Source organism: Aedes albopictus, chromosome 3 (assembly GCF_035046485.1).
Source record: "Aedes albopictus strain Foshan chromosome 3, AalbF5, whole genome shotgun sequence".
Lineage (NCBI taxonomy): Eukaryota > Metazoa > Arthropoda > Insecta > Diptera > Culicidae > Aedes > Aedes albopictus.
Genome location: NC_085138.1, coordinates 395,171,940 through 395,460,297, shown reverse-complemented (window position 1 = coordinate 395,460,297; position 288,358 = coordinate 395,171,940). Strand labels below are relative to the sequence as shown.

Sequence of the window (288,358 nt, the reverse complement as noted above, 5' to 3'; positions counted from 1 at the left end):
ATGAATGTCTTGAGAAATTTCTGGTGGAATCCATGGAGGGAGCAATTTCTGAAGGAATTCCTGAAAAAAATCCTGGGGAAATTCCTGGAGGAATCCATGGAGGTATCCCTGAAGGAATTCTTGGAAGGGTTCCGGGAAACATTCCTTTAAGATTCTCTGGAGGAATTCTGACAGAAATTCCTAGAGGATTTTGTGGAGTAATTCCTGGAGGTATTTCTGGATGAATTTTTGAAGAAATTCATGAATAAATCGTTGAAGGAATGAATCCCTGAAGAAGTCCTTGAGAATTTCCTGTAGAATGTCCTGGAGGAATCCATGGAAGAATTGCTCGAGAAATTCCAGGAGGAATTTCTGGAAGAGTTCCGGGAGAAATTCCGTTAAAATTTTCTGGAGGAATTTGTAGAGCAATTCCTTGAAAAATCCCGGGAGGAAATATTGAGGAAATTCTGGCAGACATTCCTAAAGGATTTTTTCTAGAAGAAATTTCATTAGGAATCTCTGGAGGAATTCCTGGGGGTAATTCTGGAGGAATTCCTGGAGGTAATTCTGAAAAAATTTCTGGAGTTTTTACTGGAGGAGTTATTTGGGGAAATTCTGGAGAAATATATAAGGCTCCATGGAGAAATTTCTGAAGGAACTCTTCGAGAAATTTCTGAAAAAAAATTCTGGAGGAATTTCTGCAGGATTTTTTTTAAGAATTTCTGAAGAAATTTTTTAACGAATCCCTGCAGGAACTCCTTGAGAAACTCCTAGAAAAAGTTCTTGAGGAATTCTTTGAGGAATGCAAGGAGAAATCCCTGTAGTTATGGTGAAAATTCCCAGAGGATTTTTTAGAGGATTCCCTGGAGGAGTTCCTGGTAGAATTTCTGGCGCTCTTCCTTAAGAAATTTCTGAAAGAATTTTTGCGGAGGTATTTTTCAGGAATTTCTGAAGAAATTCATGAATGAATCCACGGTGGAATACCTGAAGAAATGCCTTGAGAAATTCCTGGAGGAATCCATGGGGGAATTTTTCGAGGAATTCTAGGAGGAATTCCTGGAAGAGTTCCGTTTAATTTAGGATTATCTGGAGGAATGCGAGGGTCAATTCTTGGAGGAATCCCTAGATGAAATATTGTAGGAATTCTGACAATCATTCCTAAAAGAAAATTTCAGGAGGAATCTCTGGAGGAATTATTGGAGTATTTACCAGAGGAATTATTTGAGGAATTTCTGGGGAAATATATGAGGCTTCCTGGAAAATTAATGGAAGAATGCCTGAAGGAACTTCTCGAAGAATTTTTGAAGGAATATCTGGAGTAATTCCTGAAGAAATTTCAGGAAAAAAAATCCTGGAGAAGTTCCTAGGGGATTCCGTGGAGGATTCCCTGGTGGAATTTCTCGCGGAATCATTCCAGGAACTCCCGGAATTCCTGGACGAGTTTCGGGTGAAATTACTTTAGGATTTTCTTGTGGAATCCATTGATGAATTTCGGGGAGAAATCTCTGGAGACATCTCGGAGGAATTTGTGGAGGAATGTCTGAAGGAACTACTCGGGCAAATTCTGAACGAATACCTAGTGGAATTTTTTGAGGAATTTCTGAAGAAATTTATGAATGAATTCTGCAGGAATTCTTGGATAAATTCCTGGACAACTTCCTTGCGGAATTCCTCGAGGAATTCTTGGAATTCCGGGAGACATTCTTGGGGAACTCAGGCAGAAATTCCTAGAGGATTTTCTGGAGGAATGCCTGGAGGAACTGCTGGAGGAATTTCAGGAGTTCTTCCTCGACAAATTTCTGAAAGAATTCCAGGTGGAATTTCTGGAGGATTTTTTGTGGAATTTCTGAAGAAATCCATGAAGGAATTTCTGATGAAATTGTTTGAGAATTCCCTGAAGGAATCCATGGAAAAATCCTTGGAGAAATTTCTTGAGGAATACCTGGAAGAATTCCATGAGAAATTACTTTAGCATGTTATGAAGGCATCCGTGGAGGAAATATTGGGGGAATTCTGACATACAGACAGACATTCAGGAGTTTTCCTATAAAAATGTCAGGAGGGATCTCTGGAGGAATTTTAGGAGTATTTACTGGAGGAATTCTGGAGGATTTTTTTGAAGAATTTCTGGAGAAATATATGAGGCTTCCTGGAGAAATGTCTGAAAGAACTCCTCGAGGAATTTCTGAAGGAATTCCTGGAGGAATTTCTGGAAGAAGTTTCTGAGGAATTTCTGAAGAAATTCAGTAATGAATCCCTGGAGAAATTCCTTAAGAATTTTTTTGAAAAAATCCTAAAGAAATTCCTAGAGGATTGCTTGGAGGTATGCCTGGAAGAGTTTTGGAAGAAATCCCTTTAGGATTTTCTGCAGGAATCCGTGGAGGGATTCCTGAAAGAAATAACTGGTTGCATATTGGAGGAATTTCTAAAAAAAATGTCTGAAGGAACCCCTTGAGGAATTTCTAAAGGAATATCTGGAGGAATTTCAGAAGAAATTCATTATTGAATCCCTGAAAGAATTCCTGAAAAAAATCCGGGAAAAAATCCTGGAGAAACTACTGGAGGAATCTGTGGAGGATTTCCTGTAGAGATTCCTCGCGAAATTTTTGGAAGATTTCCGGGAGACATTCTTTTAGGATTCTCTGGAGAAATTCTGGCTGAAATTCCTAGAGGATTTTCTGGAGAAATCCCTGGAGGAATTTCATTAGGAATTCTTGGAGGATTTTTTTTTTTTTGAGGAATTCCTGTAGGAATTTCTGGCGTTATTTTTCGAGAAATTTCTGGAGGAATTTGTTGAGGAATTTAAGAAGGATTTTTTGAAATGATTCATGGATGAATCCCTGAAGGAATTCCTGAAGAAATTCGTTGAGAATTTCCTGGATAATTTTCTGAAGGAACTCCTGGAGGAATTTCTCAAGGAATTCCAGGAAAATATTCTTCAGAAATTCCTTTAGGATTTTCTGGGGGATTCCGTGGGGCAACTCCTAGAGGAATCCCTGGAGGAAATATTGGGGGCAGACATTTCTAGTGGATTTTTCCTAGAAGAAATTTCAGGCGGAATTCCTGGAGGTAATTTTGGAAGAATTCCTGGAGTATTTACTGGAGGAATTCCTGGAGGAATTATTTGAGGAATTTGAGAAATACATGAGACTTCCTGGAGGAATTTCTGAAGGAATTATTGGAAGATTTTTTGAGGGAATTCCTGGAGGAACTCATGCACGAATCTTTGGAGAAATCCTGGAGGAGTTTCTGTAGATTGCAATAAGGATTCCGATCAAAATGTTCTATCTAGGAGTTCAAACATTCTCCTAGCATCATTAATTGTCTAGGATCAAAATTCTTTCACAACGACAATATTTTTTTTCTATAATTGATAATTTTCTAGATATTCTCCATTGTATTTGATACGTTTATAAAATTTTATAAGAGTCGAGATAATGACTTCATATTTAAGTTTCGTATTGCCTTGAAATCATTACCATCCGAAGCCTTCTCTAGAATCCCAATATGAAGTACTTGGTGATATTGGCACCACAACATGTTGAAACCCCTACTTGGGAATTCATATTACGTGTAACACCATCATTATATTTTGCACCACGATCATACATATATTGCACCATTATTATAGTGCCCCCCCTAAGCAAGAACCCTGCGCACGCTAGTGACTTTGCGTCCACTCCGCCTAAATGTACGAGCACGATGTTGTTGATGTGTAGCTCTTGCCGTTCACCGATATCCAACTATCTGGGTCCTTAAGAGCTATTCAACTCGGGGCGAAGAACAGAAAACTTACCTGGATTCCTTTAGAAATTCTTCCAAGAATTTCTTTAGAAACCCCTGAGCGATTCCTTCATAAATGTATCGAAGGAGTCATTTTGAAAACCATCTAAGGACTAGTCTAAGGATATCCTCCGAAACTCCTCCTTGGATTCTTTAGAAAATTCCTCAGGAATTCTTTCTAAAATTCTTTCTGCAGATCTTCCAGGGGATTTTTAAGAAATTGAGGAACTCTTTCAGGGAATAATTTTATGAAATTCATAGTTGACAATTTATTTATTGCCCCTTTCCGGCCAAACCAGTCAGCCAGAACGTCTGAATTAGCTTGAAGTATTTTTGGGAAAAAGACGTTTATTGACAAATTGAGAGATAATTTTGTGAAAAAATACCACTTCTTTTGGTAGGATTGAAATCACGACTTCGTATCGCTAATCCGGAGCTTTTATCAACTAAGCAACAGAACAAGTTTGAATTCTGCGGAATGAAAAGTTAAACTGAATTCGAAGCACCACCCTAACCGGGTGAATCGTAGTTTCTTTTTGATTTTTTTTTCAAAATCTGTTTAGACATTACCCCAAAAAAATAAGATATTCTTTATAAAACATTCCTTGGATTTCTACGGATATAGCACCATGAATTCCTTTAGAAAATCCCCCAGGACTTTCAGAGAGTCTTCCGCGGATTTGTTTTGAAAATTCTATCCAAACAGTCTTTATAAATGCCCTGGAGATTATCAAGGTACAGGGACTCATTTAAAGAAACTTCTATGGAGTACTTCTGCAACTGCTCAATGTTTTCCTTCATGTATTCCTCCTGTAATTCGATCTCCCAGGGATTCTTTAAGAAATTTCTCCAGGGCTTCCTTCAGATGATTCCTCATGAAGTTCTACATAAATTTATAAACGAATCTTTTCAGGTAGGTTTTCATGAATTTCTTCTTCAACTCCGTTAGAGATAACTAAAGAATATCTTTTAAAGATTCATTTAGAAAATTCATAAAAAATTTCTCCGGTAGGGAGTTCGAAACCCTACTATGAATTTTGAAAAAACCGAAGCAACATTTATTATTATATTTTAATATAAATTGTATACTAAAAAGTACCAAAAGATATAAAAACTGAGTTTTCGATAAAAGTCTCGGGGTTTTTTTTCGGTTCCGGGTCATTTGGCCGAACACCGTTTGGCTGAATGCCGTTTGGCCGAAAAAAGATGATGAACTTAAGTGATCTTGCCTCTGTTTCCTATATCAGTATAACTCGAAAGAACAGCCTTTGATTCAAAGAAGGATAAGGGGCTGTCCATAAACCACGTGGTCATTAGGGGGGGGGTGGGTTTCGGCCAATGAGCATTTTGTATGGACAAATAAAATTTTTTGTATGGACTAATGACCACGGGGGGGGGTTGAAAAGTCCCAAAAAAATGACCACGTGGTTTATGGACAGCCCCTTAAATCTCTGACAAAAATATTCCTAGTTTCAACGCCAGCTATTCCCTTGATGGTAAAACTTGAAAGAATATCCCATGATTAATAGAAGGTAATATTTCTGATGATCATATTGTCAGCTAAAATGTTATCCTGAGTTTGCCCACGCCTCCGATTGTTTTGATAATAATTCGGCCAAACGACCCTTTCGGCCAAATGGCATTCGGCCAAATGGCGTTCGGCCAAGCGACATTCGGCGACAACGGCCGGACATCGTTTTTGGCATATAGGGTCTGGGACCATTTGGGCAGGGGGACCAAATTTGGGCACTTGCTGCTCTAACTCAGTCAAATTTCAATCGATTGACTTGATTTTTGGGACACGATCAGATACGTACAGTGTCTAACCATGTTCAAAAATTCAAGTCAATGAATTTGCAATTGACTGAGTTATTGCCGCAAGTGCCTAAAATAGGTCCCACTGTCCAAATGCTCCCAGTACCTATTTGTAGTTCTCTCTAATTAACGAATAAACCACTGTTACGATCGAAATATTTTGTCAGCGAAAAAATGTTTGGTTGATTCAAATGCCAATATTTTGACCAAAGGACATACATAATGTCGTTATTTTCGTTATTGTCCCAATAAATTCAAAAAGTTCAGACATTCAATCATGGATTACTTATGCCACTAAAGTTCAGCTTTTTGGACGCAGTGGCTTAATTTCCCCAACAGGGGAGGAAATAAATGGATTCCTTTGAAAATCTTTCAAAAATTTCTCCGAGCAGTTGACTAAAATATCCCATACGGAATCTTTCAAAAAACCTTCCATGGCTTCATTCGTAAATTGTCTTCTGGGATTTGTTTGGAAATTTCTCCTATTCTACAAATTCAACAAAGAATTCTTTCAAAGCATCTTGCATGATTTACTTATGAATTTCCTCCTTTTTTTTCTAAAAAATATCCACCGATTTGGGCAGAAATTCCTCCAAGGATTCTTTCAAAATTTCGTTTAGAGATTCCTTCAGAAATTTCTGTAGACATGTATTTAGAAATTTTTCCTGAGATTCCATTAATAAACCTAACAGCGATGCCTTCAAAAACTATTCCCTAGTTTTTTGGAAAATGAAAAATTTTGAACGCCCGACACACACTGATAGTCTCATTCGCAAGTTGTGGATGAGCACGTGCTGTGGATAGGCAGAAGTCTCGACACTAAAAATTACTTGCTCTCACTGTTGTTCGTAGGCACGCTCAGAGAGTGTTGGAAGTGGACATCTAAGGACCGAAGGAGATGATGAATTGCGAGGAAAGAACGTGGGATGAGGATTCAGGTTGGCTTTCTACTTCACAGAATTGTTCTGTGGCGGAGTTGGTTAACGCGCCCTGTCTAGCGAACTTGGGGAGACGTGGGTTCAAATCCCGCCAGAACTACGTGGATTTTTTCGCAATTTTTCCACTCAATTTGTCCATTTTTCAACACATGTTGTGCCTATGAACTTCAGGCATTACGTATGTCTAACATACTATTTCGGTTGGTTATCCGAAAAACAACAACATTCGTATTCATTTGGGAATTGTCTGCAGGGATTCCTAAACAATCTGCCCTAAGGATTCCCTCACAATTTTTTGGAGGGATTCATTTAAAAAATCTCCTATGGCTTTCGTTATAAATTTGACTAATAATTTCTACAAAAATACCTTCAGATTTTTTTCTAGAAATTTACACAAATTTCTTCATAAAGTTCAATTTGAAAAAACTTTCAATGATTTTTGGATTATTCTTTAATGGACATTTGCTGAAATCCATTCTAGAATTTATTTAAAAAATCTTTCACGAGTTCCTGAGAAAATCTCCCAAGGAATCTTGCAGAAATTCTTTCGAGACTCCTTTGAAAACTCTTCGTAGATTTACTTTAAAAACATCTGTGAAATCCTAAAGAAATTCAGTCAACAATTCTTTCACAAAATCTTCCAGGTATGTCTTCAGACTTTAGAATGTTATTCAGAAATGTCTCCAAGAACTCCTTAAGAAAGTCTTGCATGGAAATTCTAGGAATTTCGCCATGGATTTTTCCAGGAATTCATTGAAACAATTGTTAATGATTTTTATTAAGGAATTTCTTCAGGATTTTTTTTTTTCAAAAAATATCTCAAGAGGTTTTGTTAAGGGTTTTCCAGGTGTTGCTCCAGGTAAGCCTTCTGGAATTTCCTCAGAAAATCCATCTATGGATTATTTAATTTCTTTTTGTTCGGAAATTCCTCCAGGAATTCATTTTTTTTTAATTCCTTCTGCGATACTTTCAGAAACATTTAGAGACTTCTTAATTATTCATAGAATTACTTCAAAAATTCCTGCAGTGATTTCTTCAAAAGATGTTCTATGGATTGTTTCAGAAAATCTTCCAGCAGTTCCGTCAGGAATTGCTCAAGCGATTTCTTCAGAGATTCCTCCTGGAATTTATCCATGGGTATGTATCAGAAGGGGCGCTGAAATCGGGGAACCTTTTGTCAGCAATCTGCCGAAGCATTACAATGACCTTTTTATGGAATTTACTACAAATTTTGGAATTCAATCAGCTGAGTACACGCCAAGATAGTTTACGGCATATTATAAACATTAAACATATCAGAAATATAGTATAGCTCTCATTGGCGAAGTCATGAGAGATGTTGAAAGAAGTTTGATTGAAAGCTTTGAGGAAAAGTCTGGCGAATGGGCAGTTTGCATTTATCCGCCAAAAGTGTTGTCATTGCTAAGGAATCTGTAGAAAAATAGTCAAAGAATCACACCATATACTCCGCTCATCGTGATTATCGACAAAGCGAGCGATATTTATAAAAAAAACCCAGGTTAATCCACCTAGTGGTGATAGTGCCTTTCTCGTCGAATATGTACTCAACATTTTTTCCGGCCATAAGCCGAAGTGTTCCTGAATCCTGAGAATACTCTAGAACGGAATAAATCTCATTTTCTTCTTTTGTCACAGTGCTCGTTGACTCGTCAATAAGGGGTGGAGTTGATAAATAATAAACGTATTTGATGAAAAAATTCTTTAAAAAAATTAAGCAAAACCGCTTAAGGCGAAACTGGAAGCATTTCCTATTTTTTTTTTTGGTTTTTGATTTTTTATAAAATAACGAAGCAATATTTTCAAAATCGGTTTCGTGCACATGTTGAGTATGGATCAGGGTATATTCTGATTTTGTTACGCGGCATAAAATGTTTTTCGTTTTTGCAGAAACCATTTTTTGTGAAATTTTGTTCAAACATGGTTTCTGCAAAAACGAAAAACATTTTATACCGCGTAAAAAAAACAGAAGATACCCTAATCCACACTCTACATGTGCACGAAAACCGATTTTGAAAATATTGCTCCGTTATTTAATAGTACATCAAAAACCAAAAAATGAGGAAAGGCTTCCAGTTTCGCCTTAACTCATCGGTTTTGATAAAAAAAAACTTCTGGAAGACTCTAATTTCACTTTAAAATTGATAATTTAAAATTGATAATTGGTTTATTTATTTGTGCACTTCTTCAAGATGTTGAATTCCGACCAAAATTTCCAAGGGGGGACCCCTCTGGACTTAAGAGAAAATCAAAATTTGTGTAGGCCTTATTCAGAAAAGCAAGAATTTTATCAAAGCCATAATTGAATTTGGAAACTTATTGATGGCTCATATTCCGACGCTATGTTAAACGTATAGGCCGTGCTGAAAAATATCAAATCTCTCAGTTGACTGCTTGACCACCTTCACTAGCACTGGATGCCGATCATTATCAAGACATTTCGGTAATTTTTTTTCTGCGCACTTTAGCCTATATTTTATTATCATTAGTTATAAGATTCATGTAAAATTTGACAAAAAAAAAGTGCAAGCAATCGAAATTTCCCCTATTAAAGCCCATTCAAATTTCAACCGTGTTACAGTGCGCGAGGACTCAACCAGTTGCATCAAAATTATTCGCAGTAATTTTAGACGCAGAAGGGGATTGGTGCTATAAAATTTAATTTTTTCCATACAACGTTGATCCATCCTACTGTAAAATGACGCCTCAGGAATCTCAAATGATGTAATTTGACAAGATCGCTTAAATTTTTATCAAGATTTTGTTCTTTTACACATATTAATCGCTTGCATCGATTTTGTTCACCTGCGTTATTTCAGCAATGGATCCAACCCTGATTCTGCAACACTGCCGGTAATCTTAAGTGTGGTCAGAGACTATTTTCTTGCTGCCCGTGTAACTGGTTAACGAACACTTTTGATGATTTGATGTTTCGCATGCATGGGTTTGGTTTTGTTTTCTAATTGGTCACTTCCGACGGGACACCTGGAACCGGTTCCGGAAGACAATCGGTTTAGATACGGTATGAAACTGTTTTCTTGCTTACCGTTTATCTGGTTATCGAAAAACCCCACTCTTCCATGTGTCACATGCATGGGCTTGGTTCACTTCTTTAATTGACCACTTCCAGCGGGACAGCTGGAACCGGTTCTGGAACACAACCGGTTCAGATATAGTCTGAAACTATTTTCCTGCTTACCGTTCATCTGGTTATCGAAAAAGCCGCTCTTTGATGTGTCGCATGCCTAGGTTTGGTTCACTTTTTTAATTGGCCGCTTCCGGCAGGACATCCGGAACCAGTTCCGGAATACAACCGGTTCAAACTGGGTTTGAAACTATGTTTCTGCTTACCGTTCATCTGGTTATCGAAAAAGCCGCTCTTTGATGTGTCGCATGCCTGGGTTTGGATCACTTTTTTAATCGGCCACTTCCGGCAGGACATCTGGAACCGGTTCCGGAATACTACCGGTTCAAACATGGTCTGAAACTATTTTCCTGCTTACCGTTCATTTGGTTATCGAAAAAGCCGCTGTTTGATGTGTCACATGCCTGGGTTTGGCTCACTTTTTTAATTGCCCAATTCCGGCAGGACATCCGGAACCGGTTCCGGAATACTACCGGTTCAAACGAGGTTTGAAACTATTTTCCTGCTTACCATTCAACTGGTTATCGAAAAATCCGCTATTTGACGTGTCGCATGCATGGGTTATGTTCACTTTCTTATTTGGCCACTTCCGGCGGGACACCCGGAACCGGTTCCGGAACACTACCGGTTCAGATATAGTCAGAGACTATTTTCCTTCATCCCGTTCATCAGATAATCGAAAATGCCGTGGTTTGATGGGTCGCATGCATGGGTTTGTTGCGTTTTCATATCTGGCCCCTTCCTGGGGTACCGGTCCGGAACACCTAAATGGCCATAACTCCGGAACGGCTGGACCAATCTGAACCATTTTCAATAGGAAACAATGGGACAATGTACTCCGTCGAATGAACCATCGGTCGTTGAAATCGGTTCATATTTACTATCTAAAAATGAGGTGACCTTTTTGTACACACACACACATACACACGCACACACATACATACACACACACATACATACACACAGACATCATCTCAACTCGTCGAGCTGAGTCGATTGGTATATAACACTTGACCCCTCCGGGGGCTCTATCAAGTTTTCGTTTTTGGAGTGAACATATAGCCTTTCGGTACACCTTGGTGTACGAGAAAGGCACAAATGAAGTCAAAAAGATAAGGGTAAACAGCTGAGCATGTAATGAGAGGTCATGAGCAGAGATGACAGATTTACAGATTTTTCTGTATTGTACAGATTTTTGACCTTCTATACAGACAAGATACAGAGTACAGAAAAATACAGATTTTTAAAATGTAATACAAATTTCTTCAGAAAGTATAAAATATGAAGTTGTTTTAATAAATTTAATAGGGGTACTCACTAAATAGATTAAATTGCTGCGTAAGCCATGATTTTCTGCTTATTTGAAATGTTTCATGATTTTGCTAATGGAATAATCAAAGATTGCCTTGGTGATCACGACGTTTAATCAGTTTAATCAGTTTACGCTGTTAAGTGAATCCCCCTAATGAAACATTTATTAACTGCTGGTTAAACTTCACAGAATTCATGAAAAATTGTACAAAACAAGCCTAATTGAAAAATGACAAAACTAGCCTAACTGAATGCAACGCTGCGCCGCTGCTGGGCTGAGGGTGTCTGGGTGACGCCGTTCATGTGCTGTGCCAACACTACAAGTGGTCGGCGTTAAGTCAGAGGGGACCAAGTAACAAAATTGACGAAAATGAGATTTTGAAGGCATTTGATTATGAATTACTTTAGCTACTTAGAACAATCACCTGATTTTCTTAATGTTACAATTAACGAGAGTTATAGCACAATTTTCTTTTGATTGAACTGTGTAAATCGATAATAGCGTGCAGTCAGAGTGGACCAAATGCTTGATGTTAAGAGGATTGGAAAAATATGTATTGGTTAAAATCCAATAATCCAAATAGTTTATCATCAAAATATAATAAGTTTCCAAATCGTATGACTCCCTAACGCATTTCCTGATAATTATTGATCAAGAAAGGACGTGAAAATCTATTTTATAATGGTCAATATCGTATTTTACAGATCATCGTGTTGAATCATATTGTGACATTTCACGTGCAGACAGAATGGACCATGCGTCTCTAAGAAAAATAGTTGAAATCACCTTTTTCTTCGTAATCCTTTCCAAATCAAAATATGTTTGTTTAGTAGCTGTTCGGCATCAAATCGAAATGTACCAACACCCGTTTCATGAGGAAATGGATTTTACCAGTTATTTAAGAATTGTGTACTTGGTTCACTCTGTCTGAACGAGTTTTTGAAAAACGCCAGTCCTCTGAAGAAATTATTATGAACTGTGTAACTACAATATTTCAAAAACGTACCGAACTATGAAAATAGGTTCAAAAGTTGTTAGCCATTAAATGCTCAAGTTAATAATTCTTGAATAGCTCATTAATTGACTGCCTTCCATGTGATATTGAATTGCTGTACTTGGTCCACTCTGACGGAACATAAAAATTGAAAATGGTAATCAACAGTGTTATAACAGAAATATCAAATTTGAAACTTCCTGCTCACATTATACACCACTCCTATTAAGTGTTGTCATACTTGTGCATTATTTGTTCATCAAATATGTAAAAACTTTAGTGAGAACGGTATTTGGTTGTAGATTATTCAAAAATCGCTCAGTCAGAGTGGACTAAGTACAATCAATTACGTAGCTATTTCTCGGTTTCAAGCTTTATTCTACGTTTTTTTCGCGATCAATACAGAGCGATGCTTTAATGAATAGTTATTAAGATTTATGGCAAAAATCAAGAACATTTGTTGAAAAAATCAAAACTTATAGAGTTGCAACCTTTGAAGTCGTTTTTCTAGAAATTAGGTAAAAGACACATGGTCCTCTCTGACTTAACGCCGACCAAGACGGGGTTCTGCTAAACCGAACCAAAGACCATTTTTTAAAAAATTGAGTTTTCCGAACCATTGGATGAAGAAATTGTCGATCCTCCTTCCATGTAAAAATCCAGTAATTATGCCTGCTCTTCGGGGAGTAAATTTAAAATTTCTGTTTGGCGGAACATACAAAAAATAAAACTGCATCCAACCAGAGTGAACTGTAAACCATTCCATATAATGAGCGAAATATTTCAGTTTGTGTACAGATGATGAACATTTTAAATTCTTCTCACCACCGTCAGATTTCTAACTTCTAACCGACCCATAGTAACAATCTGTGAGAGAATTGAACACGTTATTAGAAATACGGGTGTTGGAGGATCCAATTATGATTCGATGGCGCTGATCGCCATTTTTCCAAATCACATTCAGCCAGACCGAACCAAATCCACTGCACTTTAAAACCAATTTATTCTCAACAATACAAACATCAACTGGTTTTAAATACCTGCGTTATGTTGACACACCTCATACTGATAATTTAACACAGGAGCCGTCATTGAACAACAAGGCTAATTAGAATGATGAAGCTTGAAAAAAATCAAACACTTGGTTCGCTTTGGCTGATCGAAAAATGGCGTTTTCACGAAAATCATCCTTGAGAAGAATGTTTAGAACTTGATTCAGACTTAACAACTGACCTTCAGCTAGGTAAAATGACCTAGAGGTAACGCGCTTGGTTATCACTTAAATGATCCAAGTTCGAATCTTTTTTCATATTTTTGACTTTTTTTTGTCTTAGTTCACTTTGGCAGAACATTTTCATGATTTTCTTCGACCAGCATAAATATGAAGTATGTCCACACATTGCTCCACTTTGACATCTGAGGACCTCAGGACATGCAAGGACATCATGACACTTGTTCTGTGCCTGCACAATGCACATGCACCGCCTATGAAAAAAAAAACATGGGTGGGAAGGGCTGAACTGGGAGGGCTTCCGCCGTTCATATTTTAAACTATGTTGAGACCTCCGTGCTACCAATACCAATTATCATACTATACGCGTCCTCTTTGATTCATGTAAAGGATTGTGAGTGACATCGATTTAAAACTTCATGGACGATGAAAAATCGAGATTTTTTTCACCATCCGACTGGTTTTCTGTGAAACAAAGAAACACAGTCAGCCACACTGAACTATTAACCATATTCCAATGTTTTTGTTCAGCCAGAGTGAACTGAGTGCAAAGTACTGTGAAATTAAATGTAATTATATCAATGATTTCAATTAATTTTCATACATTCTTCATTTCTGATGGTTAATAAAGGCTTGTAAGTTACATGTGTGCAGAAAAGTTTCAAATAACCTTAGCTGTTGTTTATTTGTGAGTGGTTGAACTTTAACCTTAAATATCTCGAAATTAACTTTTTGGCTCTTAGTTCGGTTTAGCAGAACCCCGGCCAAGTATCAATCGGTTTTGATATCAAACATTTTACCATTAGGTAGAACATGTACATTAAATCGAGAATCAAAGTATATAAAATCGAGGGTCTATATAATCGAGGGACCACTGAATGGAGGTATACCTGAAGTGGAATTGGGTTTTGTTCCATGCCAACAGATGAGGCAAACATCAACCCTAGTAAGATGTTGGGGTCAATATGACCGAGACAGGCACGCTGAACGCGCATTACGCACTGTGCTGCAAAAACCCTAGGAGGTTTAAACTGGCGCCTTTAATTTTGAGGATTGGAAAGTGCTCGACTAGCGAATTGGGAGTTAAGATTCGATTCTCACCAGAACATGCGAATTTCTTTTCGTAATGGGTCCATCGAACACCTGTATCTGTTGTAAACATTAACGGAATATTGTTTCATTATGTGATCTAGGTTAGTTCAAAGCTTTTGTGAAGCTAATTTTGATTGTTCATACCTCCAGCCAACATTATTTGTTTGCCGTCTCTAAATAGCTAAAAAAACGCAAGAAATGAGTAACTTGGAGTTACGGTTTGAACACAAAGGTATTTGAAAAACTCAACCCACCGCATCTGAAAATTTACATTTTGTATCGTAGTTCCACATTGGAGACGGGAAACGACTAAAGTGTCACCACAAACTCCCGAACCCAAACGAGCAAAGGATCCGAACTCCGAAGGAATTTTCCAACCTTGTTTTCGCAAAGCATCATCGTGGTGTTGCTCATCCACCATCACCAAGTGCAGCGATTTCGTTTCGGTCACTTCACTAACCTTAGTGCCGGGCAAGCTGTATAGGTACCTACAGCTTGCTCCTAGTGGAGTCAGAAAAGGATGGCGCGGGATAAAGGAAAATTGTTCAGGAAATTGAATTTTATCGCACAATAATATGATTTTCAGAATCAGTGCGCCTGCTACGGAGAGGTCCCCGGTGCGGTGTCGTCGTCCCATCGGCATCGGTTGTTGGGCGGTTGAATCGTTCCTTGGCGAAACTAGGACCACAGCCACTACTACTCCGCACTGCGATGGCATTTTGCGTTACAGTCAACTGCGGAGGAGTTTATCTAGGTGGAATGCGAAGCGAACATCGGAGTGAGCAGGGTGTATCTCCCGTCTTCGCATTGGGACTCGGGTATTGGAAGAATAATTCAATTTTATGCGAACACCCTTTCCCGCTAGGAAAATCGCTAGCATTCTCTTCCATCATCATCAACATCATCGTCAGAGATACATTACCATATTCTGCTTTCGCCGGCGGAGCACTTGGCTGGCACAGTAATTTTTACCGGAAGTTTCCGACACCTCAACAACACCAGCACAGACACAATCCACAAAGAGCCAACCGGGAAAAATCCATCATCGATTCCGCCCCGTCACCACCACCCCTTAGGGAAAAAGACTGAGTGCTTTCGCTATGGGATGCGCGGAAGGAAAACCCAAGGACGACAACAGACGGTAAAACAACGAACACCCAACCCAACCAAACAGGAAATTCGATCAACCAGCGCAGCGGGGGCGGTGGGCGAAAGGTGATAATTGAATTGATTTAAACAAGCCATAAAAACAGAGATAAAATAAAATTAAATCGAACCGAACCGAATGTGGAGAGCGATTTTCCCGGGAAAACACAAACCCCATCGAATTGGCACTTTTCGGAATTGGAGTCTCTTCTTTCTGAGCACCAGCACTCATAGCACCCACCCGCCGTGCCCCGGTGAAATATTGTCGTCTTTTAATGGCACCGAACGGGAAAACAACCTTTTTCGATTCATTGAACAAAAACGACCGCGCTCGGAAAATCCGAAACACCTCACAGCCCAAAAATTGGCCAGACACAGGTGCGTGCCGGGTCCATTTCACGGATCGTTCCGCAAAGAAAGCCATTTTCCCGCGAAATACCGGCTATGAATAACGTTTTTATCCACGTCTTTCAACCGCCGCCGCGCCGCCGTCGCCACCGCTATCAGCTTCCAGCCCAGCCCAGCAGTGACAAACCTATGTGAGCTTACGACAACATAGACGTCGATCCGCCGTCCGTGGTTTCTTTTATAGCAACCAAGTGCGTGCACGTCGACCAAAACACGCAACGCAACCATGCAGCAGAGGACTGACAAAGTGACAGACAGCTCCGTCTCTCGCCGCCTTCAAATTTTCTCGTCGTCTCGTCAAGAAATAAATAAACACTTGATGTGATTCACGCACAGCAGCGTGTTGCTGTTTGGGTGATAATCTTGGCGGCTTCAGCTTTCAGGTGTTTTGGTTTAGATGAGGTAATGCTGCTTAGAGTAAATGATGCGATGGGAAATTTGCTGTTTAAATTAATTTACCAATTCACCATTTTTGTGTTTACGAGACTAGATTCCTGAAAAAGATGCTTCAATTCCTCAAGAAATTCCACCAAGAAGTCCTGCAGGAGTTATTGAGCAGATTCGACAAGGATTTATCTCACGAATTTCCCCTTAGATGCAATCAGGATTTTTGCCTTTCTCGTACACTAAGTGTACTGGAAAGGCTATATGTTCACTCCAAAAACGACTTTTTGATAGAAAGCTCGGAGGGTCGAATCACATATACCAATCAACTCAGTTCGACGAATTGAGCAAATGTCTGTATGTGTGTATGTATGTGTATGTGTGTATGTGTGTGTATGTGTGTATGTATGTCTGTGTACAAAAAAGGTCACATCACTTTTTTTAACTAAACCTCAACCGATTTTAATGACCGATGGTTCATTAGACGCGGAATGTGGTCCCATTGTTTCCTATTGAAAATGGTTCGGATCGGTCCAGCCGTTCCGGAGTTATGGCCATTTAGGTGTTCCGGACCGGTAGGAAGGGGCCAGATATGAAAACACTACAAACCCATCCATGCGACACATCAAACTACGACATTTTCGATAACTTGATGAACGGTAAGCAGAAAAATGGTCTCAGACCATATCTGAACCGGTAATGTCCCGGAACCGGTTCCGGGTGTCCCACCGGAAGTGGCCAAACATAAAAGTACACTAAACCCATGCATGCGGCATATCAAACCGCAGCTTTTTCGATACCCTGATGAACAGTAAGAAAGAATACATTCTCAGACCATATCGGAACCGGTAGTATTCCGGAACCGGTTCCAGATGTCCCGCTGGAGGTGGCCAAGTATAAAAGTTAACAAAACCCATGCATGCGACATATCAAATAGTGGCTTTTTTGACATCCTGATGAAAGGTAAGCAGGAAAATATTCTCAGACCATATTTGAACCGGTTGTGTTCCGGAACCGGTTCCGGGTGTCCCGCCGGAAGTGGCCAAATATAAAATTGAACTAAAACCATGCATGTGACATATCAAACCGCGGCTTTTTCGATAACCTGATGAACAGTATGCAGGAAAGTATTCTCAGAACATATCGGAACCAGTACTGTTCTGAAACCGGTTCCAGATGTCCCGCCAGAGGTGTCCAAGTTTCAAAGTTAACCAAACCCATACATGCGACATATAAAATAGTGGCTTTTTTGATATCCTGATGAACAGTCAGCAGGAAAATATTCTCAGACCATATGTATCTGAACCGGTAGTGATCCGGAACCGGTTCCGGGTGTCCCGCCGGAAATGGCCAAACAAAAAAGTGAACCAAACCCATGCAACAAATCAAATCGCGGATTTTTAGGTATCTTGATTTGGCAAAAAAAAAGTTTCCGGCCATATTTGGAACAACCGGTAGTATTCCTCACCGATTAAGGGTGCTCCATCGGAAGTGGTCAAATGTAAAGGAGAACCAACCCCATAAATAGCTGTTTTGGTAACCTGATGAACCGTTAACAGGAGAAACAATCATAGACGTCACTTTGGAAAACCAATACTGTGCCGAAACCGGTTCCAGGTGCTCCGCCGGAAGTGATCAAATGTAGAACGGAACCAAACGCATGCACACCGCGCATTAAATATCGGTTTTTCAGATGACGCGCACAACGGTAAGCAAGAAAAGTCTCAGGCCACTTTAAGACTACCGGTAGTGTACCGGAACCACTTTCGAGTGTCTCGCCGGAACTGGCGAAATGCACAAATAAGTGTTTGACAGTACATCAAATAGCAGCTTTTTTGAATACACGATAATCGATTCGTAAGAACATAGCCTCAGACCATATTTTAGACAACCGGTAGTGTCCCCAAAACCAGTTCTGGGTGTCCCACTGGAAGTGGTCAAATGTAAAAGTGATCTATACCCACCCATGCATGAGATAAATCAAATCGTGTTTTTTTTTGGGTAACCTAATGAACGTTAGCAATGAAATAGTCTCAGACTATATTTGGGAGACCCGGTGTGCTCCGGAACCTGTTCCGGTACCGCATCGAAAGTAACCAAATGTACCATGCAACATATTACATCACGGCTTTTTGAATAACCCGAGGAACGGTTAACTAGAAAATAGGCTCACACCACATTACAGACTACCGGTAGAGTTGCACAACCAGCGTTTGGTGCTTCACCGGAACTACGAAAGTAAATAAAACCAATGCAAGCGATAAATATGTGTAAGAGAACAAAATCTTACAAATTAAACCCACATACAAACAGACGTCGCACTATACTCACTACCTATCGCTTTTGTTTTCAACGGTCAATAAGATACAGCCCAAATGTTCAGAAAAAAAATGTGATCTGTGATTGTGTAAAGAGTTATAGCTTAGCTTGTTAGTATCGTCTTGATATTGATCAGCCTCCAGTGTTAGTGAAGGTGCTCTACAAAGTGCTCAAGCAGTCAACTGAGAAGTCTGATATTTTTCAGCCCTGCTTATACGTTGAACATAATGTCGGACTATGTGCGATCAATAACTTTTAGGTCAATTCAAAGATGTTTGATAAAATGCTTGCTTTTCTATAAAAATATTCGGATTCAGAAACACTTTGACTTACGTTGCCGGAAAGCTTGTGAGAACATGTTCGACGAGAAAGGCACTATCACCACTAGGTGGATTAATTTGGTTTTTTTAAAGAAATTCTTCTAAGAAGTCATCCAAAAATTCTTCAAAAAATTCACCAGAATAGCTCTAGGAATTGCTACAGAGTTTTCTTTTAAAATATCTCCTAGGTGCTACGACAGATATTCTTCTATGATTTTTGTTTCAGCTATCCCGTACTCCTCAAGAAGGTTCTCCAAAAATTTCCTCCATAAACTTCTCCAGGAGTTCTTCCTACGATTCCAACAGGAGTTCCACACTAGTTTTTTTTCAGGGTTTTTTTTCAGAAATATTCCTAAGAACTCTTCCACAGACTCATTGAAGTTTTTTTTAGATTTTTTTATGAATTCCTCCAGAGTTTCCAACAACAAATGTTTCAGAAAATTCCAGAAACAACTTCAGAGATTCGTATAGAGTCTAGAAGCTCTCACATATATCTCACTAGGATAATTTTCCAAAGATTTCTTTTGAAATTTCTAAAATGATTTAATCAAGAACTACTCCAGAAGTTCCCTGTTGAAAAACGAGAAGAATGCAGCATAGGCGAGAATGCTGCAACACCGTACGAGAGCGAATGAGGCACGTTACAAACAGGCGCGGAACAGGCAGAACTCAGTCTTCCGGATGACGAAGCGCCAGCAGGAAGAACGAGATCGCGAAGCGATGGAAGAGCTGTACCGCGCTAATGACACACGAAAGTTCTACGAGAAGCTGAACCGCTCGCGCAGAGGCTTTGTGCCACAAGCCGACATGTGCCGAGATAATCACGGGAATATTCTCACGAGCGAGCGTGAGGTGGTCGAGAGGTGGCGGCAGCATTACGATGAGCACCTCAATGGCGACGTTGCAAGTACCGAAGGTGGCGTGGTAACCGATCTAGGAGTATGTGCACAGGACGAAAGACTTCCGGCCCCTGACCTTCAAGAGATTGAGGAGGAGGTTGGCCGGTTGAAAAACAACAAAGTCGCTGGAGCAGATCAACTACCAAGCGAGCTTCTAAAATACGGTGGAGAAGCACTGGTGAGAGCACTCTCTCTCTCTCTCTCTCTCTCTCTTGTTGGCGTAACGTCCTCATTGGGACAAAACCTGCTTCTCAGCTTAGTGTTCTATGAGCACTTCCACAGTTATTAACTGAGAGCTTCCTCTGCCAATGATCATTTTGCATGCGTATATCGCGTGGCAGGCACGAAAATACTGTATGCCCAAGGAAGTCAAGGAAATTTCCTTTACGATAAGATCCTGGACCGACCGGGAATCGAACCCGTCACCCTCAGCATGGTCATGCTGAATACCCGTGCGTTTACCGCCTCGGCTATATGGGCCCTGAGAGTGAGAGCACTACACTGGGTCATTACCAAGATTTGGGAGGAGGAAGTATTACCGGAGGAATGGATGGAAGGTATCGTGTGTCCCATCTACAAAAAGGGCGACAAGTTGGATTGCGGGAACTACCGCGCGATCACACTACTGAGCGCTGCCTACAAGATACTCTCTCAAATTTTATGCCGCCGTCTATCACCGATTGCAAGAGAGCTCGTGGGGCAATATCAGGCTGGATTTATGGGTGAACGTGCCTCAACGGATCAGATGTTCGCCATCCGCCAGGTGTTGCAGAAATGCCGCGAATACAACGTGCCCACAAATCCCTTGTTCATCGATTTCAAATCGGCGTATGACACAACACAATCGATCGAGAACAGCTATGGCAGATTATGCACGAATACGGATTCCCGGATAAACTGATACGGTTGATCAAGGCGACGATGGATCGAGTGATACGCGTAGTTCGAGTATCAGGGACACTCTCGAGTCCCTTCGAATCTCGCAGAGGGTTACGGCAAGGTGGTGGTCTTTCGTGCTTGCTGTTCAACATTGCTTTAGAGGGTGTAATTAGGAGAGCGAGGATTAACACGAGTGGAACGATTTTCACAAAGTCCGTTCAGCTGCTTGGTTTCGCTGATGATATTGATATTATTGCTCGTGAATTTGAGACGATGGCGGAAACGTACGTCCGACTAAAGAGTGAAGCCAGACGAATCGGATCGTCCTCTATGGGCACGAATAATGGACCCTACGTGCAGAGGACCAAAGGGCCCTTGGAGTTTTCGAACGGAAGGTGTTGCGTACCATCTACGGCGGAGTGCAGATGGAAGACGGGACTTGGAGAAGGCGAATGAACCACGAGCTGCATCAGCTGCTGAGAAAGCCAACCATCGTCCACACCGCGAAAATCGGAAGGCCACGGTGGGCGGGTCACGTCATCAGGATGTCGGATAGCAACCCGACTGAAATGGTTCTCGAGAGTCATCCGACCGGTACAAGAAGACGTGGAACGCAGCGAGCTAGGTGAGTCGACCAAGTGGAGGACGATCTACGGACTCTACGCAGAGTGCGAAACTGGAGATAAACAGCCATGGACCGAGTGGAATGGAGACGGCTACTATGTACAGCACAGGCCACCCCGGCCTTAGCCTGATCGGTAAGGTAAGTAAGTCCAGAAGTTCCTCCCGAGATTTCTCGAAGAATCCTTTCATATTTTTTTTTTCAGAAATTTGTAGCGGAATCTCTGAAACAATTCCCGAAGCAATCCATAGAGGAATTCATTGGTGCCCGATAACTCTGAATGAATTCGTAGAAAACCTTTATTGAACAAAGCCTTGAGGCAACAACTTTTGTAGGATTTGCTGAACTAATTCCTAAAACACTCTCTGTGGAGTTTTTGGAGCAACTTCTGGAGGGAATATCACTCACAAAAATCAGATAGTACATCTGCATGCGTTCTAAGTGGAATCGCTACAGCAATTTACTGAAGGTACGCTAGGAGGAACTCCAGGAAGAAGCTTTCGAAAATCTTCTGGACAAATCAATGGAAAAATCTCTGTAGAAATCGTCGGCGGAATCTCTGGGGATAATCCTGAAAATACTTTAGGGACAGCTGAGACTAATTTCAGAAAAAAAATATTGGAGAAATGTGTATAGTGTCTAGGGCTAGGTCTAGGGAAGAATTTATGAATGAATTCCTGCATTAGGTCAAATCAAAATATCTTGTCGAGTTTCAATAATAATTAATTGAGCTTTCGGAGGACTCTGGGAAAATTTCAGGTGTGTACAATCTTTGGAGGAACTTCTGCAGGGATTCCTGGGGGGATTCCTAGAGGATTTTTTTTGAGGACATTTTTTTTGGAGAAATATTTACAAGTATTCTCGGAAGAATCTGCGGAGAAAGAATTTCTAGTGAATCCACTTGATAGATTCTAGGAGAAATAAATATTTGGAAGATTATTAAGCTTACTTAAGAGCTGCGATCCAAAATGTATTTTTAGAAACTGTAGGCCCCCTTAACCCCCCTCAAAATCCCTGAGACCCTCAGAAAACCCCGAAAAGGTCTTCGTTACGCCTGAGTAACACATCTGAAACTAGCTAAAAATCATCTGAAGCTTTCTGAAATGCCTTCGAAATCCCCTAAAATCACTTCAAACCCCATGTAACGCCCCTGAGATCCTCAGAAACCACCGAAAACGCCTTCCTAACGCCTGAGTAACCCCTCTGAACCTCGCCAAAAATCCTCTAAAGCTGTCTGGAATGCCTTCGAAATCTCCCTAAGACCCCCTCGGACCCCATGTAACGCGCCTGCGACCCTCAGAAACCCCTAAAACCGGCTACGTAACGCCTGAGTAACGCCTCTGACAACCCTTCCCCCTATCTCCTGAAATTCCCACGAAGTCCCCCTGAAACCCCGCTTGGCCCCCTTTAAATCTCCAGGTCATTCGTCCTTCTTAAACTTCTTTGCAATCTTCAAATCCATTTAGGTAACTACCTGAATCCATTTAGGTAAAATTCTATTTAGGCAGTGCCGACTCGTTACCTGAATGGAGGTTTTGGTGTATTTTGATTTTAAATAATTATATTCAAGAACCCATGAAAATGGCCTCATACGGACCGTAACGTCGGGAAAATCATAAACCAGCGTTTTCAATTCCCCCAAAATACTGCAAACCTAATATTTCTAAAACTATTGATTTAGCTATTTCTGTAGACTTCACTTTATTTTTCCTGATTCACAAGACCTTCTTGGGTGCAAGTCTTAACTGACAAAATAGATGTTTTACCTAAATCGATTTCAAGGTTGCAAAGAAGTTTAAGAAGGATGAGTGGCTAAGAGAGTTATGTCATGCGAGGTTTCAGGCAACTTTAAACGGCGTTTCGGAAGGGGGGGGGGGTGGGGTTAGAGGCGTTTCAAGACATTTCAGGAGGTTTCTGAGACGTTACTAGTGACTTCAGTAGCTTTTCCAGAGCAGCTCAGGTGCATTTTTGGGGGAATTTCAGGATAATTCGGAGAAATTTTAGCGGAAAAAGTAACGGGAGACGTTACAGGAGTTTTTTAGGGGGTTTCGAAGGGTCTCAGGTGCGATATAGGGGATTATTGAAGGTACTTCGGAGAGATTCAGAGGCATTTTCAGGACTGTTTCGGAGGGTCGTAAGTGTGTACCAGGTGGTCCGAAGGGGTTGAGGTTCTTTTCAGGGGCATTACAGAGAAATTTTGTGCATTTTCACAGAATTTTAGGGGCGTTACAAGGGCGTTTCCGGGGGTTTTGGAGAGGATTTCATAAGCGTTACAGGGGATCTGAGAGGGTTTCTAGGGGCTTTCGGAAACATAGCAGTAAGATTCAGAGGATTTTCAGCGGGTTATCGAAGGCATTACAAGGGCATTTTCGGTGTTTTTCTTAGGCTCTCAGATGCGTTACAGGAGGTCCGTGGCGATTTCTGGGGGGTTTCGAAGGCATATGATAAAGTTTCAGAGTATTTTCAGCGGGTTTCAGAAGCGTTTTTGGAGACTCCGGAGGGTCTCAAGATCGTTACAAGGGTTTTGAAGGGGCTTTATGGGGACTACAGTTTTTGACAATACATTTTGGGTAATTTTTATCTTCAGGGGGATTTCAGGCTGTTTTATGAGAAATTGAAGACGTTCTAAACTGATAACGCTAATAGATCCGTTGACAGAGGGTTTCGAAAGAGGTTTCAGAGGGACTTAAAGAGGCGTTTCAAGAGGTTGCTGAGGCATATCAGCAGACTCAAGGGGTTTCCTCAGGGGGGCCTCAGGGATGTTAATAGATTTTGAAGGACATTGTAGGGGGATTCAGATGAGTTTCTGAAGGATTTAAAAGATGTTTCAGGAAGTTACTGAGGAGTTTTAAAGGGAGATTCACGGAATTTTTCAACAGCATTTTCGAGAATTTCGAGGGGTTTCAAGAAGGTTTCTGGAGAATTGTAGAGCATTACTTGGAGTTTCGGATACATTTCAGAGACTTAAAACATCATAATTTTTAATCACAAAACATATGGCTATTTCGAATATCCTGGTACACTCCTTTGCAGGACAAGTTTTTACTCGTAAACAGTTCGCGGAAATGATGCGTTTTAGTGTTTTCTGAAGGGTTTCAGGGTCGTTAAAGGGAGTTTTAAAGGGTTTCGTCGATATTTCAGTGTATATCAGGAGCGTTTTAGGAGGTCGTAGAATGTTTCAGGGGGCTTGGAGGAGGTTCTAAGGGAGTTTCAGTTAGGTTCATTAGGGATTTAAAGATCATGATAGGGGGTTTTCAGGGGTATTACAGGAATTTGTAGAGGCGTTTCAGAGAGTTTAAGTGTAGTTTGCAGAGATATTTGCGAAGGTTTCAATGATTTAGAGTGTTGCAGGAAGTCACAAATGGTTTGAGGGAGTCTCAGTGGACTCGTGATGGTTTTAAAGACGTTGTAGACCGTTGACGTAGACGTTGGGGTCTCAGGGTATTTCAGAGTGGTTTTAAGGGGGTTTAGGAGTAAATATTATTTCTCCTTCATCAAGTTTGAAATAGACGGGCTTGGTGGTGGTCTAGTGGCCAATGCTTCTGTTTCGTATGCAGAAAGTGCTGGGTTGAATGCCTTGTCCGTCCCTTTCCTCCTACTTTGTAACTTTCTCCCTCCTCTCTACATATACAACTTATGTATATTCACATGTTCATAGCCGTCGCTAGAACAGAAACGGGTTGAAAAAGCCGTTTCCCTTCTTTCCAAACTTCCACAGCACAGTGTCAATCAATCACTTAACGCCTAAGAGTTATGCAATTATGCGAACTGTGCAGCACAACTTCAGAATAATAAAATACACAATTCTATCACCTTACGCCTGGCATCCACGCACCAATGTGTGAACCCTCTGCCAAACATATCACACCAACACTCCGACATCCGCATGAATTTGTGCAGACGCAGAGGTATATGCGGTCTGATGTGGGTGCAAATGATTGCAATCATCGCTTCCTTCCCCTTCCCCACATTGCCTTGCAGTCTGACGTGGCAGGCGCCCTTGTCGCCTAAACATAAAAAATCACCATCGCTCCCACACTGAAGATGCCTGCCAGTCCCCAGCAGATATCATATAGGTTCCTTGTGTGAGTGTCAAGTTTGAATATATAAAATGGAAAACAAACATATAAACAATACAGATACATACACACTAATCTTTTAGGGTAGATATTACTTGAAGAAATTCGAACTTCTCTTCTGATAAATTTAACATTCATGCATTCAAAAACAAATCAACTAATCCTGGAAGAGATCAAATAACTCCTTTAGAATACAGTAGAAACCAAACCAGGAAGGCATGTTAATGCGTTCAGTTTAGACATACATTCTGTTGTTCAATGTTTAAATTTAGCCATTACAGAGTGGCGTTCTCTTCCAAGCCATGAGGCTTCCGCCAAGAGTTGACCTTCCTGCGCTGTTTACCATCCAATTCCCATCGAGCAAACCGCTCAACATCACTAGCGCAGCAGCCAGCCAGCCAGCCAGCGGTTGGATCACCATATTATAAAAACAACGCACGCACAGCTTGGTGATTGGTATTTTCCAAGCTTGTTTGATGTCAAACACTTGAGAAAATAAACCGCGGTGAGCCACACGGTCACGCGGTGCTTGGTGATGGTGATGTGGATGCTGGATGATGCGATGGGTATCATGCTAGTAGCTAAACTGGGAGGCTTATAACAAGCGCCAAACACTGCTACCGCGTCGGTCGGCGGCGGGAGAATGGTTCACGTATGCGACTCATCAAACAACCAAACCGCGACCAGAGCGTCACCATCGATGCCGTTTCCGTATTGTTTGCATTTCTTATTCAACGGGAGTTGCTTGAACTGGGTAGGGGGCCGTTCATAAACCACGTAGACTTTTTTGGGGGTAGGGGGGTCTGGCCAAAGTCTACGCTTCATACAAATTTCAAAATTTTTGTGTGGACAAAAGTCTACGAGGGGGAAGGGGGGTGTCTGAGATGGTCAAATTTTGGTCTTCGTGGTTTATGAACAGCCCCTAGTAATGGAATACTCAGCATGGTATTTTGCGTGAAAAGACTTTTCGAGGATATTTCCCAACTCATTATAAATACCAACTTTGTTTTCGAATATACACAGAACTCGTTCTCGCTTATGTGAAGTCAAAGCTTACCATACGTAAAAAACTCCAATGGAAAGTATTTTGCCTGATTTTTTACAGAATCTGCGGAAAATGACAGCTGATCGGAAATAATTCCATCGTTCACCTTCTTCCTCGAATCCATCTCGAATCGAAAAAGATAAATATTTCCCTTCCATTCAAGTCCTAACCTTACCAACCGACCGAAAGAAGTGCAAAAGGGCAGAAAAGCGAGGCCAAAGTTGGCATCATAATCATGACCCCCACGCCCACAACATGACGTTCATGGCACTCATACCGGAGGGATCCTATTCACCGGAATGTGTTGATTTTTCCTCATTTTTCCAATGTCCGTGTCCGCTTTTTTCTACACTCTTTTATTCGACGGATCGGCATCCGGTACTTTGCACCGCAATGAGTGGTACGGTGACGATGACGACGACAACGACACGGTGGAGTGCTATATCGGATATCGTCATCACCTTATTCAATATGTTACCCGTAATTAAACTTCCACGGAAAAGTGTCGCGTTTCCGGTCGGGGGTTGTGTTGGTGCTTGGAGGTGTGTGAGGTGAGCAGAGGTTGGCTCGGAAGAGCTACTAGATGGTTAGATGGCATGAGCTACTCAGAAGTATTAGAAAAGTTGACCGATCTGGGTGAGTTGGAAGAACTTTAGGAACAAATGAGAAATTGTAAGAGACAGAATCGCTAGAAACAGCTAAAATATTAGAAGTGTTGAATAAGATCTACAAGAGCTAGAAGATTAACGAAATGAGTTAACAGGGCTTAAAGAGTAGGAAAATATTGAAAAGCCAGAAGAACAACTAAGAGAGCATGAAGTGCTTTGGTGCTGAAAGAGCTAAAAAAGGTAGAGCTTGAAAACCTACAGGAGCTTGAGGATTTAAAGAAATCATATGAGTTAAAATGGCCAGAACTTTAGAAAACTAAGCAAGAAATGAATTTAGAAAGTATAAAGAGCTAAAACAGCAAGTTTTGTTAAAAGAGCTAGAAGAACTCAAAGAGTTAGCTTATTTTTAAAAGCTAGAAAAGCCAAAAAGAACTGAAGAGTTAAAAAGACTAGATAATCCGGAGAAGCTTCAAAACAAAGCCTTAGAAGTGCTTTCAGAGGTAGGTGAACTAGAGCAGAATTAAGAGCAGAAAGATAGACCAAGAAAGGCTACAAGAGCGGGGGATTTAGATAAGCCAGAAGATCTAGAAGGACTAAAACAGCTAGAGGAAAATGTAGAAGAGCTACAATAATCACTAGAAGAGGCAGAAAAATCAAAATAGCCAAAACAGCTTAAAGTGTGTTAGAATCTAGACGAACTTGAACATCCAAATGAGCACATAAGAGCTAGAAAAACATCAAAAGCCACAGTTTCCTGGAGAGCTAAAGAGATAGAACAGAAATAGTTAACCCATATCCACCCAGTGTCCTGTTTGTAGGGCAGTCTCTTCGACGTGATATCTCCAACATTAGACAAAATTTCAGAATACTGTCTTCTAGGAAGTTCTTCATCACAACAACACACTTGTCACAAATATACCCGAACCTCCATTTAGGTAACGAGTTGGAACTGCCTAAATAGATTTTTTGCCTAAATGGATACAGTTCATTACCTAAATGTATTTCAAGGTTGCAAAGAAGTTTAAGAAGGGCAAGTTGCTTGCAGATGCAAAGAGGAGGGGGGGTCAAGGCTTACAGATGTAAAGGGGGGATGGTCAGAGGAATTTCAAGAAAGTTTTTAGCGGGGGTCAGAGGCGTTTCCAGACGTTTCAGGAGGTTTCAAAGGGCTTTTAGGGGGCTATATGTGCTCTCAGGAGAATTTCACAGGAGTTTCAGAGGCGTTTCAGGGCGTTTCAAGATATTTCAGGGATATTTTCAGGTGCGTTCCACATGGATTTAATTTATGTTTCAGAGGTGTTTCAAGGCGTTTCAGGTGGTTTCATAGAGGTTTTGTGGGGCATCAGAAACTCTCATGTGAGTTCCACGGAGGTTTTATGGGGGTTTCAAAGGCGTTTCAAGGTGTTTCAATGCGTTTCAGAGCGTTTCATGGCCTTTTAGGAGGTTTAAGGAGTTTTAAGGGTGCTTCCAGAGGGTGGCACCCTCTGGATGGAGGTTTAAGGTGAATATATAACGAAGCCACTCTTCGAATTTTCAAAAGCACAAATCTGAAGAACCGAGGGTTGGTTTACGCTGAAAAGTTAATCGATTGGTCACTTCCAACGGGTCACCAATCGATCAACTTTTCAGCGCAATCCGACTCTTGGTTCCTTAGATTTGTGCTCTTGAAAATTTGAGGTGTGGCTTAATAAGGGCTTTAGAGGCGTTTCAAAGCGTTTCAAGGCACGGTGGTTTAAGGGGGCTTCAAAAGCTCTCAGAAGAATTTCACGGAGGCTTTCAAGAGGTTTTAGAGGCATTTCACAGCAAGACGTTTCAGGGCGTTTCAGGAGGTTAAGGGAGTCTCAAGAGGGCTTCAGAGGCTTGCAGGTGAATTTCACGGAGGTTTCATGGGGTTTCAGAGGCGTCTCAAAGCGCTTCAAGGCACTTCAATGCGTTTCAGGGCATTCAGGGTATTTTAGGAGATTTCACAGGGGTTTAAGGAGACTCAAGCGGCTCTCAGATGAATTTCCCTGAGGTTTTATAGGGGTTAAGGGGCCTTCCAAAGCGTTTCAAGGTGTTTCAGGGCGTTTTAATATGTTTCAGGGCGTCCCAGGGGTTTCAGAGGCATTTCGAAGCGTTTCAAAGCGTTTCAAGGCGTTTCAATGCGTTTCGAGGCGTTTGAGGGGGCTTCAGAGAGATTTCATGGGGGTTCTAGAGGCGTTTCAAAACGTTTTAAGGCATCTCAATGGTCTTCAGAGCGGTTTCAGGCGAATATAAGAGCCCATTTAATTTTTCTTCTTTTGCGTGCATCTCTTAGAGACAATCATATACGTTAGTAGATCCGATGACCTATACTCAAGGAAGTTCTTGGAGATCCTTAAACTGACAATGAACTCACCACTTGATAGCACATAGCTACACGAGGCTGTGTAAGCAAAAAATTCGTTTATTATGCTGATCACTGATTACAGTTGTAGATCAGATGATCCTGACTCCAGAAAGTTCTGGGATACTCCTATACATCAAGAACCCACCACTAAATGGTACATAGATGCCTGGGGCTGAGTGAGTATAAACATCATTCTTAATGCTCTTAGATACAACTAGTAGCCCTCGTAGATTAGAACTATACTCTAGTGAGTTCTTGGAGAACCTTAAAGAATCATTGGTAGATGCGATGACCTAGGCCACACGCAAGGAAGTTCTCGGAGATCCTCAAACTGACAACGTACTCACCACTTGACAACACATAGCAACATGAGGCTGTGTAAGCATTAATTTAATTCATAATGCTCCAATAGATCACTGATTACGCTTGTAGATCAGATGGCCTAAACTCCAGGGAGTTCTCGGATACTTTTGAACTTTTAACCCTTAAACACTCCGTAAACGTCCCTTAACTCTCAATTCTGTTTATTTTTTTCCCCGTAAACCAACTTTATCTGTAATTTTGAGAACTCCAACTGCTCTGACCACAATCAAATTCCATTCAGGTAACATTACCTCAATGGAGGGACCTATCGATCAGGATCGATGATTAGAAGTAAAAAAATCGACGTCCGACGTCATTTTAAAATACAAGATGGCGGCCACGGAATGTTGTTTTGGTAGAGGGTAGGGAACAGGGTGGGATAGCGGATCATGGTAGATGGTACGGTAGAGGGTAGACGGTATGGTAGAGGGTTTGGGTGAAGCATAGGGTAGAGGGTAGGGTAGAGTAGAGGGTGGTGTGATGGGTTAGGTTAGAGTAAAGGGTGGTGTAAAGGGTTAGGGTAAACGGTTGGGGTAGAGAGAAGGGTAGATGGTAGGGTACATGGTAGCATGGAGGGTAGAATAGACGGTAAAGCTGACAGCTTGGGTGAAGGGTTCGGTAGAGAGTCAGGGTGGCGGATAGGGTAGAGTGTTATGATGAAGATTAGGGTACAGGGTAGGTGTGAAGGGTAAGGGTAGAGGGTTTGGTAAAAGGTAGGATAGAGGATAGGGCAGAGGGTAGGGCAGACGGTAAGGTTGAGGGTTGGGATAGAGTGTAGGATAGAAAACAGAGAAGACTGTAGGGTAGAGAGTACAAATTTCTCAAATGTAAGAGAACGTGACTCTAGAGCCTAAGGAGAGGGTTTGGGTAGAGAGCTGGGTGAATAAATTAGAAGAAATTTTCTCGAGATACCTTCACGAATTCTTTCCGTGATTTCTTCAGGCATTTCTGTCGAGAATCTTTTCAGGCTTCCTCTGGGTCTTCCTTCTGGAATTCTTGTAATGATTGCTTCTGAGATCACTACAGGGATTTCTGAAGGGATTGTATTAGATAACCCTGCAAGAGAAACCAGGATCTATAAGCAAAAAGCTGGATGTGGAGTCCGAAATCAAGAATCCCGAATCTAAAAATCAGAAATCAGAAGTAGAAGCCAGCGGCTTATACAAGAAGCCAGAATCCAAAAATCAAGAACCAGATTCAGTCAAGTCATTTCACATTCCAAAACCAGTTCCTAGAAAACAGATGCCAGAAAATACATGCCAGAAGACAGAAGTAGGAATCCAAAATACAAACGCCAGAATACAGTAAACTCAAGATAGCAAACAGAAGACAGAAGTTAAAAGATAGAATACAGAATTCAGTAGGCACAAAACAAGAACCTCGAGAAGCCGGACTGAAGTCAGGAGCCAGAAAATTGAAGGCAGAATCCAGAAGCTATGTTCAGAAAGCAAAGGTTAGAAGATAGAAACCCGAATCCATAAAACAGAATACAGAGAACAGAGGCCAGACATCAAAATACAGAGAACAAAAGTCTGCGGACAGGAGTCTTGAATTAAAAACCAAGATACAGACGTCAGTAGCAAGAATACAAAAGCCCAAATTCAGAAACCAGAGGCCAGAAGCCTTAAGTCTGAAGCCGAAACCAAAAGCCTGGAATCAGAGGTTGGAAACCTGAACCGAGAAGCGCAAAGCTAAAGGCCACAAACCGGAAACCATGAAAGACAAAATCCATAAGCCAAAGTTCGGAAACAGAAAGCAGAGATAGAGGGCAATACCAAAACCCAGAAAATACAAATGAGAAGGCATAGGGAAGATCCATGATCGAAATCCATTTTCATATTAATAATCCAAAAGCCAGGAACATTACAACAGTCAAAAGCCATAACTAAGAGGCACAACCCAGAATACATAAGTCAAAAGTCTCTCAGTTCGACAGTCAGAAATCAGGCGCTTAAGAAGAAAAAAAAAAAACAAAATGCAGAAGAAAGAATCCGTAAGTTATGAACCAGGTTATTATAAAACAAGAAGCAGCGAACAGAAGTCAGAAACTAGAAACCAATACACAACAGACATATGCGAAAAAAGTCTGAAATCATAACACAGAAGACAAAAAAAAAAGAAAACAAAAGAAAAAAGCCAGAGCATTCAAATAGAGAACAAGAGCCAGAAAGCAGAACACAAACGACAGAATCCAGTAGGCTGAAGCAGGAAACCAGAATCCAAAAACCAGACTTCAAAAACCATGAAATGGTACTCAGAAGAATACAGAAAATAACAAAAACAAGACCGAGGCAAAAGGTAAAAGCCATAAGACATTAACGAGAGACATCAAAAGACATCAAAAGAGAGAAGCCAGACGACAGAAGACAGGAGACAGATGTCTACGAATGGAAACCAGAGCTTTGAGATAAAAGATAGAAGTAGTCGATCAGAATTCAGAAAACCGAAAAAAAAACAACTTACTTAAAACAGAAGACAAAAGCCATAAGCTAGAAGATAGAGGTCAATTAATAGAAGCCTGATACCAAAAATCAGAAGTGAGAAAATAGAATCAATAAACCAGAAACCAGAGATTAGAGGACAGAACACGCGAAACAGAAGACAAAAAATAGAAAACTGAAACCAGAGAACAGAAAACAAGAACTAACCCAGTATCCGCCATGCAATCCATACTAAGGTGCATTACATTTACTACCTTTCGTACTCGTAGCTGGTGAAGTCAAACGTATCTTCAGCTTTCGTCTTCCGTCCAGTATACTGGAAAATGTTGACAGGTGGGTATCTATGGGAAGAGAAGGCCATCTCTCTGACGATGACGCCGGCAGCCGTTGATGATCGTGGCCATTCCCATAGCCACAATCCACACATGCAAGGTGCTCCCCTCTGAGAACACGCGAAGCGAAGAAGGGCGTTGAAAGCAGAACTCATGCTATCGTCCAACTGCTGCTAGCTGACGGACACCGCCGCCGCCGCTGTCGTAGAGGAACAACTCTAGGAGATGCAATGCAAACGAGCTCTCGTAGAGCTCTGAGCTGAGAGTCGTGCTAATCAAGCTAATTGGAGATAATTAGCCGGGTTTATACTTTGTTCGATTGCTGCCACTGCTGCTGTTTTCGCTACTGACCATGCTGCGGTGATTTCGTCGCTATCCATGATGAGTGTGTGTATTTATGTAAATGAAGGTTTGGTTGGCAAACCGAAGAATCATCCGGAATCGGATTCACATTGCTTCGGGGGAATGGCAGGGAAGACGACGAGTCGTCTGTCAGTCGTGTTTAAATAGCGCAAAATTGTTGTCTCTGCAATTTGTAGAAGCAAGTTCTTTTGAAGTTTTGAAGTACAATTAGCGAATGGATTTCTGTTGGGCATCTGCTTATTTTCGATTTTTTTCTTTCTCGTTCCAGGTTTGTTCCGCTGTGATTGCATCATTTCAGAACCACCAGACCGTAAGTTACAGCACTAAATCACTAAAAGCTTTTGCTAGTACAACTCCCCGCCGTACAGTTTAGCTGATGGTCTTATCATGAGGCAACACTTGTTTCCCAAAACGCACCCCACTTAAAAGCGTTTCAAAATAAAACTCAAAAATAACCTCCTCTTTATCTCTGGGCCGCTATCAGCTCGAAAATTAAGAAATGAAAACCATTTGCCCGGGGGCAGAAACATTTTCCGAAGCCACCGCCGGGCAGCAGCGCCTTCAATTCGCACCTCGCCTGAAACCAAGAAGCGCTCGGACCCTCCGCCAGACTAATAAATCAATATAATACTTCCCCGCGTGCGGACGCAAAACGTAACGGTAGCCATAAATCAAGCACCTTCTTTTTTGCGTCCGAAAACATACGCCGTTCGATGTCGGAATTCACACATATGACCCGGGATAGTAGAAACACTGGAATCTCTTGAAGAAAACAAACGATGTCCAACCGGCTGGGGGGTTGACCAGCAGACCGAACGCACTATCAAGATTCCCATAAGATACCACCTCGTTCTAATACCAGCATAACACAAGGCTGCGGCTAGACTGCTGGTTTGCTGATGGCCCACGAACAGTGCAATGAGCTGGGCCGATTACTTGGCACAAGGGCTCTATTTTCGGGAGACGTAGAAATTTATACTTTTGTTGATTACTGTCGAGAGATAGCTTTGTGTGGGAGGTGTAGGAGGTTTTGGGCCGCTAATGGAAGGATCTTAATTAGTTTGATGATAATGAGAAGAACCAAAGGTTCATCTTCTTCTTGGCGTACGACCAATCTAACTGGAAGATACTCTATGCCCAAGAAAGTCAAGAATATTGTATTAACTAAAACCTCTTAGATCGACCACACCGGGCATCGAACCCGGTCATGGTCTTGTTGAATTCCTACGCGTTCACCGGTGGACCCTTTCGATTGAACATCTTAATCAATCTGAAAGTCATGGAATTGACACCTGCCTGTATAGCTGCTGAGTACCCTTACAAGTATTCGCCATCTTCTCATCCGAAAAAAGCATCATCTCATCCTCCACCCAATTAGCAATTATTCCAACAAAACATCGGAAACTGTTGCTCTGTGGCTCGCCCCCTGGGGTACAATGGCATCAAAAGCGCCGTCCTCCTAGTCTCGCGCTGGCGAACTCCGATGCTCACTCATAAGCGCAACCCCCTGCAAAGCTCATCTGATATTGCTTGCAACCCACCCAGCATCAACTGAGCGCCATCATCCGCCCATCTTGCCCACCGACCGCCGCGACGGCCGACCAAACCATTCACTTATTGATTTCTTAATTAATTTCCCATGTGCCTGGGCTTTTGTTTTACTTTAATTATTTGCTCACTCTTTCACCGTTGATCCCCATACGCTGCTAGCTACGGCGATGGCGACTCCGCGGTAGTGTGGTGGTGGGTGGTTCCATCATCAGCAACAACGTTCATCGCCAACATCATCGACCAAATGGGCGCGGACGAACAGCTGAGGAGACTCGATAATGATCGACAGCATCGGGTTTGGATCCCTACGCCGAGGCTGGCGGTAGATGGGTGGTTGATTCAGGTTGAATGGTGAAACCTATGCAGAAGCAAAACGGAACTTAAAAACTCCGGTGGTTTACGAGCTGAGTGAAGAATTCACTTTCGAGGGACACGTGAAAATTAATCCAAATGAACACGTTAAAGACTTCGGGTTCTTCTGTATGATGTCGGTGTAATTCATGCAATAAAACGTCTAAAACTAGTTAACCCCAAACTTCAGTAGATATGTTTGTACGTAAAGAAATACTGAATCATTGAAATTGGGCCAATTTACAAAAAATACATGCACAGATATTACGTAAATTGCGCCAATAATTCAGCACTCGTTTATCCATATGCCTGTTTTAGCATATGGAAGAAAAACATTGGCGTTACATGGTCTGCTGAGGCGAAAAATGATAAATTTCCCCCAAATGGCTGCTCTGGGATCCAAACCTAGGCAGACACGGATAAGACCAATGTTCTGGTACGGTTTTGCAAATCCATTTTGGAGTGCAAGGGATCCCAGGTGAGATTGGTACCGTTCTTCCACCAGCTCGAGGTACCTATCTCATGATGACGATGCCACAAAAAGTGATGCTGATATGATATATACGTTTATAACTGTAGGGTTGTTTCTGAGGAAAGATTGATAAATCAATTTTTTTGATTATATGTAATATTTGGGGGCCGTCCATATACCACGTGGACAGAAAATTCATGGTTTTTTACCCCCTCCCCCCTCCCCATGGACAAGCGTGGATTTTTCATTGACCCCTTCCCCCCTCCCCCATTGTCCACGTGGACATCAGAAAAAAAGGTTTTTCACATTTCGAAAAAAAAATAAAAAAAATGATTTTGAAAGTTTTTTTTTAATTTTTTTTTTTCGTAAATCATGTCTTAAATATAATAGAAAACTTTTTAAAACACATATATTCTATAGCTTTACATAGAATACAAGCAAGTAGCACAAAATAGGGACCTACAAGTTTTCAACATTGTTTTTAATTCAGCTTAATGTTTGTGAGAGAGTGAGTTCGATTCTTGCTCCAGTTGGTGAAAAATTTTCGTCAAACGGAAATTCTTCATTGGGTGTTTTTCGTGTAATGTCTATCGCCTAATGTTAGTGATTGTTCAATGTTTAGTCTGTACAGCCTCTGGTTGAAGACGGTGTTTTTTAGAATATTTATTCAATCTATGATTGTCTGATTGTTTTGTTGGGATAAGGTAATTTTAAATCTTAGATTTTTGTTGATATAAGATTATATTTCTTAGATTCTTACAAAAACCAAAATTTACAACAACTAAATTGTATTGGTGAGAAACATCTTAAATTTTAAAGGAACCTTAAAAAAAATTTTGAGATAAGCCTGCAAATCCCTACATGTATTTTGAAACTTTGAAGTAGCTTAAAAAATTGATATGAAACTTAGAAAAAATCATATAGAACTTAAAAAAAAAAAGTTCTGACTGAAACACCAACATTTGCATCGTCTACACTCCATTTTAAATCTCCAGAATATTCCTCGATGAAGAAAACTAAGTAAAGAAATTCTGATAATTTAAAACAAATTAGTCTGTGAATCAGTACCATATTTTTTTTTGTATAATAAAATAAAATGTATGAAAGAACTGTTGAAGAGAATCTCATCAATAATGCGACATAATTTGTTTCGTTTGTTGATTCTTGTTTCCTAATTTATATGTTAATGTTGTCCACGTGGACATTTGACGAACCCCCACCCCCCTCTCCGTGGACAAGCGTGGACTTTTCGCTAACCCCCTCCCCCTCCAAGCTGTCCACGTGGTATATGGACGGCCCCTTGCATTATGTGCTGCATGATATGTGACTGACATTATTGTTTATAAAGAAGCACCACCTCACAGCTGATATGTATTTTTCTCTGATTTAATACACAAACACATAGTTTATATGTATCTTTTTTACTTTATTAGGCTTTTAGTGAACTGAAAACAGGCTTACCCAGAAACCAAGGTTTGCACCTACAGAGGATAGACAAAATGATCGGAACATGCAAAATTTTCTCTTTTCAAAAAGTTGCTTAGTTGCTGTAATTTCTAGAAAAGTGCATCAAAATATCTCAACCTGATCAACTAGTCGTGTATCAGTGGTCCAAATTTAGAAAATCTCGGGCTATTTTACACGAAGATTCAATGAACCGAATGCAATGATATGTTGGGCATTTATGACTTATATAATAGGCTATGAAAGGCTTTTAACTTAACTTACAATTCTTAACACAAAAGAAAATTATAATGATTATATTAATTTCATAATTTAACACTAAATTATCCAAAGCTTCAACATCGTTTCAAAATTTGAGATGGTAATTATAATAATTCATTAAAAATCCCTCGAATACCCTTGAATATAAACATGTTTTGAAGGAAAGTAACATTATGGAGCCTCATGGCCGTGCAGTTAGAGTCACCAAGCTTTAAGTCGCACTATGCTATGAGGTGAGGGTTCGATTCCCGCTCCGGGCGATGAAGCTTTTCGTGACAACAGTTTCTTCTCCGTATCCACTCGTGCATACTCCGTGAGTCCCTTGTCTAATGTTAAGTTTCATTCAGTCTGTACAGCCTTTGGCTGAAGACAGTGTTCGCGTCTTTCAAATTGAAAAAAAAAATATTGGGATGAATATGAAAAACAGATCAATATACTTAAAAATCATAAAATGAATGACATCGATATAAGTTTATTCTTATTCAAGTTGAGTCCAACTCTTTTCAAAGCTCATTATATAAGTCATAAATGTTGAAAATTTCATTAAGTTTGGTTTACTGAATCCGGAGATATTACGTCTAAAACTTAGTTATTGTATAATTATACAATATTTCAAGATCGATAATTTCCAATAAGGGATTAAATGGGGTTTTTCCTAAAGGTGGTTCCTGTACTATAGTTCTGTAAAGAACTAATTTGAAGAAATTCTAGGTTATCTAAGCACTTTCGTGAGTAAGCGCCTACAAGTGTAATCAATGCATTGTTGTTACTTTACTGATACGGTACAACATCTTACAGGTTCTTGGAGGTTGGTAGAGGTTGTTAAAGTTTGCCTGAAAATCTGCAAACAAAACAAATTAGGTGATTGTTTTTACATTACTGACGCGCTGTAACAGGTCAAAGAAACATGGCTTTGTAGAGAACTGCATTCCAAAGATGTTCTAGGTCGTCCAACAACTTTCGCGAATAAAGTTGCTTTTTTATTACATTACACCATAACCTCCATTTAGGTAACGAGTCGGGACTGCCTAAATGGAGTTTTTACCTAAATGAATTCATTACCTAAATGGATTCAGTTCATTACCTAAATGGGTTTTAAGATTTCGATGAAGTTTAAGAAGGGCGAGTGGAGTGGAGATTTAAAGGGGGCCATGCCGGGTTTCAGAGGTATTTCATTAGAGTTTCAGGAAAGGGGGCGTGCCAGAGGCGTTGCACCTGGAGGGGAGCTTCAGAGGTATTTTCGGGGAGTTTCTCCACTTGCTCCACTTGCATCTTAATTCCCTTAAACCAACCTTATCCCTAATCTAAATCTAAACTACTCTGAACACAATCAGATTCCATTTAGGCAACAGACCTAAATAGATTACCTAAATGGATTCGACCTAAATGGTGGTTTGAGTGGACCGATACGGTGTATTAACCTACGGGTCCATGGATCATAGTTCTGTAGAGAAGTAATTTTCGAAGATGTTTAGGGTTGTTCAATAGCTTCCGCGAGTAGCCTCAAGATCTAAAAGCAAAATCAATGGCTTATTGTTACACATCTGATGAGTTATAACATCCTACAGTTGGTGCATGGTTCTGCAAAGCACTATTTTCAAAAAAAAATCAAGATCATCCAAGAACTTCCGCAAGTAAAGGCCTTAAGGTCTTACAAGTACAATCAATAGAATGTTGGTACATGACTGATGCGGTGTTACATCCTATGCTAGTGATACTATGCTAGTAATTCCTCCTGAAATTTATTCTTCGACTTTCTATGATTTACTCTTTCAGGAAAGCAGTCCAAGAGCTGAATTAGATTCCGATAGGATTTGTTCCTAGGTTTCCTCCTGAAGTTATTCCATGCATTTCTTCAGGAGTTGTGTCTATTGGATTTTTTCAGCAGCTGTTCATTCTGGGATTGCTCCAAGAGTTCCTCTTGGGATTCCTCTAGCAGTTGCTTCAGGAATTCTTCCAGTAGTTCTTCCTGGGATTTCTCCAGAAATTTCTTCTGGGATTCCTTCGAGAGTTCCTCCTGGGGTTCCTCCAAAAGTTCCTTCTGGGATTCCTCCAAAAACTCATCCAGAGATTCCTCTATGAAGTTCCTCCTGGGATTTCTCCAGGAGTTCCCCCTGAGATTTCTCCAGAAGTTTCTCTTAGGATTCCTCCTAGAGTTCCTCCTGGGGTTCCTCCAGAAGTTCTTCCTAAGGGCCTGTATGAGGCCCTGGGATTCCTATACAAGGTCCTCCTGGGATTCTTCCAGGAGAACTTCCTGGAATTCCACCAGGAGTTCCGAACTGGATTCCTCCGAGAGTTCCTCCTGGTGTTCCTCCAGCAGTTTCTCCTGGGGCTCTACCAGAAGTTGGGATTCCTTTAGGAGTTCATGCTAAGATTCCTCCAGGAGTTTCTCCTGGGATTCCTACACACTTGAATTAAATCGCCGACCTCAGCAAACGGATTGCCGAGAATCCAACAGCCGAGAATTCGGTAAAAATTTTCACTGAATCTCGGTAAAAGTTTTACCGAGATGTCGTTAAAACTTTACCGAGATCTCGGTAATCCAACTTTTTACCGAGATCTCGGTAAAGTTCACCGAGACTCGGTAATGGTTTACCGAAATCTCGGTAAAATTTTTACCGAGAATCAGTAAATATTTTACCGAGATATCAGCTGTTGGATTCTCGGTAAACCGTTTACCGGTTTCATTCTTGAGTTCCTCCTATGATGCCTCCAGGAGTAGACGTGTGCGCCGCCGCGCCGCGCCGCCGTCGCCGACGATTTTTTTCACGCCGCCGCCGCCAGTCAAATTGACCCGGCGCGCCGCTATTCATATTTTTCCACGCCGCCGAACAAAATTTTCCACGCCGATAAGAAAACGACAATTTTTTTTTCTCGCCGACCTGTTTAAATCTAATACCAATAACAGTGGTAATTTTCAAACAGTTTCTATTGTTTTCCTTGTTTATGTTAGGCGTATTTTTCTGAAGTTCTTCTTGTAGCGCTCTTGTAATTTTTTGTGATTTCATTTAATGATTTCTTACAGCAATACTGGTAAGATCCTTACTTACTATGATAATCCTTACTTATTCTTTTTCAGTAATAAGCTAGACTCTTTTGAAAACCATAACGGATTATAAACAAAGATCTTGGCGTTATTTTCATTAGGTGCATAAACACATTCTCCTACATATTCTTTGTTATCTTTTGGAAGATTTTCATGGCAATTTACGAATGACATTCTTGGAGGCATATATTCCATGAAATCTTCGGAAATTCCTTTACAGGACTCTCCCGAAATTTCACCAAGAATTCTTCTAGAAAAAATTCCAGAATTCTTTGAGAAGTTTAAAGAAAATCCGAATGTTCTCTAAGAAATATTTTTTGAGATGCCTTATGTTCCTTCATAAATTTTCAAAGAATTTCTATGGACAACCTCCTAAAAATGGCACTTCTAATTTATTAGAAATTTCATTAAAAAGGTTACGTAAAAGATGGTCCATTTTCAACCCCACACTTTTTGTATAGGGCCTCCTCTGAAATTATCACAATTTTCGGAGCCCCTCCCTCCTCAAAGCGTAGCGTTACTTATGGACGTTCCCCCGTCAGAAACAACTCCAGGAATTATATTTACATACAGGGTGCGTGCGGTAATTTTGCACTAACCTTCAAACAGGAATATTTCATCAAAGGGTTGCAATAAAAATATAAATCCCACATCTTCAAATGCACCATATTTCTAGTGAACTGTGAAAAATGTAAAACTATTAATAATCAAAAACGTGGTGGTATGAGTAAATAATTTCAGATCCTATGTTTTACACTAGCGCGCCCAATAACATTTCGGGTTCTACTATTTGTTGTGTAAATAAGACGAAATCAGTAAAATGTAATGTATAAAAGCCCGATAATGATACACGAGACGTAATGATACAGATATGCTTCAAAAATTATAATTTAAATAATTTTGACGTGGTGATTTTAACACATTATTGAATAGCATCAATAAAAACTGGTTGTTTTTTCGATACACTAAGTCTAGGGTACAACTTTTTTTTAGCAAGCATCGGATCACTTAGCGGTCTACAACAAAGATGTTCCGCATAGAATTCCCTATAATAATACTAAAAATAAGGGCTATTGAACGCTTCCAGTGCCATCTAGTGGCAGAAAACTAAAACTATGCCATTCCTGCACATATTTGTACCAGTTTTACCATATAAACTTCAGACTAGTCGAGCGATACCTACGACCTTATCAATTCAGCTCAAATTTGTGCTGTAGCTTATGGGAGTCTAAAACAGCAAATTGAGGTGGTTAGACTTAGGATATTTTAGTTTTAAATTTTCTCATAATTGTTTGAGCAGCCCTAGTAGAATACCATTGCTCAAATTAGAATTTCCGACTTCTTCCAGTTAATTCTCCGCTATCTTCCATTCCAGCGATGTAGTTTTTGTAGGTAATAAGCCTATGGAATCCCTCAACTACACTGAAAAATCAGCTTCATAGCGTTCTTGACAGCTGAGAAAATGCAGATAGTATGCAGCTGCTCCATATATTTATACTCAAGTTGTTCGCATTTTCGTCTTCTAGAAACCTCTTTTTCATATTTATGGGATATTTTTTGAATGGCACACATAACGATGATACCATTGGAGCAACTCGTACAAAAAAATATTCTAGTTTTACCTAAAATAACATAATTGTTGACCAAAATATAGAGAACAACACTAAAACGGACTTGCAGCGGTTCTCAGGATCGTTCAAAAAAGATTATCGATATTAGGACCACTTTTTTCTTCCTAAATCATTGAAATAATCACAATTGTTCGCGAAAAAATCATTTAGTATAGATCTATTGTCGAATTATTTTTAAAACGTGTTTTATGATTACGATATGATTTAACGCAAAAATATCGCACGCCCCCTGTAGTAATCACAGAATTCTTTCAGAAAATTATCTATCAGTTGCTTCGAAAATCCATCCAGGGCATCTTCTATGTCTCCAGCAAGTTTTTCAGAAGTTCTTCCTTTATTTTATTAAGTGATTCCAGTACATATTCTTTCAGTGATTTCTGCAAAAAATCATATAGAGATTTTTTTATACTCTTGGTCACCCTATATATGTTAGGAAATCTCTAGGAACCTTTACAGTTAAAGTATTCCTCCAGACATTCTGTAAGGTATTTCTTTAAAAATATGTTCATGAATTCCCCCTGGAATTCTTTCAGAGAATCCTCCATGAATTTATGAAAGAGATTTGTCTTGGAATTTTTCTAAGTATTAATTTATAAATCCTTGTAGGAAATCAATCAAGGGTTTCTGAGGGAGAGTTCTCCCTGTAGGGATTTGTTCAAGATTATCTCCAGGGATTTCTTCAGGAATTCGAAAGACGGTTACTTAAGAAATTTCTCCAAGGTTTTTTTTTCAGAAATTCTTTCTCAGACTTCATCTAAATCTTACTAAGGAATTTCTTCTAAAATATCACTTAAAAACCCTTCAGTAGCTGATGGGTTTTTCATAATTGTCAGTAAGAGATTACATCAAATATTTTCCATGATTTTTTTTTTGAATTTTCAGAATTTTCAGAGAATTTTCAGCGATTCTTTCAGAAATATTTCCTCCGGGAATTCTTTAAGATATTCCTCCACAGATATGTACAGTAGTATTTTATGAAACAACATAAACCAAAGTTTAAAAACTTCCTGATGAGATTTAATTGTATTGAAACTTTTTCAGAAACAAGTTGAGGAAGTTCCTGGATTTTAAACAGAATTTTTATGAGAAATTAATGAAAACATACAAGGAAAAAATCCAGGAGAAGTTTTTGAGAAAATCCTTGAAGGCATTTCTAAAGGACTTCATTGAGGAATTTCTGAATTAAATCATGAAGAAGTTTTAAAAGGAATCCTTGGACGAAAATCTTCGGAAATCTGTGCAGAAATTGCAGACAAAGGTAGTAGAAGAGTTCTTGAATAAATCTCCTAAGGGACCGTCCCTAAATGACGTAGCATTTAAGGGGGGAGGAGGGAGTCTGGGATTGTGTGACGAGTCATGTATTAGGTATTAGAGAATATGCTCCTAGAAGAATTTCTTGAGATATTCCTGGAGAAACGTTAAGAAATTAATGCTAAAGTGATTTCTAAAGGTGCTCCTGAAGAAATCTCTGGAGGAATTTTTAAGGGTCACCGGAAAAAAAAATCTGAACGAACTCCTGAAGGAAGGTTTCAAAAAAATTCTAGAGAAGTTCACGATCCCACTTGTGAAGGAATATCTGAGGATCTTCTAGGAAGCCCGCTGGAGGAATTCCCAGAAGAATCTATTGGGAATTTTCTGGAAAAAAACCTGAAGAAACGCCTCAAGGAATCCCTGAAGTAATTCCTGAAAAGAGTCCTAACAGAACTCCAACAAAAATTTCGAATATAACAATGACAACACTGGTCTAAAATGAGTTTTAGAAAAGAATATTCTTAGACGAGAATCGTCCTCAACGATTCTTTCTAAAATTTATAGCATAATTTTTATGAGGAGAGCTTTTATTGAAACCTCTGATTTACATACGTTTAAACCTTTCGCAAAAAATATTGTAATTTTGGTAGAAACAAATTTTTATGTACGTTTTTTAATTACTAGAAATGGCACGAAAAAAAAACATAAAAAATTTGGTCACGCCGATAACGCCGCCGCCGCCGCCGCCGAATTCGTGCTTCGGCGCCCACATCTATCCAGGAGTTCCTCCTGGAGTTCTCCAGAAGTTCCCCCTATGATTTCTCCAGGAGTTCTTCCTTGGACTCCGCCAGGAGTTCCTCCTGGGATTCCTCTATGAGTTTCTTCTGGGATTCCTCCAGGAGAGCATCCAAGAATACCTTCTGGGATTTCTCTAAGAGTTTCTCCTGGGATTCCCCCAGGAGTTCATCCTAGGGTTCATCCTACACAGATCGAAAAAAGAGTGTAAAATTCTGTGACATATGATGCACATAATTGGAGCGTGGGATATCGCAGAAGTTTACATGACATATCATGTAAAGTTCATGAAATATCATGTAAACTTCCATTATATGTCATGTAATTCAGCATGACCCTGAGAATTTACATGACATATAACATAAATTTACATGATATATCTTGTAAACCATCATAACACTAAGTTTACATGACTAAAATGAAGTTTACATGACGTGTAAACCTCATTATTTTTATCTGTGTAGGGTGCCTCCTGAGGTTCCTCCTGAGGTTCCTCCAGGGGTTCCTCCAGGAGTTCCTCACGAAGTTCCTCCTGGAGTTCCTTCTGGAGAATATGCAACAGGATTAGTTGGGAACATGGCTGCCTGAGACGCTCTCTACATTTTGAAGCTGAATTGCTCTAAGCAACTGTTACGGTACACAACAGCTCAACCCTAACGATTTGGAAGGATAGCGTCTTCGGGAAAGTTGTTGGGTAGGTCAGTTCTTACAGATGATGAGCTGTGAAATTTGCAATTCTTTCACAAGATGGCGCTAGTGAACATGCTAACTTTTTAAATATTATACTGAGAAACTGATTACTGAGAAAGATTGTGTCTCTGATAAAGCTGCTGAGTATGACATAGAGTAACATATTTCGGCCCAAGTAACAATTTTAATTTTATCAAAGTTTTTTAGTGATTCAAAAATCCTAAACATAAAACATAGATAGCCTAGTGGTTAAGGCTATGGATCGCCAATCCGGAGACGGCGGGTTCGATTCCCGTTCCGGTCGGCACAGAAAAAAATATTCATGTGAAATTCAGCGAGAAATCATGCACATAAAGGGAATGCTAGAGTTAGTGTATATTTACATGAGATATGATGTAAAATTACGTTACAATCGTGTAAATTTCCGCTAATAGTCATGTAACCGGTTGGAGTCCATGATGATTTACGCGATGTTTGGCGGAAATTTACACGATTGTAATGTAATTTTACATTATATCTCATGTAAAAGTGCACTAACTCTAGCATTCCCTTTATGTGCATGATTTCTCGCTGAATTTTAATTACATTTTTTTTTCTGTGGGGAACATTTTCTCGACTCCCTGGGCATAGAGTATCATTGTACTTGCCTCACAATATACAAATTCATGCAATGGCAGGCAAAGAAAGCCCTTCATTTAATAACTGTGGAAATGCTCAAAGAACACTAAGTTGAAGCGAGGCGGGCCAAGTCCCAGTGGGGACGTAGAGCCATAAAGAAGAAGAAACATAAAACCGTTGATGCCGACTTGAAAATGCTCTCGAGTTCTTGTATGCCTCAATAAGCCCACGTTCTGGCTAGTTGGCCCAGTCTTATTAGGGTCTACAGGACTTCGTATGCAAACCGACTTAGGATTTCGGGTTGTATCATAGTTTTATCAATCTTCTAAATAAAACCATCTTCTGACTTGTCAAATAATTGTTTTGATTATTTTTCACTCTCAATGTTCGATCATCAGAATAAATTATGCTTGGTTGTTTATCCAGCCATCAATTGGAAAGATGCAGATGCAGATTTGTTTTCCTATTTAATACGTGTCAGAAGACATGCCACGGGAAATTTGTGGTGAATGTGACTGTGATAATGACAAAAACTAAGTGCGCCACACAAACTATGCATAATTTGGAAGTTAAATGCATTTAATTTACTCGGTGGAATTGCGTGCATAAAAGGTTTTTTCAATACAGCGGAGTTTAAAAGACATTATGTAATTTTTCTGACAAAATAAAATGACGGAAACGTGTTGTATGGTTTAATTTGACTTAATCTGTACGTGAAATCATAAAATTGAGTAATAATTTTTCTGTATTTACATGAATTATCCCGGCTAGGCGACATATTTTTCTGATAAAACTCTGTGTTCCTGATGATTCCTCCAATAAGGCTAACCCTCCTGAGGTAGTCATAACTGAGCTCATGATAGAACTAGCGGTTTTATCACAGCATTTTTTTGGTTTATGTTGCGGCCACGAAATCTTTTGTTGGTTTTATGCATTGCCTCACAGTTTTGTGTATTTGTTTACAAAAAAAAATCTCTCCGACAACAACCGCAAATGCAAATTGTGTGGCTTCGTGGTCGTGCGGCTAAGGTCACCAAGCCTTTAGTCGCATCGTGCTAAGAAGCGCGGGTTCGATTCCCGCCGCAGCTGTCAGGAAAAGTTTTCGGCTGTGCCACTGGGCGTTGCATGCTAGTCCGTTGTCTAGTGTCGTGCTTCCTTCAAAGAGCAAATAGCTCACTGGAAGCATTAAACGTGTCTGTGTCTTTAAATTGATGCAGCTGGAACCGCAAATGCAAGTTTTATTGAAATGGTATATAATAAGTGATAAAACCAATTCATATCTACTTGCAAGTCTTTAACTGAAGATGTTTATAGCAGAAGTTATATGATAGTTTTGTGGAACGCCAAAGGTTCAAAGTAAAAAACTACCACATAAAACTAATTTAGAACAACTAGCTTTTTGACATGCTCGTATAAAACCAGGATAAAACATGAATAAACCTTCAAGGCATGCTGATTGTTACTTGGGGGGACACTTGTTCCGAAATTCTGCCACCAGGTAGCGCTAGTAAACATAGCAATTTCAAATATTTTAACTGGCTTTCTCAGTCTGGGGAAATTCAAAACGACTAGTTTTGTATTGCCCGACGTTTCGGCCTTGTTTATTTGGCCTAGTCGTTTTGAATTTCCCCAGACTGAGAAAGCCAGTTAAAATATTCAACAAATTTCCAGTCGAAACTCTCGTCGCAATTTCAAATTTCACAGCTAATACTGATTACTTGATTACTGATGATATGGCGTCTTCGGCAAAGTTCTATATCAGAGTCTTAGAAAGATACTCAGGAAACTTTTTGTGTGAAGTTGATCATAACGACAAAAATTCACAGATAATGTGAAGCAGTATAATCGACATGTTCACTAGCGCCTCCTAATGGCAGAATTTTCAAATCAAGACGGCAGTTTCTGACGTATCCAATGTAAGGTGAATGAACCCACTTAGTATACTTGTACAAAGCTTTCAGACATCCATATAAAAAAAAACACTGTTACATCGTTACTCCTATTCATCAGAACTACGATGTTTGTAATAAAACTAAACATTTTATAGAACGCGTTTACGTGATCCACTTCCATCCCAGCAGCTGGAAAACATCACCGCATCATGTAAACCGGACAGGTTCTCATGCTGCTCTCAACATGCCTTCACCGTCGAAAGTGTAAACACACAAATTCACTTTTTCCCGTCTACTGGACTGGCCTGGCACGGCTATTACTTAGCAATCGAGCGACGGTAGCGAAGCCACACCCGACCGATCGATTTCCACTCGATCGAAAATTTTCATTCCACCGCCCGAGCGGACGCGCATTCGAGAGCAGTGTAAATATTTGATGAATATTTATTTGAGCAAGGGAATCATCGCTTGTTTTTGTTGAACCAGCCCAGGGAGCTGCTGCTACTGGGTAGCTGGTGGGGCGGCGGTGGTGATTGAATGAATTTCCATCCAATCGCGCCTAATTGGAAGAAAATGAAGCGACTGCAACTGAGCTGCTGCATTCAACGGAAAATACATTTTACGTTCCGACTGTTTTGAAGAGGGGCGTCCGTCGTGTCTGTTTGGATGTTAATTATATGCTTGTTATCTTTGGAGAGCGCATGAACTGGTTTTGGATTGGGATGTGTTGTAGGAACCACTAGTTTAGAACGTCATAAAATCAAAAACGACACGAGATGGTGGCACGTGCTGAGCTCTGGTGGAAGCTATAGAGAACGATTCTCCCATGAGGGTTTCCAATTCAAAGGAAAACATCAAAGAAGCTAAAACATAAAAGGCCTTTGGGTGGGTTGTAAAGCGAATTCAAACACCGTTTTCTAATTTTGAACCATATCGAATGATTAGCTTTACTGGTTAATCATCTAAACAGGCTGGATTGATAACCACCCGGCCATGGCGCCAACCAATTGGAAGTGATTTATGTGAAATTAGTGCCATTAGCTAGCTCGATCAATGTCAGCTCCGTCATGCCGAACCGTGAAGCTGCGATGTCAGTTTCTTTTCGCTGATTCACGAGCAAAAGACAAGAGGAGAAAACTCCATCACGGGCTCCACGCTGTGTGCTGGCTGCGCTGCATCGGGTGATCTATCCCCTTTAAGTCAATCGACGCCAGTCAGACGCGGCGCGGTGTGCTTGACGACAGACGAGACCTGTCGATGGCATCCGAGCAGCCAGCAGCCGGAGCAACAGCGGCAATGAGTTCGACATACGCGACATCGACATGACATGCGTGCCATTACTCGCGGGAAATCAGCTCAACCCCAGAGGCGCTGCACATTTTCCTGTGGTTGCCGCACCGTGGTGGGAAGCAACACCGTAAGACGATATGGCCCTTTGAATCTACGGTGTTCCCTTTAACAACTGCATCATCCGCGTGACAGGTCTCTCGCGTCAGGAATCCCCTAGAGTGAAATTCACTGCCGCAGCCACTTTTCCCCCAGTTGTTCCTTTGCTTGTTTCTTAACGATCCTAAAATCACAATATTTCACCGGCACTGCAGCGTGACATATGTTTTAAAAGCGTAGACTTGCTCCGGTTTAGTCAGTGGTGTTCGACCAGTCTCTGGAGCTACTTAACACAGATGAGGTGACACAGAGCGCGGGAAATGTCTTGATTGATTTTTTGAGTTCCAATAAAAAAAAATTTCAGGGAGTCTTTTGGAAATTCGTCACTAGACTCCTTCAGAAATTTATTCAAGGGTAACCCCACCAATTCCTCCTAAATTTCCTCTACCTCTTTCAAAGTTCCTCTCATTTCCAGAAATTCCTTTAGCGATTCTACATAAAATCTTCCAGGAACGTATTAAGGAATTAAGCCATGAATGCAGTCAGAGATTTCTCTGAGAAATCATTCAGGAATTCTTCCATTGATTCCTTTAGACAATGTAAGTCTCTATAATAAAGATAAATCCATAAATCAATTTAGACATTTTTTAGATTTCTATAGAATTTTCTCCAATGTTTTCTAGAGATTACCTCAGAAACAGTGGCGTATCTTATAATTTACTCTGGGAGGGGTTTTTGACGATCAGTGATATATTTTTTATTATTTGATACTCACATTTCGTAAACAGCAATTCATAATGAGGGCATACATATTCAATTTTAGCAGTTGAGATAAAATAACAGCGCAGCCGCAAAATTTTTTCGCCTCAAAGTATTTTATACTGAAAATGTGTTAAACAGATTTTGGCCCTAGGGGGTGTGGGGGCGTTAACCCTTGTGGCTACGCGCATTTGAATTAATTTGGATCTTTTACAAAGAACTTTCACTGTATTCCTTTCGATATTGCTTCATATAAATGTTAAGAAAATCCTGAGAAAAAGAAAGTCTCTGAGAAAATCTTCCATGCATCCGGTCAGAATTTCTTCTGCAATTCCCACCAAATTTGTTTGGAGGATCCCACAGAAGTTTTTCCAAAAATTATCCTAGAATACTTCCAAGGGTTTTCTTTTAAAAAAATACTTCATAGATAGCTTCCAGTAATCCGTACGAGACTTCTTTCAGAAAGTCATTCTCGCTTTCTTTTGAAAATACATTCAGTGATTCTTTATGAAAATCAAAGTTTCTCCAAAGATTTCCTTGGAAAATCCTCCACTGACTCTTTCATAAATTTTTCCAGGGATTCGTTTGAAAATTTCCTTGGAAATTCCTTCAAAAATTGCTTATGAGATTCCTCCATAAATTTGTCCGAGTATGCCAAGCCCAAGGAAAGCTATTATGTTTTTTTTCCAAAATACGATTCCTTCAGAACTTATTCCAGTAATTCAGTTTTAAAATATGTCAAAGTTTGCTTACCAGACTGATAAGAGCAACGATGGACGGTGTGCAGAACAGCGTAAGGATTTCGGGTGAACTATACAGTTCATTCGAATCTCGACGGGGATCACGACAAGGTGATGGACTTTCCTGCCTACTATTCAACATCGCCCTGGAAGGTGTTATGCGACGAGCCGGGGTACGATCTTCACGAAATCCGGCCAATTTGTCTGTTTTGCGGATGACATGGATATTATTGCTAGAACATTTGGAACGGTGACAGAACTGTACACCCGCCTGAAACGCGAAGCAGCAAAGGTCGGACTGGTGGTGAATGTGGCTAAGACAAAGTACATGCTGGTAGGTGGGACTGAGCGAGACAGGACAAGCCTTGGCGGCAATGTTACGATAGACGGGGATACTTTCGAGGTGGTAGAAGAATTCGTCTACTCGGTTCCTTGCTAACGGCTGACAATAACGTGAGCCGTGAAATACGAAGGCGCATCATCAGTGGAAGTCGTGCCTACTATGGGCTCCAGAAGAAACTGCGGTCAAAAAAGACTCACCCCCGCACCAAATGTACCATGTGCAAGACGTTAATAAGACCGGTGGTTCTCTACGGACACGAGACATGGACGATGCTCGAGGAGGACCTGCAAGCACTCGGAGTTTTCGAGCGACGGGTGCTAAGGACGATCTTCGGCGGCGTGCAGGAGAACGGTGTGTGGCGGAGAAGGATGAACCACGAGCTCGCTGCACTTTACGGCGAACCCAGCATCCACAAAGTGGCCAAAGCCGGAAGGATACGATGGGCAGGGCATGTTGCAAGAATGCCGGATAACAACCCTGCAAAGCTGGTGTTTGCTAACCATCCGGTTGGGGGCTGTCCATTAATTACGTAAGGGAATTTTAGCGATTTTTCGACACCCCCTTTCCCCCTTGTAAGATTTTTTGTATGAGAACCCAAAAAATTTTGTATGTCGCGTAAGATTTTTCAAACCCCCCCTCCCCCCATAAACCCTTACGTAATTAATGAACAGCCCCTTGGTACAAGAAGGCGTGGAGCGCAGAGAGCACGATGGGCGGACCAGGTGGAGCGTGATCTGGCGAGTGTTGGGCGTGACCGACGTTGGAGAGCTGCAGCTGCAAATCGAGTATTATGGCGGCAAATTGTTGATTCAGTATTATCTTGAATTTGATGTTAACTAAACAAATGAAAATCTGTCAAAGTTTCTTATAGAAACTTCTTCGGCCATTTTTTTGGCCAAGTAATTCTCTAAGATATTTCTCCAGGCCTTCTTTCAGATATTCCTTTTCCAAAAAAATCTTTCAGTTAGATTTATATGAACTCCTTCTGAAATCCCAGCAGGATTAATCAAGACATTCTTCTGGGGTTTCGCTTTAAAAAATCATCGGAAATATCTCCAGGATTTTTTTTTACAGTTTTTTACAGGCATTTCTTAAGAAATTATTTCAAAAATTATTTAATAAATGTTTCCATTGTATTTTTCAGAAAATTTTCCAGATATTTCTTCTGGAATTCCATCAGAGACATGTTTAGGAATTGTTCTAGGGATTTCATTAAAAATTGCCACATGAATGTGTGAAGAAATTTCTGCAGAAATTCCTCCAGACATTTCTGCATTAGTGCTTTCAGTGAATCAGGCAGGAGTTACTCCAGCGATTCCTGTAGGAGTTCAAATAGAGATTCCTTCCAGATATTTCTTGATGTATTATCCCTGAATTTTTTATTATTTTTCTTCTAAGAATAACTTTTTTAATGTTTCTACACATTTTTTTAGATATTTATTAAAAAAATATTTCCTAGTAATCTCCACTGAAATTCCGGAGATACAAGAGGAAATATGTTCTCCATAGACTACGTCAGAATTTTGGATATTTCTACAGTTATTTCAGCTAGGGATTATTTCTAAGCTTCTTCAAAGAAGTTTTTTTTTAAATTCTTCTTAAAGTTCTTTACAAATTTTACTTTGATTCGGAAAATCTTTCCAAAGTTTCTTCAGGTATTTTTCGAGAAACTCCTTCAGTGAAGTATGTAGAAATTCCTACAATATTTTTTTTTAGAAATTGCTCATGCGTTACCATTGGAAATATCTTCTGGGATGTTTTTGGAGATCCCTGCAGTATTGGTTCAGATACTTCTCCAGGGATTTTCAGAAGTTCTACCAGAAATTCCAAAAATACTAAAGAGTTCTTTCAGAAATCCACGAAGGAATTTATAAGAAATCTCTTCAAGAAATCTTTTTAAAACTAATGGAGATACCTTATGGATCTTCTTAAAATGTGTTTGCATCTTTTTGAAATTCTTGAAATGTATTTACAGAAATTCGTGAAAAAAAATCCTGAAGCAATTATCTTGAAATTCCTGGTTTATTGCCTAGGAGAATACCTGAAGAAGCACCTTATAACATCCCCTTTAATCTCTGAAAACAAAAAAAAAACATTAAAACCTGAACGAGGAACTGTGCAAGTATTTCCAAAGAAAACCTGCTTGAGAAACCTTTGAAGGAATTCCTGGCAAAAAATTCTGAAGAGATCTTAGAAGAAAAATAACTGCAAAAATCGCAGTGAATAGTATGAAATTTTTGAAGAAATCCTTCAATTAATTTCTGAGGGATTTTTGAAGGAATTTCTGGAGGTATTATTGTAAAGCCTTCTGTAGATACCTCTGATGGGATTTCTTATACAATTTCAAAGGGGTTTGTACACAAAACACTTTAAACTACTCCCCGGAGAAATTTCTGAAGAAAATCCTGAAAAACAATACAAAAAAAATCTGGAGGAATTATTTAGAGACCCATTGAAGACATAAAAAATGTTTGAAGAAGTCTTTGAAATAATACCTTGAAGAACTTATGAACCGTTGTAGTATTAAAAAAACTTAAAAAAAATATAAAAAATGCCAAATGCTGTTGCCCTTGAAATTCTAAAAGGATATTATAATTTGGTACTCACCGGCGGCTCTTCCTATGCTGTGGGTCGTACCTGAAATAAAGCCCTTTTATCTCTAACTGACTGATAACTGTTCGATCACCTTTTTAAGCAATTATCATTTTATTAACGTCCCCCTTTTTCCCTCCTCACATCAAGTAATTCTTCGTGCACATACTGTTCGTTGGGGCCACCCGCGTCACTGGAGCACTCCACTGTTAGAGGCCTCGCTCCCGTCGATCTGGCTGCACCGAACCCGTTCTTCTGTTGAGCGCTCTTCGTTGTCGCTGTACTGCAGAACCGTGGCATACTCTTCGGCACTCTGTCACCTTTCCCACCCACAAACTGTTGACCACACGAGGTAGCTTCCCTTTTTCTTCATCATTGGTCGGTAAGAGGAATTCTTTGATCCACTGTCACACTGTTCCGCCGTGCCCACCCCGAGACACTTTGGAACCCCGCACTGCGTCAGTAATTCACCCATTACTGTTAGTTGCACTAAACTCTGACCAACTAGTGATCGCCCGATTGAACAATGGCCGGTCGTTCCGCCGGGCCCACCCCGAGACACTTTGGAACAACGCTTCGAATGTTCCCGAAACTTTTTGGCCTTCACACTGACCGTCTACTTGGGTACTTGGCTACCGACTACACTTCGGATTACTTGCGGTTACCGGTCTGAATTTCTGAAGGAAAACCCTAGAGGAATTTCTGAAAGAATCTCCGAATCTTTGTGAGAAAAATATCCTAAAATTGCATCTTTTGAAGATAGTTTTGAAAGAATTTCTGTAGAAAACCTTGTAAAATTCTTAGAAGAATTTCTCTAGAATTTTTGGAAGAATTCCTGTAAAAACTCCTGGAAAAAATCCTGACAATGATTTTGAACGATTTTTTCCGATTTTTTTGAAAAAAAAACATGAAAGAATACAAACATATACTTTTGCAGAAATCCTTGTAAGATTTCCCTTTTGAATTACTTAACAAATCCCAGCAGCAATTGCGGAAGAAAATTCTGAGGAAACCCGTGGACCAGTTTACTGGACTTCAAAAGGCCTTCCAGTTAATGCACTTCAAAAGGCCTTCCGCAAATTGTTAGCATTGCCAGTGATGCTAATGCTCACCGTATCATCTGGGACAGCTCAGGCATTAACTTAAGAGGCTGCAGTGTGATGGAATACTCCAGAAGCGCAGATCTTGTATTACTTAACATAGGGAACCGTCCAACTTTCATGGTATTTGTGGAAGACACAGAGGAAGTGTTGGACACAGAACGCTTTACTCTAGTAGAATTAGTTACGAGCTGACTAATTGGCATGTAGGGTATCGCGCCACTTGGGCGGTGGCTTCTATATTCGTCTGTTTTCCACTATAACTCAGTCAATTTTGAACCAATTGACTTGAAATGCTGTACACGGGTACATACTATACCTATCTCACTGCATTCCAAAAATTGTGTCAATTGGTTCAAATTTAAAAATTGTGAATCGTGAAAGTTGTGATCGTGAATGTTCTTACGTTAGCACAATCAACAAATGGTTTGTGGTTCAAATTTGACTGAGTTATAGCGGGAAAAAGACGAAAATAGAAGCCACCGCCCAAGTGGCGCGATTCCTTATCAGATGAAGAATATTTATCTGATCATCGCTACATCTTTTTTGAACACTTGAGTGTTACTTCACAAACTTTGCATTTCAGGAATCCCCGGTCAACCAGCTGGGATCTCTGCACCGATTTGATTATGTCGGTCGTTTATAAAAAAAAGGCTTCAAATGGGAGCTTTCAAAGAAGCTTGCCCTCTGCGGTCTGTCAAGATCACAAGAGGAACCCTTTGGTGGAACTCTGTTCTGGCGAAGCTCGGAAAACAATATGGAAACAGTTGGAACAGACGATGTTCGGGGTCATTAGGTCGGTTTGCAAAACCTACCAGATAGCTCTTCGGTCTGCTGAACGATGATCCAGCTGGAAAAAACCTTTGTACAAATGTTTTCAGTTTGTGTAAAGTCAGTCGGTTGAATGAAATCTGAAGATTTGCCAAATGGCGACTTCACTTTCTCTGATAATAAAGTACACCCCTCACTGGATGTGTGGATATTACATCTTCGAATGAATCAGATTATTTTTTCTTGTAGAGTTATGATTCTCTTGCTTCGACTCGGAGAATTATAACTTTAGAATTGAGTTTACTGAACGTTAAATAGTTTTGCTCCTTTGAAAATCCTATTTTACTTAAGAAGAGATATATTTAATATATTTATTACAAAGATGTTTTGCGAGGAACAGAACTAGCAGCTTTTTAAGCTAACGTTAGCTTAAGTGTGATTTGTTCACTCTTATACAGTAAAAATGTTTGTTGGGATATTTATTACCAAACTTTAGGGTGTGGGTTGTGCAACTTATGAAAAAGCAAAGAGTTTCTCTGCTGACTATGCTGCGCACAGCCAATGTCAATCATTCGTGATGTTCATTTGGCTAACATGCCTCTTCATGCCAGGGATGCCAGATGATTTAAAAAAATATCTGTATCACTCTTTTCAAAAGTCGGTATACCGTCGTTAGGGGTGAAAATGGGTCAAAAAACCCGGATTGATCCACCTAGTGGTGATAGTTCCTTTTTCGCGAATATGTGCTCATGACGAATATGTGCTCATGACGTTGACGTGAGCTGAAATGTTCCTGAATCATGAGAATACTTTACTTAGAATTTTATCAGAGCCATCATTGAATTGACTTTAAACTTATTGATGGCACATATTCCGACGTTATGTTCAACGTATAGGCAGAGCTGAAAAATATCAGACCTCTCAGTTAACAGCTTGACCTCCTTCACTATCACTGAAGGCCGATCAACACCAAGACGATACAACTTTTTCACAAACACAGATACCTTAACGATTTTCGACAAAGTATTTTCTACACACTTCTACACACGCTATATTTTATTATCATTATCATAATTTGACAAAAACATGCAAGTAACTGAAATTTCTCATACTGAATCCCATTCAACTTTCAGCCACATTACAGTGCGTGAGGGAGCAACCAGTCGCACAAAAATTTGACGCAGTCATTCTAGACGCGAAAGAGAATTGAAAAAGTTTGTTCGGAGTTATTACGATTAAATTTTAATTTTCCATACAACGTTGACCCATCCTTCTGCATTATTACACCTCAGGAATCTGAAATGGTGTGATTGGATGAGATCGTCTTAGTTTTGTCAAGATATCTATTGCTTGCTTTAATTTTTCTCACTTTTGAATTCCGACGAAGCACCCAACGCTAGTTTTGGAATACTACCGGTAGTTTCTTATGTGGTCTGAGACTATTATCTTGCTTACCGTTCATCAGGTTATCGGAAAATCCGCGATTTGACGTGCCGCATGCATGGGTTTCGTTCGCTTTTATATTTGGCCACTTCCAGCGGAACACTCGGAACCGGTTTCGGAACACCATCGTTTGTCCCAAATATGGTCTAAAACTATTTTCTTGCTATCCGTTCATCAGGTTACCTAAGGAGCCGCGATTTGATGTGTCGCATGCATGTGTTTGGTTCACTTAAATATTTGGCGGTGGAGCGGGCCTGGTTTGATGGTTAGAACAAAAGACTATCATGCCAAGGGCCTGGGATCGAATCCCACTCCCGACATATTCACAAAACGTAGGTTCTTCCTTCGGAAGGGAAGGGAAGGGTCCCGAGATGAACTAGCTTTGAGTTAAAAATCTCGTTAATAAAGACAAAAACAATAATATTTGGCCACTTCCGTAGGGAACCCGGAACCGGTTCCGGAAAACCACCGGTTGTCTCAAATATGGTCTAAAACTATTTTTTACGAACCATTCATCAGGTCGCCTATGGAGCCGCGATTTGAAGTGTCGCATGCATGGATTCGGTTCACTTTTATATTTTGCCACATCTGGCGGGACATACGGAACCGGTTCCGGAACACTACCGGTAGAATCTTAGGTTGTCTGAGACTATTTTCTTGCTTTTCATTCATCAAATTATTGAAAAAGCCGCGACTAGATGTGTCGCATGCATGGGTTTGCTTCACTGTTATATTAGGCCACTTCCGGCGGGACCTCCGGAACCGGTTTTGGAACACCGGTAGTTTCTTATGTGATCTGAGACCATTTTCTTGATAACCGTTCATCAGATTATCGCAAAGGGTACGATTTGACGTGTCGCTTGCATGGGTTTGTTTCATTTTTATATTTGTCCACTTCCGGACGGACGCCCGGAACCGGTTCAGGAACACTACCGGTTCAGATATGATCTGAGACTATTTTCTTGTTAACCGTTCATCAGGTTATTGAAAAAGCTGCGATTTGATGAGTCGCATGTATGGGTTTGGTTCACTTTCATATTTGGCCACTTCTGGTGGGACCTTCGGAACCGGTTCCGGAACATTACCGGTTCAGATATGGTCTGAGACTATTTTCTTGCTTACCGTTCATCATATTATCGAAAATGCCGTGGTTTGGTGTGTCGCATGCGTGGGTTTGTTGCATTTTCATATCTAGCCCCTTCCTGGGGTACCGATCCGGATCGCCTTAATGGCCATAATTCCGGAACGGCTGGACCGATCCGAACCATTTTCAATAGCAAACAATGGGATCAGATTCCGCGTCGAATGAACCATCGGTCATTAAAATCGGTTGAGATTTATTGCCGAAAAGTGACGTGAGTTCGTTTGTACACATACACACACACATACACACACACAGACATCACCTCAATTCGTCGAGCTGAGTTGATTGGTATATGTGACTCGAATCTCCGGGCCTCCTATCAAAAAGTCATTTTTGAAGTGAACATATAGCCTTTCCAGTACACTTAGTGTACGAGAAAGGCAAAAAGGATACTCAAAGAATGTTTGTTAAATAACAAATACAATTGAAGTCGGAATAACTTTTTATTCGGTATGTATACTCTTCTATCTGGTAATGACAGATTAGCAAGAAACTATCACTTTATATGAATTGCTTACTAAACTACAAATGACTACACCCTCTTAGAGGGGGTGAGAATGGGTCAAAGTATTCGAAATCGCCTATCTAAGATTATAAGTTAATTATTGAACATATCTAGCGAAACTTCTTAAAATACAATGTAACATCTACGAATAAAAACTTAGGTTATTTTAAAAGATGATTAATCCACCTAAAAGGGCTAATACAACCAAAAAATGGTTGAAATTTGATAAAATAACGTTTATATGTTGTATCGCCATTTTTAGCCACCATCCTCATCTAATGTTTCAACCTCCATCAGAGGAAGGGGGAGGATTATAACGAGGAGGGGCGCATTGAAAGATCGATTGAAAAAAAAAATGATATTTTTAGTATACTGCATAAGAAATGTTTAACCAAACCCGCTATAAACTCTCATGATCATTGGTCTCTATATTGCCAAAGCAAATCATTCCATCTCAAGATAGAGGGTCGTTTAAATATTATGTTACACATCATTTCACATTATTAGACCCTCTCCCGCAATAAAATTAAAGCGGATTTTTTTAAATCATTCTTTTATGAGTTCTAGTAGACTTATTTTTCTGTCCAAACGCATGGGTTTATTGCTATAAATGATTTTAGGCACTTAACCAATGAACACTCCCGCTTGCCACTTCTTCGACATATTTTCGAAGAAAAGTGGGCTTTTATGAAGATACGGTAAACATGGCACCACTCTAACGTCAAATGGGGACTGGATAACAAGATGAATTTTTAGTTAAGATTATGTGCACTCGATAACTTGCCTGACCCAATCTCACCCCCATTCTTAACATTTAGACATTGGGTCGAAAATATTGAATTTTTAAATAAAAAGAGCAATGACAGCCCGCGTTTTTCGTTGCGTCAACCAGGTAATACCTACAGCTAATCACTTATAAGAAAATTTATGGTTAGGTACTTGTGTGAAACATTATGATGGAGAAATTTTTTCAGAGTGATTCACCAGTAGTTTCATCATATAAGTTTAGCCATAAATTTAACAAAAAAAACATAATTGCTCAACATCTTATTCTGCATCATGACGTGTAAAAACATCTCCTCTTTGAAATAATATAAAGTTTTCAAAATAAATTAGCGATAGTTGATGAGCTATTTCAAATTTTATGTTTCTCCGTTTTGACCCAATCTCACCCCCCAGACCCATTGTCACCCCCATCGACGGTACCGTAAAAAATTTGAGTGAATAATCTGTATCCCATACAAATTGCCCCTCTAGCTCAAAAATCTGTATTTCATACAAAACGAATTGTGTACGGATGTTTGAAAAAACTGTATAATACAGATAAATCTATGGCATACCTGCAACATGCTTCTTCTTCTTCTTCTTCTTTGTGGCTCGACGTCCCCACTGGGACTTGGCCTGCCTCGCTTCAACTTAGTGTTCTTTGAGCACTTCCACAGTTATTAATTGAAGGGCTTTCTTTGCCTGCCATTACATGAATTTGTATATTGTGAGGCAAGTACAATGATACACTATGCCCAGGGAGTCGAGAAAATTTTCCCGACCGGAACGGGAATCGAACCCGCCGTCTCCAGATTGGCGATCCATAGCCTCAACCACTAGGCTAACTGGAGACCCTACATGCTTACCAATCTAATAAATCCACTGCACTGTGACTCTTTTACACAATGGCGTAATGGCGTTCGACTTTTGCATTTCTTTTATGCTGAAGTAATGTGAATGAACAGGTAAAGTGCGTTAGAGTCATTCTTGATTCCAAGTTTTCTTGAACAGCTCAAATTGAATTAAGAATCAAGAAAACGTGTATGGCCATTGGGCAATGCTGGCAAACCATTTGGTAAATTTTGGGGTATTAAACCCAAGTATACCAAATGGACTTGCACAACTGTTGTTTGATCAATATTGGCTTATGGATGTCTTGTGTGGTGGCGAAATGGTGAAGTGAGAACGATCCAAAAAGCGATATCTGGAGTGTTCTCTTTGACGTTATCCTACACACATATATATTTAACGAGAAGCACTTTCTTGCACTCAGCGATTAGTTTTATGCTGAAACCTCGTATGTTCTCACGCAGTACATTTTTTGCTAGCGAAACTGCTTGCATGACCTTCAAACCACGGTTTAAAACTAATGCTGCTTAATATGTAATCACCAAATCCGCACTCTCGCATCCGACGCTTCTGTGGGATTCAGTACCCAAAAACCTCCCAAGTTCCCATAGCAACCAATCAGCCCAACCAGCTCTCTCGCTCATTTTATCGATCTCCTCAACAACGTTCACTTTTAATTAAGCTCCGATGTTTCAAGTTTTCATTTCCTCCCGGGTTGATGGTGTTCTTGCTGTGGCTCCATCGCCACCACCACCGCCACCACCATCACCGGAATGAGGAAGAGCTTCCCAATAATTTGGTCAATCTATGTCTTGTTCTCTCGCTTTTCTTTGAGATCGTTTGCCAACCCCACCCCAACCAATCCGCACACGGACGGGTACGTAGGTACCTATAACCCAAACCGAAACGACTTCAGACGACCGACCCGGGCGGGAGCATCATTTCACATTTCATCGCTAACACGGCGGAGGAGACCCATGGGATTTGGTCAAATTAGTGAACGAATCGGAATCGGTTCAATTTGTTAACAGATTTATTGAGCTGTCTGGGTTCGATGTGCTTCCCGGATAGCGCTGTGTCATCAATGAGAAACAGCTCTTCACCGCTGCTGGTTGCTTCCAATCCAATCCAACCATCCTAGACTCTCTTTGCTAGACGAGGCAGAGACCCTCACACTTGACCTCTGGTTCTCTCAGCTTTGTGCCATCACACGTATGTACGTCTGTACGTCTGACGGCGACGGACCATTCGCTCCAGTACACAATCTTGGCGCGGTTGGCGCGGTGAGTACGAGTTTAATTCGTTTAAATATGCAGACAGAGTAATTGAATAATTACAGTCTGAGTGTGGAGCTGAAGCTTCTGTCCTCTGTGATGTCTGTGTGGGATCATTCACATACGAGTATCTACGTACGTTTTTTACATTACGAGGACAGGGAAAAAAGTACAACATTTTAATTTCGCATAATTCCGACAACGGACGAGGAGCGATTGCTGGTTGAGCGATCGTTTTGCACAACGGCTATGTGAACACAGGTAGTTCCATTGTCAGAGCACCACTTAACAGCGCACAGTGGTTCGGAAGGTTGTTTGCAAGAAGTATGCATCCACAATAATTATTACAAATTGCATGATTAGAAAGTTTGAGGAATATTGATAGGTTAAACGAAAATCTCGACATGGCGATTCAGATTGCCCGCCTTAAACTTCCCTCAAGTACTCGCTCATTGTTCATTTCAATTATGTTGTAACAACAGCCATCGAAGCCACTGTGCATCAAAGGGACATACTCAACTTGAACACAACATTCGTTTGTAAGCCGAGTGAAGAGGCATACACACGCTGGAATTGGTACTTGGCCAGCGTCGTCGTCGTCATCTTCGTCGATGCTTGTTATTTGTCGCACTTTGCGCGATGCGTCGTTCGTTGTTATTTTAATGAGACCTGCGGAGGCGTTTCGCGTACATGGTTCCAACGACCAGCCCGCAAGAGCCCGCAATTAAAATGCAGATTGAGTCACTCTTTTCGCGGCGAAGGTCAGTCACAAATGAAGAATGGTACCAAGGTACAAGACTACCCTTTTGCCACCGTCGCCGCCAGCAGGATCCAACGATGATATTGGATGACAATTTGAGGAATGTATTCTGTTCAAGTTCAAGGAGGGTCGCGTCGTCGTCGCGTTCAGCATGGGTTAATGAATGGTTTTCGGAGCGAAAAGCTTTGCATTCTAGTAGGTAGGTATGCATTGGATTGGAGAAACCAGTGCAATGGTCATCGGTTGTTGCCAGTGCCAAGTGCCGAGGGCGATCCGGGAGGGCGAATTAAGCAAACATGAGCCAACTTTTAAATTACGATCCGAGAGTGGCGTGCGTGGAATAATTACAAGGTATAAGATACAGGGCCCTCCAGCAGACGTCTGCTGCACTGACTGAGACCATGTTCGATGTGATGTGTCTGTTTCTCTGATAAAGATCAAATCCCAGACGCAGGGTGATTGGTGACCGACCGGTTTGATGTTCAAAGATACTGCTCCGGGCCAGCTGCATCGAGCTGAGCTGAACTGAAAACCGACAGATTGAACAGCGCCAATCGATGATGGAACGACAAGCCTTAATGTTGTACGGAATTGACGACTTAAATGTACTTTTCTAATCGCTGGTAGCGATCGGGGATCGATTTACTAGCGAAATCGATTAGTGGAACATGGAGGGCTTGAGTGGTTCAAGATAAATGAACACGGTATCGATGACAAACTGGTTAGGTTGGCATTTCCTAGTCGATCTACTTTTCAGACGCAGGAACTATTTAAACCATGTAAGTGTTCAGAAAAGTTTTTAGTTAAGTAATGGTTGTGCTTTTGAAGTTGATAAATAAAATCAATTAGAAACACACAATGAGTAGCTTACGATTTCAAAGTAAGTTCAACAGAATTTTTGAAATTTTAAAATCGGCGACAATCTGAAACATTTTTTCTATATTTCTATAGATCCACCGTATTACTTCCTTTCCTAAAGACAAATTTTATGAGTGTGTTGGGAGTGGGATTCGATTCAAAGTCCTTGGCGTGATGAGCATATGCTTTAACCAGCTCTCCAGGTTTTTCCACAATCCGATGTATTGAATATATTGACACATTAGGATCTAAGACTTGAGAGTTGCTTGCCATGCAACTCAGTTGATATAGACTGGTTAACCTTTACGTAACCATGTACCCGATCCCTGACAATTCATTTTCAAAATGCTGCCATTTCGTTAGCCTTCATCCAATTATTTTGAAGTTGCACTCAATCGATCATAAATTGGGGCAAGTTTATTACACTCAAGTGGCCTTGTAATATCCGGAGCCATTCCGGGATATTCTGGATTGCACTGTGGTCAGGGGGTAAGGGAGGTGTGATATTGTGTTTGAGAGCCCCCCCGCGGAACCTGTTCCAGGTGTTCCGGAGCGGCCATATTAGTTGATACATACTTCAGTCGTGCCCTGTTCCCTCGAAATCATGAAGATTGATACGTCGCACGGCATGGTTTGGTTGCAAAGCAGAAATGTCCCCGATGACACCCCCGTGGAACCTGTGCTAGATGTTCCGGGGTGGCCGATACAGACTTCAGTCTATCGTTTCTGATTCAGTCATTCGAAATCATGAAGATTGATATGTCGCACGGCAAGTTTAGGTTGAAAACCAGAAGTGTCCCCAATGAGGCCCCGCGGAACCTGTCACGGGGATCCGGATGGGTCAACTTATTCAAATCGAGTTTCTGCAGTTGTATTTCACTGTTCGCAACAAAAATTTCGCTGAAAAACGCTGGTTCAAACACAATAACGAAATAATCACTTTTAGCCATTTTATCAACCGCCTGACCCCAGTACAATCTGAAATATCTCCGGAATGGTTCCGGATATTGCATGGCCACTTGAGTGTAATAAACTAGCACCATCGATTGGGGGCGACTTCAAAAAAATCAGATGGAAATTGACGAAATGCCAGCGTTTTGAAAATGAGTTGTCGAGGGTCGGGTATGTGAAGGTTAAGGGGGGATTTTTTACCTATATGGCATCACAACTCAAACAGATTCAGTTCAAGATCTAAATAAATTTCAAGGTTGAAATAATTTGAGAAGAAAAGGTGGCTGGCAGATGCGTTTCAATGCATTTCAGGGTTTTCGGGGTTCAGGGCGTTTCAGAGGGGTTTTATAGGGCTTAAGAGGCTCTCAGGTGAATTCCACCATATATTCATTGGAGTTTGAGAAGCGTTTCAATGCGTTTCCAGGCGTTTCAAGGAGTTTCAATGTGTTTCAGGGCGTTTCATGAGATTTTCTGGAGGTATTTATAAGGTGCTTTAGAGGCTTGCAGGTGAGTTTTACGAAGGTTTCATGGGAGTTTCAGAGGTGATTCAAAGGTGTTTCAGAACGTTTCAGAAGGTTTCAGGGGGTTTCAGGGGGCTTCAGAGACTCGAAGTTGAATTTCAATACCTTAGTACCATCTTTCACAGAATATGGGTCGCGACTCATCAGCCTCATAACAAATACATGCATCGGTAAGGAAGCTAAAGAATGACTATCTTAGTAGGTTCGAAGAACTATACTCAATAAAGTTCTTGAAGACCCTGAAACAGATAATGTACTCACCACTTGACATCACATGGTTACATGATGCTGTGTGCGTATCCAGTCAACCATTGATCGTATAGGATGTTGCATGCGATGTTAAAGTGGAAGCGATATGCGTACATTTTACATGCGCCTATATGGAGGTATGCACGCATATGGCCTCCACTTTATCATCCTATGCAACATTTTATACGATTACTGGTTATCTGGGTATGAGTCTCATTCATAATTTATGTAGATACAACTAGTAGCTCTCGTAGATTCAACGGCCTTTGCTGAAGGGAAATCCCCAAAGAATTATTGAGCCCACCACTTGATAGGTCATAGCTATCTGAGGCTGTGCGGGTATGTACCTTTGCCATAAAGCTCTTGTAGACAACCAAATACTTTGGTAGATCTCATGACCGATTTTCAAGGGAGTTCTTGGAGGTCTTCAAACAGAACATTAACTCGACATATTGACAACATATAGTTGTATGGGGCTGTGTAAGTATGAATTTTATTCATAAAACTTCTTTTGTAGACAGATTACGCTAGTAGTTCAGATGGCCTAAATTGCAGAAAGTTCTCGGATACTCGTTTAAACCATAAACACGCCCCTTAACTCTTAGTTCATTTTAACTAAATGGATTCTACCCAAATGGAGGTTTGAATGTACGTAGTTGTGACCAGGGATGCCATATATACAGATTTATCTGTATTATACAGATTTTTGAGCATCGGTACAGATAGCTTTTATATGAAATACAGATTTTCCATTTATATGCGGTACAGATTTCTAATCTAAATTTTGTATAGGATACAGATTTTTGAACGGGTGATACAGAAATTCATCTGGCATCTCTGGTTGTGACCGCCAATCACAGACTTTGCATGACAAGTTTCTTATATAGGAAAGGAATACAGCAAAATCCTGATCAACAATCGTGTTGAAACATTATTAGTGCCATGGAGCTATTTGTAATCGTATACTGCAAAATAAATTCTATTAAAACATTTTTTTTTTCATTATCATATCTGCTCACTTCTACCAAAACACACAACAATAGAAACATAGCAAACGGCGCTGCAATCCTATGTTTCGAGTGAAATGAAATAACGAGCAACCTAAAAAACAGATGGAGCTCCAGAAAGGGTGAAACAGATTCTCCCTATATGTAGTATGTGTATAGGCGCCAACTTGTGAAGTAGTTGAGGAGAGGGCGAAGCTCTCTCTTGAAGTTGGACAAAATGCACCTTTTTTCAACTCAATGTACTATTTTCCACCTGAATACTCTAAAACCTCAATTTATGCATGTTATTTTTATGCACTTTTACTTTATGCACCTTTTTTATGCCCTGCATTAAAAGAGAGAAAGCTACTCAGAGCCAATATTGTGCATACGAATATTTAATAATGACGATAACTATTGCAACGGCGACCAGGGGGTGTTTATAGGGATGAGAAAATGGAATTCTCAGGGCAGTTTCAGGGGGTCCCAAGGGGTTTCCGTGGGGTACCAGGTGATCTCAGGGGGTTTTCGGGGGTTTTGGAGGCGTTACAGGTACGTTTTTGGGGATTTCCGAGGGTCTCCCGTGCGTTACATGGGGTCCAAGTGGGTCTTAGATGGATTTGAAGGCGTTTTTGGAGGTTCAGATGCGTTACATTGGGTCCGAGGTGACTTTAAGGGGTTTCAGAGGCATTTCAGGAAGTTTCAGAGCATTTTTGGCGGGATTCAGAGGCGTGTTTGGGGTTGCGGAGGGTCTCAGGTGTGTTACATTTGGTATGAGGGGGTTTTAGGGGGATTTTAGACGCATTTCAGGCAGTTTCAGAGTATTTCCGGCGGGATTCAGAGGCGTTACGGAAGCGCTACGGAGGAGTTTTCGTGGGTTTCGGAGCGTCTCAGGTGCGTTACATGGGGTCCGAGGGGATTCTAGGGAATTTTGGAGGCATTTCAGGAAGTTTCAGAGCATTTCCAGGGGGATCCAAAGGCGTCACGGAAGCGTTACGGAAACGTCTCAGGTGCGTTACATGGGGTCCAAGAGGTGTTTTAGGGGGATCTTTGAGGCGTTTCAGGAAGTTACAGATGATTTTCAGGGACCCCATTAAAAATCCTTTGAAACGCCCCTGAAATGCTATTTGATTTGAAGATGTTCTCGAAACCCCCTGATACGACCATGACCTGAAATACCTCGAAACGCCCCTGAAATACTATCATACGCCCCTAAAATCTCTAGGAACGCCCTTACGATGCTCCTGAAACCCCTTAAAATTCTCTTAAATTACTCTGAAATGCCGTGAAACGCCCCTAAAATCCCTTGTAATGCCTTTTAAAGGCTCCTGAGATCCCTGAATTGCCCTTGATGCACCTTGAAACGTCCTTGAAACCCCCTAAACGCCATCAAAACTTGACAGAACGCCCTTAAAAGCCACTCCAAATCCCCTGAAACAACTCCCTGAAACGCCTCTTAAGCCCCTTGGTACCCCTTTTTCTGGGCTCTCGGGGAAGTTTATGGAAACCCCCTTAGCCCCACCTCAAATGCCCAGGAGCAAGACCTGTTCTCACGAACTGGATTCCCTCATTAAAATCTTTACATAATTTATGCACATATTTCCCTCATTTGATGCCAAAAACCTCTTTTTATGCAGGTTACTCCTTGCATAAAATAGGCGGAGCTACTCAGCACCATTATTTTGCATAAGAAAATGTAATAATTACGGTCACTACTTTATTTTATCTGTATCACCGAGAATTTCAGCCCTAGGCTAGTTTGTCTCGGGACCCACATTTTATGAGTTTGTCGGGAGTGAGATTCGATCCCAGGGAGCGTCAGGGGCAATTCAGGAAGAAGATTATATCTTGTGGATGCTATCGACTGTAGATTCTTGAACTTGGGGGATTTTCGGCCTTGCAGTCTTCGGTGTGCAATCAAACGACATAAACGTCGGGCATAGAAAACATATGTCGTTTTGATTGCACACGAAGACTGCAAGGCCGAAAATCCCCCAAGTTGAAGAAGATTATAGGGACATTGATTTTCGGAACAGGTTTCAGGGGCGCTTTGGGTGGACTGAGGGGGGTTTCGAAGGCATTGCAGACAGTTTCAGAGGGTTTTCGAGGTTACGGAGGTATTTTCAGTGGTTTCTGAGGATCTCAGGTGCGTTGCATGGTACCCGAGGTGGTTTTAGGGGAATTTTGGAAGCATTTCAGGAAGTTTCAGATGACATCCAGCGGCTTTTACAGGCGTTAGGTTATATGGGGTTTGATGGTGTTTTAGGGAGATTTTGGATGCATTTCAAGATGTTTCAGAGGATATTTAGTGGGTTTTAAAGGCGTAACAAAGACGTTTTTGAGGGTTTCAAATGGTCTCGGGTGTATTGCATGCCGTCAAAGTGGGTTTTAGAGGGATTTTGGAAACATTTCAGAATGTTTTATAGAATTTTTAGAGACACCTTCACCAAAATCTTTGAAACCCTTTGAAACGCCCTAAGTGACTTTAAACACTTCTGGAACATCCATAACCCCATTGAAATGTCCTTGAAATCCTCATGTTTGAAATGCAAAGCAAAAGCAAAGCAAAGATACCCGTAAACATCATAGTTGCTACTCCGTGATTGACCAGAACAATCGAAGTTGCACAGAGATCTAATGAATGGTGCTTGGGACTAGCTACACACTCTCAATGTGCACAATTCGAGAGTTCAATGTTTTAAAACCAATAACGACGCCGGCCACGTCCTTCCGGTCATCGGCAAAGAGGAAGGAATGTTAGTTCGACAACCTTTGTTACCAGAAACCGTGAAATCCACAGCATCCCCACAGTTGTCTCGGGAAGGAATATTGTATTTGTTAGTAGGGTAGGGTAAGGTGTGGATCTTGGAGCCACCTTTGGTAGGTGATACGATCAACTAGTTATATGAAAATACACGACACGGTCTTCATCCCGATTATGATTTATTTGGTCGCGATAGTTAGGGTAATGCACATACGTCAACGATCATTCTTTATTAAACGTGTCACCGCATTAATCGTTTACACAACCGTGAAAACCGACCTTCTCATGAAAGTTATCAAAGTAATCGAGCGCCTCTGATTTCGCATTCAATATTCGCGTCCCCATCTCCCTACCGAGAAAACCGACCGACTCACGAAAATAGTCGCGCGTTTCCCACAGTATTGAACTTAGAGTATACGGGTATACGGAGAATAAACTTGTAAGCTTAGGTAGCTCTTTTCTAATTATATGTTTTACTAAGAGTAGTCCCATGTGTTACCTGTGATCGACAGCCGTTGAGGTAATTAGGCCAATTATTTTAAATTTGACCAATGATTGTTGTGAACTGCAATTAATTTCTTCTAACATTTTTATCTCTTCAATATTGGGCCTGCACCAGAGCTACAAGATTAATTTGCAGATATTACAGACTCCAGGAGTCCTCATAAAACGCATTGGCAACATTACCCCAATTTCTTCTAGTATGTAAAGAAAAAAAGACTCGGAATGATCTCACCCAGTTCCATGTCGTCGGATGACCGCAACCACTCCTTAAGTCCTTCAATTTTCAGCAATACTGTTTGCTACCAAGTGTGAATCCATTTTTATCATTTCACGTGGAAGGACAATGTGCACCTGCACCAAACACGTGTCACTTTTCACTTTTTCCTTCGAATAATGCAACGCGACCGAGATTTTCGTCGCAACTGCCCCAAACACGCGTCATTTGTCACTTATTCCTTCGAACAACTCCATCCGATCGCGATCCCCATCGCAACTCTGTCCTTGAAATCCTTGTATTTGAAATGCCTTTGAAACTCTTCTGATTTAAGGGTGTTTTTGAAACACCGCATGATACGATCCTAAACTTGAAAAAGTCGATATGCCCCTGAAAACTCCGTAATTCCATTGAAACGCCAATCATGGAATCTTGTTAATTTTAAATGCCCCTGAAATTCCTCGCAGCGTTTATAAGAAGCTGGAAAAACCTTCATGATGCCGAACCCCCCTCCCACAAAGTCTTTTAAATGCTTTTAATATGCCTTTGAAATGCCTTTAAACGCCCATGAAACCCCTTGTTACACCCTTGCAAGGCTCCTGATACCCCCCTAAATCGCCCTTAAAGTACCTTTAAACGTTCAATGTTATATATTGAAACGCCCCTGAAACCCTCGTAATCCCATTGAAACGCCAGCATATCCCTGAAGTGCCCCTGAAGCCCCTGACAACCACCTTATTCGGGCTCCTCAGAACTTCCGGGAAACCCCTTTGATTCCATCTCAAACGACCAGAGACAAGAACTATGCTCGCGAACTAAGTTTCCTCATTACAACCTCGCAATTCCTTTTTTTATGCCTATTTTAATTTATGTACCCCCAGCTAGGTGCACAAAAAGAGGTGTCAGTGTATCCATTTTATTCAAATTTCATTGATGATGAGGGGCCTTGTCCCCTCAATTACGTCAGAAGTTGACGCGAAAGGAACCCCTCTCTCTAGATTCTCTCAGCATTTATATAAAGGCATGCTGAAAATGTACGTAGTTGGTGAAAATTCCTACACTATGTTATCAGCTCTGTTGAACTTTCATTTATGATTTAGTTTGTTTTATATTGGATTGTCTTTACATCTACACTGAACTCCATCAATTGAACGCATAGCAGGAAAAATCTACATCAATCTAAAAGCTATCAGTCTATCTACCGGCGCGTCGTCATCACTAGGTAAACGAAGCCGACGACGAGCTCCGCGACTATCATGTGACACACAACTTACTCGAGTAGGCAAACAAATCAGAACCACTTCTATACTGCCTGTGTACAGCAGACTTTGACTTGGTTGTTTTCGCAACGAAAATACAGTCGAACGGACTAGCAGCAGTTGTGGTACCATCTAGCAGCAGCAGAAGTAGCAGGATGGAAACTCATTTTCCTCAAATTAGTCTGTAAATAAACCGTACTAATTGAGAAAAATATGATGACGTGAAACAAGCATCGTTTGCCGACACCACGCGGCGTGCGTTCAGTTTAGTTTTCTTCGTCGAACGAATGTCACTGCTGGATGTCGCGGTCGTCGTCGTCGCCGCGGTGGTGGCGGAAAAGGGCAGTTTAAAACGATTTTCCACAGCGGCGGACAAGACTTTTCAACTGAGCACTTTCCGTTCCTGGCTGATGTCTGCGCGCGTATAGTAGAAAGAAAGGCAGTCATCTGTTCATCTTCGGAGCAAAGTGCGAGTGACACGTGCGACGAATCCGGTGTTGGAAAAACTCGTGCAGCGCTACGAGGCTGTTGGGGACGCATGGTGACCCTGCCAGCCAGCCAGTCAACCGACGAAGAGCAGAGTGACAAATTTTCGACGGATGAAAACGGTTTGTGCGAATTAGTCGCTTTTTAGTGCCGCCAACAACGGAGCAACGGAGATTGATGCGAAGTCGGGAAAACGGTGTGAGGGTCACAGTCAACTCAAAAGTTGCGTAGCCATCAGTCGTCGTCGCTGTCGTTCTGTCCCTGTCAATTTTGGGGAAAGCAGCCGTGTCAGCAGTCGGTGTGGCGGTCCCCGTCTAGGACCGGGCGGCTAATTTATTCAAAGTGTTGTTCCTAATTTTGCTTTTTTAGTTTTCTTGAATGACGAAACTTGGTCCTTGGGTGGGAATGGGAAATTACTGTGAAGGCTTTTCATGGAGATGAACTTTTGCGTTGCGTTAGCTGGATATGATCTGCTTGGGGCTCAGCCAAATTAATTATGGAGCTCAATCCTGTCAATTTGTGATCCTGATAAATATTCATGAACTCTGCCAAACATTCAAGGATAGGTCGGCAAGTTAAAGGACGGAAAGCGGAAAAATGAACGCGGATGCAACGTGACGGAAAATGTTATGCAGCTAATGAAAGCTTGACTAATTGGTATAATAGAAATTCTTTGACGTCATCGTCTGTCTTCTTTCATTTCAAAATCTTCAACTGGATTTTCGTTATTTTCACAGCTAGCAAATTTCCGGATCATCTCTTTGACTCATTTCGCAGATTTTTGCGATAGATTTTAGAAAGAGTTTTCAACGAATCCTTTTGAGAAACTCTCGGCGAGTTTCAAGATGATTTGACAAGCGTAATTTACATGTTGCTACATATTCGTACTGTCAGCACCACGCTAATGCTGACTATAATAAGTGAAATTTTTTTAAAGTGTTGCATAAAATACAACAACTTCTTAACCCTTGCGATCACTCCATAACCATGTAAGAAAGATTTATTATCTAGAGTTATCTCTCTATGGTAGCCTTTTCGAACGGGATAAATCATAAGCAGGGTGGTACTATTTCATCTGACGTTTCGACCCTTGGTTTGGGCCTTCTTCAGGGAGGTTATAGGGATACCGCTACGGTTTTGTTGCCAGTCGGATTTTATGGATTTAGGCTTGTGTGGGCTATCACTTACCTGAAGAAGGCCCAAACCAAGCATTGAAACGTCGAAAGAAATAGTATCGCTCCGCTTAAAATTTATCCTGAACGAAGAACCAACCTCAGAGGGAATGCCACAAAGCTGTTTGGATGGGTTTCTAACTGCCAAAATAAGGGATATGTGGTAAAAGGGGTTTATTGAGTGAATGAATTCTAAGGGGCTTCATGAGCGTTCCCGAGGATTTTAGGGAAAGCTTTTAAGAGGTTTAAACAAATTCCAAGGAGACTTCAGTGGGTTCCTGGAGGATTTCAGACAGTCTCGGACGTTTTAGGAAAAAAAAACAAAGGTTTTCCAAGAGTATCATCAGGATTTGAGGAGGCTTTGTGGAATTTCATGGAAGCTACACAGTTACAGGCTTCACAGGAATTCCAGGGGTTTCATAGGAATCTAGGGAAGCTTCAGTGACTTCTTGAGAGGTTTCGAGGTGGCTTAGGGCATTTCGGGGAGTTAGTTTTGGCTTCAGCGCAGGTTAAGGGAGTTTCATAGAAGTTCAAGGAGCTTCTGGGGATCTTCTGAGAGTTTTGTGGTATTTCAGATGGCTTTAGGGGGATTCAGGGAATTTCGGGAGGTTTCAGAATGGTGTCATGAGAGATTGAGGAGGTATGGGGGGCTGCATGAAACCATCATCCACCTGCTTTCTTCCTAAAATCCCCTGCAATCACTTTGACACTTTCTGAGAACCTTACAAATCCCCTGCAACTCTTCAAATCGTCTTTAAATCGCCATGAAACCCCATGAATTCTCTCCGATAACCCTCTAAGAGCCCGTGGAACCCATATGAAGTCCATCTTTAAGCACGTCCCGGAAATTTCATGAAACACCCATTGCCTCTAACCCTACGCTCTCTGAGATCACCCTTCATACTGCCGCTGCATTCTTCTAAAATCACTCTTGAAATGCTCTTCAATCTATCTTGCAAGTTGCAACTCTTTTCCCACCCCCTACGCATCAGTGCTCTTCTTTTCATTTTCACACCCCAAGTATTGCCCATTCTATCCTCATGGTTTACTACCTCATCACGATTTCCACTAAACATTTTCTGCTTTTACCCGCTATCATGTACACAATGTACGGTGTCCGGCGTTTGGCCGAATGTCGTTTGGCTGAATTGTGATCAAAATAGTTCAAAAGAAGCTTTTGACATTCTAACTGCCAATATGATCAGAAATATTAGCTTATTTTAATCATTGGCTATTTCTTACAGTTTTGCCATTCGGAGATTAGTTGGCGTTAAAACTGCCAATATTTTATCATTTTTCCTTCTTTAGATCATAGGCTGTTCTTCCGTGTTGTACTGATGCGGAAAAAAGTAGTTTGGTCACTCAATTTCATTACTCATTTTTCGGCCAAACGGCATTCGGCCAAATGGCATTCAGTCAAAGGACCCTTTCGGTTAAATGGCGTTCGGCCAAATAACCCGAAACCATAATGTACATATCGATAAGCATTTCATACTTGGAAGTTCCAAGTTGGAAAAGAGAAATTAGAAAATCTGCTCAGGGGTGTTTCAGAGAGTCCCAGGGCAAGGGGGTACTTGGAGGTCTCAGAGGCGTTTCAGGAAGTCTCAAGGGGTTTCAGTGGGTTTCAGGGGCGTTATGGGTACCTGGAGCTGTCAAAAACATATTATAGAGTCTTAGGGGTACTTGGAGGTCTCATGGGTATTTCAGGGTGTTTTATGGGGTTTCAGTTGGTCTCGGGCGATTTCAGGGGGTTCCAGGGAGTCTCAGACGGATTTCTCAGGGGCCTTTCAGGGAAACCAAAAAGGATCCCTTGAAACGAAGCACCCCTGGAACCCCATGAGATCCGCTGGGAGCACGTGAGACCACCTACCATGCAGCACACATACCACAAAGGAGTGTCGACAGCGTAGGTTTTTGGTTGAACACAAGTCATTTGCAAATCTTACCTTTGAAACGCCAAAACTATTCGAAAGTCTTCAAAACAGTCGTCGTCAATATAGTGAACTTTGAATTACAATAACTTGAAAATGACTTGTGTCCAACCAAAAACCTGCGCTATCGACACTACTTTGTGACACGGATGCTGCTTGAGCTTCAACGCGCCTGAGATCTCTCGGTTGCCCCCAAGATCCGCTTGAAACACCCTTGAGATTACCTGGTCACCCCTAAAACTACCTGAAACGCCCATGAGACCCTTTGGAACTCATCTGGAATCCCCTGAGACCTTTTGAATGGTTCTTGTGCCCCCCTGCAAACCCCCTGAGGTTAGAGGAACCCCTTGAGCCGTTGCGTTGAGCAACCTTTTTTATGTAATGGGCTGTTGGTACATACTAGGGTGGCCCACACTTACAGGGTGTATACTATGTTTTCATACAACTTTTCATCGTTGTGTAGCTGCGCTCCATGTGCATTCTGTGTATTGGTATTGGTGTCAGCTTTAGCCTCATATATAGGCTATCCAACGCGCACGGTATCGACTTGCTCTCATTTGTTGTTTATTTACCGCGCACGATGAAGGAGTACCGCGACGTCGTAGTAAAGTTGTTTGCGAGAGGTGAGCGACCCGGCGACATATTCCGTCGGTTGAAATCACACGGGGTGAAGCGGGATTTCATCTATTACACCATCCGTCGGTACCGGGAGACGGGCTCGACCAAGGACCGTGTGAAATCCGGGCGGCCGCGTTCGGCGAGAACGCCAGCAGCCATCAAGGTGGTGAGGGAGCGGATTCGTAGAAATATGAACCGCTCGATCCGGAAGACCGATGCTGACCTGAATGTGTCGATCAGGACTGCTCACAACATCATGACGAAGGACCTGGGATACAAGCCTTACAAGAAACGCAAGGTCCACGGGCTAACGGAGGCTACAACGAAAAAGAGGCTGGACAGAAGCAAACTGATACTTTCGCGGCACGCAGTTCAGGAGTTTGTGTTTTCTGACGAGAAACTTTTTGTCTTGCAACAGCCACACAATGCCCAAAATGATCGACTGTGGGCGCCGACGCTGGCCAGCATCCCTCCGTCCCAGATAAACATCCCACGGTTCCAGAGCGCCGCTTCTGTGATGGTTTGGGGGGCCGTATCCAGGCGTGGGAAGCTCCCACTGGTGTTTATCGAGAAAAACGTGAAAATCAACGCCGCGTATTATAAGACCGAGGTTCTGGAGAAGGTTGTGGCCCCGGCTCTTCGGGGCCTCTACGGGAACGACCATTACGTCTTTCAACAGGACGGCGCACCGGCCCACACGGCAAATATCGTCCAAGCATGGTGTCGGGAGAACTTGACCGATTTTCTCGATAAGACTTTGTGGCCTCCCAGTTCGCCGGACCTTAATCCCCTGGACTTTTATGTATGGTCGTACATGCTGGCCAAGCAGAGTGAACATCGAGTGAGCACTATGGACCAAATTAAAGAAGCTCATTTCCAAGATCTGGGACGAGATGCCGATGGATTAGGTGCGTGCCGCGTGCGATTCTTTTGAGAAACGGCTCAAGCTCGTGGTAAAGCACAAAGGGAGGGTGCTCCCAGCAAATATGTCATAAAGATTCTCAATAAACATGGTTTCAATAAAAATAGACTCAGAAAAGAAAATCTTGCATTTTTATTTTTTTAACACATTTTAAAACTGTATGAAAACATAGTATACACCCTGTATATGAAAAACTAAAATTTCGAAAAATGTCAAGTCTTACCTCCTCAATCAGTTGTTTCGGACTCCCAGAAGCTACGTTCAAAATTTGAGCAAAATCGGTTGAGCCTAAGGGGGCGCTCAAATCGCTTGAAGTTTGTATGGGAAAACTTGGCCAAATGTATGCAGAAATTTTAAGTTTTCGAATTTTGCCGCTAGGTGACGCTGTAAGCGTTCAATAATCAAACCCTTTGGCATTATTGTAGGTGACTATATGCCAAAGGGGCTGTCCATAAACCACGTGGTCATTTTTTTGGGACTTTTCAACCCCCCCCCCCCGCGCGAGGTCATTAGTCCATACAAAATTTTTTATTTGTCCATACAAAATGGTCATTGGCCGAACCCCGCTCCCCCCCCCCCCCTCTTGACCACGTGGTTTATGGACAGCCCCAAACAACTTTGTCGAAGACCGCGAAGTGATCCGACGGCTGTGAAAAAAGTTATACCCTAGGCAAGGTGAGGCAATGTTTTGAGATTTCATTATTGATATTATTCCTTTACATGTATTGGAAAAATAACAATAAAGTTTATCCTCACTGTCCTCACTTTACCTAGGCCATAACTTTTTTCACAGACGTTGGATCACTTTGCGGTCTTCGACAAAGTTGTTTGGTATATAGTCACCTACCTATAATACCAAAGGGTTTGATTATTGAACGCTAACAGCGCCACCTAGCGGCAAAATTCGAAAATTTAAAATTTCTGCATACATTTGGCCAAGTTTTCCCATACAAACTTCAAGCGATTTGAGCGCCCCCTTAGGCTCAACCGATTTTGCTCAAATTTTGAACGTAGCTTCTGGGAGTCCGAAACAACTGATAGAGGAGGTAAGACTTGGCATTTTCCGAAAGTTTTGTTTTTCATATAAGTGTGGGCCACCTTAGTACATACATTAAAAAGAGCATTTGAAGTCAGTGCTTAGTCAGCAAACTTTGATCGCGAGATCCAGGAAACTCACAGGAATCATAAAAAAGGGTGTTCTAAAGTTGTTTCAGGGTATTTCAGGAGCCTTTGACAAAAAAAAAATACCTTTAAAGGCCTTTCGTTGGCGTTTCAATAGGATTACAGGGCTTCAGAAGAGTTCCATGGAGCCTTCATAATGCTTTACAAGGGGTTTCAGGGGTACTTCAATGCGATTCAGACGCATTTCAGAGAATTTTATGGAGTTTCAGAAACGTTTTGAAGGCGTTCTAAAAGGTTTTACGACCGTTCTATAGCATTTGATGGACGCTTCAAATAGTTTTGAAGTGCCTATATTGGGCTTTCTGAACATGATAATGGAGGTTCATGTACGTCTCGAAGCATTTCAGAAACGTTTCAAGGTGTTTTAATTGTGTTATTTTTTTCTGGAGGGGTCTTAGAAGCATAAGGACGTTTAGAAGGGATAACGGTGAATTTAGGAGCGTTTCAATAGCATGAAGCGCCCCAGAAACCCCCTAGATCCCCGTGAGACCTCCTGAAACTCCCCTGAGACCTCCGAATATTTCTTGAATCCTTCTGAAACGTTTCTGAGACCTTCAGATACCTCCTGAAACAGCCTGGAACCCATTACAACAACCCTGAGATCCCTTGAAACGCTCCTGAGACCCCCTGAAATGCCATTGAGACCAAATCGCTCCTGGAAACCCCTTGGGACCCAACGAAGAGCGTCTGAGAATTCTTGAAGCGCCGCTGAGCCCTTCTGGTATTCCCTAGGACCCGCAAAAACTCCGCTGCGACCTCCAGGAATCTCCTGAGAATCCCTTGGACCCCCTGAAGCGCCCTCGAAAGTTTCTGGAACCTCCTTGAGATCCACGGAGACCCCTAAAACACTATTGAGCCCCCTGGAACCCTCTCGAAATCCCCAAATCACCCTAGAAACTCCCGTGAAACCCTCTGTGATGCTCTGAAAAGCATCTGATGCCTCCTGGTACCTCCTGAAAATCCTTCAAACGCCTCTGCGGCCTTCAGGTATCCTCCGTAGGCTTCCTTAGACTCCTGAAACACCCTGTCCCTGGACCCCTTGTCCCTGGATCCCCTTATAACTCCCCTGAGACCCCCTGAAACTTCCCTGAGACTTTTTGGAGCTTCACTGGAACCACCTGAAGTTCAAAAACAAAGTGAGGAAACAGATGAATCCTGGTAGCCGTGCGTTAGGGTCGCCAAGCTTCTAATTGCACCATGCTATGAGCTGAGGGTTCGATTCCCGCTCCGGGCGATGAAACTTTTTGCGAGAACAGTTTCATCTCCGTATCCAGTGGTGCATGCTGCGTGTATCCGTTGTCTAGTGTTAAGGCGGTGTCCGTGTATTTTTTTAAATAAATTGAAAAACATTTTCGGATAGATGCTTATTCTAATTGAACAAGCTCGCAATTTGTGCGTTGAGCTGGAAATTCGTCTGCATGTTGGTTGATCTGATATTTCCTCCAAATAAAATGTCGAATAGAAAATTTGAAAGACATCACACTGCTTCACAAACGACGTTGACACTTCATCCACGAACCAAACACTTGCTTTGGATTCTTTTAACGTTGCGCGATTCAGCTTAATTGTTTTCCTGGAAAACCATGTTCGTATACTATCTGCTAAACGCTAAAGCTTATTTCCTTCCATTGAGTAAATATTCCCGGAATGTATGTTGATACATTCACAGGGTAATCATCTGATCGGTCGTTGATCGGCCCTCCATGTGGTCTATCCGGGAGCAAGTGTCACCTCCAGCGAGTCAACTGCATGTTGTGTCCTACCATTACCACTGTAGTAGATGTAGTAGTAGAATGCAGTGCTGGCGATTAGCAGTTATCCAGTTTTAGGCCAGTAAATCTCTAGGATGACTGCCTTATTAAAGCCGTCATTCTATATTTTTTGAGTCAGTGTGCGTGTTCATTTAGAGCTCTAACGTCCAACGATTCGACTTTCTAATCATTGTCCTGAATTCGTTGCCTCTTCTTTGGCCGTAGGATCTATACGTTTGCTCTACTTCTGTTTTCCTTCATCGGAAAAGGGTATCAGAAGGCTTCATATCTCACCGGGACCGCGATTCCTACATTGCACTAAAGTGGAAGTCATGTTCAGGTCTGACTGACGCAGTACAGCCATTCATACTCAACCGTTGATTGCCAAAACTAACGCTGTTTGATCTTCCTTGGTGAACAGACGCTCGAGTGTTCTTTATCATCGATTGATCATTGGAAGCATGAGCTAGGAACTTGTGAAATCCACAGCATTGATGGACGCTCCTTCCAGGTTTTTGACTTACCATTTTGCAGCTCTACGAACCCATTTCACAATACTCATCGAACACAAAAAAGCGAAAGTGAAAATTTGTTAGCAAATCAACCATTTCATGTGGCCATAAGAACTGTTTTCCACAAACTACCCCCGATAATTGACATAACAACTCGCAATTGGCAAACTTTTCATCGCCCACGCCCAAACAACCCCGTGAAAACCACTCCACCGTGCACGAACGATGAATGATGAGTGCGCGGGGAGCCTTCCTCATTAATCATGAATTTGTGTTTTCCTATCGACCGCATCGCACCATACCGCGCCACACAAACCACACCGGACCGTCTATTTATTTATCATTAGTCCATAGCGCTGGCGATAGCAAAACTTCTTTCCGTTTCCCTCCCTAGCCCTGCTACCTCACTTGGAGGAAAATTATAACCATCACAGATCTCGCCCCCCTCCCCCTCAACCAAACAACAAAACCGACTAACTAACGCGAGTGGGTTGTTCTTTTTTCTCTCTCCCTCTCTTCCACAGGACCGGCACGTGAAAAAGAACAGCGACGGCAAACCGGTGGTCGATTCGTCCCAGGACTATGTGCTCCTGCTGGGCTACGAGAATCAAACCCACACGGTGCTGCGGTTCAAGCGGAAGTTGGACACCTGTGACGTGGCGTACGATGTGCCGATAACGGTGAGTACCGACCTTTAACTTCCTACCTACCAACATCTATGACCATGGCCAATGGCCATGGTGGTTCACGCGGTCCGGCTACCTATCTACACCGCCGCCGTGGAGGACATCGCCGCCGCTTATCTGCATTCCGCGAGCGTGTGTGTGAAGTAGGAGAGGGCGTTGCATGAAAGGCTGGGAGTGGAATCAGTGGACATAATGTTCCACAGGGTAGCCACTAATGAGCGTATGGTTTGCTAACGACTGACACTGAATGGTTGTTTTGCATGCTGGAAACAAGTTGCGGAGTTCGGATACATATTGATTAATGTTTTGGACCCGTAGAACTGTTTGATATCAATTATGAACCCAGTTCTTAGTAATACGAACACGGATAAGGACAAATTTTCAATTTATCTCAGGCTTATCTATTTTATCCTATAGTTGGAGTGTAGCTATGTGCCATCACAATTTTACATTTCTCACAATAAGCTTTCACGATTTCCTCATGTGATTCCTTCTGGAATTCCTATCGATTTTTTTTCTGAAGGACTTTCTTCTAAAATTTGTTCTATAATTCGTCCCGGGATTTTTCCTATTGGTAATTCTTCTGCAATCCCTTCTGAAATTTCTCTTGGAGCTCGCCCCAAGATTTTTCCAAGAGGCTACTAGAAAATCTGCTTAGTATTATTCTTGGTACTCCTCCAGTTCTTTCCAGAATCATTCATTAAACTATTTCCTGTATTCCTCCGCAGACTTTAGCCTCTTCAGTAGTTCCCTACGATTATTCCTCAGAATGTTTTCATTGAAATTTCAAGAGAATTTACTTACATTTAATCGAAGGTTTTTGCCACAGATTCTCAGGTGTTTCCTCCATAATTCCTCTCAGTATTTCACAGTTAAAATCTAAAGAGGAACTTTAGTAGAATTCCCGGAAGAAATCCTCTCATTTTTCCTTCTAAACTCTGGAGGTAATCCAGGGAAAATTCAAGAAGCAACTCCGTGAGGAATTATGGAAGAACATCTAAATAAAATAAGGGCCCATATAGCCGAGGCGGTAAACGCACGGGTATTCAGCATGACCATGGTGAGGGTGACGGGTTCGATTCCCGGTCGGTCCAGGATCTTTTCGTAAAGGAAATTTCCTTGACTTCCTTGGGCATAGAGTATCTTCGTGCCTGCCACACGATATACGCATGCAAAATGGTCATTGGCAGAGGAAGCTCTCAGTTAATAACTGTGGAAGTGCTCATAGAACACTAAGCTGAGAAGCAGGCTTTGTCCCAGTGAGGACGTTACGCCAAGAAGAAGAAGAAGAAGAATCTAAATAAAATCACGCTATCAACATTGGAAAAAAGCATCTGTAGGAAGTTATGAATATGCTGGCAGGTACTATGCAGAAATTCATGGTAGACCGCTAAGAGAAATCCTGGGATATTGAAGTGGTCCTGCAACAAATCTCAGGAAAAAAAAACCGCTGGATTAGAACCGCGGGAGAAAGTTCATGGGGAATCCATCATAAAACACCCAAAAATACACTAGTTTACTGCATTTTTGAACTCGGTAAGCTGATGATCATTTTTGTCGTAGAATCATGCTCTGAGTTCGAAAACGCGAAGGAAAAAAATACAGTAGAGCGGAATTTTTTCGACTTTCTATACAAGGTTGACGATTTGAAATCGATTTTTGTTCTATTTTCAAGCAAAGTCGCTCATTTCAAACATCTTATTCTCCGTAGCTCCGATTGAGCTTAATTTTTTACTGTAACTCGTCAAAATATGATATGTCAAATAATCGTTGAGAAAGAATTTTTAAATTGTTTTTTCTTATTGAAAAAATATATTTATTCATATATTTTTGGAAATTTTGCTAAAGTTTAAGGAGATCATCCTTAAACTTGCCAATATCTTGAATTTCATCAATCTCACGCAAAACCTGCATTCAGATGATCGAATATGGTATTATATTCAGCTTTTAATTTATGGAAAAAAGATTTAAAATCGGTTGAACAAAACGCAAGATATTTGAATTTAAGTAAATTCCATATTTTAAAAAGTTGTAATTCTTGATATTAGGCTAAAACTTGAAAACTGTTCTGCCTCAATTTTTTTGAAGGTCGGTTTAGAAATCAGCACTAGATTGTGCTCCAAAAATTTTGATCGTTTACAGAAGTTCACGGCTTCCATGTTATTTTGTAAACTAGTGTTATATTTGTTAGAAAATTTTGGAAAACTCCCGTGACAAACTACAGGAGAAATGCCAGGAGATATTCCTGCAGAAATACTGGGAGAACTTTCAGGAGAAATTACTATGTAAACTCTTGGATGAATCCAGAGAGATCCTCTGTGGAGAACCCCTCGCGATATTTTTGTTAAAATAGCATGAGAAACGCTGGAAAAGTCTCACGAAATTTTCTGGGAAATATTCAGGGAGGAAGTATTGGAAAAAAAATCAAGGAAAAACCCCCTCAGAAATTGAAGTAGAATCTTTGCTAGAAATAGTGGGACTTTTTTTATGACACGGACACGTTCAATGCTTCCAGAGAGCTATTCGCTCTCTGGAACTTGCATTTTAAGAAGTGTCGAAAATTTCCCAAGACAAATTCGGGAAGTAACTCCACGAGGAACTCCTTGAGAAATAGGGCATATTCGGTGAAATACTTGACTTGTAATAATTTGCTGAATTTTTGTTTGGTGATATGATCAATTCTCCTTTCTTGTAATAAAATGATGCAAACAACGTGGATATTATGCTTTCGTGTCTAATTTTCAGTTGTTTGAGCAAAACTTTGCATCACTGTATTGATTAATAATCCATTCCTTGTCTCTTCAATAACACGATGACTTAAGAAAGTGTTTGATTTCACCAAACAATAATTGAGCTCAGAACATTAAATTTAGTTATCAACTGAATGTGTCCTATGTATTTCGGCAAAACCCCTGAAAATTTTTGTAGCAATTCCTGCATGAAATCCCTGAGAAATCACGCTAATTTCACTACCCTTAAGAAGAATTGTTTATATAATTTATTGTAAATTAATTTTGCATAACTAACCAAATTAATTGTTTATTGATGCTTATGGGCAGCATGAAGCAATTGAAAAATGTCATGACATTTTATCCGAGAAATTTTCCATTCCTCATCAGTGAAGCATTCCGGAAAGCTCCCAAAGCAAACGATCAAAACCCCTGGATTTTTGGAGGAATTTAACCCTTATGCGGCCGACATGGTACCCTGGTACCCAGCGCCCATTTAAAAGGCACGGTGTAGAAAAAGGCAAAACGTTTGTCGGATACATAATGGTTAAGAAAAATCTTGGGAAGAATGCTGGTAGGAATCGAAAAATAAAATTTCGAAAAAAATAAATCAAAGAGTAATCCTAGTGGGAATCTTGCGTAGAAAAGAAATTCAAAAAAGAATTTCATAAGTTGTTCCTATCAGAGTGCCTTGAGAAACGCACAGGCTGGGATTTCCGAATGAATCGGATGATTTTTGCCTTTCTCGTACACTAAGTGTACTGGAAAGGCTATATATTCACTCCAAAAATGACTTTTTGATAGAACGCCAGGAGGGTCACATACACCAATCAACTCAGCTCGACGAATTGAGGTGATGTCTGTGTGTGTATGTGTGTGGTCAAATAAAACCAACTTTGATGACAGATGGTTCATTTGACGCGGAATCTGGCCCATTGTTTCCTATTGAAAATTGTTTGGATCGGTCCAGCCGTTCCGGAGTTATGGTCATTTAGGTGTTCCTGACCGATATTCCAGGAAGGGGTCATATATGAAAATGCTACAAACCCATACAACCGCAGCAGATTGTGCGATATTTGCCAGAAAACCATTCGCCAGAATGTCATTGGCCAGAAAGACATTTGCCAGAAAATACCATTTCCCAGAAAACCATTTGCCAGAATGTACCATTCCCCAGAAAGCACCATTTCCCAGAAATTTTCCATAGTTCTCAATCCAGAAGTGTTACCAATCTAATGATAATTTAAAAAAATCTAATTGAAAAATAAATCGTGTTCTTGATTTGTTTGGGATCGATTTGCCCACAATAACGATTGTAAAAATGTGAAATTTTATTTTTATTCAGATTTATATGCCAAAGTTAAATAAATTATCGGAACTGATGTAAGAGCAAACAAGAAATGATTTTAGAGTAACTTTTAAAGAAAAGCCTGTAGTTTGAAGAAGGGCAAATCACTCTGAAGCAAACAAATGATGTGAAATCAAACCTTTCAAACTTTACAATACATTAAATATTTTATGTTATTCAAATATTTTATTGCGCACAACAGCTTATTTTTTCAATTAGTACATTTCCACAAATTTGTCAATGGAGAAATTGATCAAATATTATTTTGACGGAATTTGATCCATACTCATCAAAGATTTTCCTTTCTTCAACACATAGGATGTTCTTCCCAGCTTTTACTGATATGGATTTTTTGGCTTTACTTATATTTTTCAAAGATTCCCTGCTTTCAATTGAAAGTAATTTTTTAAGGCTTATTCTTGACAATAACAATAACATGATCTCTTTAAATAATAATTTTTGTGCCAAACAGCAAAACTACCCGGAATTGTTGATCACACACTTAAGTCAATCGAATATCATAAACAATAACGTTTCGGAAGCAACGAGTAAAATACACAGAAATAATAACTCAAGTGCCGGTTTCACCTATACCATTAGCCTGACTGTCACTGCCCGAAAGCCTTTACCATTAGGCCGAATATCACTTGATCAAATGCTATAAAAAGCTTGTTAATTCTAATAATTCCAGCATAGTTTTTTTCCTTCTTTTAATCATCAGCTGCTCTTTCTGGATGAACTTCTTAGTTTATTTGCGCCATTTCTAACCAATATATTCCCTTATCACGGTAATTGTAATATGTTAGATTAACATATTTGAGCTTTGGTATTATGGCTAATGGCGCTCCGGCTACTGTTGTAGAATCTTAATATCAATGGTGTTAGGGCATTCGACTGAAGGCCGTTGGGTCGAATGTCATTTGATCAAAAAGTTATTTTGCCGAATGGCCATATTTTTTGTTGTTTTCTCCTTTTATGCTATTAAAATAATTGTTAAAGTTGTAGCTACTGTTTTTTAACCATGAATCTTTCCTTCTTTTAAATATAGGAACAATAAACGGGTCTAAGATCTGTTATTTTTTTCAATAATTAAACTATTAGTTCCGCAATACCAATATTGCTTTATGGTTCTAACATAATCAACAATTTATGCCAAAAACTAGTCTTACAATGAAACTAGAAAGAACAGCCTGTGTTTAGAAGAAGGAAAAATTCACTATTTGAACTAGCCAAGTAACCACGGTGCTGAAGCCTTATTGCATGCAGATATACGGTGTATTTAGAACAATTATTACTTTACATGAACATTTAAGGTTGATTTAAAGTGAAAATGGCAATTATGCGACTGAACTAAGATTATACCAGTATAATCTTAATCTAAATTTGATTTTATAATTGACCATTTCCACTTTAAATCAACCTTAAAGTTGCATGTAAAGTAATGATTGCTCTAAATACATCGTATATCTGCACGCAAAAAGGCTTCAGCACCATGGTTACTTGGGGAGATATTAGCTTAGGTGTATAAAAATAGTTTTTTGCATCGAAACCGTTGATGTTCAACTAGTGAATTTTGCCTTCTTTTAAACATAGGCTGTTCTTCTCAGTTAGTAAGGCTAGATTTTGACATTAATTGTTGATTGTGGTAAAACAGTACGGAAATATTAATATTGTAGAAGTCGACACTGATTTTTTCATTTGGGCCTAATTGACGTTTTCGAGTTCTCTTCATCGATCCTCTCTTTGTGTTATCACAGAATGTGGATTGAGTTTTCCAAAGATTTTTTGATTGAAATGCGAAGAAGACGACAACATGTTGCTATAGAAACAAAAAGAATAATGGTTTTGTTTGTTTTGATCAAGTTATTAGCGAAAGAGAGAGTCGACGAAGAGAAATCGACCAAGTCAGTTAGGCCCTTATGAAAAATCATTGTCGATATGCACTTATAGCCTAGTTACATCGTAGTCTCGAGCTTAGTATCATACAGGCGTATCTGTAATGATCGATATATCTTCATCGATTTTCTCTTTGCTTAATAACTACCGGTGAATCATTTCCAGTTGTTTTCGTTGTTCTAGCCCGAGTCGTTCTTTATCGAAACGAACCAAGAGATCATCCTAGCGGTGAACATATCAAATTATTGTAAAATATTGAAACTGACGACATTTTATATGTCAATGGACTGAAATTAATTCTTAGAAAATGAAAAAAAAATTCTATTTGCCCGAAAGTACCATTTGCCAGAATGTACCAATCCCCAGAATTTAATATTAAATATTAAATTCTGGGGATTGGTACATTCTGGCAAATTGTACTTTCGGGCAAATAGTATTCTGGCAAATGGTACATTCTGGCAAATAGTTTTCTGGCGTTTGTCATTCTGGCGAATGGTTTTCTGGCGAACGGTTTTCTGGCAAATATCGCACAATCCCGCAGCATTTTCGATAACATAATAAACGATAAGCAGGAAAATACTCTCGGACTATATCTGAACCGATAGTGTTCCGAAGCGATTTCGGGTGTCCCGCCGGAAGTGGCCAAATATAAAAGCGAACAAAACCTATACATGCGACACATCAAATAGCGGCTCTTCCGATAAGGGGCTATCCATAAACCACAGGTCATTTTAGGGGGAGGGGGGGTCAAGGCGAAGTCCATGGTCCATACATTTTTTTTTGTATGAACTGAAGACCATGCGGAGGGGGGGGAACTACCACGTGGGGTTTATGGACAGTCCCTAACCAGATGAATGGCAAGCAGAAAAATAGTCTCAGACCATATCTAAACCGTTCCGGAACCAATTCCGAATGTGCCGCCGGAAATGGCCAATTAAAAAGGGAACAAAACCCATACATGCGATACATCAAATAAAGACTTTTTCGATAACGTGATGAACGGTGAGCTGGAAAATAATCTCAGACCATATCTGCACCTGTAGTGTTCCGGAGCCGGTTCCGGGTGTCCCATCGGAAGTGTCTAAATATAAAAGTGAACTAAAACCATGTAGGCAACACATCAAATAGCGGCTTTTCGAGAATCTGATGAACGGTCAGCAAGAAAATTGTCTCAGACAACATTAGAAACTACCGATAATGTTCCTTTAACGGTTCTGGGTGTCCCGCCGGAAGAGGCCAAATGTAAAGACAACCAAGCCCATTCATGCGACACATCGAATAGCTTTCAGGTGGCCTGATGAACGGTCAACAAGAAAATAAAAGCTCAGAGCATATTTGGGGAAACCAGTGTGTTCCGGAACCGGTTCCGGATGTCCCGCAAAAAGCGGTCAAGTATTAAAGTTAACCAAACCCATGCATGCGTGCATTACATCAAATAGCGTCTTTTTTAAAAATCTGATGTACGGCAAGCAGGTAAATAGTCTCAAACCGTATGGGAGCACTGTATGGGAAATAAACATATCCTCTCCTCTTCTTGGCGTAACGTCCTCACTGGGACAAAGCCTGCTTCTCAGCTTAGTGTTCTATGAGCACTTCCACAGTTATTAACTGAGAGCTTCCTCTGCCGTGTTCTATGAGCACTTCCACAGTTATTAACTGAGAGCTTCCTCTGCCAATGACCATTTTGCATGTGTATATCGTGTGGCAGGCACGAAGATACTCTATGCCCAAGCAAGTCAAGGAAATTTCCTTTACGAAAAGATCCTGGATCGACCGGGAATCGAACCCGTCACCCTCAGCATGGAAATAAACATATTAGTCGCACCAATTCCGAACGACTCTATGACATTACCCCGAATTCCGTGCCGCTCAAGCAAATATGGAGTCGTGGATTCGAATCCCACCAGAACACTTTTTTTCACAATTTCATCTCTCAATTTACCAAAATTCTGTGTTTTTCTCAGTACGTTTCGATGCACCAGCAAATTGGTACAAGCCTGTTAAGGGCAAACATAGACATGTGATCTATGATTGTGAAAAATAGATATATCACGGCTTCTTATTATTGTCTAGGCATTTTTTTTTTCAAAAGGGCCCATATAGCCGAGGCGGTAAACGCACGGGTATTCAGCATGACCATGCTGAGGGTGACGGGTTCGATTCCCGGTCGGTCCAGGATCTTTTCGTAAAGGAAATTTCCTTGACTTCCTTGGGCATAGAGTATCTTCGTGCCTGCCACACGATATACACATGCAAAATGGTCATTGGCAGAGGAAGCTCTCAGTTAAAAACTGTGGAAGTGCTCATAGAACACTAACCTGAGAAGCAGGCTTTGTCCCACTGATGACGTTACGCCAAGAAGAGGAGAGGAGGCATTTTTTCCTCCGCGCTGTTGGGGCAATTCAGCCACTCACGCCGAGGACCTGGGATCGAACCCGACAAACTCGCAAAATGTGAGTTCTTACTTCGGAAGGGAAGTAAAGCGTGGGTCCCGAGATGAACTAGCCTAGGGCTGAAAATCTCATTAATACAGACAAAAAAAATCAGCCACTGCGTCCAATAAGCTGAAAGCCGCCAGAAATCCAGAAAACCGGTTTTTTGAACCACCCTAAGCTTATTCAGAGCAATATCGGTCATTTCAAAGACACATTAAAACTGTTTTCAACAAACTTGCTCAAAATTGATAGATTTACAAGTTTGCCGAAGAATGTATATAGATATTCTTGAAAATAAAAAAGTTTGGTTTCCAATTTCTTCTAAATTATGTACCACCCTAATTTTCATGTCCATTGGAAAGTGGGCCTTTCTATTAGGAACAAATTGTCACAACATATTTGTCTAAAAATCATTTGAAGGCGCTGAATGCATCTTTCCTCGTAAATCTGGGTCCTGGACCACTGTGCAATGGTAAGTATGGTAACAAACAGAGTATAGTTATTCGGAAATGATCTTAGACTTGTGGGACATTTATAAATAAAAAATCCATATATGTGTCTCTAATTTTCTATAAGCTAGGCCGTTTCTAAAGCTTGAAGCTCATTTATACTTCAATTTGATTATGTCTGCTATTTCCGCCAGCAATAACTGAATAAATTATTCCTTCAGGCATGAAGCTAACCAGCTTCTGTAGAAGCTTGCATATTTATTTACGACGCTCATCAACCGTTCCGTAAATATGATCGCGCATCTGTCATCCATATTTACCTCGTGCTCATGAGCACCGGCAGCATTAACATAATTTGCAAAATGGATTATCTTAATGGCAGATGATTGATTTTGACGTCCCCCAAAGCAACGTGGCCTAGTATCGGCCGCCGTGCTCAACATTTCCAGCAGATGTTCGCCTTGGTGGTACTCATTAAACTCAGCCAACGCAAGTGCACTGACCAAACCAGTAGTAAGTCAGTGTACCACCACCGACTGACTGAATGCGCTTCAGCCAGCCAAGCCAGGTGCAGTTCGAACTATCCATCCCCTAAAGCCCAAAGGGTTCCACGCAATCATCAATACTACTAGTCCAAGAGGCGTCGTTGCGCTTCGATCGTTCGTCGTTTTCTTCTCGCGCGCACGCGGTCCAACGAGACGTGCTCAATGACATTGCACGCAAGCAATTGTGCAACAACTTCTTTCTTCGCAAACGGCTCGAGGGTCTCGCTTGATTACGGAACGCATTCACACTACTGGTTGTGGAGTATGTCGGTCCGGTTCACACAGGGCCCCGATAGCAGCAGTAGTGGCGGTTAATTCAGATGCTGTTTTGTTGTTACTCAATAATGCATGTAATTAATTTCGTTTGGACAGATTTGGGCCGATTCGTGCTCCAGAAGTTGCGGCAGCCCGCCAACCGGCAGCCGTCAGTTGCCTCAATGGGCCTTGTATGGCAAGTGCGAAGATAAACTAGCACCGTTTTCCGACACTCTCTCATGCATACTTGAAATGTTTCGATTTAACACCAGGGCCAGTTCGTGGCGGGATAAGAATAACAAATATTGGAAGCGTGCAATCAAGAGAATTTACAAATCTATGCCATACCGGACCCCAGAATACTCGGTTTCTGGCTCCCTCTTCCGTTCGTTATCACGCCCAATTATCTACCTGGTCCAACCATTTATCTCGGGGCGATTCTCACCTTCTGGTACCAATTGGATCTGTGGCGAATAATAATATTGCTAGTTTGTTGTCCGGTATTCTTGTAACATGACCTGCCTACCGTATTCTTCCGACTATGGAAACCTTCTGTACCCCAGACAACCAGTAATCGTATAAGATGTTGCATAAGATGATAAAGTGGAGGCCATATGCGTGCATGTGTCCATTTAGGCGCATGTAATATGTATGCATATCGCCTCCACTTTAACATCTTATTCCACATCTTATATGATCACTGGTTGACTGGGACACTACTGGGTTGCCGTAGATGCGGCGTTGTTGATGACTAACGCTTCATAGCCACACACCGTTCCCCTACATACCACCGATCAACGCGACGCAAGTACTTCTGAGTATCCGTAGCAAACCACGGGTCTTGATAGCGTCTCGTACAGGATACATTTGGTACGAGGGTGAATTTTTGTTTACCGAATGTTCTTCTGTAGCACATAGCACGACTTTTACTTGTTGTACCGACTTTTCGAACCCTCTAAGCAGAATACCCTCTTCGAATGAGTGTAATCAGTTTCGTACCTTTTAAAAGTTACGAAACTGATTCATGTGGTTGCTGGGCTGCTGGCTGCAAGCGAGCATTATTTATGGCCTATGAGTTGCTCCAATTTCCACCAATAATGAACCACTTGATTACGCCAGCCAGCCCCCCAAACCCAATGCAATGTTGTCCCGAGGCTTGCAGCATATGTAGCAAAACGGTGTGTGCCAGGGAAAGCGGGAGGCTGCTGCTGGGTAATTAATGTTGTGCACAATAAGTGACGAAGCGCGAAATGAGAGTGAATTGAGTTGGGTCGTGAATAACGAATTTGTGCTCTCTCCTTCCTAAGATCACAGCGGTCTCAGGTACAGCGTTTGACCGAAAATGACTTATCGATGATGCTTTGAGTGGTCTCGTGCACTGGAACTGTGCAACCAAAATGTTGCAATGCGGTTTCATTAGGATTAGGGGCTGTCCATTAATTACGTAAGGGCATTTTTGCGATTTTTCGACACCCCCTCCCCCCCTTGTAAGATTTTTTGTATGGAAAGCCAAATATTTTTGTATGGCGCGTAAGATTTCTCAAACCCCCCCCTCCCCCTATAAGCCCTTACGTAATTAATGGACAGCCCCTTAGAGGAACGTGCTTTTGTTTTTGCTGGGATCATTAAAACGACTGAAGGTTGATATCAATGTAATCAATCACTTAAAGACCTTCCCTGGATCTATCTTGACGTTTTTGAATTCCTTCCCAGTGGTTGTGCTTCTCAATAATTAGTGCAAGGCTATGTCAGTGACTTTGGAGTCAGTAAATTGGAGGAGCTCATCAAGTTCTACAAGAATTAGTTTACATCTACAAGTCGTGCTGTGCGGATTACAAACTCTTAAATTAAAAACAAACATGTTGTAACATTTTTATTTGTCCCAGTTCAAGTAGTTAACATGAGCAAAATTCTCAAAAAGATATTTCTCAATGAATTCACATGATTCAACTTTATAAAAATGATCCTAATATTTTTGAAACATTTGGAAGTGCAAACTCAAGCGCAAATCATATGTTCCACGTCCAAAGCTTCTGAATCGTATACCCAGTAGACGAAAAGGAACATCAATAATTCCCTTCAACTTTATTGATCGAGTCGAGTCAAATACGAGACACTGAAGACTACCTTACAGTTAAGGTCAAAATATGTATCTGGAATATAGAAAGGAACAGTACTTATCCCAATTTTCTTTTTAATTACAGTATAAGTGGGTTTTCTTCAAGATCAGAAAATTCCACTAGGGATTCTTTCTGATATTCCTTCTAACATTTCTGAAGGTATTTTTTTGAGAAATTGTAGAGAAATTCTCCGAAAACTCTCACAGGAATTCTTTCAAAAATCTTTCAGGGATTCAATCGAACATTTTCAACAGTGATTGTTTTAGACATCCCTCCAGTGATTTTTTTAAAAATCGCACCAGGAATGATGCCTCCAGAAATGTTATAAAACATGTTTTGTGTGTACTTCTGTATCTGGATTGCTTCGGAGATTTCCCCATGATTTTTTTCTCAGAAATTACTACAAGATTTTTTCAAAAATTGGCCAGGAATTCCTACAGGAATTTCTCGAGGAATAATTTAAGAAAGTCTGTCATGGTTGGGTTCAGAAGTATTTCTAAGAATGTCTTTACAAATTTCTCCAGTGATTTCTTCGGTGCCTTCTTCAGGAATTCCTCTAGAGATTTCTTCAACAATTTCTAGGGTTTTTTTTTCTTTGAGAAGATTTTGTTGAAGGTTCTTTGAGAAAACTCTAGTATAGATTTCCCAGGAACAATTCCTGGATTCCTACGGAAATTTCTCAAAAATCTGCCAGGAGTTAATTTTTATGTTTCTTTTTCTGAAATTCTTTCATATAATATTCTACAGTTTCCTTTAGTAAGTTCTATCATGATTCCTTCAAAAATTTTTCAGGGCTTCCTTTTTAATAAATTCAATGATGCAAATCATCACCTCACTAGTGATCATCACAACTCATCAACTGTATATTTATCGCGTGCGATTGAACTGTGCACTGATCAGCGATGACCAGCAGCAAAGAGTTGGCAAAAAGAACATGATGTAAATCACAAACGATTTTGCACACATCTGATTGTGCCGCCACACGCTCGACCGAACAGCCGAACCATACCGAATAGGTTGGTTTGCGAAGCTACGGCACGAACGCTCGACACGCACACAGAAGCAACATTCGCATGTACCGATACCATACTAATAAAGCTTCCAGCCAATGATGCTTCGCGATAAGCTGTAAAAAAGCATCGAAAGCTATGAAAAGAGATGCTTGGCTAGAACGCAACGGCTCAACGGTGAAAAGGAAGAGTCAACTATGCTGATCAGTGTTGAGTCCGTTCGTGTGCTACTCGTATGGGAGGTTGATTGAATAAAGCGAGGATGGGTGAAAACGTATTCGTTGTCGAAAGCAAATCGTAACATTTCGCGAATGTTTTCATCAAATAGCAAGCTTGAATAAATTCATTATGAAAGTCTTTAATTGAGCTCGTTTAGAAAATCATTCAGATTTTTTTTTCTTAAATTTATATATACAGATACTCTATTACGAACTCCTCCAGGAATCCTAATAACTCGGTTAAAAATTTACAAAGATGAATCCAGAAATTTCTTCAGGTATTCCTCCTGACATTCTTGCTTAATTTTTACAGTTGTTAAAGCAGGAATTATTTCATGAAATCTTATGGAAACTCATTTATTTTTTTTTTTCTTGGCTCTGTACCATTCTTTTTCTAAAAATAATATAGGTATATGAGATTTTCCCTATTTTTTCCTTTTTTTTTGAATTTTCACCTTTTTGGATGCAACCTCGCTGGTCTAGAACACGTTTGTGATGGTCCCCAAAGGGTTAAAGATACCTCCAGATATTCCTTGAGAAATTCCTTCTGTTTTTTAAGTTATTCCCAGGAATAAATCTAATTTTTTTTTTTCAAGAAAATGCTCCAGGCGTTTCCAGCTATTCCTACAAAAATTCAATTCCTGCAAAAAAAACATATTGACAAGCAGTTCCTTTAGCGATTCCTTCACAAGTTTCATCAAAGCCCAAGTAAATTTTTATAGTCAAATAGATTAGAAGAAGTTCTTAAAACCATCAAAAAACTAAAACAAATGGTATTAGGTTTTATGACGGTTTTGAAAACAGCTACAAGACTAATTGGCTATCAAAATGTTACTTGGGAGATTACTCCAGTTATTTTTCAGCAATTCCTCACGTGATTCTTGCAGGTTGTTCTCCAGATGTTCCCGAAAATCCTGAAATTCCTCTATCGATTCCTTCAGAAATTCTAGAAGTTCCTTCAGGGGAATTCCCAGCAAATCTTCACGGGTGGCATCACAAACTTCTTACCTTACCTTACCGGACAGACTCAGGCCTGAGTGGCATCTGCTGTATATAGCAGCCGTCTGCATTCTACGCCATCCATGGCTGTGTGTCTCCAGTTCCGCACTCTGTGAGGGTCCACAGATCGTCCTCCACTTGGTCGACCAAACCTTGCATAAACTTCTCTTGGGGCTAACTGTGACTTTTCATCTGGGATTTTCAGATTATTTCAGGAATTTCTCTAAGCACTCCAGGAATTATTTCATGTTTTTTGTCCCGGAATTTCTCAAGAAATTCTACTTGGAATTACTGAAAAGCATTCTTCAGTTTTCCTGGTCCTTCGGAGATATCTCCAAAAAAAAAAAACAATTTATTGGGATACTTCTTTTGGTGGTTCCTTCAAGATTTTTTTCAGCGTTGTCCTAGATTTCTTCTGTTACTTTTTTTCTCCGAAAATTTCTCTAGAGATTGATTCAAAAAGTGCTCCACTAGAACCTTTTAAACATTTTCCACTAGTACCTTTCAAGCATTTTGCAAGAAATTCCTCCAGAAGTACCTTCAGGAGTTCTTCCAAGGTTTCCTTCGAAACATTCTCGCGGAATCCCTTCAGAAGCTTTTTTAGAGATTTATTCAAGAATTCTTCCAGCACCTTCGTTTGCAATTTCTACGAAGAAGGCAGAAATTGCTCCAAGAATCTCTTCAAGAAATTAAAAAAAAAATCTTCTTGAAATCTCCAGCGGTATTTCCAGGGATTCCTTCTCAAATTCCTTCAGGTATCTCCAGTTTTTTATGGGATTAGAGTACTTCTGTAAAAATCCTAGAATGAATATCCGAAAGAATTTCACGAGCAATCGCTGAAGGGATTCCAGAAGATATTCCTGAGATACCCCCGACGAAATGTTTTAAGGAACTTTATCAGAGACCCTTGGAAGAATAACCGAAAAAGTTGCTTGCATTTATTTTGTTCTGGGGATATTTTTGAAGAAGTTTCAGAAGTAATCCATGGAGGAATTTCTAAAATAATACTTGGACGATTATTCAATAAACTTCTATTCAATTTCAGTAGAAATCCCAGGCCGAATATCTGAATGAATCTTAGTAAAATTCCTTTGGAAATGTTTGATGCAGTTGCTAAATAAATTTATTAAAGAATTTCTGGACAACTCTATGAGGAATTAGTAGAGTGGAATTCCTTTAAGAATGTATAAATGGAGTGGAATTCCTTTAAGAATGTATAAATAAATATTTAGAAGTTATCCCGTAGATATCCGTTACCAACATTCATGGATGATTTTCGGAAAGAATCCGGTATTTAAAAAAAATCCCTAAAAGACTTCTAGAGAAGCACTTGAATTCGAAGACAAATCTCATGAATGACTTTGAAAGGAATGTCTGTATGGGTTTTGAGGAATTATTTATGAGGAAATTTCTAAACTTTATAAAGAATTCGAGTGAAAATTCTTAAAAGTATCCTTGGAAGAGAATCCTGGAGGAATTTCTAATGAAATATATGTAAGAATACCCGGAGGAGCTCCTGAAGGAATCTTTGTATAAATTTCTGCGAAAATCTGCTGGAATTATAAAAAAACATGAAAGAATTTCAGGAGGAATTCTTGGAGACATTCCATGAAGAAATGCATTGAGGAATCCCTGAAAGAATCATTGAAGGAACCGATGGAGGCATTACTTTGCATTAAGAATTCCTTGATTTATTTATGAAGGGTAGCTTTCTTAAATCACTTCATGCTTTAAGAAAGGATGGGGCTCCAGGAAAATACGACAACTCGTGCACAAACGACACAAGTGCCACACAGAAAGTGTGCCATATGGAGGACGGGGTTGAAAGTGGACAATTTTTGTAAGATCTAATTCATTAATTTTCTAAGACATCAATGGATCCATTTATGAAGGTTCTCTATAGAAATTCTTTGCAAAATTTATCGAGTAACTTAAGGCATCGCATATAAGGCCGTTACAAATATTTATTTCACTTTTTGTCCCATCACTCTTTGACGGGTCGAGGGGGGGGATAAAAATAATAAAGCATTTTATCTAAAAAATATTAAAAACTCCTCGGATTTGTTAAAGAATTTTCACCAATGCCCGATATTTTGATAAATATTTTTTTCTCTGCCCCCTCAAAATGCTAAATCCAGCCAAAAATTTTTGAAGGGGGGGAGACAAAAAGTCAAAATTAAATTTGTATCAGCCTAATTATTTCTGAAGAAATTTTTTACAGATTTTCTGGAGGATTTTTTTTTTGAAGAAATTTCAGAAAAATATAAACTCTTGATTTTTAGAAGAAAAAAAAAACGCCGTGAAAATGTCTGGAGTGCGTGGATGATTTTCTGAAAGAATCCCTGGGAAAATTTCTGAATGCATGATTTTCTTAAGCTTGAAAGAATTCTTAGAAGAATTGTTAATGAAATTTGTGGAGGTTCCTTTTATAGAATTTCTGAAGGAAATTCTTAAGGAGTTGTGCAATTTCGGTCACTATCAGTCACCATGTTCCTCTCGAAAAAATCTCCGGGCACAGGTAATTTCCAAAATGTACACTTCTTTCCCAAAATATATTCTATAGACTATCACCCAAATACTAATCTAATCAAAACTCTTTATTCAAACATCAAAATAAGAATAGTGTCCAATCATAAGAATATCCTTGGAAGTAGTGTTGCGAACCAGATACAGAAAAGGCCTATCGGCTCGGAATGAAGGTAGCAGTGCTGGGGGAACATTCTGCTTCGCTGAAATGAAAACAATTATCTTAATCCTAATCATTAAAGAACTTCGTAAAAACTTACGGCTATCTTCAGCTTCCTCCGTACCTCCTTCCAGAACCCTCATGGACCCGGTGTGATCGATAGGTCCCAATCCGCTGCCTCGATACAGGTAGAAATCGAATGCATTAGCTAGAAAGCTGTACACCAGTCCCATCCGAGCCAAGCTCATCCCTAGTGAAACGCTGCTCTCCACTACAAACCTTGGAATTGACACCTCCACGAAACGTTGCCGAAGATGGGAGTCGATGGTTTGGTACTTTAGTAGATCGAAGTCATTCACCAAAGCGGACAGGGGGACGTCCTCATCGTTGGGCTGTGCGAAGACCATTGATAGGTCTGAATCGTAGGGTATTTCCAAAGCTGTGAACTGTTCCAGTTTGAGGATGCCAAAACGTGCTGTTTTCTTCATGAAATCCGTTAGAAAGTAACCGTTGTCGAACTTGAACATACCGGTTCGGCCTTCCAAGGTGTTGAACGGGTTTTTCCAGGATGCCGAAAGGTTTGAAGCGGTTGTAACCAGAAGATCGTAGTTTGGCATGTGGATGGACTTGGGAAGTATTGAGATGACGGTGTCCGGGTCGTCGCTGTTTGTCACCTCCGGTTTCATGTGTTCGTTGATTAGCGATAGTAGGGTCCAACTCAGTTCAGTTGGATCGCGATAGATCTTGGAACTGCTGTGTAGGTGACCTTGGTTGTTGGCGGTTTTCATGAGGAAATTTTTCAGATCAACCGTTGCTTCTGACTTGTCTTCAGGAATTTGTAAAGCGTGTTGTATCTCCAAAGCTGCATTCCAGTTCGCAGTTAGATACAGGAAAGAGAGTGTGGCACGTATTATTGGCGGCGACAGGACAAAGTTTTTATTGCTTTCCTGGGCGTAAACTTGCTTGAAAAGATCTAAAGCGAAAGTGTTTTCCTGGTCAGTTCCGATGACTACACGAAAAACAAGAAACATTACTAGAGACTTCCAAAGCGGTTCCATTGCTGATGCGAACTGAAGTCAGAGCACAAAATTTGGCTCCACTTTGTTATACGTTTGCTTCGCTATACTGTGAGAAACTCATTGCGTGCGCGTTAAGCCCTCCGGTTTATTGAATTCAATGTGTCATTTTTCAGTGATAAACGGTTTGAAATTTGAATATTTTAATAACACGCATACAACAAGTGCAATCATCGTCAAAATCAATTAAATTATACGGAAGCCTTGACTCCAAAACAGCAATCAGATTTGCTTCCCACAACAAGTTACAAACTAGTAGCACGCTGTTCAGAGTAAAACATTCCATCTCAATTCCGCTTCATAAACAATCCTACACAGGTGTCAATTGCTCACCACTTCAGGCATCATCAACACAACCAGTTCATTGACGGGGGAAGCTTTTTCCCCGGAGATCTAGAATGTCTTCACCAGACGATCTGGCAAACTGGTTGATCCTGCCGACAAAAACAAAATGGGACCATTTTATTCCTGAAGGCACATTTTGCGCTCACACATGAAATCATTTCGCAGCAGTAGTGATGCAACAGAAGAGGTTGACGCTTTTGTCTGCTCTTTGTGCATCTCGTGGGACTATGTACCAAGCTGATGATGATGACGACGACCTAAAATGCCTTCCAGGCATCCTTGGCCCATCATACGTCGTCGTCGCTCGGTCGTTGATGACTGACTCTATGTGGCGCACAGTAAGAAAAAGTGCCCTTGCAGCGAAAAGCTCACTGAACATACTCGCACACAGCACCGCATTCTGCAGTAATTCCCCCCTCAATCCCCTCCGGGATGGTCGCTTTCCAACTCCAGTAACCGGTTTCCTCGACTGTATTCAACTGACAGACCTTAGGGACTAGACCAGCCAGCGAGACACTGTCACGAATATATAGCTATCATTTAATATCGCTCGAGCGCAAATTATATCGAGCCTTGGATGGCGTATGGGTGGAAGGAATTCATTTTACGCCATTAAGTGCACCGAGGGCTATTATGAAGTTGCGCACACCCTTGATGGACGGACACAACGCCCGGGTCGAACCAGGGAAGGATGGGACGATTTCAGCAGGTTCCGAAGCTGATGGACGGACGCGAGAGCATACAGCTCTTCCTCCGCCGCCGGCGACCGATCGCAACCAACCAGAGAGTAAGAAGTGCGAAAAGACAGCCAGCGACCTTTGATTGCATTATGTTGTCATTTCACTATGATTGGCAGCGGAATTAGCGGAGGGTTTGTCATGAATGGGGATCGGGACTGCGTATCCCACCATCTTTGGACCAGGATGAATGATGGGTGAATTGGTGCCTTTGGTCGTCATTAGAGAGCGTTTATTGGCGATTGAGGGCGAATAATGGTGGCATGGTTTGTCGCTTGGCATACTTTCTATGCGATTGGGATGGATGGATCAAATAAGACTTTAATCGGTTTCAATGAAGCGCTTCTACTGAAATAAATATTTGATGCTTTTTTTAAATTTTGAGACATTGTTACTTGATGAGTGGTTTCCTCCTGTTTTGACATACATTTAACATGGATGTTTATGCAGCATTCGTGCAAAATTAAACTTAGGTTCGTTTTGAAATACAAAAAAAAAAATGTTGTTGTGGACATGGTGTGATGGTTAATGCAGAATTTTTTTGTCAATTTTTTTAACCCCAAATACTGTAAATTAACGTTTTATTGAAATTTGTCTCCTGAGGAGGTGGTCGTGGGTATCGACTTATGGCAAATCCCATATACTCTCAATCTGGTACGGCCAGGGCGTTAACTGTAAACACCCTAAATATTTGAAAATGTGCACCACGTGGGTGGTGATAATAATCACATTAATCATTTTACATGGTAATTTTGAAAAAAAAAACGCTTGAAGCTTCTCTCCACTAACCGTGACTAAGAAGAACAACTGGGCTGTGTGGGATCAAACACCACTCCAGAAAAAGCCACAAAATGTGGCTTCTTCGGAAGGGAAGTAGTACGGTTGGTCCGGGATAAACCAGCCCAGTGCTAAACATCTTGATAATAATGATAAAAATATAAGTTAATGAACCAAGAGGTGAAAATGCCTTTCTTGTGCAAACTTCAGCTCTTGAACAGTCCGTTGACGAGAATCAGCATTCCTAAAAATGATGGCGGATGCAAGGAAAATTTCAGAAGAGTCTCAGGGCATTTTAGAGGCGCTTAATATGTTTTGGTGGTTTCCAAGAGGTCCTAGGAGGCTCCAGCACAGTTTTAGGGGGTTTGATGGGGTTTCAAAAGGGTTTTATACCACTCTAAAACACATTTCAAGGGGATTTCACAAACATTTGAGGGAATGAGGGGTGTTAATGGGCATTTTTAGAGCGTTCAAAAGACGTTTCAGGAGGTCCAAGAAGGTTTCAGGGACGTTTCAGAGGGTTCAATGGGGTTTCCCAAAACTTTTAATAACGCTTAAAAGCGTTTTAAAGCGGTTCATGAATGTGTTGGTGTATTTCAGAAATTGTTCAGGAGCGATTCATGGCATCCAGAGGGAGTCTGATACGTTTCCGGAGGTCTTCAGGAGTTTTTCTCTAGAAAAATAATGAGGGAATTCGGATTTCGTATAGATCTTACGAAAAATTTCTGAATTATGTTTCGTTTTGTATCGCTTTGAAAAAAATCCATACCACATACCCTTAAGCTGGAGCATTTTCAGAAGCGAATTTTGGAAATTCGCAAAAGATTTTTTAAGAAATGCATGCAATTTTCGTGAAACATACCTGGGATTTTTTTTAATCCGTGGAAGATTTTCTGCCCAGAATCTACAACGGATTTTTTGAAGGTACATATGCAGCAATTTCGGAACCAATTCATACAAGATTTTCTTAAGGAGTTTTAAGAGGAATTTGTGGATGATTTTTTTGAAGAATTTCTAAAGGAATTCCTGGAGGAATTCCTTAGAAAATCTTTGGATGCATTTCAAGAAATTGCTGAAAAAGCTTTTTAAAAAAGGCTTCGGAAGAGCTTGAGCTAAGCTTGAGCTTGAATGACCGTCCATGAATGCTACTCCAGCATCGCAAGACCAGCTACTTTCACACAAGGAACCAAAGAGATATCCGCCGGGGACTAGCAGGCATCTTCAGTGTGTGGGTGACGGTGATCTTCTATTCTTACGCGACAATGGCGCTTGCCACGTCAGGTTGTAGGTCAATGTGGGTAAGGGGAAGGAAGTGATGATTACAATCGTTTGTACCCACAGCAGACCGAATATACCTCTGCGTCTGCACAAATTAACGCGCATGTCGGAGTGTTAGTCGTCTAGGCGTATCGCAAGCCTCGGAGTGTGTGGGTTCGATTCCCGCTCCAGTCGGTAGACACTTTTCGTCAAACGAAAAATTCATCGCTAGGCCACTGGGTGTTCTGTGTGTTGTCCGTTGTCTATTGTAAGTAATGTGTTCAGTCTGTGCATCCTCTGGCTGAAGACGGTGTGAATTGTCTTTATGTGAAAATACATTAGTTGTATATGTAGAGAGGAGGAGAAAGGAACGGGCCAGACATTGAACCCAGGAACTTCAGCATACGAATTAGAAGCGGTAGCAACAAGACGAGGATTTTCTCCAAAAAGTTCTTTAGGTACTGCACGTACCGCGCAATGCTTTGGATTATTACAGCCATTCTTCATGTTTTTTTTTCAAAGATTTTCTTAACAATTCCAGCAGAAATCACTCCAGGATCTATTCATTATCATTTTCAAGGATTTTTTTCGAGATTTTTTCTATGAATGCCTTGAACCCCTTGCTCAGCTGTTCTTACAGTTCTTCTTTACTAGATTCCTTCAAAGTTTTTCAACGTTATCGCTTCAGAAATATTTCAAGCTTTGTTCTTTGAAGTTAAATGGTGTCTTAAGGTTTTTTATGCTGAAATTGATTAAGAGATAACATCAGAAATTGCATAGTATTTTTTATTAAATTCTCTTGAATCTTTCCAAGAATATCTTGTCGGAGTTTCCAAATCTTCCGGAGTTCTAAAGGGATTTCGTGAAACAATCCTGCAGGGATTTCTCAAAGAATTCATCAGTATAGGAGTTCAGGAGTAATATCTGAAAAAAAAAAACTGCAGAGATCTTCAAAGGCATGCCGAGGACCGACCCGTCGAGAGTCCGACTGCACACTAATTGCCATACCAATAAGTGATTGGAAGGCAGTGCCCGAAGCTCTCGACAATTAAAAATAACTTCCTCTCCCGCTTTGACATACATGTGCACAACAGACAATGTGTTAGATGTTCATCTAATCCCATCCGAAGGGGGTTTGGATTGTGAAAAGAAGATAACCATGTGCGATTGTGGAATCGAGTTCAGTTCTAGGCCTGCTGGCGACGGAGATAGTCGAGTGACTCCGTAGCTTGAAGGAATAGAAGCGCCCGTCTAGCGAATTGGGAGTCGTGAGTTCGAGTCTCACCGGAGTACGTGGATTTCTTTTCATAATTTCAAATCTCAATTTGTTCATCGAGCACATGTTCTGTTGTGCACATGGACGTCAAAGCATTTTCAACAGTGTAATTTCCCACATGGCTTGGTCAGCCAAAGCAAAATCAAGAAATTGACATCCCAGGAGATTTTGCTGATGGAGCCTCAAGAGCAATTTCTAAAAAAAAATCTACGGGAATCACTGAATGACTTTTTCAAATATTACTTAGAGAAACTCTGAAAGGCATTTCTGAAGCAATCTCTGTAGGATCTTTAAAGAAAATATCAATGATAAAACTTTTGAAGGGTTCTCTTGCTGAAGTTTTTGGAGAAATATCTTAAATTACGAAGAAATCGCTGGATATAAAAATATCTTCTCATAAAAAAATCATATGATCCCAATTTCTGAAAAATACCCTGAAGGCATTTCCGAAAAAAAAATCTTTGGTAGAAAATGAATCTCGAAGAAATTCGTGGAGCAATCCAAGCTTGAATTTCTTAAGAACTTCCTGGAGAAATACCCGTAGAAACTTCTCGAGAAACCCTAGGTGGAATACCTAAAAAAATACTGTTCTGTAGGATAAATATCTGGAGAAATCCTTTAACTATTATTATTGTTATCATCAATTGTGAGATTTTCAACCGTGAGCTGCCGCATCTTGAACCAAATCATTTAAGGCGAAACTGGAAGCATTTCCTCATTTTTTTGGTTTTTGTTTTTTTTTTATTAAATAACGAAATAATATTTTCAAAATCGATTTTCGTGCACATGCAGAGTACGGACCAAGGTATCTTCTGATTTTTTTTTTTTTTAGGTGGAAAATGTTTTCCATTTTTGCAGAAACCATTTTTTTGTGGAATTTTGTTCAAAAATTGTTTCTGCAAAAACGAAAAACATTTTCCACCACAAAAAAATCAGAAAATTCCTTGATCCATACTCTACATGTGCACGAAATCCGATTTTGAAAATATTGCTTCGTTATTTAATAAAAAATGAAAAACCAAAAAGTGAGGAAATGCTTCCAGTTTCGCCTTAATTAAATTCTTCAATAAATTTCTGAAAGTATTCCTGGAGAACATTTGGATGAGTTTCTATAAATAATCCTGTATATCTTTAGAAACGCAGTCTAGAAAGTCACGAATAAATAGAGAAAAAAAAGATCCTCAGGAAAAGAAAACTCTTAAAAAATGAGCTTCCGTAAAAATTTCTAGAAAAAATTTTTGAAAAAAGAATCTTAAAAATCCGTGGAGTAATTAATGAAGTATTCCTTAAAGGAAATGCCAGATAAATTTAGAGGAATATCTGGTGGAAATCCTGAAAAGATCTCTGTATGAACTGTTGCAGAAATATTTGCATAAATTCCTCCCTGAATCACTGAAAGTAGCAATACAAACATCTCTGGAGTAATTTATGCACGATTTTCTGGATAAAACTCTGGAGAAATATCTGGACATGTCGTGTGGGAATGTTCAATGGAAACCCCAAAGCCATTCCTGGAAAAATCTCTGGTGAATTGAAGGAATAGCAGAATGATTATTATTATTAATATTTATTAAAGACACTTAACTACTTATGTAGCATTCGTGTCTGTATAGCAGAATGAATTTTTGAAGGAGTATTTGCAAAAAAAAATCTGAAGTAACCACTTGAAGAATTTTGAATAATTTCAAAAGAAATGACTGTAACGAATTTTATAAAATTACGAAGGAAAAAATCTGCAGTAATCGCTGGAATAATTTGAAATAATTTCTTAAGAAATGACTGTTACGAATTTTGTAAAATTCTAAAGGAATCTGTTGGAGAAATTTCCGATTATTTTTTTAAACGAATCTCCAGAAGAATTTCTTAAATAATTCCTGGTGGAGTTTCAGAAGCAACCCATAGAATGCTTCCTAATATAACTCTTCTGGAAATTTCTGAAGGAATTCATCAGGCCAAATCTGAAATAAATTTCTTAAAGAATCCACGAAGTAACTTTGGAAGAAAACCACAGACAATTTTTTTGAACTTGGAATCTTTGGAAAATATATGGGGGAATCTCATATGGATTTTTTTAAAAATATCCCTGGAAGACCTTCTGAAGAAATCTCTGTAAGAATTTGTAAAAATCGTTGGATAATTTCTCGGAGGTTCTTTGATTTTCTTGAAGAATCACCTAAAGCCTGTCTGGAGGAATCCATGAATATATCCTGAAAGAATGGGGGATTCTTCCATGAGCTCCTTTTGAAATTATCCCAGGAAATCTATCTGAGATTGCTCTAAGCGTTTCTTCTTGGATTTGTTCAGGAAATCCTTATGAGATTCTTCAGGGAGTTCAGAATTCCTTCAGAAGTTCTTTCCGGGAATCCTCCAGAAAACCCTTCCAGGGTTCTCCAGAAATTCCTTCCGGGATGTGTTCAGAATTCCTGTCAAAATTACTCCAGGAGTTCTTTTAGAAGTTCCTCCAGAAATTTTATTTGGGATTATCCAGAACTTAATTCTAGAATTCCGTTAGGGGTTAACTCAGAGAGCTTATTTTGAGATTATTCTAATGTTATTCAATATCGCTTCAGAAGTTGCCTCTATGGTTCTTGCGAAAGTTTCTCTTGGGGACTCCTGGAAGATTCCCAATAAGATAGTGTCAGAGAATTCCAAAATGACCTTCCGAAGTAATTCTAAAGGGGTCTTCAGGATTTCTGGAAGGAACTTCTGAAGGAATTCCGGAAGGAGTTCCCGGAGGAATTCGTTACGGAATCCCTGGGGGAAGCCTAGGAGAAATTCCTGAAGGAATTTCAGAAAGAGCTGGAGTAATTTCGGAAGGTACTTCTGGAGGAATCCCGGGTGAAATTAAAAAAAAAAAAAAACTGGTGGAATCCTAGCAGAAACTATCGGAGAACCCGTTCAGGAACTTCTGTACGAATACCAGGAGATTCTAGAGAAATCCCGGAAAGATTTCCTGGATGCATCAAAAAAGAGCCCCTGGGGGGAATCCTAACAAGAACTCCTTTAGGAATTGCAAAAGAAACTCCTAGAGAAACCAAAGAAGAACCCAGCATTCCTGGAGGTATTTCAAAAAGAATTCCTAAAGGAATTCCAGAAACAAAACACTCCTGAAGAAGTTTTGGATAAAATTTCCTGAAGGATTCCGGTAGGAATATTTGAACGAATCTTGGAACATCAGTGAATCTCTGAAGGAATTCCTTCAAAAGAAACTTATAGATGTATCCCTGTTAAAATCTTCTGTAGAACTCCCGTTAGGAATTCTAGTTAGATTTCTTGGAGCGAATCAGAAGGAACATCTAGTGTAATTTAAGAAGAAAATCCTGGAGGAAACTCTGAGAGAGAACCCCTGAACTGGAGGAATTCAAGAAGGAACTCCTGAAGCGGTCCTTACAGGAACTCCTGGTTAGCCTCAGAAAATATCCAGGAGTTTCTCTTTTATTTCGATTCGATAATGATCTTTAATTTCGATTTCGATATTACGGTATATGGATATGACGGTCATATGGAAGACACTAAGAAGTTTATTTGTTGATTAATTTCTTGTGATTAGTCAGTCACTCGATGTTATGATCATTTCACTATTGGACAACCATTTCCTCTGTTTCAAACACAATATTGATTATCAGCTTTTTCTCAGCTGCTTCAACTCCATTCCCAGACAGTGAACAGCATCGTGTGGCAGCATACGATTCCAACAGAAAAGCAGAGAGTGCGAGTGATTGATGTCGCAAAAGCTTCGGACGAGTTCACAAAACAACTGTAAAAGAGGAAGATCGAGCGCCTGTTTAGCCCCCCTCCCTTCCTATTCCGGTCTGTTCAACGCTGAATGGACCATCTTCTCATCGAAAGGAAAACTAATCGTCCGAAAGAAAGTTTTTTTCCGTGCCTCCCATTCTGTACCTTCTTTCACAGTCGGCCACTGACACTTTCATTCAATTTCATTGGATCTTAAACGATTTCCAGTTTCGCACGTTTTTCCTCCGAACCGTGTTGATCGTCGTCGTCCTCGCCATCGTCAGCGCCGATGAAGAGGCATCATCTTCAAACAATTTCGCTCAATTGACAATCGATTTTCTCCCCATTTTTCGATTGACTGCTGGCTGGCATCGTCCCACACACGTCTTCTGATGATGATAGCCGTCGTTGTTGTCGTTGTTGTTGTCCGTGATGAGACTTCTGCTTGGTATCGATTTTATTTCAATTCCCATCGTCATCGTTGTTGCCGCCGCCGCCGCCACGAACAGACCACAAAAGTCGTAATCGTTTTCGATGTAGCCTCATTGGTATTTTCCCTTACCAGCCCCCCCCCCTTTTCGAACCAGACAGCGACGTTTTAAAGAGCTACTGCTTTGCAGTCCCAAACAATTTACAACAATTAACAGTACATTCGGACAGTTTAGGGACAAGGGGCCTTGGTACTTGTCCGAGCGTAGTTGAAGAAATGCCGACTTTCCCACCGTCAATAGTTGGTCATTAAAGTACAACCGTCGTCGTCGTCGTCGTCGTACCTACAACAGCCTATAGAAGGGCAACCCAAAAGCTTCCGACGGCGATAGACTCGACTCGGGAGGAACATAGCTTCATGCATTGATGGATGGAAAGGAAATAATGAAGTCTAATAATTAACGCCGCTCGGCTTACTCGCTCTCTCGGTGCACGACCCTCAGCTCATTCCTGGAGCTGAAGCGGCTCAACGACCGTCAAAATACTTACAGAGCTGCGGTCGGTCGGTGGAGTTTGGAGCTTTGTGGAGGTAATGAGATACTGATGACGACCCTGCTGCAGCTGGCGGTTTTACCAGCCAGACAGACAAACGAATAGACAGACAGACTGACGCGGTTGGTTGGACGGATGCGAGGATGGATGACGGGTAGTTAGGGAATGGGCTTATTCTAGCATGGGATAAGTGTTGGTGCTATCAGCAAGGCGGCGGTAGACGTCTTGTGGTATTAGCAGAAGTAGTTGAAGCAGCTTTACAACAAGTGCGAAAATGATTGCGAGAACAAGTAATTGGGTGCTATTCTTGCCTTGTGATTTTCTGGTTATATGTGGTTTTGAAGGAAACTTGTTCGTAAAATGCATTCATTTTTTTAAAACCGTTTTGGGCCTGGACTTTGGGTTGCATTATTACTAGCACTGTGGTCCCAATTATCTGCTTCAGAAGTTTCCAAACTTCCTTTACATATCAAGAAAACTGCTCAAAGGGTATACGAAAAATTATTACCAGAAGAAGCAGAATACCACAAAACTTCTTCAGGCACATAGCACTTCATTTGGAATCTTAGCGTTGGGTTTTGTATTTAAACCTCATATTTACGACGAATATCTATTACAAATATAAAGACTACTGAACTTTGACAAATTTCTAGCTCAAGTTCATACCGGTCATACATTTTTTAGCGAATTCATTGTAATACAATATTGAAAATTTTCCGGTAATATGTTTGGGAGAATTCTTTATAACTTTTTGTTTAGTTCCGCTTTTTTAGCTCACTTATTAATATCTGTCTTTTTGGTGGAATTCTTCAGGGGCCAGTGTCATTGTTGACACAATAACATTTCACGTTGAGTAGCTTTTAAGTGGAACTTCCACTGCGGAAGGTAAATGTTCCGTAACTAGCGCGGTTGCGGTACCACGTTTATGCTGAATACAAAAAAGCGAGATTTTTTCAACGTGTTGTACAAAATACAACAGCGTGAACACACGAGGGTCAAAACTACTTAAAGAAACTGCGTGATAACCTGACGATAGTTTTTTTATGTATTACTCCTTCAGAGATTCCTCTTATTTACAAATTTATTTACAAATTACTCCAGGGTATTTCTCAAAAATCCTCAAAAGATTTTATTGGAAATTCTTCCGAGGGTCCCAAGTAACAATGAATGCTGAACAGTGAGAGTATTAGCTGATCAATAGCTGGTTAATGGTGGCAATGGCTGAACACAATGACAGCTGAATACTGGTCTGAAGTATGGCTTGTTCAACGTCTTTAATCAGCAAAACATAGATGGCTGAATATCAAGTTGAATAGAATATTATTCATCTGGGTAACCAGCTTTAACACATACACCAACATGCAGAATTGATCATCTGTTGTTCAACCTTTATTCAAATAATTTTTGACAGCTGACTCAAGCATAAATTTCATGAAATCCACATCGCTTCTTCAGCCTCAATACATACTTAGTTCAACTTATGTTCTTGACTATTCAGACACGACAAGTAATACTTTTGTTTTCGAGGATATGTATACAGTTTTGTGTGGTGTAAGTGGTACGGTAAGTGATTTATACTTTCGGAGGTCCGAGTTCAATTCCCCGTTTTCCCACAGTTTTATTTATACATTCCTAAACATCTCTTCTGGAAAAAGACGCAGCTAATGGTTAAAATAAGCTCACAACAATGTTTTTATTTTATTTTTACACAATTATAAAAATATAATTGATTACTGATTAAGCGCATATTAAGCCGTAAATCAGCCTCCCACTGAACCTCAAATCAGCTAAAGGTTGAATAAAATCATCAAAATCAGATGTTTAGGAATAAAGGATTGTACTTCTTGTGCTCAGCTTTTGTTCAAATGTTTAAAATAGTTGGAGAAACGTTTGTACAGCATCAAATTGTTACCTGGGATATTCAGAAAATATTCCAAACAGAATACGTGCAATTAATTATATATTTTCTGATCCCGCTCTCTAATGCTTATCCTTTGACAGATAAGCGTATTGCGACTAGAAGACTAGTTCATCAAACTTTCCTCAGTGTCAATCCAGCGGAATTAAAAGATACAACATTGATAATATGAAATTCCTCCAGGTATTTCTGTATTTTTTTTTCCAAGCTTTCACCCAGGAACTCCGTAAACAATTCTTTAAAAAACCAAGGATTCATTCAATTTTTTTTCAAAAATTTCTGTAGGGATTCTTTTAGCAATTTGTCGAAGAATTCGTCCTTAAATTTCTCTGAATGATTTTTATCAATGTTATAAGAAACAGCCCAGAGCATGTTACAAAAACCAGTTTAATAAAAAAACAGTCCAAAACAGTAACATAAAACAGTCAACATACTAACGGTTCAAAAAATATGTCAGAAATTCTTACGAGGTTTAAAAAAAAACAAAAATTCCTCCAGAGTTTTTTTTTAATTCATCCAAGGATTCCTCCTGAAAATAAATAAATCTAATATCTTATCTAATAGCATATTACTTATCGAATATCGTATGTTCACCAATAATTCTTACAGGTTAATTCTATCGAAGATTCCTACAAAAATTTCTCAGAAGATTTTTTTTCAGCAACTTTTCGAAAAGTTTCTTTAGCAATTCCCACCATGTCTTCTTTAGAAATTTTGTCGGAAATTTCTATAATAAATTCTTCTAAGAATTTATTAGAATGTTTTCCAAGAATTTCTTTTGAAATTCATCTAGGAATATCTTTAGAATATTTTCAGGACATTTGACCAGAAGTTTCTTTGCGGATTTTTTGTGAATATATTCCTGCATGTTCCCCAGTATTTCCTTCGTGGATTTCTTTAAAAATCCTCTACAGATTCTTAAGAAACTTGTCTACTATTTTTTGTCTGAAGAATCTCCCACAAAGTTCTTTAGAAATCTCTTCAGCGATTTCTAAAAAAAAAATCTTCCAGGAATTCTTTTATATATTCTTCAATAAGTTCTTATAGGAACCTTTTAGTAATTCTCTAGGAATTCCTTCAAATATTCTTTCAGAGATTCCTTTACAACATATTCTATAGATTGCTTCAGTGTCCAAAGCCTCTTATAGAAGTTATTGAAGAGATTCCTGCATGAAATATCTCCGGATATCTTCAAAGGATTTATGAAGAAATTCTTCCAGGGATTCCTTCAGAAATTCTTCTTGCAGTTCTTCCACAAATTTCTTCGAGATCTCATTTGAAAAACCTTTAATAGATTGCTTTATAAATTCAGCTATTCAATAGAAAAACGATATAGTGAAACTCCGATTGTCGTGAAACTTGGTGGGTTCGTGGTTCTTCGAAAATAATTAGACCCGTATTTTTTTACTTCGTGATTAGGGTGACCAATTTTCAGATAGGGTGGTCCTAAAAATCAAGGTTTTTAAAAACTTAAATGTTTCAGAAAAATATAACTGTTGAACCAGTTGACCGGTTTTAAACTTCTTTTTTTTTTTGCTTGAAAGCTATTGAATTCTAATTTTCTGGAAAAAATACGTTGAATGGGCCAAATTACGTTTTTGTGTAAACCATATGCAAATATATTAGTTTTTTTCACGTTTTCATGGTCTCGGAACCAAAGAGGTACTCTGATTTTATATTTTTAACGGAAAACTCAGGAAATTTGACGTAACATATAAAAAAAATCAAAGATGTATGTTATTTAGTTTTGGAGATATGATTTTTGAAAATAGAAGGCCAAACTTTCCCATACAAAATATTTTTTTTAATTTGATTATTTTTTGAATCCTTATACATGTATGGATACCAAAAAGACCAGAAATCACTCAAAAAAGCAATACAAGGCATAGTTTTACGAGAATTTGCAATTTTAGAGCAGCTAGTATCAAATTATATGACTCTCTATATTCAAAAAATCATATCTAAAAAAACTAAAAATCAAAGTTTTCTGATTTTTTAATATGTTACGCCAAATTTCCTGAGTTTTCTGATAAAAATGTAAAACCAGGGTACCCCTACGTGAAAAAAAACCTAAAATATATTCGCATTTTTTTTGCACAAAACATTATTTAGCCCATTCACCGATTTTTTCCTGAAAACTAGAATTCAATAGCTTTTAAACAAAAAAAAAAGTTTAAAATCGGTTTACTGGTTCAAAAGTTTTTTTTTTAAATTTTTAATTTATAGGGTGGTTCTGGTTTTAAGAACCACCCTATCTGAAAATTGGTCACCCTAATGACGAAATAAAAAAAATACGGGTCTAATTATTTTCGAGAACTATGAACCCACCAAGTTTCACGACAATCAGAGTTGCACTATAGACTAAGGATTCCTTTAGAAAACTTTCTGTGAACTCTATACAAAATCGCCTAACGGATTCTTTTACAAATTCTACTAGGCATTTCTTTCTAAAATTCAGGTAAGGATTGTTTTGGTAAATCTTATAATAATATAGTTAAAAATTGTGCCTCAGGATTCCTTCAAAAATATCTCCATGAATTCTCTCATAACTTTTTTTTCCAATAATTCCTCCAAGAACTCTTCCGGAAAGCCCTTGATCCGTTTCTTCATAACTTCTCCCAGGTATTCCATATAGATTTCCACAGGTATTTTTCACATACTCTTTCGAAGACTGCTGCAGAAGTTTCTCCGAGGATTCCATCTGGGTTTCAATTAGATATGTCCGAAGGAATATATCTAGAAATTTCTTCTGGGGTTCACCTACCCATTTTTTGCATGATTTCTTTCAGTGATTCAAGCAGAAATGCTTCCAAAAAGAAATACATCCCCAAGATGCTCCTCTATTTATGAACTTCGAAATTTTCCAGGATTTCCTTCAAGGATACCATTAGGAATTTCTCCTCGGATTCAATCACGAATGAATTGAGAAATAATTCATGAAATGTTTTCTAGAAACTATAACCTTGAAACTATAAACTATAATTTTGAAGTTGCTAAGGAGATTCGTCAAGGATAATTTATGGAAGTTTTCCATTTGTTTCTCCAAATATTTATTCAGGAGTTGTTCCAGAAACACTTTTAGAAAATCGTCTAGGAAATTTCTATATTGAAGAATTTCTTCAAGAACCCTTCTAAACATATTTCATGAGATTTTGTTAGGAATTCTACCAGGAGTTTTCCTAAAAGTTTTTTGACATTATCCTCCATACATTTCTTCATTCTTTGATTTATTCCGGAATTTTCCTTGGATTCAATCAGATGTTCTTCGTGGGACTGTTTATGAAATTTCCTAAAGGACTTGTTCAGTATTACATGGAATTCGTCAAGCATTTCAGCAGAGAAATTCATCGAAGATTTTTTACAGATATTCATAAAGGGATTCCTTATCAATTCTTTCAGAAATTCTCTCAGATATTTTCTCAGTGTGAATTGACCTAGATATTTTTTAAAGTATTTAACGGCATAACCTGATTTACAGCTCAATTGTATTTGTAACAATTAAAGTTTTTTTTGGTGAAGACATCCCCCCCCTTTCTGCGCACGGGACTGGTGTACTTCCACTGTTAGTAGCTGAGAGCTTACTTTTCCAATGACTATTTTGCATGTGTATATCGTGTGGTAGGCACGAAGTTACTCTATACTCAAGGAAATCCAGGAAATTTCCATTACGAAAAGTTCCTAGACCACCCGGGGATTGAACCCGTCACCCTTCTCAGCATGTGGTCATGCTGAATACCTACGTGTTTACCGTTGGGTGACCAACTTGGGTCTGTATGTGCCCGTAAGCCACTGCCATGCCACTGAAAATCCAACTCATTGAAGATTCAGAAGTAATCCAAATTCAAAAACAATCCTGTCTTAATCGAAATTTGCTTTAAGCAGTTCTTTCACCTCCATTCTGCTAAGTGGCATTGGGCCAAATGACATTCAAACAAACGATCTGCTACTGTTTCAACTTATCCTCTCAGCAAGTCCAAGCACTCCCAAACAACAAACTATCGTACGAAGTGAACACAACAATGCACTACAGCCAGTATCCCCCATCGCGTCCTTCGCTTATTCGTTTTCCGGCTTATCCGATTCGCTCCGGAAAGAAGCCATCCACTGCAGCAACCTCACATAAACAAAAGATGATTCGGTCAGCGATTTCTGATTCCCGGCTCAGAGGAAGCAACGGGCAAAAAGTTTCAATCGACGGAGTCCTTCCAACTGCCCCCTCCTCGCTTGGGTTGTGCATTGCTGACTGCTGACTGCAGTCTTATCTCGTTCCAATCCCAAACCCATCGTGTCCTCCAGCTCCAGCAATGGCCAATGTCGGCCATCGGTAGACAGAACAGTCAATTCCCGGTCGTCCAAAGACTTAAGCCCCGAGAAGGATTGCCGGCCAGGCGACAGGGGCAAAATCATACACACAGCTACAATGTCATAATTTTTCACTTAGCCTTCAGTCTGAGCTGCTCGGCTGAGCCCTCCCAACCCTGGGAGATAAACGGCGGAGATTGGTCTCAGCTAGGAGCGGGTCCAATCGGTTTAGGGAGAGACGATGAAGACGACGACGATACGATAAAGTTCTTCGTTTTGTGTGCGAACAAACGGTTTAGCGCACAATTTTATGTTGTTCATTTTTTTGCCATCATTTGGACGCGCTCCGATCCACTTTGCTTGGATGAGGTTGAGTAGAGAAGGGTCGGTCGGTCGGTCGGTCAGAAAGGATATTCGAGTAGCGAGAAAGGACTCATGAAATATAAAACAAGTGCCTGCCCCCGGTTGGTGGGAGAGCTCGGTCATGCGAGCAGACGGCGAAGTTTTGAGAGGTTCTAACAAGCAAATCTTGCAGAAAGTTGATGATGTTAATAGTTTCTTTCGTTGAGAGGGTTTCTTGTTGCGCCATCCGTGTTGGGTACTGTGTGTATGTGTGGTAACCCATGGTTTCGACATATAATGATTGCATTTTTATGATCGAACTTCAGTTTGGATGAACGCAGTTTAAAGTTCATCTAACATCTGAGTGCACGGAAGTTGTTCCAATATTATAAACATATTTCGAAGGGTAAATTTACTCTTACCCTATTAGGCTCTGATTGTAATATTTTTGCTGCATACAGTGTGAATCATTATCAGCAAAAGCCAAGGAGTAATGTTCAGTCTGTGCAGCCTCTGGTTGAAGACGGTGTAGTATCTTTTTTTTTAACCGAAATCATCCAAAGTTTGCACAGTTTCTCCTTATTAAGGGTGATACGGTCAAAATTTGGTCACACAATTTTCTTCATAACTTTAGACTGCGTACACCAAAACAGCTGATTTTTGGACCAGTAATGCTACATTATATGTAGCTTATACCATAAAATTTTCATCAAAATCGATTGAGTATTGGTTGATATATATACAAAACCATCGACCTACCTTTTTAAAAATTTGTACAAAGGCGCTCCATAGTAAATTTTCGGAAATTTAAGGTCAATAAAGCACAATTTTGATTATAGAACTACCAATACTGCTCCGATTTTTATCAAAATGTTACAGTATAGTACTATTATGAAAATACGTTCTTAGTAGAATTTTGAGCCATTTTGTATGAATACTTTCAAGGTTGTAGCAGTTTGAATATGAAAAAAACTGACCGGGAGCCACCTAAGCAAATATAACTTTGTAACGGTTGGATCAAATTGAATGAAATTTTTACGCAACATTTTGATATGCATACTTCACATACAGAAAAATTTTCATTGAAATCGGTTAAGTATCTCTGGCTCTATAAATAAAACAGTAAAAATGTATGAATCCTCTTTGCACATAATTTTAAAATTGCAGATCTCAGGGTTCAACAATATCTCCGCAAATACTAGACAGATTTTGATGAAAATTTTATGGTACAAGCTACATATAATGTACCATTACTGATCCAAAAATCAGCTGTTTTAGTGTACGCAATCTAAAGTTATGAAAAAAAATGTGTGACCAAAATTTGACTCGACTTGACAAAATTTGACAAAATTTTACCACCAAATATAACTTTGTAACGGCTGGATCAAATTAAATGAAATTTTTACACAACATTTTGATATGTATACTTTACACACAGAATAATTTTCATTGAAATTGGTTCAGTATTTCTGGCTCTATAAAAAAAGAGTAAAAATGTGTTCTTATTTTTTAATCCTCTTTGTACAAAATTTTAAAATTGCAGTTTTCAGGATTCACAATATCTCCGCAAATACTAAACCGATTTTGATGCAAATTTAATGGTATAAGCTACATATAATGTACCAATACTGGTCCAAAAATCAGCTGTTTTGGTGTACGCAGTCTCAAGTTATGAAACAAATTGTGTGACCAAATTTTGACCGTATCACCCTTTATTATTCACATCAATGTTATTGGGCAGTTGACAGTGAGGTTCCTGTCGATATGGAATAAACTTAGTTAACAGTTCGCAAAAGATGTTGTACAATCACATGCTAAAATCTAAAATTATGGTACAATTTATGGTATAAATTATGTATCGCAAACTGGAAAAATTAATGATTATACATTATCGGATCATCTTAATGTTCGTCAATAGGTTCCAAGAATGGTTGTGAGTGAAACATAAGCCTGGAGCTGGGTGAAAAGCAGGCACGATGCGCGTAAACAAATCAGAGAGCGCTAATTATTTGTTTCAAGCGGGATGCGAACATGCCCACAGGGAGGGCGTCAATCGAAAATGTCGTAAATTTTACCAAAACGCATCCTAAATTTGAACCGATACCAAAAATTTGTAATAAATATATGTACTAAACTACTGTTAAAATTTGGTTTCATTTCGATAGTTGTAGACAATTTGCGAATCTGTTAAAGGTAGGGTGGCACATTAAATAACGACCCACCATTTACATCACAATAGTCAGTTTGTGGCTGCCGCTCTCCATCCTCATCCAGATGTTTAACCAGCTCACGTTCTACCTAGTCCACCCACCTTGCCTACTGCGCTCCTCGTCTTTTTGTACGAACCAATTTTTCAAGGTTATTTTCCGGCATTCTTGAAACATGCCCTGCCCATCGTATCCTTCCGGCTTTGGCAACCTTCTGGATGCTGAAGGTACCGTAGAGCGCTAGGTTCATCCTTCGCCGACACACACTGGTATCCTGTACACCGCCGAAGATTGCACAAGTCGCTCGGCTTTTTTGACCATCGTTTTTTTTTTCTCTAAAGCTCATTATAGTAGGTACGAATCGCCCTGATGATTTGACGGATAGGGTAAACAGGTATAATATGCCCCCCTTAAGCAGAAATGGCAATATATCTAAAATAAGCGCCTTATTCCATCTTTTGTCCACTGCAAATCGTTGTTCCTAAAGTCAGTGAAGTGTTGCATGAGAACTACTTGCAAGGATCGACTGAAATTCTTAACTTTGAACTTTTAGTGGCTACGCAGTCTTTATACTTAAAACGGGTTTATTATCTACCCAACGTTTCGGCACCACCCCTAAGTGCCGAAACGTTGGGTAGATAATAAACCCGTTTTAAGTATAAAGACTGCGTAGCCACTAAAAGTTCAAAGTTGCATGAGAACTTTGCCTTTGGAGGGACGGCTATGGATGCTTTGAAACGTTTTTCGAAAACGTTCCAAAATTTACCTTATCAAAACAAACGGGGCAATACGCCCCATCAAAAGAAAAACGTCCAGCCCCGTGATAAAACTGTAACAGGAGATATTTCCACCACATGCTTATCCTAGGAGGGTCTTTTGACAAATGTTTAACTGCATAAAAGTTGCAAAAGCGAACAGAACTAGCTTCGTTTACAATGAAGTCAGCTTACAAGAGGTAAAATATTACGCCAAAAGTCTCGATTTCAAACTTTTTGATATTTTTATTGCTTTTCTGTACCAATCAACTAACGAACCAGCTTGATGGCAATTATTCTTCAATATTTAAGATCTCTAATCGATCACGTATGCGAAAAGCGCTTGAATCGCTAGAAAATGAAGGGGGGCGTTTTGCTCCGGTGGGGCGTACCTAGGTAGGTTACCCTACCTGAATATTGAGGGATCCAGTCGTGTTCGGTTCCGCCTACCAAAGTGTGCTTTCTTTATGGTAAACCAGTCCGACCTTTGTTGTTTCGTGTTTCAGACGGGTGTGTACAGCTCTGCCACCGTTCCAAATGTGTTAATAATAAGTCCGTCTCGACAAATTGACCAAATTTCGTAAACATCTTACTCCAGCTGTTAAACCCGACTCGTCGCATCACACCTTCCAGAGCGATGTTGAACAGAAGGTATGAGAGTCCGTCTTCTGTCGCTCTTTTGTACACTGTTCATCCACAGACAAACAGACGTAACACTGCGAACATTTTTCGATTCAAATCATAGTCATGGAATCATGTTCGCCCAATGTTAAAAAGACTGAGTTTGGCCAAACATCAACTAGGTGGCGATCGTGGGCAAACGTCAAACTCGAACAAAAATGATGCAGGTGGCACAGATGGTCAGTTGGCCAACTATCAAATTTTGAAATTGACCATTAAATCAGTGTACCTTACCTTACCGATCAGGCTAAGGCCGGGGTGACCTCTGCTGTACATAGTAGCCGTCTCCATTCCACTCGGTTCATGGAAATTTGTCTCCAGTTCGGCAGTCTGCGTAGGGTCCCGGTCGGATGACTCTCGAGAACCATCAAGCTACTTTGGTAAATACAATGGATTATTTAACACTACTTAACGTAATGGCAAAAGCTATAATATAAGTGTAGACCTGAAGAAATGGTCTCCGAAGTAGTTTGGTTGATCTGGAATATCTCACAACTATCTTGGAATGACTCATGAAATGCCATGGGGATTACAGGTTGCAATTGGATGTGTAATCCCGAGCAGGAACGAATAACTGACACATAACTACAGCATTCCAAAGTCAGGTATCATACCAAGATGAGGTATTGGTCGGTTCCCGAGCAGGAGAAAATAGCTGAAGAATAACTAACTCAGGTATGGAAAACCGAATACCTACAACCTGAATGAGGTATTAAGTAGCCTTGCATAAGAGGTAAAATACCAAAAATAATAACTTGTGTGTATTCTGTGCATAACACGTGAATAATAACGTCAGGTATGGCAATACCTAAATAATAACAGGCGATTCTTCCATAGAAATAGTGATTTTTCCATAATTGAATAATACCTCAAGCAGTCCTCAACACCAAAACAATAACTCGTCGAGGTATTTTATAAATACCTAGACAATACCAAAATAAGTTATTTTCAATACCTGGGTAACCGACCAATACCTCGTCTTGGTATGATACCTGATGTTGGTATGCTGCAGTTATGTGTTAGTTATTTGTTCCTGCTCGGGTTAACCTGGTATTGAAAATAACTAATTTTGGTATTGTGTAGGTATTTATAAAATACCTCAACGAGTTGTTGGTTTGGCGTCGAGGACTGCTTGAGGTATTATTTAGTTATGGGAAAATCACTATTTGTATGGAACTATCGCCGATTATTATTTAGGTATTGCCATACCTGATGTCATTATTCACGTGTTATGCACGGAGTACACACCAGTTATTATTTTAGGTATTTTACCTCTTATGCAGGACTACTTAATAGCTCATTGAGGTTATAGGTATTCGGTTTTCCATACCTGAGTTTGGTATTCTTCAGCTATTTTCTCCTGCTCGGGATGTTACAGTTCATTGTAAGAGCAACTACTGTTACAGTAAAGAGCTAAACTTCAAGACATGTTCGACGACCCTTAATGTCATAAGGGTTCATAATGATATAAAGTAGATCTTAGGTTGATTCAGTAATCGCGATTGATTATTCAACGTTACTCAGTATAACAGATATGGCTACTAGAGTGGGTCATCGTTTATATTGAAAAATGAAAAATTCAATGGTATCCCATCAGATCAAAGCTTTTTTGATCCCATTTCAGGGCCCAAATAAGTGTGCAAAATTTGGGCACGATCGGTTAGGTCTACGTTTTGCGCATCGCGTTTGAAGTTTGTATGGGGTTTGACATGGTAACACACATTTTTGCATTTCTCTCATAACAAGCTCGAATTTTTCTAAAACCATGTAACCGATAAAGTTAAAACATAGCTTGGGGTGTCCTGAAAAACTTTGTCGAAGTCCGCGAAGTGATCTGATGCATATGAAAAAAGTTATAGCGTTGGCATTGCATGGCGAAACAGCATGATTGTGTTGGTATTGTTATTCCTTTACATGTTAAAACATAAACACATGCATGCGGTTCGTTGGTTATAACTATTTCCACAAGCATCGGATCGCTTTGCGGTCTTCAACAAAGTTTTTCAGAACATCCTAGGCTATCATTTTACAGTATCGGTTAAAAAGTTTCAGACAAACTTTTTCAACTTATGAAAAAAATGCAAAAAAGTATGTTTTCCCATACAAAATCCCATACAAATTTCAATTTCAATGCGCAAAGTGTAGACGCAACCAATCGTGCTCAAATTTTGCACAGATACTCAGGACCCAAAACGGAACCAAAAAAGCTTGGATCTGAGAAAACGGCTCCGATGACCCACCCTGCTACTGTTACGAGTGTACACCTGAAAGTATGAACTCCAAGGTAATTTGGCTGAGCTAGAATATCCCAATAGTATCTCTAAATTACATTTGAGATTTCAAGAGCTTCACGGATCCCAGCAGATTGTGCAAAGCTATTATTATTGGCGACAACACATAACATTATTTTTGTAGATTTGAAGGGCTTTACTACATGACATTTTGGAACACCTAGAAAATCCCAGAATACAAAACAAAACATTTGTGATATTCTTGACGAAAGTTAAAAGAATACATAAGAAACAAACGTAATCCATATCCAAATTGAGCTTTTCGAACAACTGGTATGCCAATTATTTCGTTTATCCAAACTTCATGGTGTTCAGGATGTTCTAGGTTGTTAGTTTGTTTAGTCTCAAATACAAATATTCCTTTTTTCCTTAATAAACAACTCAATTTGTCACAACTTTGCCGAAGACAGTTTTCTGTTTTATTGAATGTGTGATTTTATACAGCCATTTGTATGTTGGGGCCATATATGGACCCCTCTGGCTTTAAAGGGTTAAAGCGTTTCAGGGCGTTTGAGAGTATTTTTAGAGGGCTTCGGAGGTTCTCAGACTAGTTTCGCAGGGTTTAAGAGGCGTTCCAAAGTGTCTCAAGGCGTTTCGAGACGTTTCAGAACGTTTCAGGAGATTCCAAAGGGGTTTTAAGAGGCATCATTGGCTTTCAGGTGAGTTTCACATGGATTGCATGGGGTTTCAAGGCGTTTCAAGGAATTTCGAGAGGTTTCAGAGAGGTTTTATAGGGCTTCAGAGGCTCTCAGGTGAGTTTCCTGGAGGTTTCATGAGAAATTTCAGAGGCGTTTCAAGTCGTTTCGATGCGTTTCAGAACGTTTCTGAGGCGTTTCAGGAGGTTTCCGTGGGTTTTAGGGTGCTTTACAGACCCTCAAGTGATTTTTTACGGATATATCATGGGGGTTTCAATACGTTTCAAGGCGTTTCAATGAGATTTAACAGCCCTTCAGAGGCTCTCAGATATATTTCACAGAGATTTCATGGGGAGATTCAGAGGAGTTTCAGAAGGGTTTCAAGGCGTTTTGGGCGTTTCGGGTGGTTTCAGAGGGGTTTCAGGAGCCTACGGAAGCTCTCAGGTGAATTCCACGGAGAATTTCATGGGCGTTCCAGGGGCAATTCAAATTCCAATTAGATAGTGTTACCTTCATGGAGGACCCTAAATAGATATTAGTGGTGATACATAAATTATGTCTAGTCTAGTCTAGTCTAGTCTACACATACACAGCCATTCATTGAAAGAATCCTGGAAAATGTTAGAATCGACTACTTCTACCATTTTTCTTGTCATTATTAATGCTTGCAGTACATCAAGAATGCATTACAAGCATTAAAGCGGCCAGGCCTACTGTGCAGCGTTGTTGATTCTACAATAAAACCATTAAGGCGGGGACATCTCGTACCAACCGCTCAGTTTTACAGAGAAAGCTAACTACGTGAAAAATCGGTGGGGGTGACGTTGCTAAGAAGGTTAATGTCACCCCTTAGTCCTTGGAATCCTGGGATGGAACACAGGTATTTGGTCCATGTCCTGGCCCTTGTGCCTAGGTTTAAGCGCCTTTGCTCGCTCTCTGAAATGAAACAAGACACTGATTTCTAAAAGTTGATGAGCTGTGACGTAACAAAAACAAGTTCCTCAAGAAGTTCCGAAAGAAGAGGAAAGAAAAGAGAATAATATGAAGCCTGAAACGATCTCACCAATTCGCCAGAAAACTCCGTGGAAAATCGCCAAATGCAACATTGTCCTTCAGAAAGCTTTTCAGTACAGTAACGCACGCAGCATGCCTTTCCCTACTCTGTTTTTCCCTCGGTTTTCCCCCACAGGGCTTCTTATTCCCTTTCCAAGGCAGCACAAACTAACAAAATCGAGAACACCAGCTGGACTCCGAAAACACTTTCACGACTAGTTGCTATAGGTTCGCGGCGTCTGCGTAATGGATCTGTATCCTGGGCGGACACGATTCGCGTTCCTTGCACTGGAATGCGCCACACTCGCGGCGGCCACTGGACCACGAACTGTTTTTCCATTTCTTTTCCGCAGCTTGAATCCACCCGCGGCACAAACTTTAGGACGTAAAATGCTTCACTTTACACGGCTTTCCTTAAACCTCGGATCCCAATTGTTGCGATATTCACTAAACTCGTGAAAGATTTTCACCCGAATCACTTTCCGGATGGCGTAGCGCAATCGTTAGTTCATTTTTCGCTGTTCGAATTGGAGGTAATGCGGAATCAAAAAAAAAAGCAAATGCAAAAAGCACCTCTAGGGGTGATACATAAATTATGTCACGCAAAAATCGACCATTTTCAACCCCCCCTCCCCCATATGTCACACTTTTTGTATGAGATCTTAAATTTTTTTTGTATGGGTCGTCACGTTATGCAAAACCCCCCTCCCCCCTAAAAGCGTGACGTAATTTGTGCATGACCCCCTACTTAAATGGGTTCTTCTCTACCTAAATGAAAGTTTGGGTGTGGATCGATGAAAAAGCGGATGCTCCCCAAAAAGTTGTGAGATCTGCAGTACCGAAATTCCAAACGCAATTCCATTTTTTACACTAAAGTATTTTCCGTTGGTCTTGGTTCGTATTAGGGAACGTCCATAAATTACGTCACGCAAAAATCGAGCTTTTCCACCCCCCCCCCCCTCCCCCCTATGTCACACTTTTTGTATGGGACCTCTGAAATTTTTGTACACGCTTTGCTGAACCAACCACCCCCCCCCCCCCTTCAAAGCGTGACGTAATTTATGGACGTTCCCTTACTAGCTTTCCATTGCAATTAATTTTTAAGGCTTTTCGGAGGATCATGATGCCATTGAGCTTAGGTACTTTGACATTGATCAGCCTTCCCTAACATAGAAAACAGACGCCCTGTCTGTCTACGACCAAAGTCCCCACAGTGATTAGCTATCCGATCTCCCGAAGTTTGCTCGGCACCCGGCCTGTACCACGGGTAGGTAGAGTCCACTAACAAATTATTCAAATCGAAAGTACATTATTACCTTCACAAAAGAATTATCGCCCAACTTTCTCCATCAAGCTCACAATGATCTCTGCAAAGATCTACTCTTAAAGCCTATATAACTGTAAAAACCATCTTCGTCGCATTCACATCGTCATTATCAAGCTCATCATCATCAAAGTCAGTCGCCATCGTCGTTGTCATGATAATAAACATTAGAATCAGCAGCCCGTCCGTCCGCGTGTTGTGTTATTAACTGCATACGCGTGTGCGAAGCGAGCCCATCATTCGCTCGTCTCAGCCTCGATTTGTCCCATACATACGGTAGTAGACCCATGAACATGAATAGAATCGTCGTCCCATGCGACGAAAGCAAAGCAAAACTCCCATATGACCGACTGGATGGAAAGTTGTTCCGCCAGCGAAAGGCACTAATTAAAAGCTATAAAGTGGTAATTTCACGACGGCGCATTCCTACAGCAGCAGTGCTACGTTGCGTTCCAAAGAGTCTACTGTCCCCGGGATGATTATCTTTCAATCAGCACTGAATATAGCGATTCTTTTGCCCATCATCGCAACCCTGTATGCACTTGCCACTCGCTACATACATATCATGAACCAGAAAAAGTCTGATGAAGAAGCTCATCGCCTCTCCAGTTGTAATTACAACCGCCGCTCGTCGCCTCCACACCGCATCCATCGGCAGCTTCATCCACGTCGTCAACAAGTTCGCACAGCTATTTGGTCCACATAAATTCCGAAAGCTAAACAAACCCATCATGCTTACTAGACGATTGCGAGGCGAAGGGCGAGGGGTCGGATCGAAGGAAGAAAGATGAGTCTGGTCTAATCACGCGTTGTAATCATCATGGGTCGAGGGAAAACCGTCTCAATGGTTCTTTGCGCAGGTCTATGCATAGTGCATACCGCGCGTGCATCGGGGTACCGAGTAAACATCGCGAGTCTTTCATTGCTGCTGAGTAGCGCATATCCCACGCATCGTCTACCTACTGGATATAGCGATGTGGTTGGATCAACTCGCGAAGATGTTTACGAGACCGTAGCAGCAAGCGTAGCAGCGATAATAGCCGATGTGTGCAACTGGAATGAGGTCCTAATGGGACGGCGGGAAATGAAATTGAATGGGTATAGGTCGACGTTTTGAGGTGAAAGAAAGTGAAAATGCGTGGTGATGATGGCGTCTGTGACGTAGAAGAATGTACTACAGAAGCAGTAGTCGCTATTTTGACTTTCACAAGTAATCTCAGTTGAAGTTTCAAACAATTTCCGGTGCACAAGTCGTAGCCAAGCAAATCATCAATCATAGAGATTTGGACTACGTGCATCGTTGAACATTCCTTTCCATCTTGTGTAGTTCATTGCTTAGAAACTCTGTATTATTTTCAACCAATGAATAGGTTACTAAAATACGTTTTTATTCTCCTCTCCACCATTCCAGAACGACACCATGCGGGTGATCTACATGTACCACGACGAGGAGCCCCGCGGGTCCCAGTACGCCCCCGGCAGCCTGCCGGATCCAGCCGAGGCGTTCAAGCAGGCACGTTCCCTCTTCCTGACGCAACGGGTCAATCAGTCGCCAATCAAGCTCGACGCCCGGATGAAGATCATGGAGCTGCGCAATCAGGACGTGGAGTTGCCCTCCGAGGGCTACACCCTGCACTGGTGCAAGGTGTTCAAGCTGAGCGACATCAATCGCAAACATCATCTGATTAGGGTAAGTGTAGGCCTGTAGGGGTTGTCGTCGAATTCTTCTTTTCTTTTCCTCTCAAATGGCAGCAGCTAACATCGGCGGAGCAAAGACGCTGATAACGAATTTTCGCGCTTGTTCGTGTGTGAAAGCGCGCGCTCCCCCCGGCGAAAACATTCTGCCGATTCTGATTGTGATTGCGATTGTTTTGCGACAGTTGGGGGGAGAGAAAATGGTTTTTCTTTGTTTTTCCTCGCGTGAATTACGACTTTCGAAATTCGGAGCTAAGTTTGCCCGAAGGCATACAGAGAGAGAGATAGAGAGTCAAACATGCGTGTCTTGACTCACGTGCAGACGCGCTTTTCTCCTGAGGAGATAAGGACGGAAGTACAAGACGTTGCAGACAACGACGACGACGACGCTTTTTTCTTTCTTGGTGACACGTAGACAATTGGATTTTTCTCGTATCTGCGTGTTTGCACGGTTGACGTTCTTTGCCTGTGGGGATCTTCCAATCAGCGCGGAGCTATTTGTCGGCGTAAGGGGGTGCAGATTGGAGGTTCTCTGGAAGTGATTTGGGATGACAGTTACCGGCTTATTGGAGTCACTTGAGGGAAATGATGGTAATTAAATAAAAATGCTAGCTGGAGGGGATTGGTATTAGGATTCAATATGCGATAAACAGAGGAGTTACGACGACCACTGCTGTTATTGTTCATGGCTGTCATATTACGACGAGCAACTGTCGCCCTTTCCCTGTCGCCAGATGTAACTATTTCCATCCTGATATACCAAAGTGCAAATTCTATTAAAACTATCCTCGAAGGTACACAGATGGACTTCTTCTTCTTCTTGCCGTAATGTCCCATTTGGGACAAAGCCTGCTTCTCAGCGTGTCGTTCTATGAGCACTTAACTGTGGAAGTGCTTGACAGCTTCCTCTATCAATGGCCATTTTGCCTGTATTGCATGCACGAAGATACATTATACCCAAAGATGTCAAGGAAATTCTCATTCCGTAAAGTTCCTGGACTCGAACCCGTCACCCTCGTCCCACAGCATGGTTTGGCTGAATACACGTGCGCTAACCGCAACGGCTAAAAGGTCAGAAGCACATAAAATTTGTAATAATCTTGAAATAGTCGTAATACATTTCACTTAAGGACAAACGTCTTGAAATCCCGCTTCAACAGTGCATCAGAACTTCAGACACACAAATGTCAAGATGCAAGTTTCAAACAACAGTACTTTTCATTATTCTGTTCTTGCTCACTTGTAATAAGCTTAAAATAAGAAGCTCAGGTGCGCTGGTTTTGTTTATGGAGAGATTTGTGCTTTCAAAATCGTGAGTAGGTGCCAAAGTCGGCCCTCCAGTACTTGTGCTGTTGTATTTTGTATAAAAAAACACGTTAGAAAAAGCCCGCTTGTTGTACACAGCACCAGCGCGGTAGTCGTGGTGGTAGCCGACCGGTAACTCTTCTTGTGCATTAGGGTCATTTTTATCAAAAACATACTCTACGTCAGCGAGCTGCACCCAACGTGATGTATAAGGAAGGTTCATGTTAAATACAGTCCTGTCTCCTATAAGACACTGCAACCTATTTTACGCCCACTGCAATTTCTCAGCTGTCGTGCATCGTAAATGAACTAAATTGGTCGAAAGACAACGTGGGAATTACGGTGGGCGTTATGTGCGTGGCAGCGTCTTATAGGAGACTCGACTGTAATCCTACATTTAATTTTAAACAAGTTTTTGATTCCCTTTGGAAACTTTCTCACTAATTTCTTTGGGAATTGAATTGGTGATTCCTGCAGCCATTTAAAATTAATTTGGAAATGACTTTTGAAATTCCTTCGGAATTTTCGCTGGCACTCCTCCAGCATTTTTTTTTTTTTTTTGGGAATTTCTTTGGTAATTGTTTGGGAATTTGTTCCGAAATTCCTTTGAAAAATAATTCAGAAATGTTTTTGGAAATGCAGTCTGTAATTTCTATGAGAATTCATTGAACTATTTCTCCAAAAAAGTTTCTGCATTTCTTTTAGAGAGTCCCTCTGCAATTGCTTTGTAATTCCATTTAAAAATTTATTTGGGAATCGTCTGTTTTTAAAAACTACCGATACATCTCGAGCAGTATATATTTTTTTCAAATTTCGTTCGCTGTTTCTTAGGATTTTTTTTTCGGCGATTCCTCTCTCTCTTCTTGGTGTAACGTCCTCACTGGGGCAAAGCCTGCTTCTCAGCTTAGTGATCAATGAGCACTTCCACAGTTATTAACTGAGAGCTTCCTCTGCCAATGACCATTTTGCATGTGTATATCGTGTGGCAGGCACGAAGATACTCTATGCCCAAGGAAGTCAAGGAAATTTCCTTTACGAAAAGATCCTGGACCGACCGGGAATCGAACCTGTCACCCTCAGCATGGTCATGCTGAATACCCGTGCGTTTACCGCCTCGGCTATATGGGCCCTTTTCCGGCGATTCCTCTGGTAATTGATTTGGTAGTTACATTACGATTTTATTCGAAAATTTCTTTGAAAATTCCTCGGAAAATGCATTTGGAAACTTTTTTAGTTATTACTGTGGGAGTTTCTTCGGATACTTCTTGGGAAATTCCCTCCATTTTTTTTTCGAAAAATTTATAATTGAGAGTCATTTTATAAAATTTCACTGAGCCTTTCTTGCGGTTTATTCTTTGAGGATTCCTTTGGATATTTTGTGAATGCCCGTGGTAATAAGCTTTGGAAACTTTCTTTTGACACGATTTCGATTCCCACGACAATTGTTTTAGTAATTCTCTTCAAAATTACTTGAAAATGTATATGGTTGCTCGGCACTTTTTTGATATCCTTCAGTGATTCCTTTAAAAGTTTTTCAAAAACTTCTTTGGAAATTTCTTCGGCAATTTGTTTTTCATTTGATTTAGATTGTTCCTCTACAAAAACTTTCACAATTTTTTAAGAAATTTCCCAATTTATGTATTCTTTCGGTAATCTGTTTTGAAGTTTGTTCGACAACTCCGTCAAAAGATTCTCAAGCAGTTTTTTTTTGTTTGTATTTCAGAAATTTCTTTAAAAATACCTTCAGAAATTCTTGTGGAAATTGGTTTTGTGATCCCTCTTAAAATTCATTCGGCCGTCTTTTGAAAATCGGTATTTTCTTCTGTTGTTCAACTACAAATTTTTTCAGCAATTCCGATGCATAAAATTCTTTATTTATTAAAAAAATGTCTGTGAAACTTCCAAAATAATAATCGTAGGAATTGGCAGGAATTCCTGAGTGAATTACCTTAGAAATTTCAAAATTATTGGCTCAGGGAATCTCCAGAGGACTTGCCGAAACAGCTTCATAAAAAATAATAAAATTTTAAGGAATTTTCTATGGCAAAATTAATTACCAAACCTATTCCCAAAAACTTTTTCGAAGAAATTCCTGAAGGGAGTACCAAATGAATATCCCATTGAAGTTTCCGTTTGTACATTTTTAGAATATCAAATAAAAACTAACAAAAGAATCGTCGAAGGAATTCCTTATAATGTGAAAGCAATCCTTCTAGTAACATTCTAGGATTGATCATCACATAGTAAAGTTGATTTGCTTTTTTAGGTAAATCTAAACTACGGAAGACAGTAATGAAAGAATGGAAATTGAAAAAAAAAAGTACAAGGAGGGCCACTATTGAGCCACACAATAACAACAACGACCTACTTGCCTGACATCCTGATCTTGAACGATGAAGAACTAGTAGTTTGATTATGACTACAATTCCTTAACAGGTCAAAGGCACGAAGTGTATTCGACGAGGTCCAGAGAAATGTTCCAAATATGTATTCATTTTTTTTTTAATTTCATTAAATTATGGCCATTTTTTTGGATAACCTATTGGAGATTCCTTTAGAAAATTTACCAATTCTTTTCTGATTTTTTTTTCAAAATATCTGTCTAAACATTCTTCTGAAATTTTTACATTCGTTTGGAGAATCTGTTGGAGAAAATCTTGTTTTGAAAAACCCCTCACGAATTCCTTCAAAAATCTTCCATGGATTTCCTTCAAGATTTTTGCATAAAAATTCCTGCCATTCTACAAATTCCTCAACAATTTTATTTCGAAGCATCTTGCATGGTTTACTTCTGTAATTCCTTCATTTTTTCCAGGGATTCTTTCAAAGATTCCTTCAGGAATTTCTTAAGACATATATTGAGACATTTCTCCAAAGATTCCTTTGATGAATCTTTCAGCGATGCCTTCAGAAACTATTCCAGAGTTTTTTTCAGAAAATGTTTCTAAAGATCCTTCGAACTTTGGAAATTCTTCCTAGGATTTCACCAGAACCTCCAACATCAACTTTCAATTTCTTCAGAAATTCCACTAGGAATTTCTCCAGATGTTTCACAAAGAGTTGTGTAAGAAAGTTGTGCATGAGTTTCTGTAGAAATTCCTCCGGGGATTGCTTTAGAAAATCCTTCAAAGACTTACACTATTTTTTTCGAGGCTTTTCTAGGTTTTTTTTTTCGAAATTGCTCTAGGGTTTTTATTTGAAAATATGAATTTCTGTCAGAAATTCTTCCTTGGATTTCTTTAGAGTTCCCACAAGAAACTCTTTTTAAGCAAAAATTGTGGGATCTATTCGGGAATTTTCTGCAGGGATTCCCTAAAAATCTCCCTTTGGGGTTACTTCACAAATTTAATGAGGGGTTCTTTCAGAAAATCTCCACTAGTCTCGACTTATATATCTCCAGATTTTTCTTCAGAGAATTCTTTAGAAATATTTCCAAGAATTACCTACTTTGAAAAAAATTCCTCAGACTTTTTAGATTATTCTTTAATGGACTAAAATGGTCCTTGCAGAAATATATTTTAAGATTTATTTGAATAATTTTCACGAGTTTCTGATAAAATCTCCCTCACGGATTCTAAAAGAAATTATTTCAGTGACTTCCTTGTAAACTTCTCGTTGATTTGCTTTCAAAAATCATCCAGGAAATCTTAAAAAAGTTTAGTCAGAAATTCTTTCACAAAATCTTCTAGGGATTTCCTTCGACTTTTGAATGTCCTCCAAGAACTTCTTAAGAAAGTCTTGCCAAATAGCTTCCAAAAATTGTGCATGGATTCCTTTAGAAAATACTTCCAGAATTCTTTTCAGAAAGTCTTGCATAGATTGTTCCAGAAATTCATCAACGATTTTTTAAGAATTTTCCGTGTTTTTTTTTTTTAATGACTCACGGATTCATAAGGAATCAAAAAATCAGAACTCTTTCAAAATATTCTCAACAGCTTTCTAAAGACTTTTCTCCACTTATTGATTTGAAAATTTTAAAAATCTAAATGAGCAAATGCCCAAGATTTCTTCACATTCCTCTAGATACTCGTTCGAGACATTTCTCTTCCCGAAATTGCTCCAAGTATTCCTTCATGAAATGTTCTACAGATTCTTTCAGAGATTCTTTATGGAATTCTGACGAAAAGGCTGGAAGAGATTCTTGTAGAGATTTCAGCAGAAATTCATACAGAGATTTCATCGGAAACCCGGCCGGGTATTACTCTGTGTTTTCACAGAAATTCCTCCAGGATTTCCTCAAGGTGTACCTCAATGAATTCAGGAATTCATTAAAAACAATTTAAGGATTTTTAAAAGGGGATTTCCCAGATTTTTTTTAATATCTTAAAAAGTATTGTTGGTTATTCCACCAGGCATTTCCAGCTGTTTCTTTAGGTATTCCTTCTGGAATTTCTCCAGAAAATCCATCTCTGGATTCTTGAAATTTTCCTATTTTTTTTTTTAAATTATCTCAGGAATTGATGAGGAGTTTTCTTCCGACTGTTTCTTAATTCCTGCCGAAAGTTCTTCTGCGATACTTTCGGAAATACCTTTACGACTTCTGTTCCTAGAATAACTTCAGAAATTTCAGCAGGGATTTCTTCAAAAGTTGTTCCATGAATTTTTTCAGAAGATTTTCCAGCAGGGCTGTAAAATGTTACGGAACTGTCAAGAAAAATATGTCATGACATTTTCTACTTCCACTATTCCCAGTGCAAATTTCCGTCCGTGAACGCAAACCTTGAACAGAGCTGGTAAGTTATGGTAAAATAACGATATTGTCGATAAACATTTGTTATCAAAGGCAGTGAAATTTACAAATAACCAAACTACATTTTTATGACATTTTACAACCCTGGTTCCAGCAATTATTTCAGGATTTGCTCAAGCGGTTCGTTCAAAGTTTTCTCCAGAAATTCAACCATGAGACTGTACCAGTGCAGAGGCGCTGGAACCGGAGAACCTTGTCTAACTAGCTCCGATCTCACCATGACAGCACTGGAAATAATCTTGTCAGTAATCTTCCGAATTTGCTAGAAATGTTGGAGCTGAGAACATGCCAAGATAGTGTAAGGCATCTACTAAAAATATCAGAAATATTTATGTTACAATTCTCGGTGAGGAAGTCATAGCAAATCTTGGAAGAAGTTTGTTAGAAAGCTTTGAGGAAAAGTCTGGTGAATGTGCAGTTTGCATGCATTCGCCAAAAATGTTGTCATTGCTAAGGGATGCTGGGAATGACCCTACACACTCCGCTTATTGTGGTCATCGACAAAGCGAGAGATATTTATTGAAGAGAAAAATGTGATTAAGGGTGCTCCACAAAACAATTTAGTGAAGTGCTCCGCTTGTCAACAGGCTGAAACCCCTGCATTATAAGTCATCATAACCCAAACTGAAAGTTTTAAACTGATAGGATATTAAAAAATACTATTATAAAAAGTACACAAAATCGAGGTGAAATTTACATAAAATCGAAGTACATCAAATCGAAGGTCTATACACTCGGGGCCCACTAAATCGAGATATGCCTGTGTATTGTTTGTTAGAAATTCAAGACTTTCTGAACGCAATCGTCAGAATAATCGTTTTTATTTTCACTGTTGATATGGCAGATCTTGACGACCAGCACTTCAGACATCCTGCAAGATTCAACCTCTAGAGCGTCTCCAGGAGTAACCTCTGGTGGAACTATAGAAATTATCCCTGGAAAAATTCCTGGAGAAATCGGAGGAGAAGCCCCAGTTTTACATCTTTGGACGATTCTTCAAACAAATTTCTGGAAGAACTCCAGGAAATATTTCTGCAAAAACTTCAGCAGACATCTCTGAAACCCATTGAAATTCCTGGAGGAACTTCAGAGGGAATCACTGAAAATTCTCAAAGAGAAATCCCTTCGAGAATTTCAAAAGAAATCCCTGGGGGAACTTCAGGAGATATTCCTAAAGGTTCTCCAGGAGAAATCTCTTGAGGAACTCCAGGAGAAAACCTTGCAAGAACTCCATGAGATATCCCTGGAAGAACTCTAGAAGAAAACTTTGAAGGGACTTTAGCATAAATCGCAGGAAGAACTGTAGGATAAATCCCTGGAAGAACTTCAGAAGAAATACATGGAGGAACTCCAGGATAAACCCCTGGAGAAATCGGCCAAATCAAGGATGAACTCCAGGAGGAATCTCTAGAGGATCTCCAGGAGAAATCCCTGAAGGAACTCCAGGAGAAAACCCTAGGGAGAACTGCAAGAGAAATCCTTGGAGGAACTCCCGAAGAAATCCCTGAAGAAACAGCAGGAGAAATTCCTGAAGGAACTCAAAAGGCAACTGCTGGAGGAACCCCAGAGGGGTCCCTGGACGAACTCCAGAAGAAATCCATGGATGAACTGTAAGAGAAATCCCTGGGGAAAGTCCAGGACAAATCCCTGGAAAAACTACAAAAAATGCTGGAGGAATTCCAGAAGAAATCGCAGGAGAAACCCCACAAGACTTCCTTGGAAAAACTTCGGAATAAATCTCTGGAAGAACTCCAGAATACAACCCTATCGGAACTCCAAAAGAAATCCTGAAGGGACTTCAGAAGACATTTCTAGAGGAGATCCAGGAGAAATCACTGGAGAGACTCTAGAATACATCATTGGATGAACTTCAGAATAAATCTGCATGAGCCTGCATACCTGGAGGAATTCCAGGAGAAATTGCTGGAACCCCAGAACACATTTTTGGACGAATTTCAGAATACATCTCTGGAAGAACTATAGAATAAATCATTGGGGTAATTTCAGGTGAAATTTCTGGAGGAACTCTAGAATACATCCTAGGATGAACTTCACAATGAATCTCTGAAAGAATTCTAGAAGAACTCTAGATGATGAAAGAGGAATCCTTGGAGGAACTTCAGAGGAAACTCCTGGAAAATTCCTGAAAGAACTCAAGTGGCATCCGCTGGAGGATTCCTAGAATGAACTCTTGGAGGGACTTTCGAAAAAATTACTGAGGGAACTGTAAGAGAAATACCTGAAGGAACTCCAGTCGAAATTCCTTCAGCAAAAAAAAAAGCTGGATATATTCCAGAAGAAGTCACCCAAATCATGGAAAAACTGCACGAGAAATCCATACAGGACCTCCAGGAAAAAATCCTGGTGGAACTCCAAGACAAAACCCTGGAGAAACTCCAGGACAAATCCCTGGAAGAAGGCTAAAAAGGAATTGTAGAAGACATCACATGACAAACCCGAAAAGTCTTGCATGGAAAAACTTCGGAATAAATCTCTGGAAGAACTCAAGAAATCCTGGAGGAACTTCTGAAGACATTCCTAAAGGAGGTCTAGGAGAAAACACTGGAGAAACTCCAGAATGCATCCTTGGACGTACTTCAGAATAAATCTACAGGAGCTCCACAAGAAATTCCTGGAAGAATTATAAGAGAAGTCGCTGAAGGAACTCCAGAACCCATCCTAGGACGAATTTCATAATAATTTTTTGGAAGAGCAATAGAATAAATTATTTGAGTAATTCCAGGGGAAATTTCTAGAGTGGGTAACTCAAGGATGTATCCTTGGATGAACTTCACTATGATTGGTTCTACCACATTTGGCATAGTTCCATTTGGCAGAATGCCATTTGACATAAACGCCATTTGGCATAAAGGCCATTTGGCATATCGTCCATTTGGCATAATGTTGTTTGGTATGATATGAAGAACAGCCTTCTTGGTAAGAATGTGCACACTCCTTGTTATGTCAAATGGCTGTTATGCTAAATGGCCATTATGCCAAATGGGGTAGAGCCACTATGAATCCTTGGGACAACTCTAGAAGTAATCCTTGGATAAACTCCAGATGATATTGCTACAGAAACTTCAGCAGCATTCCCTGGAGGGACTCCCGGAGAAACCCTTGAAGAATGTGCAGGAGAAATTCCTGGAGGAACTCAAGAAGAAATGCTGGAGAAACTTCAAAAGTAATTGTTGGAGAAATTCCAGGACAAACAGCTGGAGCCACTCCAGAATACATCCTTGGGTGAACTTCCGAATAAATCTCTGGAAGAACACTAGATGAAATTCCCGGAAGAACTCTAGAATATATTACTGTAGACACTTCAGCAGATTTCCCTGGAAGAACTTCTGCAGAAAGCCCCGGAAAAACTGTAGAAGGAATCCCTAGAATAAGTTTAGAAAAAATAATCGCAGAAGAAATCCTAGAGGACACCCTTAGACAAACTCGAGGAGAAATCCTCCGAGGAACTAGATGCAATTCCTGGAAGTACTCTGGAAGAAATTCCTGTTCATGTTTTATTTAACTCATTCTCTGCTGTGTATGAACCTGTCCCATCTTTACTTGAATTGCTGCTTTTGAATTAAAATTAAAAGGTCAGCACCGTTTTTTTTCCTGGATCTTAATCTACCATTCAAATGTCGTTTTCTGCACAAAAAGGGAGTCTACATCATGGAAACCAAACACTATGCTAAATGCCATTATCTTGAAACAACACCCATCATTATCATCGTTGTCATCACCGCTTTAAAAAGGATCATGGTCTTTCAGGAACTCACCGATGTCCTTCTAACTAGTACAAAAACGTACCGCTCTCATCATCATTGAATCCATTATTGTCGCTTGCTACTTTATGCATTATTTCATAGGTACCATCCTAGCTACCATCATCATTATAGTCATCGTCATCATCACAACCAGGTACCGAATTTCTCCGTCTGCTCGATGCAATACCTAACAGAAACGGGAGAAACGACGATGATGATCCCTCGATGGTCAACGGTGACGATTTGCTGCGGTCACACTACCAAAATGGCAAACGTGCTCGTTCGGTACAATGCTGGGGTTCTGTCCCTCCCGTCTCGCTGCAGCAGACATCCGTTGTTGAAAAGCTCCGGGCATGCAAATTCATCGAAAATGCAACGAACCAGAGTTGTCAGTCAGCCAGTCAGCATTGGGAACGGCGATGTCTCTCCAATCTCCATCCTTTGGTGGTTTGGTGACATGAGAACGTTCTGGGTGGACGGTTCTGGAACTGGAAGGAGCCAACGTTTTTCTGTTCTCGTCTTGCTTTGGTGATAAGCGTGGCCCAAGGACTGATTCGTGACAGAAAGGTGTCCGGAGAACTATTCGCCCTTTCGACGGCAGCCATACGTGAAAGTTTACTTTGCAATCAGACTGAGAGCTTTGTTCAGGTTGCGGGTTGAAACCGTTGGTTGGTCACAAATCATTCAACAAAAAAGCTTTTGGGAAACACTGCGCTGGAGGAGTGACCATTTTAATAATGGTTGTCCACATTTTTAGTAGTTCACGATTCCTAGAATCCTCTTCGAGTACAGAAGTGCTTCTCGCTATGTGCTCACATTTGTGTGATTGTAGTCTGCTGCTCTTTGCTTACCAACAACGGTCAACTCTTCAATTGTCAAATTTCCAACTCCAACCCATTCCCCTTTCAGTATGATTTCCTGAACTTTATGCATCTTCCTGCCCAAACTGTCGGCTATTATTGCACGAAACCGTATCACTGGGACGGAAAAGACAAGTGCAATGGTATAGCAGTCTCTATAGCCATGCCATTTGGTTGATTTGAAAAGTTCTCTGGTTGTGACTCGTGAGAAGTGATGCCACTTGTTTCGTCCTAATCCGAAAAAAGCAGGGATTGGATTTATTTCAGATGGTGCACTTCAATGATCCAAGATCTCTATATCTGGCAACCCTGTCCGCAACCGTAGCTCAGTTGTACCGTACCCTTTGAAGCTTCAACGGCTCCCTCTGGTCAACGGCGCGGCGGCGGTGTTCCGATTCCGACTACAAACGGTATATTTTCCCAAGCTGCCCCCTGAACCGACATGAGCAAAACCTCAGCATTTCTTTATTTATTATCCAATTGATGCCGGACGGAACAAGGAAACCACCAAACGGGAAAACTCCGAGTAGTGCTCCGACGAAATTTCGTCGAAATTTTCAAATTTTGCAACCCCCGGGAACCATTTCTTGTGCAAGCGATTTGTGTTTGTTTGGCTCCTGTTTTACACAATGAGCTTTTCCCGGTAGAGCAGCAGCAGCAGCAGCAACACAGTAGTACCGAGCTTGGTTGGTTGGTTGGTTGTTGCTGGGCTAACAAGTTTCTTTGTTGTTTTGATTGCTCTTTTTTGCACCTCCCACAGCCACAGCCCCGATCACCGCAAATCCATCGGAACCAGGCACAACACACCCAGGCTACAAAAGCGGAACCCCCAGCTCAACCCGGTCGCAAACCGAACACGGAATAATATCCTGCCAGAAACCAGAACGGTACTTTTGGCCACAACCAGCAACCATTTGTTTGTTTTATTGATTTGCTTATATTAGCAAGCAGTTTTTCGGTTACGTTCTTCGTTCGCTTCCATCGCACTGCCACCGTATTCCACCGGGGTGGAAGTTAATACAGTCAGTCAGTAGTGTGCTGTTTGGTGCTCCTGCTAATGCGAGCAACCAAGTAAACTGACCTGAATTAATACGGCCGAGTAACTCAAGCAACAACAGCATATTCATTACTCTTCGCTTCCGACGACATGCGGTTGGTACCTACGTGGTAGTCTTGCTTGATGTTGCTACAGAGATTGAGCGGCGGGTGGTGATGGTGACCCCGGAAGGTCACACCCGATACTGGGATAGACATTTCCTGCTGGGCTTCGGGTTCATCTAGGGATCAGCGCTAGATGTGGGGAGGCACGGAAGAGTAATACAGTAGCAGTCAGGGACATGGCCAACGGCTATCGTCTTTCATCTGAGTGAGATACGCGGTGGCGGAACTAGTTGGTCCCTAGAAGGAGGTGGTCTACTTGACTCAGATAGATTCTGGTAATGTTTTGGATGGTAACATTCGAAGAGAAGACACTTGGCATTAATATTCCAAACTTTTCTTAAAGCTGTCTGATAGGGTCTTGAACCATTTGGGCAGGTGTACCTATTTTGGGCACCTGCCGCTATAACTAAGTCAATTTCAAGCCGATTGATTTGAAATTTTGTACAGGGTTAGATACTGTACGTGTCTAACTCTGTACAAAATCAATCGGTTTGAAATTGACTTAGTTTTAGCGCCAAGTGCCCAAAATAGGTACACCTGCCCAAATGGTACAAGACCCTACTTGGCCAAACAAATGGCTTTCTCAGTCTTTGAATAAAGAGCGATTTTTATCTACATTCCAGACGTTTCCGCCTGGGGATTTGGTCTTTTTCAAGGGTCTACCGTTTATCGTTTTTGGGAAGGTCAAATCCTCAGGATGAAACGTTGAGAATATAGATAAAAATCATTCTTGATTCAAAGACTCAGAAAGCCTTTAGCCCTTTAGCACTTTCCATCAAATAGTCACGATGAATGTTCATATCAACTAGTGTCATGGTAAAATCAGAGCTGGTTACACAAGCCTTCTAAATTTCAGCGCCCACTTTACTAGTATGCCCCCATAAGAATGACTTCAATATTGCGCTTTATCAAAAATAATGGCGGAAAATCCGTCCTTCCATTTTCTCAGCAAATCATTTGTAGTTATCGTGGAAGTGACATTCTTGCAGGAATTCCTTTCATGAGTTTGTCAAAAATTATTCTAAGTATTGGTTCGAGAGTGTTTTAGATAATATCCCCTAAAGAAGGCCGAGTCCAATGGCCGAAACGTCGGAATCAAGCAAAAACTACTTGTCTTGATTAAATGCTAGACTGAAAAAAACACCCGAAAACAGGATATTCCTTCTCATGTACTTCATTAGAATTGTCTTCATGATTACTTCCTGGGAAACCACCAGAAATTAATATATGGATTATTTCAGAATTCATCAATATTTTTCTATTTTTTTATGGAAAATAGATTTCTGCAAGATTCGTTAGAATAAGAGCAAGCAGCAAGAGTTCCTTCAAAGATTCCTCCAAGTATGAATTTCTTTGGAAATTTTTCCAGGGATTCCTCCAGAGATTCTTAAAGGATTTTCTCCTTGAATTATACTAGGATCTTCCCCTGGATTATTTTAAAGAAAGTTTTCATAAGATTCATCTTGAAATTTTCCACAAGGAGTTCCTAAGATTCCTTCAGGTATTCTTAAGGAATTTCCTTCAACGATTGCTGAAGAAGTACGTGCATGTATTCCTTTGTATATTACTTCAAGTATTTCTGAAATAATTGCTCTATGAGTTTTTTTTTAATTTCTCCACGAAGTCCTCTGGAAAATTCTCAAGAAATTCTTCGGTGGACTTTTTCAGAAACTCCTCTAGGGTTTTACTTTACATAGAAATACAAACATTTTCTCAGAAGGTCTTTCAGAAATAAATTTCTCCAGGGGTTTCTCCAGAAGTTCCTCGAGATATTCATCCAGTGATTGTTTAGGATTTATAAAGAATCTCATATCTCAGAACTTCTTCTGGTGATGCTTCAAGAACTTCTCCAAAGACTGTCTTAGTAATTCCTGCAAAACAAACACTTAATTTATCAAAAAAAATGTTCCAATATTGCCTGCAGACGGTTATTCAGTTCTTCCAAGTATTCTTCTAGAGCTTCCTACAAAATTTAATTTTCTGGTGGTGTTTTTTTTTGTCAGCCAGATTTCTTAGAGAAATTTTTTGTACTAATCCCGTCGAAAATTGTGTAATAAATTCCAAATAATGAATTTCTGCAGAATTTTTTTCATTGTTTCCTCTGAAGGATTTCTTTAGGAATATTTCCAGAAATTTTATAATATTTTTTCCCTTTCAAATGAATTATCAAAGGCTTTTAGGAATTTTTGAAGGAATTTCCGAAGAAATTTCTCGGGAAATTCTAGAAGGCACAATTCGAAGAACTTCAAAAGGAATATAAGAGGCATTTTAAGCGGAATTTCTGAAAAGTTCCATGGAAAAAAATTGAAGCAATCCCTTCTTGCAATTCTCGAAGAAATACCAAAAATCCTAAAGAAGTCTCCAAAGATATTTTTGAATTAATTCCTGAAGGAATTTCAGAAGGAATCCGAGCAGGAATTTCAGAATGAATCCCTGAAATAATTTCTGAAAGAAAAACGATCAACGATCAAATCTGACTATACATGTCAATGGTTGCTACTCCGTTATTGATCTGAGCTGGTACCAATTGCACTGAGATCCAAATGAATAAGGGCTGGGACACTCCACTTATTCTCAAAGTGCAATTCTAGCAGCTCATACATTTTGGATCAATACCGGCGCCGGCCACGTCCTAATAGTCAGTTGGGAAGGGAAAGGAATGTTAGAGTGTGCTGGTTGTTGCTACTAAAGACCGAGATCACCTCTGCATCCCCACATCCAGCACGGACTGGGGTATTTGTTAGACGGAAAGGATGGGAGATCTGGGAGTCACCGTTGGGTCGATGATGCGATCCATGGATAGGGGGTTATTTATAGTGTTCGCAAGGTGATAGATTGTGTGGTGAATGAGGTGAATAAGGTCAAGCGGCACAGCACGCTTTGGTTGCATAACTTGTAGGCGTTATATACACTGTGCTGTGAGTGGAAATTGGAAGGGAGGGAAACGACTTTTTTCCAAATCGTTTCTGGTTCTAGCGATGGCTATGAACATATGAATATACATGAGTTGTATATGTAGAGAAGAGAGAGAGAGAGATAAAGTGGATAGAAAGATACAAAGTAGGATGAAAAGGGACGGGCCAGGGATTGAACCCATGACCTTCTGCATACGAATCAGAAGCGGTAGCCACTAGACCACCAAGCCCGTCCGAATCCCTGAAATAATTTCTGAAGTAGAAATTCCGTGGAACATCGGAAAGTACACTTGTAACAATTTCTAGAAGAAGGTCAATAAAAATTCCAAGAAAATTCTTGAAGGAACCCAAGGAGGAATTCATAAAAAGCTTTTTGAATAAAAAGTTGGAAAACTTGTTAGGAAAGTCTTTGTGGAATTCTTACAAAAATATATTGTGGGTTTTTTTTAGAAAAAAAAAAACAGGAGAAATACTTTAATAATTTTTTGGAGGATATTCGGGAAGTAATCCTAATTGAATCACTGTAGACATTTCTTGGAGAATCTATGGAAATTTTTTAAGAGTTCTCCTAAGAAAAAAAACTGTATATATTTCTAGCTAAATACATAGAGCAATATTTGGAGGAAATCTTGCAGCAAACATTGTATGAACTTTTGTAGGTACCTCCGGAGAAATCCTAGTCCGATCACTGAAAGTAATTATGCAAGGATCTCTAGAATAATTCTTGGCACATTTTCTGGATTGATTCCTTGACACATAACTGTGGGAATCATCAATGGAATCTGTAGAGCTATTCTCCAATAAACTTCTTGGTTTTATACGTGTACGAATTTCTTGAAGAATCTCTAGAAAGTTTTCTGAAGGAACCGCTGGAAGAATATATGGAGGACTTTTTGAAAGAATTTCTGAAGGAATCACTGTAGAAAATTCTAAAGGACTCTCTAAACTCAGAGTCTGAAGACATTTCTGAAGGATTTCCTAAACGAATTTCTTGAAAAATGTCTGTAGCAATCTCTGACGGAGTTTAGGAAGAAGATCTTGAAAATCTAGATAAAAAGATCCTTAGTGATATTTCTGTAGAAATTTTTGGAGAAATTTTTGGAGGAATATTTGTAGAAATTCTTGGAAACTATCTGCAGAAAATTCTAAAAGAATCTTCGGAAAATTTTCTGAAGAAACCACTGGAGAACAATGATACATATTGCCCATTTTACTGGCATTTTACCAGGTTAGCTGGTATGTCTGAAACATACTGGAAAAACTTGTAATTAGAAGGCACGAAATGTTGCTAATTGGCAAATTGAGAGATGAAATTTGTGAAAAAAATCGCGTTCTGGTGGGATTCGAACCCACGACTCCGTATTCGCTAGACCGGCGCTTTAACCAACTAAGCCACAGAACAGGTAATGGTTCTGCGGAATAGAAAGCCAAACTGACTCCGAAGCCGCACCATGAACACTCCTATTTCACAAACTCATCTCTCTTTTCGGCTTAGATGCCAATCCACAACACACTCCTGTTTGTGCCCACTACCTACAAGTGCGAGCGAGTTATTTATATGAAGCCGAGACTTACTCTCGCACTCCGCATACCTAGCCACCAGGCAGTTTGTTTTGCTGGTGTCTAATTAGTATGCGTCGAGAGCTCGGCACGGTCGGACGCTCGGACGACCGAACTGCGCCAAGTGACGCAAGCAAGGGTACAATGATACATATTGCCCATTTTACTGGCATTTTACCAGGTTAGCTGGTATGTCTGAAACATACTGGAAAAACTTGTAATTAGAAGGCACGAAATGTTGCTAATTGGCAAATTGAGAGATGAAATTTGTGAATAAAATCGCGTTCTGGTGGGATTCGAACCCACGACTCCGTATTCGCTAGACCGGCGCTTTAACCAACTAAGCCACAGAACAACGACGCATACTAATTAGACACCAGCAAAACAAACTGCCTGGTGGCTAGGTATGCGGAGTGCGAGAGTAAGTCTCGGCTTCATATAAATAACTCGCTCGCACTTGTAGGTAGTGGGCACAAACAGGAGTGTGTTGTGGATTGGCATCTAAGCCGAAAAGAGAGATGAGTTTGTGAAATAGGAGTGTTCATGGTGCGGCTTCGGAGTCAGTTTGGCTTTCTATTCCGCAGAACCATTACCTGTTCTGTGGCTTAGTTGGTTAAAGCGCCGGTCTAGCGAATACGGAGTCGTGGGTTCGAATCCCACCAGAACGCGATTTTTTTCACAAATTTCATCTCTCAATTTGCCAATTAGCAACATTTCGTGCCTTCTAATTACAAGTTTTTCCAGTACCACTGGAGAAGTTGAAAAAAAACTTCGGTAGATTGAGACCGAATTTCTGGTAGATTTTCAGAAGGAACACATAGAGCAATTCTGAAAGGAACCCACGGAAGGTTACTCAAAAAAATCTTAGGATAAATTTATGGGGGAATCTCACAAAAAAAAATCTGAAGTGGATTTTACTGGAAATCTGTGATGCAGGGATTTTGGGAGAATTCCAAAATTTAGCTAGTCCGGCTAGTTAGGAAATTGCTTCGACAACTTCTTTGGGATTTTCTGAAAGAATGTCAGAAATAATCTGAGCAGGAATTTCTATATGAATCCCTGAAAGAATTTATGAAAAAATATTCAATACAAACTCTGTGGAATCTTTAAAAGCACACTTGCATGAATTTTTAAAGCAAGATCGAAGGAAAATTCTTGAAAGAATCCAAGGAGGAATTTTTAAAAAGCTTCTTGGGTAAATAGTTGGAAAAATTTCTCGAGGAACCCTTTGTCAAATTCTTAGAAAAAGAAATATTTCAATACTTCAAATACTTCAATAAACACCTGGAGCAATCTAGGGACATATTTCCAAAGAAATGATAGATAAACTTCTGTAAAGATCCCTAGAAAAACTTTTGATATATTTCAAATTTAAATCCTGTGGAAATTCCTTGAAGATTCCATGAAGAAATTCTTAGAGTTATCCTCAGAAGAAATGTTAGATAAGTTTCTGGCTGAATACATAAAACAATATGAGGAGAAACTCTCAAAGCAAACAGAGTATGAAATCCTGTGGGTATCTCCGGAAAAAAATCACCCGAATCACTGGAAGTAATTATGCAAGAATGATTCTTCGAGGATTTTCTGAATGAATCACAGAATTGCTTGACTTATTCCTGTGGAAATTTTCAATGCAATCCGTAGGGCTGCTCTGGAGAATTTCTTGAAAAAAAAATACTTGGCAAATTTCTGAAAAAATCTACAGAAACTTTCCTGGAAGAAACAAAGGAAGAATTTATGAAGGAATTTAAAAAAAACTGAGGAAAATTCTGAAGGATTCCCAGAAGAAATTTCTGAAAGATTTTCTTAAGGAATCTCCTGAAAACTTTCTAAAGTAATCCCTTACGGAGTTTCAGAAGAAGCTCATGGAAATCTAGCTGGAAGGAATCTTGGAGAAATTTCTGTTGAAATTCTTGAGGAAATATCTGGAGAAATTTCTCAAACAATTCCTGGAAAAATTTCTGATGTTTATGGAAGGAACCTTGAAAGATGTTCAGACCGAATTTCTGGTAGACTATCTGATGTAAAATATGGATTATTTTTGGAAGGATTCCATAAGAGATTTCTTAAAATAAACCATGGGCAAATTTAAGGAGGAATCTCATAAAAAAATCTGAAGTAATCTCCAGGAAAATCTATAATCTAGGGAATTTGAAAGAATTCCAGACTCCTGCTAGTCCGGTATTGAGATAGTAAGTTTTTTATCGATTTTTTTTGAGAATTCCTACGACAATCCCTTTGAGAATTGCCTTAGTAAATCATTCATATAGGGGAACTTACGTATTTTCGGTCGTTTTGTTCTCTTCGTCATGGGGAGTTTTTTAGATCCTATTGATCTCAAAATTGGCCTCAAATCTTGCCCGACCAAGCTGAGTTATACTACCAAGTTCAGGTAATTTGGTCGACAAAAACCCCTCATGACGAAGAGAACAAACCTGCCGATAATACCCTTAGTAACCCCACTTTTCAGCAAATCCTTTGCTGTCAGCAAATTTCTCTGTCATATCCCCAGTAAATTCATGCGACAATTCCTTTGAAAAATCCTCTTTGGAAAATCCTATTCTTTTTGAATTTTGGTTGAGAATGTTTCGGCTGTTTTTTTTTGGGAATTTCTTAGGCAAATAATTTAGTAAATCTTCCCAAATATCATTGGGATAGTGATCGGGAATTCTTACAGTAATTTTTGAACATTTCTTAGATGATTTCTTTAATAATTGAAAAAAAAATTCCTATTGCAATTGCTGAAAGATTTTTAAAGAAATTGTGAGAAATCGCCTAAAAACTTCTCAACATTGCAAAATTATTAAAGTATTTCCAAAGGAGATGGCCAAATCAATTACCCATAAAAAAAAAACAAAACAATACATGCTGAACGATTGTCCAGAAATAACGTCGGAGAAATTTCCAAAGTAATCACTGATGGAATTTTTCATGAAAATACTGAAGGATTTTCCGGAGGAATCTCGAAAATAGTTCAGCTGCTAAAGAAATTTCCAAAAAAATTACGAAGTAATTTTTGAAGGAATTCTGAAAGAATAACTGAAGAATTTTTCAAAGACATTCCCGTAAAAATTCTAAATAAAATATCAGAAGTTATGAAACTACCAAATTAGAGAAGAAGTTCCCAGAAGAGTTGCCTGTTGAATTTTCAAAGTAATTGTTGATGAAATTCACATATTTTTTTTTAAGCAAGTTCCAAAAGAAGTGGCTGTAGACTTTCGCAAAGAAGCTGCCTTAAAACTCCCAAAATCGTTTCTGCAAAATATACGAAGCAAATTTCACCTAAACGGAATTTGATTATGTTCAAAGCAGTCGTCGATTCTACATGCATTACTTGTGTGTTGGAATGAAATGTATACTTACAAAGCCTTTTGCAACTATGTGCTGTCGGGTGGTGAGTTCAATGTCTCTTTTGTTGAGTTTCTGTCGTTGAATGGTATATTTGTAGCTTATAGATGTTTTTTAAATCACCTGTGAAATCCTGCTGCAGCTCACCTGACAGCATGAACCACCTGAAACGCTTTGAAACGCATTGAAACGCTCTTAAGCGCATTTAAACGGCTATGATGCTTCCTGAAACTCCCGTGAAAGTCTCTTAAGAGGCTTCTTAACCATTAAAATCTCCATGAGGCCTTCTTGGAGACTTTGAAACACTTCTGAAACCCCCTGGAACCCATGTGGAGCTTACCTTAGAGCATTCTAAAATGCCTCTCAAACCATTTGAATAATTTTATGATACTCTTCCTGAAACTCCCTTGAAGCTTATCATCCTTTAAAGCTCCCACAAACTTTTTGGAACGCATTAAAATATTGAAGCCCCTTAAAAGCCCTCCTGAACCTTCTAAAACTCCCTGTTACATCCTGAAATATCTCTGCAATCGCCCGGGAACCCCCGTGCAGCTCACCTCAGACTCTCCAAACCTCCCTAGAAGCCCCCCTCTAAAAGCCCCCGTGGAGCTTATCTGAGAGCAGTTGAAGTCTCTAAAACCCTTCTGAAACCTCCTGAAACACCCTGAAATGTCCTGATACGCATTGGAGCGTTTTGAAAACCTTGAAATGTATCTGTATAATTCCCTGAAACCTCTATGAAGCTAATCTGAGAGCCTGTGAAGCCCTTTGAAAGCACTAGAAATTGCCCTAAATTTCCCTGAAACGCCTTAAAACCTCTGAACCTTCCCACTGCTTACTGTTTAAACCTTCTTGTCGCTCCAGTTTACAGATTTCAGACAAAATGAATTCACAAAAGAATTGCTGATATATTTGTTTGAGAAAATCCCGAAAGATTCCTCAAATAAATTCTCGAAGAAAACATTGATAAAATAATTTCCAAGAGAATAGACAAATGCCGAAGACATTTCCAAAAAAATGTGTGAAAATGTTATGAATTTCAACACATGTGGAGGGTCATTGCAGAATTAACCATCAAAGACATTACCAAAGTAGTTCCCAGAAGTATTGCCGCTGGAACTTCTGAAATAAGAAATTATTATTAGGGATTTTTGAAGCTTTTTCCAAATCAGTTGTCGAAAAGTTCACAAAGAAATAGTTTAAATTGTCTAAGAATATCAGAAAAATGAATGAAAAAGAAATACCAAAAGGAATGCAAACAAAAGCGACAATGAAATTTTAAAACAAAAGTCAAAAAAAAATCTCAAAGGCCATTAAATTTACCAAAAACATTACGGAGGGATTTGCAAATACGAAACTTGTTGGAGAAAGTCCCAAATAAATTGCAAAAGAAAGTGTCACGAAAACTCTGAAAGAAATTGCCGCAGTTTCTTCAAGGATTCTAGTCAAGTAACAAGAGTATCTTTCCAGATTTCATCCTTCCGGGATCCCTTAAAATGTATATCATGAAATACCTTTCGGTATTTTTATTGTTGCTCAATATGGGAGTTTTTTTTCGAGATTTCTCCAGGAGATTATTTCGCGATTCTTCCAGGGGCGTTCTTTCCAGAAAGATCCAAAGATACCTTTCAAATATATCCTAGAATTCCTTTTAGGATTTTTCCATGGCTTCCTTTTGGGATTCATCCGGAATTACATGAATTTCTACCGCGATTCCTCCAAGAGTTCTAGGATTCCTGTAGATATTCCTAACGGAATTCTTACAGGGATTTCTTCCGAGATACCTCCAAAAACCCTACAGGGAATCCTCCAGTAGTGCTTAAGGCGAAACAGGAAGCATTTCCTCACTTTTTGGTTTTTGATTTTTTATAAAATAACGAAACAATATTTTCAAAATCGGTTTTCGTGCACATGTAGAGTATGGATCAAGGTATCTTCTGGTTTTTTTTGTAATGGAAAATGTTTTTCTTTTTTGCAGAAACCATTTTTGAACAAAATTTCACGAAAAAATGGTTTCTGCAAAAATGGAAAACATTTTCCACCTCAAAAAAAATCAGAAGGTTTCTTGATCCATACTCTACATGTGCACAAAAACCGATTTTGAAAATATTGCTTCGTTATTTAATGAAAAATCAAAAACCGAAAAAATAAGAAAATGTTTCCAGTTTCGCCTTAAGATAATTTTCCAAATATTCCTTACGGAAATCCCCTAGAAGTTCCTTCCGAGATTCATCCATGAATTCTTTCAAGGTTCCTCCAGCAATTCTTCTCGTAATTCCCCCGGAATTCGTCTCGGGATTCTTCCAGGTTTTTTTTTTCCTGGGCCATATCCCCCTTTCCCCCTTAGAGTCTCGTAGTTTACGTACTATGTACTTTAAGGGATTTTTCTAAAAATTCCTTGTTGAAGTTCCCTAGAGGTTCCTCTCAAAAATTCTTCCTGGATTCTTCCCGGAACTCTTTCAGTTATTCTTCTTGAGATTCCTCCCAGTATTTTTTCGAGGTATTTATCGCAAAAGTCCTCCAGCTATTCCTCCTGGGATTCTTCAGGAATTCCTTTCGGAGACAAATCCCATCTCTCCCCATAAGGACAGAATTTCAGGGATTTCCCAAAAAAAATCTTTTCCTCTAGAAGTTGCTCACGAGATTCCTTCCGGAATTCCTCCAGTTATGCCTTCCGGGGTTCATCTGTAGATCTTGTACTCCCAATTCCAACAGTCTCATAAAGATGGAAGAAAGTGCTCGTTTCATTTTACTGTCTGGAGATTCTGTATGGTGACATCCAGTTCTTAGACGCTCTAGTTTTAAACGTTAGTTCACTGAAAAAGTTTTAAAAATTGAATCGATAATGATAATCTTGATTCAAGGATATCTTGTAGAAGTGATACTACCGAGACCCACCCTACTGACGCACTTGTGCTATCCATATCCCAATATCTAACACCCCGCTCCAAGTCGCTTTGATGTAAGACTTTATCCGTTTACAGGGAAATCCCTTTGCTGCTTCCCGTGTAATAGAACCGATTAAATCTCCTCCCAGTTCCGATAAGACGTCGTCGGCAGTGGCCTACAAGGCCGATCAACCCACACACTGACTGACATTCTAGAAGGGAAAAGCCCGCAGCACATACAACATCAACCGACACATGTTATCCATTCAAAGACACATCGGGACCCAGTAGGTATAGGATCACGCATCAGACCGAAAGCTCTATTTCCGCAAAATGTGTACCAACCATCGCATCGACTCGACCATCCCTTTGCCATCCGTTCCGCACCAGTAATTCATCCGATCCGGCCTGCCGGCCGGAGCAATCCTGCCGACACGAACGAGACAAATGAGAAAAGGGACCAGAAGCAAAACATTTTCATTGGCCCAATAATTTGTGCCGAGCAGATGGCATCCGTCCGTCCGTACGTGGAGTGGAGCATCTTCGGCGCGTCCATGCGGCTGCTGGCTCCTCTGTGTCTATTGCTTATGGTTGCGAAGGATTTTCCTAGAAACACGTTGTTGGTTGGCCTACCCGAACACAATAACAAGGGTGGAGGTGCAAACCGCACGTATATGGAATCTGGATATTATGGACCCTCCAAACAAGCACAAGTACCTACACAAGACGTCCTAGGGTGGGTGGGGGTCAGAGCGTGGTGAAGGGAGGAGATGAAAGACACTCTCTAGGAGTTGACAGATTTCAGCCACAGTCGAATAGGTTACGTGACATCTAAATTGGACCCTCAGTTACATGTAATTGTGCTAATTGGATTGCACCAGTATGATGTTCGGATTTTGACCGGATGGTTTCCAGCTGGTGCGTTTCTGTGGTCAACCCCGAGAACTCAGCCGGCCACCCAGCCCAATGCTTTTGGGAGAGAATGTGTGTCATTCGGGGCATGTCTTCTGTGATTGCTGGCCGATTATTAAGCTCTGCGGTAATGGTTGGTCAATATTTGCGACGATGATGAGGACGATGACAACGACGAAGTGATGCTTCACTTGGGATATATCGTTCTTTGATTGAGTGGGTTGGGTTCTACTGGGTTCGATTCGAAGCATGGGTAACGAAGCTATATGAAGTTGGAAATCATACTCATACTTTCAATGTTATGCTAACAATTCATTATCAAGGTTTTCATAAGATAAACTCACAAGAAATTCCAAACCACTTGAATTGTTCACGTTGGAACTTTTGAGTTTTCTTTTCATGTGGAGAGCTTCCCAGAATCCTGAGAGGGATAATTCCAGAATCCTTCAAGAATTCTGAGAGTGATTCACCCAGAAACCTGGGAGTGATTCTCCCAGAATCCTAGGAGAGATTCTCCTCGAATCCTGGGAGGGATTCTATCTAAATTCTGGGAGGGATTCTCCTTGAATCCCTGGAGGGATTCTCTCTGAATCCTGCGAGGGATTCTCCCTGAATCCTGGGAGAGATTCTCCCAGAACCATGGCAGGGACTCTCCCAAAATCCTGGCAGGGATACTTCCAGAATCCTGGCAGGGATTCTCCCAGAATCGTGGCAGAGATTCTCCCAGAATCCTGGCAGAGATTGCCCCAGAACCCTGACATAGATTCTCCCAGAATCCTGGCAGGGATTCTGCCAGAATCCTGGCAGAGATTTTCCCTAAATACTGGCAACGATTCTCTCAGAATCCTGGCAGGGATTCTCCCAGAATGCTGGTAGGGATTATCCCAGAATCCTGGCAGGGATTCTCCAGAATCCTGGCAGGGAGTCTCCCAGAATCCTGGCAGAGATTCTTCCTGAATCCTGGCAAGGATTCTCTCAGAATCCTGGCAGGGATTCTTCCAGATTCCTGGCAGGGATTCTTCCAGAATCGTGGCAGGGATTCTTCCAGAATAGTGGCAGGGATTCTTCCAGAATCGTGGCAGGGATTCTTCCAGAATCCTGGCAGAGATTGACCCAGAATCCTGGCAGAGATTCTTCCAAAATCCTGGAAGGGATTCTCCCAGAATCCTGGAAGGGATTCTCTTAGAATCCTGGACGGAATTCTCCCAGAATCCTGGAAGAGATTCTCCCAGAATTCTGGTAGGGATTCCCTCAGAATTCTGGAAGGATTCTCCCAGAATCCTGGAAGGGATTCTCGCAGAATCCTGGAAGGGATTCTCGCAGAATCCAGGAAGGGATTCTCGCAGAATCCTGGAAGGGATTCTCGCAGAATCCTGGAAGGGATTCTCGCAGAATCATGGAAGGGATTCTCGCAGAATCCTGGAAGGGATTCTCGCAGAATCCTGGAAGGGATTCTCGCAGAATCCTGGAAGGGATTCTCGCAGAATCCTGGAAGGGATTCTCGCAGAATCTTGGAAGGGATTCTCGCAGAATCCTGGAAGGGATTCTCGCAGAATCCTGGAAGGGATTCTCGCAGAATCCTGGAAGGGATTCTCGCAGAATCCTGGAAGGGATTCTCGCAGAATCCTGGAAGGGATTCTCGCAGAATCCTGGAAGGGATTCTCGCAGAATCCTGGAAGGGATTCTCGCAGAATCCTGGAAGGGATTCTCGCAGAATCCTGGAAGGGATTCTCGCAGAATCCTGGAAGGGATTCTCGCAGAATCCTGGAAGGGATTCTCGCAGAATCCTGGAAGGGATTCTCGCAGAATCCTGGAAGGGATTCTCGCAGAATCCTGGAAGGGATTCTCGCAGAATCCTGGAAGGGATTCTCGCAGAATCCTGGAAGGGATTCTCGCAGAATCCTGGAAGGGATTCTCGCAGAATCCTGGAAGGGATTCTCGCAGAATCCTGGAAGGGATTCTCGCAGGATCCTGGAAGGGATTCTTGCAGAATCCTGGAAGGGATTCTTGCAGAATCCTGGAAGGGATTCTTGCAGAATCCTGGAAGGGATTCTTCCAGAATCCTGGAAGGGATTCTTGCAGAATCCTGGAAGGGATTCTCGCAGAACCCTGGAATGAATTCTCGCAGAACCCTGGAATGAATTCTCCCAGAATCCTGGAAAGAATTCTCCCAGAATCCTGGAAAGAATTCTCCCAGAATCCTGGAAAGAATTCTCCCAGAATCCTGGAAAGAATTCTCCTAGAATCCTGGAAGGGATTCTCCCAGAATCCTGGAAGGGATTCTCCCAGAATCCTGGAAGGGATTCTCCCAGAATCCTGGAAGGGATTCTCCCAGAATCCTGGAAGGGATTCTCCCAGAATCCTGGAAGGGATTCTCCCAGAATCCTGGAAGGGATTCTCCCAGAATCCTGGAAAGTATTCTCCCAGAATCCTGGACGAAATTCTCCCAGAATCTTGGAAGAGATTCTCCCAGAATCTTGGAAGGGATTCTCCCAGAATTCTGGTAGGGATTCCCTCAGAATTCTGGAAGGATTCTCCCAGAATCCTGGAAGGGATTCTCGCAGAATCCTGGAAGGGATTCTCGCAGAATCCTGGAAGGGATTCTCGCAGAATCCTGGAAGGGATTCTCGCAGAATCCTGGAAGGGATTCTCGCAGAACCCTGGAATGAATTCTCCCAGAATCCTGGAAAGAATCCTGGAAGGGATTCTCCCAGAATTCTGGCAGGGATTCTCCCAGAATCCTGGAAAGTATTCTCCAAGAATCCTGGAAGGGATTCTCCCAGAATCCTGGAAGGGATTCTCTTAGAATCCTGGAAGGGATTCTCCCAGAATCTTGGAAGAGATTCTTCCAGAATCTTGGAAGGGATTCTCCCAGAATTCTGGCAGGGATTCCCTCAGAATTCTGGAAGAAGTGCTCCTAGAGTCCTGTGAGGAATTGTACCAAAACCAATAGCCTTCGATTGTTTTGAAATAACTCTGTACGATGTTTAAATGACGATCTTATTTCTGCGAAGTTACTTACAGCCAGGCTAAACAACAAATTGATTTATTTTCGATTAACCTTTGAGAGCCGCTCATCAAAGCTTGTCAAAGAGGCGGAAAAAACTGGCAATTCCATCCCGGCCCCATCATTTCGTGTTGTCCACATTCGGAACATTAATTACCCTTGGCAACCGTTTATTGCCGTCCCACGAAATGTAAAAACCGCTCAAACATTGTAAGCACCAGCCCACACGTACGTACATCGGTAGGTACGTAATGCAATCCGATCGAGGGCAAGAATCAGACACGGCGGTCGGCGCGATGTGCGGCTTGCTTGTAAAAAAGGCGACCCACTTTGCATCCTCCGCCCCATCATCATCGTCAGCAGCCAGCAGCGCACGGTAGCGTCGCAATCGTCAGCGTTGAGTATGGTGCCTAAAGTGAGCCATACCATCATCATCAAAGGCTGATTTTTTTCTCCTAGCGCAACCAGGTCGCGAATGCATTCAATTTAATTTAATGTAACATTCAATCGTTTTTTGCCCGCTGCCCCCGGGGCCGCCGCCGCGCCACCGTCCCATCGGAGATTGGTCGTCGTCATTGGCTTACATTAAAATACGTTAGGAAAAAAAAACAGGAGGATAAATAAATAAATGCCACCGGTGTTTCAATCCGTCGCGGTTGATGCCGCGCCGGTGCGCTTCGGAATCGCACTTGGGTTGTGAGGCCTAGCAGCAGGTTTCATTTTTCGGAGATTGGTGGTTGGAAGGAGACGGGGTCGTGGGGTTGAAGTTTTGTTTGCAGGGTCACGTTGCCATCGGGCAATTTCTCACAATAACGAAAATTTTTTCGCCTCACTTCTTGCCACCATTTCGGCTTGATGGCCTACGGGTGGTGTTATTGATGACGAGTTACCTTTGTGGAGCTGTAAGAAAGTTATTGCGTTCTTTGACATGACGAGCTACCGCTTTTGATGTTTTTGCACAATCCTCCCACATAAACATTATAATTATTATATAGTTTTGGCACTTCTCAGCAAATTCCAAAGGAGATTGGGGTCTGCGGATCTCATTAACCGGTTTGCTTATATACTAATGAGTCTGCTTCGGATGTACTTCCAGTTGTGATGATTAGGGAACCGCTTAACTATACTACAGGTTCCAAGAATGCTGTTCAGGTTCTTCTTCAATTCCAGTCGTCTGGGGACCTTAGGAGAGATACAGGGACAACTCCGGTTGCCGAGAGGACAACCGGAACTCTACGGACGCCCTCCAGGTGTACATCTGCTTCAACTCCTCTGCTAGGTCGTTGTACTTGATTATTTATTCGGAGAACGTTGATAGGAAATTATGGTCTAACGATACAGCGATGTCGATGAGGGTACCCGCTTTATCTTTTTGTCGTATACCACAATGTCGGGCCGGTTGGCACGAATAAGGACGTCCGTAATGATCTCGCGATCCCAGTACAGCTTTATGGAACTATTTTCCAGAACCGGGTCCGGCTGGTACTTGTAGTAGGGTACAAATCTGTCGACCAAGTTGTGCTTTAAAGCAAGCTGTTGGTGTGCGATATGTACCACCGATAGTTCTTCGTCGTAATTACGAGATCCTGGATGGCTCCCATAAAACCTTCTGTTTCCGAGAAGAGGTCACCCCGCACCAGCCACGCGTTCGACGCCGCCTTATCGATGTGCTCGAGCTCCAGTTGATGGGGGTGCGTCCCATGCAACTCCTTCAGCTTCCACGCTACGATCATCTCGTCATCGGTCTTGATATCGCAGTTCAACTGGTAATCCTCCTGTGCCAGATGTAGGGCGCTGTAACCGTGGTCTGCTTCACATTCAGTGCGATACATTTCAAGACGGTTCTGGCTTTCTATGAAATATGCCCGCAACTGCTGGATCTGGGAGACACATAGTGCCTGGATATTGGTGACGCCTCTTCCTCCTACTGCGCGTGGCAGGGTGACTCTCTCGATTGACGACTTTGGATGGCGCATGCGGGTCTTGGTGATCGCCACCACTTGTGCTGCTCGTTCTAACGCATCAAGGTCAGTCTTAGTCCACTTTACTACCCCAAAGCTGTAGGTCAACAGGGGCACAGCAAACGTGTTGATCGCCTTCACCTTGTTGCCGGCTGACAGAAAGCTCCTCAGAACACAGCTGACACGATGCGAGAACTTGTCATGCAGTTCGTTCTTAATGACTGTGTGGCGAATACCTGTAAGTTGCAGAAAGCCGAGGTATTTGTAGGTTTCGCCTTCAACCAAAGTCCTAATCTCCCTCTGTCTGTAGACGCAGAAATAGCTGGCGAAGATGGACTAATCGACATTTGTCAATTCCAAACTCGATGAACACCGTTACAAGCTGCAACAGTTGATGCAGCATGTGTACTGATTCCCAGGGATGGCATTCACCATTTGCAAAGAGTTACATTCACTTGCTACTATCTCAGTTCATAAGCATGCTATCAAAAAACAATGTATGGATGACTTTTACCTCGTAGTTTTATCTGAAAGTTTGCCGAATATCATAAGGGTTGCACACGCATGCTTAACTCGTGAGCGAGCTGTGAAAGCAACTCTCCACGTCGTGAATGTAAATTACGCAGAATGTAGTGCTTCCCCAAAAGTTTTTCTCACGAGGGAATATATTTAAATCGCCTATATCATTTTCCATAATCTTTCAGTGCACTTACCAACGTTGAGTAAGAATTGATGTAAAAATTAAAATTTGTGTTGCTCCAAAAGAAATGGAAATTTCTCTTCCTAAATATAAGAAACCTTCGGCTTTTTTTTCGTGGCCTCATATATGCGAAAAAAAAATGGAAAAGTTCCCTTTGTGAGTTTTGTGCCCTCACACACAATAAAGCATTCTGGAATATTGTGACTTCTTTCAGGGATTCCTAAAAAAAATCACTACAAATAAAAGAAGTTTTTTTGGGATTCTTTTAGAAATTTGTCCCGAGATTTCCCCAGGATAATTTTCCAGGATTAACCCAGAAATCCCTACGGCATTTTTAAAAAATCTATCAAATTCATCCAAAAATTTCTTTAAAAATTCCTTCAAAAAATCTTTTTGAGAATTGAGAGACTTTTCTGAGAAATCTTCAGGTATATTTACTTCCATTCTCTTTTTCGGAGAATACTCAGTTTCTTTTTGATTTTTTTTATAGAAATTACCCCAGAAATTAACCCCAATTTTTTTTTATAAAACCGTCCCTGGGTTCGTTCCGATATTACTCCATCCGTTTCATTTGAAATCCTCAAAGAATTTATTTCGGTAAGTCTTCCGCAAATTTATTTTGAAAGTTATAAAGAACATATTTCAAGGATCGCTTCAGAATTTCCTCTAGAATTCGCATCGGAATTTTAGGTTAGAGGATCCTCCAAAAAATTCATTGAAAACGTTCCATAGCTTTCCATAAAAACTCCTTTATACATTTTTTCGGAAATCTTTACAAGATTTTTTTCCGGAAATCATCAACGGATTTCCTCAGATATGTTTTCAGCGATTCTTAAGGAAAACTCAAAGAATTTCATAATACTTCTTCAACCATTTCTTTAGAAAATTATCCTCAGACTACTTCAGAAATTTTTGCAGGCATTCTTTTAAAATTCCTTATGAGAATTCCTCATAAATTTGTTCAAAGAAATCTTCTATCAATTTCTTCCAAAATTATACCATGGATTCCTTCAGAAATTACTCCAGAAATTCGGTCTTTAAATCCTCCGGCAATTTTTCTACAGAAACTTCAAGGGATTCTATTAGAAACTTATCAAGCGCTTCCTTCAGATATTCCCTGGTGAATTTCTCCAGGAATTATTTTAGGTAGACTTCTATGAGTTGCTTCTAAAATTCTCGCAGGAATGTCTTTAGAAATTCTACTACAGATTCGTCTGATAAATTCATCGGAGAATTCTCCAGGAATTTCTTCAGAAGTTTGTACAAGGATTTCTGTAAAAAAATTTCAGAGATTCTTCGATAAATTCTTTCAGTGATTTCTTCAGGAAATTTTCCAGATATATATTCCTTTACAAATACTTTCAGATATTTCATCAGTCCATCCCAGATTTGTTTAGGAATTACTTTAGAGATTTTATAGAAAATTCTCGCATAAATGTGTCCAGAAATTTCTTTAAAACATCTTTTACAGGAATTATTACAGATATTGCTGCATTACTAATTTCAGTGATTCAGACAGGAATTCATCAAGAGATTCCTTCAGGATTTCTTCCAGATATACTTCGATGCAATACTCCAATGAATTTAAAAAAAAATCAAATTTGATTAAAAATACTTCAGGAGTTTATCAAAAAAAAATCATTTAGAACTATCTCAACAGCTTTATGCAGACGTTTATTATTGCATTTCTTCAGATATTCCTACAAGATGTATTTTTCAGAAATCAGTCAACGGATTTCTTCAGCAATACCTCTAGAAAGTTTTCCCATATGTTTTTATAGAAATTTTACCAATTGTTTCCCGAAAAAAAAAACTCCAGGTTTTTCTTCACTAAGTTCTTGAGAAATTCCTTCTAGAGTGTGCGGTGGATGCGTCGCGGGTCGAGTCGGTTCCGGATTTTTCGCTTTCCATCGCGCTGCAGTGTGAATGAGAAAGAATAAAATCGATACGGTCGAATTCAGTGTGCGGTGGATGCGTCGCGGGTCGAGTCGGTTCCGGATTTTTCGCTTTCCATCGCGCTGCAGTGTGAATGAGAAAGAATAAAATCGATACGGTCGAATTCAGTGTGCGGTGGATGCGTCGCGGGTCGAGTCGGTTCCGGATTTTTCGCTTTCCATCGCGCTGCAGTGTGAATGAGAAAGAATAAAATCGATACGGTCGAATTCAGTGTGCGGTGGATGCGTCGCGGGTCGACGGTCGAGTCGGTTCCGGATTTTTGCTTCCCATCGTGCTGCAGTGTGAACGAGAAAGAATAAAATCGATGTGGTCGTATTCAGTGTGCGGTGGATGCGTCGCGGGTCGAGTCGGTTCCGAATTTTTCGCTTCCCGTCGGCGCTAGTTCCCAATACACTTTTAGTTGATAATAAATACTTTCTTTCATTTTTTGCATTTACACAAAAGAGTGAAAAGTGTTAATTCGGGCTCGCCGGTCGAGAAAAAAGTCCGGGCGCCGACAAGTGAGTCGCGTTCAGTGTATTTCTGTGTGGAATAGACTAAAGGTTTCTGCTCCCTAGTGGAGTGGAGACGCGTGATAGATTTTTCTTTTTGGCTAGTTTTTGCGTCGAAAAGCGGTCGGTTGTTAACGGCGGTTTGTGTATATTGATCCATTGTCAAATCATATCACCAACCATAGGTGACTCCCGGACTGACAATGTACCTTACCCTACTAACAAAAAAAAAATCCTTCCTGAGACAAACGTGGAGATGCAGCGATTCGCGGTCTTTTTAACAACGTTTGTCTTACTAACATTCCCTCCCTTCCTCGATGACCGTAAGGACGTGGCCGGCGCCGTTATTGACCTTAATAAAGTTGAGAGCTCTCAAACTGTGTACATTGAGAATAGTATGCTAGTCCCAAGCCCTATTCATTGGTTCCTTGTGCAATTTCGATTGCTCTGGTCAATCACGGAGTAGCAACTACGAATTGTGCGGTCATCTATGCTCATGCTCATGCTCACTAAGTTCTTGAGAAATTCCTTCTAGGTTTTCATAAAGAATCTCCCTAGATTCAGTACTGGAAAGTACTTTTTAAGATATCTATAGATATTTTACTGAAGGTTTCTTCAGAATTTCTTTCAGGATTTCTTTACCTTTTTCCATTGAGTTTTTAGAAATTTTTCAAAGAAAAAAATTTTTAGAAATCCTCTAGGAATAGCTTTGGGAATTTTTACCAGGTATTCTCCAAAAAAAAACTTGAGTGACTTCTGTAGGAACTGTAAGTGATTCCAAAAAAAATATTGAGAAATTTATGGGAAGATTCCTAAAAAATCCATAGAAGAATTTCTGAAAGAATCTCGTAAAAAATGTCTACAGAAATCGCAGACAGATGTGCTGGTTGAAAGGTTGAAGAATTTCTAAAGGGTTGATGGAGGATTTTCTGAAGGAATCTGCTGAAAAAACTGCTGGATACCTCTGAAGGAGTTCTCAGAAAAAAATCTTATACAATCTCCGAAGGGATTTCCTGAAGATTCTTAAATGTTTAAATGGAAAAACTTAAAATCCCCTGCTAGTATTTATAGATAATTTTTTTTTGAAAAAAAAAAACTTGAAAAATTCTAATGAATTGATTCCGGAATAAATTCTGCAGCAGAGAAGATTTGGAAAAAATAAACTTTGAAAAAACATCTGGAGGAAGTGCTGAATAAATCCAAAGCAATGCTCGGTGGGATACCTGAAGGTAACTTCCAGAAGAATCTCTTGAGAGTTTTCAAAAAAATGACCGTGAAAATCCCTAAAGAAATGGAGCATAAACTAAGGGTACCACTGAGAAATTCTAGCAAGTTTTTGGAAAGTTTTTGGAAAAAAATCTGAATAGATGAAGGAAAACATTAGAGAAATTTCTGAAACAATCTGCGAATATTTGTGAAAAATAACTCCTGGAATTGCATCTCTTGGAGAAACGTTTGGAGATTATGCTAATTTGGGAAATATTTCTCAGCTTTCAGTCTTATATCCTCAGTCAAAATAGATTAGGTGACTACTGTTCGACGTTTAAAAATACATTTGTCGAAACGTCGGACAGTTACTACAAATCTGTTTGGACTGAGCATATAAGACTGAAAGCCAATATATTCCCTACACCTGGAGAAATTCATGGACTTTTTTCCGGAGAAATCCCGTGAAACACATCTGGAAAATCTGACAACATTTTTAGAGGAATCCAACTTTTAAATAAATACAATTAGGAATTAAAGCATGAATTTAACTAGTTCAAGGATTGCTACGTAAGTTTATGCTTCAATTTGAATTTTCTATGTAATCCCTTAAACAATCGCAGGACGAATTTAGAGAAAACTCATCATCTAGTTACAAGATAACTCTTTTGAGAATTTCCTTGAAAAACTTCTTAGTAGTCCCAGGGAACATCCTGGGGGAATTCTTGAAAGAATCTCTGGAGATATTTCCAAAGAAATTCATGAACAGGGATATGGACAGAATATTTTTTTTTCTGTAAACATTTCAGAAAAAAGTTCAAAATAATCCACAAAGGAATTTTCTTAGAATTTTCTTCAAATTTGAAGAATAATTCTTGCTAAACTCATAAAAGAAATTTCAGCAAAAATGTCCTTGCCACGCTACTTTCAGAAACATTTAGTGAAATAAAAATGTATGGAAGGGTTTGCCCGGAATTATTCTTAATTTGACGCAATGATGTAGCCATTTTCTTGGGGGTGTATCGGTATGCGGTCGCTGAAATTTGAAAACCTTGAGTAACCAGCTCTGTTTTTATCATGATAGCACTGCATAGATGCTCTGTCGATAGTTTTAGGGCTCTTCAGGGCGCCTCTGGGCGTTTCAGAAGGGCTTCAAAGGATTGTTCGGGATTTCGGGGGTTTAGATAGGGGCTTTTCTGGGAATTTCTAGAAAGTTTCAAGGTTAATCAGTTTCGAGGGGCCTTAGGTGATTTGAGGAGAGTTTAGGACGTAGATGTTTCATGTGATTTCAGATGGTTTCATGTTTCGGGAAGTCTCATGGGGTTTCAGATGGATTTTAAGATGTTTAAGACGTTTCTGGAGATTTAATGATATGACATTTTGTTTGCATGTATAATGCCAGCAAACTAAATGACGTTTCAGGAGAGTTGAAATATTTTTAGAGAGCCTTCTAGTGAGAACCAAGGTTACATTTTTTATTTCCAAAAGAAGATTTTTGCATTTATGGCAAAAAGTGCCAAAATTAGGCACCCATGCCCAAATGGTCTAGATCCTACCGAGAGTCGAACCTAAACACTCACCAAACAGAAATGCGTTCACTGGGGCTGTTCATAAACTACGTAGACCAAATTTTGGCCATCTCAGACCCCACCTCGTAGACTTTCGTCCATACAAAAATTTTAAAATTTGTATGGAGCGTAGACTTTGGTCAGACCCCCCTTCCCCTCAAAAAGTCTACGTGGTTTATAAATGGTTCCTAACCTTCGACGACGAATGTCAAATAAACTCCAAGATCGAACAGTTGGATCGATCGCAATTGTTTCCACTCGGTATGCAGCATCCAGAAGTCACTTTTTCCGCAGTTAACCACTTCGTTTAAATACATTACACTATGAAATGCCTCGCAGCACGCCTTTTGAACGTCGACCGAGAGACACAGAGATAGACACACAGGTCGATTACAATCGGGCAACCCGCAGCAGTTACAAAACGGCGCGGCGCGCCACTTTTTGCTCATATACCCAGTACCCACATATTGGAGCTTACCTCTGCCTGCCATGCATGCACCCACATATGTAGGTTGCCATTTTAATTATAGGTAGGTACCAAACCAAACCAACAGGCCGGGAGGGTTCAATGGTCGTATTGTCTCCACACTGCCTCCGGATCACCCCGTGGCTGCTTGCGCGCAGCAAAAAAAAACTGCTACCTTGTCCCACTGATGAATGTTCTCCCGGCTACCCTTCCCACAACTCCACAAAAGAGATCACCACCGTGCTTCAACCACTCACTCTTCGCCGGGCGGCGAAGACTCCGACTTCAACAATGCTCCACAACCTGCACGTGACTCCCGGTGATATTATCTGCTGTAGCTGCCACCGCCGTCACCGTCATCTCCGCGCACCACTCGAGCACAAAACGACGACGACAATTCCGGAGCTGTTAACTACCTCTCCTCCTGCGCTGATGGCTGGCGGGCGCTACCAACAACCCGGGGGGCAAACGTCACCATCAATCGCGGAAAACGAATTGAGGGGAAAAAAGCGAGCGCGCACAGAAAATTCTCATTCGTTTGTTTGCCGTTAAATATTTTTAATTGCAAAATCACGAGAATGTAAATAAAATGTAATTAAATGAAAACGATAGTCGACGAGGGATTTTGGTTTTGTGCGCTAGCTGTGTGCATTCGGCGGATCTGACCGGTTGTCGTTTGGTTGTACAATCTCCCTGGCTGTCTCGTTCTGATGGGGAGAATGCGATGTGAAATGCATCTCTCGGGGAAACTTTAGATACGTGTTTCGTGACATACCTATTGTTTTATGTTGAATTTGCATATTTCCGATGATGAATTACACCAGTACTGAAATTGACACTGGAAAGACGAACTTCCCGTTCAGGGATTGCTCCAACGAATACTCCCAGGATTTACCCAGAGATTCCTACATGGTTCCTCCAGGGAGATTCCTTCCGCGATACCAACCGGTATATTAAATACATCAAATCCGAGATAAAACTGAATCAACTATATTTCTCCACAATACACGGTTCGTGGCTGCCACTCTCCATCCTCGGTCACGCCCAATGCTCGCCAAGTCACGCTCCACCTGATCCGCCCATCGTGCTCTCTGCGCTCCACGCCTTCTTGTACCTACCGGATCAGCCGCGAACACCAACTTTGAAGGGTTGTTGTCCGGCATTTTCGCAACATGCCCTGCCCACCGTATCCTTGTGGCTTTGGCCCCCTTCTGGATGCTGGGTTCACCGTAAAGTGCAGTGAGCTTGTGGTTCATCCTTCTCCGCCACATACCATTCTCCTGCACATCGCCGAAGATCGTCCTTAACCCGGGAGCAGTCGCGTCGTGTACTGAATACATGCACCATGAAAAAGCACGCTTATGTTACACAGCGTGAGTGTGGTATCGCTGAGGGTATTCTAAGACGCGACTGCTCGACAGTTAACACGCGTTGCTCGGAAACTCCGAGTGCTTGCAGGTCCTCCTCGAACATGGTCCACGCTCCGGTCTTATCAGAGTCTTGTACATGATGCTCTTGGTGCGTGGGTGAATCTTTTTAGACCGTAGCTTCTGCTGGAGCCCATAGTAGGCAGGACTTCCGCTGATGATGCGCCTTCGTACTTCACGGCTCACGTTGTTGTCAGCCGTCAGTAAGGCTCCGGCTCCGAGGTAGACGAATTCCTCCACTATCTCGAAGGTATCCCCGTCTATCTTCACATTACTGCCTAGACGGACCCAGTCAGGTTCGGTTCAGCCTGCCAGTACATACGCATTCATCAACAGTCCGACCTTTGCTGCTTCGCATTTTAGGCGGGTGTGTAGCTCTGCCACCGTTCCAAATGTTCTGGCGTTAATGTCCACTCGCTAAAATCACTCAGCACCTAAAGTGTGTAAGCCCTACTTATAAGTGCATAATTTCCAGACTACACCAAAATGTGTAACCCTTACACATTCACAAAAACAGCTCTTACACTCTTCTAGATGCGAAATGTCGATATTTTTTATTTACCAAGGTCAATAGTAAACCTAACTAGATTGCCGTACAATTTTTTTTTGTGAATTTCACGATTTTGTGAGCACAGGAGATGATTTTGTGAATGTGTAAGAGTTACACATTTTTGGTGTAGTCTGGAAATTATGTACTTTAGTGCTGAGCGGTTTTAGCGTGCTGGTCATCCGCAAAACACACAAATTGACCGAATTTTGTGAAAATCGTTCCTCGGCTGTTGAGCTCGGCTAGTCGCATCGCACCTTCCAGAGCGATATTGAAGAGTAGGTACGAGAGTACGTTACCTTGTCGCAGTCCCCGACGAGATTCGAATGAATTGGATAGTTCACCCGAAACTCTTACGCAGTTTTGCACACCTTACATCGTTGCTTCAATCAGTCTAGTCAGCTTCCCAGGAAAGCCGTTTTCGTTCATTCCATAGCTCTGCGCAGTCGATACTGTCGTATGCCGCTTTGAAATCGACGAACTGGTGATGTGTTGGGACCTGGTATTCACGGCATTTCTGGAGGATTTGCCGTATGGTGACGATCTGGTCCGTTGTCGACCGGCCGTCGATGAAGCCGGCTTGACAACTTCACATGAACTCATTCGTTTTAGGAGACAGACGACGGAAGATGTTCTGGGATAGCACTTTGTAGGCAGTGTTCAAAACAGTGATCGCTCTCACATTCCAAATGGTCGCCTTTCTTGTGGATGGGTCACATTACCACTTCCTTCCTCTCCTCCAGTAGCTGTTCGGTTTCTCAAATCCTGACCATCAACCGGTGCAGACAGGTGGCCAACTTTTCTGGGCCCATCTTAATTAGTTCTGCTGCGATACCATTCTTCCCAGCTGTTTTGTTGGTTTTGAGCTGGTGAATGGCATCTTTAACTTCCCTCAGCGTGGGAGTTGGTTCATTTCCGTCCTCAGCTGCACTGATGTCGTCGTTTCCGCTGTTGCCGTGGTCTTCCGTGCCTACGTTATCCACGCCATTCAGGTGCTGATCGAAGTGCTGCTTCCACCTTTCGATCACCTCACGTCCGTTCGTCAAGAGGCCTCCGTACTTATCCTTGCATGTTTTAGCTCGCGAAACGAAGCCGTTACGGAATGCTTTGAACTTCTGGTAGAACTTCCGTGTTTCTTGGGAACGGCACAACATTTCTATTTTGTCACACTCCGCTTCTTCCAGGCGGCGGTTTCCTCCCGAAAGAGGCGTGTCTGTCGAGTCTTTTGCTGCAGCATTACCACCCGCGCTGCGTTCTTCTCTTCCAAAACCGTTCTGCACTCATCGTCGAACTATCCGTTCCGACGTTGATGGCTGCTCTCACTGTACTCTAGTAGTCTTGTAGAGGGGCCTCATCGAGCTCACCCTCGTCTGGCAACGTGGCCTCGAGATTATGCGCGTATGCTGAGGCGACATCTGGTTGCTTTAGGTAGTACCGCGGTGGTTGTCGATAATGTCGAAGAAGTGCCGTCCGTCAATCAGAACGTGGTCCAATGGCGATTCTGTCTGCTGTCGTGATCTCCAGGTTCCAGAATTATACGTAGTGGAATTCTGCTGCTTTGCTATTATCAACGCATCTCCTGGCATTTGTTCATCTGCGTTGTCTTTTCACTGAGCAAAACTTCTACTTATTGACGTTCATGGGCATGCCGGACCAAGTCATTAACCAGCGCCGGATTTAGGCTTCGGGGGGCCCGGGGCAAACCCTATAAAGTGGGCCCTCAAAAGCAAGATTCACTTTTTTCAATATTCTGTAATTCGTATTATTTAAATTATTTATGTTTTTTGCGATTTGGGTAGAAACTTTGTCACTGCCACACAAATGTTTTGTTTATTCAAATAATTATTTTCCATTTATTTTCAATTGCTTTCTATGATGTGATATTCTTGAAAATATTCAGGTCTAAAATGGAAAGATACTGTATTAAGATTTAAAGCGTTAATATCATTCTTTTCAGATATTACTACATATCAAACATTTATCCAAATTTATAAGATGCAAATTTAAATTATTAAAAATTATAATAAATGAAATTTTATTATGGGATCGCAATATTCTCCGATTATGTAAATACTCGGATTGAGCAAAGTTAAGACTCTAAGGGTCAACTGTAGTAAAAAATTATCATAAAAGTCGATGAAACTCAAAATATTGATTTGTGAAACTGTTCCTCCGATATTTTTTTTAATGCCCTGAATATCCCAAACATCTCCAGAAATCATTATCTTATCTCTCCCATGATAAAATCTACCCTAAATGAACTGATGCAGATGGGTGTTAGACAAGGTATTAGGATTTTTTTTAAATATAAACGTATAATCAATAGACGTATGCAATGCATGTATAATCATTGTCAAATATTAGATTTAATTATTAAACTGCTAATTAAATGAATCTTCAAATGATGTACAAAAATTGCAATAAATACTCGGAAAAACTTATTTTTTGCTTTGAACTCAATGAGTTTTTTCTATAGTTTCAGAGTAACTTGCATATTCCAAAATAAAAAAATAAAATATCTTTTTATCTAATTGTTAAATACTGTAGTATCTCTTTAGAGAAGAATTTGCTGCAACCGATTTCCCAAAAACGGAATTTAGGGAAATATACTTCAATTTAAATTATTTGATTATTTAGCATTTAATATACAGTATTTTTTTTAAGTTTTATTGAAAGAGCAAAATTGTTTTGCTTTGATAAATGAATTGATAAAACTGTTTTATAGTTTAAGAATGGCAACTTATACCGAAGAATTTAGGATTTTGATTTTTTCAGTGAAAACTTAGATTTTGAAATAATCTGGATACCCGCTTAAGAAACCCAATTACAACTACTCTATAATTTATGTATGTTCCAAAATATAATGGTCTCTTGAAGTGCATTTTATATGGTTTTGTCAAACAGAATATATAGTACTTCGTGATTCTTGGGGGGGTGGCTAATTGGGGGGCCCGGGGCAATTGCCCCCTTCGCCCCCCTTAAATCCGGGCCTGTCATTAACCCGTATCGGCCTGAGTCAGCGCATATGAACTAAAAATGTCGCCGTTCAACGAATACACAACGGATTTGAATAATTTTTGACAGTGCACTCGTACATATGTCAGTACAAGATCGACTGGACACTAGAGATAGTCGGGTTTCTGGTTTGAACAATTTCAAAACTTTCGGGTACTGATCGGATGGGTTTCTATAGCGTCGTGTTGAAGTCGGGTTTGGTACCAGTGTAGATAGGTCACTATTAAAAAAAATATTTATCGTCCACAATATATTTAACATCTATTTATCTTTGAATCTGTAAAATATGAAACCCGACCTTCTCTACCGGATACCATCAGCGGATAAACCAATCGAGCAAACCCCTCCAGCGCAAACCGCCGCCGACTCCTCCGACTTGCGCCCAGCAAATCCGAGGTACGACCCAGCCATAGCTTCACCTTAAACCAAAATATAAATTACAGAGAACAATACTTCCCATGCAACCACGCAGCTCGGGCCGCAAAATACGCATAACACGGCACAATTCAGGCAAACGCTACCTCGCATACACAACCGAAACCGATCTAGGGTAGAGAAGGGCCACTCTCCACTTCAAACCGGCCCCAACTGCCCGCACAGGACAACGCACGCCCCAAATACACCGCACTCATGCATCACGACCCGAGCCTCACGGTCACCTGAGTTGCTTCTATCTGCATGACCTCACTCAACCCGTAACGCAGTGTTAAATTCCTCTCTTGCATTTGAAGCACTCCCTCGTCCCAAAGGTATGTGCGTGGTATAAATGAGATCATAAAAACTGAAGAAGTTGTCGTCAAATCAACCGTCAACACTCAGATTTCAATAATGATGTCGGCCTTATCATCGACGACTCAGAGCCAAACTCAAATTCCCATACTACCTAAGTAATCACACTGTTGAAACCGACACGCACTGCCCCACACAAACCATCAAGACCGAACAAAAGTGTGGCCACCACTGCTGAATGACGACTATACCAGTATAATCGTAATTCATCAATCGTAGATTCATTCCCCGTCCCACCCCAATAGTATCGTCACTTGAGTATCCCTGGGGGTTTGATTACATGACGATCAGGGTTCACAGCCATCAAAACGTTCCGCACTTTACCAGGTCGTACGATCTGTATGCATGACGATTTCTCAATTGTTTCAAGTTCATTCGGACCTTCCGCAATGGGAAACCATCATAGCTAGCAATATTAATTTTTGAAGTGCTAAATACGTAGTGGAATTCCAGAAAAAATCTGGAGGAATCCATAGAATAATTCCTGGAAGAATTTCTGGAGAATTTTCTAAAGAAATCCCTTGATGAATTTCTGGAGAAATATCTGGAGGAATTATTCAACCTTCCCAATGCTTCACGTTTTGAACAGGTCGTTGATCTCAATGCACAAGGAATCTCTGTAGTAATTCCTGGAGAAATTTCTGGAGATATCCATGGATGAGTTACTGGAGAAATTTCTAGAGTAATTTCTGGAGGAATTCCAAGAAACAATCTTGAAGGAGCTCCTGGAAGCGTTTTTGGAGGAATTCTGGAAGGAATCCTTGGAGGAATTTCTGAAGTAATCCCTGAACTCTGGGTGGTATTCCTTGATCAATTTCTGGATAAATCCTTGAGAGATTCCTGGGGGAATTCATGGAGGAATCTCTGGCAGAGTTCCTGGATTAAATCCTGGCTTGGAGGAATCCGTGGAGGAATTCCTGGATAAATCTCTGGAAGAAAGGAGCCCCTAAAAGCATTCCTGGAGTAATCCCTGGAGGGATTTTTGTCGGAATTTCAATTTCTGAAGGAATTTGCGATGGATTTCCATAAGAAATCCCTGGAGAAATTCCAGCATGAATTCCTGGAGGAGTTTCTGGAAAAACTCCAAGTGAAATCCCTGGATGTATTGCTGCAGAAATCTATAAAGCAATTTCTGGATATATTTCTGAAGAAATCTCTGGAAGAACCCAACAGCATCCCAGGAGGAATCTCTGTGATAATTTCTAGAGGAATTCCTAAAGGAATCCCTAGATAAATCTCTAGAGAATCCCTAGAGAAGTTCCTGGAGGAATCTCTGGGGGAATCCCTGGGGGAATTCTATAGGAATCCCGGCAGGGGGACGAACTACTGTTGGAATTCCTGGGGGAATTCATCGAAGAATCACTGGAGCAATTCTAGAAGAAATTCCTGGGGGATTCTCTGGAGCATGTCCTGGAAGAATCCAGTTATTATTAAGTGAAAAAGGGTAATAACATAAGATGTTTGTTTCGCAAAAATAATATTATTTGAACAAAAACGATCAAAAGCTACATATTACCATCACGTGATAGCGGAAGCATGTGATTATCAGCCGTCAAAATCCCAGCTGCGCATATTTACATAGAACTGAATACTTTAGTTACCCTAAATTGACCTAATATATTCAGAAAATCCACAATAACTATTTCCCTTTGAGAGTTAGGGATTTGACATCTTCGATCAAAACATGTGTGTTTTGAGTTTCTTATTACTTTGTATGAGACATGAAAAATTTAACAAATACCGTTTAAAAGTTATATTCAAAAAACTAGTTTTCCCGGATTGTTCATATAAAACGTCCCAAATTCCAACATTTTAAGTATATATAACATTAGTGTCATGGCAAAAATTCCTGTATCAAAATTATTCATAGCTTTTCTAAAAACTTAGTGTCTAATTAAAATTTTTGTAAAATTAATCTTCCGATCTTACTTTTAAGTGCATTAATCACCATTGACTTCCATAGAACCAAAGATTCTTGGGGATTGATGAAGAGCTTTATTCCACCATCCTCGTTATCTTCCATGTTCAGCATGTTGAAGTCGGTCGATGAAGGATATTGTGGATGTGGACCAGTAGCTTTGTTGAAACATGTGCTGCTCCAGGAGGAAGGTGTTGAGGTGCATGATAATTTCATCCTCTCCTGCAAACTTCTGAGTAGCTGGTCTACGGTGAGGCCAAGCATAGAGTATTCTCCATTTTGCTCTCACACGACTGAGATGGCCATTCGTCAGCTTGACGGCTGTTGTGTACTCATTTTTGGTGCTACGAGTAGTTGGGAGAATAACGGTCCACTGCACCAGTGCCATACCGCGCCGTAGTGCTGTAGGGCAGCTTACTGAGACTCCGTTCATGGTTGAGCATGTTTAGAGCCCCCTCAACCATTCAACCCTTGGCACGGCTTGCATGACATCTTGGTGTTTAACTATTTTTGCTTTACTACATGATGGTCATGAAGAACAGCCATCGAAACTTTACTTCTTAAGAAGGGCGACCTGTAGCTCAAGTTCTTAAGATCTGTCAGATAAGCAACTACGAAGATCCATCATTGCTAGTGAAGTTAAATTTCACTGTGATACCCATTGCAGAATATCCACAGCTTTGATTTTCGTTATTTGATAAAAAATACAAAATATAACAGTTCATAATTCTTGTTTACTAGAAAAGACTTTCTGGAAAAATTTGTAATCAATTAGAAGGCAGAGAATATTACCAAATGTCAAATTGAGAGATTAATGTGTAAAGATATGCGTTCTGGTAGGAATTGAACCCACGGCTCCGTATTCGATAGACGGGCGCATCAACCAACTAAGCCACAGAACAGGTAACGATTCTGCGGAATAGAAAGCCAAACTAACTCCGAGCCCTCACCATGAACATCCTCTTTTCACAAATCCATCTCTTTTTCGGCATAAATGCCCATCCATAAGCCACTCGTGTTTGTGCCAAATAACTTAAATTGAGAGCGAATTTCACCTTGTACGTCACCGATACTAGGTCCGTTTCACCCCGATTCCCCGTATTGCTTTTTTTCTGCACCAGGCAACGCCACTCTCCTCCATTACCATCCACCGGTACTCGGTTGAATCGGCTGACCTACCTCAATGAATGCGATTTCCACTGGATTTAAATCCGCGCTTGACGACACAATCGAGCGCACGCAAACGCGCTGCTGCAGCAGCAGGTTCTAGAGGATTATTTCAATTGCGAAAAAAGTGCTCAATCGCTGATCCGGGTGCTGCTTGATGGGCATGGTTGGATTGGACACGATGGGGATGGGCGCGGATGGGAGACGGCAATTTAAAATTGATCAAATGAAACGAATGATACAATTTTAAACATATCAATCAGAATGGAAATCAGAAAGTAAACGAACGTCGCACGGCCGTACACCTCAACGGACAAGGTGGGTGTTTTCATTACACCTTCATTTAGGTTTGTACTGGAGCTTTAAGGTGGGATACGAGTGTATCATACTTAGCATAATGTTCTATTTGAAAATCCTGTAAATTGTGTCATAAACTATTTTCGTCATAGAAATTTTCATCAAAATCAGTTATTAAAAAAAAAAAAAACTTTACAAAATTTGTAACTCTGTTTAAGATAGATTTTTTGCAACAGCTCTACATAATTGTGCGAATGAATTCGTCATCTGACAAACAAATTGAAACTGAAATATCCATGATCGTGTTGCTGCTGCCATATTTCGCTTAAATATTTGCCATCGACTCGACCTGAATTCCAATCAATTTGATATTTTTATTCATTCTCTTTCCAACCCCTCTGTCTTTCTTCCGATTACAGTATGAACCGGTGTTCGATTCGGCCTCGAGCGTGCCCTTCCTGAACCACATCATCCTGCACGAATGTCAAGGATCGTCACCGGATCTGGAAATTCTGTCCCGCGATGCGGGCCGTGCCTGCTACAAGGTGGACCGCGAAATACTGACCTGCAATTCGATTGCCGCCGCGTGGACCCGTGGATCGGAGGTGAGTTTTACGTGTGTGGGGTAATGTCGAATAAATTAAACATTTATGGGTTTCAATAGAAATGTCGCAAAAATCGAACAATTTCATTCTGCGAAAAGCGAACATGGTTTCACTTTATATTAGGATCAACTGTATATTTTGAGAGCTGTGCTGCAAAAAAAAAACTGGGACTTGCAACACTGTAATGTATTTTGGTGTCTGGCTTTATAAATTCACTTATTTCATTGTATCTTATTTAAGGAATGACATTCACCAAATCTTTGAAGAACTTCTGAACTATTCTCTTCTGTATTTCGAAATTTATTTTCTTTTATCGCAGCAGTTCGCAGCATCGCATCTCCAAGTTCAAATAATTTCCACATTTTCGAAGCCATACCACAGCTGTCTAACCTATGCTTTCCACATGACAGGGTTTTTCATTTCCCGCCGAGGTCGGTTACCCGATGGATTCGAACCAGGCCCGGTTCTTCCTAATGGAGACACACTATAGTAACCCAACAGAGGAGCTTTCTACGGTGAAATCCAAACTGATGGTCGACAGCTCGGGTCTCAAGATCTACTACACCAGTTCGCTGAGAAGTCAGGATGCTGGAGTTTTATCCATTGGCATGGATCCCAGCTGGAGGCACATCATTCCTCCCGGGCAGGAGCACGTGCTATCCGAGGGGCACTGTGTAGGAGAGTGCACCCGGAAGGCGTTCCCACGGGATGGAATCAATGTGTTTGCCGTAATGATGAAGACACATCAGATCGGTCGGCAGATCAAGCTGAGGCAGATTCGCTACCGCGAGGAACTAATGCCCATTGCTCACGACAAGAGCATCGATTACAACTATCAAGAATACAGAAGACTGGACTCTCCGGTTAAGGTTCTGCCCGGAGATAGACTGATTGCCGAGTGTATCTACGACAGCTCCAAAAGGGCAGCAATCACACTCGGAGGGTTAACAGCCCGCGAGGAAACTTGTCTCGTTTTAACGCTATATTACCCGCGACAAAAAGAGCTAACAACCTGCCACTCGTTGCCGAGCCTCCCTACGGTGCTCCACTCGCTCGGAATCGACACGCTGGTTCCGTAAGTAACTCTTCGGCTGTCGAAGGCTTGATTTATCGCTTAATTAAATCGTTTAACTAAACCCCCATATAACTAAACGTTGAAATTCGTTCTCCTTCCCCCACCCGACCAAAACAGCGGCTCCAACCCGGTGCGGATTGGCCTACCGATGGAACTCGCCGGCATGACTCTCGAGACGCGCCTCATCTCGTACGACTGGCAGAACAACTTCAAAAGTTTCCAGCTAGCAACCCGGAAAGGATCCTTCAAGCCACTCTGCTGGAGTGCGAAAAATCACCCGCTTCCGGTAAGTAAACGGTGCCTACTGCTACAGTACAGTACACATACATTTCTCCATTCCATCCATTCCATACTCACTGGGGTGCGGGTCCATAGTTTATAGGTACTTAGAATAACATCCTGCTGCGTGAGTCGGTCGGATACCACCACCACCACGCTAAGCGGATTTCAACCGCGACGTGAAGGAACGATGAAATCCTATTTGCATTAGGAGCTATTATCGAGACTCGAGAGAAAAAGTTTCCCACCGCGCGCGGTATCAACAAGTAAAATCCGTGAGGTTTCGGATTTCCACAGAGCTGATTGTGGGATGATGTTTGTGGTAGTTATGGATGAAGGCATTTGTTTCTAAACATGAATGTATAGCAGTGAATCTGAAATCCAAGTGAGAATGATTTTACAAATAATTTCAACTTATACTTTGATGCTTCCAACAGGTTGAATGATTGTTTGTACGATAAGTAAATTTCAATAATTCAGTTTTTGAAAATATAAATGGTCTAAAATCTGTAAGAATCCTCCACCGCGCCGGTAAGAATCTTTGGGGAATACACATATGTTTCAAGAGACATCTAAGAGGAGTTTTAAGGCGAAACTGGAAGCATTTCCTATTTTTTTTGGTTTTTGATTTTTTAATAAATAACGAAGCAATATTTTCAAAATCGGTTTTCGTGCACATATAGAGTATGGATCAATGTATCTTCTGTTTTTTTGGTGGAAAATGTTTTTCGTTTTTGCAGAAACCATTATTGAATAAAAACTTTTTCCACCTCAAAAACAATCAGAAGACACCTTGATTCGTACTCTACATGTGTACGAAAACCGATTTTGAAAATATTGCTTCGTTATTTATTAAAAAATCAAAAACCAAAAAAATGAGGAAATGCTTGCAGTTTGTTGTATTTTTTTTTTGCAAAAAGTGCACAGGTATTTATTATAAAAAAACTTCGATAAAAGAGGTGGTTTCTGAAGGAGAAATTTTTCTGAAAGAACCCTTGGAAGATTTTCTAAAACAAAAATCTTAGAATTTCAGGAACAAAATTCAGAAGAAATTCTTGAAATATTTTATAATGGAGTCCACAATGAATCTCTGCAATATGCTTGGAAGAACATCTAAGTAAAGGAATCCCTGGATGAATTATTAGGAAAAATGTTGACGGGTGTGCACCACCTGTTCATCGACTTCAAAGCGGCATACGATAGTATCGACCGCGCAGAGCTATGGAGAATCATGGACGAAAACGGCTTTCCTGGGAAGCTGACTAGACTGATTAAAGCAACGATGGACGGTGTGCAAAACTGCGTAAGGGTTTCGGGTGAACTATCCAGTTCATTCGTATCTCGCCGGGGACTGCGCCAAGGTGACGGACTCTCATGTCTACTCTTCAACATCGCGCTGGAAGGTGTGATGCGATGAGCCGGGCTCAACAGCCGGGGAACGATTTTCACAAAATCCGGTCAATGTGTGTGCTTTGCGGACGACATGGACATTATCGCCAGAACTTTTTGAACGGTGGCAGAGCTGTACACCCGCCTGAAACGCGAAGCAGCAAAGGTCGGACTGGTGGTGAATTCCTCAAAAACAAAGTACATGCTGGTAGGCGGAACCGAACACGACCGGATCCGTCTGGGTAGTAATGTTACGATAGACGGGGATACTTTCAAGGTGGTGGAGGAATTCGTCTACCTCGGATCCTTACGGACGGCTGACAACACCGTGAGCCGTGAAATTCGGAGGCGCATCATCAGCGGAAGTCGGGCCTACTACGGGCTCCAGAAGAAACTGCGGTCGAAAAAGATTCACCCACGCACCAAATGCACCATGTACAAAACGCTAATAAGACCGGTGATCCTCTACGGGCACGAGACATGGACCATGCTCGAGGAGGACCTACAAGCACTCGGAGTTTTCGAGCGACGCGTGCTAAGAACGATCTTCGGCGGTGTGCAGGAGAACGATGTGTGGCGGAGAAGGATGAATAACGAGCTCGCTGCACTTTACGGCGAACCCAGCATCCAGAAGGTGGCCAAAGCCGGAAGGATACGGTGGGCAGGGCATGTTGCAAGAATGCCGGACAACAACCCTGCAAAGCTGGTATTTGCAACGGATTCGGTTGGCACAAGAAGGCGTGGAGCGCAGAGAGCACGATGGGCGGACCAGGTGGAGCGTGACTTGGCGAGCATTGGGCGCGACCGAGGATGGAGAGCGGCAGCCACAAACCGAGTATTGTGGCGTACTATTGTTGATTATGTCTTGTCTTAATGATGTTGAACAAATAAATGTATGTAGTGTATGTTGACGGGTGTATTCAAGAAATTACTTAAAATGTTTCTGAAGGGAACTTTAACAAAATTTCCGAAAGAATTCCGATATTCGGATTTCTGGAGGATATTCTTGATGCTTTCGATGTATTTATGAAGCAAACTCTGGAAGAACCAGTGGAAAAGTTCCAAAAAGAATCCATCAACTAATTTATAACAGAATATCTGCAGAAATTCTTGAGGAATCTCCTAAACATTTAATGACAGAATCTTTGGACGAATATTTTAACGATTCCCTGGGAATTAAAAAAATTTTGATATTTGAAAAATCTTTAAAAAAAAATCACAATAATTTCTAAAGCTTACTACAATGGGGAAAAAATAGGTATAAATTGCGGATAAATTTAATATGTTTGCTAGGAGTGCATGTATTGGAACGAATTTTTGACACAAACTGCAAAAATCTCCGCAATTTCAGAAAATGACGCTGTCATTCGCCGCACGATGCTGGAAATCAGCATGTCACGCCCGTTTTACCCCAATCTCTCTCTTTTTCGCCATTTTGTGAAAATCCAGGGGTGAAAAATAAATGATTCATTTAATTCCGTAGTAGTTTCGCAATATCGAATGGAGGTGGTTTGGCTCACCGAACGGCCTTAAAAAATCAAATAACCCCGATATCCCCTATTTCTTTAATTTTTCATGCATGTCTTCTCCTGGAGTGGAACGCAATCTATAAGAGCAGGACCAACCTTACGTTGCATTGCCGATACAACAGAAGTATTTACAAAAATACATCGTTCGGCGAATGACACCGTCCTTATCTGAAACTATAGAGATTTTTTATAACACTAGTTTACAGCATTTTTGAACTCGGTAAGCTGATGATCATTTTTGGTGTAGAATCATGCCCTGAGTTCGAAAACGCGAAAGAAAAAAATTACAGTAGAGCGGAAATTTTTTCGACTTTCCATACAAGGTTGATGATTTGAAATCGATTTTTGTTCTATTTTTAAGCAAAGTCGCTCACTTCAAACATCTCATTCTCCGTAATCGATGCTCCGATTGTGCTGAAATTTTTACTGTAACTTGCCTACATATAATATGTCAAATAAACGTCGAGAAAGAATTTTTAAGTTGGTTTTTTCTTATTGAAAAAAATACATTACTTCAAAAAATTTTGGGAATTTTGCTAAAATTTAAGAAGATTGTCCCTTAAACCCCTTTAAATCTTGAATTTCATCAATCTGACGCAAAACCTGTATTCAAATGATCGAATGGTATTGTATTCAGCTTTTAATTCATGTAAAAAGATTTAACATTGGTTGTACAAAACGCAATATATTTGAATTTTAGTTAATTACATATTTTGAAAAGTTGCAAAACTCGATATTGAGCTAAAACTCAAAAACTGTTCTACTTAAAATTTTTTGAAGGTCGGGTTCGAAATCAGCACTAAATTGTGCTTCAAAAATTTTGGTCGTTGACAGAAGTTCACGACTTTCGTTTTATTTTGTAAACTTGTGTAATTTGTGTCAAAAGTTCATTGGAATTCATCCACTCCGAGCAGATATATTGAACGTAATTGCGTATTATACCTATTTTTTTCCACTGTGCATTCCTGAGAAAACTTCCTTAAAGCATCTTGAGATTGTCTTCCGTGGAAAAATTTCATAAAAAAATAATTTTCGAGAAACTTTTTTGGAAATTTTCCAAAAAATTTCTGATTGAATCATTTTCAAAAGATCATTTGATAAATTTGTAGAGCAGCACCGGAAAAATATATGAGGAAAAAACGCTGAAGAATATTTCCAAATGAATCTTTGAAGCTCTTTTTGTAAGTATTCATGCAGGATTTCCGAAGAACTTCTGGAGGAGTTTTAGAAACAATCCATGCTGTACTTAAAGAATTGTTTGTGAAATTTCTGGAATGATCTCTTGTGGCATCTTTAAAGGAGACCCTAGCTCTATTTTTGAAGAAGTATTCTCGAAGATGAATTTTAAACCAATAATTGTTTGAAATTTTGGAAGGTTTTCTTGGAGAATTTCTTAGGGAACTGCTCGAAAAATTTCTTAAGGATATTTTTAGTTTTTTTTTGCGAAACCCCTGAAAAAATCTTCTATTGTGAAGGATTTTTTTAAGGAATAAACGGTAAATTAATATATTTATGTGCACAAATCCAAGAGGTTTTTTTGAAGTGCTTCTCCAAATGTAGAAGAATTCCTAGAGCAATTTATAAGAAATTCATGGAGCAGTTTATTATTTTTTTTCTTAATATGTATAATGTTCCAAGAGAAAACCAAATGTAACTTCTTAATTTGTTTCTAAAAAATTCGAAAAATTAAGATAGAATCTTTGACAGATTTTTTTTTAAAGAATCTGTGAAACAATTCTTGTATATTTTTTGTTAAGGAATCTCTGGAGTGTTTCTGGAAATTTTTACTTACATATTTTAAAGTCCCAGGACAAATTTCTTATAGAATCCTTGGAAGATCCCACTCACAGAGTATTTTTGTTTTCATTGTTTGCAAAAGATTCGAAAACAAATGATTATCTTTTTTAAATCTTTGATGGCACCCGCGGCTATTACGCCAAGGACCTCGGATAGCATTTCCCTCCTGATAGACTCACAAAAACCCCTTTGGAAAGAAAGTCTTGCCAGGAATTCAATAAGGAAATTTTCCAGGAATTCAATCAGAAATTCCTCATGGAATTCCACTACAAATTTCTCCAGTAATTCTACCAGGCATTCTTTCAGAAATTCCACCACGAATTCCACCAGAAATTTCACCTGAAATTCTACCAGGAATTTCACCAGAAATTCCACCAGGAAGTCCTCCAGGAATTCCACCAGGAATTTCCCAGGAATTCCATCATTAATTTCTCAGAAATTCCATCAATAATTTCTAGGAATTCGACCAGAAATTCCACTATGAATTCCAACAGGAATTCCACTAGGAAATCCACCAGGAATTCCACTAGGAAGTCCACCAGGAATTCCAGTAGGAATTCCACTAGGAATTCCACTAGGAATTCCACCAGGAATTCCACTAGGAATTCCACCGGGAATTCCACTAGGAATTCCACCAGGAATTCCACTAGGAATTCCACCAGGAATTCCACTAGGAACTCCACCAGGAATTCCACTAGGAATTCCACCAGGAATTCCTCCAGGAATTCCACCAGGAATTCCACTAGGAATTCCACCAGGAATTCCACTAGGAATTCCACCAGGAATTCCACTAGGAATTCCACCAGGAATTTCTCCAGGAATTCCACCAGGAATTTCCCAAAAATTCCATCATTAATTTCTCAGGACATCCACCAGGAATTCCACCAGAAATTCCGCTACGAATTCCACCAGAAATCCAACTAGGAATTCCACCAGGAATTCCACTAGTAATTCCACTAGGAATTCCACCAGGAATTCCACTAGGAATTCGACCAGTAATTTCACTAGGGATTCCATCCGGAATTCCACCAGGAATTCCACACGGAATTCCACCAGGAATTCCACCAGTAGTTCCACTAAGAATTCCAGCAGGAATTCCACTAGGGATTCCACCAGGAATTTCACAAGGAATTCCACCAGGACTTCCTCTAGGAATTCCACCAGGAATTCCTCTAGGAATTCCACCAGGAATTCCTCTAGGAATTCCACCAGGAATTCCACTAGGAATTCTACCAGGAATTCCACAAGGAATTCCACCAGGAATTCCACAAGGAATTCCACCAGGAATTCCACTAGGAATTCCACCAGGAATTCCACTAGGAATTCCACCAGGAATTCCACTAGGAATTCCACCAGGAATTCCACTAGGAATTCCACCAGGAATTCCACTAAGAATTCCACCAGGAATTCCACTAGGAATTCCATCAGGAATTCCACTAGGAATTCCACCAGGAATTTCACTAGAAATTCCACCAGGAATTCCACTAGGAATTCCACCAGGAATTCTACCAGGAATTCTACTAGGAATTCCACCAGGAATTTCACTTGGAATCCCACCAGGAATTCCACTAGGAATTCCACTAGGAATTCTACCAGGAATTCCACAAGGAATTCCACCAGGAATTCCACAAGGAATTCCACCAGGAATTCCACTAGGAATTCCACCAGGAATTCCACTAGGAATTCCACCAGGAATTCCACTAGGAATTCCACCAGGAATTCCACTAAGAATTCCACCAGGAATTCCACTAGGAATTCCATCAGGAATTCCACTAGGAATTCCACCAGGAATTTCACTAGAAATTCCACCAGGAATTCCACTAGGAATTCCACCAGGAATTCTACCAGGAATTCTACTAGGAATTCCACCAGGAATTTCACTTGGAATCCCACCAGGAATTCCACTAGGAATTCCACTAGGAATTCCACCAGGAATTTTACTAGGAATTCCACCAGGAATTCCACTTCGAATTTCACCAGGAATTCCACTACGAATTTCACCAGGAATTCCACTACGAATTTCTCCAGGAATTCCACTACGAATTTCACCAGGAATTCCACCAGGAATTCCACTAGGAATTTCACCAGAAATTCCACTAGGAATTCCACCAGGAATTGCACTAGGAATTCCACCAGGAATTGCACTTGAAATTCCACCAGGAATTCCACTAGGAATTCCACCAGGAATTTCCCCAAGGAATTCCACCAGGAATTTCACAAGGAATTCCACCAGGAATTCCACAAGGAATTCCACCAGGAATTCCACAAGGAATTCCACCAGGAATTCCACAAGGAATTCCACCAGGAATTCCACAAGGAATTCCACCAGGAATTCCACAAGGAATTCCACCAGGAATTCCACAAGGAATTCCACCAGGAATTCCACTAGGAATTCCACCGGGAATTCCACTAGGAATTCCACCAAGAATTCCACTAGGAATTCCACCAAGAATTCCACTAGGAATTCCACCAGGAATTCCACCAGGAATTCCACTAGGAATTCCACCAGGAATTCCACTAGGAATTCCACCAGGAATTCCACTAGGAATTCCACCAGGAATTCCACTAGGAATTCCACCAGGAATTCCACCAGGAATTCCACTAGGAATTCCACCAGGAATTCCCTTAGGAATTCCACCAGGAATTCCACTAGGAATTCCACCAGGAATTCCACTAGGAATTCCACCAGGAATTCCACTAGGAATTCCACCAGGAATTCCACTAGGAATTCCACCAGGAATTCCACTAGGAATTCCACCAGGAATTTCACTAGGAATTCCACCAGGAATTCCACTAGGAATTCCACTAGGAATTCCACTAGGAATTCCACCAGGAATTCCACTAGGAATACCACCAGGAATTCCACTAGGAATTCCACTAGGAATTCCACCAAGAATTCCACTAGGAATTCCACCAGGAATTCCACTAGGAATTCCACCAGGAATTCCACTAGGAATTCCACCAGGAATTCCGCTAGGAGTTCCACCAGGAATTCCACTAGGAATTCCAATAGGAATTCCACTAGGAATTCCACCAGGAATTCCACTAGGAATTCCACCAGAAATTCCACTAGGAATTCCACCAGGCATTCCACTAGGAATTCCACCAGGAACTCTACTAGGAATTCCCCCAGGAATTCCACTAGGAATTCTTCTAGAAATTCCACCAGGAATTCCACCAAAAATACCACCAGGAATTTCACCAGGAATTCCACTAGGAATTTCACCAAGAATTCCACTAGGAATTGAACCAGGAATTCCACTAAGAATTCCACCAGAAAATCCACTAAGAATTCCACCAGGAATTCCACTAAGTATTCCACCAGAAATTCCACTGGGAATTGCACTAGGAATTACACTAGGCATTCCACCAGGAATTACACCAGAAATTCCACTAGGAATTCCACCAGGGATTCCATTAGGAAATCCACTAGGAATACCACCAGAAATTCTATAAGGAATTCCACCAGGAATACCACCAAGAATTCCACCAGGAATTCTTAGAGGAATTGCTAGTGGAATTGCTGGAGCATTTCCTAGTGGAATTCCTGGTGGAATTCCTGGTGAAATTCCTGGTGGAATTCCTGGTGGAATTCCTGGTGGAATTCATGGTGGTATTCCTGGTGGAATTCCTGGTGGAATTCCTGGTGGAATTCCTGGTCGAATTACTGGTGGAATTGCTGGTGGAATTATTGGTGGAATTTCTGATGGAATTCCTGAGGGAATTCCTGGAGTAATTTCTGGTGGAATTCCTGGAGTAATTGCTGGAGGAATTCCTGGTGAAATTCCTGGAAGAATTCTTGGTGGAATTCCTGGAGGAATTCCTGGTGGAATTCCTGGATGAATTCCTAGTGGAATTCCTGGAGGAATCCCTGGTAGAATTCCTGGAGGAATTCCTGGTAAATTCCTGGTGGAATTCCTGGTGGAATTACTGGTGGAATTGCTGGTGGAATTCCTGGTGGAATTTCTGGTGGAATTCCTGGTGGAATTTCTGATGGAATTCCTGATGGAATTCAGTAATTTCTGGTGGAATTCCTGGAGTAATTGCTGGAGGAATTCCTGGTAAAATTCCTGGAAGAATTCCTGGTGGAATTCCTGGTGGAATTCCTGGCGGAATTCCTCTATGTATTTCACTATGAAATTTCTGCCTGAAATCATATATCGAACAACTCAACCTACCATACTTGTATTCTGACGACAAGATCGACATGTTTCTCCAAATCAACTGACATGTCCTGAGTTAAAACATAAGTGGATTATTCAATATCAAGCCAATTTCCCATTCGTAAATAAATCAAGTGTTTGCCAAGGATTCCATGCTGCATTTAAATATAAATTGAGCGAAATTTATTCAACTGCAAAAGTGCTTATGTTCTACGCCAGCATCGTCACTACTACTGCGATGAAGTACATTGTACGTACGAACAAATCGAAGCACTTTTCGAAGCATTATTGCTTGTTGGAAAATTAAACAAGCCGCTTCTACTGAAACAGGATTTCTCAAACTTGGTATCTGCGACCCACATGGTACTTGCCGGTTGTACAGACGGATGTCATGTTTGGGAAGCTCTACCCTAGAACAAATGTCTTCCCACCTTCGTCTGGTTCTATTTCTCCGTACTATAAGCCCCTACTTGTTCAAAGTCCTATGCTAGTTGTTCTACGAATCACGACGCCGACGACGACGACGACGGAAGGCGAAAGCCCTTCCTTTCCGATTACCCAAAGTTCGACATGGAATGCAACTCTTGAGGCGTACAAGAATGTGTGTGCCGAACACGTTCCATGCATAGTCGAGTCGTGTGGCTCAGCTGAGTGTCTCGCCTTTCGAAGCAGAAATCGATACCGGAGAATGCTAATTTTCGGTTGGAAATAAATTTTATTGATAAAGCACTTAAAGTCAGTCACTGAATATTTCAAAATTGAATCCCATTTATAAAAGCTATTTATGGGTTTCACCCGGTTTCCACAGCTGCTGCTAGTAGTAGTGGTAGAAACCCGAGGTACGGTGGTTTTGCTGCTCGACAAAGTCCTTCCGGCTGGCGCTTCGAAGGCCGTATGCATACATGTAGGCGCACTATGTAGGCAGGCTTTCGGCCTACTCTACGACCACCGTCGTCGGTCGGGTTCCGGGTGCCTGTCGGAATGGCATGCCTGGGTGGAATCTTTTAATAAATATTCCAAAGTTCTTCCTTCTCGGTTCGATTGCTCTCAGACTAAGTATTCAAAGTGCCGGGGTTTTCCTTTCGGCTCGGTTATATGTGGTCGTATCGCCTCGTGCACAGAACTCAGCTGAGTGAGAAATAGACATCAATGGATGTCGACATTTTAAGCTATAGACACACACGGAGGCCACCGCCCTGCCCCCACACTTCAGCCCACACACTAATTTTCATTCATTTTCACTTCAGCCCCACTTTATTGGAGTGGGCTGCACAGCAGAGAGAAAGTGAGGGGTAGTTCCATCCCATCCCAGCACATCCCATCGCTCATTGTAGACAGCAGAGGAACTTTCGGTCGTCGTGATTGCCTGCCGAACCAGAAGCTGTGTAGCTGGAGAGGAAATGACTGAGTGTGTGCATCGACTCTCCTGGCTTTATTCTTGCTTCATCGAGCGTGTCTGGATCCGGTATTAAATACCATCGCAGCGCATCCAGGATCCAGCTCTAGTGCCAGAAGCCTGCTGATGCTGGCGCTGAGGAATGCGATAGAGACGTCTGTTCTAAGGGGCCGGACCATGGAGACGTGGAGGTGCAATGCCGGCAACCCTAGGTGATGTCTATCGATGATGCGATGGTTATCACGGACTGCGCGATAGGCATCCCAACGATTTCATTCCCGTAAGCTCAATTGCTTCCAGTTTCATGTCCTTGAAGCGGACGAATCAGATGCAGACTGGATGATGGCAAAGATCCTTTGGGTGCGAATATGGATTGATGATAATGCTGGGATGTGTTGGTTTTAAATTTTGGAAATCGAGTACACGACCTACGACTTTATGAAATTTTGGTCATGATGGACGTTTAATTAAATATAAAAAAAGAAGAAAGATTTCCCGTTAAAATGTTAAAACAATTTTAATTAACTTCAAAAGAACTTCCCAGAAAATTATTTGTGGAAATTTTTAGAAAATTCCTGAAGCCTTTTTCAGAAGCATTTACAAAGGAAATCATTAGAGAATTCCAGAAGCGATTCCAAAGAAAGTTCTTGCTGGTGGAAATTCTAGATGAACTCTTGAATGAATTCCTGGGGAAATTCCTGAAGAAATTTCTAGTAGAATACCTGGAGGAATTTCTGCTGGAACCCCGGAACGAATTTCTGCTGGAATCCCTGGAGGAATTCCTGGAGGAATTCTTGGAGGAATTCTTAAAGGAATTCCTGGAAGAATTCATGGAGGAATTCCTGGAAGAATTCCTGGTGGAATTCCTGGAAGAATTCCTGGAGGAATTCCTGGAAGAATTCCTGGAGGAATTCCTGGAAGAATTCCTGGAGGAATTCCTGGAAGAATTCCTGGAGGAATTCCTGGAAGAATTCCTGGAGGAATTCCTGGAAGAATTCCTGGAGGAATTCCTGGAAGAATTCTTGGAGGAATTCCTGGAAGAATTCCTGGAGGAATTCCTGGAAGAATTCCTGGAGGAATTCCTGGAAGAATTCCTGGAGGAATTCCTGGAAGAATTCCTGGAGGAATTCCTGGAAGAATTCCTGGAGGAATTCCTGGAAGAATTCCTGGAGGAATTCCTGGAAGAATTCCTGGAGGAATTCCTGGAAGAATTCCTGGAGGAATTCCTGGAAGAATTCCTGGAGGAATTCCTGGAAGAATTCCTGGAGGAATTCCTGGAAGAATTCCTGGAGGAATCCCTGGAAGAATTCCTGGAGGAATTCCTGGAAGAATTCCTGGAGGAATTCCTGGAAGAATTCCTGGAGGAATTCCTGGAAGAATTCCTGGAGGAATTCCTGGAAGAACTCCTGGAGGAATTCCTGGAAGAATTCCTGGAGAAATTCCTGGAAGAATTCATGGAGGAATTCCTGGAAAAATTCCTGGTGGAATTCCTGGAAGAATTCCTGGAGGAATTCCTGGAAGAATTCCTGGAGGAATTCCTGGAAGAATTCCTGGAGGAATTCCTGGAAGAATTCCTGGAGGAATTCCTGGAAGAATTCCTGGAGGAATTCCTGGAAGAATTCCTGGAGGAATTCCTGGAAGAATTCCTGGAGGAATTCCTGGAAGAATTCCTGGAGGAATTCCTGGAAGAATTCCTGGAGGAATTCCTGGAGGAATTCCTGGAAGAATTCCTGAAGGAATTCCTGGAAGAATTCCTAGAGGAATTCCTGGAAGAATTCCTGGAAGAATTCCTGGAGGAATTCCTGGATGAATTTCTGGAGGAATTCCTGGAAGAATTCCTGGAGGAATTCCTGGAAGAATTCCTGGAGGCATTCCTGGAGGAATTCCTAGAAAAAATCCTGGAGGATTTTCTGGAAGAATTTCTGGAGGAATTCCTGAAAGATTTCCTGGATGAATTCCTGGAGGAATTCCTGGTGGAATTCCTGGAGAAATTCCTGGTGGAATTCCTGGAGCAACTCCTGGTGGAATTCCTGGAGCAATTCCTGGTGGAACCCCTGGAGAAATTCTTTGTAGAATTTCTAGATGAAGTCTTTGTGGAATTTCTGGAGGAATTTTTAATGCAGATCCTGAAAGAATTCTTGGTGGAATTCCCGAAGATATCCCTGGAGAAATTTTTGGAGGACTTGCAGGTGGAACTCTTGAAAGAATTCTTGGTGGATTTGCTGGAAGAACTCTTGGTGGATTTCTTGGAAGAATTTTTGGTGGATTTGCTGGAAAATTCCTGGTGGATTTCTTGGAAGAATTCCTGTTGGATTTGCTGGAAGAATTCCTGGTGGATTTTTTGGAAGAATTCCTGAAAAAATTCCTAGAGCACTTCCTGGAAAAAATCCTGGAGGAATTTCTGAAGAAAGTTCCTGGAGGATTTTTTTTTATTCCTGTAGGAATTTCCCATGGAATTTCTTGTGGATTTCGTGGAGTAATTCATAGTGGTATTCCTGGTGGAATTCCCGGAGGAGTTCCTGAACGTTTCTACATTTTCATGAATTCTGAATAAATTTCTCCAAAGAATCGTGTTAAAATTGTGGCCGACATTCCAGCAGAAAATCATTCAGAAATTATTTTAGTTTTTCCGACTTTTCTCCACGAACTTTCTCCAAAATTTATACAAGACTTTTTCCGAGGATACCTGCAGGAATTTCTCCACGTATTGTTGTGGGAATTCACAGCACCTCATCACAGAATAATAACAAGGTTTTTTTTTCTTGTACCGGCTTTTCGAACCCTCTGAGAAGAATACCCTCTTCGAATGAGTGTAATAAGTTTCGTACCTTTTAATTCCGCCCTATGTTGCTTATTCTTTGACAGATACGCGTATTTCGACTACCACTTGTAATCTTTCTCAGCGGAATTAAAAGGTACGAAGCTGAATACACTCATTCGAAGGTTTTTTTTTTAAGATATAACTTAAAGGATTGCTTCTGAAGTACGTCCAAGGATTCTCTATGAATTTTACTACGGGATTTATCTAAGAACTCTTCCATAATTTCTGTCGATCCTGACGTAGTCCCGCTTTGGAGGTGATAGAGTTAATTTAAACACTCGATGATTGTCGAATTGAAACTGACTGTATTCTCCGGACAAGCCGGTATTTATACCCCCCAAATATGTTGCACATCAATTATTACATACCGGGTCTTATGGAAGACTCCTGGAGCGACTTATGCTAGGTCAGCACGTGACAAAATCAATCGGTCCGAACTTTGCATGTCGCAAACGATCGAACTGTAAACAGAGCAAGCATGGAACCATGATGAAGTTCAATCGTTTTGCGTCAACATATAATTCTGTGACCACCGTATATCAATTTATCAACCATGGGCACGTCTTTTCATTTGTGCACCACAATCCTATAAGAGTCCCCTTTTGCATCCAATGATTTTTTTCAGAATGTGTGCAAATTCATTTATAAGCCAAAAAAACTCAATAAAAACGATTTGAAATGTCAGAAACTCAGATTTCTTTCAGAAATTCATGCAAGGATTCTTTAAGAAAATGTTCAAAAGATTTTTCTTGAAATTTCGTACAAAGTTTCTGTAGATTTTTTTTTCTTGGATTCCTTCCAAAAATGACTGGAAATTCTTCCAAAATTATTCAAAAAATCTTTCGATAATTTCTTCAAAAAATACAAAAAAATAGTAAATTTCCAAAGAATTCTATCAAAAAATTCTCCTTTTTTGTCATGAATTCTCTCAGGAATTTTCACATTATTTGCGTTATGAATTCCTTCTAGAATTTCTTCAGGTGACATCCCTGCTCCAAGACGCTCTTCTCTCTAGAAATTCCCAAATGAATTTCTTCAGAGAGGTTCCTGTAGATATTGCTGCAAAGTTTCCAGATGAAATTCATAAAGGTATTACTAAAACATTTTCCGGGTATTTCTCCATTAATTTTCTCAGAAATGTCTCCAAGGACTTTTTAGACACACCTATAAGAATTTATTTACTGATTCTTTTAGGAATGCACAGCACCTCTATCCAGAGGTGTATCCACTATCAAGGTGTTTCCCCTGAGTTTACTCAAATAATTCCTTTCGAAATACGTCCAAGAGTTCTCTGGGAATTTTAATACGGGATTTTCTAGGAATTATTCTACCATTTCTGTTGATCCGGACAATCTTTAATCCTCATGTGGCTGACAGGGTACCCGGGTACCCAGCGCCCATTTGAAAAGCACGGTGAAGAAAAAAGCAAAAAGTTTGTCGGACACATAACGGTTACGAAAATCCTTTACGAATTTTCTCAGAAACTCCTCTAACAATACTTTCAGAATTTGTGAAGAACTGTCTTTAAAACCCAGAAAAAAACCTTTTAAAATTCAGAAACTCAGTTTTCCTGCTGAAGTGTATCCAATGATTCTTACTGATTTTTTTTTCAGAAATTCCTACAAAGCTTCAGGGGTTCCTGAAGAAAAATCTCCAGAGATATTTTAAAAAAATCAGAAAATCATCCGGAAATTTCTTCAAGTTTTTGTCACTGTTTGCCTAGCTACTGTAAAAGGGTGTTCGGTCATTCGACTGAATGCCGTTTGGCCGAATTTGATTTACAGGATTTAGAGAAATGTTGAATTATCAGAAATGTTGAAAGGCTATTTTTCTAGTTTTACCATACAGAGATAAGTTGGCGCTTAAACTGACAATATTTTATCAACATCTCAGATAAAATTCTTCTTTAAGTCATAGGCTGTTCAAACGATTTATACTGGTGTGGGTTAATTTCTTTATTCCTTTTTTGACCAAATGGCGTTTATCCAATCGGTATTCGGCCAAATGACCCATAGAGCTTAATTTGCATATCAGAGCGCCGTTGGACTAGTAGCAGCTAGTAGCCCATTATCATCGGTTAAATCGAAGTCACTCAGATGTTTCATAGCGATGGGCTGCCAAAGTAGCCCACAATTCAATTCACGGTCAATCGTCTCCACCCTCATCTTGTCGATTACGATAAAGAACAGTTACGGTGATATACATGCTTGCCTCAGCGACCAGCTACTACCCGTTATGCAGGAAGGACTCTGCACGTGAAAACCTCATACTGCGCAGTGCGCTTCCATGTGGTTGACGATATCATCCGGAATTCCGTTGCGTCTCAGGGTGCCCCACAGATTTTCGTGGCCTTTCCATATCGATCGAAGGCTTTTTTCGTTTACTGAATTGGTGTTCAGTATTGCTCCAGGATGATACGAAGTGACAATAGGGTCCATGCATGGCCCTTTATGTATGAAATTTCTCGGAACATTTTCTCAAAGATACGGAATATTGGAAATTCCCCATGATTTTTTTCAGGATGGATGCATTCCAAAAATTAAGAAATATTTCTAAAAGAGTTCATTTCTAATTTTTTCAGGAGGTCTCTTTTTGCAATCTAAACATAGGTTTATCCAGGTTATCTGAAGAATACCTTCTAAGATACGCTCGAAGGTACTCTAAGAATTAGATTTGTCAAAAAAAATCTAGATTTTAATGTGAGATTTCTCAAGGAATTCTACCTGGAGTTTGACAAGCTGTTTCTTCTTCACCTTTTAACTACCATGAATTTAGTGTTTGTGCTTTACATAGAGATCTTTCTGTAATTTCAGTATTACGTGTTTCAGTCTTTTTTAGGTAATCCCAAGGGCAATGACACTTCCTTTGTTAACCAAAAAACGCCGCATTTATCCGTTGCCAACCGTCGTTAACCGCGTCTAACTGCTGCTCAGGTAGCAGCGTTGAGCGACGGTTAGGAACGGATAAATGCGGATTTTCCGGTTCCCCTTGGGTAATCCGGTATTTTGGGCCTGCTTAAGGTCCCATTAGACATGACAAATATTTGGCCAAACAAGCCCAACAAATGATCAACACAACGTAAATCATGGCAACCTCGGATGAATGTCGGACTACCATGGCAAATATTTGTCATTATGACAAACAGTCTAATGGCCCCTTTATGCAACATAAGCATATTTTCATACCGAGCATAATTCTTCGTGCAAAAGGATTGTATATGATGTATGCTTACATATTACTTCGTTATGTTGAATATTTTGTTTATTTTCGTTTACAACTTCTATTAATCTTCCCGCATATAACGCAGCCATCCTTTTCTCATCCCCAGGGCACCGAAAGCCTGGAAGGCTACCCGCCAAACATCACCAAATCCTACAAAGTACCACGGTCCTGCAGCTTCCTTCGCAGCCCGCTGAGCGGCACCAATCCCAGTCTTGGCAACGTATCGTTCCAGAACCGGAACCGCTACCTTACGGAAGCGGAATCCAAAGCAGCAGACAGCAACAAGGCGGGTCGACACTATCCACCGGCAGCGGATGACATCGAGTTGACGGATGACGACGACGACGAAAATTCCATCGATCAGGATGGGAACAACGTGATAGAGGGTGCCGCTCGGAGTAAAGTTTCCCGCAGCTCCGTTACCGAACTGATGGGTTTGAGCGGTGGATCCAAGCTGACGGGTGCTCTGCTGCTCCGGTCGCAGATGATGGTGGCGTACTTGCTGTTCATTATCTTTCTGAACTCGTTCCGGATAGCGGCGGCGTAAGGTGGAGGAAAATGCAAGGTTTTTTTTTCGATGGGCTGTCCGGAAGGGATTGACCGCGTGGGAAGAGGTTAGAACCGTTTAACGATAAGTAGGCAACAAATTGCACAGGATCTCCAATGAAGATGCGTACTGAGGGGTGAGGAGGGACTGCGATGCAAACGAAAAAGGTCGTGAACCATGTAAATTGATCACAGAAAAGTGGAAAGGAACGAAAACTTATTTTAAAAATGGAGAAATTGTCTTCGAAACTTCCTTGTTTCTGATTGTTTTCTGTTTCCTGTTGAAAGGAAGAGTCCATAATTTTTCGAAGTTCACTCTCTCTTACAACCGAAGAGGAAGGTAAGAGGGTCCCGAATTAGCCAAGGTCCCGGCGGTGCCGGGGCGGGCTTTTTCAGTCTAGCGAAACTTTAATGAAGATACTTTTATAAAACGACGAAAGTTAAGTCGGGAGCCGGACCGTGGACGTGCAGAAGTGTTTTGTAAATAGCAGTAATTGTCAACCGTAACCTGAGAAGAAGCTGTTTGTAAATATAGTGTTTTGTACCAGCAGCCGAGCCCATTCCCGGGCGAGTAACTTTAGCGCAGAGGAAGGGCAACAGCAAACACGAAAAAAGTAGCGAAAGTAATTTTTAAGTGTCGAGAGCAAGAAAACTAAAACTCGTTAAATTAAGAGATGGCATAAAAAGCGAAACTGTTCCGTACTTCTAGTCAGTAGTATTCAGAGACAGGCAAAAGCAGAGGACTTGATTTTGTTGAAGCATCTTTGTCGATAAGCATACACGAACGGAAAGTTTTCCTGTTTTTTTTTTTGTCGAACTGTTTTTTTCTGCAAACTGTTAGTTCTATCTCTGATAACGGCGTCCAAAGTTGAATACGCCATAGGTTTCCTCCGTAGCTGCTTTGTTAAACGACGAATATTTTTGTATGATAAGACTATGTATGAGAGTTGGATTGAGAACGGTTGGAAAATTGGAGTTCTTCAGCAAGGAGGCAATAATTTCGAGAGACAGTACTACATTTGAAAAGTTACCATCTCTTTTCCCCCGAAAGAAAAAAAAAAGCAGAAGACCGTACATCACGAAAGCAAATATGTTTTCTAGCTAACACAAAAACAAGAAAAAAGCGAGAGACAATCATAACCTATTACGGACAAAAAAATATACCGGAGAAGAACCCGAAAACAACTGGAAACGAACAGCAAAATCAGAGAACATTACTTATACCCGGAACATGTGTGTGCGAGCGGCGGAAAACGCGAATCTTGAATTTATGAAGAAAATGAGAAAAGTTTTATGGAAGTAAGGAATCGATGTGGGCTACGATTGGTCGCTGCTACACGACGACCGCGTCAGCACTTTTTATATTCTGGTCCTTCTTGTTTTACTGTGGAAAATGTTGCCCTCATAATTTGGCCGAAACTTTGCATTGCCAGCCAAAATGAGTTTTTACGAGAGAAGGTGGAATGTGGGGAAAGAAAACGGGTATGAGCTCGGTGCTATACTTACTGGTTTGAAAGAAATGAACGATCCGAAAACACAGATAGGGGTAACATATCACATGGGAATTCGACCAGCATGCCGAAAAGAGGATCCCCAACGAGCGGGAGGACGGGTCAATGAAAACACAGTCCAATTAGGGGGTTTACATTAGAAATGTTCTTTTTCTTTCCAATTTCGGATGGTTGTTCATACTTGTGCCACTTACTGCACTCAGGGGAGCCATTTCATCGGTAGAGGTGGTGTTCTAGAACTCGAATAACATGGTATCTATATACAGTACACCCAAACCTCCATTCAGGTAACGAGTCGGGACTGCCTAAATAGAATTTTTACCTAAATGGATTCATTGCCTAAATAGATTCAGTATATTACCTAAATGGAGTACAAGGTTGCAAAGAAGTTTAAAAAGGGAATGTAAGTAGGAGATTTAGGTGCCCCGCCATTTGGCCGTATGCCGTTTGACCGAATGTCGTTTGGCCAAAAGGGTCACTAGGCCGAGTGCCGTTTGGCCGAAATCTGATCAAAATAATTGGAAAGCGTGGGCAAACTCTGGATAACATTCCATAACCAGAGATTTAAAGGAGGTCATGCGGATATTTAGAGGAGGGGACATGAAACACGAAAAACATTGCAAATTTCTGTCAGACTTAAAAAAGATCGAATGTCGGGTAAAAGTCGGGTCAATTTTTATCGTATGTTGGGCCACTGTTGGACCAACATCGAACAACTGTTAGTTCTATTTTGGGTTTAGTGGTCAAAATAAAAACAGGTGGATGATAGGTTTATGTCGGATTTGACGTCATCAATGATGGTTGGTAAAAGCTTTAAACAATGAAGTCCACAGTTGCCTATCTTTCAGCTGGAAATGTCGGTTGATACTGACACTTCGCAACACTGCGGGAGGTGTTGGGGGCATCTCTCAACACGGAACCACCACCCCCCATTCCCCCCCCCCCATTTTCCCCGTATCACCACTCACTACTTCTTTCCCGTAAACCAACCTTATACCTAATCTTAAGTACTCCAGCTGTTCTGAACACAATACAATTCTATTTAGGTAATGTTACCTAAATGGAGGGACCTAAAAAGATTTTACCTAAATGGATTCTACCCAAATGGAGCTTTCAGTGTACCATAGTTGGGGTGAGAATGGATCAAAAATGTTAACTTCCATAACACTAGTTTACAGCATTTTTGAACTCGGTAAGCTGATGATCGTTTTTGGTGTAGAATCATGCCCTGAGTTCGAAAACGCGAAAGAAAAAAATTACAGTAGAGCGGAAATTTTTTCGACTTTCCGTACAAGGTTGATGATTTGAAATCGATTTTTGTTCTATTTTTAGGCAAAGTCGCTTACTTCAAACATCTCATTCTCCGTAATCAATGCTCCGATTGATCTGAAATTTTTACTGTAACTCGCCTACATATGATATGTCAAATAAACATCGAGAAAGAATTTTTATTGTTTTTTTTTCTTATTGAAAAAAATACATTTCTTCAAAAATTTTTGAGAATTTTGCTAAAATTTAAGAAGATCGTCCCGAAAACTCGCCAATATCATGAATTTCATCAATCTGACGCAAAACCTGTATTCAGATGATCGACTGGTATTGTATTCAGCTTTTAATTTATGGAAAAAGATTTAAAATTGGTTGAACAAAACGCAATATATTTGAATTTTAGTAAATTACATATTTTGAAAAGTTGCAAAACTCGATATTGAGCTAAAACTCAAAAACTGTTCTACTTCAAATTTTTCGAAGGTCGGTTTCGAAATCAGCACTAAATTGTGCTTCAAAAATTTTGGTCGTTGACAGAAGTTCACGATTTTCGTTTTATTTTGTAAACTTGTGTAATCATTGTTCAATAACTTTTGATTCTTTGCGTGAAGAAGTCTTTTGATCACTGGAACGTGTTCTTTGGTAATGCATGCTCAAATGATGAACAAATTATCGGAGTTCGTCAGTTTTTCTTAATATTACAAGTGTATGAAAATTGACGCATTCTCATTCGAGGGGGTGAAAATGGGTCAAGGGAACCGAATTTGTTGCGCTTTGACAACAAAGCAAGTTTAAAAAATTCAGGTCAAGGTTCATGCCACTTATTAATAATATATGATATGATGGCTATGAGTTTGAGATTCTTAAAAGTATCAATCCACCTAAAAGTGTGATGTTTCATCGAGCCTTAGAAGTGGCATTTTAAACGACCTCAATTGACTATAAATAAAGTTGATTAGGTTTCCAGCATCCCTGAACGTTTAGGGTTCTCAGACTTTTTCGCCCGCGAACAGCTAGTGCATTCATGAAGTATTTAACTTCTATCAATATTCATCACATTTGCTTCGTTTGATATAACTCCTGTCATACGTTTGTGTCACACATTATTCTCAAAAAACTTTTCAGCTTTTAATATCCACGCCTCGTGCCCACTAAGGGTCACTGGAAGAATCAGCGCTTTGGATTTGGACAAAATGTAACTTTTTCAGCTCAATGCACTGATTTTCACGTGAACATGTGCGTCGATTTTATCCCAATTTCAGTGATTTTGAGAGACCTCGCACATGCCCCCAACTTCCTACGTCATAAGTCGACGCTTTTGGTCAAGCCTGTTGTCTTCCTCTTAAAAAAACATTGGATCCTCCTCTACCTTACGATCGATATTGATGAGATCAATAATGTCTGCAAAGCGGAGGTGCATGTGCGTGCTGCGATTTCCCTTATAGGACACTTGCTGAATTTGTTAACCTTTCAGGACGCGCGCCAAATTTAGCCTAAAACTGCACCGCGCTTGCGCTGTATACGACGAGTGAGGTTTTTTGGTAAGGTTGTACTTTTCACAACGGCGCGCGTCCTGAAAGGTTAAATGTTCCCAACAGACCCATTTGATCTTGGTGGGAAACGTTTTGTAACATGTTTGGTGTTACAAACTGTTTCCCTGCTAAATCAAATGGGTTTATTGGGCACACTATACAAAGCCAGCTAGTGCCCTAGCTATTAGCAGTGTTCCTCGAACTATCAGATAAAAAGCAGACTTGTATAGTCAGCCTATCATTGCGTACTCTGATTTGCTCGCACCACAGTCGCTAACACCAGAAAAGCCTGAATGTCACACATGTCACTCATCATCCTCGTTTGATGACCATCACTACTGATATGCAGAATATTGTCATGACTGTAACCTGCACCCCATACTGCGGGAAGTGAGGCACGCATAACGGCATGCAAAACGATGAGTATGAATTAGTACAAGTACGCACAAAGCATATCACGCAGTCCGACCTGTCATCGGTAAACTCTCGCCCAATTTGCCCGACTTGCACTCTCTCACAATTCACTTGAAACACTTTCAGCAACTACCAACGCTGCAATGAGGGTAAGGGTGAAATCCACAAAAAGGGTGTCATTTAAGTCGTGATAAACAAGCTGGTTCGTACCACATGGGAAAGGTGACATCAGGAATCATATCTTGCAGATTATTTCGTGATGGTCACCACAATTTACAACACTGCATATGAGTCCCATTGGCCGAACGTCATTTGGCCGAACGTCATTTGGCCGAACGTCATTTGGTCGAATGCCGTTTGGCCGAAATGTGATCAAAAGAATTCAGAAGAAGTTTTTGACATTCCAACTGCCAATGTGATCATCAGAAATATTTCCTTCTTTTCATCATTAGGCTATTCTTTCTAGTTTTAACATTCAGAGATTAGTTAGCGTTGAAACTGCCTATATTTTATCACAGATTTTTTCTTCTTTGACTCATAGGCTGCTCTTTCAAGTTATACTAAGGCTGGGAACAGTGATATGATCACTTAAGTACATCATGCATTTTTTGGCCAAACGGCATTCGGCCAAATGACCCTTTCGGGCAAATGGCATTCGGCCAAACGGTGTCCGGCCGAACGGAATTTTTCCAAATGACCTGGAACCGTTGCAATGATATAAAAGCTTCGATCGATAATTTAGGCATGTCATCATTATCAAATTTGAAATAGCACTTTTATTTTGATTGGTTGAGATCTCAGCTTTGAAATTTGAGTCTTTTTAACATTGCACATACCAAACACTTTCTCACATACTCATGAATCAATTGTTATTCTTTTTGAATAACAAACTTTTAACATTTCTGGTTCCAACTGGAAATTCAAATTTTAAATCTTTGTGACAATAACCGATTTTCAGAAAACCTTTTTTTTCAAATTTCTGGTGGCAATTGGGAATTTACCGATATCCTTTTTGCCTTTCTCGTACACTAAGTGTACTGGAAAGGCTATATGTTCACTCCAAAAATGACTTTTTGATAGAAGGCCCGGAGGGTCAAGTTATATATACCAATCGACTCTGCTCGACGAATTGATGTGATGTCTGTGTGTATGTATGTGTGTATGTGTGTGTGTGTGTGTATGTGTGTATGTGTGTGGACAAAAAACTCACATCACTTTTTGGCAGTAAACCTCAACCGATTTTAATGACCGACGGTTCATTCGACGCGTAATCTGGTTCTATTGTTTCCTATTGAAAATGGTTCGGATCGGTCCAGCCGTTCCGGAGTTATGGCCCTTTGGGTGTTCCGGACCGGTACCCCTGGAAGGGGCCAGACACGAAAATGCAACAAACCCATGCATGCGACCCATCAAACCACGGCATTTTCGATTATCTGATAAACGGTAAGCAGAAAAATAGTCTAAAACCATATCTGAACCAGTAGTGTACCGGAACCGGTTCCGGAAGTCCCGCCGGAAGTGGTCAAATATAAAAGTGAACACAACCCATTCATGCGACACATCAAACAGCGGCATTTTCGGTAACCTGATGTACGATTAGCAGGAAAATAGTATCAGACAATACCTGAACCGGTAGTGTTCCGGAACCAGTTCCGGATGTCCTGCCGGAAGTGGCCAAATATTATAGTGAATCAAACTCATACATGCGACATATCAATCAGTGGCATTTGCGTTAACCTGATGAACGGTTAGCAGGAAAACAGTTTTAGACCATACCCAAACCGGTAGTGTTCTGGAACCGTTTCCGGATGTCCTGACGGAAGTGGCCAAATATAAAAGTGAGCCAAACCCATGCATACAACACATCAGAGTGCGGCTTTTTTGATAACATAATGAAAAGTTAGCAAGAAACTAGTATTTGACCATAGCTGAACCGGTAATGTTCCGGAACCGGTTCCGGCTGTCCCACCGGAAGTGGCCAAGTATAAGAGTGAATCAAACTCATGCATGCGACACATCAAACGGCATCATTTTCGGTAACCTGATGAACGGTTAGCAAGAACATTGTCTCAGACCGAATTTGGGACAACAGGTCCTGCCCGGGAACCGATTTTGGGTGTCTCGTCTTAAATGGTCAAATATAAAAGTGACCCGAACCTTTGCACCTATGCATGCGACACACCAACTCGCGGTTTTTTCAATAACATAATTAACAGTTTGTCAGCAAAAAGTATCGGACACATATTAGGGAGAACCGGTAGCGTTGAAGAACAGGTAACAAGTGCCCCGCCGGAAAAGGTAAAATATAGAAGTGAACCAAAATCATGCATGGGGCCATCCATATTAAGTACGTCAAAATCCTAGGGGGTAGGGGGAGGGGGTTTTTAAAGTGTGACAAGCAATGTATTAAGTATAGGAAAAACCCGTACGAAGGGGTCCAAAATTCCAATGCTCCCCATGCAACACATCAATTCGTGGCTTTTAGGTAGCCAGTTGACAAGAAAATAGCGATAGACAATATCTGAGACAACCAGTAGTGTCATGGAATCGGTCCCAGGTGTCCACCGGAAGTGGTCAAACGTAAAATTGAACCAAACCCATGCGGCACATCAAATAGTGGAATTATGAAAGTGAACAAAACTAATGTGAGCGATAAATCAAATCGTGTCTGGGTACCGCCAGTCGAGGTGACATTCGCTCAAAATACTAACATTTATTAAAGTGATTATCAAAAAGTGAATGGTATTTAGTAAATTTAACTTGCGTTGACCATTCGCTGTAGAAAAAGTCATATTTTGTTGATTTTCCATTAAGAGAACGAGATGTAAATATCATGGCTAAGCGTACTGTTCAACATCGTTTCTAGGTAGACGATAAGGAAATATTACTTTCGTGTTTTGAGAATGCTTGTTGGAGTTATATCTAAGGTATAGCGGATGTTTTGAAATGGGTCATTGATCGTTTACACTTGATGTTACTTTAACGTGACTAGACACTAATAGGTTGTGCGCAAGCATCTATATATTCAATAGTTCTGATTTGCAAGCGATATTTTCTCACATTGAACTATTTTGTTTGACTTTCATTGTTTTTCGATTTCTTCGAACGAAGTCCGAACAAAATAACTGTTGTTCATACAATTTGACTATATACAAATCACCATGGTGCTAATGTTTTGGCAGCTCTTCGTACTCGTTTATGTTCATTATCAAAAATGCAATATTTTTCCATCAGCAACTACTCAGTATCGTAACAAGATACAAAATCAATATTTTCAAATTATTTAATAGTTATTTATGCAACGAGTTGCAAAATGATGATTTTTACAGCACGAGTCGTACATTTATCCAACGAGGCTTGCCGAGCTGGATAAATATGACGAGTGCTGTAAAAATCGAGTTTTGCAACGAGATGCTTATCAGCACCAACATTTCAAAAGGGCGTAATTGGTTTTGCAACCAATGCCTTCTCACAGAGCTGTGGGTCGTACTTCATTCATCTCACACAATTCACATCCATTAATCGAAAGAGGAGGATTTCATCTTTCGATTATTGGATGTGAATTGCGTGAGATGAATCGTATTTCACCCACATCTCTGTGAGAAGGCATTGGTTGCAAAAGCAGTTACGCCCTTTTGAAATGTTGGTGCCGATATACAACATTTTTTGCAATGAGAAAAAATAATAAATAATTGTAACAAGATCATTAGATACATGTTCAAATATTGAGTTTCTGTCAGCTTTTCCCAAAACTGGACCTCTATGCGGTGTTAATATAAAGTAGGATAGATCAACTTATTATGGGAAAATTATAATTTGTCGCATCAACACTGAATAAAGTTTTTCCAATCTCCTTTTGCGTCTAAAATTACTGTGCACAATTTGGGTGCGGCTGGTTGAGCCCTCGTTCTTCTCATTGCAATTTAATATTGAATGGAAAATTTCCCTTTTCTGCATTTTTTTTCATGTGGTCGAATTTTACATGAATCGTATTAAGCGTATAAGTATTCTCAGGATCGGCAAACGTCGACGGAAAGATCATGAATACATATTCGACGAGAAAGGCGCTACCACCACTAAGTGGATTAATCTGGGTTTTTTAATTTTTTATGGTGATACCCAATTTTCAGAATATGTTTTCAGAATCTCTGACCAAATTCATTATTAATTTAATGGTTCTAAAATAATAGTTATTCAGAATATGCTGTCAACAATTCTAGTGCGAACTAGGAGTTCCTATGGTTTTGGAGAATATGGGTGTTAACATTCGATTTTTAGAATAAATTTAAAAAAAAATTACCTGTCATATCTCCGAAACCAGTGAACCGAAACGAATGAAATTTCGAACGTTTATGAACATTATGTAAATGCTTCCAATGTCTTCATATGGGCTCTTTATATATCATACTGAAGATATCTTGAGAACAAAAGTAGAAAATCTTTCGATATCACAACGAGTTCCATTGAAAATTTGTTAAGGAATTTCATTGATAATTTCTCCATATTTTTTTTTTGACTTGTACAGGACTTTTTTACTGAGATTCCTTGCTATTTTCTCAGCTCAGAAGCATGCAATCTAGAACAGATGTATGGACGACTTTTGCCTTGTGGTATTGTCTAAAAGTTTGCCAAATAGAGTAAAGGTCACACACGCATATCAAAGTCGTGACAGAGCTGTGCAAGCGACTCTCCACGAGGTGAGTATAATTTACATTTGCTCCCTCACGACTTCGGTATGCGTGTGCGACCCTTACTCTGTTCGGCAAACTTTTAGACAAAACCATGAGGCAAAAGTCGTCCGTACACCGTCTCTTGATAGCACGCTTCTGAGCCGAGAAAACAGCAAGTGAGTGAAACTATTTGCAATTGAGTGTTCCCATCCTTGCTCCAGAAACATCTTTTGAACTTTCTCTAGGAGTTTCTGCCAAATTGATTTCAGGAATTCGATTATAAATTCCATCAAGAAATGTTTTAGTTATTCTAACAGGAGTTTCTACGGCTATTTCTCCTACAGTTACCTAGAGAACTCCTTAACAAAATCCATCTTAAGTTTCAACATTTCTTCGACAAGAGTTTCATAAAAAAAGTCCTCCATCAACCCATTCGGCGTTCTTTCAGGAATCATGTTTCGATTGAAATGGTGGGAGTGTTGGCACCCACCATTTCAATCGAAGTGCTAGGGTCCAGTGAAGCAAGTTTGGTGCAATACTAAAAGCAACATTCCGCCTTGTGATCACATGAACATGAAAATCAACGCCTTTCTGTGACTGAAAATCGAAAAATACCAAATTTTTCTGGATGTTTATTCGGAAGTTCTTATAGGAGCTTCCGCCGAAGATACTTCGTAGCCTACTTCAAGAGTTCTTTCGATAATTTCGCCAGGATATCATTTGGGAAACTCTGCACAAACTTCTCCAAAGGTGTCAACAACGCTTTCTACAGGAATTACTTCGGAAGTTTTTTGGGGAATTTCTGCAAAAGTTCCTTCAGTTATTGCTCCAGGAGGCAATTCGATAGAAATTCTTTAGCATTTTTTTTTCTGGACATGTTCCAGAAAGATCTAATGGATTTTTCCCAGGTATTTTTTTAAGTTTCTCTGGGAGTTTGTTAAAACATCCTGCACGATTTTCTTTGCTTCAAAGATGTCTCTTCAAAATTTTCGAAAGAATGGTTTTTTTGAAAACTTTTTGAAAACTTTTTTCGGCAGTTCTACCGGGAATTCCAACAAGAGTCCCTCCAACAGTTTTTTCGTCAATACCTTCTTGATTCCATTTGATTTTTTTTAAACTTGCTTCGACAGTTCCTGCAGGATCTCCAACGGTTTTTTTTTTCGAAGTTTCTTCGGAAATTCTTCCATAATAACGCTCCAGCAAATAGTTCTGAAATTCCGTTAGAAACTTTTCAGGAATTTTTTTCAAATTCTGCAGTAGTAAATTTGAACACTCTTCGAAGAGATTTCTTGGAATTTGTGAATTTATCCAGAAGCTTTTTCGAAAGTTCATTCCAAAATGTCTACGAGAATACCTAAAGTTCTTTTTTCGGCACTTCCTCCTAGAGAAATCATCCTGGAATTTTAACATTCAGATAATCATTCAGTTTTTTCGATTTCCTTTAAAAACGCTTTATGGATTTCCACAGAGAATTCCTTTTGAAATTCTCCAGGTGTTGTTTAAAATAGTTCTCGTGAAGCTCTAGCGGAATTTTCTTCAGGAGTTTCTATGAAAATGATCTTGAAGTTCTTTCAGAAATTGCTCCATGGGCCCCAGGAATATCCTCAGTCCCTCGGAAATTTCTCAAAGATTTCAGAAGCAGTTTCTGCTCAAAATTTTCCAGAATTTCCAACGGAATTTTCTACAGGAATTCTTTTAGAAATTATTCCAGGAAACATTAAATTAATCATCCAGAAATTCCCGCGGTAGTTTTTACAAAAGTTCCTTCGGGAGTTGTTTCAGGAGTTCCTTGGATAGTTTTTCCAAAAATTCAGAAAATTCTGGTGCAGTTTATTCGGTCATTACTTGATGAGTTCCTTCCGCTTTTTTTCAGGTGTTTTGATAAAAAAAAATCCACCAGGATCTCCTACAGGAATTTCAGCCGATGCGCCTTCGGAAGTTCCCCCAGAAGTCAGATTGGAAATTTTCGCTGAAAATCCAGAAGTTTTTGAGGTGGTGTTCTTCCGGAATTTTCTTCTGGTTAGCCAACAAGAGAATACTCATGAAATTTTTCAAAAAGTTATCGTGCAATTTCCTTCTAGGAGTGTTTCATAAAGATACTCACTCAGAAGTTGCTTCAATTATTTTCCCAGAAATATCTTCGGAAATTCTTCCATAAGTGAATCTGAAAACGCTTCCAAAAGTGAGTACGTGAATACTGAAATTCCTACTTCTTGTAAGATCTGAGTAATCCATACCAAAATATGTCTGAAGTTTGTATTGGAGTTCTTTCCGTAGCTTCTACAGAAATTATGTTGGAATTACCGTCTCAAGTGAGTCAGATATTGCTCCAGAAGTTTGCTAGGGAATGCCTCCAGCAATATTTTCTGGAATTCCATAGAATTTCTAAAAAATATGTCTGGGATTTCTAAAGGAATTTCATCAAAAATTTGGAAAACGTTATTCCAGATTCCTACTGCGACTCTCTCAAATAATAGCTGTGGGCTGCCTGTGGGTCGCCTCTGGAAATTTCACCCCAAAACACGATTTCCATGTAGGAGATTTTCATATTTTTGCTTTTCTCGTACACCAAAATGTACTGAAAGGCTATATTGGTCGGCGTTAAGTCAGAGAGGACCATGTGTCTTTTACTTAATTTAAAAAAAAACAACTTTAAAGTTTGCAACTCTATAAGTTTTGAGTTTGTCAACAAATGTTCTTGAATTTTTTCCATAAATGTTAATAACTATTCATCATAGTATCGCTCTGTATTGATCGCGAAAAAACGTAAAATAAAGCTTGAAACCGAGAAATTGCTAAGTAGTTGATTGTACTTAGTCCAATCTGACTGAACGGTTTTTTGGAAAATCTTCAACCAACTACAGTTCACACTCAAGTTTTTACATATTTGATGAGAAAATAATGCACAAGTAGGACAACAGTTAATAGAAGTGGTGTATAATGTGAGCAGGAAGTTTGGAATTTGATATTTCTGTTATTACACTGTTGATTACCATTTTCAATTTTTATGTTCAGTCAGAGTGGACCAAGTACAACAGTTTAATATCACATGAAGGGTAGTCAATTAATGAGCTATTTAAGAATTCCTAACTTGAACATTTAATAGCTAACAACTTTTGAATGCATTTCTACAGTTCGGTACGTTTTTGAAATATTGTTGTTACAGAGTTCATAATAATTTATTCAAAGGACTGACATTTTTCAAAAATTCGTTCAGACAGAGTGAACCAAGTACACAATTCATAAATAATCAATAAAATAAATTTCTTCATGAAACGGGTATTGGTACATTTCAATATGATGCCCAACAGCTACTTAACAAACATATATTGATTTACAAAGGATTACGAAGAATAGGTAATTTCAACTATTTTTCTTAGAGACACATGGTCCACTCTGTCTGCACGCGAAATGCCACAATATGCTTCAACACGATGATCTGTAAAATACGACATTGACCATATCACGTGCTTTCTTGATCAATAATCATTAGAAAATGCTTTAGGGAGTCATACGATTTGGAAACGTATCACATTTTGATGATAAACTATTTTATTTATTGGATTTTAACCAATACATATTTTTTCAATTCTCTTGACATCAAGCAAATGGTCCACTCTGACTGCACACTATTATCGGTTTTTGCAGTTCAATCAAAAGAAAATTGTGCTATAACTCTCGTTAATTGTAACATTAAGAAAATTGGGTGAATGATCCAAGTAGCTTAAGTAATTCCTAATCAAATGCCCTTAAAATCTAATTTTCGGCAATTTTGTTACTTGGTCCCCTCTGACTTAACGCCGACCATATGATCACTCCAGAAAAGATTTTTTTTTTTAAAGTTGGTCAAGTCACATATACCAATCAACTCAGTTCGACGAATTGTGACGACGTCTGTGTGAATGTATGTGTGTGTGTATGTATGTCTGTGCAGAAAAAAGGTCGCTCACTTTTAAGGCACTTTCTATTGGCTGATTTTTCGGATTGTCAACGGACTATTAAAATAGTCCGGATCGGTCAAGGCGTTCCGGAGTTATGGCCAAATTCAATTTGGTGGCTGTTTAATATAAACTTAGGCTATCTGGTATGGGGAAGTAGTGTGGAGCCAAAAATGGCAACCAGAATTTCCAAGATGGCGGACCTCAATTCAAAATGGCTGCTCAAAATTCAAGATTGCGGTTTTCTAAGAGGTTAGGCTCAAACATCAAGAGTCAGATAAATGATATGATATTGGTGCCATGAAATGTATTATTGTTAAATATCTGAAGGTGCAATATTTATCAACATGTCATTTGAGGTATGTCGAAATGTTTTTTCTAAGGCACTAGAAAGCCACCATCACCACTAGGTGGATTCATTAGGGTTTTGTTTTTGTTTTCCATAAATTTCCTTATGTACCAGTTATTTATTTGAAAATTCTTCTTGAATTGTTTGAGAAATTCCTTCATTATTGTCTCCAGGTTCTTCCGGAATTTTTGCATAAGTTTCGATTCGGATTCCCCCAAAAAAAATTACGAGAAGAAAGTTTTTTTTTAGTTCTTTTTCGATTTTTTTCAATATTTTCTCATTATTCCAGAACTTTGTTGTGATATGCTTTCAGCAGCTTCGGTCATAATTTCTTCTTGATTTTTTTTTCCATGAATTGATCCAAGAACACCTCCAGATAGATATTACTCCAGAGATTCTTTTGAGATTTTCTGGGTTTTTTTCTTTCGGGAACTACGAATAATGATTACTTTAAGAGATTTTTTTAAAATTATTTACTGGTTCCAAGGTTTTCCTAAATTTATTAATTCCACCAGGAATTATCTCAGAAATACTTCAAGGATTCAGAGTTTAATGATTCTTTCGGAATATAAATGGAGCGTCATGCAGTTTTGTTTTTCCGAGCACATTTAGTTGGTATCTTGGAATAGATAGCTACAAGTTGCGCATTTTATTAACATAGGTCTCCGTCAAAACTTCATAAGAAATTCGGGATTATTTTAGTAACAACGATATCCTTACTTCCATACGGCTGTTACTTGAACATCATCTCTTCCGTGGCCTCCGAACTGAGGACTCCATTCATCGAACAGCGAACGTATAAGAAAGCACACATTTTAGCTTACAACCCCCCTGCTATTATGGGACTGCGCCAGAGAGGTCATTAAATAAAGCATATGCACCCCAAGAAAATTGATAGCCCGTTGCTAGGTTGAAATGGTGAATGGCAAACGAAGCTAGTGGAAAGCGAGAAAAACAGATCTATAAAACTTTATTTTACCTATATATTTTTTACCGAACGCTAAAATACGAAACCAGTAGGATCGCATTTACCCGAACTGCACGCAACGTTGTAAAACTGAGAAAAATGAAGGTTGAACGAGACAAAAATAGAATGGAAAAAACCAGAGAAATATATGCAAATGTGATATCGTAAATGAAAACTAAACAAATGACTTAGAGTTGTAAGTGGATGTAAATACGTTTATAGGGAACTATGCTGTAGGAAAGGGGTTTGGAGAAATCCATCAAACATATAAACACCCACGTGTCACGTACTTTTGTTACCTAAGACCCATCTGGGCGAAAAACATGTGTAATACATTAGCGAGTAGAACAAGCGAAACCAATCGTGTCGTGTTTTTAGAAGAGAAAAACTTTGTTTCAAATCTGGCTATCAACTGTTTTTGCGGTTTCAAAACGAACCCCCTTCATGATTTCATGCTCACGCTCTACTTCTCCACCGCCACGGAATTTCCCTATCAAAAAGAACAACTATCCACTCACCGTTTAAACCGAAATGCCGAGAATCACTTCTTTTGAAACTCATCCGGTACTCATGCTCGAATTGCTAGGCAAACACTCTAATTCCGTCAGCAGCTATGATAACAGACTCGAAGCGTGATAGACCATCAGAAATCGTAGAGCAAACTTTCGTTTCCCGTCGAGAGGCAACCCGAGTTGAAGAGAACGTTGGAAGATTATCAGATGGGTGTAAATAACTAGTGAGATTTCATGTCTGTAGGTTTTTAAAACGATGCTTGAAAATAGATTTTTTTTTCAGTAGAGATGAAAATCAGATTCTGTTCTTTTTTAGGACAAACATTCAACTCGGGTCTATTTCGCACTATCCTCTGAAGATTCCTACCTCTTTCAGTGTCTCATGAGTAAAAAAAAACACATAGCTAGAGCATAACAGATGAAAATTCCTTCCATCCAAACCGATAAAAAGGCTCCACGAAGTGTTTCGCGCCTTTTTAGCAAAGACATAAGCATAAAATAAATAAAGCAAACTACCAAGGCATAGGACAAAAAATCTGAAGAATTAAATAGAGGAAATACACACCACTACTCGTACCAAAAAATAGGAGAAGAGAGATAAATACAGAACATTATACTAAAATACCACGAGCACAATAGAGAGCAATGGAATATTAGATGAAAAGACCAAAAACTCACAACCAACTTGGAAAAAAAGAAAAGAAAAATCAAACAAAGAAAAAAACAGCGCTAAATAGAACTAAACCACCACCATCAACAGCACAAGCAAGCTCGAGAAAACCCGGTTGAAAATCCTGCTTTTGTGATGCACCCCGTACAGATTCCATTTTTTTTTCGCCGAGAATCAAAAGCATTCATTTGAATTTTAACTGGCAGCATCGGACTGCACACTGGACGGGGAAAATTAAATTATATTCAAATGAGACAGTGCGAATTAAAGCCAAACATCCCCACATGCCCGACCGCACGACGGAACTTTTTGCATGGGAAAATCGAGAAAAAAAAACAACAAACATAACTTTCTAGCTCTGAGAGAAGGTCACCAGCAGCGAGCGAAAATGCTGAGCATAGTTTCACTTGCGAGAATTCGTTCTGTGGTAGTGGGTTTATTCCTTTCGTTTCGACTAAACACGAAAAAAGCGGTGGCAAAATTAACATAAAAAATTGCACTCTAGCCAAAGTCTGATAGCGGAAAAATGTGACATTTGGAACAATGTTTTAGTCCCAGAGAGAGAAAAAAATTAATAAAAAAAAACGAAAAAAAAACAGTAGAGAATAAAAAACGTTACCGAACCCTAAAAAGGTAAAAGACGGAAAGCATCCACTCGAGTAAAAGTAGATCATATACACAGAAAAAAAAAAACGACTAACACGCAAACCAATTCGGGCAACCGAAGTAAGCACAGTAGCAAAGCGGGATAATGAGTACTTCGAATGAGTGCGTTCGGTGGTTGAGGTGTTGAGGAGATAGAGGAAGGTTATTATCGAATAGCGAAACAGACTTGGAAGAGAAGGGAAGGAAGTAGAAGAGACATAGTGGCAGAAAATTATCGATCACAAGACTTGAAGGGAATGAGAGCTACTGGAGTGAGAGAGATACAGAGAAAAAGAGAAAACATGAAAGAAGTAAGTAATTCTATAAAGTTATTGTAAAACAAAACAAAAAAACGTTGTAAAATTGAAACACTGAATGAAAACAAGTGGAAAAAGCAATACGAAAGTAAAATAAATTTAGATATTAAAACTGAGTCCTACGTCGTGAGTATGGTGTTCAAAATATCCGAAATCCACCAAAAAAATTAAGAAATTTCGAATCGAAATTCGATTGTAATGCTATAACTTACCAACATCGCTTTGATGGACATATTGCTGCTACAATTTCTAGGATAGTTTTGAGAAAAATCCAAAAGTATATCGGGCATACATTTTTAAGATCATCTCTAATAATAATTTCGAGGATGTCTTTTTCAAGCACTTCTGAGGTATTACTACTATTACAATTTATTTAATAGTTTCTAAACTAGTCATATTAAACTGTCTTTCCAGAACCAGTTTTTTTTTCTTATTTCTCACTCATTCTTCTTCACTAACACGAGAAATAGCGGTATGAAAGAGATGGCCAGTGCCCCTCTTTCATCATCATCTTTCTCGTTTTTGTTTGGAAGCGTGTATGAGAAAACAGAAAAAGCTGACTTTACCAATGCAGAACTGTTTACTCAATACCTGATTAAAAATCTGGAAAGATTTCCTGATTCATACATCTTCTTCTTCTTGCCGTAATGTCCCAACTGGAACAAACTTGGGAACAAAGCTTCTCAGACTAGTGTTCTATGTATGAGCATTTCCATGGTTATAAACTTAGAGCTTCCTCTTTAAGTTACCATTTTGCATGATTATATCGTGTGGCAAGCATTAAGATACTCTATACCCAAGGAGATGTTCATAAACCACGTAGACCAATTTTTGGCCATCTCAGACCATCTTCCACCCCTCTTAGACTTTTGTGCATACATACATTTAGAAGTTTCTATGAAGATATTTTCTTTTTCTTTAGTTCTGATAGTATTGTAATGATTTTTTTTTTTTGGAAGTGGTCTGGACAATGAAAAAACAGATTGTAGAATTTAATAAGGATTACCGGAGCAGAAGAAAATAACAAGTGAATAACATATCAAGGTATTTATCTTAAATACTACCCTACCTTGATATGCCTTTCATTAGGTAGACATAAGAGGCAAAATAACAAAAAAGAATACCAAAGTTTTGTATAAATAACACCTAGAAAATAACAAGTCTTGTTATTTCAATAACGAAAAAATACCTAAAATTTCAAGAGCTGTATTTGTTATTCCAAAGTTATTGAATAACAAACTGATAACATTTCTTGTTATTAAATGTTTCATTTGTTTGATGATTTCATGATTTAATAGCAAATCTTGTTCTTCGCTTATTTTCACTGCTAAACCAACAAATACTACATCAATACCAAACTCTGCTCAAATACCTCCTACTGTTATTGTGATGCTCTCATAACATTTCTTAGAATAACGCAGCAATATCAATTTAAGATATTAGACCACATGTTGCTTTTTGCATGGTATTTGTAAGGTATGCCCTTCTGCTCGGGTAAGCCTTACTCTACATGTATAAAATGAAATAAATGAATTGAAATGAAATGAAGTGCATGACTTTGGCCAGCCCCCCTACAAGTTTACGTGGTTTATGAACGGCCCCCTAGGAAACCATGGAAATTTATCTTACGAAAAGTTCCTGGAAGAACTGGGAATGGGATCAGTCACCCTCAGCTAAGAATTCTAAAATTTCCTTCAGAACTACCTCTTGAGGATCATCCAAATATTTCTCTAAAAACTCCCCCAGAAAAGCTTTCTTGGGTTTCCTCAGAAAGTCGTCCATACATTCTTTCAAAATTCCGTTCGAAAATTTATTCAGAATATCATCCTCGGATTTTTTAGAAATGCTTCCATTTATCCACGGATTTCTCTACAAAACCTTCCACAGACTTCTCAAAGTTTTCTTCAAAAATTCTATCAGGGATTCCTTGATGAATTTCCTTGGCGATTTCATTAGGAATTCTTTATGAGATACCATCAAACATTTGTCCATGGATTTCATCAAGAACTCTTCTAAGGGTTGCTTTCAAAATTGCTCTCTGGATTTTTGCAGAAGGTTGCATTCAGAAATTCCCTTAATAATTTCTCCAGAAATTTATCCAGCATTAAAGGATTGTAGATTTCTATTAGTTCTCTTTAAACTCCGTAAGGGATTACTTCAGAATTTTTGTTCTAGGAATTCGTTTTGAAATTCTTTAAATATTTCTCCAGGGTTTTCCTCACAAATTTCAACAGGGATTACTTGAAAAATTCTTTCAAAGCTTCTTTCATAAATTCATCCGGTGTTTTTTTTTTCGAAAAATCTTATAGAAATTCATTCAGAAATTTGTACAGATATTTATTCAGGAAGATCGCCAGAGATTTGGTCAGGAATTGCTTTCAGTATTCCATTGAAAATTCCCACCATTTCTACATATATTCATCTAGGAAATCTTGCAGAAATTCCTCCAGGGGCTCAGGCAGAGTCAGAGTGGTTCCTTCAATATTTTGTCCATGTATTTTTCCAGAAATTTCCCCAGCATTTCCTTTAAGGATAATCCAAGAACTTCTCCGATGATTCTTTAAGAAATTTATTCAGAAATGTTTCCTTGAAATTCCTACAGGAATTCCTTTAAAAATATGTCAAGAGTTTCTTTAGGGGATCTATACAGAAACTGATCTGGGCGTTTTTTGAGTATTCCTACAGCAATTCCTTGAGAAATATGTCCACAAAATTGCTACAGGAATACATTCCAAAACGCTTTGAGACGATTCCTTCATAAAATCAAAAGTTTCTTCAGAAATTTCTCCACGGATTTCTCTAGAAAATCTTTACCCAGACTCCTTTCGGATGCTCCCGAAGTTTACTTCAGAAATTCTTCCAGGGAATTTCTTAGGAAATTGTTCATTTGATACCTTCATACATTTGCCCTAAGATTCTAACAAAAAATCTTCTAAGGATCGCTTCCAAACTTGCTCTCCGGATTTTTCCAGAAAATTTTTTTTCAGAAATTACTTTGAGAATATCTCCAGAAATTTATACAGCGATTTTTTATGCAAATTTCCATGAGTTCCTCCTATTAACTTAAGATATTCTTCTAGGAATTCGGTTGGGAAACTCTATAAGATTTTCCAGGGATTACCGAAACAATCTTTAAAGAATCTTTCATAACTTTTTCTGGTGTTTTAATATTCCAGTGATTCATTCAGGTATTTCTTCAGGAAGTTCATCAGATATTTGTTTGGAAATTGCTCTACGAATTCAATTGAAAATTTCCTCCAATAACTTCCACATACGACTTCATCCATAAAATCCTGCACAAATTCCTCCAAGATATTGAACAGAGATTCCATCAGGATTTGCTACAGATATATCTCCGACATTTCCTTGAAGGCGAAGCTGGATGCATTTCCTCATTTTTAGTTTTGTTTGTTTTTTTTTTAATGAATAACGCAGCAATATTCGCAAAACCTACTGAATTATTTTTTTTTTCTGGCGGAAAATCTTTTTCTTCTTTTGTTAACACCATTTTTAAACAAAATTTCGAAAAATCGATAAAACCAAAGAATGACGAAATGCTTCCAGCTTCGCGTTAAGAATAACTTTTGAATTTTTCAGCGGATTCTTTAAGGAAGTTATTAGTTTGCAAGAAATTTCTGCAGGAATTCTAATAGAAATATGTAAAACGTTTTTTTTATGGTTTATTGGTGTTTTTTCTAATATTTCTTCGGAAACTGTTTCAGAAATATGTCCACAAATTGCTTCAGTAATACTTTCAGAAACGCTTCCAGCAATTCCTACCTGCTGGGATTTCTTCAAGAATTTTCCAAACCCTACGTATTCTTCTACGGATCTATTTCAAAGTACTTCCTGAGATTTCTGCAGAAATTCTTTAACTGGTTTTGAACGACTGTAGGCGTACTTTCAGGTTATGTTTAGTTGGCGATTCAATCATCAAATTGATTGAAAACGATGATTAAATTTTCATCCAACGTTTCGCTTCGTATGGAAGCTTCTCCAGGGACTCTAAAAGTGTAGTTTATTTACTGTTTGTTTGTCATTAGTGCTTAATTTCTTACCAATTTGTATCGTTTCTTTGTCTAGTCGGATTTGTTAAACGTTGAAATGTCAATATTGCTAGAGTCTGTTGTGGATATTTTACAAAGATTATGGTGTGATTTGTGTGAAATATTTTTAAAGTGTACTTACAATTTGTTTTGGGGGTGGTAGAATTACGGAAAGCACTAATTTAGCAGGGTCAACTTTGGATGAATTATCTAGTTTGGAAGTGTGTCAATAATATTATGGTCTATGATCTGTTTGTGTTAGGTCTATTGGTGTGATTTGTTTTGGTTCTATTTTGAGCATTCTTAAATGTGTGTAGTACTCCTGCATAGGTTGCGTGTAGATTTTCTGTGTCCGATCGTTTGTTTACTGTTTTCTCAGTGTTGTAGTTATATGTGACAACTCTCTAGGAATTGGAGGTTGGTTGATTTGTGTGTCTTGTCTACACATAGCACACAAGCAGGCAAAAACAGTTGGCTCGATTCTACCCATGGTGAAAGACAGAATCAGCCAAGGGGAAAAGAGCAATGTAGTGTACAGGATAGACTGCGCAGACTGTGATGCATGTTATATTGGGATGACAACAACAAAACTAAAGAGCAGGCTCTCTGGCCATCGATCAAACGTGAGGAAGCTGCAAAAGCTGAGAGAGGAGGGACACACAAACAGGGACGGAGCAATAGCAGAAATCAGAGAGAAGACAGCATTAGTTAACCACGCAGCAGCAATGGAACACTCGTTTAAGTTAGATGAAGTAGTAATAGTATTCCTGGGGGAAATTCCTACAGAAATCATTGAAGTAACACATGAAAATTCATTTCAGGATTCCATAGCAATCCTGAATTACATTAATATCCGCCTAAGGAATCCCAGAACAAATTTATAAAGAAACTCGTGGGTATGCCTGAACCTTTTGATTTTTTGAGAAATTTCAAGAGAAACCCAAGGAAAATTCCTGGAGGAGTACCGAGAATAATCTCTGAAGGAATCCCTGGAGAAATTTACAAAGAAGTGCATGGAAATGAATACTGCATACTGAAGCAATCTTTCCACATCCTGCAAGAATCTTTTTTCTTTAAAAAATCCGGAAAAAATATAAATTTTGAAAGAATCTCTAAAGGAATTTATAATGGTGTCCCTGGAGGTTAATAGAAAATCAGTACAGGGGAACGAATGAATAATTTTTGGACACCACACTAATTTGAACGCAGCGATTATTAGTACAAGGTAAAAAAAAAAACACTAGTAGACCACGCAGCAGAAAATGACTATGTATTCAGACTAGATGATGTAAAGACATGAAATTCCAAAACGGGTTTTAAAGGAATTACGAGATAAATCTCTGAAGAAATCCCGGAACTGTTAACCTTATTAGACAAATTATGGAAGGTATCCCGGGAGGAGGTCCTTCAGGATTCCCAAGAGGAATCGCTTTGATAACACTAGTTTACAAAATAAACCGAAAGTCGTGAATTTCTGTCAACGACCAACATTTTTGAAGCATAATCTAGCGCTGATTTCGAAACCGTGCTTCAAAAAATTTAAAATAGAACAATTTTAAGTTTTAGCTCAATATCGTGTTTTACATTTTTTTTAAACATGGAGTTTTATAATATTCATTTGCGTTTGTTCAACCAATTTCAAATCTTTTTCCATAAATTGAAAGCTGAAAATAATACCATTCAATCATCTGAATGCAGATTTTGCGTCAGATTGATGAAATTCAAGATATTGGCGAGTTTTGGGGACAATCTTCTTAAATTTTGCAAAATTTTCAAAAAAATATGAAGAAATGTATTTTTTTCAATAAAAAAAGCAATTTAAAAATTCTTTCTCAACGTTTAATTGACATCATATGTATGCGACAAGGGCTGAAAGTCTCTTTAATAAAGACAAATCAATCAATCAATATGCATGCGAGTTACAGTAAAAAATTCAGCTCAATCGGAGCATTGATTACGGAGAATGAGATGTGTGAAGTGAGCGACTTTGCTTAAAAATAGAACAAACATCGATTTCAAATCATAAACCTTGTATGGAAAGTCGAAAAAAATTCCGCTCCACTGTAATTTTTTTCCTTCGCGTTTTCGAACTCAGGGCATGATTCTACACCAAAAACGATCATCAGCTAACCGAGTTCAAAAAATGCTGTAAACTTGTGTAATACTGGGAGTATCCATCAAGGAATCCGTGCAGCAACCTGGGAAGGAGTCTTGGAATGAATCCAATCGGGAGTATCTGTAGAAATTGAGTATACCGAAAAAGTCTTTATAAGAATCCATGGAGGAATCCATGGAGGAATTCATGGAGGAATCCATGGAGAAATACCGAGCGAAATCTCTGAAATAATCTAGCAAGGTATCCCTAGGGGAATCTCTGGTGAAACCTCTGCTGGTTAGCCAAAGGTAATTCCCAAACGAATCTCTGGAGGAACTGCAAAATGAATCTCTAGAGGTAGAATCTTGAGACGAGGAGAATCCCTGGATTATCGTCTTCAGAGAAAACACTAAATCTATCCTGCAGAGCAACTTTGTACAACATTAACAAAATTTCAAAAATTTAATGGAAAAAATACAAAGACAAAACTAATTTTTGTAGGCCTCGTGGTCGTCTAAGCGATAGCTGCTCCAGGCGGGCAAATTGTTCGTTAAACGGATAATTCTTCTTCTTCACCGAAGGTTTGTTGAACGAATCAGCCATATTCATTAGATGCCACGCAACTGTAGATGGAAGATTACCCGTGGAATACTAGGAACCCCCAGACCCCTTGAAACGCCTCTGAGGCCTGAACCCTCATCGGACTCCCTTGAAGGCCCTTGAATCGTCCCTGAGATCTCCAGCTACCCCTCTGAAACACACTTGGATCACCTGCAATGCCACTTAGATTTCCCGGTACTCCTTTTGACCTTCTTGGAACTCCACTGAGATCTCCGGTACCCTCTTTTTTTTCCTTCTAAACCATAGGGGGATAAATCTGCTCATCAGACACCCTAACAGGAAGGTTAGGGTAGTGTGGGGTTAAGGCCGTCTTCTACAACGCCAGCAGAAGCCAGGACTACTCTCTCCCAGACCCACTAAAACACATCCCTATGGTCGCCAAACCCTACGTCTCTCCGGAACCACCAAGAAGGTATTGCTTCAGTGAGGGGCTAGTGCATATCGCACCCTCAAGGTTAGCTGCCGTAGCCCAGCAGCAACGAACATCGATGACTCGCTCTGGAGAGTCCATCACGATAGCATGCTGGCGCTTAGCCAGTTTCCCGAGTGGTCCTCGCCACTCCCTTTGTCCTCGGAAGGCGGGCAGGGTCCGGTACCCTCTGGAACTTCTCAAACGGCTCTGAAACGCCCAACGCCCTTGAGGCCTTTAGAACGCCTCTGGAATCTCCTGAGAACCCCAGAAGCGCCCCTGAGGACAACTTAAATGCCCCTGAAACCCTGACCCTGACTCTTTTGAAGGCCTCTGAAAAACTTCTGAACCACCCTTGAGACCTTCAGGTACCCCTCTAAAACCCGCTGGGCAAGCCTGAAATACCTTTGAGGTCTCCTTTAACCCCCTGAAACTATCCTGTAACGTCCCTCTGCCGTTCCCTATAAACATTGGCGGAGCCAGCATTTTCTTTTATCTCACTCACTCTCCTAAACGTGCACGAGAACGAGAAAGATGGAAGAGGAGGCAGCTTGCCCCCTCTTTCATCCCGTTCTTTCTCTTGCATGTTTGGGAGAGTGAGTGAGATAAAAGAAAAAGCTGGCTCTGCTAATGCCTATAAACGAACCCTGCCCGCGGATGTCATAGTTACCATCATTGTATTTTCTTACACACAATATTGATGAATAGATCTCCCACTTTTTATGCAGGGCTTAAAAAAGGTGCATTAACTAAACATGCATAAAATAGATTTTAGTGTACCTATGGCCGCAGAGTCATACAGGAACGGAATGGTCTACTTGATGATTTGTTCTAGCAGCGTATGCCTAATTTACCAGAGACCCTCGGGAAAAAAATCATGATGGTTGTTTTCTCTTGAGAAAAGCCTGAATACCGCACACGAACATTTGCCCGGAAACCAGTTCATTTAGCTTTCTTAGGCTACCCCCTCGAAATCCCCATGTATGTATATGTCATGTCCAAATATAAAAGTGAATACAACGAATGAACTCACCGGGTAATTCTATTCATCTGGTTTTCTGTGCAAGGAATAGGAGTTGCTTGTCAGAGGCCAATGAAGGGATCTGCACAACGCAAAATACCCAGTTTTTACCGTGCCAAGATGTAGACGTCTCATCATAAAAATCATTGTAATTCACTATGACAAAATATTTAGGTAAAAAGTTTATCTATTGTAGTAAAGTTTAACATGCCAGACTTTTTGTCATTTTTTTTTCTTCGTGACACAATTCCCATAAGAACAAAGAACTAATAACCGTTTTAGAATATAAATAGACTTCAAACACTAATTCACCTGTTTAAGCTTTCTGGTTTTGTTAATCTTGATATCCCGTTAGGTTCGTTCATCAACAACTCTGCTCAAAGGAACATCGAACAATGCACCTCGGTTGCATGCGAACCAATCATTTGCATTATCTATGCACTTCAATTCACAGCAATCAAAGGCCGAAGGCAACGAGCGCTCCATTTGCTCCTACTGTTATTGCACCGCGCTCCATTCAATAATGGATGGCGGCGGTGAATCTGATTCATTGATTTCACGTTTCGTTTCCAACACTGTTTATTCTTTTGCATTGTTATGTCATTTCCAAGAGTCATTTGCTGCTGGCGAAAATTACTGAATCGTGATGCACGTAACTATCTGTGCTACCTTCTTGTGAGTTCACCTAGTGAAAAAAGGTTCTCCTGTCCATCTCTGGACTTCGAACTCAAACTGTATCTAACTGATAGCGAATCAAACTAATTTAAATTTTCAATTAAAACTTTATCAATCAACTTGCTTTTTGTTTCCGATTTCTCAAGAACCATTGTCAAACGGAACCGGATGGACGGCTCCCATGGGAGAAATTCATTCCGAGCTGACCTTCTTTTCCATCCGTCAGAGCCAGAGGGACTAACTGGAAGAACCCCACTTCATACCTTTCATTTCCAGTTGGGGCTAGAAAAGGGTACTACCCATGGACAAAAGTACAAACGCCCACATTTTAGCCTTCACCGGCAAAGGAAGAGTTTGCAGTCAGTTTGCCAGAGGAACCGATCGTTCTTCCAGATATCTACTGATTTTAAAATCAATTCAATTTCAAATAAATTCTGCACGCCAAACACAAGAGTAGTTTCCTTCAGGGAAGCTATCTACCATCGCCGTATCGGTCTGTCGGTCGGTCGGTTCGTGGTTGAAATTGAAAACGAGGCATAAGGTCGCCGCTGCCAGTATCAGCAGTGGTCACCCGCTCGACAAGTGGAAAAAGGGGTTCCCTGCTGCAGTTGAACAGTTGAAATCGATATAAATAATTCAATTTGATGTACCCTTTTCGAACCGACCGTGTGAGTGATATACAATTTTCCCTTCAACGTGATTTGCACAAGTGATTTAGAGCTGTATACGTAGATAACTTACGTGGAACAGACTTTCCAATTACGTAAGTGTTCGCTGTTTAAGCACATGACAACGACTGACGCTCACCCCGTAGAATGCCATAAATTTCCGCATAATAATTGATCTACTACCCCAGAGCCGTTCTTTCCAGTAATTATTTGCCGGGAGATTTACAACTTATCCAAACGACCTAACCGCGCGCATACCTGCGAGAGTCCTAAAAATTACGACAGTTTCTCCACCCTCCACGTTTAATTTCTCAACAATTGGTAACCGAGAACAACAACAGCACCCATCGCGAATGTAGAGAAGGGGGCGTGCAGCTAATGTTATTTTTACAATCCCGCGAACCCACGACGCCACAAGGTGGCAAAGTAAACATTTCAGCTCGGTGTTATGGCTTATGTTAGTACGGTTGCCGTCCGAGGTAAAGCCCATTACTGGCATAGACTTACCGTCGTCGTCGTCGTCGTCGTCGTCATCGTAGTCATCATCATCAACATCATTGCCGGGTGTCTACTACGAGGTACTACTGTTTGAAGGGAAGGAATTTTATGGTCCCTTAAATTGCCGGCGCGGCAGCAGAAAGGGATCACGAACCTTGGCGCTCAACGAGAGGCGGCATGCTTGCAGCGAATTAGGTAGGTACCTACCCACCACGAGTCATGAGCAGCGGGCTGGGGGTCTGTAATTTGCAGCTGATTTCTAATTTATCACAATATCTCCTGGCGAACGAGTGGAATAATCAGCGGTTGCTGCCAAATGGGCTTTAGTTTGAACAAACATTGCAAAATTTATGATATTTGGTTCTGTGTTATGCTGCGATCATGCTGAAGGTGACCGGTTCGATTCCCGTTCGATCCAGGAACCTTTCGTAATGGAACTAGTATTGACTTCTTTGGACTTTGAGTATTATTTTGCAATAAAATATACGTATGCAAATGGGCTGCGAAACGGTGAGTCGATAAGGAGAGCGTCTAACATAGCTCTGGTCTTCACAAGTTCCTACCTCATGCTTCCACAAGTCAAGCGATAACAAAGACCGTCAGCTAAGATTTATGTACTTAGCTGGTAGTGAAGCCTGGGCACTGTGTCCTTCCGACTTCAGCTGAGGTACGTCCCGAACGTCTGTTCACCAAGGAGGTGCGGCTTAAACAGCGTCCATTCTGGCATCCAGCGGCTGAGTATGAAATGCTGCTCCACCAGAAGTTATACCTAAGTTGGCAGCCCCACCCCGGTGGCTAGAGGATCTTAGGCCAACAACCTACTGTTTCCTTTACTATTACTTTAGAGCTTTTAGTAGAACTTGTTACTTCAGACTCTAGTTTAATTTAAAAACACTTCACTAATACTTCACTTTTGCAAAAGAAAATAAAAAATGAATAACTCTTTTAAAGAAAAACTAGAAAGGACGAGCAAATTCCTTTTAATTCTACTACTGTGCTTATCTTCGGACAGATAGGCCTATTTCGTCTGTGACTTACAGACTTCTTCAGTGTCAAGTGCTCAAGAGTCGAGCACTTGACACTGAAGAAGTCTGTAAGTCACAGACGAAATAGGCCTATCTGTCCGAAGATAAGCACAGTAGTAGAATTAAAAGGAATTTGCTCGTCCTTTCTAGTTTTTCTTTAAAAGAGTTATTCATTTTTTTATTTTCTTTTGCAAAAGTGAAGTATTAGTGAAGTGTTTTTATATTAAACTAGAGTCTGAAGAAACCTACTGTTACTGAAACCGAAAAACCGTTACAGAAACCGAAAATGAAAGAATACGAACTGATTTTATGGCAACAACTTTTAGCGCGGAATTGGCGGGGTACCATGTTGCTGTGCATCGTACTCAAAGTCCTCTGCAAAGTGATCCTTAACCGGATACATGAACAGATTAACGCAACTCTCCGTCGGCAGCAAGCAGGATTCCGTGCCGGGCTATCCAGTATGTACCATATTGTCATGCTCCGTATCATTTTGGAGCCAATTAATGAATTCCAAGAATCTCTCTACTTGGTGTTGATTGATTGTGAAAAAGCTTTTGACCGCCTCAACCACGAAAACATCGGCCTCATTGAAGCACAGTACAGTGCATTTTTGCGCAGAGTACTGCACAACGGTTTCCTCTCCGATCCCATCAGGGTCGTTGCTGGAGTTGGGAAAGGATGTATCCTATCACCGCTACTGTTCCTCATCGTAATCAACGAGATCCTGGAAGGTGCGATTGATAGTGAACCAATTCGTGGGTTGCTGTGGCAGGCCATTACCATGGAACACCTAAATGATTTCGAACTGGCTGATGACGTTGCTCTCCTGGCTCAAAGGCCTTCTGATATGCAAAGTAAGCTCGATGATCTTGCCGGTTGCTCCTCGGTACTTCAACGTCAACAAGACCAAATCGTCTTGTGATGTAAACCCTTCCAGCTTTACGGTAGCTGGGCAATCAGTGGAAAATGTTGAAAGCTTCCTATATCTTGGTAGTCAAATGGCGGTCAATGGCGGCACCAAGATCGACATAGATGCACGGATGAAAAAGGCGAGGGTTTAATGAGGTGCTTTCCTTGGCGAAAAAGCAAATATTTGGCATATTTACAAATATAGTGAGATATTGAAATTTGCATTTACCTGAATTGATCTGAAAACAATAATTATTAAATCAAAATGGCTAGATCTTACCAAACTGGAATATTTTCTTATGACTTGGAGAGATCTTCTGCTGCCGATCTTGCACAAGAATAGATTTTAAGTCCTCAACTGGCCATGTCGTCTCAGCAGGGGATTCCGGTCTCAATCAGAAAATTTCTTCCTGGGAATCGAGATCTCTGAACTTCAGCGTTAAGCTTTACATCTCGTCGGGAATCGTGCAGCTTGCTATTCACGCCGATCCGCAACAGAACGTGTGGAAGGAAATCCATCCAACTTCTTCAAATGCAAATGGTTTACCTGCGGGCTCCTCTTCTTACCGTTTGAATCAAGATTTGAATTCACTGATGTCGAATCGCTTTCCTTTGTGTAACAAACTTTGGCTAGATGCTGTTTGTTGTGTCGAGTTTTTCAAACGTCTTTCAATAGGCTTATGTTTAAAAAAAATTAAAAGTTTTATATACATCGAGTTGAAAATCATGAACGCGAAAATACTGACAGCCAAAATTTTCTATGCGTCCATCAACGCGCACAGACTCTGTTATATTTTTGTGAATTGTTATTTATATATAAGTTAAATTTACCTCCATCCCTCTGAAACAAACGGTATATAAGCAGTAAAAAATGAATAGAGTAAAACAACAAATTGATAATTAGTGTTAAAAAGTTCACCAAATCTTGATCCTGGAATGTTCCTGCATTTAAATAAACCAGGCTGGAAAATAGCAAGATCAAAACTTGATATGGTAGATCTTACACCGTAACGCACCATTCCAAGGTGATCTACCCACGTTACGTCATGTTCAACTTGAACATGAAATCTGTGCTGCTTACTATACGCCAGTGAAGGGGCCGGATCACAACGTCCGAGGCCATACAGTCCCGGTCGTTAAGTCGCGTTTTTTTGCGAAATAACGTCCAAAAGTTTGGATGCGTCATAATATCCTATGTGCCTTCTTTCCTTGGACTTCGTGACATACCTGCACGTTTGGACGTTATGCCCTGAAAAAAATGCGCCATAAAGTCCTGAGACATTATGGCCTCGGACGTTATGATACTGCGCCGCCAGTGAAACCTGATGTGTGTCAGTGGAGATCACTCAACGGCTGCAGTTCTTCATCAATAGATGCCTGCGGTATATAATTCGTCCATGGTGGCATCACAATTGGATCTCGAACGTGGAGCTCCATCATCGATGTCGTCAAATGCCAATAGCGACAGAAATTCGTGAGCGAAAGTGGAGGTGGGTCGGCCACACTCTACGCAGGGGCGGAAACGAAATCTGCAAGCAAGAGTTACTTTGGAACCGAGAATTACATTGCAGCCCAGAGGCTCATGGCGGCGCAGCCTCAACAACGAAATCAAGCAAGTCGACAGAAGTTTGACCTGGCCACAGGTCAAAGCGATGGCTGACAATCGCCCAGGATGGAAATCTTTCAATTCGGCCCTCTGCACCACCACCGTGAGTGGTCATCCGTTATATGGAAAAATGAATAAATTGGTGACATCCCGTCAGATCAAAGCTTTTTTAGTCCCATTTGGGGACCCAAATAACTGTGCAAAATTTGGGCATGATCGGTTATGTCTACGTTTTGCGCATTACATTTGAAGTTTTATGGAATTTTACATGGGAAAGCATACTTTTTTGCATTTCGCTCATAAAAAGCTCGAACTTTTCTTGAGCCACATACATACATAGGGTATCGCGCCACTTGGGCGGTGGTTCTATCTTCGTATGTTTGCCACTATAACTCAGTCAATTTTGAACCAATTGACTTGAAATATTGTGCACGGGTAGATACTATACCTATCTCACCACATTCCAAAAGTTGTGCCAATCGGTTCAAATTTGACTGAGTTATAGTGGAAAACAGACGAATATAGAACCACCGCCCAAGTGGCGCGATTCCCTACATTTATTTGTTCAACATCATATTTAAGACAAGACATAATCAACAATAGTACGCCACTACTCGGTTTGTGGCTACCGCTTTCCATCCTCGGTCGCGCCCAATGCTCGCCAGGTTACGCTTCACCTGGTCCGCCCATCGTGCTCTCTGCGCTCCACGCCTTCTTGTGCCTTCAGTAGCAAACACCAGCTTTGCAGGGTTGTTGTCCGGCATTCTTGCAACATGCCCTGCCCCCCGTATCCTTCCAGCTTTGGCCACCTTCTGGATGCTGGGTTCGCCGTAAAGTGCAGTGAGCTCGTGGTTCATTCTTCTCCGCCACACACCGTTCTCCTGCACACCGCCGAAGATCGTCCTTAGCACGCGTCGCTCGAAAACTCCGAATGTTTGCAGGTCCTCCTCAAGCATGGTCCATGTCTCGTGCCCGTAGAGGACCACCGGTCTTATAAGCGTTTGGTACATGGTGCATTTGGTGCGTGGGTGAATCTTTTTCGACCGCAGTTTCCTCGGGAGCCCGTAGTAGGCCCGACTTCCGCTGATGATGCGCCTCCGAATTTCACGGCTCACGTTGTTGTCAGCCGTCAGTAAGGATCCGAGGTAGACTCCACCACCTCGACCTGTACATACTTTGTTTTTGGGGCATTAATCACCAGTCCGACCTTTGCTGCTTCGCGTTTCAGGCGGGTGTACACCATACAGTTCTGCCACCGTTCCAAATGTTCTGGCAATAATGTCCATGTCGTCCGCAAAGCACACAAATTGACCAGATTTTGTGAAAATCGTTCCATGGCTGTTGAGCCTGCCTCGTCGCATCACACCTTCCAGAGCGATGTTGAAGAGTAGACATGAGAGTTCATCACCTTGTCTCAGTCCCCGGCGAGATTCGAATGAACTGAATAGTTCACCCGAAACCCTTACGCAGTTTTGCACACCGTTCATCGTTGTTTTAAGCAGTCTAGTCAGCTTCCCAGGAAAGCCATTTTCGTCCATGATTCTCCATAGCTCTGCGCGGTCGATACTGTCGTATGCCGTTTTGAAGTCGATGAACATGTGATGCGTGGGGACCTGGTATTCACGGCATTTCTGGAGGATTTGTCGTACGGTAAAGGTCTGGTCCGTTGTCGACTGGCCGTCGATGAAGCCAGCTTGATAACTTCCCACGAACTCATTCGTTTTAGGTGACAGACGACGGAAGATGATGTGGGATAGCACTCTGTAGGCAGCATTTAAAATAGTGATCGCCCTGAAGTTATCACATTCCAAATGTTCGCCGTTCTCGTGAATGGGGCAGATTACCCCTTCCATTCCTCCGGTAGCTGTTCGGTTTCCCAGATCCTGACTATCAGCCGATGCAGACAGATGACCAACTTTTCTGGGCCCATCTTGATTAGTTCAGCTGCGATACCATCCTTACCAGATGCTTTGTTGGTTTTGAGCTGGTGAATCGCATCCTTAACTTCCTTCAGCGTGGGAGTTGGTTCATTTCCGTCCTCCGCTGCACTGGCGTCGTCGTTTCCTCCGTTGCCGTGGGCTCCCGTGCCTACGTTCTCCACGCCGTTCAGGTGCTGACCGAAGTGCTGCTTCCACCTTTCGATCACCTCACGATCGTCCGTCAAGAGGCCTCCGTCTTTATCCCTGCATATATCGGCTCGCGTCACGAAGCTATTGCGGGATGCGTTAAGCTGATTGATTGATTGATTTGTCTTTATTTAAGAGACTTTCAGCCCATGGCGTTAAGCTTCTGATAGAACGTGTTTCTTGGGAACGGCGCAGCAGTTCCATTTCTTCACACTCCGCGTCTCCAAGCCGTGCTTTTTCTCCCGAAAGAGGCGGGTCTGCTGTTTCCGCTTCTGTTTGTAACCTTGAATCATGTAACCAATAATGAGAAAACATAGCCTAGGGTGTCCTGAAAAACTTTTTCGAAGATCACGAAGTGATCTGATGCTTATGAAATTTTTTTTAGCTTTGGCATTGCTTGTCGAAACAACATGGTTTTGTTGCTATTGTTATGTCTTTACATGTTTAAACTTAAACACATGCATTCGGTTTGTTGAACAATACTTTATTTATAAGTATCGCATCGCTTTTTGGTCTTCGACAAAGATTTTCAGAATGTCCTAAGCTATTATTCTACAATATCGATTAAAATGTTTCCGACAAACTTTTTCAACTTATGACAAAAATAAAAAAAGGCTAGTTTTTCCGTACAAAATCTCATACATGTAATGCGCAAAGTGTAGACGCAACCGATTGTGCTCAAATTTTGCACAGATACTCAGAACCCAAAATGTAACTAAAAAAGCTTTGATCCGAGAAAACGGTTCCGATTGCCCACGCTAGTGGGTGCTCTGCACTGAAAGTAGTAAGTAATGCAAAAATGCCGAATACTTTACACAAAAATTTCAGGAGGAATCAGTAGAGAAATCCTTAAAAAAAAAGATCAGAAGGAATTCCTAAATCAATGCTGAAAGCAGTCCTGGGAGGAGCCCTTGTATTAATTCTAGGGTAAATCAATGAAGAAATTTTGGGAGGAATTCTGGACGAAATCTCTAAAGAAACCACGGAAAAAGCCTAGATAACATTTTTAAATGAATATTGAAAGAAATTGCTAAAGAAAACCAGGTAAAATCAATAAAAAATCACAGAAGAAAAGATATTACAAAAGAAAGAAAGGACACCCGAAAGTAATTCTTGAAGGAATTTTGGGAATAATCCATGAAAAATCCGAAAGCAAACACGGTGGAAATGAATGATTAAACTCCAGCTGGAGTACAGGAAATATTTTCAAAGGAATCTCGTAGAGATTCCTGGAATTTCAGGGAAAAAAACATGGGGAATCTATGACAGAATCCCAAGTGAAATCTCTTAAGGAACCCAGGAAGCAGCAATGGAAGCCCGGAAAGAATCTTGAAAGGAATCCCAAGCGAAATGGCGGAAGGTATCCTGGAAAAAATGCCGGGAAAAATCTCTGAAAGAATCCCAGGGGAAATCAGTGAAGTAATCCCTGCTAGAATTCCTAGAGGAATCCTTAATGGTTGGAAGCTTAGGATATATTTGTAAAGGAATCCAGTGAGAAATCAATAGAAGAATCCCGGGAGGAATCAATGAATTCTGGAGAAATCCCTGAGAGAATCTCGGGAGAAATCACTTTGTGAATACCGGGGAGAAATGGAATCCCGTGAGAAATTACTGGATGAATCCTAACAAGAATATTTGGAAAGATTCTTAGTGAATTATTAAAAGGATTACCAGGAAAACCCTTGGAATGATTCTTATGAATCTTACAAGATAAACCTGGTTGGATTCCTAGCAGGAACACGTGTAGAATTATCGCAAGAAATTTCTGAATATTTTCATCGATAAACTCCCGCGGTAGGTCTTGTATGTAGACTAAGATATGCATTACATAAACTATACATCAGTGCCATTTGGTGTGTAAATTTTTATCTCTTTAATCAGTCGAGTCATGCTGGCGTCTTAGTTTCGGTAGCCGAAAGTTGGATCTGACTGTATGTGGTAATTGGCGGGATAGGATGTTGGAGTCAATACGATCCAGACAGACACGCTGAAAGTGCACTACACTGTCGTGGTGTGAAAAACCTAATACCTTAGGGGGGTTAAGAGAAATGTATGAAAAACAATCATATTAGTCGACGCACCAAAATCAGAATTTTCAACTGACACGTGAAACCTGTGCACATGTATGTCAATGAAAGCTGTTGTGTATCAGTGGAGAATACTCAATGACTGCAGGTCTTCATTAACCTTCACATACCCCCGACAACTCATTTTTAAAATGCTGGCATTTCTTAAATTTTCATCCGATTTTTTTGAAGTCACCCTTAATTGCTCATAAATTGGTGCAAGTTTATTACACCCAAGTGGTCATATAACCATTCCGGAGATATTCCGGATTGTACTTGGGTCAGGGGGTGTGGAGGGGTCTGTTTTGTCAAATGGATAAAAGTGATTATTTCGTGTGTTATTGTGACTTAGAGGCTCCCGCGGAACCTGTTTCAGGTGTTCCGGAGCGGCCATATCAGTCGGTACATACTTCAGTCAATTTTTTTACTCAGCTATCTTTTAACATATTGGTGACATTTTTATGGTCTTCTTGTTATTTTTATACAAATAGTTTTCCTATCTAAGGAAAACTATTTGTATAAAAATAACAAGAAGACCAGGGTACAGGCACCCTAATTGTATATTATTCGTGCATGGTGGCTGTGTCGATGTTATCAAAAGGGATGGTAATTCTAGAGGTCGATCGCACTCTGAGCAGAGTCGGTAACGAGATTTGTATGCAAGCTACTTTCTGGAGCCTAACAGTACATCGCAACAGAGGCAATCTCAGAGGCGCAGCCTCAACGAATAAAAAAAAAGTCTACGGACATGTGCCCTGGCGACAGATGAAGACGATGGCCAAACAATTGCTTAGGAAGGAGATCTTTCACTTTAATTTCTGTACCACCATGGGCGCACAAGTCATACAGTTTTAATGATATCGAAAAGGTTATATAACTGTGCATTTAAGTCTTTTCCCAACACCTCTTGTTGAACGAAACGAATATCTAACCTAGCATTCCCAGAATTCCATTACACAAAAACTCTAGAATATAAACCCCTTACCAGTCCCAATTTCCGCTACTTGTCTGTCACTTCAATCATGCGGCAATTTCCCGGTCCACCAAGTGCCATATTCTTTCCGCTCGGGAAGGCGACTAATTAAAATATAAAGCCCAAGACCGTCGTCGGCCGTCCGAGCCGTTGGCGTTGCCATATTCCAGCACATCGGCCATCAGTAGGTACGTTCCTACCTTACGGGCGCAAAAACAAAACCCAGCACCGATAAAACGACGTCAGCGTAAATGATTGAAGTAATCAATCAACGGGCAGTGGAGCACGAAAGCCATCGCCCGTATCGTGCGAATCCCCCCGGTAACGGTGTGTGACATCGATGAACGGTGGTGGTCAGATGACGACGACGACGAAGTTGTAGACCCCGGCCAGTATCAATGTTATGACACCGAGTCACACCGCCGGCCGATCAGTAGCGGCTGCATCTTTCCCATGTCCCAAGCCTCTGGAACGACAACGCAGTAGCAGCAGCGCAGCGGCGGAACAGCACCGGACGATTGATGGTGATAGTAACCAGCAGCAGTAGCCTCAGATGCAACAGAGCGGTAGCAGCCGGGCAAAGAATCTCCTCCGTGACCGGTGCGACCGGTGGGTCCAGTTTCCTTCCACGCGCAATCGGTTGTTGGTGTTATACGGAGGTCCTCCAAGAAATCAGCCGGAGCGCGGAGAAATGAGTCAAAAATAATGGCATATCAGATTTCCTTTCCTCTCGCCGCGCCATCACGGGGCAGCTGTTTGGGTCACTTCGCTCCGTACCTCGCCGGACCTGAGCGAGATTTATTATTAAATGGAGCGGTAACGAGAGCAGGTTTGGCTTTTTTCTCGCTCGATCCGCATAAAATGATGCGAATAATGAAGATAGTCTTGGTCAGATAAAGTCAGGGTGTTGTTTTGTCACCTGAACGGTTTCGTGGAGAACAGGATTTGGTGGGAACGGAGTGGAGGGGGGAATAGATATTCAGGAAGCGATAAAAGTATTGCGAACTCGATGGCCGTCGTCTCAGTTTCAAGTTCAATTATGCGGCTATTACTCAAGTTGATTGACACTAGTCGGTGGAGCTGTGAATGATGCGATGGCCTCGGAAGAGCCGATTGTTTTAGGTTAGCGGTAATATATCTTCACCACATTTTTGTGTTGGAAATGATCTGGGAATTGTTTTATAAATTTGTTTGTATTTCAATCGGAAATTTGTCCATGAATTCTTGAGCAAAATACTCCGGAACTCCAGATACTTCATCAAGAACTTCACAATACTCTAGGGTCGAGATTCCATCTGATACATTAGAGATGGTCGGGTTTCAGATTTTACAGACCCAAACCCGACCCGTACCCGAACAATTTTCAATTTCAAAACCCGGACCCGACCCGAACCCGAGAATTTTTTTTCCGTCAAACCCGGACCCGACCCGAACCCGACATTTTTTCGATGATCAAACCCGAACCCGACCCGAACCCGAGAAAACATTGGTCAAAAAACCCGACCAAAACCCGAGTTCAAAAATAATTGTTAAATGTATCGGTTATAACAAATAAAGCATATTTTCTAATACTGATTTATTTACACTGGTACCAAACCCGACTTCAACCCGACGTTATTCAAACCCGGACCCGACCCGTACCCGAAAATTTTGAAAATGTTAAAACCCGGACCCGACCCGAACCCGAGTTTTTAAAAATTTCCAAGCCCGAACCCGACCCGTACCCGTCGGGTTCGGGTTCGGGTTGAAACCCGAAACCCGACCATCTCTATGATACATGTATACTAAACATTACTCACAATTGCCACGGTAAATGCGGGCACAGCGATTTTGAAATCGGCCAGAATACGAGCAACCTCAGGGAAGATCGAGTAATCAAATCTGATCGGAACTTCAGTCGTATGCATTCAGGGACGAGGGGTTTACTTCGGCGAATTTACTGAGGCCCTCCGAATACTAAACCTGGACGTTGCTGTTTGTTCCTGCGAGCTGACTGAAAGTAATCAAGCAGCGAATAATCAACAAAAGAATTCAAACCGATACAATTAGCGTCGACCCCATCGAACAAAAAGGACTTGCGATTGGAAACTCGGTACGTGGAACTGTTGATCTCTCAACTTCATTGGGAGCACCCGAATACTCGCCGATCTACTGAAGGACCGCGGGTTCGGCATCGTAGCGCTGCAGCAGGTGTGTTGGACAGGATCCATGGTGCGAACGTTTAGAGGTAATCAAACCATCTACCAGTGTGGCGGCAACACATGTGAACTGGGAACAGCTTTTATTGTGATGTGCGACATGCAGAAGCGCATGATCAGTTGGTGCCCGATCAACGAAGGAATATGCAGGTCGAGGATCAAGGGCGGATTCTTCAACTTCAGCATGATAAACGTACACAGCCCACACTCCGGAAGCACTGGCATGATAAACGTACACAGCCCACACTCCGGAAGCACTGATGATGACAAAGGCGTATTTCACACACAGCTTGAACGCGAGTACGACCACTGCCCAAGCCACGACGTCAAGATCATCATAGGTGACCTAAACGCTCAGGTAGGCCAGGAGGAGGAATTAAGACCGACGATTGGTAAGTTCAGCGCTCACCAGCAGACGAACGAAAATGGCCTACGACTCATTAATTTCGCCGTCTCCAAAAGCATGGTACAATACGTTGCACCTTTTCCCAACACAGCCTCCCTTCTCGTTACACCTGGAGATCACCACAGCAGACGGAATCTCAAATCGACCATGTTCTGATTGACGGACGGCACTTCTCCGACATTATCGATGTCAGGACCTATCGTGGCGCCAACATCGACTCCAACCTCTATCTAGTGATGGTCAAACTGCGAACAACTGAAACAACCGGATGTCGCCTCAGCATACGCGCAAAATCTCGAGGCTGTGTTGCCAGACGAGGGCGAGCTCAATGCGGCCACAATAAAGGACTGCTGAAGAACATTAAACTGTTTCGTTATGGTATGTCAGTATTGACAAAAATAAAACACTATTTATTTTATTTTGTCCGACGTTTCGGTTCTTCAGGGACTCAATAGTTACAGTGCTCTCGTCCAGTGTGTTTCGGTAGAACATGTAATTGTCGATTTGCTTCGAACTTTCCCGCACAATCGCAGCCAAATTGTATGCCCTATCGGGGGAAACCCGTTCCGAAAATGAGCACTCCGGAATTAAGAACCTATTTCGAAAACGATCACCATTGCTTTCCATGTCTCTTTGTGGTGTTTGTGTGGGCTATCATGTTTGTCAGTGTAAGTGACTAATAATTTCCACACATTGTGTGTGTGTTTACAATTTGTTTTGCTTATTCGTTCCTGCTTCTTCGACTCTGCTGGTTGTTTCGGAGCCAATGCAGAACCCCGGCATACGCGACATGCAGGCTCCTCTCTCCTCTTCTTGGCGTAACGTCCTCACTGGGACAAAGCCTGCTTCTCAGCTTGGTGTTCTATGAGCACTTCCACAGTTATTAACTGAGAGCTTCCTCTGCCAATGACCATTTTGCATGTGTATATCGTGTGGCAGGCACGAAGATACTCTATGCCCAAGGAAGTCAAGGAAATTTCCTTTACGAAAAGATTCTGGGCCGACCGGGAATCGAACCCGTCACCCTCAGCATGGTCATGCTGAATACCCGTGCGTTTACCGCCTCGGCTATATGGGCCCTATAACGACATGCAGGCAGGCTTGATAATTCTCCTCAAATCCAAAAGAGTTTTGCAACATGCTCTAGAGCGGTGTTTTGCTTCTGCCTCGTCGCGAAGGAGCAAATGAACCCCAAACAGAGAGACAATAAAAATTGGACGAGGAAGAGGGGAACAAAAATAGAACCGATGATGATTTCGGATAAAAGAGTGCGATTTTTGCCTCGAGAGTCTTTCTTTGTATAGGAGTGGAACTCGCGAGAGCTTTTTGAGTGTGAGTGGATGTGAGAAACACAACAAGCAAATATGAGTGTTGAACGAACTCCTCACTGCGCGACAAGCTTACGATCGATGTTGTTGAGGATTTGCGTTGTGATTTCTGAGTTTTATTTTTTCTCCTCACAAAATCTCCGAAATCGCTTCCTCATTTTCTCGCGAGTTTCTGTCAAGCCTGCATGCAGGTTGTCCGTGTCCATTCGTTTGTTGATCGTATCCGGTATTGTTGATGTGGCAGCTCTCGAGTATCAATAGGTGTCTCCCCTTGTTTGATGTGTTTATGGTCCAGCTTGAACTTGTGGCTCTCTTTTGCTGCAAGGTTGACTAGAGCAGTCGTCTCCATCATTTCCATGATCGCTGTATCTCTGGGTGTATGTCCCGCCTGTTGGAGTGTGTGTAGTTTGTTCATGCTAGACTTGTGTTAAGATACCTTGCCTTCAAATTCTGTATGGTCATCCCGATATAGCACGCATTGGAGTTTTCGCAGACTATTTGGTAAACAAATCGGGAAGAAAACATCCAACTACCGCCACTACGAAACAGTTTCGTAAAACAGTCGAATACAAAAGTGCGTCCATAAATGACGTAGCTTTATGGGGGGAGGGAGATGCGTGTATGTGATCTTGTGACGAAGTATGACGATTGGGGGGTAGGGGTTTGTAATATGCTACGTGGCTTTCTACTAAGCCTATTGAAAAAAGAAATTTGTAATTTTTGTAGCTTTATTGGGAATCCCAAAATCACAACTTCTTGAAAAAAACATTCTCAGAAGGAATCCCTTCAGGAACCTTCAGAGGAATTCCAAAAGAAACTCCTGAAGAAATCTTGAAAGGAAATCATAGAGAAATTTAAAAAAATACGTGAGGAGTTCCCAGAGCAATTCCAGATGGAACTTTTGGAGAAATCATAAATAAACCCCTGGAAGAATCCAAAAATTCCGGAAGAAACTATTGGAGGAACCCGTGAGGAGATTCCTCGTAGAATTCTATGAATGGAGGGATGCCGAGAGAAGTTCTTGAAGGTATCCCGGGAGTTCTCCCGGGGTACTGCTTGCAGTTCTTTCACTTAGCAGTCTTCTAACTAATTTGGTAATGCTAGTATCAAACAGGTATACTCCACAGGCATTTGAGCACGTCTTTATTTCAACGCAGATCTATTTATTTTAGCTTCTATCAATCCCATTTTACGGTTTAACCAACCAAAAACCAATATACTTATTTTTTTCATGACATTTTATGCAATAATTTGAACATTTCTAACAATAAATCTGTGTCATATTTTCAAAACAGCTAATCTAGCTTACGTTTGAGTGTTTACAGAAATCATTTTCCTTAAATAAATTTGTTTATTATCGCTTCTCTTTATCGGGACATTGTTTTATAAAATTTCTCTGAATTTCACAAATAAATAAACTTTTAGGATCAGTTATTTTGCTAACACGTTATAAACTAAATGCCTTGGAGTATATCCTCGAAATATATTCAGGAAATTGCAAAAAATCTATTGAAAACCAATTTTTCATTTACCTCGGATAAACGGATGTCTAGGCAAAAATGACATTTGAAGGGTTTTTATCCTCGTTTTTGTTTCAGTGTATATGTAAGTGTGATGTATCACATTTTTATAAAAGAGTACTAGATATACTATCACTAAGATAGTTTTATCATAAAATCTTTTGTATGAGTTTCCTGACACTTTTTTGAATTTTTTTTTGGCCTCGGTTAAACGAATGTCTATCACTGTAGAAGCATCCAGGAAGGAATTCCTGTAGGAACTCGAAAAAGATCTCCTGGAAGAACCCCAGAAGCAGCTCCTATTGGGGTTTTGAGCATATGTGTGAATTCCGGAAAAAATTTCCGGAAGGAAACTCAGAAGGAATTCCTGGAAGTATCTTATGGGATCTCGAAAAGAAACCTGGCTGAAATCCTGGAGAGATGACCGAAGAAACTTCTGGTGGAAGAGAGGAGAAGAAAACCTTCATAGAAATTCTTCATGAATTCCTCTAGAAATGCTGTGAATACCAGGTCCCAACGCATCACCTATTCATCGATTTCAAAGCGTCATACGACAGTATCGACCACGCAGAACTATGGAAAATCATTGACGAAAACGGCGTTCCTGGGAAGCTGACTAGACTGACTAATGCAACGATGGACGGTGTGCAAAACTGTGTAAGGGGTTAGGTTGAACTATCCAGTTCATTCGAATCTCGCCGGGGACAAGGTGACGGACTCTTATGCCAACTCTTCATGGCATTATTGTCCCAAATGGAGGATAACGTGCCTCTGGAGCTGGCCTTCTGATTCTGATAGCATCCGGATGATCGCAAAAGCCGGAAGGATACGATGGGCAGTGCATGTTGTGAGAATGCCGGACAACAACCCTGTAAAGCTGGTGTTCCCAAGAGATGCGGATGGTATAAGAAGAACTGAAGGACAGCGTGCAAGATGGGCGATGGCCGTGGCGAGGATGGAGGACTGAAGCCACGAATCGAGTGTGTGGCGAACATAGAAAAAAATATCTAATTAAAATTCAGCGAGAAATCATGCACATAAAGGGCATGCTAGAATTAGTGCACTTTTACATGAGATATAATGTAAAATTACATCACCATCGTGTAAATTTCCGCCAACTATCGCGTAAACCATCATGGACTCCAACCGGTTACGCGACTATTAGCGGAAATTTACACGATCGTAACGTAATTTTACATGATATTTCATGTAAATATGCACTAACTCTAACATTCCCTTTATGTGCATGATTTCTCGCTGAATTTTACATGAATATTTTTTTTCTGTGAAGAACTGTTGATTCAGTTCTTGATCGTTATAACAATCGATGTAATTCTAAATAAATAAATGAATGAAATATTGTCTGGAATGAAGAAACGATTCTCTCTTAGAGCGACCATTTTCAGTGTGCAGCATAAATTCCATAAAACAATCGATAAACGAAGACGATGCATTCTTGAAAATAGCAATGCACCACACTTCATGAAACAAGACAAGCATAAAATAAATGAACTTAAAAAACTATAACACCGAGGAATTTTGCACCGACAAAAAAGCGCATCCCATTCCTCCATGGTTGTAGCCATGGAGTCAACCTCCATCTCGGAGCACAACCGTCGTCGTCGTCGTCGTCGTCGTCATCATCCCCGAATACCACACTTTCACAAGAACGATCCTGGCTTTTTCTCATGCGCTTGGGGTTTCCTTTCCCCTTCGTTCCCCACCAAATGTCGTCGTCGAATTCAATTCATGCACTACAGCGGAAAAACAAAATCTGTCGATTCGATTTTGGGGGCTGAATGAACAGCACCACCACCGTAGCTGACATCAAGGGCGTAGCCAGCTTTTCGGCCAGGGGGGGGCGAGCACCCTTACACTGAAAACCACTTTGCAGTAACAAGGAGTTCGAATACTTCATCATTTAAAAAAAATAAAAGTGAAGTATGAAATATGGGTGATTAACAGGAATGGTTCAATGGAAGAATCATATATGATTATAATCCTGAGGAATTCCTCAAGATATTGCTTCAGGAATTTCTTAACAAATGCCACCATGAATTTGAATTTATCCAGCAGTTTCTCCAGAAATTTCTTTAATATTTTTCCAGGTTATTTTAATGTAGATATTCCAGCAGAAATTACCTTCGGAAAACTTGCAGTAATTCCGTTGGGAATACCTTCAGAAATTTCTTCAATAATTCCTCCAGAAGTTTTATTACGAATTTCTCCATGCATTCTTTTGAGAATTTCCCCAGTAATTCTTTACAAATATCATTTTTATTTCCACCAGAAATCCGTTTGAGAAAGCTCCAGAAAATACTTTAGGAATTTCTCCGGGAATTCTTTCAAAAATTCCAATCATACTAAGATTCCGTTCCTTGAGGAATACCCTAAGACATTTTTGGAGAAATTTCTTCGAAATATTCTTTAATGAATTCCTTCGGAATTACCGGAAAAAAATCTTTGAAAATTTCTAAAGGAATTCCTTCGGAAATTCCTGGAGGAATATCTTTGGAAGTTGCTAGAGGAATGCATTCGGAAATTTTTAAAGGAATCAATTAAAAAATAATTTCAGGAATTTATTTCGAAAATCCTTGAGGAATTCCACCGGAAATTCCTTGACAAATTCTTCAGAAATTTCTTGAGGAATTCCTTAATTTCTAAAGCTTCTTGAGATATTCCATAAGACATTCCTTCGAGAGTTCTTCTACGATTTCCTTTAGAAGATTCTTCGGGAATTCCTTGAGGAATTTCTTTGAAATAGATTTAGAATATTCCTTGAGGAACTCCTTCGGAGTTTTCGTGAAGAATTCTTCCGAAAATTCCTTGAGGAATACCTTCAAAAATTCTTGGAGGAATTCATCCGGAAATTTCTGTGAGAATTCCTTCCCAAATTCCTGAAGCAATTCTTTCGAAAATATTGAAAAAATTCCAGCAAAAGTCTCATCCCTTTTGAAATTCCAAGAGGAATTTCTTTAAAAATCTTTCAAAACTTTTTTGAAAAAATATTTCGGAAATTCCTGAAGAAATGCTTTTTCTGATTTTTTATTTCCTAGAGGAACTCATTCGGAAATTCTTTGAAGAATTCTTTTAAAAATGCCTTGATAAGTTAAATTCGGTAATTATTAAAGGAGTTCGTTTGAAAAATTTTTTTGACATATGTCTGAAATGCCTTATGGAATACCTTCGGAAATTTCGTGAGAAATTGTTTGATAAGTTCGTTGAGGATTTTTTTTCGGTTTTTATTATAAATCTTTACGAAATTCCTCAAGGAATTCCAGCGAAAGATCCTTGAGAAGTTTCTTCGGAAATTCCTCAAGAAATTCCTTCAAAAGTGTATTGCGGAACTTCTACGAAAACTTGAGAAACTTCTTCAAACATTCCTTCAGAAACACGTTTGGGGATTATGTGAGAAAACCCTAAGGAAATTTTTTGAGGACAACCGTCAAAAATTTTTGGAGTAATTCATTCGGAAATTTTTGGATGTATTTCAAGGCAAATCCATAAGAAATTTCTTTGGAAATTCCGGGAGGGATTTTTTTGGAAATTCGTAGAGGAATTCCTTCGGAAATTCAGGAGAAAATCCTTTGAAAACTCTAGGAGAAATTCCTTTGAAAATTCCTTCGGAAATTCCTGGACAAACTCCTCCGGAAACTCATGGAGGAATTCTTCGGGAAAATCCTGGAGGAATTCCCTCGGAAATTCTTGGAGGAATTCCTTCGAGAATTCGTGGAGGATTTCCTTCGGGAATTCCTGGAGGAATTTCTTCAGAAATTCTTGGAGTAATTCCTTCGAAAATACCTGGAGAAATTCCTTCCTCAAATTTCTGGAAGGATTCCTTTGGAAATACATGGAGGAATTCCTTCAGAAAACCCTTGAGCGATTCCTTCGCAAAAGTCCTGGAGGAATTCCTTCTGAAATTTATGGAGGAACTCCTTCGGAAATTCGAGGAAATTCCTGGAGAAATTCTTTCGAAAATTCCTGGTGGAATTCCTTCGGACGTTCATGAAAGAATTCGGAAATTACGGCAGGAAATCCTTTGAAAATTCCAGGTGAAATTCCTTTGAAAATCCCTGGAGGAATTCCACCGGAAATTACTGCAGGAATTCCCTCGGAAATTCCAGGAGGAATTCCTACGGAAATTTATGTAGGAATTCTTTCGGAAATTCCATGAGGAATTCCTTCGGAAATTGCAGAAGGAATTTCTTTGAAAATTCATGGAGGATCTCCTTCGGAAGTTCCTGGAGGATTTCCTCCGGAAATTTCTGAAGAAATTCTTCCGGAAATTCCTGGAGGAATTCCTTTGAAAATTCGTGGAGGAATTTCTTCAGAAATTCGTGAATGAATTTTTTCGAAAAATTTCTGGAGCAATTCCTTCGGAAATTCATGGAGGAACTCCTTCGGAAAATGCTTTAGGATTTCCTTCGCAAAATTCCTGGAGGAATTCCTTCGGAAATTCATGGAGGAATTCCTTCGGTATTTACTGGAGGAATTCCTCCGAAAATTCCTCGAAAAATTTCTTCGGAAATTCGTGAAGAGATTCCGTTGGAAAATTTCTGGAAGATTTCCTTTGGGAATTCATGTAGGAATTCCTTCGGAAAATTCTTTAGAAATTCCATCGCAAAACTCCTGGAGGGATTCATTCGGAAATTCATGGAGGAATTCCTTTGGACATTCATGGAGGAATTCCTTCGGAAATTCCAGGAGGACATCCTTTAAAAAATCCAAGAGGAATTCCTTTGAAAATTCCTAGAAGAATTTCTTCCTAAATTCTTGGAGGAATTCCTCCGGAAATTCCTCGAGGAATTTCTTCGGAAATTCGTAGTGGAATTCCGTCAAAAAATCTCTGGAGGAATTCCTTTGGAAATTCATGGAGGCATTCCTTCGGAAAATCCTTTAGAAATTCCTTGGCAAAATTCCTGGAGGAATTCCTTCGAAAATTCATGGAGGGATTTCTTCGGACATTCATGAAGGAATTCCTTCGGAAATTCCAGGAGGAAATCCTTTGAAAATTCCAAGAGGAATTCCCTTGAAAATTCCTGGAAGAATTCCTTCGGAAATTCTTGGAGGAATTCCTCCAGAAATTCCTAGAGTAATTCCTCCAGAAATTTGTGGAGGAATTTTTCCGAAATCTCCTGGAGGAATTTCTCCGGAAGTTCCTGGAGGATTTCCTTCGGAAATTCCTGGAGGAATTGCCACAGAAATTCCTGGAGGAATTCCCTCGGAAATACATGGAGGAATTCATACGGAAAATCCTGAAGGAATTCCTTTGCAAAATTCCTGGTGGAATTACATCGGAAATCCATGGAGAAATTCCTTTGGAAATTTCCAAAGCAATTTCTCCAGCAATTTCCGACAAAATTTCTCCTGGAATTTCTGAAGGAATTCTTTCTGGAATTTCAAAAAAAAATCCTTCAGGAATTTTAAAAAGAGTTTCTCCAGGAATTTCCGAAGGAATTTCCAAAGAAATTCCTCCAAGTATTTCCAATGGAATTCCTCCGGGAATTTTTATAGAAATTCCTCTAAGAATTTCCGAAGGAATTCCTCCAGGAATTTCCGAAATAATTGCTCCACGAATTTCAGAAGGAATGCATCCAAGAGATTCCGGAGGGATTTCTCCAGGAATATCCGAAGAATTTCCGAAAGAATTCCTGCAGGAATTTCCAAAGAAATTTCTCCATGAATCTTCAAACGAATTCATCCAGCAATTTCCGAAGGAATTCCTCCCGGAATTTCCGAAAGAATTCCTTCAGGAATTTTTGAAGGAATTCCTAACGGAATTTGTTAAGGAATTCCTCCATGAATTTTCGAAGGAATTCCTCTTGGAATTTCCGAAGGAATACCTCCAGGAATTTCTGAAGGAATGTTTCCAGTAATTTCGGAAGAAATTATTCCAGCAATTTCCGAAGGAATTCCTCCTGGAATTTCCAAAGGAATTCGTCCAGTAATTTCCGAAGGAATTCCTCCAGGAATCATAAAAAGCATTTCTCTAAGAAGTTTAGAATGATTTTTTTCCAGAAATGTCCTAAGGAATTCATCCAAGGATTTTCTCAGGAATTTCTCTATAGATTTCTGTAAGAATTCCTCCAGAAATTTCCGAAGGAATTCCTTCAATAATTTTCGAACGAATTCCTTCAGGAATTTCCGAAGGAATTCTTCCAGGAATTTGCGAAGGGATTCCTCCAAGAATTTTGAAAGGAATTAATTCTGGAATTTTTTAGGGATTCCTCCAGGATTTTTTGAAGGAATTGCTTCAGGAATTTCCGAAGCAATTCCTCCCGGAATTCCTAAAGAAATTCCTTCTGGAATTTCCGAAGGAATCTCCAAAGGAATTCGTCCAGCAATTTCCGAAGGAATTCCTCCAGGAATTTCCAAAAGAATTCGTCCAGCAATTTCCGAAGGAATTCCTCCAGTAATTGCCGAAGAAATTATTGCAGGAATTTCCGAAGGAATTCCTCCTGGAATTTCCAATGAAATTCGTCCAGCAATTTCCGAAGGAATTCCTCCCGGACTTGCCGAAAGAATTCCTTCAGGAATTCCTAAAGGAATTCCAAAGGAATTCGTCCAGCAATTTCCGAAGGAATTCCTCCCGAAATTTCTGAAAGAATTCCTCTAGGAATTTCCGAAGGAATTCCTCCGGGAATTTCCGAAGGAATTCCTCCGGGAATTTCCGAAGGAATTCCTCCAAGAATTTCCAAAAAAAAATCCAAAAAGTATTTCCGAAAAAAATCCTCCACGACTTTCCGAAGGAATTCCTCCTGGACTTTCCGAAGGAATTCCTCCAGGAAGTTCGGAATTATTTTGTCCAGGAATTTCGTAAGGAATTCACCTAAGGATTTCCTCACGAATTTCTCTATGGATTTCTGAAAGAATTCCTCCAGGAATCTCCGAAGGTATTCATCCAAGATTTTACCAAGAAACTGCCAAAGGAATTTCCGAAGGAATTCCTTCAGGAATTTCCGATGGAATTTCTTCAGAGATTTGCGAAGGGATTCCTCCAGGAATTTTGGTTGGAATTCCTTCAGGAATTTCCAAAGGAATTCCTGCAGGTATTTCCGAAGGAATACCCTCAGGAATTTTCGAAGATATTCCTCCAAGAATTTTCGAAGGAATTCCTGCATACATTAAAAAAATACGAGGATGCAGGAGAATTTTATTTTTACTGGTCAAAAACAGCTCTGATCATCTAGGTTTTTCGGTTAAGTTAGAATATAAATAGTTGCTCGGTCAGGGGGGGGGGGGCACGGCCCCCCCCTGCCCCCCTCTGGCTACGCCCTTGGCTGACATCGACGGCGGGGAGCATCCAAAGCCGAAACAGAAGCCACGCCAGGGAGAAGGTGCAAGCTCAGATCTGATAGACTGCCACACAAGTCGAAAAAGCTTGTGTGATGAAGGTAGCTAACCCGCAAAGCGGCAATCACACCAAATGCACTCGGTTCAGCGTCATCGTATCAGCCCTTTCAAAAGTTGGGTTGTAAAGTGCACGGGATTCAATATAAAAATATGATGGGAGGCTTACCGCTCTCTTCACCCCACCATCATTCCGCTTTGACCCTCGTCTACCGCGAAGTGTTGTGTTCGGTAATGATGTTCTACCGAATGGTTGCTGAAATTGGATTTGATTGCATATGTACCTGTATGAGTATTTTTATGTGGCACTTTTTGCTTTGACACTGTTTCCCATTCGGAGTACTAGTGCTGCAGCGGAGACGAGCACAAATGGTCTGTGGATTATGGTTAGAGTGATTGGATTTGAATGTTCCATGAAGGTGCTTCAAAGAGTTTTGATGAAGGGATTCAAAAATCCTATTAGTTGTAATTCTAGCACGGGGCTAGTATGTGAGGATTTCTATTGCCTTGTTTTTACGAATAAGTTGTATTGAATGAAAAACTAGCATCTGGTAGAGAGAAAGCAAGGAAAAAGGGGGGGGTTGATAGCTTATCAAGTATGATGGGCTACAACTCGTAGCAGTGAGTGTCTACGCCGAATGAAGTAATCACCTCTACTAGTCTCGGGTCTGGACCAATTGCTTCCAGTCGAATAAAACGTTTAGAGTCCTTAGGTACCATTAAACTGCAAAAATCCAACGGCCCCTCCTTAGTTTTCTGCTGAATATGGTTTCAGGTATGCATTCTTTCGGCATACGAGTTACGTGGCCAGCCCACCGCAGCCGTGTATTATTCGCAGCACTTTGCGTTCGAAGACTCCAAAGGTCTTCCGGTCAACTTCTATAACGATGACAATGGTTTCGGTCCTTTGAACACTTCTTCTCCATATTGTTCCTTCCAATTTAATGCACCGCCCTGCTTCCGCTGAATCCGTCTAAGGTTACGAACGATGACGAAATTTTATCCACAACCCATACATTCACCCGTTCGATCCATTGAGCGTCACACGAATCAGTCTAATCAGCTTCGCTGGAAAACCATGTTCGATCATAATCTGCCATAGCTCGTTTTTCTGCCATGAATTCAATAAACAGATGATGGGTCTGCAAGTTACGTCCCCTAAATTTATAGATAAGGGATCATTCATAAACCACGTATACTTTTTTGAGAAGGGGGAGGGGGGTCTGGCCAAAGTCTACGCTCCACAAAAATTTCAATATGTGTATGGACAAAAGTCTACGAAGGGAGAGGGGGGATCTAAGATGGCCAAAACTTGGTTTACGTGGCTTAAGAACAACCCCTAATCTGCTGATACAAGAGTTGATATACTATGTACTGTGCTTAAGAAGCTCGACCGGGAGGACGTCCTACCCAGCAGTCTTACTGTTATTCAGTCCCCTAATGGCTGTCTTGACCTCGTCTAGCGTTAGAGGTTCCACAGCCTGTTCACCGTGGTCGATTTGAATTTTGTCTGTCGGTGTTTCATTCCCACCGTTTAGCAATACCTCGAAGCGCTCTCTCGACCTGGCAGCCACCATTGTTTTGTCTGTCAACAAGTTTTCATCATCGTCATTGAACATAACGGGAGAAGGCAGTGTATTTCTTTGCACGTCATTGACAGTTTCGTTAAATCTCCACACATCATTCTGTTCCATATCCTCTTGCGCCTTGGCAATATGTTTTTCTTTATGCTTTTTGCAGTGGATTCGTTTTTCGGCACCCCTGGCTTCCCTTTATCGCTCCGTGCTTTGCCGGCCTCCCAACACCAGTAACCACCATCTCACTTCATGCGCTGCCGTACTCATCGCTCCATGGATAGACTTCCCAGAGTGTTGAGATTATTGCTCTCGTGGATCTCACTTAGTCGTTTGTCCAGATTCTGGTGATAATCAGCTATCGTACCGTCTGCTAAAACCCGCTGAATATTGCAACGCAGTGATCGACGGTTTGAAAAGTCCGACGCGGTTGACATCCGAGCTTACTAACTACCATATAGCGAGCTGAGTCGAAGTTGTGTCGGCCATCGCACAGTGGGCAAAATCGACCCAAAAAACGGATCTGTTAACGCCGCTGGTTTCGGTACGTGAAGTTGGCCATTTCTGACGTAAAAAAATACGAGAAATCGATTGGTGCTAAATTCATTCACCGCACGGCACGGGAAGTGGTCCATTTTGCCCTTTTTTCATACAATAATAGAATCAAAATGTACTTTCAAACAACAAGCACAACTGTAGATCGTTGAAAATAGCTGCGTATATAATTAGTGGTTCATAGCAATCATAAAAAATACAATAAAGATCCTTTCAAATGCTTATTTTGCCCCATATGCCCCAACAACGGCCGGATATTCACACTTTTACCTAATTATGAATAGATTTTTAATGTTACTGATTTGAAGTTGATTTTTTTGGCATAAACAAAAAGCGATAAATCACCAGACTCATCTTCGGGAGTTGTCCAATTTGCCCTATTTTCATAGAAGGAGATTTAAAATGTATTTATAAGAAACAGATACTGCTAAGGAACGTTAACATTAGTTTTTGGTGCAATTGGCAGCTAACAGTAATTATGCGCGTATATGAAAGATTTTTTCCCTGTTTTACCCTACATGCCCCAAAACCTGCTGGATAATACCATATTTTGTATGGTTTTGCAATGTCACTGATTGCAAAACATAAATGAGATCATTTTTGATATATACGGATGCGGTTTATCGATTAATACTAAAATCATTCTCGGAATGGTACAAACAGCTGTCCATTTTACCCCAATTTGCCTTGCTTTTTTATGTAATAAATTATAAGCTAATATATAAATTCATTAAAATAATAAATTAGTTTCCCTCATTTTCATTGGGCTGAAACCAACGTAAACGAAAATACAGTCAAATATACGATTTTTTCTATAATTTTAGCTCCTCATGGCGAATTAGGGTATAACAAGTATTTTATAAAATGTGCCAAATCAGGCCAAACATTTCAATAGGACCTATCTGCATTTGAGAGGCTCTCTTTGTTTACATTCTCTTTCAATTATTGCAATGTAATGGTACACTTTTCAACTTTTTTGGCAGTACAAATTAAAAGACGATTGTTTTGACCATCGTTAAATGCAAGGAGACAATCAAAATACAAATAAACAGCTGAGATATTAAGGACAAGGTATTTGGAGTACATAGCTCAAAATTTCTAGAGCACCGTTTTTTAGAACCGTTGAACGGATTTGGATGAGAATGCATCACGCTAATTGTTCAGTGGTTGTCAATAGCGTGATGCATTTTAATCCAAATCCGTTCAACGGTTCTAAAAAACGGTGCTCTAGAAATTTAGAGCTATGTACTCCAAATACCTTGTCCTTAACGAAAGAGAGGGAAACCAAAGAGAGCCTCTCTTCTGCAGATAGGACCTTTAGACATGTTTGGCCTGAAATATAAACAAAACTGATTAAATAGGCCGTCTTAAAGTACCTATATGTATATATTAAAGATGCTACATTTAATCAATTCTGAGCATATTTGCCACATATTAAGATTAAGATTAATGCTTATTTTGCCCTCAGTTCCCCACTAAAAGCAAGAATTGGAAAAAAGTCATATATTATAACTGTCCTTTTGAATACATTGGTTTCAGTACCAGAAGTCGATGAATTCGGACATAAGCAAACACGAGAAATCAATCATGAGACGACAAAAAATCAGGTCGAATTGGGGTAAAATGGACAGCTGTTTGTACGCTCCCATGATTCTAAAGCTAATCGATAAACCGTATTTGTATGTATCAAAAATGACTTCATGCTGCAACCATGATGTAGAGTGATGTTACAAAACAATACAAAAAATGTTATCATACAGCAGTTTTGGGGGCATGTAGGGTAAAATAGGGAAAAGATCTTTCATATACGAGTATGATTACTGTTAGCTGTCAATTGCACCAAAAGCTAATTTTAACGTTCCTTAGCAGTATCTGTTTCTTATAAATACATTTTAAATCTCTTTTTTCTATGAAAATAGGGCAAAATGGGACAAATTGGACAACTCCCGAAGATGATTCTGGTGATAATAGATTTAGCGCTTTTTGTTTATGCCAAAAAAATCAACTTCAAATCAGTAACATTAAAAATCCATTCATAATTAGGTAAAAGTGTGAATTTCCAGCAGTTGTGGGGGCACATGGGGCAAAATAAGCACTTGATAGGATCTTTATTGTATTTTTATGATTGTTATGAATCTATAATTATACCTGCAGCTATTTTCAACGATCTACAGCCGTGCTTGTTGTTTGAAAGTACATTTTGAATCTCTTCTTGTATGAAAAAAGGGCAAAATGGGGCACCACTTCCCGTGCCGTGCGGTGAATGAATTTAGCACCAATCGATTTCTCGTATTTTTTTACGTCAGAAACGGTCAACTTCACGTACCGAAACCAGCGGCGTTAAAAGATCCGTTTTTTGGGTCGATTTTTCCCACTGTGCATCGTCCAACCACATAGCTGATTTGGTTGCAAACTTGGTCGCTTGAGAGTCTTCAGGTGTGCTTTCGGATATTCTTGCGTGTAAAGTAGATGCTACTAATAAGCATTTTCCTGACAGCAGGGGATGGCCATTAGTAGTTCCAAAATTGTGTATCATTGTACTTGGCACACAATGTACAAATTCATGCAATGGCAGGCAAAGAAAGCCCTTCAAATAATAACTGTGGAAGTGCTCTAAGAACACTAAGTTGAAGAGAGGCAGACCAAGTTCCATTGCGAACATAGAGCCACAAAGAAGAAAAAGTAGAAGACCAAAACGATTATAATAAAACGAAGAAAGTTGGGTCAATTTTGATACTTGAAAGTGGTGTTTTTTCCAACTTACACCATTTTGCTTCTGAGGCCATTAGCGATTCTTAAAAAAAAAATAAAGGTTCCTTTAGTTGTTTCTTTAAAGATTACTTTAGACACTCTTCCACAGATTTCATTAGAAATTCCTTTCAGAGTTTTCAATTTGTGAGTGCCCTCATGCGTGCAAAAACGAAACTTAATGATATTGTTACTTCTGTCAGGGATATTTCTTCAGAAATTCCTAAAAATAAGTGAACCATATCGAGAATTCTTTGAGAAATTCAAGAATTATCCCACAAATTCCTCTAGAAATTCCTCTATTAATTATTATATAATTTTTGAAACATTTATTCGAGAATTTGTTCCAGAGATTTTCTTAGTTTCTTACAGGGAATTCAGATATTTCACTCGTTATTCCTTCGAAATGTCTCAAAAGAGTATTTTTGAAAATCTTGCTTGGGTTGCCTCAAAATTATTCTGCGAATATCATGAGAAATCCTTCAAATATTCTTTGGATTTATTTTTAAACCATGTATAGTTACTGCTGCTGAATAAAGTCAAATACTTTAGGCTGCGCTATCTATTCATTTCATTGCGGCCGTATTGATTATTTTTATTTTATTCATTCTTCCATTGATTTCCATAGAATATTCTTAGTTTCCTATAAAATTTTCTCCAATGTTTTCTGGAAAATATCCCACAAATTAGTTGAGAAACGTTTTTCATAAGTCTTTCCCTTCCGAAATTGCTCCATAGATCTCTTCACAAAATCCTCTAAGTTTTTTTTCGGAAAATCTTAAATTTTCTGGAATTTTAGGGCATCCTCCAATTTTTTTCTAAAAAAGCTTTAATAGGTTGCTTTAGAAATCCTCCTTAGTTTTTTTTTTGGAATTCGTATGAAAATTCTTCCAGAAAATCATCCACGGCCTTTCTTAAGAAATGTGTTTATCGATTCTTCAAAAAAAAAAAAAACAAAGGTTCCTCCAGAAAATTCTTCAAAGATTATTTTAGAATTTCAATCACAGATTCCTTAAGAAATTTACAAATATTCCTTCAGAAATTCTTTCAGGAATTCAATTAGTTTTTTTTTTTTGTAGGAATCATATTAGAAATTTTTGAAGGAATCTCCAGGGAAATTGTTAAAAAAAATGATGGGTTTATTCCAAAATTTCGCCATGGATTCCTTCAGAACTACTCCAGGAATTCGATCTTGGAATATACTAAAGTTTATTAAGAGCTCCTCTCTCTTTTTTAGATATTCTTGCAGATTCTTAAAAAAACATCTTTAGAGATATTCGCTCACAAATTTCTGCAGAAATTTCTCCAAGTATTCTTTAATGTCGATTTCTATGGATTTCTTCTAAAACTTCACCAGAAATTACTTTCGATTTTTTTGATTCGCCTTAAAAAATCACGAATATTTCAGTATTCCTTCAGAATTCTTCAGGGAATCGTTAAGATTTTTTTTCAATAATTCTCCAAAAAACTCTTCTAGTGGGTTCTTAAGAAAATTGTTTAGGTATATCTTCAGAAATTTGTTCAGGTATTTCTTCAGAAAGCAAACCAGAGATTTGTTCAGGAATTAGTCCAGGGATTGCATTAAAATTTCCTGCATGACTGTTCCTAGGAATTTCTTCAGGAATTCGTCAAAAAAATCCTGCAAGAATTTCGCCAGCAATTCTTGCATTATTACATTCAGTGATTCCGGCAGCAGTCCATGCTGAGATTCCTTTAGAATTTCCTCCAAGAATTTTTCCATGTATTATCCCAGAAACTTATCCGGCATTTTATCTAAGTATAACTCCAATTTCTTCTCCATAGATTAAAAAAATATTCAAAAATATTTCCTAGGAGTTTCTGCGGAAATGGCTGTAGAAGAGTTTTTTTTTCCTGTAAGTCTTTGCAGGCGCTTATCCATGCGTTTCTTCAGGTATTCCTAAATGATTTAGTTTTTTAAAAAGAAATTCGTTCACAGGTTTCTCTCCCAGAAAATCCTCCAAGATTTTTTTTTTCATTTGGAGTTATGCAATGAATTCCCCAATATTTTTTCTAGGTACTATACCAAGCGTTTCCTCAAAAGTTACTCATTCTAGAAATTCATCTTGGTATTTCTTCATTAAATGCTCTAGGATTTCCTCCAGAGATTTATTTAAAAATTCTTCCTAAGAATTCTACAAGGATTCTTCCGAGGATTTTTTCAAAAATTTCTTCAGGGGTTCTTTCAGAAATTTCTGCTGAAATTCCTTATGACTTTTTTCTTGAGGTGATATCTTTATCTCTAGAAATTTCTTTAAAACATTAGCAAGAAATTTAAAAAGGATCAAAATTTCTTCTATAAAGTTTTTCAGAAATGCTTCTACATATTTCTTCTTAAATATTCCGGGGACTGCGTCTGGAATTCTTCCCAGGGTTTTTGCAAGAATTTTTTAATAAATTTCCTTGATGAATCATGCAGAAACTCCTATGAGTAATTTTGTTTCACATCGCTCCTGCGGTTCCATCAGAAATATCTCCTTGGATGTCTTTAATGATACCTGCAGCTTTCTTTTCGGATATTCCTCAAAGGATTTAAATAAATAATTCCCTTCAAATATCTGCAGCAATTTTCAAAAAAATCCTTAAGAAATCCCTTTTCAAAAATCCCGACGATATTTTTGGAAACTTCTAGAAGAAATTCTTGAAATATTTTTGGAGGGATTCGTGGACAACAATTCCTGAAGCAATAAAACAAATAAAATATTTGCATCGGCCTAAGTTAAAATTATAAAGTTTTTTATCTTGACTATGTTGACTTACTATCCGAGTCAGCATTATTCCAAAAGATGCCCTATTAGTCTTACGGCAAACGTTTTCCAAACTGCTTACGTCGAGTAATCGATCCTCACCAATTAAAACCTCAGCAACAGCATCAATGTTGCAAATTAACGAAAAACGTTGTTGGTAGCTTCGTTTAGCTAAGGGTTACCTCTGCAAATGAAGAGCTAGCTGTAGTAGGCCCGCTTTGTTGCACAACCCAGGAATTAATTTCGCGGCGATTTACTCATTAGCGCTTGAGAGCGCACCTTCGGCTCATCATATTGGATGAATCCGATGAATAGAGTAATCAGGTCAAAAAGTAACCTGAGGAGAGGTGCCAACAAAGCGGGAGCCTGTGATTCGGATGGTGATGAGGCAAGAAGCGTGGCGTGATGACCGTTAAACAACACCATTTAGGTTCGCAGCAGCTGAGTGGAACGAGGGGGATCGAATCCAAAGATTGCCTAATTCAGTGTAAAGACAATCGATTTCGTCCGAGGCAGGCAGCGAAACAGCTGCGGTTTGTTTTCCTGGTGCGATCGGTTGGGTAATTGGTCGTTGGGTTTGAAAAGCATTAGACTGTGTAAGTGATCATAGGCATTAGGCACACTTATTTGCGAATGGATGTTATGCCACTTAGGGGCAGATAATGGCCACCAGGAAAATGCTTTTGAGGTTTGATAAGTGCGGAGTTATTAAAAATTTGATTCGACAATGGATGGCCAGATGGTTGAGTGGGTCTCAGATACAAAGTTTTAAAGTTCCACGTATGATGAATTGCAGATTGCAAGCTTCAACTGTTATGAAATTCAAGTACAGTAATTTGAAAATTTGAAACACCTGGAAGTATCTGAAAGTGTCCTCAACAACGCTGTTGTAGATCACGGTCGTTGTTGTTGGTAAAATATATAGTTATTTCGCTGCCGCAAGACCAAGCAACTTTGCCGCTAATTCATTTAACCACACACAGAACAATCGAGGAATTACTTTATGGTTGGCGAGTTTTTCCGCCTGGATGGGAATTTCCCATGCTGTTGAGTTTTACTTGACTGCCCAGGCTGACTGGAACCAGATTTCCAATAAGCCGCACGCTGCCTTAACTTATTATCGATGTGCCTCTTTTTCGCATTTGTGTTACGGAGCCGTGGTGCGAAATTGGTTGGACTGTAGAAATAGTTATTCAAGCTCGTCGGAAAAAAAACACAATCTAATTTGTCTCATTCATTTCTTTCCATGTTTTTATTTTTGCTGACCACACCGAGATTGGTGCTGGTATTGGTGGTAAATGTTTCTCAACTCTGTCCATCCAATTAGTGGGCAAAAGAGAGTTATTTGCGGTGAAGTATATCACATCACATGCATCTTTCTCATGAGGTAAACTTTTGAGAATTTTTTTTCTGGCTTTCTCAGTCTGGGGAAATTCGAAACGACTAGTTTTGTATTGCCCGACGTTTCGGCCTGGTGTATTTGGCCTTTTTCAAGGGTAACCCTATCTTTCGCTCTTCGTTACATTGATAGATGCGGCAATTTTCATGTTACGCTTCCTTTATGCGAAATAACTATTTGATTTTGTTTGGGGACACTGGATTGGACACACCTTGTGAGAAATTAAATCAATTTACGAATGCATTGAAAATCATAGACATTAAAACAATATATAGCGAACAGATACTTTACCACACCGAGAATCGAATGAAGCTCCATTTTGGTAACGAGTTGGTAATGCCTAAATAGAATTTTTACCTAAATTGATTCAGTTCATTACCTAAATGAATTTTAGGGTTGCAAAAAAGTTTGAGAAAAGCAAAAGGCTTTCCGATGCAAAGGGGAGGGGGTTAAGGCTTTCAGTTGTAAAGAGGGGGGGGGGGGTCTGAAGAGTTTCAAGGGAGATTTTAGGGAGGGGGGGCGTTTCCTGACGTTTTAGGGCTTTTTGGATACTTCATATGTTCTCAGGTGAACTTCACGAGAGTTTCAGAGACGTTCCAAAGCGTTTCAGGCCGTTTCAGGAGGTTTAAGATGTATTTAGAGAACTCAGAGGCTTTCAGGTGCGTTTCACATGGATTTCGTTTGCGTTTCAAGGCGTTTCAGGAGGTTTCAGAGAGGTTTTATGGGGCTTCAGAAACTCTCCAGTGAGTCTCACGGAGGTTTCATGGAAGCTTGAGGGGCGTTTTGAGGTGTTTCAATGCATTTTAGGGGGTTTCATGGCCTTTCAGGAGGATTCAGAAGGTTTAAGGATACCTTCTGAGGGCCGCAGGTGAATTTGACGGTGATTACAAAAGGGGTTTTAGAGGTATTTCAAAGTGTTTCAGAGCGTTTCAAGGCGTTTCAAGGCGTTTCAGGGCATTTTAAAGCAATTCAAGGCGTTTCAGGAGGTTTCACAGGGTTTTATAGGGGGCTTTAGACACTCTCAGGTGAATTTCATGGAGGTTTTAAAGGGTTGATGGATGGATTGATTTGTCTTAATTATATAGACTTTCAGCCCTTGATTCATTAAAGTGGTTATAGAGGCATTTCAAGGCGTTTCAGGGCGATTTAATGAGTTTCAGGAGGTTCAGGGGGGCCTTAAAGGGGCTTCAGAGGCACGCAGGTTAATTTCACGGAAGTTCCATGGGGGTTTTAGAGGAATTTCAAAGCAATTGATGGATTTGGATGGATGGATGGGGTCTCCAGTTAGTCCAGTGGTTAAGGCTATGGATCGCCAATCCGGAGACGGCGGGTTCGATTCTCGTTCCGGTCGGGAAAATTTTCTCGACTCCCTGGGCATAGTGTATCATTGTACTTGCCTCACAATATACAAATGCATGCAATGGCAGGCAAAGGATGCCCTTCAATTAATAACTATGGAATTGCTCAAAGAACACTACACACTTAATTCAGATTGCCGTGATATCAGCCTTTTGCCGAGATTTGCACAGCCGAGTAATCAGCAAACAACAATTTTGTTGAGATCTCAGCAATTTTGACAGTTCATTGCTGAGCTTCGGCAATCGTTTTGCTGAGAGTCAGCTTACAAATGTCACTTTTTGCTGGGATATCAGCTGATAGTTTTACTGAGCAGACGGCTGTGCGCGTTTTTGCCGAGCCCGCAAATCTGTTTTGAGTGTGTAAGTTGAAGTGAGGCAGGCCAAGTCCCAATGGGGACGTAGAGCCATAAAGAAGAAGATGATGATGAATTTATCTATAGTATAGAGACTTTCAGCCCTTTACTAGATCGTCTCTTTTCTCATGCATGCTTTTCAAAGCGTTGCAAGGCATTCCAATTCGTTTCAGGGTGTTTTAGGGTATTTCATGAGGTATGCGGAGAGTTTGAGGGATCTTAAGAGGCTCGCAGGTGAATTTCACGGAGGTTTCATGAGGGATTCAGAGGCGTTTAAAAGTGTTTCAAGGCGTTTCATGGCGTTTCGGGGTATTTCAGGAGGTTTCACAGGGGTTTTAGGGAGCTTCAGTGGCTTTCAAGTGGATTTCACAAAGGTTTATAGGGATTTAAGAGGCGTTTCAAAGCGTTTTAAAGTGTTTCAAAGCGTTTCAACACGTTTCAGGGCGTTTGAATATGTTTCAAGGAATTTCAGGAGGTTCAAGGGGGGCTTGAGGGGACTTCAGAGTATCTCAGGTAAATTTCATGGAGGTTTCGTGGGGATTTCTGTGGCGCTTCAAAACGTTTCAAGGCGTTTTAATGCGTTTCAGGGCATTTCAGGAGGGTCCGGGGAGTTTTAGGGGGCTTAAGAGGCTCGCTTCCGTTTCAAAAGCATTCAAAGATGTTTCAATGCGTTTCAGGAGGTTTCACAGGGAGCTTCAGAGGATATCAGGTACGGAGCTTTTATAGGGATTTCATAGGCGTTTCAGAGCGTTTCAAAGCGTTTTAAGGCGATTCAATGCGTTTCAGGGCGTTACAGGAGGTTTCACAGGGGTTCGAACACCTATACTCAAGGGAGTTCTTGGAGACCCTTAAATATTTTTCGAACTCAAAACTTGATAGAACATAGTTAGCTGATGTTGTGTGAGTATGAATCTTAGTCGTAAATCTCTTACAGACAACCAAATGCGTTAGTAGATCCGAAGACCTATACTCAAGGAAGTTCTTGGAGATGCTCAAACTGACAACGAACTCACCACTTGACAACACATAGCTGCATGATGCTATGCAAGATTAAATTTCATTCATAAAGCTCCAATAGATCACTGATTATGCTTGTAGATCGGATGGCCTTAACTCCAGGGAGTTCTCGGATACTCTTATACAATCATAGAGCCCACCACTTGATAGAACATAGAACATCGTTTATTGCACTTTTTGAATTATTTATTGCTTTTACGATATTTTTTATTGTGAATTTTCATATTTATTATGTAAATATCGGATTTGTTTATGGAAATTCGAATTTATTTGGTGGGAAAAATGGCTTTTTTTATTGCAACAGTTTTTCCTATATTGGTTTTACACCTTACACTGTTTCACGGGTTTGTGATATTGCTGGTTTAACACATGAACACAATACGGACAGCGTGTCCGCTTATCTGAACTTCCATCTAAAAGACTGCCTATGCTTTATTTACCTCAAGCCTTAAATACTAGTTTACAAATTTCTCTGTTGCTGTTTTCTGTTTATGCTTAACGGGTAGCTCAAGCTCAAGAGCGGGTAGCGCCCTTGTCATTGGACAAATGTTGTTGGGTTTTTCTGTTATGTTTTATTGTTTGGGTTTTTACCTATGCCGTTACAAACTGACGGTTTATGACGGTCGGGTTTTTTGTGATGGTTTGCAAAAAAGGTTTTCTTCTGATTGTTTTATGACTTGGGGATTTCTGAATTTATCTATTAATTTATCTAGCATGCTAATATGCTACACCTCCCCTTTTAAGAAAAATGTTGATTTTATGAGACATTTTAAATTTTTTTTTTTTTTTTCTTTTTTTTTTCGCTTTTTATGATTTTATTAGCCTATTTTTGTGTACAATTGATGGTTTGTTCGTTTTTATATTGACTACTGTACAATTTGGTTCGTTTATTTCCGTTACTGCAAAAGGTCCTATGTAGAAAGGATCTAACTTTTTTCGGTTTTCGTTTGTTAAGTAAACTGTATCTCCTATATCTAATTTGATTGGATTTGTTGTTACATTGCTATTCTGCTGTCTAGCTGTCTTACTTAGAATCAAATTATTGTTTGCTATCTGATTAGAATTCTGAATTTTAAATCTCAATTCGTTATAATATTGATCTATATCATAAATTGGTTCGGGTGATGAATGTCTGATTAAATTTTGAGGTAGACTTGCTTTATGACCAAAAATTAGTTCGTAAGGTGTAAATCCGTGTTCCGTGTGTGGTGTTGTGTTAAAACAAAATTCATAGTATTTTACCCAATCATCCCAGTCCGTTTGGTGGGCGTTAACGAAACATCGCAGATATTCGTTAAGACATCTGTGATTCCGTTCAAGCGCACCAATGGTCTGAGGGTGATATGCGGTACTGAACGTTTGTTTTATTTCCAAAATTTTACATATTTGTTCTAAAATTTGGTTATTGTATTCGGTCCCTTGGTCTGTTCGTAATTCGCAGAATTGACCGTATTTTAGAATAAAATTTTCTACAAGTGCTTTCGCAATTGTATTAGCTTCTTTGGAAGGAATAGGAATTAATACAATGTACTTGCTTAAATTACATTGTATGGTAAGAATATACCGATTTCCATGATTAGTTCTAGTGAAAGGTCCAGCTGTATCTGCTGATACAACTTCGAAAGGTTTTGAAGGAGTCGTCGTTACGACTTCTGCTTCCTTCGTATGTCTAAATACCTTATTTAGTTTACATTGTTCACAACTTCTAATGTAGTTTGTGATGTCAGTTTTCATATTTTTCCATTTAAAATATTCTCTTATTTTAAGGTAAAGTCGATGCTGACCTACATGACCACCTACCGAAGTAGTATGATACTGTTGTAGGATGTTTCTTATATCTTCCTGCTTTGTTATAACTTTTGGAGGCTTGAATAAAATGATTTGATAGTTGGAAATGGCAGTATTTGCGATTTCCTTTAAGGTATGCAGGGAAAAATATTTGAATAAGTTATCCTCCATTGATAAAGCAATTAAATTTCTTCCATATTGGCCAAGTATTTTTCCGATTTCCAGAAGCGCAAACTCTAGCGTTTGGCTTCCATTAGCGCGCATTAGTGTAATATTAGTTGTTCCTAGGATTTTTTTGTAATTATGGTTAAAAATTATCATTCTCAACTGATTATGGTGCACTTCACAACCAAGTTTAAGAAGTTTAGTGGTCTGAGAGGGATTTTCGGTTTGCCATGCGGTGAGGTGATCGGCCTCGCTGCTAGCTTCTCCTTGATCCGTTGATTCGTTCATGTTAGCTTTCTTCTTCGTCATGGCTCTTGTGTTAACCATGAGGACACTTAAAGCTTTTAGTTGCTCTGAAGTAGTAGGGATAACAATGCGTGAGAGCGCGTCCGCACAAACGTTTGCTTTCCCTGCTACAAACTCGATATCAAAATCGAATTCTTCTAAATCGACTCTCATCCTGGTGAGTTTCGACGTGGGATTTTTCATATTGAATAGGTAGACCAGAGGTCTATGGTCTGTTCGGACCAAAAACCTGTTTCCATACAGATATGGCTTGAAGTAGTTAACAGCCCAATGAATTGCCGTTAACTCTTTTTCAATTATTGGCTTATTGCGTTCTCCTGGGGTAAAACTCTTGCTTGCAAACGCAATTGGAAAATCTCCTTCTTCATACATTTGTGAGAGTACTGCACCACATGCTATATCTGACGCATCTGTGGTTAGTATAAATTTCTTAGAAAAATCTGGGTAACGCAATATTTGGGGTGACATCAGGTACTGTTTGAGTGTTTGAAAACTCTGCTCGTGTGCTGATGTCCATTGGAAAACTGAACCTTTCCTTTGTAAATCGTTTAAAGGTTTAGCAATGTGTGCAAAGTTTGGCACAAATTTTCTGTAGTAGTTGCAGAAAGCTACAAATCTGCGTGCTTCTTCTGCATTTGTGGGTGTTGGAAAATTTTTCAAAGCATCAAATTTGGAATTATCTGGTAGGATTCCTCTGTCAGTTATATTATGACCTAAGTATGCAACTTCTGTTCTAAAAAACTTGCATTTACTGGCATTAAGTTTCAAGTTATAATGCCTTAATCGCTCGAAGATTCTTCTTAAGTTGTCAAGATGATGATCTGTAGAACATCCTGTGACTACAATATCATCGATGTAGATGAAAGCACATTCTGGAGTGAGTCCAGCCATTGCGATGTTCATCATTCTTTGAAAGCTGTTTGGGCTAACATTCAACCCAAACGGTAGTCGTTTAAAATGAAAATGTCCATTAGGTGTGGAAAAAGCGGTGTACTTCCTAGACTCCTGGTCCAAGGGGATCTGATGAAATCCGGCCATAAGATCGAGGGTACTAAAGTACTTGGCTCTTCCTAACTGATCCAAAATAGTGTCGATGCGTGGCAGTGGAAATTTATCTGCCAGCACCTTTTTATTAAGTTGTCTGAAGTCGACGACAAGTCTCCATTTCTTTGATGCGTCGTCTGATTTTTTTGGTACTAGAAGGATTGGAGAGTTATAAGAAGATACGGAAGGTTCTATAATATCTTCCTCTAGAAGTTTATTTACCTGGTCCTGAATTTCCTGCTGTTGTGAGTGTATACACTTGTAATTTGGTATATACACTGGTGCAGTATCCTTCAGTGGGATGTGCTGCGAATAAAAGTTATTGGTGTCTAGTTTTTCTCCTGGTAGACAGAATATGTCTGAAAATTCTTTAATCAAGTTTCTGAGTGGCTGCTTCGCATATTGCGGAACTTGTTCCATGTGGGTTTCCGAGAAAATTTTTTCTACTCTTATCTTCTCGTGGGATTTGTTCCTACTGCTTCGTGATTTTATACAGTTGTACTCATTTAAAGAGTCAATTTTTGGCTTGAAATTAGTTATAGCCACTTGTTTATTTGTGGTATTTATTATTTTAACAAAAGGGGTGTTTGACGAAACTATTGTGTTGCCACAAAACACTCCTGGAATGATTTCTTCTGACAGTACCACTGAATCGGTGGTAACGCTAAAATTTGGAAGTTTTCTAACAACTTCGCATCTAGCTGGAATCAAGATACTGTTATTAAGTTTATCTTCTATTGGTACTGAGACCATACAATTGTTAAAATTGAAATTGAGTAACCAACTTTCGTAATCTAACGTACATTTATATTTTACAAAGAAATCTCGACCTAATATTCCATCAGTCAAGATTGGGAACTCATTTCCAACTAATTGGAATGAGTGATTCACGGTTAAACCATTTGAGAATGTTATGTTGGAATTGGCTTCACCAATCGTAGTGGTGACGCCATCTGTAATTCCTGTTACTTTAAATACTATGTTAGGATTAAAAATTTGCGTGGCATTCAGCTTGCCTTCCTTAATAATGGATATCTCTGCTCCTGTATCTACAATGAATGTACATTTGCAGCTTGTCATTTCTACGAATAGTGTGACAAAATTTGCTGCTGACGTGTTGACTGTGTAGATTAATTTTGTGGGGTCATGTTTTGACCCAATTGTCCTAAAAAAGGCATGTTATTTTGAGCAAATAACATGGGGTTTGACGCTGTGGGCATCATCATTTCCTGCTGCCGGTTTCCCATTATTGCCATAGGCATGTTTGTTGGCATGTCAATTTGCAATTGTTGTGGTTGTGCGCTTGCGGCGTAAATGCGCCCTGATTGGAAGTTGAATCTTCCGCGTCTACCACGATTGTTCTGGTAACCACCATATCTAGGATGTTGGTTATATTGTGGTTGCTGGTGCTGAGGGTTCCTGGAATTTTGGGAATTTTGGTGGTGTCCCCTGTTGTTCAAAAATCGTCGGTTGCCACGATTATTGCGGTACCTTTGATTTTGGCCTTGATGGTAGTTGTTACCTCTAGCGTTAAATGAAAGGACTTGAGTCGCATTCGAGTTGGTATTGTCCAATACCTTCTGTATTGCGTCTTTTATGTCTGTGAAGGTCCCTGCCTTCAAAATTATCTTAGTTTCCTGGGAGTTGGTCCCATTCACCAATGTTTCCACTCCTGCCTTTGTTGCCATATTGTTTGCAACTGGCTCCGGAATGTCGCTCTGAATGTATACTGCTTTCAGTTTGGTGGTGAGAGATTCCACCTCGTCACAGAAAGTTTCGGCTGAGCCCTTCTGTCTTACTGCTTTTAGTTTCGCAGTTATATTTTCGGGCGTGATTTTGCTTGCACATCTACGTTTTACATCTTGTGCTAGGGCATCTATGGTTTTTATTGCTTCAGGCAAACCCAATCTAGCTTTGCCTGTGAGTCGTGTTTTAAGAAATTTTATTGCCGTGGGCACCTGATCATCTGGTGTCAATTCAGCTAGTAGATTTACAGAGTCCACGAATGCTCCTAGCCCATCGGCAGACCCGTCATAGGTTTGGACGAGTGCCGTGGCTTCTTTGATTTCAAAAGGCATGGTGACTGGTTTTACGGGGGAATTTTTGAGCCGATTGCAAATAATTAAAGTTTTGGCTATTGATTTGAATGTTGGGAGTATTTTTGAATTGTCCAGAATCTTCTGACAATCCTCGAATACTGATTTTAACTTTTCGTAATATGCAACTTCTAATTGCCAATCTTTCGGGCTAAGTCTGTATTGGAAAGAATGTAGAACCGTTTTATACTCCTTACGAAGGTCTTTAAGTTTTTCTGATTTTAGCAAGATTCCCTGAAGAGTTCTGGCTCTATTTATACTTTTCTTAAGGTTTTGATATTCCCTTTTGGTTTCGTCTTCTATGAATCTTAGCCTATTCATTAAAATTTTAAAAATTTTCAACTAAATTTGAGAATATAGATAGGTTTTACTGATATTTGTGTATCAAACTTTACATTTGCATTTGGGGTATAGGGTTTACATATATTTTTGACATACCATTGTATTTAGCTTTTCTGCAGTCGCTGCACATGCGCCATCTCGTTTACTCGTTGTTCATGTTCTCGATCACCGATTTTTGAGCTGCTGCGATGACGATCTGTATTAGTTGAATTTCTGCTTTCCTCTTCTTCTTCTCGTTAGTTTTGATCCATTTTCTGATGACTAACACTGCAATCACTATCGCTAATATTGACCCGATTGCTATGGGGTATACCCAATTGCTTGATAAATCACTTTGTTCGTTTATGGTGTAGCTCCGCACTTCTTCTGTTGTTGATATCAGCGGCGTCGTTGGCACCGTCGTCGTCGTCGTCGATGTGAACACTATGGGCCAACAGCCCCACACCCCGCACGCGAGTTTTATCATTAGTTAGCTGTTTTTTTTTTGCGGTTCACACGCGCTGCTCGATTGCATTGTCTCGTTGGTTTTGAACGTGTTCATTTTTTCTTTGGTACTTATTCCACAGTAGCCTGGCTATGCATATAATCACTGTTGTACTTGTTATTGCTGCCCACATTACAGGATATAGTTGCACTTCATTAATCATAGTTATTATTCGGTAGCTCTGTTCGGTGCGCGGATTCATATTGTGATGTTTGTTAATTCACACGCGTTTTCGACAGTTTTAATTCATTGTTCTTATGACGTTTTGTTTGTCTATCACTGGCTTCGAACGTTGTTGAGCTGAATTTCACGTTGTATCGTGTTTTGTACACCTTTCTTTGTGTACTTGCTGTGCAGCCTCAGCAATAGATACGCTATAATCACGGCTGCGACTGTTACAAACGCGCCTACCAGTATCTTCATCTCTGTGGTGGCCAAATCTACTTGATTCGTGATAAAATTATCAGATGTGAACCAACCCATTATGCACAGAGTTCTTTCACTTGTTTCGGGTAAAAAGCACTGGATTCACTTATTGGTCACACTTTCTTCCGTGCAGGCTTCTCGGTACTCAGAGAACGGTCGCCATTTCCTATATTGGTTTTACACCTTACACTGTTTCACGGGTTTGTGATATTGCTGGTTTAACACATGAACACAATACGGACAGCGTGTCCGCTTATCTGAACTTCCATCTAAAAGACTGCCTATGCTTTATTTACCTCAAGCCTTAAATACTAGTTTACAAATTTCTCTGTTGCTGTTTTCTGTTTATGCTTAACGGGTAGCTCAAGCTCAAGAGCGGGTAGCGCCCTTGTCATTGGACAAATGTTGTTGGGTTTTTCTGTTATGTTTTATTGTTTGGGTTTTTACCTATGCCGTTACAAACTGACGGTTTATGACGGTCGGGTTTTTTGTGATGGTTTGCAAAAATTGTTTTCTTCTGATTGTTTTATGACTTGGGGATTTCTGAATTTATCTATTAATTTATCTAGCATGCTAATATGCTACAAGTTGATTTATTCATTGCATTTTTGAATTTTTTAATTGCTCAAAAATCAATTATTTATGGAAACTTTTGATTTATTTATGCATTTTTTTATTTGTTTATGGAACTTTTGTAATTTATTACTGCTTACACCCCTGTTTCTTCACTAGGACTTTTGGAATTATTTATGAAGAATGATCACTTTCTTATGAGTCGTTTATATTTTAGCCGTATGGAAACTAAGCTATCTTTTAACCTATTGATGACATTCGTTGGCATTCTCGTTATTTTTATACAAATAGTTTTCCTTAGGTAGTGCCATAATTGGTACAGGCACCTAAAAGGATCCTAACTAAATGGAGGTTTCAGTGTAGTTATCCTTAACCTCGTAATGGAGGATAGATGCTTTATTTACTGTTTACATAACTCCACAACTACAACTAAAATGTTCTACTAATTTTCAAAGCTACATTAGTGAAAATATGTTGACTTTTGATTCTGTCTATTCTATGTTGCATAAAAGAATTAATTCGAATTGTATCCAACTTTGGAATTGAATTCTCTTCTCATTTATTTCGTTCAATTTGATTCCCACCACCCTCGAACGCACCAACTACAGCTACATAGCGAGCAGTGATAAATTCGCAAATGCAAACGTGCTTTCATTCATCTATTGAAACAGCACAAAACTGCATCGACGGCGATAACGACCAACTACGACGACGACGAAAACGCCATCCACACAGCCGAACGTCTATGACGACGACGTTCGGACGGGTGATGAATAGCTTTTGCTCAGCAGTGCTTTCTCCTCAGCCTGTAAGTGAATGACAAATCCATCCTCGCCGAGAGGAATATAGGCTTCTTTTCACTTCGAACCTTACAACCACACGCAGTAAGCAACCCATTCAGATTCAGCAATAACAACAACGATGCAAATGGAATCGTAAATTCAATTTTCGTGTAACCATTCATTTGCGCTCGCGATCAACTTTTTAGCTTGGATGCAGAGTCAAAGCCGTAGGAACGCGGTGACAAGGTGCTTCTTGAAAACTTTCGTACCACTCAACAGTCAAAACCTACGCGCATCGTGCATTTGTCGCCTGATTTGACTTCGCTTCGCACTAATCTTTTGCCGTGAGTGGCAAAAGCAGCTTTGGTCGTAAGGCGTCATTCGGTAGTTGGCACCTACCTACCGTCGCGTCGTGTGGCACCTTACTCTTCGGAATGGTCGCGTCAAAAGAACTGACTAATTCAATAAGACTGAGGCGGTTCAGGGATTAACCACGAGTTGAACTTTTGGTAAGAAGGAGGTGTCAGCCGCTTACTGTGTCGCTGGCAGGCACTGCTTGACGCGGCACATTTCGAACTATCCATCCATCAAAACAACAGCTTTCTATGGTGGGTGTAATGTAAAAAGTCATTCCATGGGAAATGGCTAAACGAAATAATAGCTCTGGGAGAGCTACAAAACGGTGAGTCGATAAGGAGAGCGTCCAACATAGCTCTGGCCTCACAAGTTCCTACCTCATGCTTGATATTTATCTTACTTAACTTTTAATTTAATCAAATATTATATAGTAACTTTGATTTAACACAGTAGTAGTTTGTAATTGTTTGCTGCATCTATTTCGATAGTCACATCCTCGAAAAAACAAATCGAACAAATTGTTGTGGAAAACCCATCTTTTTTATTCAAGGATCACCATAAGTCAGAACTTAAAATTGATCTACTACGTTCAAATTAAAAGCTCGTTAAATAGGTGTTCGACAAAGTTGTTCAAAATAACATTGCCTGCAACTTTTCTGAAGAACTTTACATATGGTATCGAATTTAAAGCTTTATTCCAGATTTGAGCTAAGACGTGGACCCCCCTAATTAACAATTTTGGATAAAGATGCAGCAAACAATTGCAATCAACTTTCTGCAAGTACTTTTATCCGTCAATTAAAAAAATGCCATTTCTCCACATAAGCAAACAACTTCTCTGAAGACTTAACGTCTGAAATTAATAATAACAGGGATAGCATCTTTTTTTCCTGCTAAAACGGAGTAAAATTTATTTTTATTATTATATTTGGATAAACATCCAGCAGTTGATCTTAGATTTTCTCGTTATAAGAAAACAGTTTTATTTTTCATAGGTATCTTATGAAAACATAAGAAACCTGATTCTCAAAATAATTTAATTGAAAAAAAATATTAATAAGGAAAGCACCAAATTCAGACTAACTTTTTCGGCTATAATTTTTTGAAGTTTTAAAAAAGCCTTGAAAAACACAAAATTGACTAGATGCACATCTTAATTTCAATTAATTTGGCAGATATTTTGACCAGTGACTTAAGAATGATGATCAATATATGGGGGTGGACTTGGGAATCAAATAACGTTTTCGAAAATGTGGAACAGGCCTGTTCATGTATTGGTTGTAGGACAGCCCATGTGTTGGTTTCCAAATTACTCGAAAAGTTTCTCCAATTTTTTTTCCTGGGATTTCTTCAAAAGTTTCTCAAAAAAATTGAAAAGATTCGTCCTGGAATCAGTCTAGTTCAGTACAAATTTCCACCAGCATTTTTCCTAGGAATTCCTCTACAAATTTCTCGAGAAATGTTTGTAGAAATTCTTCTAGAGGTTCCCCAAGGAAAAGATCATTCCGACAGAAATGTCGCTCTGATTTCTGCAGGGGTTCCTTCAGAGATTCTTTCAAGAATTCCTCTATGGATGCCTTTGGATTTTTTTGTCCAGAAATTTTTTCAGACATTTTTGCTCGGTACCCATGAATTCTGCTAAGAATAATCTTGACCTTTCATTGATATCAGTTCAATTGCAATTACCGATTGCGAGACTGTGTGATCACTGAAAAATTAATACTATTATTCCTCCAAGGACTGCTTCATAAAATCATTTTGAGGATTTTTGCTTGAAATTCTTTACACTGAAAATAAATTTTGTTTCATTGTACGAAATCGGTCGTCATGCTTACAAATGCCATTCGTTGTTTTCTGCAACGAAAAGCTTTGTAATATGCATGAGTTCATTTCGTATAAAATCGCTCCGACAAGTTTTTCTGTCTCTTTTTTTGTCGGAATAACATATAACATGCTCTAAAAAATACCACAAGTTCATCCACTTAGATATCACAGGCTTCGAATCACGTATCTTCTGATTTATACCTACCAGAACTAGCCACCCATCTGTGGACGGTTGTTGAAGCAGTCCGAAAACAACCAGAACGCTTTCCACTTTGGTTCTGTTTATAAATAACTTTTACTTTTCAACCGATAGCATGTTTCCTTTCCTCTTCTCGCACACGTACCGTCATATGCTCATTAAAATATGTTGCTTTGTTTTCTCTGCGATCCAATCAATCGTCAGTGATGACTGCAAAGCTTTGTTGCATTCTACGAAGCGAAATTTTCTTTTCACGCATGGTTAGTAAAAAATGTTTGGCATTTGTTTTTTTTTATTCTACAAAGCGGGAGCTAAAATCTACGAATGAGCAAGTTTAGCGTCTGTCGGATTCGTGATTTCGTACATGATACAACTCCATTTGTACTGTTTCAGCATGGTGGTACGAATGTACATTTTACGCAAATTGCTTCCAATTTACGAAAACTGGTTTTACGAAGCATATTCGTTGAGGTTTAACGAAAGAATATTCTGAGTGCCGGTAACCCTCCAGGAGTTTCATTCCTTGAATAAGGATGTGGAGATCGCAGCAGTCTGTGAGCGCCAGCAAGCATGCGATCAAGTGTTAAAAATGTTTGAAATTGGTTATTTTTCATGTCCGTGAGTTTGTGATTTGTCTGATTCGGCTGATAGCTTTGAACTCAAGTTTAAACTCGTACATGGAGAAATTTGGATTGTAACTTTTGCAACAGATTAATCATACAGTGTATTGTTCTTTCGGTGGACATTTTGTTCAACAACGGCGCAACGTAAACTCGCTTGTGAAATTTCCGTAATCAGCAATCCTAAATGTGAGTGAGAATAGGGTTCGTACCAGTGGACCAGTGTAGTAAACCATTGAACTCCTTAGTGCTGGAGCTCAAGTGGTGCAGGTGAATGAGAAATCACACAAGATCGCTTCTGCTCCGATTCCATTCCCATTGTTCAACGGGAAAGATATCCCGTGAGGGATTTTAGTTCTCTAGTTTTCAGTTGGTCAGATCTTTCGAAACTACAGTTTCCTTCCTGAAGAACATAATGGGTTGTTCATAATCTAGATACTCTACAACTTAAGGTTATCTCGGACTTTCCTACCCATCCCCACGCATTCATTCTGATGTTCATTTCAAACAGCAAGCATAGGCGCTTAAGCCTTGGCACAAGGGCCAGGACACATGGGGAAATACCTGTATCCCATCCCATATCGGATGCTGAGCACCAAGGAGTGACACTAACCTTCTGAATAACGTCACTATCAACGGAACGTACGGTTATTACGATTTGCATTTTTTAACAATAATAATAATGCTGCACAGAAGGCCTGGCCACTTTAATGTTCGTGATGCATCTTTGATGTGCTGCAAATATTAACCCTCGAGCAGTCGCGTCTTCGACTACCTGCAGTGACGCCCCGCTCACGTTATGTACCACAAGCGTGCATTTTTCATGGTGCGTGTACCCAGTACACGACGCGACCGCTCCTGGGTTAATAATGATAACAAAAATGAAATAGAAAAACATAGACGATTATTTTCCAGAGTTCTTTCAATAAATGGCTGTGTATGTGTAGACTAGGCTAGACTAGCTTTATTCCTTGGATAAGTATGTTTTCATGAAATATTTCAAGAATTATCTAGAGAGGGTTCTTTAGTTCTTCAACTCCTTTAGGGATTGCTTCAAAAAATCCTTTCCTTCGGAAATTAATTGGTGGTTCCTTGAAGAATTTTCAGAAATGGCACAAACTTTTTTTCGGAGCGTTTGTCCTAGGATAACTCCAGGCGTTCTTTCAGAGATAGATTAAAAAATTCGCCAGGGATTCCTTGAGAAAATTTTGTCAGTAACTAATTTCTTCAAAAAACCACTCCACAAATAACATAACATTTTTTTGGAATTTCCTCCAAGGATTTTAGCTTGAAATTATTTTAAGAATTCTTCCAGATGTTTTAGTTACCCAGCCAGCAATTTGGTTTCTATATCGAATTTGCAACTGAAATAGTCACACGTATATAGCACCAAAGAAATCGTATTCAATGCACGAAACAGGCATATACATACTAAAGTGGAGGCCATATCGAAACATACCCAAGTAACCACGAAGCCGTATATAAGTGCATCAATTTTGCCATATATTCATATTTAAAATTGTGTATATAATGCTGCATTACTTTATACACCTCATTGAAGCCATATTAAAGTCGAAAAGTGCCCCACTAAAATCAGATTAGTGCCACATATTGCAGCACGTTGATAGCCATTGCTAAAGTGACATAAATGCATGTGCTGTACATTTGCATTTGCACATGCTTAATACGTGCAACATGAAAAACCAAAACAAAAATCTATTTTTAGCACCGTTTCGTTATCGACGGTACTACCCCCCCCCCCCATGAATGTTTTAACCATCATTTTTTGTTGCCGGGCCGGGAGTCGAACCAGAAGTGTTGAAGACCGCTAGATGAGTTCCATACGTGCTGGCGCCTAGGACTGTTTCTGCTGCAGTGATAACAACAGATATTTCATTAACTAAAAGGAAACTGTTCTTCTGTCTCAATCATTGCTGTAGAGGGCAAAACGACTATGTCATATGTAATAGAATCCATGTAATTACATTCTGATAAATCACTGAAAAATACATAATGCATTTTAGAATATATTTACTCAATATAAAAAAATTAAAACACCTCTCGCACACTACTCATATATGCTAATTGGGGTTTCCAGCATTATTGGCATGCGATAGCAGGTAACAGAAAAGAGAAAAGTCATCTCTAAAAAGGTTTTGCTGAAGAAAGGCGTGGATCGGTGGTTCAAACGGAGATTAAGTTGAACGGGAGTCGAACCAGAAGTGTTGAAAACCGCTAGAGTTGACCGTAAAGTTGTTCACTCTTCTTGTTTTCATTTGTTTACAATTAGAATCAAGCTTTTATAATTGTATTGTTAGATCAACCTTTGCTAGTTTGTACATTGCATTTATTCAGTTTTTGCAGTGTTGAATTATTGAATTATCGTATATCACCTTTTAATGCACCCTAGTGTAAAGAAAAAATGTAATGCATCAATACATTGATAATGTCAATCTAAAGGATTATTGCATGAGAAGTGTGGAATTACTGCATTTTGCATTGCAAAGGTTGATATTCAGTCTAATTCGTGCAATGATATAATGCTTGTGGTTATTTGGGTATACACGATTATTGCGATTTCATCCAACATGATTTACGATTTCTCGAAAAATTTCTACGATTTCGCCGATTTTCTCCGTCTAAATATACGATTTGCATGATCTTATTATGATTGAGTGTAACGATATACGACTCAAGATTTTCAAGTAAAAAAAAAACAATTGGTGTTCGATGAGAATTGAACTTAGGTCCTTCGATTGATAACAGCGCGTTATCTGTATTGGCTATATTGCCAAGTTGGAAATAGAGGGTTCAAAGTTAATGGCATGAAACGAATAAAAATTAGCATGATACGGTGCGAGACTTGTGGTGGGAGCGTTGTTGTTGTGCATTGAGTGGCACCAAAAGTGGTGCCGTACAAGAGGCCCGTAATTTACATCGTTGTTGGAATCTATACATCACTTATTGTAAGTCATCTGCTGTACATAAATAGTATGAAAACCTATGTTGCTACCTTGATTGCTACCATGGTTGAAATGTGTAAACAACAACAAAAATACAAATTTATGATGAATACCATTTTTTCCTTTTTCTCCATCATACAAATATGGGGCTGTCCATAAACCACGTGGTCATGAGGGGGGTTACGGCCACTGACCATTTTGTATGGACGAATAAAAAAATTTGTATGGACTAATTATCACGCGGGGGGGGGGGGGGGGTTGAGAAGTCCCAAAAAAATGACCACGTGGTTTATGGACAGCCCCCATGTAAACAAAACCATTTACGATTTCCGAGATTATGATTCGACTATTAAAAGTGCAGTAACAAATTGTTACTAACAATCATATGCGACTGTACAAATCAATATACGATTTCTACGATTTCGTTCACTTCGTATACGACGCAAGTGTGACGCAAACGATCAATATATAACATTGTTATGGTTGTATACGATTTTACCGATATTGATCATACCTTTAGGTAGCAGGCTCGATTTAGCAGATTATTATACGATGTGAAGCGACGATTTCCTCGATTTAAAGAAATCATATATACGATGCTAGCGAACTTGCAGCTTGACACTAAGAATGTGTGTTTTTTCACGATTCTATCCGACCCTGTGCGATCCTACCGATAGTATCTCGCACCTTTTATGATCGGAGACGACTATATGAAACAAAATCGCAATTAAAATTTAATTTGGCATGAAATGCGATTTGACGCAACCTTTGCCAACAAATATACATATTATTATACAATTCTGATTCAATATATGAAAATATACGATTTTTTCCACACAATGATTTACGATATGTGGTTGGCTGGGTATGATATTATGTTAAGAATTCCTTCAGAAATAACTAAGGAAATTTCTTAAGTTGAGTCTCCACAGAATTACTTCAGAAATTACTTCAGAAATTATTGCAGGGTTGTTAGTCCACTTTTCAAGAATTTCGTTTAGGAATCTCCCCAGGTGTTTTCTTGGAAATCTTCCAAGGCGTCATTCAAAAAGTCCTTAAGTGATTCCTTTAAAAATTCAAAAACTCCTCCCGTATGTTTTGGGGCGGTTCATAAACCACGTAGACCAAAATTTGGTCATATCAGACCCCCCTCCCCCGTCGTAGACTTTTGTCTATACAAAAATTTTGAAATTTGTATGGAGCGTAGACTTTAGTCAGACCCCCCCTCCCCCCAAAAAGTCTACGTGGTTTATGAACGGCCCCTTTATGCAATTTATGCTTCTGGAAGAACTAGTGAAAAAAAAACACTAAAGTAATCAGACGAACTACGTCTTCCGGAATCGCAGGAGCAATGGCGAAAAGCAGCTTTTGTAAGAAATTCTTCTGGAATCCCTCAAAGAGTTTCTCAAGGAATGGCTAAAAGGACTCGTGGAGGAATTGACGCAGTTTAAAAAGGGCATTTTATGAATAAAAAAAAACTAATGGCAGAACTTTTAAATAAATTCCTTGCTGAAGTTTCTAAAGAAATCCCTAAAACACTCCAGGGATTCTTGAGAGATTTTTGAAGAAATCCCCGAAGAAATTCCAGATGGAATCCATGAAGAATTTTAAAGAACTCCTGAAAGAAATTTTGAATAAATCTTCTCTCGAATTCTTGATAAAATTCCTTTGAGGGATCCCAGGGAAATTCCTGAAGGAATTTGTTGCTGTATTTCTGAAGATATTCCTAGAGAAATACCAGGGAAATCATCTTGAAAAATGCCTGGTGCAACTTCAAAACAATTTATTGAGTAAATTTAGAAGAGTTCCTAGCGAAATCCTTCAAAAAATCCGAAGTCCTGGAAGAATCCAATAAAACTCTCAAGAAGTTTCCAATGGAATTGCTGTTAAAATTCTCTAGACATTTCTGAATCCGCTGGAGGTAATGCTGAAAAAACATCTGGGGTAATATACAAAGGAACACTACTGGAACCTCTGAAACAATCTCTGTATGAATTTCTGCAGAAATATCTGGGGAAAATCCTGCTAAAAGCACTTGATAGTGCAAGAACTCCCAAGAAGAGTGCTTGATGAATTTTCCGGATGAATCTCTGAAGTAATTGCTGGAATCGTTACTGCAAACATTTACAATGGAATCCCTGGAAAAATTTCCAAGGAAATCCTATCACGCTGAGGACCTGGGATCGAATCTCATTCCCGACAAACTCGCAAAAAATGTAAGTTCTTACTTCGGAAGGGAAGCAAAGCGTGGGTCCCGAAATGAACTAGCCTAGGGCTAAAAATCTCGTTAATACAGATAAAAAAATCAAAGGAAATCATGGACAAGTTCGTGCACAATTTCTGATTTCCTGAACCATCAGAGCACTTCCAGAAAAAAAAATTGCTCGCTGAAAGAATTTCTAAAACAATCTTTGAAAGAACTTTTGAATGCGGAGATGAATCTGCTTAGGGAACGTCGATGAATGACGTAGCATTTTTGGCCGATTTTTTCCTCTCCTCTCCCTTCTCGTAGCACATTTCCCCATATCTACATGGCTCGTCTCGTCACTCAATCTCAGACTCTCCCTCCCCCAAAAACGCTACGTCATTTATGGACGCTCCCTTGGGGCTGAAAATATCAATGTAAAACTTCTGGGACCATAGAGAAAGTTAAAAAGGTATTCTTAGATAAACTTCTGATTTTTTTAGAAGAATTATAAAGGACGCTATAGAAAAGATCAAGAAAATAACACAGCGCAACATTTTTTTTGTCTCAAGAGCAAACTTATGTGTCTCCGAAGGATTTTGGGCCGCTGAATCCGATCAGGCTCAGATTTGCTCCAACACGTCACAATTTTGAGCTATACCTCAATTTATAGGGCAAAATATGAGATTTTGGGCTTTTTTGACTGCAAGTTATTAAGCATGAAAATATTTTTTTTAATCAATCAAAAGGTTAATTGGTCAATTAACATCTAAATTAACGACTCATGCAAAATATTTCGTTTTACCTAATCAAATTTGATAGATTTAAGCATTTTATGTTAGTATGAAAACTTGCATGCAACTTTTGGAGGGTGACTTGTATGGGAAATATCGTACCTAAGATAAATCGCTTAAAACTTTCAAATTCGATTTGGTAAAATGAAATATTTTGCATGAGTCGTTAAGTTAGATGTAAATTGACCAATTAACCTTTTGATTGATTAAATAAAATATTTCCATGCTTTATAACTTGCAGTCAAAAAAGCTCAAAATCGCATATTTTGCCCTATAAATTGAGGTATAGCTCAAAATTGTGACGTGTTGGAGCAAATCTGAGCCCGGATTCGGATTTAGCGGCCCAAAATCTGTCAGAGACACATAAGTTTGCTCTTGAGACAGACCAAAAGTTAATTTTTGTTACGCTGTGAATTCCACGTGGTTTATGGACAGCCCCTTAATGCCTTGATATGTTATTGTTTTCTGCTTCGGTTTTACCTTTTGTTGCACATTTGACATTTGAAATCTAACGGAATTTTTGGCAACACACATTTTTTTGTTGCAGGTTAAGCATGGAATAACCAAAAGTACGTATATAATGAAGACCCACGTCCAAATCTAACAAATCAGCGATCAGCATGTGACAAACGGTAGTTACCTACCATCAACCACCATCGTATCGAAGCAGTGTGCACAACCATACCAGAAGTTAACTTCCATACCTGTTTCCTCGCCGTTTTCGCTATTCGTCTCTGCAGAGAGGCGGAGACTGTTGCTGAAACGATTGCCATGAGGTAGCGTGTGACATTTTGATGAATTAACAAATCACATTTTCGCACACAATTTTCAACAACCGCAGAAGCAGCACCGCTGGCTGCCTGGCTGTTACTTTCGCGTAGCGTGCTCTTCGGGGGTAAAAGTCACTTTCCTGTGTTGAAGTGTGATTTCCAACATGGGATGTCACACGAAAATAAAATAATTTCTACCGAAATGCTGAATGAAATTTTACATGCAATCGCGGCGAACATTGAACCCAGGAGCGAACTGTGCGTTGTTCACGTGCAGCACCCAAATTCTTTCAAAAATCCGCGAGCTACCAAATTTGACCTGCTAACGATCGGAGAAACATTTGATTCATCAGACCCGTCGTCGTCGTAGGTACCCACCGTTGTAACCTGACAGTGAGCGAACGACGGGGAAGTCAAAAGAACTCCGAGAAGGCGGTTCCGAACCAAAAAAAAAATCCATTCGGAAACGCGTGATGAAGTGGAAATTGGTGAAGTCTGCCAAGTGTAGTGGAATGGAGCAAGTGCTTTTTTGCGTTCTGTGTTGACTTCAGTTCTTTCGTATAAGGTACTCGGCTGCCAACCGTTTGGATTGAGCTTCCAATTGAATTCAATAGACCCATGGTGGCGGTACTTGGTGCTTGGTGGCTGTTGATGTTGTTGGGTGCGAGCGCGCAGTTCTTACGCGACTCTGTCACAAGTCACTGCAAATTAATGAATTTTATTTCAAATGGTGACGGGGCTTTGCTTTGGAGGACTACGACGACAACGGTTGGCGACGACGAAATCGACGATGAATACAACTCCGGTGACGTAATGAAGAGAAATGGGACTGTTGTGTCAGCTAGTCCAGCGCCAGCGCCAGTCTTTGGACGCAATCAATTGAAACTGATTGAATGACTTTCCAGCGGATCGGGGCATACGGGGCACAAGGAAAAAGGGGATTTTATGTGCTTTGATTATGTTTGATGGCAGTTTTTAAACCAATTAATAAGTTGGAGAACACTGGAGGTTACATTTGCGTTCGCTGGTTTGAAAGTTTATCAATCCTTTTGATTTGTTTAGTCAAATGAACCACGTTGAACTAGTGTCTTATACTGCGCGAAGTTCTTGAAGTACTCGAGAAAGCAGTTGCGCAAAAACTACGCAGTTACATATCAAATCACACGTCGATAATCGAATTCACAGCTATCACATATAGAAGAATCAGCTTGCTATATATTTGCCATATAATAGTTTGACAGGTAGTGGCCAGTCAATACTTTGACTAGCATGCTGCAATTCTGCTTAGACAGATTTGTTGGATACTTCGCCACCCCTTGCGATGGCTCTTTTTTTTCCTCCCCTGTTGGGGAAGTGAGCCACTTTGTCCAATAAGCTGAACTTTTGTGGCATGTCCCGTTTTGATATTCGCATCTAGCTAGCTAATTACCATGTGTCAAGTAATCAGCTTCTGCCACGGCGCGTCGTCTCCCACACGCAGAAAAATGACGCTTGTTTGAAACAATAAAACGCTTGGTTGATTTTCAAACTGAGAATTTACTTATACCAAAGTTATATTTCTCTGTTCTTACTTAGAGCTTATCAATTAAAACAACCAATCACCATTATTTCATACAACGTTAGAAACTTCATTTGTTTCTACAAAATGGGGACCACAAACATGGCCTGGAAGCACTCACACATCTTTGAAAAACTAACCCCAGCTTCGCCACAACGAGGAAGGTGTAGCAAATCTATCACTGCAACTTCCAAGTGCAGTTTTGGCCGTGATGGATAACGCGCAGATACTAAAGACAGCATTCGTAAAAATTTGGTCGGTTTCGCCTTTTTGTCTCTTTTTATTCGATCTCCTTTCCATCCGCTTGCCGAGTGTCTAAAAATAGATTTCCGAGCTGCCGCAGGAGCTGCCGTCACCAACACAATCACATTCCGGCTTTGTTAATAGCAAAAGTGCAGTCGTTTGAAACAAACCGTTATTTTATATTGAATCTACCAAATCTCTGTTTGTTCTAACAAACTGTCAAAAATTTCGACAAATGAAAATATTCGTCTTATCAAACAATGGAACAGTTCAGTTTAAACTTGAAATTAGTTTGTTGCTATAGTAAACTGAAAAAATGGTTGATTTGAACTAGATTTTAATTGTGATTACAATTTATTTCTCTGGTGTCTGGTGCAATGGAATTTATAAACTCCAAGACCTTACAGAAACGACAGATATCACTCTGAATCTGGTACATATTTTTCAAGTTATACCTGCTCGGGCAGTGTCCAGTTACTAGGCCAGTATATGTACATAAAGCTCTCTTGTTGAGCTCTAAGAGCTTTTTGGTTTTATAAGCATTTGGTGTTATAAATCGTTTTGACTGATTGCAATTTTTGACATCTATCCAACTGGATATCACCCTCTGCTCAGCCCAGCATTTCAGGTCCATTTTTATTGTACAGTTTGATATACCGCAGAATGGTTCTGGGGCAGCAAATTGTAAATTGGAATAACTTTTAGCAAGCTCGTCTGCCATTTCATTTCCTTCAATGCCACAGTGACCTGGAACTCAGTATAAGTTTACTGAGTTCCCTTGGCACAACCTGCGCAGGGAGAGAATGTATTCCCAGTCAAGATTTGAGGTGCATTTGTAAGCGCACAATGCTTTTAGTGCAGCTTGACTATCTGAGAAAATACAAATATTTGCATATCTGTATTTTCTCTCAAGACAGATATTTGCGCATTTCAAAATAGCAAGAATCTCTGTTTGAAACACCGTAGGATAGTGTCCCATCGCCACTGAAATTTGTATTCCAGGGCCGTAGATTCCTGCTCCCGTTTTTATTCCAACTTTTGAGCCATCTGTATAAAATTTGATTGATCCTTAATGAACAGTGGGACCTTCTTCTGGCGTAACGTCCTCACTGGGACAAAGCCTGCTTCTCAGCTTAGTGTTCTATGAGCACTTCCACAATTATTAACTGAGAGCTTCCTCTGCCAATGACCATTTTGCATGTGTATATCGTGTGGCAGGCACGAAGATACTCTATGCCCAAGGAAGTCAAGGAAATTTCCTTTACGAAAAGATCCTTGACCGACCGGGAATCGAACCCGTCACCCTCAGCATGGTCATGCTGAATACCCGTGCGTTTACCGCCTCGGCTATATGGGCCCTATATAGGACCAGGCTATAGGGCCAGTGGGACCTCCTACTTCCCAATCTGCGTGAGTAGTTTCGTGCAACAAGGTTCTCCACAGGTTTCATCCAATCTTTAATCATTTTCATTACTGGTCTGTTTTTGAAGTATTGTGAAATGCTCAAATAACCAACAAGATCGCTTGACATGAACTTTTCAACTCGTTGAAGTCTCAGCAATTCCTTGTCTGCTTCTACTTGCACGTATTCGTGCAAAGGTAGCAGGTTGAGAATCGCATCTAAAGCTTTTGATGGAGTGCTGCGCATCGCTCCTGTAATAGCAATGGACGCAAGACGTTGAATTTTCCCAAGCTTTGATTGCGTGGTAGCCTCTTTTGTTTTTGGCCACCAGAAAAACGAAGCATACGTCACTTTTGGGCGGGTTATGGCAATATAAATCAACATTATTATTTTTGGTTTCAAGCCCCACTTTCTGCCAATAGTTTTGAAGCATAACCAAAATGCACTTGTTGCCTTGCCGATCACGGACTCAATTTGAGCATTCCAGTTCAGTTTAGCATCCAGTATTAAACCTAAGTGTTCCGCAATATGCGAACGCACCTCTACTACCAACAACTTCCTGTAGGCCTCGACACTGTAATGTATCCTAGGTGTCTATCTCAGTTAGGCTCAGGTTGGCGACATTTCTCTCGCTGGGATTTTACGGAGAAGAAACAAAGTGGAAAGTGGCAGGTAAACATTATGAATGAAATGCATATGAAGAAAAACCAAAACAAACTAGATACAGTTTACGAATTGAGGCTGGTAAGAGTAATCTTTACTTAAATTAGATGCAATTGTTAAGTTTCCTACGAAAGTGTTACTTTTTTGCTTGAATTGCGTAGAGTGCATATAATTGAGGTAACTTGCATTTTATAGCATGAATTCGAAATAGCGCATAAAGAGATTTATCTAGTGTTTGCTTCTGGTCAGTGGTCGCCAAATCACCTTTCGTGATGCCTTTTCCAAGGATTAGCGGAGCTAATCTTAATCCCAATCAAGGAACGTTGAAATACTGTATACAGTATTTCGAGCCTGACAGTGCGCAAACCGTACGATACCGCTTACCGGACGGAACGGATAAACGAAGACACTAAACGTGAGTATCAGTTTACTAAATAATAAATATGAAGATATCGCCAAATAAGAATAACATTGTTAATCAGATGAATTGTATCCCACAGGAAAAATTTAACTAACTCTACCAATAAAGTGTAAATAATTACTCAGGAGAGTTTGTTTAAATTTTTGGAACACGGTCTACCGTATTGTTGCCGACTTCGGGAACACTAAGTATTTGACTCGATCACTAGGATGAATTTGTATCCCTCCAAACCGAAAAGCTCTTAAGTTGATCTTCCTTCTCCTAGTGAAAGAGACAATTACGACTTTTGGCGGGTTGATGCTAAGACCCTCCTTAATACACCATGAATGTGTATAGTTTAGGGCCGTTTGCATTCTCTCCGAAACAGTTTCGTCATACTTTCCTCTCACTATTACAGGTCGGACTCGATTATCCGGAGTCGGGTTCTGGCGCTTCCCAAAATAATATCTCGAAAACGGAATGCTGTAAAAAGCTAAAATTTTGACTGATTACTATGACAAAATGTCAAAATTACAGCTTGATAGAGCTTTTTTTATCTGTATTTACAAGATTTTTAGCCCTAGGCTAGTTCATCTCAGGACCCACGCTTTACTTCCCTTCCGAAAGAAGAACTCACATTTTTCGAGTTTGTTGGGAGTGGGATTCGATCCCAGGTCCTCGGCGTTATAGTCAAGTGTTCTAACCAGGTCCGCTCCACTTTGATAGAGCCTTCCGTTCCCCAAAAATATGTTTGAGAAGCATCAGAACCCGACTCCGGATAATCAAGTCTGACCTGTATGACTATATCATCTGCAAAGCCCACAACTTCGAAACCTCTTTCCTTCAAGCTTCTTAGAAGATCGTCTACAACTAAGGACCACATTAGTAGTGAGAGGACTCCTCCTTGAGGGTAAACCTTCGTTGCCCTTACTGTTAGAGATGAACTGCCCAGCTTAGAGGTGATTTCTCTTTTTGAAAGCACAGTATAAATCTAATGTATGATACATTGGACGAAGTTTTTTTCTCCATGGCACGCTTCATAGATGAATAGGAGGCATTATCAAATGGTCCTTCTATATCTAAAAAAGCGCATAGAGCTATTTCTTTTACTGAAAACGTTTTTTTCACCTTTGTTACTAGCGAGTGAAGTGCCGTAATCGTTGACTTACCAGATTGATAAGCAAACTGGATGTCAGATAGGGGATGCTCTTTTATGTAAGAAGAATTGATAAAATCCTTCAAAACCTTTTCCATAGTCTTCAACAAAACTGAAGAAAGACTAATTGGCCTGTATGCTTTGGGATGCGTCTTGTCTCGCTTCCCCTTTTTTGGTTCAGTAAAATACAATTTTGTTTGACGACATGACTCCAAACTATTTCAGTATTGTTTGTGGTGAGTGGATGCCCAGGTGTTAATCTGAAGCTTTATACAACACTTCGATACCGGAAAAGCTGGCTCAGGGCCAATGAAGTCCTGTGATGCTCCAGTGCGAGTTAACTCATCAGCCAACTAATTTCCAGCAATGGAAGAATAGCCAGGTACCCATATAAGGGTCTCCAGTTAGCCTAGTGGTTAAGGCTTTGGATCGCCAATCCGGAGACGGCGGGTTCGATTCCCGTTCCGGTCGGGAAAATTTTCTCGACTCCCTGGGCATAGAGTATCATTGTACTTGCCTCACAATATACAAATTCATGCAATGGCAGGCAAAGAAAGCCCTTCAATTAATAACTGTGGAAGTGCTCAAAGAACACTAAGTTGAAGCGAGGCAGGCCAAGTCCCAGTGGGGACGTAGAGCCACAAAGAAGAAAAAGAACCATATAAGGTGAACAGCATTTACTGAATTCAGCTCTTCGATTTGAGTTCAACAAGCGATAACTAACTTTGACCTAGAGCTATCTGAACAGAAGTATATTACTTTGTGCATTACCTGATTGCACTCCCCACATAAGAGCCTGAAAAACGGTGCCAAGTGGGCAATACTGATGCAGCCTTAGCTCACATGAGAGGACACCAGTACTAGCTCGATTTTCGAGAAGGGTGATATACGATGGCACGGTAAAGGCTGGGTATGCTGCGCAATACAGATCCCATTGTGATCCACCAGCCTCTGCCCAGCAACTCCTATCCCTACCTCCTCGTGGTACCGGCCGGAAACTACGAGCAACCTTAGGGAAGATCGGGTAACCAACCCCGGTGGGAACTTTGGTCGTAGGCTGACATGGAAAGGGGGGTTTGCATCGGCAAACCTGAGCGTCTGTTCTTCAGGAGGAGCGGCTCACAACAGCGTCTGATCCCCATGTTAGGGGCGGCTGATCAACGTCCGAGTGCCAGGGAAGGACTCTAAGCTCAACTGTGCACTATGGTCCTCCGGAAAGTAGGGGGTTGGTGTCAGGCCCTACGAGCCAGCCGTAAAAAACCATTGTAACGGAAAATCAGCAACAGAATAATAAGAACCGAGACCAACGGCAACGACCCCAGCGAACAAAAAGGACTTGCGATTGGAAACTCGGTACGTGGAACTGACGATCTCTCAACTTCATTGGGAGCACCCGCATACTTGCCGATCTACTGAAGGACCGCGGGTTCGGCATCGTAGCGCTACAGGAGGTGTGTAGGACAGGATCCATGGTGCGAACGTTTAGAGGTAATCATATCATCTACCAGAGCTGCGGCAACAAACGCGAGCTGGGAACAGCTTTCATCGTGATGGGTGATATGCAGAGGCGCGTAATCGATTGGTGGCCGATCGATGAAAGAATGTGCAAGTTGAGGATCAAGGGCCGATTCTTCAACTTCAGCATAATAACCGTGCACAGCCCACACTCCGGAAGCAATTATCATGACAAGGACGCGTTTTACGCGCAGCTCGAACGAGAGTACAACCGCTGCCTAAGCCACGACGTCAAGATCATCATAGGAGATTTAAACGCTCAGGTAGGCCAGGAGGAGGAATTCAGACCGACAATTGGAAAGTTCAGCGAGTACCAGCAGACGAACGACTATCTGGTGATGGTCAAACTACGCCCAAAACTTTCCGTCATCGACAATGTACGTTACCGACGACCACCACGGTACAACCTAGAGCGACTAAAACAACCGGATGTCGCCTCAGCATACGCGCAGAATCTCGAGGCCACGTTGCCAGACGAGGGCGAGCTTGATGAGCCCCCTCTAGAGGACTGCTAGAGTACAGTTAAAGCAGCCATCAACGACGCAGCCGAGAGCACCATCGGGTACGTGGAATGGAATCGTCGGAACGAATGGTTCGACGAAGAGTGCAGAACGGTTTCGGAGGAGAAGAACGCAGCGAGGGCGATAATGCTGCAGCAAGGGACCCGACAGAACGTGGAACGTTACAAACAGAAGCGGAAACAGCAGACCCGCCTCTTTCGGGAGAAAAAGCGCCGCCTGGAAGAAGCGGAGTGTGAAGAAATGGAACTGCCGTGCCCTTCCCAAGAAACACGGAAGTTCTACCAGAAGCTCAACGCATCCCGCAACGGCTTCGTGCCGCGAGCCGAAATGTGCTGGGATAAGGACGGAAGCCTCTTGACGGACGGACGTGAGGTGATCGAAAGGTGGATGCAGCACTTCGATCGGCACCTGAATTTCGTGGAGAACGTAGGCACGGGAGACCACGGCAACGGAGGAAACGACGACACCAGTGCAGCGGAGGACGGAAATGAACCAACTCCCACGCTGAACGAAGTTAAGGATGCCATTTACTAGCTCAAAACCAACAAAGCAGCTGATAAGGATGGTGTTGCAGCTGAACTCATCAAGATGGGCCCAGAAAAGTTGGCCACCTGTCTGCACCGGATGATAGTCAGAATCTGGGAAACCGAACAGCTACCAGAGGAGTGGAAGGAAGTGGTAACCTGCCCCATCCACAAGAAAGGCGACCATTTTTAATGTGAGAACTTCAGAGCGATCACTATTTTGAAAACAGCATTCAAAGTGCTATCGCAGATCATCTTCCGTCGTCTGTCACCTAAAACGAATGAGTTCGTGGGATCAAGTTATCAAGCCGGCTTCATCGACGGGCGGTCGACAACGGACCAGATTTCACCGTGCGATACACTAGCGTGCGCAGGGTTCTTGCTTAGGGGGGGCACTATAATAATGGTGCAATATATGTATGACCATGGTGCAAAATAGGATTATGGTGCTACACGCAATATGGATTCCCAAGTAGGGGTTTCAACATGTTGTGGTGCTAACATCGCCAAGTACTTCATATTGGGATTCTGAAGAAGGCTTCGGATGGTGATGATTTCAAGGCAATGCGAAACTTTAATATGTAGTCATTATCTCGACGCTTATAAAATTTTATAAACGTATCAAATACAATGGAGAATATCGAGAAAATTATCAATTATAGGAAAAAAAAATATTGTCGTTGTGAAAGAATTTTGATCCTGGACAATTAGAGAATTAGAGAATGTCAGAATTCCTAGATAGACCATTTTGATCGGAATCCTTGTTGCAATCTACTGAGATTCCTCCAGGATTTCTGCATTAGTTCCTCCAGGAATTTCCCCAAAAAATCTTCCAATAATTCCTTCAGAAATTCCTCCAGGAAGTCTCGTATATTTCTCCATAAATTCCTCAAATAATTCCTCCAGGAATTCGTCCAGTGAATACTCCAGGAATTCTTCCAAAATTACCTCCAGGAATTCCTCCTTAAATTTCTTGTAGGAAAAATCCTCTAGGAATGTCTGCCAGAATTCCATATTTCCTCCAGGGATTGCTCTAGGAATTGCTCCACGGAATCCCCCAGAAAATCCTAAAGGAATTTCTGAAGAATGTCTTCCTTGTATTCCTCGAGAAATTCCTCCAGTTCCTTCAGAAAATTATCCAGGAAATTTCTTCAGGAATTCCTTCAGGGATTCATCCATAAATTATTTAAAAAAAATCCTTCTAAAATTCCTCAAAAAATTCCTCCAGAAATTCCTTCAGAAATTTCTCGAAAAATAACGCCAGAAATTCCTACAGGAATTCCTTAAAAAAATCCTTCAAGAATTCCTCATGAAATTCCTCCAGGGATTTCTCCAGAAAATCCTCTAGGAATTCCTGCCAGAATTTCTCCAGAGAATCCTAAAGGAATGTCTCCCGGAACTCTTGCAAAAATTTCGCGTGGAATCTCTACAGCAAATCCTCCACAGATTCTTCCAGTAATTTTTCCAGGATTTTTTTCAGGATTCAATAATGAATTTCTTCAGAAATTCCTCCAGATATTCCTTTAGAAATTCCTTGAGGGGTTCCTTCAGACATTTCTTTAGAAATTCCTCCAATATACAACCAGTGATTTCTTTCAGGAATTTCTCCACGGATTCCTGCAGAAAATCCTAAAGGAATTTCTTCCAAAACTCCTCCAGGAATACCTCCAGGGAATCCTCCACGAAATCCTCCAGTAATTTCTTTAGGATATTTTCCAGAAATTTCTTCAGGAACTCCTCAAATTCCTCAAATAACTCCTCTGGTAAATACTCCAATAATTCCTCCAGAGATTCCTCCTGAAATTTTCTTTTAGGATTGACTGTCAGAATTCCTACAATATTCCTTCTAGGGATTCCTCCAAGAGTTGATCCTCGGATTCCTCCAGATAATCCTAAATGAATTTTTAACGGAACTCTTCCAGGAATTCCTCCTAGAATTCCTCGAAAAATTCCCCCATGGATTCCTCCAGGAAATTCTCAAGACATTTCTTCAGGAATTCCTCCGAGGATTCATCAATGAATTTCTTCAGAAATTCCGCAAAAATTCCTCCGGGAATTCTCTCAGAAATTTCTTAAGGAAGAACGCCAGAAATCTTACCGGGAACTCCTCCAAGGATTCCTCTAAAAAATCCTCTGGGAATTTTCACCAGATCTACAGGGATTTCTCCACGGATTCCTCAAGGAATTTCCCCAGAACATTTTCTAGGAGTATCTCAAGGAGTTTCTGCAGGGATTCGTTAAAAAATTTCTTTACACATTCTTAAAAAAATCCTGCAGAAATTCCTCCAGAAATTCCTTCAGAAATTCCTCGAAGAGTTCCTTCAGAAATTTCTCCATGAAACCTCATATATATCTCCAGAATTTCCCCAAATAATTCCTCCAGGAATTCCTCCAGTAAATATTCCAGAAATTTCTTCCGAATTATCCCCAGGAATTCCTCCAGAGATTCCTCATGAAATTTCTTTTAGTAAAAATTCTCTAGGAATGTCTACAAGAATTTCTTCAATATTTCCTCCAAGGATTCTTCAAGGAATTGCTCTACAGATTCCTCCAGAAAATCCTAAAAAAAATTCTCCCGGAACTCTTCCAGGAATTCCTCCTGGAATTTCTCGAGCAATTCTTCCATGGATTCCTCCAGGAAATTCTCAAGAACTTTTTCAAGGATTCATTCCTTCAACGGTTTATTCATGAATTTCTTCAAAAATTCATCCAGAAATACCTCCAGGAATTACTCCAGAACATCCTCTAGGAATTTCTGTTAGAATTCCTCCAGAGAATCTTAAAGGAATGTCTCCCGGAACCCTTCCAAGAATTCCTTCAGGGATACCTCCATGGATTACTCCAGGAATTTCTCCAGATTTTTTTTTCAGGAATTCCGTCAGGAATTCCTCCCTCCATGGATTCCACCAGAAATTTCTAAAGGCATTCATCCAGGGATTTTTCCAGGAAATCCTCCACGGAATCCTCCACATCATCCTAAATCAATTTCAACCAGAACTCTTCTAGGAATTCCTCCAGGGATACTTCTATGGAATCCTCATGAAATACCTCCAGATATTGCTGCCGGAATTCCTACAGAAAATTCTCTAAGAATTTCTGCCAGAATTCCTCCAATATTGTCTCCAGGCATTCTTCCAGAAATTCCTCGACTAACTCCTCCGGAAAATCCTAAAAGAATTTTTCCCGGATCTTTTCCGGGAATTTGTCTAGGAATTCCTCCAGAGATTTCTTCATAAATTTCTCCCAAATTTCTTCGAGAATTTATCCATGAGTTTCTTCAGAAACTGCTCATCAAATCCTTCATTAATTCATCGAGGAGTTCCTCCAGACATTCCTACAGGAAGCTTTAAATATTTGTCCAGAAATTCCTGAAACAATTCATCCAGGAATTTCTCTAGTTATTCCTCAAAGAATTCATAAATAAATTCCTCCAAAAAATTCTGGAGGAATTTATCCAGAAATACCTCCCGGAATGCAAACATGCATTCTTCCAGAAACTTCTCCAGAGATTCCTCAAGAAAATCATCCAGGAATTTCTCCAGGAATTCCTCCAGGAATGTTACCTCACAATATCTCAAAGAATTCTTTCAGGAATTCCTCCAGGAATTCCTCCATTCATTCCTTCAAAAATTTCTTCAGTAATTCCATCTTGAATTTCTACAGGGATTACTCCAAGAATTTCTACAAGGATACCTTAAGGAATTCCTTCTCGGATTTCTCCTGAAAATCCTGAAGAAACTTCTCCCGGAACTCTTACAGGAATTCCTCGAGGAATTTTTCCAGAGATTTCTACAGATTTTTTCATGATTTTTTTTCTGGAATTTTTCCAGGAATTTGTCCAGAAATTTCTCCTGGGACAACTTTAAAACAATTTGCACCAGAAAATCCTCTAAAAAAATCTTCATGGATACCCCCAAGAATTCCTCTAGGTATTCCTCCAAGACTGTTGAAAATGCTTTGACATCCATGTGCACAACAGAACACGTGCTCGATGAACAAATTGAGATTTGAAATTATGAAAAGAAATCCACGTACTCCGGTGAGACTCGAACTCACGACTCCCAATTCGCTAGACGGGCGCTTCTATTCCTTCAAGCTACGGAGTCACTCGACTATCTCCGTCGCCAGCAGGCCTAGAACTGAACTCGATTCCACAATCGCACATGGTTATCTTCTTTTCACAATCCAAACCCCCTTCGGATGGGATTAGATGAACATCTAACACATTGTCTGTTGTGCACATGTATGTCAAAGCGGGAGAGGAAGTTATTTTTAATTGTCGAGAGCTTCGGGCACTGCCTTCCAATCACTTATTGGTATGGCAATTAGTGTGCAGTCGGACTCTCGACGGGTCGGTCCTCGGCCGACCGAATACGGTAAGGGTGACCGTAGCACCTTACACGGAGTACGTGGATTTCTTTTCATAATTTCAAATCTCAATTTGTTCATCGAGCACGTGTTCTGTTGTGCACATGGATGTCAAAGCATTTTCAACAGTGTAATTTCCCACATGGCTTGGTCAGCCAAAGCAAAAATCAAGAAATTGACATTCCTCCAAGAGTTCATCCACGGATTTCTCCAGAAAAAAAAAAAACTTCTCCCGGAACTGTTAAAGGAATTCCTCGATAAATTTCTCCATGGATTTCGCCAGGAATTCCACCAATGAATTTCTTCAGATATTCCTCAAAAATCCCTCTAGGAAATTTTTCAGAAATTGCTCGAGGAGTTCCTTAAATCATTCCTCCAGAAAGCCTCAAATATTTTTCCAGAATTTTTTCAAACAATTCCTCCAGGAAATCCTCCAAAAAATTTTCCAGGAATTCCTTAATTTTTTACAGGAATTTCTCCAAAAACCCCTTTAAGGATTCTTCCAGAAAGTTTTCTAGGAATTCTCCAGGGATTCAACCATGATTCCTTCAGGAATTCCTCCTAGGATTACAGCAAAGATTTTTCCCGGATCTCTTCTGGGAATTTCTCTAGGAATTCCTTTAGGGATTTCTCCATGGATTTTTCCAGGAATTTCTTCAAGAATTCATGCATGAGTTTCTTCAGAAATTACACAAAAAAAACTTCACAATTTTCTCGAGGAGTTCCTCTACACATTCCTCCAGGAAGCCTTAAATATTTCTCCACAAATTCCTTAACCCTAAAAGGGATACCTTCATGGCCTCAGTTTCGTCACCTCGCTGAGTGTGTTCCATCAAAGACTAGCTCTGAAAGGCGCCTGGGGTCCAATGGACCCCAGGTATTCCTTTTGGGGTTAAAGAATTCATCAAGGAATTTCGTTAGTTATTCCACCAAAAAATTCTTCAGGAATTTATCCAGAAATACCTCCCGGAATGCAAACATGAATTCCTCCAGGAATTTCTCCATGAATCATCCAGAAATTTCTTCAGGAATGTTTCGCAAAAAATACTTCAAATAATTCTTTTGGGAATTCCTCCAGGAATTCCTCCATTATTCCTTCAACAATTCCTTCGTTAATTCCATCTTGAATACCTCCGGGAATCTCTACAGAGATTCCTCCAGGAATTTCTGCAAGGACTTTTAAAGGAATTCCTGCTCGGATTTCTCCAGAAAATCCAGAAGAAATTTCTCCCGGAACTCTTCCAGGAATTCCTCGAGAAATTTCTCCAGGGATTTGTACAGAATTTTTTTCAGGATTTTTTTCTGGAATTTTTCAAGCAATCTCTACAGAAATTTCTCCTGGGACATCTATAAAAAAATCTCAATTAATTGCTCCAGAAAATCATTTAAAAATATTCATGGATTCCTCCAAGAATTACTCTAGGTATTCCTACAAGAATTTATCCCCGGATTTCTCCAGAAAAAAAACTTCTCCTGGAACTGTTCCAGGAATTCCTCGAAAAAAAAATCTTCAGGTATTCCTCCATGGGTTTTGCCAGCAATTTCTCCAGGAATTTCTTCAGGAATTCCTCCAGGGATTCATCAATGAATTTCTTCAGAAGTTTCTCAAAAATCCCTCTAGGAATTCTTTTGCTCGAGGAGTTCCATTAATCATTCCTCCAGGAAGCCGCAAATTTTTTTGCAGAAATTTTTCAAAGAATTCCTTCAGGAAATCCTGCAGAAATTCTTCCAGGAATGCCAACATTTTTTTTAGGAATTTCTTCAGAAAAACCTCTAGAGATTCTTCCAGAAATTTCTCTAGTAATTCTCCAGGGATTCATCCTGGAATTCCTTTACGGATTCCTTCAGGAATTCTTCCTAGGATTACAGCAGGGATTTCTCCAAGAATTTTCCAAAGCTTTCTCTAGGATTTCCTCTATGAACGTCTCCAGGGATTCCTCCAAGTATTCCTCCTGAAAATCCTCCAGAAATTCTTCGAATAACTCTTGAAAGAATGCCTCCAGAAATTCCTCCAAGAATTTTTTCACGGATTCTTCCAATAATTTCTTCAGGAATGCCTCCATTGGTTCCTCCAGAAATTGCTCCACAAATTCCTCCAGAGATTTCACCAGTAATTTCTGCAAGGATTCGTCATTGAATTCCTCGAGTAATTCTTCCACAAATTCATGCAGGAGTTTTTCCAAACAGTCCTTCAGGAATTCCTCCAGCAATTCATCCTGGAATTCCTCCATGAATTATTTCATGAATTCCTTCATGGATTCCATCTGTTACCCCTCCAGTGTTTCATCCTGTAATTCCTTCACGGATTCCTACAGGCATTCCTCCAGGGATTACATCAGGGACTTCTAAAGAAATTTCTCATAGCTTCCTCCAGGAATTCTTCTAGAAATTCCTTCAAATGTCCCTCCAGAAATTTCCTCAGGGATTCCTGCAGAAACTCCTCTGGACATTCTTGCAGAAGTTCATCCAGGAATTCTTACAAGGAAACCTCCAGGCATTCTTCCAAGGGTTCCTTCAGGAATGCCTTCAGAGATTCCTCCAGAAATTCTTCCAGGAATTTCTCCAGGGTTTCTTCCAGGAATGCCTCCAGAGTTTACTCCAGGAAATCCTCCAGGGGTTCGTCAATGAGCCCCTGCTGGAACTCTTCCAGAAATTTGTCCAGGTGTTTTTCGAAATATTTCTCCAGAAATTCCTCCATGAATTCTTGCACGATTCCTCTAGGGAATTCCTTCAATATTTTTTACAGCAATTCCTTTAGTAGTTCCTCCTACAAATTCTATAGGAATTTCTCTAGACTCCTCTTCCAGTTTTTGAGAGCTTCTTCAAGATTTTTTTCAAGCACTTGTTTAGTAATGCCTTCAGGGATTCCTCCAGAAAGTCCTTCAAGGATTCCTCCTGAAATTCCTCCAGGGATTTCTCCTGGAATGCCTCCACGGATTCCTCTAGATATTTCTCGAGCTGGTAAAATGATTCTCAAAATGATCCACGGACGAATGCTGTTTTGATGCGCGAATCACAAAATCTATCTATAAAAAAGCAGTGGCATACGTGGGACCGCGCATAACTTGCGAAAGGAAGGTCCGATTCAGGCACGGATTCAGGTCGTCTTAGTTTTATTCTGTTAGTTTTCATCCAAGGAAGGTTTATGAGGCAAAAAACATTGAGAAATAGGGATTTTATGAAAATCGATTTTCCATACTCTCTGATCGGGGAGTCCGGGGGATCTGAACTTGGAACGTCAAAAAACGTAGTAGGCAAGACAAAGTTTGCCGGGACAGCTAGTGATATAGAAAATTCAATTGTGGATGATACAATGAACACTAAGAAGGTGCATAGGATTTTAAAAAGGTTTGTGATGTGAGTATGTTACATTATATACCGTGTTATATACCTTAATGATCAAGGAAAAGTCGAGATGATGCATGCGTGGCAAGTAAATGCAATTTGATTTATAGAATGCTAAGATAAAACATGAGATTTGCGTGCGGCAATAAAGGTGCATGATATCCGTGGTGTATAGGATCTTCTGATAACACTGAGTTCATTGGTATGGTGCATTGAATGCTGATATGGAGCATGTGATTCATTGATGTCAGTATGATGCATTAGAGTTGACATCGTACAAGAAATACTATTTCGATGTACGAAATTTCATACAATAATAATGGTTCAATAGATGCCTAGATGATATAGTGAACGCCACGATTACGCGTTAAAAGCTTTAGTAATACATGAAATTTAACGATGGTGCATGATTTCGCAATTAGACACATATTTGATTCACAGATGGTGCGTAAGATGGTGCCTAGATGATTCTGTGAACATCATGGTGGTGTATGATGTCAGTATGGTGCATTAGCTTCACCATGATTCTGTTATACTCGTCATGAGCCATATTAAGGTGCACTTGCAATTCGTGTAAAGGTGCAGGAAACTTAATGTGGCACAGAAATCAACATGTTTCAGGTACGTGGAATACTATTTTGTATGCGAAATGATAAAATGGTGCATCAAATCCAAATGTAAACCACATCATAATGGTGCATAAGATGCCTAGATGATATAGTGAATGCCAAAATGGTGCATGGAAAGCTTTGAAAAAGGCGCATGATGCTAGTGTGCTGCATTAATTGTCACCGTTATTCAAAGATTATCAACATGTTGCATGGTTAGGTGCACGAATTGCAAAAATGGGGCATAGCATACAAAATAAAAGTATTTTATGTGATGCTCACAACATAATGGTGCATCAGATACCTAGATGATATAATAAACACTGAAATGGTGCTTGGAAAGGTTTGATGGTGCATGAAATTTAATGATGATGCATATCAGTATGATGCATTAGATTCCTAATTGATTAAAAGATAGTGCATGAGATCAGCATGATGCGTGGAAACCTAGATCATTCAGTGGACGCTTTGAAGAAGGTACATGATGTTAGTGTGCTGTATTAGTTGTCACCGTTATTCAGCGACACTCGACATTGTGTATGGCTAGGTGCACGAATTGCAAAAATGGTGCTTGAAATTCAATGCGGTGCCGAAGTCACCATGGTTCACGTACATGGATTACAGTTTTGGAATACTAAATGCCAAAGTTGTACATGTTATTCGAATATGGTGCTGACATCACTGATTAGTTAAAAGATGGTGCGTGAGATCAGCCTAGATGATTTTTAAAACATCATGGTTGTGCATGAGATACTAAGAAATTGTATGTATCAGTAGTGCATCAGTAGTGCATCATAGTGGCATGATTCAGTGATTCTCAATATTGGGTGGTTAGATCCAAAATTCAAGAATTTCAAAAATGATGCATAGAATTTAATGTGGTGCGGAAGGCAACATGGATCAGGTACATGGAATACAATTTGGTGTACGATATGGCAAAATGGAGCTTATGAAATTCAAATGTGAATTAAATGCTTAGATGACACGTGAGATGGTGCTTAGATATTTATGTGATCATCATGGTGGTGCATAGAATGCAAAGGAGCTACATGATGTCTGTATGGTGCATTAGTTTTACCATGATCCAGTTATACTCAACAAATTCCGTAGGTGCACGAATTGCAAAAATGGTGCAGGAAACTCAATGCGGCACAGAAATTAACATAGTCCAGGTACAAGAAATGCTATTTTGTATGCGAAATGCCAAAATGGTGCATCAAATTCACTTGGGAACCACATCATAATGGTGCATAAGATGCCTAGATGATATAGTGAATGTCAAAATGGTGTTTGGAAAGCTTTGAAGAAGGTGCATGATACTAGATGGTGCATTAGTTGTCATCGTTTTTCAAAGCTTATCAACATGTTGCATGGTTAGGTGCACGATTTGCAAAAATGGTGCATAGCATACAAAAAATGTATTTTATGTGATGCTCACGGCATTACGGTGCTTTAGATGCCTAGATGATATGATAAACGCTGAAATGGTGCTTGAAGAGCTGTGATGGTGCATGACATTTCATGATGGTGCATATCAGTATAAGGTATTAGATACTTAATTGATAAAAATACATTTCATGCGATCATCATAATGCGTGGATACCTAGATTATTCTGTGGACATCATGATGGTGCATTGAATGCTTTGAAGAAGGTGTATGATGTTAGTGTGCTGCATTAGTCGTCACTGTTATTCAGTGATACACGTTATTTTGTATGGCTAGGTGCACGAATTGCAAAAATGGTGCTTGGAATTCAATGTGGTGCCGAAGTCACCATGGTTTACGTACATAGAATACAGTTTTGGAATACGAAATGCCAAAATGGTGCATGTTTTTCAAATGGGGCGCTGACATCACTGATTAGTTAGAAGATGGTGCGTGAGATTAGCCTAGATGATTCTGAGAACATCATGGTGGTGCATGAGATACTAAAAATAGTATGTGTCAATGGTGCACAATAGCTCATTGATTCTCAACATTGCGTGGTAAGATCCATAGTGCAAGAATTGCAAAAATGGTGCATAGATTTTTTTCATAGAAGGGGGGGCAAGTGCCCCCCCTTGCCCCCCCCTGTGCACGCTAGTGGTGCGATAAATCCTCCAGTAATGTTGTGAATACCAGGTCCAACGCAACATCTGATCATCGTCTTCAAAGCAGCATACGACAATATCGACCGCACGGAGCTATGGAAAGTCATGGACGAAAACGGCTTTCCTGGGAAGCTGACTAGACTGATCAAAGCAACGATGGACGGTGTGCAAAACAAGAGTTTCGGGTGAACTATCCAATTCATTCGAATCTCGCTGGGGATTGCGATAAGGTGATGGAATCTCATGCCTACTCTTCAACATCGCTCTGGAAGGTGTGATGCGACGAGCTGGGCTCAACAGCCAGGGAACGTTTCTCACAAAATCCGGTCAATTTATGTGCTTTGCGGACGACGTGGACATTATTGCCTGAAACACGAAGTAGCATAGGTCGGACTGGTGGTAAATGCCTCAAAAACAAAATACATGCTGGTAGGCGGAACCGTCTTTTTATCAGTATGGTGTTAATCACTCTTTCAAGTTTTTCACCTAAATATAACTGGTTAGCATTACTTGAGTAAACTCAGTTGTACATTTCTGCACGATTTTCAATCCATTCTTGATCGCCCTGCAGTTCCATTCTTCACAAATCGAAAAGTCATTTAGTTCATAGCCACGATTATTCAGAATGACCTTTCAGGTAATATTACTCCCATTTCAGTTGCGCTTCGCAACTGAACTTCGACATTTCAACCAAGAACCGAACCAAACCGAAGTGCAGTTACGGCGGCGATGGCCGATTATCCATATCCACAACCCATCTAGAAATGCAGAAATGCAGAAAAAAGATGCATCCCTCTGCATAAAGATTCCAGATGCAGCAGCGGGTAAAACGAAATCATTCCACCGGGCGGCGTCGCCCATTGGAAAAATGATTGAATTTTCGGTTCGATGGTCGGGTTCGTCCGGGATGGAAGTAATCTTCTGCTGGCTGTGCTCCCGGAATGGAACACGCTGGAATAATCAAAGCGCATAATGCACTGAGCTGACTGGCAGACTGACTATACTACGTTGGCTGGTCTGGTTCGTTCGTTCCCCCCAACAACCAATCTTCAAAATGATGCGCTGCTGCTGCTGCTGGTTGTGTTTGATGATGCGATAGCAGGTGGGTAGGTAGCTGATTGTGATTGCTTCCACGTCGATTATGATGGTTCAGCTATTTCTTTGAGGTTGTAAAAAACTGCTCTGAATGTCATAAAATTCGCAGCGGAATCGCTATCAATTTCCAAAATAATAAATCGGCATCAGCCACACACACACATACAGACCATGCCATCGACCGGCGACTTCTCAGTCTGCAACAACGGTAGGTAATACCGTCTTAGTGGTATTAAAATAATTCCTTTCGATACCGACATTAATGGGAAAACCGGTAGTTGTTTGGATTAATTTAATATTTATTGAAAAGAATTATTACAGATCTGCACTCGCCACGACGGAATGGCTCCTTTCCTTTCTTTTCTTCTGACAGTAGTGTGTGGACCCTACAGGTAGCGATCGAACACACACGCACCTGAGTGGGGGCATAAATTCTCCGTTTGCTTGAGTTTCTCCTCTTCGATCTCCACCTTTGGCTAATTTTTCGCTAATCCTTGTGAATGATAGCACTGGCTTACTCGTCTCGCGATCGGTGGTGGCTCCACCGACAAACAACCGCGAACAGTAGTGCTTCCAAAAGTGCGACCAGTGTTATTTGTACGCAGTACTAGTTGTAAGACGGAAGGTTGAACTGCTTTTCAGCTTGTGTTCTACGAGCACTTCCTCGGTTATTAACTGAGAACTTCCTCTGGCAGTGTATATCGGGAATCGAACCCGCCGTTTCCGGATTGGCGATCCATAGCCTTAAGGGGCTGTCCATAAACCATGTGGTCATGAGGGGGGGGGGGGGGGTTCGGCCAATGTCCATTTTGTATGGACAAATAAAAAAAATTGTATGGACTAATGACCACGTGGGGGGGGGGCGGTGGGGGGTTGAAAAGTCCCAAAAAAATGACCACGTGGTTTATGGACAGCCCCTAACCACTAGGCTAACTGGAGACCTATGGGCTCTTGCATACGAATTTTGGGTTTACTGCATGTTTAAATACAGTTTTTTTTACTGAAACTACTAAAAGTGAATCCATACTGGTTTTCAGACGTAAAATCAATATTTTTATCTATATCAACGAGATTTTTAGCCCTGGGCTAGTTCATCTAAGGATCCACCCGTTACTTCCCTTCCGAAGGAAGAACTCACGTTTTGTGAGTTTGTCGGGAGTGGGATTCAATCCCAGGTCCTCGGCGTGATAGTCACGTGTTCTAACCATCCAACCAGGTCCGCTCCACGAAATCCAAAATTATCAAATGTATCTGTTTCTCAAAGCTAGTTGATTTTTGCGTTCCTTGCAGTTATACGAATAAATCGTTACATGAGAAAACCCGCACTATCCCATCCACCACTGTAGAACATTCCCGAAACAGGAATCCAGCTTATTTCAAGCTGATGCGCCTTCGTCTGCGTCGCTCTCTGTCGACGCACAAGATGAGAAACGGTCGAAGAAAACTTCGCCAGCGAAACACCGAGAAACAACAAACGAACGGGGGAAGATTTAAGCTACCAAATCGATATGACAGTAATATATTCTAAATTTATTAATGCTATCAATATGAGAAAGGAGAATTTGCCTCCAAAAGACGAATATTATTGGTTTTTTGTTTGGCGCATTCTTTCTTATATTTTTTGATGTTGTTCGCTGGCTCCTTCATCGTCTTGGATGCCGTTTGTCCTGAATGTTGTGAGTGTGTCGTAATGTCTTTTGTGTTCGGCTTTATCTGCTCTGTTATTAATATTTACATTGGCTCCCCCATCCGCTGCCAGCAAGAGAATACTGGCACAGACAAACAGACGTAACACCTTGAACGATTTTCATGGAAATCCATCGCCCAGTTCACACTACCATCACCTGGTGGAAAAGTTGCACGAATCACTGTGTTGTGCAATATCGTCAACAGAAGGCGCTAGTGTGAAACGTCAAACGCATAGAAAAACGATGCGCGCGCCTCTGGTTGTGAAAGCCACAACTATGAAAATTTAAAATGATCGTTAAAAGCGTGGTCGATGGAAATTTCGCAAGTGTTTGTCTGTTTGTCTGTGATACTGGTATTCTTTCGAAGCAGTAGCCAACCAGGCAGAACACCAGAAAACTGACAAGAACGATGACGACGATATGTGCTGTGTTGAGAGATGCAACCTCAGACAATTATTATTGGCATCCGTTCTTACTGTGTGTGATCGATTCTTCGATGGTCTGAAAATATATCATTTTTACACGGGAGCCAGGGTTGTAATCATGATACCCTATTATCGTCACACTGCTGCCAATGCTTGCCCTGTTTCGCTCAGTTCCACCTACGGTACGTTGTTTCAAATGTAGATACAGGTCAGACTCGGTTATCCGGAGTCGGATTCTGAAGCTTGTCTGAAGCTGTTGTCTGGCATTCTTGCAACATGCCCTGCCCACCCAATCTTTCCGACTTTAGCCACTTTTGGATGCTGGGTTCGCCGTAAAGTGCAGCGAGCTCGTGGGTCATCCTTCTCCGCCACACACCGTTCTCCTGCGCACCACCGAAGATCGTCCTTAGCACGCACCGCTCGAAAACTCCGAGTGCTTGCAGGTCCTTCTCGAGCATGGACCATTTCTCGTGTCCGTAAAGATCCATCGGTCTTATTAGCGTTTTGTTCATGGTGCACTTGGTGTGTGGGTGAATCTATTTTTGACCGCAGCGTATCCTGAAGCCCACTCCTTCCACTGATGATGCGCCTTCGTAATTCACGGCTAGCATTGTTGTCAGCTGTCAGTAAGGATCCGAGGTAGACGAATTCTACAACCACTTCGAAGGTATCCCCGTCTATCGTCACATTACTATCTGCACGGACCCGGTCATGTTCGGTTCCGCCTACTAGCTTGAACTTTGTTTTGAGGCATTCATCACCAGTCCAACCTTTGCTGCTTCGCGTTTCGGGTGGTTGTACAGCTTTGCCACCGTTCAAAATGTTCTGGCGATAATGTTCATGTCATCCGCAAAGCACACAAATTGACCGGATTTTGTGAAAATGGTCCCCGGCTCGTCGCATCACATCTTCCAAAGCGAAGTTGGAGAGTAGGCATGAGAGTCCGTCACCGTGTCGCAGTTTTGCACACCGTCCATCATTGCTTCAATCAGTCTAGTCAGCTTCCCAGGAAAGCCGTTTTCGTCCATGATTTTCTATGGCTACGGCTCTGCGCGGTCGATACTGTCGTATGCCACCTTGAAGTCGATGAACAGGTGATGCGTTGGGACCTGGTGTTTACGGCATTTGTAGAGGATTTGCCGTACGGTGAAGATCTAGTCCGTTGTCGACCGGCCCTCGATGAAGCCGGCTTGATAACTTCCCACGAACTCATTCGTTTCAGGTGACATACGACGGAAGATGATCTGGGATAGCACTTTTTGTAGGCAGCATTCAAAATAGTGATCGCTCTGAAGTTCTCACATTCCAAATGGTCGCCTTTATTGTGAATGGGGCAGATTACCCCTTCCTTCCACTCCTCCGGTATCTGTTCGGTTTCCCAGATCCTGACTATCAGCCCATACAGACAGGTGGCCAACTTGATGAGTTCAGCTGCGATACCATCCTTACCAGCTGCTTTGTTGCTTTTGAGCTGGCGAATGGCATCCTTAACTTCCCTCAGCGTGGGAGTTGGTTCATTTCCGTCCTCCGCTGCACTGGCGTCGTCGTTTCCTCCGTTGCCGTGGGCTCTCGTGCCTACGTTCTCCACGCCGTTCAGGTGCTGATCGAAGTGCTGCTTCCACCTTTCGATCACCTCACGTCCGTCCGTCAAGAGGCCTCCGTCTTTATCCCTGCATATTTCGGCACGCGGCACGAAGCCGTTGAGCTTCTGATAGAACTTCCGTGTCTCTTGGGAACGAAACAGCAGTTCCATTTCTTCGCAATCCGCTTCTTGCAGGCGGCGCTTTTCCCCCCGAAAGAGGCGGGTCTGCTGTTTCCGCTTCTGTTTGTAACGTTCCACGTTCTGTCGGGACCCTTGCTGCAGCATTACCGCCCTCGCTGCGTTCTTCTCCTCCAAAACCGTTCTGCACTCTTCGTCGAACCATTCGTTCCGTCGATTCCATTCCACGTACCCAATGATGCTCTCGGCTGCGTCGTTGATGGCTGCTTTCACTGTACTCCAGCAGTCCTCTAGAGGGGCCTCATCGAGCTCGCCCTCGTCTGGCAACGCGGCTTCGAGATTCTGCGCGTATACTTAGGCGACATCCGGTTGTTTCAGTCGCTCTAGGTTACACCGTGGTGGTCGCCGGTACCGTACATTGTTGATGGCGGAGAGTTTTGGGCGCAGTTTAACCATCACCAGATAGTGGTCGGAGTCGATGTTGGCGCCACGATAGGTCCTGACGTCGATAATGTCGGAGAAGTTCCGTCCGTCAATCAGAACGTGGTCGATTTGAGATTCCGTCTGCTGTGGTGATCTCCAGGTGTAACGATAAGGGAGGCTGTGTTGGAAAAAGGTGCTATGTATGGCCATATTTTTGGAGGCGGCGAAATCAATGAGTCGTAGGCCGTTTTCGTTCGTCTGCTGGTGGGCGCTGAACTTTCCAATCGTCGGTCTGAATTCCTCCTCCTGGCCTACCTGAGCGTTCAAATCACCTATGATGATCTTGACGTCGTGGCTTGGGCAGCGATCGTACTCGCGTTCGAGCTGCGCGTAAAATGCGTTCTTGACATCATCAGTGCTTCCGGAGTGTGGGCTGTGTACGTTTATTATGCTGAAGTTGAAGAATCGGCCCTTGATCCTCTACCTGTACATTCTTTCATCGATCGGTCACCAATCGATTACGCGCCATCACGATGCAAGCTGTTCCCAGCTCGCATTTGTTGCCGCAGCTCTGGTAGATGGTATGATTACCTCTAAACGTTCGCACCATGGATGCTGTCCAACACACCTCCTGCAGCGCTACGATGCTGAACCCGCGGTCCTTCAGTAGATCGGCGAGTATGCGGGTGCTCCCAATGAAGTTGAGAGATCGGCAGTTCCACAGATAGGGGACCATGCACGCTTCTAGGGAGAGGAGGTTTTGCATTACGTGACGACCCATGCAAAAAATTTTGAAGTCTCACACAAAAAAAAATTGACGTAGGGGGAAGGGGGGTTGAAAATGTTCGATTTTTGTTGTCTATCACCTCTAGGGTACGGGATGAATGACCCATTAAAGGTTAAAATCCCTGGTAATAAACAAACAACATCAACCTCCAGGGTATTATTATTCAAATTCTAACTATAAGTGCTGGTAGAATGGCCTATATAGTCCACTTCTCTCTTCAAACTTC

At 40.4% G+C, this 288,358-nt stretch overlaps 2 protein-coding genes across 2 annotated transcripts; one reads left to right on the top strand and one right to left on the bottom strand.

Annotated features, from left to right (window-relative positions):
• The first annotated feature begins 73,808 nt into the window (after positions 1-73,808).
• LOC109410572 (MOXD1 homolog 2-like) lies at positions 73,809-202,686 on the top strand. The gene is made up of 7 exons (XM_062858227.1): positions 73,809-74,687; positions 78,648-78,893; positions 122,693-122,971; positions 167,374-167,559; positions 167,970-168,634; positions 168,752-168,920; positions 185,337-202,686. The coding sequence occupies exons 1-7, from the start codon at positions 73,809-73,811 to the stop codon at positions 185,775-185,777; spliced, it is 2,865 nt and encodes a 954-aa protein (XP_062714211.1). The 3' UTR covers positions 185,778-202,686.
• On the bottom strand, positions 94,834-98,879 carry LOC109410539 (leukocyte elastase inhibitor). Its single transcript, XM_019684073.3, has 2 exons — positions 95,690-98,879; positions 94,834-95,632 (listed from the first exon to the last, which is right to left on the bottom strand). Exons 1-2 carry the CDS (start codon positions 96,645-96,647, stop codon positions 95,505-95,507), a joined length of 1,086 nt encoding a protein of 361 aa, XP_019539618.3. The 5' UTR covers positions 96,648-98,879; the 3' UTR covers positions 94,834-95,504.
• Positions 202,687-288,358: the final 85,672 nt, after the last annotated feature.

Bases quoted from the DNA above. Each gene is read 5' to 3' on its own strand.
- LOC109410572 (XM_062858227.1), top strand. From the start codon at position 73,809: ATGAAGGAGTACCGCGACGTCGTAGTAAAGTTGTTTGCGAGAGGTGAG. The intron at 168,635-168,751 runs GTAAGTAACTCT...CGACCAAAACAG, and splicing joins GGAATCGACACGCTGGTTCC to CGGCTCCAACCCGGTGCGGA. The intron at 168,921-185,336 runs GTAAGTAAACGG...TCTCATCCCCAG, and splicing joins CGAAAAATCACCCGCTTCCG to GGCACCGAAAGCCTGGAAGG.
- LOC109410539 (XM_019684073.3), bottom strand. From the start codon at position 96,647: ATGGAACCGCTTTGGAAGTCTCTAGTAATGTTTCTTGTTTTTCGTGTA. The intron at 95,633-95,689 runs GTAAGTTTTTAC...TTTTCATTTCAG, and splicing joins GGAGGAAGCTGAAGATAGCC to CGAAGCAGAATGTTCCCCCA.